The sequence below is a fragment of the Lepus europaeus genome, chromosome 14 (genome assembly GCF_033115175.1).
Source record: "Lepus europaeus isolate LE1 chromosome 14, mLepTim1.pri, whole genome shotgun sequence".
NCBI classification, from domain to species: Eukaryota; Metazoa; Chordata; class Mammalia; order Lagomorpha; family Leporidae; genus Lepus; species Lepus europaeus.
In genome coordinates this window covers 92,508,040-92,759,691 of record NC_084840.1, presented here as the reverse complement: position 1 = coordinate 92,759,691, position 251,652 = coordinate 92,508,040, and the positions used below count along the sequence as shown (strand labels likewise).

The window sequence follows — 251,652 nt, the reverse complement described above, 5'->3', positions numbered from 1 at the left end:
CAAGAGGAATACTTTAAAAAAGAAATAGCATAAATTCTCCACAAACTCACCCAGAAATCTTGGAAAGAATACATCCAACACATTCCTCAGCCTGCAATGCTATTTTACCAAAACCAGAAAAAAGATGCTATAATAAAAGAAAGTTACAGATCAATATACCTCATGAATATATGTGAAAATTCTGAAAAAAAAAAAAATTCAGTAAATTAAATTAAAATAAATTAACAGCATACTAAAAGGATCATCATAAACAAATGGGGTTTATCCTGGTAATAGGAGGTTGGTTTAACATTCAAAAATCAGTTAATGTAATTCACCACACTAGAATCAAAGATCAATGGAACAAGTACAGAGTATAAAAATGAACTCACATGAACCGCTTTTACAAAAGCAATTCGATGGAGAAAAATATTTTTTAAAATAAATTGTGCTATAAAACTGGATATGCCCAGCTCCCTGCTAAAGTGTCTGGGAAAGCAGCCAAAAATGGCCCAAGTCCTTGGGTCCCTGCACCAATGTGGAAGACCAGGAAGAAGTTCTAGGCTCCTGGTTTTGTTCTGGCACAGCCTCTGCCATTGGGGCCATTTGGAGAGTGAACCAGAGGATGGAAAATATCTGTTTCTCTGTCTCTGTCTCTCTCTCTTTGTAATTCTGCTTTTCAAATAAATAATATATATACATATATTTTAAAGATTTATTTATTTATTTTGAAAGGCAGAGTTAGAGAGAGGCAGAGAGAGAGAGAGAGAGAAAGAGAGGTCTTCCATCCAATGGTTCACTCCCCAGTTGGCCTCAATGGCTGGAGCTGTGCCAGTTCGAAGCCAGGAGCCTCTTCTGGGTCTCCCACGTGGGTGCAGGGGCCCACAGACTTGGGCCATTTTCTACTGCTTTCCCAGGCCACAGCAGAGAGCTGGATTGAAGGTGGAGCAGCTGGGATAGGAATTGGCGCCCCTATGGGATGTTGGCACCACAGGCGGTATCTGCTATGCCACAGCCCTGGCCCAAAAAATATATTTTAAAAAATAAAAATTGTATATGCATATGGAAACAAAATAATCTTTGATCCATACCTCCATCATACAAGATGATAATTTCAATTGGTTTCAAGAACTAAATCTACACTTAAAACTATAAATTCCTCCACTTCCATATGGAGGAATACCTATGTAACCTTGAGTTAGACAAAAATTTCTTTGACACTATACCATAAGCGTGATCCAAAAAACAAAAAAAATGATGAATTATATTTTATCAAAATCAAAATTTGTTGCTTTTGGACATATACTATATTTTTTAATGAAAAGAGCCACAGATGGAAAGAAAATATTTCCAAATCACGTATCTGATAAATGATTTGTATTCATTGTATATAAAAACTCTCAAAACTCAATAATGAAAACAAGCAATCCACCAAAAAGGAGCCAAAGATTTGCAGAATCTTTTGTAGATATCTGGATAACAAGTAAGCACTTGCTCAACCTCATAGATCATGAAGGAAATACAAATTAAAACCACAATGAGATCCTATCTGAAACTGAAAGACTGACCACACTGAGGGTGGCTTCCAGAAGATCTGGAACATTCATATATCTCCAGAGGAGACGTAAACTGGCTTAACCATACAGGGCAGTTTCTTAAAAAGTTAAATATGCATAGCATCTGATCCAGCCATCACACTCCTGGGTATATATCCAAGAGAATTGCGAGCATATGTCCACGAAGAGACTTCCCATGAATATTCATAGTAATTTTATTTCTAAATGCTGTGTGAAACAAGTCAGACTAAAGATAGCATATACTGTATGATTCTTTTTCTATAAAATTCTATAAAATGTAAACTAATTTGCAATTACAGAAAGCAGGGGAGGGTTGCTTTGTATACAGGAGGAAACAGGAGGAGAGAAAGAGGGCTATTCCAATGGAGCACAGGAAAATTTTTAGGTGATTGCTGTGGTGTGTGTGTGTGTGTGTGTGTGAAAGAGAGAGAGAGTGTACCAAAACTTATAAATTATATACTTTATGGCAACTGATTAAATATCAATTATATCCCAATAAAAATACCCCAATAAAGATGTTTTTTAAAAACAAGAAAATCTCTAATCCCTAGGCATAATCAAAAACCCAAATAAAATATTCTTAACAAACAAGTTTTGGAACTGGGGCGGGCGCTTGACACATCCCATATCAAAGTACCTGTTTGACTTATGGCTCTGCTCCAGCTGCAACTTCCTGTTAACGCACATCCGGGGAGGCAGCAGATGATGAATCCAGTAGGTAAGTCCCTGCCACCCACCTGTGAGACCTGGATTGAATTACTGGCTCCTGGTTTCAGCCTGACTCAGCCCCGGGTGCTGAGTGAACCAGTGGATGGAAGATCTCTGCCTGCCTGTCTGTATCGCCTTGTCTCTTTGGCTTCCCACGCAATTTATTATTTATTTGAAAGGCAGAGTTACAGAGAGAGAGGGAAAGACAGAAGAGAGAGATCTTGCATCTGCTGGTTCACTCCCCAAGTAGCCAGAACAGCCACAGCTGGGTCAGGCCAAAGCCAGGAGCCAGAACTCCATCAGGGTCTCCCAGGTGGGTGACTGGGGCCCAACCACTTGGGCCATCATCCACTGCTTTCCCAGGTGCGTTAGCAGGGAGCTGGATTGGAAGCAGAGCAGCCAGAACTCCAACCGGTGGTCATGAGGGATGCTGGCGTCACAGGAGGCGGCTCAACCCACTGAGCCACAATGCTGGACCTTATTTGAGTTGCTTTTGAGGAACAACAACAACAACAAATAGTAAGAGTTTTTGTCCTTGTCGTAGATCACAACCAACACGTTTACAGGGCAGCATATATCAAGAGTATTAAACATATGCACTGCTAATACTTTGCGTTAGAATTAACTTTAAGATACATACACACACGCACTTATATGTAATGCATCCCTCCACAGCAGAGAAAATCACAAGGGCTAATATTCCTAGTCCTTGTATTATATATATATATATTATATGTAAATATATAAATAAATATTTATAATATAAATATGTATAAATATAAATGTATATTTATATTGTATATAATATTGTACAGGAACCCACTAGAGTTCTTTTAAGGTAAGAGCTTGTCTCTGCATTAAAATACTGATCTACAAAGAAAGCAATTTGCAAACATTTCATGAGTCTCTCTTGAATAAATTAAAATATACTTCCTTGTCAATAGGGGCTCACCATACAGAGCAGTGCCTCTCATCGGGGAAAGGTCTGAAAGGGGCAAATTTTAGCTGGATTTGAAAAGCTATGGAGGCCAGCACCGTGGTGTGGTGGTAAAGCCGCTGCAGTGTCGGCATCCCATATGGGGCCAGTTTGAGTCCCGGCTGCTCCACTTACGATCCAGCTCTCTGCTATGGCCTGGGAAAGCAGTGGAAGATGGCCCAAGTCCTTGGGCCCCTGCACCTACGTGGGAGACCCAGAAGAAGCTCCAGGCTCCTGGTTTCGGATCGGTGCAGCTCCTCCGTCATGGCCAGTTGGGAGTGAACTAGTAGATGGAAGACCTCTCTCTCTCTTTCCCTCTCTTTCTCTCTCTCTCTCTGGCTCTCCTTCTCTCTCTGTGTAACTTTGCCTTTCAAATAGATAAATAAATCTTAAAAAAAAAAAAAAAGAAATAAAGAAAGGCTATGGAAGCGATGGAGTGGTAGACAGGGGCTTGAGTAAACTATTCAGGAGGAGGGAAGCACCCGAAACCCAAGAGAATAAAGAGATAATGCAGAGTGGAGATGAAATGCAAAGCCAGGCTTTAACATCATCAGCAAAAAAAATTAATAAATCCATAGTGAGAACTGGCAAACGTCACTCAGGGAAGCTGCAATATGAGCACTGGGTATATTCCCAGCAGCCAATCCCATTTGGAGAATTCCCCACAACAGACCATACCCCCACTGTACCCTAGCATCTCCCCTTTACCCAACACTCTCTCCCCTGGCCCCCCTAACCTCATCCCCATCCAACCCCTGGGGCATTTCCTCCCCACGCAGAGAGAGAAAAGAAAGAGGTCCAACAGAGACCAAGGGGTGAGGAGCAGTGGCATCTGAGAGCGCATTTTCTACTAACCTCAGCTCTGCCTCTGACTGCTTCCAGGGCCAGCGCTGGGGAAGTGGGCCTTGGAAGAGATCCAGATCTCCACATTCGGAAGAGGGCCAGCGCGGAGAGGAAGAACAGGAAACAGGCTCAGAGTGGAGTCACAGGAGCCGGGAGAGAGGAAGCCGAGCATTCCACGTGGAAATGGCTCAGGGGTTCTTGAATCAACAGGTAGCCTGCATTTTCTACAGAGAGCCTGGGGGAGAGCTCTGGCTGACGGAGGGCTGGGAATCCTCCCCTGTGTACATGTACCAAAACGAGACCATGGGAAGCGCGGCATTAGTGACTGAATGCTGCTTTCGAAGCACATAGTTTGCTTTTGGCAGTTTCCTGATAATAATATGCCATGAACAGAGGCAGCCTCATCTTTCAGCACAAGGAGATATGTAACGTGAAAGGAGATCTAGGAATTTGGCAAGCACATCTTAGAAAGTTAATCTCTAGACGTCTACCCAACGCGAGCCTTGACACAGGCTCAACACGGACAAACCTTAGGACATAAAGCTGCATAAAATCAGGCAGTGGCAAGAAAAGACAGACTCAGGTTCCACGTCCACGAGGTCCCTCCAGGAGTCAAATTCCTAGATACAGACAGCGGGGAGCCGGCTGCTGGGGCTGCAGGGAGGGGAAATTGGGAGAAGAGTAGACGGTGTAGAGTTTCAGTTATGCAAGAGGGGAAAAATCCGGAGATTTTTGCCAAGCAATGTGAATATAATTAACAGTACTCAACTATACTCCTAAAAATGATTAAGATGGCACATTGTATATTATGCAGAGTTGACCACAATTGCAATTTTTCTCAACTAAGGGTGAGAAAAGTAAGTTCACCAAGTAAAAAGACTCTGAAAAGCAGTTACACAAGGACTGAATCAATTTTTTTTTTTTTTTTGATAGGCAGAATTAGACAGTGAGAGAGACAGAGAGAAAGGTCTTCCTTCCTTTGGTTCACCCCCCAAATGGTTGTTACCGCCGACGCACTGCGCCGATCTGAAGCCAGGAGCCAGGTGTTTCCTCCTGGTCTCCCATGCGGGTGCAGGGCCCAAGCACTTGGGCCATCCTCCACTGTCTTCCTGAGCCACAGCAGAGAGCTGGACTGGAAGAGGAGCAACCGGGACAGACGGCGCCCCAACCAGGACTAGAACCTGGGGTGCCGGCGCCACAGGCAGAGGATTAGCCAAGTGAGCTGCGTCGCCAGCTGGACTGAATCAATCTTAAACATAAAAAAAGTGACATGTAGTATATTTAATATGCAATTGGGAGAAAACATCAGATAAGCGGGCATCTATTGAATCCTAATATAAACTCATCCCTTCTATGTATGTAGTTGTATTGAATTCTCACAGTACACAGAAAGTGGATATTTTAGTCCTGATTTTGAAAATGAAGAAATGCATGTACAGGAAGGACAAATACACCGCCGAGGTTCTCACAGCTGAGAAGCCGTCACACTGGACTCCGTGCCATGGAGAATGAGAGAGCGACTCCAGTGGGAGTTTGGAGGACTGAGGGAAGGGACACTATTTTATCAGACCCCCCTGATTGTCACATTTTGTTCTGACTTTCCTGATTCCTGAGAAGACATTTCAAAATTAAGTAAATTTAGCATTTGTGGAAAAATTATAGGGAAAAGCTTTGAAAATTTCTTAACCTAGCATAACATTTTTGGAGCTGGAAGTACAATCAGGGTTTCTGACAGAAAACAGTCCTAAAGAAAGCTCTCACAAACAGACAAAAAAAAAAAAAAGGCTCTCACAAGCCTGATCATGGACAAGATGGTCCTCGGGACCTGTGTTGTGGCACAGCTTAGGCTGTGGCTTTTGAGCCAGCATCCCATATGGGAGTAGCAGTCTGAGTCCCGGCTGCTCCCCTTCTGATCCGGCTCCCTGCTAATGCACCTGGGAAGGCAGCAGAAAATGGCTCAAGTGTTTGGGACCCTGCACCCACATGGGAGACCTGGACGGAGCTCCTGGCTCCTGGCTTCAGCCTGGCCTAGATCTATATTTCCCAGGGCCAGTGCTGTGACATAGCCAGTAAACCCACCGTCTACAGCACCAGCATCCCATATGGGCGCCAGTTCCAGTCCTGACTGCTCTTCTTCTGATCCAGCTCTCTGCTATGGCCTGGGAAAGCAGTGGAAGATGGCCCAAGTACTTGGGCCCCTGCACCTATATGGGAGAAGTTCCTGGCTCCTGGCTTCAGATTAGCCCAGCTCCAACCATTGTGGCCATTTGGAGAATGAAATCAGCAGATGGAAGATCTCTCTTTCTCTTTATCTCTCTTACTCTCTCTGTAACACTTTCAAATAAATAAATAATTAAAAAATATTTCACATGATGCTACTAAATTTTGGGAAATATTGTGTTATATTTTGCTATAATAAGGCTGCATCACAAACAACCCTAAAATATTAATGGCTTACTATTATAAACTTTTATTTTTCCCTCTGCACCTGTGGTTCAGAGATATTTGACCAAGTTAGTGGGGCATGGCTCCTGGCTGATGGTTGTGTTCATGTATGCTTTTTAGTAAATAACTCTGACTAAATGAATCAGTGATTACCTTGAGCATGAAGATGATAGGAGCACAAGGAGAAAAATGGAAATTGTAGCCTCTCTTAAACTTGTAGTACTTGACACTGTGACACTGTCACATCCGCCATGTTCCATTGGCCAGTGGAAGGTATTTGACCATGCCTGGAATTAATGGTGTGAGAAAGTCCATGGGGGGAGGTGGGGGCAAATATTTTCTGAATAAGTAATTAATCTATTATTTGTAAATGTAAGAATATAAATATACTGTACATAAAATCACCAAGCCATTACCACTACAAATAGATTTTAACCCATTGACTGTTTTCATTTATATGTATATATTTCTCATTTAATAGTTATGATCATACATGTACATTATCTGTTAGTCACATATACTGTCTACATTACTGAAAGAAACCATAACCTAACGTTTATGCAACGTTCCCTAGCGACTTATTCAATATTTCAAAACTGTTGCAAAGCTCTTTCCATGTTATTAGTAGAAGAGATCAATTTCTACAACATATTTGTGATAATTTTTCAAGATTTTTATGTTCCAAGTGTTCTTAGTGCACATCTATAGTTATCATGTGATCACTCTACTAATGGATGTACTGTTGTACATCCCATTTGGAGAATTCCCCACAGCAGACCATACCCCCACTGTACCCTAGCATCTCCCCTTTACCCAACACTCTCTCCCCTGGCCCCCCTAACCTCATCCCCATCCAACCCCTGGGGCATTTCCTCCCCACGCAGAGAGAGAAAAGAAAGAGGTCCAACAGAGACCAAGGGGTGAGGAATTGTCCCAAAAACCTTAGAAAGGTTTGAAACAAGGATGTTGGTAAACTCCTCCTGCTTAGGAAGTTCTTCTGCGGCAGTCTAACCAAGGACTGTCCCACCTCTGGCTAGACAGCTCTGGTGACAGATGTTCACCATTTAATGAGGTAGTATTAGGACGTTCTCGTCATATTAGACGGACATTTCGTCTCTTTACCCGGAAATCCTGAAAGGAGCGACTTAGGAAGGAAGGTTTGTTTCAGCTCACCCATGTTGGAGGCTCATGGTCCAAGATTGGGTCGTCCTCTTGGTCCAGGCCTCTGGTGAGGCCAGAGGACTGGCAAGGGGACCACCACACGGTGAGCCCGGAAGCAGAGAGACACGGGCAGCACACCCGTCTCTACCCTTTGTGTGGTCTCTCTTTATAGCGCCATCGTAGTTTTGGCATGAGGCTCCCCTCTACCATCCTGATCCAATCCAGTCACCTTGCAAAGGCTTTGCCTTCAGACACTCTAATTGGATCAAGCCTCCCTCCTAATCCGTCAGCCATTAACACGAATCCATTAACCATGAACATAAGATTTTGGGGTTTAAACATCTGCATGAGAATGAGGAGCCAAATCCTGCTCAAAACAGCTCTACTCCACAGATTGCCATCATTTGCTTGTTTGCTTTTTCACTTGAGCCCAAACCATCCTCTCTTCAGCTCCATCTAATTGTTCTTGGTTGTGTTCTTGGAAGTAGAGCAAAGCTCCTCTCCCTTCTGTGTGGCAGCTGCTCGGGATTTGGAAGCAGGCAGCATGTGTGCTACCGGCCATGCCTGATACCACGTCCTGCTCTACCAGCACGCCTGGCTCTCCCCAGGACAAGGGCTCTTCCAGCAAGTCCTCCCCGGTGGCTGCTCTAGAGCTCCTCGCATCCTGAGTTCACTTGTTTGGATTCAGCTGAGAAAAAGACACTCAAGGCAGATTAATTCCAGATTTCAAATGTGAAGTCAATCCACAATCACTATGCCTTCAAACAGCCACTCTAACACAGGACCTTCCCTATTCTCTCAGGGCACTTTGTTCTATACCTTCTAGCATTGATAAAAATGTATACTTCTACTTTTAATTCATTTGTACTCACACATTCAATGTAAATCACACTAACGTTATTAAATGTGCATTCAATAAATTAATTATACATATGATACTGTTTCCCCCACTGGTCTATAAAATCTATGAGGGCAGGAACCGTATGTGTTTGGCTTACCACATCTCTCTTTTTCTTTTTTTAAAGGTTGTATTTATTTATTTGAATGGCAGAGTTACAGAGAAGCAGAGGCAGAAGGAGAGAGAGATGGCTTCCATCTGCTGGTTCACAATGGCTGGAGCTGAGCCAATCCAAAAGCAGGAGCCAGGAGCTTCCTCCAGGTCTTCCCACGCCAGTGCAGAGGCCAAAGCACTTGGGCCATTTTCTACTGCTTTCCCAGACCATAGCAGAGAGCTAGATTTGAAGTGGAGCAGCTGGGACTCGAACAGGCGCCCATATGAGATGCTGGCAATGCAGGCAGTGGCTTCACCCCCTATGCCACAGTGCCAGTCCCTTACCACATCTCTTATTTCCAGCATAGGACCCGGCACATAGTAGATGTTCACTAAAATCCATTCCCCCCTTCTTTTGGGTTAGGCTACCTTTCCAAGCCTCTCTGTTAGATAACTTGCTTGCTAGTGACAAGCTTTCTCCGGTGGGAAGTGGAGGTTTGTGATGGCTGCCACTCCCGAGTGTCTGCTCAGGAGAGATTGTGTTTCTTTCTTGCCCTTTTATCTCTTCCCAGTGGCTGGAACCCAGACAGGGTGCTGACCCGGTCTCCACAATGCAGCCAACAGCCAGGCCTTGGGGACACTGGAGCAGCAGGTTGGAAGTTGCCTGTGACTGCTCAGATCAGACTGCTGTGCTCCCCTGAGCTGCACACCTTGGATAATTATGTGGAAGAGAAATAAACTTTGCTCTTTAGGCCTCATTATCATTGGATCTCTTCTTCCAACTTACCCTTTGCCCTAACACACACACACTCTGGAACTTAGAAAGTGCCCAATAAATATGGATAGAGAGTGACACAGGTGACAGAGCCAAAAAGAACCTAGTCACAAAAAGAGGAGCTGAACATGACCAAAACCAGAGGAAAATGAAAAGTAGTGAGAAACTGAAGGTAGGCCTCAGTTTTGGAAAATATTTGGAGCTGTCACTATAAATTACTTTATTAAACTCTCACATGCCAACCTCTCAAAATGAGTAAATGTTGATATTTTTGAAATTTATATCAGACTTTTTTACTCTTTAGAAAAACAGAATTAAGCCTCATGAGTGAAATCATAGTCCAATCTCCTATAATTACCCTCCCTGGAAGAGGTCTTCCAACGTGCTCTCAAAATGTGCCCCCTACATCTGAACTCCAAATTGGACTGGCCACAAGAACAAGTGTGCATCCATTACTCACTGGGCTCCGGACTGCACGCTTCCATTAATAGAACCCAAGATTGCATTGCTTATTGAATAACTGGTTAACACCATTTGCTCTTGCTAAACTTGACATCCACCAAAACTGCTAGCCACCTTTCCCATCAACTTCTACCACCCATTCTCCCCTTTCCGGGCTAGTCACTGTTAGGAAACTGACCACTGATTTAAAGGCCCAACCTCCACTTGGCCGTACTTAGCAGTTTTATCCTGCTGATTTTGATCAGCAAAAAAAAAGTGATGGTAAAGGATCCCTTTCCTTCTGGAAAATTCTTGGTGCGTGTTGCCAGACACTGGCACCCCCAATACTCCACATCAAGACTGTCACTTGGGTCCTTGGCCAAAGAGAGTTGCTACACAAAGCCAGTGAAAGTAGAGCTCTGTTGTTTCTTTCTGTTCTGTTCCCCTCCCCTCTGAATGCAAAGAAGTTTCCTTTACAAGTTGTTAGACACGCCCCACCCCAAGTAGCAGCAACATCAATTAGCCCTAGCACCTGAAGGAGCCCTTTAGTTCTATGTCCCCCAGTTGTCCTGCGGATTGTTCATTGGCAGCACGGAAGGAGGATTTTGTTTTGTTTTTGTTTTTGTCTACTAGTCGAGGGCAGATGGGGAGAAATTAAACACTGACGCATTGCCGGGCAGTCTTAGCAGGTGAGAGGAGGGAGTATCATAAAAGTGTGTGTAATTCCATTTATAGAAGACAATGAAATAAAGCATGCATGCATATATTTATGAATACAGGCATCAGACTTTGAACTTCTGTTGTCTTGGGGAAGATAAGCGAACATTTTAAAAGGTATTTTTTAAAAAGATTATTAGCACTCCCCACAGAAGTGAAACAAAAACTGGGTTTCAGTGAACTACTTGTGTGGGAGCTCAAAGCTGTTATATTTTGCATATGAGCCTCTGTTTTGTAGCCACAGGCTTGTGAGGGCTACAGACATGCATGTTATAATATGAACATATATTAATATCCTATATGCAAACTAGGACAAAAGGGATGCTAAAAATCTCTACGGCAAAAAAGTAAATGTTAATTATGCAAGTGCTTCTGCTAATAGAATTTTTATTTTTAAAATATTTATTTATTAGAAGCAGAACCAGAGAGGAGGGGGAAGGAAGAGGAGAAGAGAGAGAGAGCTTCCATCCTCTGGTTCACTTCCCAAATGGCTGCAATAGCCAGGGCTGGGCCAGGCCAAAGCCAGGAGCTCCTGGGGCCCACGCCATCTTCTGCTGCTTCCCCAGGTGCATTGTGGGAAGCTGGATCAGAAGCGGAGCAGCACAGACTCACGTTGTCACTCTGATACGGGATGTCAGCAGCTAAACCTGCTGTGCCACAATGCCAGCTCCCTGACCGATTCCTTAAGAGCTGTTTGAGAGGACGTGCGGTTGAAAGAAGATAAATGCCGACTGAAGCAGATTTGATTCCAAACCAGGGAACAAGGCAGGCAGCGTGTTGTAGCCCCTCATAATTCTGACGTGACTTCCCCCGCACAGCTGTCACACCCACTTCACGTAGGATGAGTTTGCATGTGTCACATAACTATTTTACAGTGGATGAAGCTTTCCCAAGGTCCCTCTGCTGAATTTGAGCCCATGTACCTCTCCCTGTAGCATGATAACGGCTTTGCTAGATTTGAAATCCACTCGGGAAAGTGGTATCCATAACCTGCACTTGTCCCGGCAGTCTGAACTGTGTCCCAGACGAGTGCCACTGGTTTCTCTCCTTTTGTGTTAATCCACGTGTTCTCTGTGATTCCAGCTCCAGTATATAAATCCTTAATGAAATCTTCTGTTTAGGCCTACAAACCTACACAATATACACACACCTATTCCTCTAACCTACTTTGCTTCGTCATTCCCCTCGAGCCACAAGCACCAACTCTGGGGTTAGATCACGCAATGGGCATCCCAGCTCAGCATCTTGTGGCTGCGTGACCTTGGCAAAGCTCTTCAGATGACTCAGTTTCCTTAGCTTTAAAATGGTCATTGTAGGGGCCGGTGCTGTGGCTTAGCAGGTAAAGCCACAGTCTGCAATGCCTGCATCCCATATGGGCACCAGCTCCTGTCCCGGCTGCTCCACTTCTGATCCAGTTCCCTGCTAATGCACCTGCAGAAAACTGTGGAAGTGTTTGAGCTCCTGCACCCATGTGGAAGACCTGGAAGAAACTCTTGGTTCCTGGGTTCAGCCTGGCCCAGTCCTGGCCACCATGGCCATTTGGGGAGTGAAACAGTGGATGGAAGATCTCTCTCTCTCTCTCTCTGTCTCTCTGTCTCTCTCTCTCTGTCTCTGTGCCTGTTTCTCTCTCTGTAGCTCTGACTTTCAAACAAATAAATAAATCTGGAAAAAAAAAAAAAAAGGACAAGAGTAGCTACTGCTGATTAATTATTCTCTCCCTCTCACTCAATACTTGGTTTAAAATGCTCTTGACCAGATTGAGTGTATGCCGAACACCCTTTTCAACTTTGACAAGAATCACAGAGTCCCTTGTCAGGAGTCCATCATTTTGCAACTACAGCCAATGGTTCAGCTTTTCCCCATGAAAGCTTTGATAGTGAAAGTTCAGGTTCTTGGAGACCAAATATAAAGACGAGAATGAATTATAAGGAAGTGGGAGGGCCTTCGTCCTCTCCAAAGAAGGTCTTAAAGTTCTTTTTATGGAAAAATGGTAAAGATTTATGACTTTTCAGCATAGTGATGCTATATAATGTGCCCTGCAATTTACAAAATTCTAGGGCACACATATCTTATTTAAAGAGACAGAAAATTACCTTTGGACATGTGTCTAGTATGAATATTTGAATTTGGTGTATGAATGATATTTTTAATGTATTTTTAAAGATTTATTTATTTATTTGAAAGTCAGAGTTACACAGAGAGAGAAGGAGAGGCAAAGAGAGAGAGAGAGAGAGAGAGGTCTTCCATCCAATGGTTCACTCCCCAGATGTGCCGATCCGAAGCCAGGAGCCAGGAGCTTCTTCTGGGTTTCCCACAAGGGTGCAGGGGCCGAAGGACTTGGGTAATCTTCTACTGCTTTCCCAGGCCATAGCAGAGAGCTGGATCAGAATTGGAGCAGCCGGGACTTGAACTGGCACCTTATGGGATGCCGGCACTGCAGGTGGAGGCCTTACCCGCTATGCCACAGCACCAGCCCCTTAATGTATTTTTAAATTGTTTGATAAATGGTATCTTTTGTTTGCTTGCTTGTTTATTTATGAGGGACAGAGATCTGTTCCCACAGCTGAGTCTTGTACAGGAAAAAGCCAGGAACTGGGAACTCCATTCGGGTCTCCCATGTGGGTAGCAGGGACCCAAGTAGTTGAACCATTACCACCGCCTCCCAAATGCACATTAGCAGGGACTGGATGGGTAGTGGGGCCAGGACTCCAACCCAAGCACTCCTACATGGGCTGCAGCCATCTCAAGCAGCAGTTAATGCTGTGCCAAATCTCCACCCTTGAACAATATTCTTCACTGTTTCTTAGGCAGAGAGGTCCTAGAGAACTCCAAGGACAATCTGAATCCCTGCTTATCCTTCCTGTGAGACTCCTGTCAACACAGACTTAGCCATCCTCAACATCACACCCAGGTCATCCTTTAAGGCCGAAGGCCAGATTTCCGGACCAAGTCTGGCCAGAAGGGATCAAGATGACCAGCTGTCTACCAACAGCAGAACAGGTAGGTCAAATGTGGTGTATTCAGACAGTGGAGTATTATACAGCAACGAATGAGCCATAACTATACAACAGCGTGACTGCATCTTGGAAGCATAATGTTGAGCAAAAGAAGTCAAACATGAAAGTATCCATTGTGTGATTCTGTCTATACAAGATTAAGAGGAAGACAAAACCAGTGTGTGTCAGTTGGATTTTTATTACCTCAAAAAAATACCCTAAACAAGGTCTTTATGAGGAAGGAGGTTTGTTTTGGTTCATGGTTTTGGAGTTTCACACCCACCCAGGATCAGGTGGATCCTATTGGTCAGGCAGAGGAATCAACACACGGTGAGCCAGTCAGCAGAGAGGAAATGGCTGGGCCCCACCCAAACGTAAACAACCAACCTCACAAACATTGCCTTCGGAAGGCACTCTCCCCATGCCCGAAGTACCTCCCAACTGGTCCACCTCCTGAACACCACAGCTGGATGAATCTTCTACTCTCTTACTACCATAATTAATAATGGGAATTAACCATCTAATCAGTCAGGCAGCCAAATCATATTGAAACCATAGCACAGTGTGTAGCTTAGTTACTTGTGGAGCAGTAACTGGCAGAGGGTACACAGAGGGTTTTTAAGATTCTAATACTGTTCTGTTTCTTGATTTGGGACCTAGTCACTTTGTAAAATTTCATCCAGCTGTATGCTTATGGTTTGTAGTTTTTTTTAAAGATTTATTTTATTTAATTGAAAGACAGAATTACAGAGAGAGGTAGAAACAGAGAGAGAGGTCTTCCATCCACTGGTTCACTCCCCAGTTGGCTGCAATGGCCAGAGTTGTGTCAATCCGAAGCCAGAAGCCAGGAGCTTTTTCTGGGTCTCCCACATGGGTGCAGGGGCCCCAGCCCACCCTAACAAGCCTTTGCTCTGTGTGTTTGACTCAGAGACCTCAAGGCCAGATGGGCCCCTTCTGTGGCCAGAGAATTTTGGGGAGGGGACTGCCTCATTGTGATCCCAGTACTTTTGAGAAAACTGGCTCTCCCCAGATCAAAGTAGCTACTAGAATTGAGCATCTACACAACAGTACGGCAACTTCAAGGAATGGAAGTATGAAATCCACTCACAATGAGTAAATACCCCCACGATGTGGGCAGATTCCGCCATCTTCTTTCAGATGTTGAAATTTCAGATTAAAATAAATCAACCAGCTGGCTAAGCTCTGACACATTTTTTCAATCTTTTTTTTTTTTTTTTGGACAGGCAGAATGGACAGTGAGAAAGAGAGAGAGACACAGAAAGAAAGGTCTTCCTTTTTCCGTTGGTTCATCCCCCAATGGCAGCCGGCGCACCGCGCTGATCCGAAGCCAGGAGCCAGGTGCTTCTCCTGGTTTCCCAAGTGGGTGGCAGGGCCCAAGGACTTAGGCCATCCTCCACTGCACTCCCGGGCCATAGCAGAGAGCTGGACTGGAAGAGGAGCAACAAGGACTAGAACCCGGTGTGCTGGCGCTGCAGGCGGAGGATTAGCCTATTGAGCTGCAGCGCCAGCCATATTTTTTCAATCTTAAAATGGAGATATTTTTGAAAGCCCCACGTCCCAGAGATTCATTGCCATTTCAAATAATGTGAGCCTACAACCACAATCAAAACTTGATGACCTAAACTGGTTTAGGGTGGGAGTGAATGAGGGGGATTGGTTTTGTGTTGGTTAAAAAACATTTTTTATTTCTCTTCCTTTTCCACAAGCTTTAAAACATGTTAATCACCTAAAATCTTCTGAACCCATTTGGCATTTTAGGAAGCAATTAAATACTGAAATAAATACTGAAGTGTTCCCTAGATCCACACATACTGTGGGCGATGCAGCCACTGCCTACATCACAGCAGCACTCCTCAGTGACAGAGTTCAAGGTCGGTGGTGGGTCCCACTGGCTCATACCACATTATTCCTGTTCTACCAATTTATGCCTCTTACCACGACCAACTATTTTTATGTCATTGTCATTGTTACTCTCTTATCTTTGCAACCTTTTTTTCATTTTATAATTGTTGACGAACATGCTTTATTCTTATCCCAGTGTAATGGAATTACAGCTGGCCCTCTACTTCTGTGGGTTCCACACCCTAGGGAGTCAACTGGCTAGGAATCAAAAACACTGGGAACAAATAATAAGCTGTATCTATATTGAACATGTACAGCTTGTTCTGCTTTCCATTATTCCTTAAGCAATACAGTAGAACCGCTATTTACATAGCATTTACATTGTATTAGGTAGTATACATAGTTGAGAGATGATTTAAAATATCCAGGAAGATATGCTTAGGTGATAGGTAAATGTTATGACATTTTATATGAAGAATTTGAGCATCTGTGGATTTGGGTATCCACTGAGTTCCTGGGAGAAGTCTCTTAGGGAGGACCCGTAGCACAGTTGGTCAGCTGCTGCCTGGGACACCCGCAGCCCATCTCAGAGGGCCTGGGTGAATCCTGGCTCTCCTCTCAATACCAGATTGCTGGGGGCAGCAGGTGATGGCTCAGGTACTTGGGTTCCCTACCAAAAACGTGGACGATCCAGACTGTTTGGGCTTCTTGGCTTTGGTCTGCCCAACCCTAGGTGTTGAGGGTATTTGGGGAGTGAACCAGTGGATGGAAGATTCTCTCTCTCTCTCTCTCTCTTGCTCTCGCTCTCACTCTTGCTCTCTCTCTTAAATAAATAAAATAAATAAGAACAAATTTTAATCTCCTGCGGATACTGAAAGATGACTACGTTGTAATAGCTGAGATCAATGTTCACCTTGTTCCATGTATTTCTTCCAAAAGCACATCATAACTTTCTCATCCCCAAGCCAAGCTATATACTCTTGCATTCTTGGCAGCTGAATCACTGAATATATGTCTCCATGACCATTCTCAGAAAATAATACCTATTTCTGGGCAAAAAATGATTTACTTACTCTTTCTTATGAATGAAAGTTTAAGTAAATAATAACAAAGATCACGTGAGGATACAACAAAAATTATCAAATGACAAGACCTGGGAAACATCATTATATGGGAAACACCCTAAAGACCAGTGTAAAATAATGACAGTGGGGGGGGGGGGATGGAGGCTCAAGAGTCCTGTGTTCTGATCTCTGGACAATACTTAATGGTATTTGTTCCTCCTTATAACCACTGGAGGTCAGAGCCGCAAGAGGCAAACCCAGACTTCCTGCTCTGCCTTGCTCCAGCTGGTAGCTGACGTCCCCAGCCCTCCAGGGCCAGCATTTCAGGAGAAGCCTGGCACAGGTGTGCCAGCTATTCTGTGAACAGAAGTGAACTAATGATGCTCAAATCCTGAAACACACACACACACACACACAACTGGCCCAAATAAAGAAACAGACAAGCTAGCCAGGTTCAGGGCCAGTACTAGCCAGGTTCAGGGCCAGTACTAATTTTTGCTCTTGGCAAGACTGTAAGAGGAAAAGCTCACTTGGAGGGGAAACAGGACCAAATTTCAGGAGGAAGCTTGGGCTTTTGATGAACAACCATTTACAGCACCAGAAATTTGAACAATTATGAACATTGAGAAAATCTTGTAACTTCTATAAGCTTCCGTATCTTCATCTGCAAATGAAGAGGATGGTACTCGCTCCCCTGATGCAATGTGTGTGGTGCTCAACAAATGGGACATCACTACCTGGGTCTTACTAGTTGGTGACCATGTGTCAGTCTATTTATACATGGCTCAAAATTTCCCAAATGTACATTAGGTAGATTCTACAAACTCCACACAATGAAATCACATGCACTAAATTTCAGAACCAGGGAAAACATTCATTTGAATAGAAAGTGAAGACCAAGGGAAGAAAAGGAAGGTAGGTGCCCTGATAAATAATCCCTATACAATTACTAATGTGTCCTTAAGTACAAAATAAGCTCTGGGCTTTCTGACAACCCAAAAGCAATCGGGAAGATGTCCAGTTACAAAACACTCATTCATTTTTCATGAGGGAAAAAAGTATCAAGTGCTCATGGAAAACATATTTTTCAAGCATGTCACTTCAACAGTCCAAGCTTTAGTCCCCTCATCTTTAAAATAAGAAAGACATTACTCGCTTTTTGGGGTAGATGCTGGTGATTAAATGAAATAATACATATGCATAATTCATAACCTGGATATACTTAGGAAATGTTACTATTTCCTATATGTTAATTTACCCAAACTCTGTATGCTTATAGCACATAGGGAACTATAAAAATACCAATCTGTAAATCGAATGCAAGCTAAGCAATAAAACCAGGAAGCTTTCAATTAAAAATGTCATTTTGTGAGACATATCATATGGTTTCCTCCTCACCTGTTGTAGCACGAATTCGATACTATCACAGCCAGTTTGCTATCAAATGCGTTGAGGTGACAATTCACCACCACTTTTTTTTTTTTTTCATTCAAAGGACTTTGCCTCTGCAGTTGGTTGTGATCTTACGTGGGCTTCGCTTCCGCTTGGTAGGGTTGTATCATGGACATATGAGGTCTCCTTTTGTTCTGTTTTCATTACCTCCCAGATTAAAGTAGAATTTCCCAGTGCTATCCCAATTATAAACACAAACACAAGACTCAAATAGCAGAGTACCACCTGGCCCTAGGGAGGTCCGGCAGATGGTCCAGGATAGGATTTTAGTATTTTTAAAATGATTATCAAAATGAAAACAAAATTTTTAAACTCTCACAGATATCAGCGTTTCTTTATTTCGAGAAATTCCATTGCAGACCAGTCCTAAAACAGCAAGTGACCAAGCGGCCTCTGAAATTTGCCGTGCAACCCTACCTCAGTCTGTTGACAAAGAGGAAACACTGGGGGATCCCCTCCTGTTCCTCCCAGGTTTTCATCGCTGCCTACCATGTACCCAGTGCTCTTCCAGGCGTGTTGAGGTAGGGAGTGCAGTTGGGCCGTATCCTATTTTGATATTGGTCACTAGAGAAAGAGGAACAGAATGGAGAGATTTGTCTCCAGCGAATCTGTTTGGATGGTACCAAGTGCTGCATCTAGTCCCAGGAGGCCTTGGAAGAGCAGGAGGCTCTTCTGTAGGGGTTCGTTGGCCAACAGCAAATTATCAACACCATCCTTGGTCCCAAGCCTTAAGGATAAAAGCTCTCGATGAACAGCTATTTCACTCCGTTAACTTCCCAGCACAAATGCTGGCCCAGAAGAAGTGCTTCAGGACTGGTTCAAAACAGACAAGAATTCAGCCTGTTTCCTTGTAAATATCCCACAAATTATGGTCTGCGAATTGAGGCTCGGTGCATTGGTTTTCCAAATATGTACAACAGGCACTGCAAACACAAAAAGCTAAAGATAATATGTTAGTGAAAACTTTAAGTTAAGACTTCTGGGAGAGCCCTGAACGAGTTGCAACAGGGAGGCCAAGAGACTCCAGGACGTCAGCTTCTGGCTTGAAATAAAGCACCAATAACAGCAATCTCTACTAGTAGTTCAGAGAGTGAAGTCTGAAACCAAAAATAGAGTGAAGCTCACTCACTTTCATGAGGACTGAAACCTGATCGTGGGCTCCTCAACACTTCACACTAAGTCCTGGATAAGCAACTCTTTAAAGAACCCTCAGGGAGGACAAATAGCACTCAAGTGGCATTTCCCCTTGCCAGGGAAAGGCAATGAGATAGCTGATGGCCAGTCCAATATTAAGGATGGTAATAATAAGCCCTTATATAGTAAAGATGGCAAACAGATGGCTGATGCCCGGGCTATAGGTTTTTTTTTTTTTTTTTTTAAGATTTATTTATTTGAAAGGCAGAGTTACAGAGAGGCAGAGAGAGAGAGAGAGAGAGAGAGAGAGAGAGAGAGAGAGGGCGCTCTTCCATCCATGGGTTCATTCCCCAAATGGCCGCAATGATCGGAGCTCGGCCTTAGCAGAGAGCTGGATCGGAAGTGGAGGAGCCAGGTCTCAAACTGGCGCCCATATGGCGGCAGCGCTGGCATTTATAGGTTTATTTATAAAAGTACCTAGGGGCCAGTGCTGTGGTGTAGTAGGATAAGCTGTAGTCTGCAATGCCTGCGTCCCATATGGGCACCGGTTCAAGTCCCAGCTGTTGCACTTCCAATCCAGCTCCCTACTAATGTGAATGTAGTCTGTACTTGTGCTATGATTTTACAAATAACTTAGAACTATACAAGGGGGACAGTTTTCTTTTCTTTTCTTTTTTTTTTTTGACAGGCAGAGTGGACGGTGAGAGAGAGAGAGACAGAGAGAAAGGTCTTCCTTTTGCCGTTGGTTCACCCTCCAATGGCCGCCGCGGTTGGCACGCTGTGGCCGGCGCACCGCGCTGATCCGAAGGCAGGAGCCAGGTGCTTCTCCTGGTCTCCCATGCGGGTGCAGGGCCCAGGCACTTGGGCCATCCTCCACTGCACTCCCTGGCCACAGCAGAGAGCTGGCCTGGAAGAGGGGCAACCGGGACAGAATCCGGTGCCCCAACCGGGACTAGAACCTGGTGTGCCGGCGCCGCAAGGCAGAGGATTAGCCTAGTGAGCCGTGGCGCCGGCGGGGACAGTTTTCTAATGTCTCCATGTGGGAGAATTGGCTGAAGCTCCTGGCTCCTGACCTGGACCTGGCTCAGCCCTGGCTTTTGTGGCCATTTGGGGAGTAAACCAGCAGACGCAAGATCTCTCTCTGTGTCTCCTTCCCTCTGTCTAATTTTGCCTTTCAAATAAATTTTTTGAAAGTCCATCATTTCCTGATTTTCTTGATTCTAAAAATATATTTATTTATTTAAGGGCAAGGAAGGAAAGGAGGGAGGGAAGGAGGAAGGAAGAGTGGGGTAGTGCCCATCAGTTGGTTCACTCTCTAAATGCCCACGAAACAGCCAGCCAGGATTGGACTAGGTAGAAGCCTGAAGCTGGGAATGCAATCCAGGCAGGTCTCCCATGTGGGTGGCAGGTACTCAGTTACTTGAGTCATCACTACCACCTCCCAAGGTCTGTATTCTGAAGAAGTTGGAATCAGGAGTAAGAGCTAGATATGGAACCCAGGTACCCCGAAGAGGAATATGGATGTATTAACCAGCATTGTGAAAACAGTTTTCTTTATTTTCATTCTATTTAAAGGCAGAGAGACAGACAGAGCTTCCATCCACTCATTCACTCCCCAAGTACCCACAACAGCCAAGCTGGGCCAGGCCAAAGCTAGAAGCCAGGAACTCAATGTGAGTGTCCCATGTGGGTGGCAAGGACCCACTGTTCTCTTCTCAGGATGTACGTTGGCAGGAAGCTGGATTGGAACCAGACTAGCCAGGATTCGAACCAAGTATTCTCATATGGGATGAGGGTTTCCCAAACCACACCAAATGCCTGTACTTTAACTGGCACCATAACTACTGGGCAAAATACTCACTCCATTTCCCCTAGTATGTAAAGTGACCTTAATTCCCTGATCTTCCAAATTGTAGTCCCACCACAATTATTAGCAGTGCTATTTTCACTCTTGAAAATGCCCTGGATTTTACTAAAAATCATCTGGTCACACTACCCATTGTACCATCTCTTATTATTTCATGTTCCACGTCTCCTCTTTGGTACTCCTTCTCCCTCATTCCTTGGGAATCTCCTATCTTCCTGTGTGCCCATTGGCTGTCTTTCTTCATTTTCCAAGATTTTCATGCCCTAGAATTAATCAATATTCACCTCTACATAACCCTATTCATTAGCTCAGATGATCATGGAAGATTATTAGGAAGCAAACAATCTTCTTGTTTCAGCTAAAGTAGTCTATACTTGTGCTATAATTTTGTAAGTAATTTAGAACTGTACAAGGTGGACAGTTTTCTAATGTCTCTTGCAAAATTTCTGCCCTTTATCAAAGTAGAGTGCAATTGTGCTAATTATGTAATCCCTCCCGTCTGAGTTATTTTTGTGGTTGCTATTACATATACTTGTTCAGTTATATAATAGGGACTGCTGACTTGGCACCCTTTATTCTGAAAGTTTGCCAACACAAAAAGAAGTTGAGGAAAGAGATCCAGAGAAATGGGACTACAAGTAGCTTGTATTCTCTTTATTCCATATTTTCCCATTACTCAAATGCTTCGTAAGGACATCATATTACTTTTACCATGTGGGGAAATGCAAATAAAATAACCAATAAACTAGTAAAGGGCACTCAGACTAAAGTTATTTTTTAAATATTCGCTTATTTATTTGAAAGGCAGAGTGACACACACACACACACAGATATTCCACCCTCTGGTTCACTCCCCCAATGACCACAATGGCCAGGCCTGGGCCAGGCTGAAGCCAAGACCCTGGAACGCTATCTGGGCCTCCCATGGGGGTGCCAGGAGCCCATGCACTTGGGCCATCTCCCACTGTCTTTCCAGGTATATTAGCAGACAGCTGGATTAGAAGCACTTGAACCAGCACTCCAATATGGGATGCCAGTGTCACAAGTGGTAGCTTAACTTGCTATGCCACAAGGCCAGCTCCTAAAGTTACTTTTATCAATAGGAATATTTGAATACTAGATTTGATATTGGATCACAGCCTACCAGTGTATTATATATGTATGTATATATATAATATACACACATATATATTTGATTTGATGTCTAATACATAAGCATTATTTGATATTTCACATATATCTCAAAGAATGTTTGGTCCTAAAAGTTGAAGTGGCTCAATAGGCTAATCCTCTGCCTTGTGGCGCCGGCACACCGGGTTCTAGTTCCGGTCGGGGCACCGATCCTGTCCCAGTTGCCCCTCTTCCAGGCCAGCTCTCTGCTGTGGCCAGGGAGTGCAGTGGAGGATGGCCCAAGTGCTTGGGCCCTGCATCCCATGGGAGACCAGGAGAAGCACCTGGCTCCTGCCATCGGATCAGCGTGGTGCGCTGGCCGCAGTGGCCATTGGAGGGTGAACCAACGGCAAAAAGGAAGACCTTTCTCTCTATCTCTCTCTCTCACTGTCCACTCTGCCTGTCAAAAAAAAAAAAAAAAAAAAGTTGAAGTGAATCATCACACTGGCAATTCAGCATTGCAAAAACTGTCTCTCTTTCAGTAGTTCCCCTTACTGGCAATCTAAAGGCCCATGCTTCCCAGTGGGTGTCCACGCAGGTGCGAACACACCTGGATAAGAACAAACTTCATAAAAGAGCATTTCTGTAAAGGGTGCCCCTTCTCTGCACCACCTACTCTGAGTGCCAGCTTGTGACTGCCATTGTCGTGGGCTATTTCATCTCAAAATACAGCTGCAAACAATGCCTAAATGCCCCTTTTAATGCAATATAGTACAAAGACAATACGATCATCAAAAATAACTCACTAAATATTAAGAATACAATAAACCACACCTGTGTAGAATCTGTCATTAACATCAATCCCTCTTTTGTCCCCTCCCCCAAAGAAATTATAAAAACCTTAGCTGCACATCTCTAGGGAAATTGTTTATGATTTGCTCCTATTAATCTCCTTTTTCTTTTCATACTGGGCCTGAATTATTTGCTGACTCTCTTTGTGTTCCAATGATTCATACTCCGTAACAGTAAATGGTCTTTCTTGTATGGGAGCGCTAATGATCTCTTACAGAAAATTCTCGGTCTCCCTTGCTGTAATTGTTCAAGTTCATACTTGAAGTGAAAGCCTTGGCCAATGATATTTCTGTTGCTATGGCTCTTCCAGGCTCCTCTAGGCCTCCTAACTCCATGCAATGCCGAAATTTTAAGCAGCAAGTTCTCCATCAATGCATGGGGATTTCTCATCATTACCTCGCACTGGGGTTAGGGTTGGGGTAGGAGCAGTGAGGGAAATGAATTCTGCATGGTCTTTTTTTTTTTTTTTTACTTGACAGGTAGAGTTATAGACAGTGAGCGAGAGAGACAGAGAGAAAGGTCTTCCTTCCGTTGGTTCACTCCCCAAATGGCTGCCACAGATCGGAAGCCAGGAGCCAAGTGCTTCCTCCTGGTCTCCCATGTGGGTGCAGGAGCCCAAGCACTTGGGCCATCCTCCACTGCACTCCTGGGCCACAGCAGAGAGCAGGACTGGAAGAGGAGCAACCGGGACTAGAACCTGGTGCCCATATGGGATGCAGGCAGAGGATTAACCAAGTGAATCACGGTGCTGGCCCTACATTAGTCTTGTGTTTTCAGTAGTAAAATGAGTAACTTTCATATTGAATGCTAAATGGAAAATTCCCATGCAAGATTTAAAGTTCACCCCATGAAGTAAGATGGCTGTTCCGATGACAATGTGTTATAGCTGTAAGTTAAGACCATAAGGGAAAGAATATTGAGAAAGTGAAGAATAACATCATAGGAAATTGCAGCTGAGTGTCAATAACACAATACAGGAGAACGTAGACACAGGAGCACTGAAATAGGCGGTTATCATAGGGAATCTGCAGATCAGGGGCACGTAGACACAGAGATTTACTGATTTCTCTAAATGCATGTATTTATTTGTCTGAGAGATAGAGAGATGAAGAGTCAGAGAGGCAGAGAGATCCCATCCACTGGTTGGTTCACTTGCCAAACGTCTGCAACAGCTGGGGCTGAGCCAGGACTGAGGCTGGAAACTGGGACTGAAGCCCAGGTCTCCCACATGCGTGGCAGGAACCCAGTGGCTTCATCTCCGGTGCCCCTCAGGATCAGCATGAACAGGAAGCTGGAGTCAGGCATCTAACTCAGACACTCCCGTGTCGGACATAGGCATCCAAACAGCATCTCACCTGCTAGGCCAAATGCCTACTCCCAAACATTTTTAAAAAGAATTATATCTCTCTAGTGTTTTTATAATGTGTGTATTCAAATGATCAGATCACATTACTCTCCATATTCAAATAGCTTATTTTAATTCAGGGGACATACATACAATAAAAACATTGGCTGGACCCATCTTAATGTACAGATTGATACATTTACATATATGTGTGTACATATATGACACATGTATATTAACATATGTACATATCTCATAGAATCACAATCCAGTTTATGACACAGATTTCTTGCATCTCATAAGGTCCCCTTGTTCCCTTTCTCAGTCTAATACTACACAGTGATTAAAAAGTAGTTGATGGGGCCAGCGCCGTGGCTCATTTGGTTGATCCTCCGCCTGTGGCACCAGCATCCCATATGGGCACCGGGTTCTAGTCCCGGATGCTCCTCTTCCAGTCCTGCTCTCTGCTGTGGCCCGGGAGGGCAGTAGAAGATGGCCCAAGCGCTTGGGCCCCTGCACCTGCATGGGAGACCAGGAAGAGGCACCTGGCTCCTGACTTCGGATTGGCGCAGCGCCGGCCATGGCGGCCATTTGGGGAGTGAACCAACGGAGGGAAGACCTTTCTCTCTGTCTCTTCCTCTTACTGTCTATAACTCTACCTGTCAAATAAAAATTAAAAAAAAAAAGTAGTTGATTAGGGGTGGTTGTTGTAACACAGCATGTTAAGCTGTCACTTGTAACTTGTGCATCCCATATTGGAGTGCTGGTTCAAGTCCTGGCTATTCCATTTCCAATCCAACTTCTTCCTAGTGTACCTGGAAAAGCAGTGGATGATGGCCCAAGTGCTTGGGCCTCTGCCATCCACATGGGAGACCCAGATGGAATTCCTGGATCTTGGCTTCAGCCGCAGCTGTTGTGGGCATTTGGGGAGTGAACCAGTGGATGAAATCTCCCTCTCTCCCTCTCTCTCTCTCTTTCTCTTTCTCGTGTGTGTGTGTGTGTGTGTGTGTGTGACTCTCTGACACTGTGCCTTTCAAATAAATAAACATTTTAAAAATAACTAGCTAATTCAGGGGAGGCATTTGCCCTAGCAATTATGACTCTGCATGGGAGGGCTCACACTCTATATCAAAGCCCCTGGGTTTGAGTCCCAGCCCCACTTCTGATTCCAGCTTCCTGCTAATGTGATCCCTGGTAGGCAGTGATGATGGGTCAAGAGGATACGTCCCTGACATCCATGTGGGAGGCCTACATTCAGTTCCAGGCTCTAGTACTTGCCTGGACCAGCCCCAGCTGCTGTGGGCATTTGGGGATCAAGCTGACAGATTATATATATATATATATATATATATGTAATATATATAAATAAATAATTTAAAATTTTTTCCAGTAAGCACTATTTTTTAAAAATGTGTATTTATTTATCTTCATTTCATTTGAAAGGCAGAGAGATGGAAAGATCTCCCATCCACTGGTTCATCCCAAATGCCCACAACAGCTGAGGCTGGGCCAGGAGCCAGGAACTTCATCCAGGTCTCTCAGGTGTGTGGGAAGGATCCAAGTACTTGAGCCACCACCTGCTGCCTCCCAGGGTACGCATCAGCAGGATGCTAGGTTGGAAAAAGAGCTGGGACCTGAACCAGGCTTTCCAGTATGGGATGTGGCCGACCCAGTGACATTTTAATCTGTGTACCAAATGCCCATCCTCCCCTGATTTTTAAGGAGAAAATTTTTTTTGCCAATACTTTAAAGATAACTCAGACTAATTTTATTAGGAATTACATTAAACTGGAATGTTTTAAACAAGTTAATTGTTTTGTCTTTCACATTAAAACACACACACACACACACACACGGTCTACAGGCAGATTGTGAAGGAAGGGCCTGTTTGGAGGCTCCATAGAACTGGCTTTGTTCTTTCTACTCAGCCACTCTTAGCTGTGAACTCTCCCCTAGGTTGTCTCAATATAGCACCCTGCTCCACCCAGGTGTGGTGCCCACCCTCCCAGCAGGAAGGAGGTCAAAGGTGAGGTGTGAAAGGCAGCACCTGCTGAGTCAGCCCCCTTTAAACGTGGAAGCTGGAGCCAATGGCTTCCTGCTGCACCTCATTGGCTGAAGCCGAGTTGTACAGCAGTTCTGCGTGGCAAACCCTGACTAAAATCAGGCTTTAAGAAGAAGAAAGAAAGGGAGAAGAGATGTTGGTGGTTAGTCAGCGAGCAGTGTCGGCCACACCAATGGTCACTGATGGCTCTTTAACAGCCTTTCTTGGAAATGCTTCTTCATTTGCAATGACAAATGCAATCTGCTGTCAGCTCCCAACAGGTTCTGAAACATTCTTAAGATCCCTGACAAGGCCGGCGCCGTGGCTTAACAGGCTAATCCTCCGCCTTGCAGCGCCGGCACACTGGGTTCTAGTCCAGGTTGGGGCGTCGGATTCTATCCCGGTTGCCCCTCTTCCAGGCCAGCTCTCTGCTATGGCCTGGGAAGACAGTGGAGGATGGCCCAAGTGCTTGGGCCCTGCACCCCATGGGAGACCAGGAGAAGCACCTGGCTCCTGGCTTAGGATCAGCACGATGCGCCGGCTGCAGCGGCCATTGGAGGGTGAACCAACAGCAAAAAGGAAGACCTTTCTCTCTTTCTCTCTCTCTCTCACTATCCACTCTGCCTGTCAAAAAGAAAAAAAAAAAAAGATCCCTGACAAAGGTATTACAACAGTCTGAAGAAATATGGCTATAAAATACATTTACCAAAAAAAAAAAAAAAAGGAAATTTTCACAATTAAGAGAAAAAAAATGGGGAAATCCTAAAGGTTAAAAGTGATAAAATTTGCCTAAGACAATCACCAGGACCACCTGAAACCACCCCAAATCACAATGTTTTCACCTGGTAACACATTTCCCCACCCCCTGAAGCTTGCAAAGGAAACTGAGGCAGAAAAAAAAAAATCATCATTAGAATCAGGAGCTTTGATTTAAGCTAAGAATAATTTTTCTAGGCTACCTGCAAGGGACTACCGTCTACAGATCTACAGTCCCTGTCCTGCAGTTGTGAATTCCCCAAATCTTTGAGAGCTATAAACCTTCCTGCATGTGGCAGCCTCCTGTTGGGTGGCACGCTGACCCGAACTGCTAAGAAGCTACTCACTGTCTTCACTCCACTTCCTGGGATTGGTCCTAAATGGGGCCTTAAAAGTGTGTGGAGAAGCTGGCATTGTAGCACAGCAGGTTAGGCTGCTGCTCGTGATGCAGGCACCCATATGGGCATTGGTTCAAGTCCCAGCGGCTGCTCTGCTTCCAAGGCAGCTCCCTGATAATGCGCCTGGGAAAACAGCAGCAAATGACCCAAGTGCTTGGGTCCCTGCCAACCACATGGGAGACCCGGGCGGAGTTCCAGGTTCCTGGCTTCAGCCTGCGCAGCCTGGGCCTGTTGGGCTATTTGGGGAGTGAATCAGTGGATAAAAAGATCTCTCTGTGTCTCTCCCTCTCTCTCTTGGTAATTTTACCTTTCAAGTAAATAAATACATCTTTAAAAAACACTAAAAATTTGTGGGAAACGCATGTTTTGAAAAAACTATGCATAGAATTTGAAAGTGGCTCACACCAAAACAAACATTTTTTTAATTCTATTTTTCCATAGATCTTTTGAAGTCCCATCATATGTTTCTTTCTTTTTTTTTTTTTTTTTTTTTGGACAGGCAGAGTGGGTAGTGAGAGAGAGAGACAGAGAGAAAGGTCTTCCTTTTTGCCGTTGGTTCACCCTCCAATTGCTGCTGCAGCCGGCACATCGTGCTGATCCGATGGCAGGAGCCAGGTGCTTCTCCTGGTCTCCCATGCAGGTGCAGGGCCCAAGCACTTGGGCTATCCTCCGCTGCACTCCTGGGCCATGGCAGAGAGCTGGCCTGGAAGAGGGGCAACCGGGATAGAATCCGGTGCCCCGACCGGGACTAGAACCTAGTGTGCCAGCGCTGCAAGGCAGAGGATTAGCCTATTGAGCCGTGGCGCCGGCCCCCATCATATGTTTCTTTGCAAAAAATAGTAGTGAATTGGATTATGGAGTGCTATACCATATTAGTTCTTCAAAATTCAGAAAATGCATCTGAATTCCAAATAAATTTTATTTCTTTTCATGGATCTTCAACATTAACTCACTGGGTTATTTTTTTTGGCTCCTATTTTTTTTTTTTCTCCTATTACTATTAAAGCTCATTCAAGGGGTTATACATCATTGATTTGACCTGCTTTTCAAATTTCTCTAAGTCTTAGATATAAGAAGTTGAACACAATAGTGTTGCTCATGTGCATGTAGGATTTGGGTTTGCTAGCAGGTATTATACTGAAAAAGAATAACTATTCTTATTCCAATTATATTACTTTCAGTTTTAATGATGATTTGCCTTGTTAGTAAAAAAAAATACTGAGCTTTGTCAAATGATATAAATAAAATATAAATAAATGTAAGGCATTTTGAATCAAAAATACCAAAGTCAGCATCATTGAAAAGAAACAGAAAATGGAGGTGAATAGTTGCCTAAATTCCTCCTTTTGGTTTCACTTGTAATATGCCCAGTCTTCAGTGTTTGTTTCTTACCTGTTTGTACTTAGGAAATGAGCCATAGTCAATGGCTGTAACTATGTGGATAAAATAGGCTTTAACATTTTTTCCCTATTTCTTTTCTTTTTTTAAAAAAATTTATTTATTTGAAAGGCAGAGTTGCAGAGTTACAGAGAGGCAGAGAAAGAGAAAGGTCCTCCCTCTGCTGGTTCACTCCCCAGTTGGCCTCAATGGCCAGAACTGCACCATATAAAGCCAGGAGCTTCTTTCTGGTCTCCACGCGGGTGCAGGGGCCCAAGGACTTGGGCCATCTTCTACTGCTTTCCCAGGCCATAGCAGGGAGCTGGATGGGAAGTGGAGCGGGCAGGACTCAAACCGGCGCCCATATGGGCTGCTGGCACTGCAGGTGGGCGACTTTATCTGCTAAGCCACGGCGCTGGCCCCCCTGTTTATTTTCATTTTATCTGAAAAGCGGGCACACACACATACACACTGATCTTCTGTCCACTGGCTCACTCCCCAGATGCCTGAAACAACCTAGCCTAGGGCAGGCCAATAGAGGTCTCCCAACTGGGTGGCAGGAACCCAAATACTTGAGTCATCATTACTACCTCCCCAGGGTGCACATTAGCAGGAAGCTGGCTCAGAAGCAGAGTAGTCTGGACTCAAACCAGGCACTTGGATATGGGATATGGGTGTCCCAGGCAGCAACTTAGCCCCATGCCACATACATACCCCTGAAATGGAATTTTAAAAATATGAAAGCAAAAACCTATGCTGTAGCTCTGTAGATTGAGAACAGGTTTTCCCTCTCCGATTTACTACAGCTGGGCTGGACTTCTCATCACGAAACTTCCAAAATCTCGAAGTCGAACATTCTACTCTGTCTTTCACTTGCTTAGGAACAGAAGTCTCGTTTCTCTAGGAGATCACAGCTCCCTGCCTTCCTGACCTTATCCCTTTCTCTTGATATGCTGGGACCACGCTGGCCTCATTTTCCTTCCTGGAATAGGCCAAGCTCCTGGCTATCTCAGGCCCTTAGCACACGTTGTAACGTCTTCCTACTCAGCTGCATCTCATGTATTTTTCAAGTCTGGCTCCTTCTTGTCCTTGAAGTCTAACTTAAATGTCAGCTGCTTAGAAATAACTTCCTTAACATATTCCTTCTGGTTTCCTACCCGTTATTCTCTAACTCTATGCTGATTCTTAATAGCACTTACAATTTGCAATTATTGATTTGTTTACTTGGTATTTAGCTATCTTCCTACTACCTTATGAACTCCATGAAGCAGGAGATAAATGAAGTGTTTGCTCAACAAATCTGTGTAGCACCAAGCATCATACCTGGCACATTCTAAGACTTCAAGAACTGAATAAGCAACACAAGTATTACTTGCCCTATGTCTTTCTGTGATTATTTCCATAAAACATTTTATTCCACGTTTTACCTTTTCCAAAACAAACCAACCCAAAAACCATTCAATAATGCACAGATGAGCTTCACAAAGTTTGTGGGAAAATGAAGTTAAAAAATCATTCTATCTCCCATGAAGATGACGATCTCAAAATCATCAAAGAAAATTCTCCTATAGCAAAACAGGTAGTTAGAAATGTGCATATTGGGGCCAACATCCCTGCTTAGCTTAATCTGGATCTCCCAGGTGGGTGCAGGGGCCCAAGCACCTGGGCCATCTTCTGTGGCTTCCCCAGGTGCATTAGCAGGGAGCTAGATGGGAAGTGGAGCAGCCAGGACTCCTATGGGAGGGCAGCACTGGCCCCTCATAAAACCTATTTTGAATCCGGATCTACTTCAGTTAACAGAACAAGGGTAGTAGAAGCTCAGATTCTTCTAAATTCGCCTGGGTCCCTGCCTTTGGGTGAACTGTCTGGTAAAAGCTCAAGAAGTTTTGTTAAATACATAGTGAGTTCTACCTCCTGGTTGACGGTGGACAGACTGTTTCAGTTGTCCTATAATTAATAGGACGCCCCCCTTTTACTCTCCAAGTGTCCTGCTTTAGCTGATAAATTATATACTCACCCTAGCTATAGCTTTCTAAGAATGTCACCTATTAAATGCCAGGCAGGGGTACTAGACCTGTGTGTGTATGTGTGTGTGTGTGTGAGTGTGAGAGAGAGAGAGAGAGAGAGAATTTCTCCACCCTTTTCTTTATCCAGTTCCTTAAAACCCTGTTCCATCCTTGGCTCTTCAGAAACCGGCAAAGAATTTCCTACTGAGTGTGTCCACATAAGACAGATTTTGGTATCTGCCGACTTCGGTGACTTTACATTTCCAATCATTCAGTGTCGCCTTCATGTAACATTACTGTGGTTTTTTTTTTTTTTTTATGTTTCAGACTCCGTCTTTATTTAAAAAGCCCAGTTACCACCAGCAAACTCCTGACTCAGCTCACACGACTAGAGACAGAGCATCCAATTTCCCAGCCCACTTAATTTGAAAGCCTGCCAAGATAGGTGAAAGACCTTATAAATATGTAAAGCAGGAAGTTCAAATTACAGTCAAGTAAATCTCTGGTGATTGATGTTCTTTTCAAAACAATTTTTGAAAGAAACTAACACAAAGCAGCACATTTCTAAGACCACCCCCCCTTAAGTCCCCCCTTTTACCAACGGCTTCCCCGGAGTTCAAACTCAACAATGCACTTGGAGTATTGTATTTATTTTGGATTTTTTTTTTTTTTTTTTTTACCACTTCCTGGAGGCTAGGAGGAGGCACAGTGGGAGGATCCAAAAAAACAGCACCACAGCCATTTTGTTTGTAAGGCGGAGTGGTGAGGTTCTGGCAGCCAGCAAAGGTTTTTTTTTTTTTTTTTTTCCTTCCGAAACCCACTTTTCAAGGGGGAAGGGTGCAGTGTGCCTATTGTTTCCGATTTAACCCCTACCGTCCTCATTCGGTGTCTACTTTCTGTGCTCAAGGTCGTGATCACGGCTTAGCAAACCCAGTCTTTTTTTTTTTTTTTTTTTTTTCCCCAGGCGCTGCAGCTAAGGGAGAGCAGGAATTTTGCTCAGGGATGGCCACCACCTTGGGGGATTGTCAGAGCCAGCCTGGTTTTTTTTTTTTTTTTTTTTTTTGTGAGGGGGTGGCGGTGGCACTCGCTTTCCCAGGGCCATCTTTGCACCCAGCGCCTGTCTCACGGGCGTTTCTGAAAACGGCCAGCAACGTCCTGCATGCGGGGGGTGGGAACCTGCCACGGCTGTGTTCCGTGAGGCCCGGCACGGGCGCCCGCGGGGGGTGCGGAGCGGGCGCCGGGCGGCGCGCGGAGAGCAGAAGCCGCGCCAGGCTCCCGCGCCGCCCGCGGGCCGTGGGCGCTATTGTCTCGCAGGGTCACGGCGCGCCGAGCCCGGCTCGCGCCGTGCGGGCGGCTGTGCTTTTGCGGAGCCGGGTGTAAAATGGCCCGCGCGCAGCGTTTTTTTTTTTTTTTTTTTTTTCTCCCCCGGTCTCTGCTCCTCGCGAGCCGCGCAGAGGCGGGGCCGCGGCGAGAGTGCGGGCCGGAGGGACCCTGCCCCGGCGGCCAATCAGCGCGCGCCTGCTGCCATCGCAAAGTTGTTAACCCCGGAGTCTTCTGGCTGCCGCTCGCCGCCTCGGCTCCGGAGCCTCTGTGGTGTCGCTGCGCCGTCGCCCCCGAGCGCCCACGGGGCCTGAGGCGGGGAGGCCGGCCCGCCGACCGCGCCGCCGAGTCTCACTTTTTTTTTTTTTTTTATGTATTGACCAAATATTTTCAAGATGTTGGAAGACCCATCTGCCGCCTGGAGGCTGTTGTTTCCAGGGACCCAAGTCCCCAGCCTATATTGTGACCATTTTTCCCCCTCAACAACCGGCTGCCGCTTTGCCTCCGCGGATGGTAAGTTTTGTGATTTTTTTTTTTTTTAAAAAAACGTTTCTGTCAGTGGATCTTGGAGGGAGCCGCCGGATTAAGGGGGATTTTCATTGTGTTTCTCCTAACAAAACCCACCTTGGCATATATAACATATATGTGTGTATCTGTGTGTGTGTGTGTGTGTGTATTCTTCAGCTTTGATCTCAGTACCTTCCCCCTAATCCGGATCTGGTTCGTTTTTACCAAAAGAAAAAGAAATAGTTCCCCCCCCCCCCCATTATTAAAGCTAAATGTGTTTGATAGAAAATTCTACTTTCATTCCTGGGAACTACAGGGGGAACTCGGAGGTTTCAAGATGGATTTGTTTTGTGCCAGGAAATGTTGGTCATGCCAAATATGTTCATCTCCTCTTTCTAAAAATTATGTCTTCCCTAATTTGTCCGGGACTTAAATGATCAGCGGACAAACTGGAGATGTAGTTTAAAAAAAAAAAAATTAGGCCTACTGTGGTTCTCTTGATGGATTCCTTGAATGCAAACAACAGAAAAGCCTTTGGAAGGTGGAGGTTGACATAACCGGGTTTATATTAAGTTATGGCTGTTACTAAATAGTGGATCTTTTATTTGCTGATCAGATCTAAACTTGCAGTCCACGATATTTTTTTTTCCTCAAGCTCTTCTTCCGATCTCCTTTGCGGATCTATCTTGTTTTGCTTCAAAAAAGAAAAAAAAAAAAAAGGTCCATTTGGGAGACATTTTGTAATTTTTGGCATTTTTCTAATTTTTTTTTCTTTTTGCACACGGTGGGAGATCTTTTTTGTTTTGCATTGATCTGTGTTGGTGGCGCTGCTGTGCTCCTCAACAATTTATGTCAGTTTCACTAAAAGAAAAAAGGAAGGAAAAAAAAAAGAGGTGGGGCAAGATTTAATCTATTCTCTTATCCCTTTATTTTCTTCAAGAAAGTTCAATTTGCTCAATGGAAATATGCGATGGTATTATTTCAGTGTTTTCTGTGAACTGTGAACTGTGAGGAGAGCAGACATGTCGTCACAGCCAGTCCAGCGGACATCAGGGCAGGCAGTTTCAGTTGTGTTTCATCTGATCTTTTTTATTATCTCTGGATCAGATGATTCCATAAGAAGCTGTGGGTTTCTTCCCTCCTCGGTAACGTTCTGTGTTTTCCTCCCGCTACAAAATCGGATGCTTTAGTGTCTTTTGGTTTATTTGCACAAAATGTTGGAGTTTCAGTTCCCTGAACATTGTAAAAGTTGAATTTCATTTTGAACCCAGGGATTTCTCAAATAACTGTTCTAAGTCTCTCCTGAGGATTTTCTAGTCGTGGCTCATGAAATAGTACCTCCTTTATTGTTTACGACGAGTTTTATTTTGAAATGATACTTCAGTTGGATTGATGGATAGCCTTTTTTTTTTTTTTTTAAGGAAGAGTATTTTGGAATAAGATAATCTTGTAAAGAAGACATGCACAAGTGCTTTTAAGTTTAAAAATCTTGATACATTCCTCAATGCAAGATTCTGTCTTTTCAATCTTTGTTCTGATTGAGAGTTATCTGATGATGAGAGAATATGGGATTTAGGCCCTAAATCTCCCCAGAATAAAAATGTGTTAGGATAGGACTTAGGTCGTGGTGGTCTCTGTAAACATTTAGCTGTTTATGACGACAGTTAGTATGTCCTCAGTTCAAAAAGAAAGTGGTAGCAATCAGTCATTGTAACTTAAAACATACCATTTTGCCATATCAAATAAAAACAACTGACATAGTGTCTCCGACTACCTTTCCATGCCTTTAAATAAGATCATTTTTTGAGAGAGTAAAAATGTCAGGAGTTACTATTGTTTTTACTCACATTGAAATGTGTGTCTCATCACTATTTAATCATTTAACAGTTTGAGGTGAAACAATGTGTGAAAATGACTAGAAATAGTATTTCTGATTTTTTTTTGTCCCCATTATTTATCTGTAGATCCGTTTCCTTGAACTTCAAAAATACTTAGGTGTTATTTTCCTATTTTGTTAATACTGTGTTATAAAAATCTGGAAGTGTTCGCTGTAACGTTTTATTTTTTTGTAAAAGGTAAGACCCCTCCAGATTGGTTTTTGACATTGTAGATTATTGATAGCGTGAAATATTGCAAGTGTAAATATATTATCTAACCCTCTGGGTAAGAGTTCAGTTCTCTGAAGTTGATGTACTGAATAAAATACACTTTCCCACATGATTATTAATAAAATATTCTGTTATTCAGGATGATGCTTTTTTTTTTAATTTTATTTCATCTCTGGGCACTAAAAATGTTTATCTAACGTAGCCCCTTTTAAAAACAAACTGGTGCTATGAAGTCCATATGTAGCTATGCAATGCTCTTTGTTCCTCCTACATCATTGCCTATTACATCATTGATTATGAAGCAACCATTATAGTTAAATCTTCACTTTTTAAGATCACCCATCGATATTTGTATCAAAGAAATTCTTCCGTATGTGCCTCTTACATGATCACTGTGTAAATAAGGAGGTTTAAATCTGTGAGGCAAAAAACAATTCACTGTTTTATATTATTCTCCATTTTAAAATCCACCTGTGCTTTATGATAGCTCTGGATGCTTAGGATGTTAATCCTTTTCTAATTGGTGACATTTTTAAAGACGTTGAGTGATTATGATTAGAATTATAATGTTTTGTTATCATTAAAACCCTTTATTTATTACATTTAGTACATAGAAAACTCAGTTTTTCCTGGTAACAGTTGCTAGACCGTGGACAATTAAAAAATAAAAACACAATTTTTTAAAAATCCCCAATGTCATTTCAGTCAAGAATCCCACACTTCTTTCTTTCTTATACACCGTTTATCAGAGACAGTAGAAAGTAGCAAAATTGACTGTATTAAAATATCATATCATTTTTTTCCATCCTGCCCATCCCTCTGATGGAGGGAGGGGTTACTGAGTAGTGAAAAAACAGGTTGCAGAAATAAGAAAGAAATGAAGCCAAAGACACGGAGAGCTTGTAAACCAAATTCTGAACAATAAGCCTCACAAAAAACAAGCTTGAAATTACGGGGCTTAGTTAATAACAGGAATAAACTGAAAACCATATGAAGATGTAATGTAATGAAGCATGTAATCTTCTAATTTATTAATTTATATTCATTAGCATTGGTAAGGATCGAGGCGATCTCAAGTTGGCCAGACTAGTCAGTCAATGGGTAATGGTAGGGTGGGGTAACAAAGGGAATAAACCTGGAGAGATAGTCTGATGACCTGACATAAAATGCTGAAGATATTAGGCAGGACCAATCTACTCTTACCTTGAAAAGAACTTTTTTTTTTTTTTTTTAGAGGAAGAAAATATAACCCAAAATTTCACCCTTTGAAACCAAGTTCAAAATAGACATGAAATTGTATATTTCTGATTCTATCCACTTCTTGCCTGTATTTCCCAGGCATATTGCATTATTTCCACAAAAATTCAGATACATGACTGTCTTCAGCATGATTTCTGCAAAAAAAAGAGAACAGAAAATAATACACAAAATTAGGGATTTTTGTTCTGACTTTGTTTTGACCTTTCCAAAATGATTCTCAAATGGGAAATTGAAAAGGGAAATAAAGAAAAAAGTAATAATTTCTTTGTGAAAGCGATAGAAGCATATTTTACACTTGATTTGTTCAACATGGGGGTTGCTCTTGATTCTCCTCCCTCCCCCCATCTAGTATGTGCTATGATCAGATATAATATTAAGAAAGAGAAGGAACCCTGCTCTCATGGGATTTATAGTCAAGTGCCGTTCCAACCTCTAGAGATACTTTAAACTTGAGATCTTAGATGTGTGAGGTTCCCCTTGAGAATGAAGGCCAAATAGAATTTATAGAGCTATATGTTTTTCAGAATTATTTGTTTATTTTTATATATTTGAAAGGTAGAGAGACAGAGACACAGACCTGCAGAGAAATCTCCCAGCTGATAGTTCACTCCACAAATGCTTGCAACAGCTGAGGCTGGGCCAGGCTGAAGCCAGGAGCCCAGAACTCAATCCAAGGCTCCCACCTGGGTAGTTGGGACCCACATGCCTGAGCCATGATGTGGCTTCCCAGGGTGCCCATTGGCAGGAGGCTGGAATTGGGAGTGGAACTAGGACTCAAACCCAGGCACTCCCAAATGTGATGCAGCTGTCCCAAGCAGTGTCTTAACTGCTGCATGCCAAATGCCTGCCCTGTGCATTTTTTTTTTAAGATTTATTTATTTATTTGAAAGTCAGAGTTACACAGAGAGAGGAGAGGCAGAGAGAGAGAGAGAGAGAGAGAGAGAGGTCTTCCATCCACTGGTTCACTCCCCATTTGGCTGCAACGGCCGGAGCTGCGCGCTGATCTGAAGCCAGGAGCCAGGAGCTTCTTTCGGGTCTCCCGTACAGGTGCAGAGGCCCAAGGACTTGTGCCATCTTCTACTACCTTCCCAGGCCACAGCAGAGAGCTGGATGGGAAGTGGAGCAGCCGGACCTTGAACCGGTGCCCATATGGGATGCCGGCGCGTCAGGCCAGGGCATTAACCCGCTACCCCACAGCACGGCCCACTGTAAATTTTTTAAATTTAAAATTTAAATCTATGTATATAGGATTTGACAAATTTTAATTTAACCATTATTTGAGTACCAGGAGGGTAATAGCCTCCATGTTTTAACTGGACACCAGATGAATAGATGAGTACCTAATACAAATTTCTATTGCAAAGTGAGAAACAAAACATTGCTTATTTACTTGAGAAAAGACTGAGAGGATTTTTCTGGTAGTTGTAGATGTGCGCATGTCCCTGTGAGGTCCAGTAGGTGAACATTTTCTTAAAAATACGGTAGAAAGGCCGCCGCTGCGGCTCAATAGGCTAATCCTCTGCCTTGCGGCACTGGCACACCTGGTTCTAGTCCTGGTCGGGGCGCCGGATTCTATCCCGGTTGCCCCGCTTCCAGGCCAGCTCTCTGCTATGGCCCGGGAAGGCAGTGGAGGATGGCCCAAGTGCTTGGGCCCTGCACACGCATGGGAGACCAGGAGAAGCATCTGGCTCCTGCCTTCAGATCAGCGCGGTGCGCCGGCCGCAGCGGCCATTGGAGGGTGAACCAACGGCAAAGGAAGACCTTTCTCTCTGTCTCTCTCTCTCACTGTCCACTCTGCCTGTCAAAAAAGAAAAAAAAATACGGTAGAAGTTCATTTTGTACATTTCACTCACACTGTCATGAAATAAATCATCAATATAAATATAAGCGGTGAAAATGCAGAAGTGAAATTGGTGTTAAAGGATTATGCTAGGAGTAAAATACTAAATTTTTATTTTAAAATCTTCTGGAGTAATTTCCAGTGATATATGTGTGGTCAATAAGAAGTTCATGGAAATTGCATAGTATGAAAAACAATGCATGGTGCCAAAATAAATTTATTTTTAAATTCTGTTTTTATGAACTTTTTGAAGTACCCTTGTACATGGAGCAGATTTTCAAATAAAAACAAATGTTTTAATTTATGAAAGCTATATAATTAGACATTTAGCTAATGGTTAATTCCTTAAACACATCACATATGGAGCAGAAAAATAATGCTAATGTTATTTCTATACAGATGAATTGGAAAAGAAGACACTATCTTCATATTATCCTTGTTAAGAATTCTCTATATCCTTATTAAGAATTCTCCATATCAAGAATAATCGCCAAATTATTTTGTTACATGGCCAATGCCAATTAATCCATAGTAGCAGGGTGTATTTATGTGATCTAGTTTGCTCTGATACTAACTTAGAACTCTACTGATAGTAGTATAAAAAATAACTTGTTATTTCAACTAAATCAGTGATCAGGAGGCAAGCCAGTTCTAGTTTTGGTTCAGTAGCTCAACAGTGTTCCCAAGTCCCTTGGTGGTTTCCATTCTCCATTCACATTGCCATCAAGTCTGCAGTATCTTGTCTCTGGGTCACAAGATGGCTGCCAAAAAGCCAAGAATCATGTCCTGATAGTATAGCATTTAAAGTGGTAAGAGCTTCTCTTATCCATCTGTTGATACCAGATGAAATCCTTTCCCAGAAGCCTCACAACATAGTGTTTCCTAGAGCCCACGGCCGGGTTTGCAGGACATGCTTATACCTAAACCAGTCGCGGAGGAGGAGATCAAAGTCACCAGGGTTGGTTTGGCCAGGGAAGAGTATGTAGAAGGTAAATAAACCCTTGTTGATAATCTAGTGTTCATTTGAGTTAGCTCTTATTTGCTTTATGTAAACTTTTAACTGCTTTACATGACAAAACATTAATATTTGACTAACCACAGGCAGGTAAATTAAAAAGCAAAAACTTTTGAGTAGAACTTAACAATGTTCCAGTCTGTAGCCTAAATGCTACCTTTACTATCTCCTTAAATCCTCAGAGTTATGGGATAGGACGGTCATTCTATCCACTTTACAGATGAGGAAACTGAAGCATAGATGCTTGACTTCCCTAGGCTTGGCCCATGTTCTGATGCAGATGAAGAAGCTAGAGTTTGAATGTGGCCAGTCTGAAGTCACAGACTGTATACCGATCTCTGCTGTCACCATAGATATTTGTAAATTTGTATTTTGCAATCTTATACTTTAAATGCACTGTGGAATAGTGCTGCTGGGTCCTATAGTGAATGTGTTATTTTGTATATCTAATTATGTTTCCATAGAATAAGTAATGAATAGCTAATTTATCAGTATATATATCTGAAAATTTGTATGATGAATTTGCTGAAGGTATGCTTATCCATTTCATCTCCTTGGGAAGATCTCATGAAATTCTTTCAGAAGTTGAATTTTTACAGGGGGGGAAAAAGATCAAAGAGTAGAGATTCCTGGAGACCTTGATGAAGTGGGTAAATTCATGATTCATAATACTGCACCCAAAGAGAGCATGGGCTTCTGTGCCACAGTTTGCAAGGCCAATTTTGCGTACGGAACTGCTTCAGTGTACATCCAGTTTGGGATATGTGGAAGCTTTCCCCTCTGTGATATTATTAGGCTGTTGGCCAGACTGTGGATCAGTAGATCTTAAGTGTCAGTGTCCCCAGATCACTTGGCGGGCTGATTGAAACACAGATGCCACTAGGCCCCACCCCTGCAGCCCCAGGTTCAGGGCCTATGGTAGGGCATGAGAATTTATGGTTCTAACATGCTTCCCAGTGATGTTAAGGCTGCTGATCCAGGGACCACCCTTTGAGAACACTACTTGATAATCACATGGTATGTACCATGGTAAATATTTTGGCTTTGAAATATGAATCACAAACTTTAAAGAGTGTCACTTTATGTTTGGCAACTCTAATGAGTCAATACATATATATGCCTGTGTTAAGTAAGAGTGGGCAGGATAGCCTCGCTGAGAAGGTAAGTTGAGCCAAGACTTCAAAAGAATTCTTCTTATGTTGCAGCATTAATATCACGTTTGAGATTTATTGGCCAACAATTCCTGTATGTTTATATTTTTAATTTTCAAAAAATAGCAGTCCATTGTTGACGAGTTATTTTAAAAAGTAGGTGAAAACAGAACTTAATCTACTCAATAGCCGGCTGTATCTGAAAAGGATTTCTGTATCTGTGTTTTGTCCTACCCACCACCACTGCCCCACATTCATGAATAGGATGTGGTTTCCGTGAGATCGAGAAGAGGAGACTGCCATGCCAGTGACCTAAATTTAGCTGTGAAACTCAGGCCACTGCCCCATCCACTGGCCACTCTCCATCCTCCAAGACGGAGGTCAGAACCCCAAATTCTGGAACACCGCAATATGCCAAAGAGTACAGAGGACCTTTTCCAAGAGTTAAATTGCTTTGCTGCGCTATCATTAAGTTGTGAGGCTTAAAAGAAATTTTTAGTGCTGAAGGCCTTGTCTCATTTTTTTCAAGAAACAAATTACTAACATTAATGAGGGAAAAAAAAAGTCAGCAAATGCAATGCCCTTAGTATCCCCGGATGCCAACATAAGCTTCGAGCCATCCGCTGATATTCTGCCGCTGGTATGAAGTATCCTGAGCAAAGGCACGAGCGGTGAGTCTGGGCGAGTGTGTGTCCAAAAGGGCTATTCAGCACCTTTTTAATCACAGACTCAAACTGCTTCAAATGACCTAAAACACCAGAACTTTGCTGCTCAATGCAGTAGTCACTAGCTACATGTGGCTGTGTCTCTAAATTAGAACTCACTGGGGCGGGCGTTGCTGCATGGTAGGTTAGGCATCCTCCTGCGGCGCCAGCGTCCTATGTGAGCGCCAGTTCGAGTCCCAGCTGCTCCACTTCCCAGCTGTTCCAGTCCCTGCTGATGGCCTGGGAAAGCAGCAGAAGATGGCCCAAGTTCTTGGGCCCCTTTATCCCTGTGGGAGACCCCTAAGACGCTCTGGTCTCCAGGCTTAATGTTGGCCCAGCTCCAGCCATTGTGGCCATCTGGGGAGTGAACCAGCAGATGGAAGACCTTTCTGTCTCTCCGTCTCTGTGTCTGTAACTCTGCTTCTCAAGTAAATAAATAAACCTTAAGACAAGTAAGTAAATAAATAAGTTATAATTCATTAAACATTGGAAGTGCAGTTTCGCAGTTAACTGTCCACACCTGGCAAGCTGCACCTGGCAAGTGGCTTCTATACTGGACAGCATAGATTTATGGAACCTTTTCATGACTGCAGAAAGTCCCACTGGACAAGCCTGAGTCCTTCAGACCACTCTTCTGCTTATATGCAGATTATCAGAAACTTAAAACACAAAATGCCAGTGCCGTCTCCCAGGAGATTCTGATGTAGTTGGTCTGGATGGAATCTGGCTTTAAGCATTTTCCAGAAGCTGCCCACGAAGCCCTAACATTGCAGCTAGCATTGAGAACTGCTAGCTTACACAGGCTGATGCTATTGAAGCAAGTCATTAAACCAAAAATGTGGGGGTGGGGTCGGTAGGTTGGTGCAGTTACTTCTTTCTCCATCTTTCAAAGGCTAAAATCCACCTCCTAGGAAGTGAGGGAAGGTCCAAACCTAAATAAAGAATAGTTAGACAAACTAGCTCTGCAAAGTAATGGACTGATTACTTAGTGAACACTAACTTTAGCTGGAAGAAAAACAGCCCTGTAACTGCTCTTCAGTTTTAAGTCTGATGCCCTGGACAATGAGTCTTACATATTGAAAGATTATTCAAAAGTTACTTTGAGTTTAACAAAGGTATATAAAATGTCTTTTTTTTTAAATTTTTTTTTATTTGACAGAGTTATAGACAGTGAGAGAGAGACAGAGAGAAAGGTCTTCCTTCCGTTGGTTCACCCCCAAATGGCTGCTACAGCTGGCACTGCGCCGATCTGAAGCCAGGAGCCAGGTGCTTCCTCCTGGTCTCCCATGCTGGTGCAGGAACCCAAATACTTGGGCCATCCTCCACTGCCTTCCCAGGCCACAGCAGAGAGCTGGACTGGAAGAGGAGCAACTGGGACTAGAACCCAGGGCCCATATGGGATGCTGGTGCCACAGGCGGAGGATTAACCAAGTGAGCCACGGTGCCAGCCCCAAAATGTCTTGTTTTAAAAATAAGATTTATTTACTTATTTGTAAGGAAGAGCAATGGGGAGGGGCAGATCCCATTCCCTGATTCACTCTGTAAAATGGCCTCAACAGCTAGGTCTGGGCCAGGCCAAAGCCAGGAGCCAGGACCTCTATCCAGGGCTCCCAAATGGGTGACAGGGACCCATACACTTGGGCCATCTCGAGTGCATTAGCAGGGAGCTGGATTGGAAGTGGAGAGGCTGGAAGTCAAACCAGCACTCCCATGTGCGATGCTAGGGTCACAAGCATTGGCTTAACCTGCTGTACCCCAGGACTGGCCCATATATAAAATATATTTTACATTACGTTTTTCATTTATTTGTACATAGAGAACCAATTTCATGAATTTCATAGGTACAATTCCAAGAGTACAATCTTAATTTGTTCCTTCCCTCCACCTTCCTTTTTTCTTTTATTTCTTTTGCTGTAACATACTTTCTTTTTTTAAAAAAGAAGATTTATTTATTTGAAAGGCAGAGTTACAGAGAGAGAGAGAGAGACAGAGAGAGGGAGAGAGAGAGAGAAGTCTTCCATCCTCTGGTTCATTCCCCAAATGGCTGCAACTGCCTGAGCTGGGCTGATCCGGAGCCAGGAGCCAGGAGCTTCTTCCCCAGGAGCTTCCTCCAGGTCTCCCATGTGGGTGCAGGGGCCCAAGGATGTGGGCCATCTTCTACTGCTTTCCCAGGCCACAGCAGAGAGCTGGATCGGAAGTGGAGCAGCCGGGACTCGAACTGGCCCCATATGGGATGTCGGCACTGCAGGTGGCGGCTTTACCTGCTGCAGTGCCGGCCACAATACTTTCAGTTTATAATCACCGGCTTAGTGCTCCTCCAGACAAAGAGCTCTACAAGTGAAAAACAGAAGGACTGCTGTTCTGTAGGAGTGTACACAAGGATTATAAACAATAAAATCACAAGATGTCAATTTTACTCATAGACATTGTTGTTTTGTACTTTGTATATTAGCTATTGCTATAAAATATCTTATATACATATTCAATGACAATTCTTCCTCATGTCTTTAAATTTAGTTTTCAGATTTTCTCATATTTATAAATCTTAAAATTTTAGAAATCATGGTCCTTTAAATAATGTTTGACCTCATCTTTAGCATTACTGAATTAGACATTTCCTAACTTTTTACACTGAGTTTACAAACTTTCTAAATAAAATTACCTTCTTTGGTATTTAGTAAACATTTTCAAGAAGTTAAGAAAGTCTTACATATCAAATAACTTCTAAATGTGATTCTTAAATTTTCTTTAATGTTTTGATACTACACATTATTGTTAGGTGTTCTATTTAAAGGTGTAAATAGGGGCCAGCCCTGTGGTGCAGTGGGTTAAGCCTGTGCCTGCAGTGCTAGTATCCCTTATGAGTGCTGGTTCTAGCCCCATTTGTTCCACTTCCGATCCAGCTCCCTGCTAATGCTCCTGGAAAAGCAGTGAGAGGATGGCCCAAGCCCTGGAGCTCCTGCACCCATGTGGAGACCTGGATGAAGCTCCTGGCTTCTGGCTTTGGCCTGCCCCTGCCCCAGCCCCAGCTGTTGCGGCCAATTGGGGAGTGAACCAGTAGATGGTTTGCTTTGCCCCTGCCTCTCTCTCTCTGTATCTCTGACTTTCAAATTAGTAAATACAAATTAAAAAAAATAAAGGTCTGAATAGGTTGAACTCTTGCTCCATTAGGTCAAATGTTCTTAAATAGTACAATTGTTTAACTTAAAAAAAAAAAAAAGGTATTTTGGCTGGCGCTGCGGCTCAATAGGCTAATCCTCCGCCTTGCAGCGCCGGCACACGGGGTTCTAGTCCCGGTTGGGGCGCCGGATTCTATCCCGGTTGCCCCTCTTCCAGGCCAGCTCTCTGCTATGGCCCGGGAAGGCAGTGGAGGATGGCCCAAGTGCTTGGGCCCTGCACCCGCATGGGAGACCAGGAGAAGCACCTGGCTCCTGGCTTCGGATTAGCGAGATGCGCTGACCGCAGCGGCCATTGGAGGGTGAACCAACGGCAAAAAGGAAGACCTTTCTCTCTGTCTCTCTCTCTCACTATCCACTCTGCCTGTCAAAAAAAAAAAAAAAAGGTATTTCCTTTTAATTCCATTGTACATTCTAACTCTTTCTGAAGTTAAAATCTTACCTTTAATCCCACTATGTGTTGTACCAAGCAATTTTAGGTGTTGTTTCCTAAATGAATTCTCAGCTTGTTGAGGTTGCTTGATGAGCCAGCGTTTGTTGTTTTTTGGTTTTTTTTTTTTGTTTTTTGACAGGCAGAGTGGAGAGATAGAGAGAGAAAGGTCTTCCTTTTTGCCGTTGGTTCACCCTCCAATGAACCAGGGTTTTGATTGGAACGTAACTAGATCCTTGCTGGAGACCTGGAGATGACATGCTGAACTTTATTTATATTCTGTGTGTGTGTGTGTGTGTGCCCATGCCCCCTTGACCTTCTTGATTTAGATTTTTGAGTCATATCACTGTGTTCGGTGCAGTGGTTAAGTCATGGCTCAGGACTACTACATCCCATATGAGTCTCTGGTTCCAGTCCCAGCTCTGCTTCTGATCCAGCTTCTTGCTATTGTGCACCCTGGGAAACAGCAGGTGATGGTTCAGGTGCTTGGTTCCCTGTCACCTACCTGGGAGAGCTGGATTGAGTTCTGAGCTCCTGACTTCGGTTTGGCCCAGCCCTGGCTATTGTGGCTGTTTGGGGAATAAATGGGAGGATGTGAGATCTCTCTCTCTCTCTCTCCGTTTCATATAAATATGTAATTTTAAAGAAGAATGTATGGTCCCTAGACGTGTAGCTTTATCAACTGACAAATATTTGGACTGTGCACGCCATCTTTTAAAATACATAGCTGTCATTTTCATCTTAATCTGGGGGCCTTTGAATTTAGCAGAGTGCCACATTCCTTCACATTCTGTCTTGTGGGACAGTTAGGCCTTGCAGCTATTACAGATACTTGGTTGACTCAGAATCTCTGTCGTTGCTTGTGTATGGTCACAATCTTCAAGGTTAGTCTACTGATAAGAATTTTTAGCATCCTAAGTAGCTTCCTGGGAGCCTGTTCATCTACATGGCTGTTGAAGACTCAGTGAGACCACTTTGAATACATAGCTGTGGCTGATGTCTCTTGGGTTCCTTGCTTTGCCCTTTGCTACCTGTATAACCGTGGGCCAATGACTTACTTGTCTAGACCCTCAGGCTCCTATGAAACAAGGTCACATCACCTACTCGGTGTGGCTGATGTGAGAGTACAGCAGTTAAAGATCTAGAATAGTGTCTGACTTGCCAGAAGCTCTAAATTCATTTTTCTCATAGACATGCCTGATTTCAGAGATCAAGATAGGTCTTATACAGTGTGATGGGAAATAGGAAGGTGACCTCATTCAGGTGTGTGGGTTTTACAGTAATGAAAGAGGCTGTCGGGAATAGATCATTACCTTCTCCAGGTACTCTATTAAAAGTCAGTGAATCAGATGGCCTTCCGACGAGCTAATGTTTCCTTATTATGTGTTTCTCACTCATTAAATAAATCTTTGTTCAACTTCTGCTACATTAAAAGCAACAACAAGGTCGGAAGTTTGCCGTAGTAGTTCAGATCCCACTGGGGACACCCACATTCCTTATTGGAATACTTGGGTTGGGACCCTGGCTCTGCTGTCCGCTCTCTGCTCCCAATTCCAGCTTCCTGCTTCTGTGCATGCTGAGAGGCGGGAGGTAATGGCTCAAGTCATTGGGTTTCTGCCATCCATGGGGATGATCTGGATTGACTTCCCAACTCCTGGCTTTGGCTTGGCCCAGCCCTGACTGTTGCAGGCATTTGGGGAGTGAATGAGCACGTGGGAGCTCTGTCTCTTTCTTCCTCAAATAAATAAAGTGAAGCAACAACAAACAAACTCCCTGTGCTGAGCCTTAAAGGATTAAAGAGAGCAGAAAAAAAAAAGAACCATTTGGGAATTGGGGTGAACTTCATGGAGAAGGCAAATTTTGGTTGGAGCTAAAGGATGCGTAGACTTTCCATGTATAGAAGTTGAGAAGACTTTCTTGGAGATAGAGCTAAAAGTCCTCGATGGATAGAGTGAACCATGATGGGTGGGGGTTAGAGGTTGGGAGAAAGAGATCCGTGATGCTACATCATGACTGGCAGAGAGAGGTTTTGGAATCCCAAGCTAGGGAAGAGCATATCAGTCATTATCGACAAAACACCAGTGCAAACGCTGGTGTCCACTGGCCAGAAAGTGGTGAAGAGATAAATAGGAGGGAATACTTCTTTCTTACCTTAACCTGTTAACCCAGTGGCCTTGGAGAGGCACACAGCAACAGTCTGAAAAGGTGTCCACATAAGTTTTGATGGAGAGAGTAAAGAGAAGAAGAAAAAAAAGTTCAGGACAATTTTCAGTAATTATGGACACTGGGCAGCAGGGGGCAGCATGAGGGCATCTAAAAGTTGAAAGGCTGCACAGGAGATGTGCGCATGTGCACACCGCACCATCGCTCGACAGTTAAGTTTGCATTTATATTCGTGAAGCTACTTATATGAGTAATATAGTGCAGTATTCTCCAAGATCGAGAGAAACTAGCAGAGGAAACAAAACTAACAGCTGTCCTGCCTCACGTTGTCGACAGTGGGGCACTGCTGTTTATTTAAGAGAAGAAAAGCAGTTCTCTGTGTTATTTCCTTTCAAATGATTAGGAACTCGGAGTTCAATGTAACTAGGTAAATTTCAGTTGGAAAATATATTTTAAAGGATTTTAGAGTTTGTATTTTTTAAAGGAAATAGTAAAAAGTAGGAAAACTCTTAAAATTATAGCTAAATGATGAATAAAAATTTTAATATACATTTATACATATTAAGTATATGGAATTTGTGTATTTTGGGCTTTCATGATTGTGGCAGTTTCTGGATTTTTAAATGAAATTCTTTATACCTAAAATTGAAAATGATCTATACTAAGTTTAATTTGATTTTCCTGTTGAAATTCACCTCTTAGCAACGTTTTTAAAAGTCTGGATAGTAAATGATGTTAAAAGTGGAAAATCGGAGGTCTCCCTGTAGAGATTTTTTTAGCTCTGGACTTGGGCATTGCAAATGTTACATTCAGCCACCTGAAATCTCTTTCTCGAGTGGCCCGAGGAAAATCAGATCCTCTTGCTTCCTACCCTTGGGAAAATTTCCCTGTGTCTCTATTCCTCAGGATTCCTTCAGTCACCATCATCCATGTTTGGGAGGTGTGACTGCTGTGTGATTGTGATTGTCCCTCATGTGTGGCATGTTTTTTTTAATGTTTTTTATTTATTTTTATCTACTTGAAAGGCAGAGGAAGAGAGAGAGAGAGAGAGAGAGAATCTTTCAACCATTAGTTCACTCCAGATACCTGCAATAGCCAAGGCTGGGCCAGACCGAAGCCAGGAATCAGAAACTCGGGATCTCCCACGTGGGTGGTAGGGGTCCAGGCAGTGGAGCCATCATCTGCTGCCTCCCAGGGTGCACATTGGCAGGAAGCTGGATGGAAGGCAGAGGACCCAGGCACTCTGATGGCGGATGCAGCCATCCCAAGCAGTGACTTAGCCCAGTGAGCTGCAAAATGTCTCTGGGTGGCACTTTGTTCCCGTATTTCACCTTATTATTTATACGTACTTTTATGGATTGATATATCTCATACATGCCTCTTTACGTAGCCAAATACATTGATGGCTGACAATTTCCTGATGATTGAATATGGGTTATGAGGTAATGATTGAAGATAAATGATGACTATATTTTTCACTTGTTAATGTGAAAATTCTTCAAGATATGCCAAGAATTGAAAATAGATTAGTTTATAAAGAAAATGTATGAAATATTACCTAAATATTTTGTTTCAATCATTTGTAATTGTGGGAGTATAAAGATATCAAATTATTGAAAATACTACCTTTCAAATCAGGGTATACCGGGTTTGTTTACAGGAACAAAGTTCAGGAACACAGTAACAACTTTTTCTTTTATATTTTTCATGGTTCATAATACAGGGTTCACAGAGAGATGAGGAACAATAAGTTAGGAAAACCTGATGGCCGGCACCGTGGCTTAACAGGCTAATCCTCCGCCTTGCAGCGCCGGCACACCGGGTTCTAGTCCCGGTTGGGGCGCCGGATTCTGTCCTGGTTGCCCCTCTTCCAGGCCAGCTCTCTGCTATGGCCCGGGAAGGCAGTGGAGGATGGCCCAAGTGCTTGGGCCCTGCACCCCATGGGAGACCAGGAGAAGCACCTGGCTCCTGGCTTCGGATCAGCACGATGCGCCGGCCGCAGCGGCCATTGGAGGGTGGACCAACGGCAAAAAGGAAGACCTTTCTCTCTGTCTCTCTCTCTCTCACTGTCCACTCTGCCTGTCAAAAAAAAAAAAAAAAAAAAAAAACCTGGTAAAGTATGCAAAGCATGATGCAGTTTTTTGATGTGGCTTTAAATGTATGCTTCCTGCTTTCATCATGCATTTCCAATTGTTAACACTGGTTAGAGTGTCACTCTGGTTGTTTGTGTTCATTATTTTCTTAATTTATTACATAGAGATTCCTTGCCCTTTTCCAGTGAGAATATGCCCCTAAGTGTGATCTTTTGTTATTAGACAGTGACTGGTGTTCATTTCTCTTCAGCCTTTATTTTGAAATTTTCTGTTCTTTTCATCTAGTTCTGAACCCTTATTTTCCCATGTTTATGATACATTTGTAAGCTACAGGTCACTTTGACTATACTGTAGCAAAGCTACTTCTAGAAACCATTCTATAGGACCTTCGTTTAAGCCGCCAGTGTTACTAATGACTAACTAATAGCCTGGAACCTCTGATTCGTTGAAATCAGCCTCCACAGGGCATATCTTTTTGGAACTAATTGCTCTCTATACTTTGTAGACACATAGTCAGGAAATACTAAAGGCATAGGGTTTTAAAAATTTGTTTTTTGTTTTAGAAACCACATCGCTCAGAATAAATGGTCATTTCTTGGCTTTTTACATTTAAAAAAATATATCCCCATTTTTTCCTGCCAACTGTAGAAAAGTAGAGATAATCATAAAATTTGGGAGTTGAAAGAGTTGGGAAGGATTTTCGTGTCCCGGCCCCTTCTTTTCAAAGTCCAGGAGACAGATCCAGGGAAATTTTTTTTAAAGATTTATTTATTTATTTGAAAGAGTTACCCAGAGAGAGGAGAGGCAGAGAGAGAGAGAGAGTGAGGTCTTGGAGCTGTACCGATCTGAAGCCAGGAGCCAGGAGCTTCTTCTGGGTCTCCCATGCAGGTGCAGGGACACAAGGACTTGAACCATCTTCCACTGTGTTCCCAGGCCATAGCAGAGAGCTGGATGGGAAGTGGCGCAGCCAGGACTAGAACTGGCGCCCATATGGGATGCTGGCGCTTCAGGCCAGGGCGTTAACCACAGGCACTTCAGGCCACAGCACTGACCCCAGATCCAGAGAAATTAAGATCAAGCTCATACAGCACGCTGGTGGCCGGGCCAGGATTGGAACCATATTTTAAGCACAAAATGTTGTGGTGGTTGTTTCCCATAGTGGTTAAGCCATTGCTTGGAATACCTGCATTCCGTACCTGAGTTTGAGTCCTGGCTCTACCTCCAGTTGATTCCAGCTTCCTGCTGATGGGTGTCCCGGGAGGAAGCAGGGGATGGCTCAAGCTCATGAATCCCTGCCGCCCACGAGACTTGCCTGAGTTCACACTCCTGGTCTTGGCCTGGCCCAGCCCTGGCTGTTGGGGCATTTAGGGAGGGCAAGCTCTCTCTCGCTCTCTGCCTTACAGATGGAAATAAAACATGCTTAAAAGTTCTTAATTTACATTTTATATTAATGTGTACTCCAGGGGTACACATTAGCAGTAAGCTGGCTAGGAAGCAGAGCCGGAACTTGAACCCATGAACAGGTTGCAGCCATCTCAGGTGGCATCTAACCACTGTGCTAAGTGCCCGCCCCTCCTGAATCTTTCTTTAAGAAAAACACTCAGCTTTTTGTGAAGTGATAACACCATCTAGTACTGAAATCTTGTTATAATGATAATACTGAAGGTAGAAGACTTTGTAGGGGTTGAGACAAGGCATGTGAAGCACTCAGCCCAAAGTAAGAACTCAGTAAACTTGGTTCTGTGGGTTATGTATCTGTGTTCCCAACAGTGCCTGAAGGTATGCATTGTCTCCATGTTACAGAGGAGGAAGCTGAAATTTATAGATTTATTTGAATTTACAGAATTAGATCTGGGACCAGAACTTCTAACCATTGCATCTCACTGTAACTTTGAGAAATTTGTTTTCTTGAAGCTCCTACATAAGTTGCTTTAACCTTTATTGTAGCTCTAAAAATGAAGGATGTGGGGGCAGTCATGTGGTGCAGCAAAGTCGCTGGTTGGTGCATCTGCAGTGCCTATTGAAATGGGAATGCCTGGTGAATCCCTGCTACTCCACTTCCAATCGAGCTTTCTGCTAGTGCTCACCTGTGAGACAGATGTCTCAGGTACTTAGATCCCTGCCACCCATGTGAGAGACCTGGATTGAGTTCCTTGCTCCTGGCTTTGGCCTGGTTTAGCCATGGCTGTTGTGGGCATTTGGGGAGTGAACCAGTCAGTAGAAGAGCTATCTCTCTGCCTGTCAAATAAAATGAAAACAAATAGGGCCGGTGCAGTGGTGTAGTAGGCTAAGCCTACTACATTCCATATGGATGCCACTTCATGTCCTGGCTGCTTTTCTTCTGATCCAGCTCTCTGCTATGGCCTGGGAAAGCAGTAGAAGATGGTCCCAAGTGCTTGGGCCCCTGCACCCATGTGGGAGACCTGAAAGAAGCTCCTGGCTTCAGATTGGCTCAGCTTCATCCACTGCAGCCATTTGGGGATTGAACCAGCGGAAGACCTTTCTCTCTGACTCTCCCTCTCTATCTGTAACTCTATCTTTCAAATAAATTTAAAAAATCTTAAAAAAACCCCAAATTTTAAAAAGTTAACAAATACATTTAAAAACATGGGGGGCTGGCACCGTGGCTCACTTGGTTAATCCTCCGCCTTGTGGCGCCAGCATCCCAAATGGGCGCCGGATTCTGTCCCGGTTGCTCCTCTTCCAGGCCAGCTCTCTGCTGTGGCCCGGGAGGGCAGTGGAGGATGGCCCAAGTGCTTGGGTCCCTGTACCCGCATGGGAGACCAGGAGGAAGCACCTGGCTCCTGGCTTCGGGCCGGCGCAGCACTGGCCATAGCGGCCATTTGGGGAGTGAACCAACAGAAGGAAGACCTTTCTCTCTGTCTCTTTCTCTCTCACTGTCTATAACTCTACCTGTCAAATAAATAAATAAAAATAAAAACATGGGAGTTAGTGAGCAAAGAAATTTCAGAAAGAGAATATCTTTGTTGATTTTCTGTTCCACATGAGGTGGAAAGCAGTTTCAGGGCCTGTGTTGTGGTGTAGACGGTACGCAAACTGCAATGCTGACATATGATTGCCGATTTGAGTCCCTACTGCTCCACTTCCAATCCAGCTCCCTGCTAATATGCTTGGAAAGCAGAAGATGGCCCAAGTGGTTGGGTCCCTGCACCCACGTGGGAGAGCCGGAGGAAGCTCTGTGCTCCTGGCTTTGGCATGGCACAGCCCTGGCCATTACAGACATCTGGGGAGTGAAACAGATGGAAGATCTCTTTCTCTCTCTAATTCTGCCTTTCAAATAAATAATAAATAGATCTTTTTTTTTTTTAAAGAAGCAGTTTGATCTTCAAGATTACTCTAACAAAAGTTATAATAGTAAAGGTAAATTTCTTATCACAAAATAATGCAGTCTTAAGATTTCCAAAATTTTGCATTGGGTTAGATATTTTCTTGAGTATATTAAAGAAATGGTAAGATAAAAGGGATTCAGAAATGACTATCAAAAATAAATAAGTAAATTGATGACTCTGAATCCCATCTTAATGATGTCTTAATTAAGGAAATGCACAAACAGCTGTACTTTAGCAGTCAAACATTGTATGATTACCTACCTAGCTTGAGCAGGTCATAGCTTCCTGTTCCAATGTGTTCTTTTGGGGGCGGTGTACCTTTCTTAACCAAGATGGTGACATCGAATACAGTCATATATTCTCCCAGGTATTTGTATGACACATTGGAATTTTCAAATATTTGTTCGTCATAGTGGCCTAAGAGGGAAGGGCACGAGTGTTCTTCACTGAGATACTTCAGGCTCAGAGATAAATCATTTCTATTGGGTCACCCAGTGGTGAATGGTAGATGCTAGATTAGGATGCTGATCTTCAAATATGGAAGTCACTGTTCCTCCCAGGAGGTCATGCTGTGTCCCGCTGCTTACTTACCATTTGACTGTTTTTACAGGAAGCCTCACCCTGAGGCAAACAGCAACAACCCAGGCAGAGAGGCCCTGCTCTCCTGGGGAGCTTGCTTGACCAGATTTGGAGATTGAGTGGTCAGTCTCTGGGCAACCACCTGAAAAATCACTGGGCAGTGAGTAGGAAGAAAAGAGGCAACAGAGCTGCTTGTCAGTTTAACCAGTGGAACCATCCAAATCTAACTAAATAGGAACAAAAAGAAAAAAGATTCTAGAGGGTGAATGCATTACTTTGTAATCATTAATGTTGTGTGATATCGTACATGTTTTTGGCTCATTCGAGCATTTTTTTCCTTAGCTAGGAGCTTTGAAGCCTTTATAAACACATGTTTGTACTGTAGCTACAAAAAAAAAATCTCAGAAAAGTAAACTGGTCTATTGAAAGAAATAAAGTAAAAATAACTTTTAAAACCAGTTCATGTTTTTTGAGCATGACTTGTGGTCAGTCTGTGCTATGCTGTTTGCATTAATGATTTAATTGAGTCCTGGCACCAAGCTAGATAATAGATTCTGTTATGATTGCTATTTTATGGATGGGGAAACTATAGCTTCAGAAGCTTAGAGTAAAACTTTTCAAAGTTCAACATGTTGTTTTTAGTAGAGAAATTCTTAGGAAGAAATGTAGTAAAGCCTTTCTAGTCAATTTAAATTGCCCAAGTGTAGCAGTAATCATTCCAGTGCCTGTCAGATTTTTATGCAGTTTTGTATTTAAGTGCCTTATTTGATTGTTTCTAGCAGGATGAACATCTTAATAAATGGCAATAAAGACAATAATTCCAAAGATATTTATACTTTTTCAAGGTTTGCATATCAAACAATTAATTAATTGGATAATTTGATTGGAAAAATTGCTATTTTCTTGAATTGTGTAGACTGAAATTTCCCAAAATGTGCTCTTACAGAACTAAAGGTAATAATCAATGATAAGCCGGCGCCCTGGCTTAACAGGCTAATCCTCCGCCTTACGGCGCTGGCACACCGGGTTCTAGTCTCGGTTGGGGCGCTGGATTCTATCCCGGTTGCCCCTCTTCCAGGCCAGCTCTCTGCTATGGCCCGGGAAGGCAGTAGAGGATGGCCCAAGTCCTTGGGCCCTGCACCCGCATGGGAGACCAGGGGAAGCACCTGGCTCCTGCCTTCGGATCAGCGCGGTGTGCCGGCCGCAGCGTGCTGGCCGCAGCGGCCATTGGAGGGTGAACCAACAGCAAAGGAAGACCTTTCTCTCTCTCTCTCTCTCACTATCCACTCTGCCTGTCAAAATAATAATAATAATAATAATAATAATAATAATAATAATAATCAATGATAGATACAAAGGAGTCCCATGGTCAGAGAGATTTGGAAACTACTGTGCTAAAAATTAGTAAGTGGGTATCTTTTCTGCAGGACTTCTCCAAGCCTGTATTTATCTTAAGATAAATATTTTAGGCAATATTTTCCCTAACTTACTGGTTGTATATGTAACTCAGAACATCTAGGATTTATATTTTATGGAACATAACTTTTGGAAAACCTTAAACTAGTATCTGGGAAAATATGTAAGGGTAATTTTAAAAGTTCATGGAAAATGAAATTAAAAGGTTATTTAAGTGCAAAGAGATTTGGAAATCCATGTACTTGAGGGGTCTCGGAAAAGTTTATAGGGGCTGGTGTTGTGGCATAGCAGGAAAAGCTGCCTGTGATGCCAGCATCCCATATGGGTGCTGGTTTGTATCCTGGCTGCTACACTTCCCATCCAGCTTCCTGCTAATGCACCTGGGAAAGCAGCAGAGGGTGGCCCAAGTACTCCCCTGCACCCACAAGGGAGACCCGGAAAAAGCTCCTGGCTTTGGCACGGCCCAGTGCTGACTGTTTTGGCCATCTGGGGAATGAATCAGCAGATGGAAGAGCTCTCTCTCTTTCCCTCTCTCCATGTGACTCTGACTTTCAAATAAATGAATAAATCTTAAAGAAAAAGTTTATAGGAACTTCATATAATGAAAAACTATTCATGGCCTTCAGAAACCTTCTGCACTGAAGTAGGCTTATCTCACGTCATTACCCATTTCCCCTAAGCTGTCTGAAGTACCCTCCTACTGATACTTAAGACACATAGGCTTTTGCTATCGACTTAGATGTCTGATAAAATTGTCAGCTTCTGGCAGACGTGACACCATCATTGTTCAGAGAGCAGCTGACATTTATTCTGTGCCATGGAATTTAACCTCATTTTTTTTTTTTAACATATTCTGTTAAGATTGCTCCTACTCCTTATAAGAAAGAAAAATCAGTAAATACTAAATGTCACACAACAGAGTAATGCTTCAGCAAATTATGGTACGTACATCTCTGTCAAAAAATAATCTTACAGGAATATTTAATGACATAGGAACATCTCAGATTATATTGAGAAGGAAGGGCCAACAAAACAGAATATACGATATTAACACAAACTTACAAAGCAAGCCCATGAAATGCGAAACCAAAAACTAACAAACAGAGCTAGAGAAGAGTAGAAGGAACAAAACCACCAAAATGTTAACCTCTGTCAAATTAAAAAATATATATATATATCAATTAAAGTCAAAATATGTCACCCAAATATACAAGGGGTCTTTGAAAAGGTCACAAAGGGGCTGGCATTTGGTATGGCAGTTAAAGATGCCCTCATCCTGTATCAGAGTGCCTGGGTTTGAGTCCCAGATCCACTTCTGATTCTAGCTCTCTGCTAATGCACACTCAGGGAGGCAGCAGGTGATGGCTCAATTACTTGGGTCCTTACCACCCACATGGGAGACTTAGATGGAGTTTGTAGCTCTTGCCTTCAGTCTGGCCCAGCCAAAGTTGTTGTGGGTATTTGGGGAGTGAACCAGCAGATGGATGGTCTTTGTTTGTCTCTGCCTTTCACATAAAATAACTAAGTAAATATTTTAAAGTTCTTGAAAAGTGTGAATTATGAAAAAATTATGCATGGCTTTCAAAAATTTTTGCAAGAATATTTTTAAAAGATAATGAGTTTATATTTTAATTCTATTCTCCATGAACTTTTTGAAGCTTCCCTATATGTGCCACAGTGTACTTGTCTTGTTTTTTGGTTTATGAGTCTTTGAGTAATGTATTTCCAAGCAAATATTTTTTTAAAAGATTTTATTTATTTATTTATTTGAGAGGCAGAGTTAGAGAGAGAGGGAGAGACAGAGAGAGAGGTCTTCCATCCACTAGTTCACTCCCCAAATAACCGAGATAGTCAGCACTGGTCCAGGAACTGGGCTGATGTGAAGTCAGGAGCCAGGAATTTCTTCCAGGTCTCCCATGTGGGTGCAGGGACCCAAGCACTTGGGCCACGTTCCACTGCTTTCCCAGGCCATCAGCAGGGAGCTGGATCAGAAGAGGAGCAGCCGGGACTCGAACCAGTGCCCATATGGGATGCCTGTGCTGCAGGCTGAGGCTTAACCTACTACACACAACACTGCCCCTCCTCCCCCCCAAACAAATCTTAACATCTGGATGTGGCCTGTATCTTTGTCAGCAACTACCATAGACAAGCCAGGTCTTTAGTTTACTAGCTTCTGCAACTTTGTTTTTAAAAGCTTATGTATTGGCCGGCGCCGCGGCTCACTAGGCTAATCCTCCACCTTGCGGCGCCGGCGCACCGGGTTCTAGTCCCGGTTGGGGCACCGATCCTGTCCCGGTTGCCCCTCTTCCAGGCCAGCTCTCTGCTGTGGCCAGGGAGTGCAGTGGAGGATGGCCCAAGTCTTTGGGCCCTGCACCCCATGGGAGACCAGGATAAGCACCTGGCTCCTGCCATCGGATCAGCACGGTGCGCCGGCCGCAGCGCGCTACCGCAGCGGCCATTGGAGGGTGAACCAACGGCAAAGGAAGACCTTTCTCTCTGTCTCTCTCTCACTGTCCACTCTGCCTGTGCAAAAAAAAAAAAAAAAAAAAAAAAAGCTTATGTATTTTCATTTTATTTGAAAGGCAGACAGGCAGATTGCTAGATCTTCCATCCACTGATTTATTTCCCAAATGCCCACCAAAGCAGGGGCTTGGCCAGAGCAAAAATGGCAGCCTGGCGCTCCATCCAGGTCTCCCCTGCAGGTGGCAGGGAGCCAACTACTTGAGCCATCATGCGGCCTCCCAGGCTGTGTGTTAGCAGGAAACCAAAGCAGAGCCTAGGCTCAAACCCTGTAACGCTGGCATATGATGCTGGCATCCCAAGTGTCATCTTTACCTGTGTGCCAGCCGCCCGCCCCTGCAGCTTTATATATAGAAGATGTTTTTCTTTCTCCGGGATGTCGTGAACACTCAAGTACTGGCATGTGCTCTCCTCTGATGTGGGAGGAGCTGCTGCTGACAGGGACTTTGTGTGCTTGGTTGGGTCTTACAGCTAAACTGGTTTCTGGCCTCAGGGTGGTCTCATTGCTCTGTACCTAGAAGATCAGTATAGGATGGTTCTGGGAAGCCACTTCAACTCTTTACTTGGCTTTGGGCTGCCCAGTAAATGATTAATGGACACGCTTCAGGCATCACCCTGCCCGTGACTCCTCCAGTTCATGGTTGAACTCACCAACCTGTGGTCGGCCCATAGCCTCCTCCAGACATGGTGCTTGCTAGACTCTCCAGGGGCCTCCTCACTCTGGTCCTCGTTGGCATCCCCCCTGGACTCGGTGACTTCACCTGGTTTGTCTCCAGGCTTCTCCCAGCCTCTCCCCTCTGCTGTCTCCTGGATGTCGCTGTGCCCCCGGGGCTCTGTTTTCATTGCTTTCACCCCATGTGACATTATTCACACCTGGGATCTCGCTCCCTGAGTTTGAAATCACTCATTTTATTTTTTTCTTTTTTTAAATAACTTTTTAAAAAAGATTTCATTTATTTGAGACGTAGAGTTACAAAGAGAGGGAGAGACACAGAGAGAGGTTTTCCATCCCCTACTTCACTCCCCAGATGGCTGCAATGGCCGGAGCTGAGCTGATCCAAAGCCAGGAACCTCCTCCCACACGGGTGCAGGGGCCCAACCATCTGGGCCATCTTCCACTGCTTTCCCAGGCCATAGCAGAGAGCTGGATCAGAAGAGGAGCAGCCGGGACTCGAACCTGCGCCCATATGGGATGCCAGCGCTGCAGGCGGACGCTTAGCCCCACTGTACCACAGCGCGGCACCGAAATCATTCACTTTCCCTTCCCCGTCCTGGAAAGGAGGAGGAGCTGGATTCAGAGTGCTCATCTAAGCAACTGGCACAATGTGACCCAGAGTATCAGTAAGAAAAATAAATATACTGAAAGGAAAACACCGTCTTTCACTAATATTAACTTATTTGATGATGAGGAAGATAATTATGTGCCCTGAGTTTCAGAAAGAAAATGAAATAATTCCCTTCCTTAGATCCTAGAAACAATAGTAGTTCACCATATTCTCCCCCTCCTCTTCCTCCTCTTCTTCCTTCTTCTTTTAAATATTTATTTATTCGAAAGTCAGAGTTACAGGGAGAGAGGGAGGGACAGAGAGAGCGAGAGAGAGAGCTCTTCCATCCATTGGTTCACTCCCTAACTGGCCACAACGTCCATGGCTGGGCCAGGCCGAAGCCAGGTGTGGGTGGAGGGGACCAAGCACTTGGGCCATCCTCTGCTGCTTTCCACAGGACCTTAACAGAGAGCTGGACTGGAAGAGGAGCAGCTGGGATCAAGCCTGAGCCCATATGGGATGCTGATACAGATGGTGGCTTAGCCTGCTGGGCCACAACGCTGGCCCTCACTGTATTCTTTCTTGAATGCCTTCTTCCCCATCAGTGTTTTTCTTTGTCTACCATCCACTAATCAATTTGACTTCAAACAAGTTGCTTCTTCATTAACAGGTTTTTCTCTTGTTCCTATAAATTTTACGTAAAGGTTACTCTCTCTGTCTCTCCTTCACTCCCATTTCTCTTTCTGCCCTTCCACTAGCACCTAGGCTGTATAAAGTATTCTGTCAGAGCCAATCAGTGGGCTTGATGGGTTAACTGTAACATAAGACAGTTTAAACAGTACCAAATATTTTAGAAATATATGTGGTTTAATTTTTACATCTTTCTAAAAGGGACTTTTATTTTTCTGACAAATGAACTGATCAGATGTATGACTAAACAGCTCCCAAGTTAAGTTATAAGTTATTGTTCAAGGTCAAGTTCCAAATGGTCTCCTATTTATGCCTCTCACCACTTCTCCAACTTTGTCTAGTGGTATTCTCATCAAAATGTTGTCATAGTCTCAGCTGCCTTCCAGTGTGGTGAGGATGAGAACAGATGACTTGTGAGAGTTAAAGAAGGCAAATCTTAAAAATGGTCAAAGGGGTCTACCTCTTGAGGGGTTTGGGGTTTGGGCCAAATTTTGGCAGCTGGCTGTGCTCAGAGTAGGTTGTAACTTCAGGATTTACGTTACACAATACCATGGACTGTGTGTCATCATCTTTTCTTTTTTTTTTTTCAACCCAGTATTGCTGGAAACATTTGGTGGATTTTTGAAAATTCTAATCATTCTCAGATGGTCATGCATTTTTCATTCTTTTCAAAATTATTGAAAAGTTAAACAGAAAGAACATTGGGCACATCCTTCTGCAGACTGCTAGGATTAATAATTGACCCTTTATTCCCTTAAGGCAGAGAATTGCTTATACATACATTTTGAGTGATTTTAATTTTATATCAAACATAAGCATTATGTACAGAATTCCATTCATAAATCACTTTATAGACAAATCAGTAGTTAAGATATTGTTTCTATGATGCCCTGTTAATTGATTTCCTTTGCAATGTGTTCTAAATGAGACAAACACATATCACAGAGGGCCTTCAGTTTGTGGTTTCCAAATGTTATGTTGGAAAAATTATTTGCAATTATTTCTTTATGTAATGTAGGAAAATAAAAAACAGGTAGTTAAGAAAAATGATTATTTCAAGTGAAAATGTACTCAGTATTAATACATTTGCACAATGCTTTGTTACAGCAGTCTGTCATTTTTAACATTGAAATAATTGTGCATTCACATGTTCTAAAGACACAACGTTTCCCATTTTCCTCAGACTCACAGTGAATTATTTGTTTGGTGAGGGTAGAGGGACCGTGACTTATTATTGTTTTTCCAGCACAAACCGCTTTGCCCAGATCTTAGGAAACAACCGATAAATATTTGTTGAATGCTTGGAGGAGTGAGGAATCTGGACTCCTGCTACCAAAACCAGTATTATGATTTTTAATCTTGTTCCATCAAAGAGATTTTAACTCTTTGCATCACTGTTCGTTCATGCCTTACCTCAGAGGACGAGGGCCCTAAAGTTAATCCATTTATAGAATTCTTCGCTCTGAGCAACACAAACGTGCCCACATCTTTCCAGCCTCTTTGCTATGGCCTGGGAAAGCAGCAGAAGATGGCCCAAGTCCTTGGGCCCCTGCACCCGTATGAGAAACCTAGAAGAAGATCCTGGCTCCTGGCTTCAGACAGGTTCAGCTCTGGCCGTTGCAGCCAACTGGAGAGTGAACCAGCGGATGGAAGACCTCTTTGTCTCTCTTTGCCTCTCCTTCTCTCTCTGTGTAACTCTGACTTTCAAATAAAATAAACAAATCTTAAAAAAAAAAAAAAGACATTAGGACCTGGAGTGAATAAGTAGGCAATATTTTGTGGACAGGGTGATAGGAGCTGGACTGAGAAGGATAATAACAAGAGCTTACATCTACTTAGTGTCCACGGTGGGCCAGAGACCATTCTAAATGCTTTACATGGGTTATTTTACACATATTCAATTTTCAAAACATCCCTATAAGATGGATTTGGGTAGTTTGAAGTAGTTTGAAGCTAGACAGAGAATAGAGAGAAAAGAATGAGTAGACACTCCGGAGGCAGGAAAGACGTGTTAATTTTTGAAGTTGGTGAGAAGATTTGCCAGTTAGAACAGAGAGCTGGTCTATGCCACAATGAGAAACCGTGTAGGACAGATGGGGCAGAGTTTAAGGAGGCCTTGACAACCATATTAAGAAAAAGAAGTTGGCTTTATCAAATGGGCAAAATAAAGAGCAGTTCTACACAGGTGACCTGAGGAAGGGCGAATGCACAATGGAAGTAGAGTTTTAGGCCCTCTACTGGAAGCCGTTCTTGGTTACCGTCAGGGGCTATCAAGAGCACGGGCAGTTTCCTATGAAGCAGTAAGGAATGAATGAATGAAGATGAAATGTGTGGAGGTTTACCCTAGACATGCATTGATAAGAGCTAGGGCCAGACAATAGGAATGGGAATAGGGAGGCAAATCCTAGAAATAATTTCGAAGAAGAAATAATAAGATCTCAACACGTCTTGGACATGAAAAAATACTGATAGCCCTATTTCCAATTAATTATTTGCAGCAAAATAATTGCAATTGCATTTGGCAAACTGTTTGTAGGTTTTGTTTTGTGTTGTACAGCGGGAACAGGTGTTTGAAACAGAAATCACATTTCAGGATGATAGTACTGTAAGTAATTATGATCACCACTAAAACTTAGGTCTTCACTTTCTCCTCTCTTGTTCCGTCCAAATTCTTACCATGTTTACTCTATCACTAGTCTCCTTTTGAACTCTGGCCAAATACATGCACTCGTCCTTAATCAACCTGGCAGTTGCCTCCTCCCACGCCTGTGTTGCACCCTCATGTGAATTCCCTTTCTTCTACCATTTCGTGCCTGTTACCATTGGAATCTTAGCTTCCTTCACAACCCAGTCACCTGCCACCTTCTCCATGCCATCTGGGCAGCCCCTCTGGACCAGCTTGCTCCCTTTTCTGAGCGCCCCTGCATCACTGTCTCACTGCCTTGTTTGGTTAACTGGCATCCACATTATCTTATTTGTGCCCTCCACTATATGGCACCTAGATAGTCAATAATTGACAGAAATCCAAACTACTTCAAACACTGCAAATCTCCTCCCAATCAAGAGCTTCCCTTGGAGAAAAGGTTAGTATATCCAGCTTTAGACTAGCATGCTTTTTTTTTTTTTTTTTTTTTTTGCAACATTGAGAATTTCATGTCACTTTCATTAAGGATGCTAAAGAAAAAAAAGAGGTTAAGTAGGCAATAGAAAAAAGTTGGAGAATGCAAGATTAGTGATTTTTTTTTCCCACTAATTTCACAAGATCTTTTGGTTGGATAAAGGGAGCTGAGGAGAATGAAGCCTGAACCTTCACTGTTGCATAGCTGCGTCTTGTGATGGAGAGAAGTGAACTGAGTACGAGAGAGGGTCGGAATCCCAGCATTCGGGAATCCAGTGCGCTGAGGAGCCAGATGGAGAACCGATGAGAAAAAAGGATGTAGAGCTCTTAGCAGTCTTACGTACAAAAAGGCAAGCTGGATGTGCAGGCATCTCTCTGAACTTGCTTTGGAGGGGTGACTTTGGAGTTTCTAAAGAATAAGAGATTTATTTGTCCAGTACCCATTATAACCCATGTAGGATGTGGAACAAGTTATCTGTAGGCTGTTATTTTAATTAAGGTTTTCAAAAATTCATTTCCTTGATCTACTCATGACTGAAGGCCCTGTTTTGTGTTATATAATCTTAGGCTTCTCTATCGCAAATTCTGCTACTGATTTTCAGGAGTCAAATACTGTAGGCTGGGAAGGACTGTCATAATAATATTCAACCAGTATTCTCAGAGCTGTTAAACCTGGATAAATAGGTGTTATATTCCACAGTGGAGCTGGCAATTCTTGAGGTTCTTGGAACAGAACCTGCTCTCTCATGGCTGTCTTTTGCACGTGCCACTGTCCTTACCTAGAATACCCTTGTCTTCATTCTCTTTGCAAAGCTAACTCATACTTATCCTACATAATTTTACTCAGGTATCATCTCCTACAAAAATGCCGCCAGTGACTGTGCCAGAAGCCCCTCCCCTGGGTTGGCTGCCCCTGCTGCCTGTTCCCACAGCAGCCTGGGCCTTCACCATCCCAGCACCTCAGCCTGTGGCAGCTGCCTCTCCCCATGGTGTAGGCTCCTCCAGGAGCCCTGTGGCTGCCAAGTAATGAGCAGTGGCATGTAGAAGGCTGGGAGGGCTTGGGCAAGTCTGCTCCCTGAATGAGCCAAGGCTCAGTCTAGGAAGTGTGGACAGCGCTTCTGCCTCGCAGGTGAGCTGCCCATGTTAGAGGTGGAGGGTAATTTCAGAGAATTGTGGTTTCCGCTCCCCTTGTCTTCTGCCCACCTGGAGGAGGGCAGCTAAACCAGCCTGGAAGATAGAAGTTCCCCTATGCCCCGTAAGCTAATAACAGTTCATCCCAAACCCAGTATTTGGGAATAGCGATTATTTTTTATTATGTAGCCCCCGGGGAGAAAGGCAGACTTACAAAACATGTTTGTATCTTGGCATGCGAGTGAAATCTTGCTGTCACACTTACAAAACCCACTGCAACAATCTTTCTGATTTTTAAAATACCTCACTGGGAAGGGATCAGCGGATACCCACTTTAGTGTGTAATATAAACCAGGTGTTGGCAATCTGTCAGCTCCATCTAAACCTCTTCCAATCGTTCAGCTTTTCTTGTTGGGTTCGGTGGGATCGCTCCAGGTCTGTTGTATGATTCCATTTTATAAAGTTTTCAGAGGACAAATTCGAGCGAGAACTCGTGGCGATGTTGAAAACAGCTTTTTTTTTTTTTTTCCTTGCGGTACAAACAGAAAATCGTGAACTGCATATAAATAACTGGCGTTAAGGTTTTGAAGTAGATCTTGATTTAAATGCTTTTTCATGAAGGTTGTGTGCAGTATACTCCCCTTTGCTTCAATTACAGTAACACCCACACGATAACATGTAGCATGCATTTTTAAGAGCTACTTTTGTAGTGGAATAGGATGCCCGCCCTGCAGCTGGAGCCCACGGGTGGGAAACTGACCGGCGATGTGATCGCGGAGCCTATCAAATACGATAAGCCGAAGTTCCGGTCGACATAAAAATAATTGCCGGTAGAAGTTTACCGCAAGCCCCACTCCGTTTGTGCTGCTGTTGCACAGAGCCGCGGGGCAGGGGTGCGCGGCGTCTGTGCAGCGCCCTGGGCTCCCGCGCCGGCCGGGTGACTCGGGTGCCCGAGCCCGGCGACCCGGGGCCGCCGCCGTCCCAGGGCCCGGGCGTGCGGGCGCAGCCTTCCTGCACCGGCGCCGGCGCGGGAGCGAGCGTTTGCGCCCCGAGGAGCACGGGAGCCCCCGGCCGGCGCCCGGCGTCCGGCGTCCGAGCGCCCCGGCCGCCCCCGAGCCGCCCCCGAGCCGCGGCGGGCGGGGGCCCGAGCCGCGAGCCGCGAGCCGCCGGGCGCCGGGGGTTGGCGGGACGCGCGCTCCGTGCCGGCGCCGGCTCGAGCCCGCGCGCCCCCCCCCGCGTGCCCGCGCCGCTGCGCGATGCAGTGTGGGGAATGGCTGGGGTTGGCTGAAGAGCGCACAGTGGAGTTTTAATGTCCGCCATGTTGGCCATGGCGTATTGAGGAGAGCGAGCGAGCGAGGAGCGGAGCGGCACAGCCTCCCACCCTCCCGGCTGGTGTTAGTGCCCGGACGGCGGGCTCTGCGCTCCGCCCCTCCAGCCCCCGGCAGCGGCAGGCGCGTGGGGACCGAACCCCCGGTTCTCCATGATCCCGCTGGCCGGGGCCGTTTCCCCAGAGCGGAGAGGTATCTGCTGCGCCTGAGATGAGTAAACTGTCGTTTCGGGCGCGGGCGCTAGACGCCTCGAAGCCGCTGCCGGTGTTCCGCTGTGAGGATCTGCCCGACCTGCACGAATACGCCTCGATAAACCGGGCCGTGCCGCAGATGCCCACCGGAATGGAGAAGGAAGAGGAGTCGGTACGTGTTAACTCCCCTGTCCGACCCGCCGCCAGGCCCGCTCCACTGCTGCCCGCGGCGGCGGAGCGCCGACCACACAAAATGGCCGCCATCTTCTCCTCGCCGCCGACTCTCGGTCGCCGGCCGGGCCGCTCCCCCGCCGCCCCCGGCCGCGACCCCCGGCCGCCGCGGCCCGGCGGGGCCTCCTCTCGGGCCACCCGCCGACCCCGGGCCCTGGTACCCGGGTCCCGCGGAGTTCGGGGGCCCGAAAGGCACAAAGGGGTCACGTGACGAAGCTGCCGGCAGCCATTTTGTGGTCTTAGTGCTTGGGTTGGGCCTTGTGCATCCGGCGAGGGGAACGGGCTGGGTGGCGGTGGGGGTGCGGCGAGCCGCGGAGGCCCCGCCTGCAGGCCTCCCCGCGCGCCGCTGGGTGGCGCTCCGGGGCCGGCGCCGGGCAGCGCGGGCGCAGCCGGGGACGCTCACTTGCCGGTGGCCTGGGACGCTGCTGGGCGCTCCGCGCGGCGCCCACGTGGAGCCCCGGCGGGGCCCGGCCGAGGGGCGCTGCGTGCCGGCCGGGCCCCTTCACTTGCTTCGTGCAGCGCTAGTTAGCGGCAGCGGAGCGCACACGGGCGTAGGGCGCAGGTGTGCGGGGCCGCCGAAGCCTTTCTCTGGGTGATTTACTTGGAACAGAAGTTGCGCCTGCCTTCTGATCGCTCCACGTGTGAGCGAAGGCAGCGCGGCAGCTCTACATTTGGACGGAGGGGCGAGGGTCCCTGTTACCCTTAGCCGCTCTGTTTAAGGAAACCCACCCACACGAGTGTTAACGCAGGGGTGTCTTAAATTGAGTGGGTTTCTGTATTTAAATGACTGCTTCCAGGGCTGGACCTTGTATCCCAGTCGTGGCTTCGCTCGGTGGCGGAGTGGGGTCCAGACGCGAAGATAATGGCCTCTTCCTCTGGTTTGCCCCGGCTCCTTGACAGTACCTTAACGACCACTCCTTGCAGGTGCAGCCGAGTGAGCAGGGCCAGTGCATTGACAGTTCAGGGAGTCCAGGGAGGCGGACTCCTTGGATGCTGTAATACTTCGTGGGGACGGGCAGCCTTTGCAGTGTGGAAGCTGTGCTCTGTAATGCTGTCTTTGCAAATAAAACTCTTTAAACTGTTCGGGTCGTTTAAGCGTCTCAAGTGAAATAGTTGTGACAGTGGAGTGTTACCTTCGAGAGTGGTGTCTTTGCCTGCGGAAGACGCTGCCTGCCAAGCGCACGGAGCCGGTGGGATTGCCTAGTGCAGGACTGACCTCCGAGACGGTGCCACTCCGTTTTCTTTTCCTTGGTTCAACTTCAGAGTAGAGTCCTGCCATCTGTTTATTTTTTAAATAAGTGATTTAAAAAAAAAAATTAAAGTACTTGTGATTGCAGCATCTTGTCTTTTGGTTTTATTTTGTTTCTCTTGGTCAGTTTGACAGGTAATACTTTGAAGGTGGGGAGTTGATGTGACTCTGCCCTGGGAATTGATTTACAGTTCTTGTTATACAGCCAAGGAAGAAAGCCTTGCTTAAAAAGCCCGAGAGCACGACAGTACACTTTAGACATTTAGTTCTATCTTGCTTCTATGAATACTTGGATAGTCCCAAGAGCTACAACACTTCACATCCAACAAAAACTGTGATTAATGAAGCGTAACACCTCAAGAATAGATACTGAACTTAATCATAGAGTGTCAAGAAAGTACCTGGGTAGATAAGCGGCTGTTCACTTCTGTGGTGCTGCGAGAGGCCATACAAATCACCATCTTGAAAGCAGTGTGTTACACAGTATTAAAAATGTATACCAAATGTTAATAAAGGTAATTGAGTTGCCCTAACTTTAAAAAAACAAAAGCCTTTTGATACAAATTTGCTGAGAATATTTTGTACTTAGAGGAAGGATGGAAACAAACCTCTGCCTTTGACAAATTAATTAGGCCCATTCTTAGGTCCCAGTAACCTAGAACCTAAATTGACCCAAGTTTAGAAAAAGATCCATACTTAGTGGTGATGGTGGTGGTGAAAGAAGAAGGGGGCAGAATGAGGTGAGGCTCTTGGATACCTGGCTCCTTGAGAAAGCATTTGATGAGCAAGGTACATTTACATGGGAATATAAGTAGTCATTATAAAAGTGAACAGAAATATGGGTATTTTAGCATAGGGGAAATAACTATTGTACTGCATTTAACCAATTTTAATAATATAAGCTAAACTGGCCTAATTAAACTTTTTAAGAAACAACTTAAGTAGAGGCCCCTCTCCTGCAATGAGTTTGGAGTTGAAAAATATTACTCATCATTGCTTCTCAGCCTTTTGGCCAAGATCATCTTTAAAACTTTGCTGTCATTTTTTGATTATTGTAATAGAATTGAAAATTAACTCAGTTGTAATAAATTGAAGGGCTTGACTGAGTCATGAACGTTAGAGATTAAATGTCTGAATTTGTAGTGTCTGCACTTCGCAACTTTCTCCATTAAAGGCTATGGAGAATGAAAGCTTTATATTTAATGAATTGCGGGTATAATTTTCAAATCACAGGGAAACAGTGGACTCAGCTCTGAGAAATGAATCTTCATTTGAAGGGTAAGAGCAAATAGTGGGAGACTGGATGTTCTAATGTTTTAACATTTCTAACATCGTAATTTTATTGTCGTTATCAATGCGAATTTAATGCACAGCTTCACATTTAATTAAAAAGGTTATCCCACCAAAGAGTTTAATACTATCAATGTTTAAGTTAAAGTTGACTGAATTTTATTTAAATTGGATCTGTATGTTAAGTTACAGTTTTCTTTATGGAAACTTACCACCAAAAGGTGGTTTTAAATTTATATTTAGCAAACTAAAGCTCCTTGTTTTCATTGTAGTTGGACTTTTCACTGGATTGTAGAGAGTGCATGTCTCTTTATGAGGAATAGAGTCTTACCCTTCTCCTATTATGCAGGCTGGTTTGGGTAGGATATTTGATGTAGTCTGGCGTTGATGGTGGTGTTGATGAGAATTACCTACAGGCTGAGCTTGTGACTATTAGAAATAGAGACTAGGCCAGAATCCAACACCTTGTTTTATAGGGTTCCAACCAGAGTGGTTTGTACGCTGACCTTTTGTCACCTTCATTGCTAGCCCAGTAGACCACGTTTTAAGCCTAGGTTAATAAATATTTATGTAGTAGACAGGAGGTTTTTGTTTTTAATTAAGAGGAAATTAGAAATATGTACATATCCCTAATGTGAGGGGGGAAAATAGGCATTACATTTTAAAATTTTTTCATAAAAGATTCAATTTCACAAAATAAGTTTAAGTAGGTGATAAGCTTGGTAAGTTTAATTTCTTATTTTTTGAAAGAAACCAATTTTTTGTAATTTTTAGCATTTAGTATTTCAGACCAGTATTTTTAGTCCTTTTATCTGGAGCTGTAAAATTCCATCTAGATTTCTCCATTCTGTCTGTTATTTTGGAAGTGGAGAGAAGTTACGTGAAATCTCAAATTATAATTAGCAGAATTTAGTTTAAAAAAAAAAAACCTATACAGATGGTTTGAATTAGAAAGGAGTTGAGAGTATTTGGAGTTTTAACATTAGCTGTTAAATAGTGCAGATAAAAATCAGAGGTAATTGAAAGGCAATAGTGAAATCAAATCTCAGCTTTCTACACTGCCCAAGGTATTTGTGAGTAGAAGCTTCTAGGCTGGGGTTCTGAAGATTACATGGAAAGGCTGGATTCCCATGTTAGACATACAACATTTTGTGGTGTGTTTTTCTGGAGGAAGACTGATTGGTACTTGCCAACATTGTCTCAAGATACTTGTAATGGCTCAGGGCGGAAAGCTCAGGTTTAGATCTGCTGGGCTAGGAATTTCAAATAGAATCATTTTGGTTTTCTCTCAGTGTGGCAGTTGTTAAAAAGACTGACTAGAAAGAGAATAGTTATAAAACAATACAGCCAACCCAGGACCGAGGATTCCACTATCAAAGGAACCTCTTGGAGACCTAAGCACCTGCTTGCCTAACTTTTTGATACTCTTATTGTTTCAGTGTCCAGTTGGATAGGAAAAATTGGGGGTGTGTACTTCATTTTCTTGGAAAACAGTAGTCAAAACAAATGGGCTTGTTCTCGAATGCTGTTTTGAGGATGCTTCTTGATCAGCAGTGGGATTTCCACTGAAATAATGGCTTCTTTCTGCTAATCAGTAGAATGTTTAAAAATCACTTGATTCATGTGAAAGGCAGAGTCACAGAGAGGGAAAGACAGAAAGATTTTCCATCGGCTTGTTCACTCCCCAAATGGCCGTGATGACCTGGCCTGGGCTAGAGTGAACCCAGGAGCCTTGGATCTCCATCCAGGTCTGTCTCATGGTGGCAGGTGCCAAAGTACTTGGGACATTTTCCGCTGCTTTCCCACGTGACTTAGGGAGCTGGATCGGAAGCAGAGCAGCCGGGACTCCAACTGGCACTCCGGTATGGGATGCCTGCATTGCATACAGCAGCTTAACTCGCTATGCCACAGCGCTGATCCCTTAATAGAATTTAATTAAAAGTAACATCAAAATACAGAGTAGCTTAAATCTTGAAAATTGGATAAAAAAACTGTGCTTAAAGGTTCAAGAGCTTGTGACTAGGATTAAATACCATGCCAATCATTTCCAGTATACTTCTAGTATTTAACTGTAAATGGACTGGGTTTTAGTTTTTTGTATTTTGCATTCAGTGTCATGGTATGCAGTGGTGGTAATGAAGCCTGTATGGAAGCTTTATGTACACACATAGACACACGCACACACATGCACCCCACAGCCATGTTTTTAAGCTCTTCAGTAAGGTCAAGAGTTTGTTTTGTATGTATAAAGGTGTGGAGTCTTGAATATATTTGTGACTCCCTGAAAAAAATGAAGAGTGCTTAATTGTCATTTGCAGTTGGTTAAAAGCAGAGGGTGGCATTTTAAAGGGACAAGTGATACTATGGAATAATGGCATAACTTGGAATTTTACTTCTTATAAGAAGAGAATCCACAAAGAAATGAGAATTTGTCATCTGAGAATAAATTGAGTTGTGAGTCTTTGAGAGCAATATGAAAGTATGAAATACTCTTATTAGAGACCAAACTTCAGTATAGATTTTACTTTAACTTTCAGACCATTAGAATGACTTAATATAAGAACTTTTTGGTAATAATACATCAAAATTTGGGGAAATCATTAAGGAAACAAAGGATTCATGTTCTAAACAACTGGCTAGAATTGCTTTCAATACTTATGCTGTGTTGTCTTCACATTTATGGCAGATTTTTCTTGATCAAGTTTATTAACTTGATCCTCAAAATTGTAGGTAATGATTTTGAGCTGATACCGTATTTTAAATGTAGTAAATAGATTAAAAAACAATCTCCTTATACTTAACAAATCTATGGTGTATTATCTGAGCTGTAGCTTTGATAAATCCAGCTGTAATCAGTTCTTTAAAAGATAAAGATTTTCCTCACTTATTAGCTGTGATGGGTGTTGTATTTTAAAAGTTTGGTTCTGTTTTGGAGATACACTGTGATGTGTTTTCTAACAGATTGTGAAAGCAGGTTGTTTTAGTTGAATATCCCTCAGTGCTGTCAAGCACTGGCTGAAGAAATAGGACGTGGCCTTAGAGTACAAGGGCAAAGACAAACCCAGGTAAAACTGTCTTGTGATTGGCTTAATGTATTTCCCAATCTTCTTGTATTATTGGGATGATGTATTTTGATAATTAGAAGCCCCAGAAATAGCTGTCTATTCTCAGAGAAAATTCACCTTGACTTGTGGCCTTCAGGTCATTTCCTTTCCCGGAATGACCCTCGGTCTCTGATGTCTTAGCAGTCTCAATAGCTTATGAGGTAGCTTTGAGGCATGAATAAGGCAGTACGAAGGAAAATGATGTACAGTTGAATTTCATTGATACCAAACACTAATTGAATTTTTAGAATGACCATTTTGTTGGTGCTCAGAAATGACCTCTGTCATTTATATAATCCCTCTGTTTGGGATTTTCGGACAGAAAAATGTTATCTGTGAGCCTTCCCCTTGTACAGTTGTATAATATAGTGGTAAAAACAACTGGAAAGTTGTCTTTTAGACAGTCACTGATGAGAAAAGCATCCTACTGGGCATTACTGGACCTAAGTCCTGCTGTAGCCTCTGACACTGTGTGGATATGCAAACCTGCTCGTGTGCACCCAGATTTTCTTGACTGTAAATTGGAGGAGAAGTCCTAGGATAGCTATTGCGGTAAATGTATTATGCTGACAATATAATTGTCTATTGCTAAATGTATTTTATGTGCTCATAGAATAGTTGGTAGGACTTGAACTAATGCTTTCATTTGCATATTATATAAACACATATAGAAATCTAGTGCATGGATAATTCGTTCCAGTTTAGTTTCTGAAGGCTCAAGTTCTAAAGCTGGTGTCTGGAGAAGTTAAAGGCTATAAATGGGTATAGTAGTCACAGAATGCCTTTATCATTGTGAAAATTTTGAGACTAGAGCCAGAATTCTATAGTGATAGTTTCAAATACATGCTTTACTTTTAAGGTAATAGAACCCAATGGTGAAACAAAGTATAAGTTTGAGTGTTTGTGAAATCTAAAGGAAGAATTTGATCATTGTTCTGATAGCTACAGCAATATTAGAGTAGCAGTGCACTCTACAAAGACTGAGAAAATGTTGATGATCCATTTGTATTTACTTTTGTAGCAGGTGTATGTTGCTTCTTTGCTATGAGCCAGCTACTGGTTTTGTTTCTGTTGGGCACAAAGAACAAATAAGGGCTGTCTCGACCTTAGGTTGGGTAGGCTGTGGACCCTATGAGGGCAGGACTTTTTGTCTGCTTTAATCACTGATGTGTTTTTGGCACCTGAAACAATGACTGGCTGTCATCACTGTTCAATATTTGATATATTGAATGACTAAATTATGATGAGAGGTCACAGACCAAAAACAAGTGAATGAAAGTAAAAATATGACTTTTATGGAAGTGAAACAAGATAATACAGAATTTCAAGTAGAAGGAAAGGACATAATTTTTTTTTACATAGATGATCAAGGAACATTTGAATGCTTAAACTTGAATGGTGAGAATGAGCCAGATCTGTGAAGATCTAGTTAAATATTCCAGGCAGACAGCCTGAGGCCAGAACAAAACGAGGACCAAGGACACTGAGCAAAGGATTGGGTTTTCTGAGATGAGAAGCCATAGATAGTCAGGGGTCCCAGATCAGGTAAAGCTTCTATGGGAGTTTGGATTGTTTTGAAATGAAGTAAATCACCGGAGAGTTTCAGGAAAGAAGTGACAACATGATCTAACTTTTTTCCAAGATTATTCTGGCTGCCTTGTAGCAAATGAAACATACTGGACAAAGAGTAATAGGTGATGCTGGCTTTAATATGGTGGTAGTGGATGTGAAGAGAAGTAGATGAATGTGAGAAATATTTTGAAGGTGGAATCAACAGAACTTGCCCATGGGTTTGAATGTCCTGGATGGATCAAGGATGAACTTCTTGTAGCTTGAGCTGCTAGATAGATGACTGGGCTTCTCCCACAGAGATAACTAAGGAGATTAGAGAAGTGAGTATAGAAAGGGTAGACTACGTCAGTTTGAAATGCTGCTCATTCATTCAAATCTAATTGGCTCTGTAAGAATGTAGTGCATTAGGGCAATTTGTGCTAAGTGTCATTTTGAAGTTATGGATTGGTTCTATAAATTTGTACGTATTTAGCATATGGTTGGTATTTAAAGCTCTGTGACTTAGGTAAAGGAGGAGCTATCAGGTAGGAAGAAAGTGAGGATAAATGTGTCTCAGAAGAAAGGACATTGATTGTGTCCACTGATGAGATGGGTATAGGAAAGTAATTGATTAGATGTATTGCTGTTGGCCTTTTGTGATGGAATGGCAGGAAGGAAAGTCCAGTAGGAGTAGAAAAAATAAGGGATGAAAAAGGGACATAACAAGCACAGTTAACTCTTTGTCAAAGTTCTGTTGTGAAAAGAGATCAGAAAAAATAGGGCAGTAGCTAACGGGGAGGGGGGGCTGTTGAATCAACAAATGATTTATTTTCTAAATGAGTTACAGAAATAAACCAGACACCAGGGAGGGAAAATGGATAAAGCTGAGCCCTAGATTGCCCAAGTTCACTCTCTTGAGAATCTAGATTACATCACAGGGAAGAGAGAACCCATACAGTGTGGCAGCTCCTTGAAGAGCAGAGAACTCAAGAGTTTGGGGAGCCCAGAGTCATGTGGATGCAAGAGTATTGGCTTAGAACTTAGAGATCTCCAGAGGGGAGTTGCCTGTAACCTCATCTGAGCCTGTCCCGTGAGGAGACTTCCAAGTCTGGGGGGAAGCTTTTGGAGAGATATAGGAAGAGGAACAGTAGTGGAAGCTTACAGGGCAGGGCATGTTACCTTCCCATCATTGTCCTAAAACATGGGCATCAAATACAGGCTTCAGATTATTGCCTAATAGTGGGACCAACTTAGTTCCAAAGACCATTGTGGTCAACAAAGATTGAACAGTAGCATCAAAATAATTAAGTTTCAAGTAACTTGTGTCCCAACAAAGGTACAAAATGTTGAAAATAATACTAAAAGATTCTACAACATAAAACTGTTTGGCATCCAATCAAAAATTACAAGGTATGCAGAGAAACTATAAAATGACTTACAGCCAGAACAAAATTAATCAACAGAAAATTGGTAGACTAAAATATTAGTCACTTTCCTGTTATGGACCAATTTCATGGAAGGATTGATTACTAATTAGAGCAAGAATGTTTTTCTCTTTTCAAAGTAAGGAAGGCAGATAGAAAATAATGAGGGGCTGGTGCTGTGGTGTAGCGGGTAAAGCCACCACCTGCAGTGCCAGCATTCTATATGGGTGTCGGTTTAAGTCCTGGTTGCTCCACTTCTCATCCAGTTTTCTGCTGTGGCCTGGGAAAGCAGTAGAAGCAAGTCCTTGACCCTGTACCCACATGGGAGATCTAGAAGAAGCTCCTGGCTTCAGATTTACCCAGCTCTGGCATTGCAGCCATCTGGGGAATGTACCAGTGGAGGGAAGACTTCTCTCCCTCTGCCTCTGCCTCTCTGTAACTCTTTCAAATACATCTTTATTTAAAAAACGAGAGGATGTGGTAATTTATCCTGTGATTCTGTTTTCTTTATGATGTATGAAGTGAGGTCATCTCCTCAGAATGTGGGGGAACCTTAAGAGAGACAAAGGTATGGGAAAGCTAACTTAGTAGAAAAGTATAGGCTTGATGGTCTTGCTGAGAACCCAGTATTTGTGATCATTTAAAGAGAGATCAGTCAGCTCATTGGGGCAGTTGAGCATTCAGCCTGATTGCCAACATGTTGTAGGTAAATAGTAGGGCTTCTAGGAATGAGGTTCACCCAGCAAATACAAAAAAGGAAGGATGAAGGAGTTAAAGTATTTGTGAAGTAGATTATCATGATGGACCATGGTACCTAAACTGAGTAGGCAAGGAGTGCAGGTGTCAGGGAAAGTCGGTGGGGCTCACTGTAGTAGAAGGCTTGGCAGAGTGATCTGTTATGGTGGAAGAGTTTGAATAGGTGAAACCAAGACAGGAGGGGAGTGGTGACAGTGACAGGACTGCATTTCTTTTTCGGAGGTGGCATTGTAATTAGTGAAGGCAAGATCTGTGTTACAACCACAGAAGTGGTGGCTGAGAGAGACTAGAGGAGATCAGTTTGGGTGTGAAGTCATCGTATTATTGTCCATGTCAGAATGGTACCAGAGTGCAGTAGTTGAGCTCCATAATTGAGACTGAGAGTGTGTGACAGCTGTGCAGGGAGAAACTGATGCCATGAGCTTCTAAGGGGGTGTGTTTTTTTTGAAAGGACAATAAAGAAGAAGATGGTATAGCATTGGCAGTGCGAACTAAGGAGGATGAATACCTACCCCAACTGTAAGTGTGTGGGATATAGGGAAAAGAAACAACTTCTGCTTGGAAGGGAGGGATAGAGGAGTCTTGTTTCTGGAAGGCACCACCGGGCAAACAGGTGGAAAGAACAACACTGAAAGCAGCAGAGAGTGACTAGCAAGAAGACTTCAGTGCTGCATCTTCATCCTGCAGACGGAGTGGAGGATTGAGAGATGCTGAGTGAGGCGGTGAGAGAGAGGGTGATGCTGCTGCGGACTGACTGGTTAACAGATGTGAAGAACGGCAGCAGTGACCCAGCCAAGCTCATGTGAGCAAACAGTTCAAGACAGCATTCCTGCAGTTAGGAAGCCTGGCTCCCTGAGTGAAACAGGTAGCCCCTAGAACTTCAAGTATTTATCACTCCTGCTGTGCAGTTGTGTAAGTGTCTTCATAAAGAGGGGTTTTGAGGCAGCACACTCATTTCATGACTTAGAACACGGAACTTAAATCGAGTATCTGAGACCTCTCCTTCCTCCACAGCTGTTGTCAATAGGGGCTGTACCATTCTTTATCTGGAGACATTCTGGAAACTGATGAGGGATGGTTTTGATTGTCACAATTATTGGGGAAGGCTGTTAGCATTTGATTGACAGGAGGGGGCCTGGGGTGATGTTAAGGCCAAAAACAGTGCCATAAAATGAAGTGGTATAATTTATAAATTACCTGACTTTAGAAACCTAATTCCACTTTACATGTAGCAATTTTTTGTACTGTTTTGATATACAAATGTCTATCTGGGGTTGGTGCTGTGGCTCACTAGGTTAATCCTCCGCCTGCGGCACTGGCATCCCATGTGGGCACTGGGTTCTAGCCCCGGTTGTTCCTCTTCCAGTCCTGCTCTCTGCTGTGGCCCAGGAGGGCCGTGGAGGATGGCCCAAGTGCTTGGGCCCCTGCACCCGCATAGGAGATCAGGAGGAAGCACCTGACTCCTGACTTCGGATCGGCATAGCTCCAGCTGTAGCAGCCATTTGGGGGGTGAACCAATGGAAGGAAGACCTCTCTCTCTGTCTCTCTCACTGTCTAACTCTATCTGTCAAAAAAAAAAAAAGTATCAAATGTCCAGGAATATTCTCGTATAAAGTAAGAAAATATTGTCTTTTTTGTTCAGAACTTTTGCAAGAGTTATTTGGAAATGACATTATCAGCATCAGTGCCATTTATGGTATTTGAATCGACAACAGTACATACCTGTAGAAAGCTGGTTTTTTTAGCTCTTATTTTTACATGCAGATATGTGAGCATCTGTGAGTATATCACTTTGGTTTCCTGGGTAGATACTGTAAGCACTTAGTGTTAAAGTACATATTTTACATGAATCACTTCTGTTTCTCTTTTACTTTGTCCTTGGATTGTTTGAAAAACATGTGTGTGAAGTAGGATAGTGAAGGAAGTTGAAGAGAAATAGGATCTGTAGAGTTGACAAGAGCTGCTCCCCTGGGTCCAAAGCATGCACTGCTGAGTTAGGCTTGGTTGCGGTTCCGGCTGTGCCACTTACCCTACCCCTCTTTGCGTGGTGAGGGAATTGAACAAGATCCTCTGTGACGTGTGTAGTGTGGTGCCATGCGTGTGCTCAGATCTTTTAAAATGATTTTTAGTCTTTAGTGCCTAAGGAATAGAAATGTGTTTTTCAAGTAAGTTAAAATTTTTCAACAAATTTCCATCATTTGGATTGTATTTTGATAGGCAGTAGGCCTTGGTTTTTATGTGTGCCTAGTTGTACAATGTAATGGAAATAATAAACATGGTATCTAATCTTAAATACATGCTTGGTTTCTTAGCGGATGCCTAGGAATGTATAAACTGTGTTTTGCAGAATTATTAGCAGTCAAAAAAATCTGCATTGTTTTTCTAGGTTCTATACATTTTAGTGATTTCTAAGCTCTCAGGGCTGCTATGTCATTTAAATTAATGTAACTGAATCTAAAAACTGCTGTTAAAAGAGTAGGATGCCCTCTCATTCAGGGAGGTTTATAATTACTTCTAAGCTGGTCTCCCTACCTTTAGTTTTCAAAACTCTAGCCCCCTCAGTTTTCAAGGTGGTGTTTCTTAAATGTGAGTTTGGTTGTTACTTTGATATGTAAAATCTTCAAGTTGTAACTTTTTCTCAGATTAAAATGTAACATTAAAATTAAAATGCAGGGCTGGTGCCATGGCTCACTTGGTTAATCTTCCGCCTGCAGCACCGGCATCCCATATGGGTGCCGGGTTCTAGTCCCGGTTGCTCCTCTTCCCGTCTAGCTCTCTGCTGTGGCCCGGGAGGGCAGCTGAGGATGGCCCAAGTGCTTGGGCCCCTGCACCCTCATGGGAGACGCAAAGGAGGCTCCTGGCTTTGGATCAGCGCAGTGTCGGCTGTAGCAGCTATTTGGGGAGTGAACCAATGGAAGGAAGCCGTGTATCTCTGTCTCTCTCACTGTCTGTGACTCTACCTGTCAAATTAAAAAAAAAAAAGCAAAAACTCCTTAATAGGGTTTACCTGGGCTCTGCATGATCTGGCCTTTGTCTCCATTTCTGGTGTTTTCCCTTTTCCATTTTTAATCCCTGTGTTATTTGTTATTACATAACACATTACCTCCAAATTTAGTAGCTTAAACCAAAAATATAGGTACTTTACAATTTCTGAGGGCTAGGAATTTAGGAGTGGCTTATTTTGGTGATACTCACCCAGAGGCTTTCACAATGACACAGTGAAGTTTTTTTCTTAAATTCATATAAATGGAAAAAATTTCACTATTTCTTATATGCAGGTTTTTTTCTTTTTCTTTCTTTTTTTTTTTTTTTAAGATTTGTTTTATTTATCTGAAATGCTGAGAGGTAGAGGGAGGGAGAAAGGCCTTCATCCACTGGTTCATTCCCTGATCTGAAGCCAGGAGCCTCTTCCGGGTCTCCTAAGTGGGTGCAGGGGCCCAAAGCACTTGGGTATTCCTCCGCTGCTCTCCTAGGCACATTAACAGGGAGCTGGATCATAAGTAGAGCAGCTGAAACTTGAACCAGCACCCACATGGGATGCCGGCACTGCAGGCCAGGGGCTCTAACCCTCTGAGCCACAGTGCCGGCCCCGTGTATATGGTTAAGAATATAATCACAGTGAAGTTCTTTGGCTAGGGTTTCAGGCTTCTGAATGCCTTTCCAGGTCTAGAGATTCACCAGGTTCATTCACATGGCAGCAAGCGGAAGGTTTCTCCATTGGCTGTCTCATCATGACAACTGACTTCTCCCAGAGTGAAGAAATCCAGAAAAAACAGAGAGGGAGGGGGAGGGGAGAGAGATTGAGATTACAAACAGAAGAACGGAAGAGACAAACTACACTGTTTCATGGCCTAATTCCAGAAGTTATACTATCACTTCTTTCATATTCTATTGGTCACAAATATCAGTGCTGGTGAACTATAGTGGGGGACTACACAAGAATGTGAGTGCCAGAAGGAGGCTGTGTACCACTGGTTCCTCCTGGCTCCTGAAGAGTCACACTCCTCCCATGTGAAAGTTACTGTGATGTCCTCTCCAACCCCTCAAAAGGCTAGTCTCAGTACAGGATTAACTCAAAGCCCAGAGTCTCAACTAAATCAAGTACAGGTACAGTTGATGCTGCTTGTATGTGTTTTCTGAAGTACAGCTTCTCAAATATAGTACCTCTTGTTAAGCTAAAGAGATACATTACCTGTTCCTTCTTCCCACCAAACCTAAAATATTGAGTGAGATGGATACTGCTATAAAACCTTTTTTTTTTTCTTTTTTGACAGGCAGAGTTAGGGAAACAGAAAGGTCTTCCTTCCATTGGTTCACCCCCCAAATGAAGCTAGGAGCCAGGGGCTTCCTCCTGGTCTCCCATGCAGGTGCAGGGCCCAAGCACTTGGGCCATCCTCCACTGCCTTCCCGGGCCACAGCAGAGAGCTGGACTGGAAGAGGAGCAACTGGGACAGAATCCAGTGCCCCAACCAGGACTAGAACCCAGAGTACTGGTGCCACAGGCAGAGGGTTAGCCTAGTGAGCCATGGCGCCAGCCCAAAACCTTTCTATTAAAAGGTGGCCTGCCCTGTGGCGTAGCCAGTAAAGCTGCTGCCTGCAGTGCCAGGATGCTGGTCCGAGTCCTGGCGGTTCCACTAACAATCCAGTTCTCTGCTATGGCCCGGGATAGCAGTAGAAGATGGTCCAAGTCCTTGGACCTCTTCTCCCAGGTGGGAGACCTGGAAGAAGCTCCTGGCTTCAGATCGGCTTACCTCCGGCTGTTGAGGCCATCTGGGGAGTAAAACAGTGGATTGAAGACCTGTCTCTTTGTCTCTCTGTCTCTGTGTGTGTGTATGTCTGTAAATCTCCCTTTCAAATAAATAAACAATCTTTAAAAAAAAAAAAAATAGTGAGGGGGAAAGAGAGATGGTAGGCACAGGGAGTCCCAAGTCCATAGCAATTCTGAAGTCCAATCAGGCCGGTTCCTTCGTTGGCTCTGTTTCTCAGTTCTTAGGTACAGTCACCAGTGGCTCTCAGCCTTGCCTTTTGGGCATTTAGTTCTGTTTCCTGTCTCACCGTGTTTCATGAAGGTTTGTAAATGAACACTTAGCTTATTTCTTGCTGCCAAAGTTTTGGACCTCTGAAGGCAAGACTCTTCATGTTCTGCTGTCTCTTGCCTTTGTTAGTTTAAGTTGAGCATTGTTTCTGCATATGTGAGGGTGCTTTTAAAAGTCTGTCGAAAAATGGAATAAAAAGATAAGTTTCTTGTACAAAAATATTTAAAATGCATGCATTCTGTTTTTAAAGGTTTATCTATTTGAGAGGCAGAATTACAGAGACACAGAGGGAGAGGCAGAGCGAGTTGTCCCATCCACTGGTTCACTCCTGAAGTGGCTGCAACCACAAGAGCTGGGTCCATCCAAAGCCAGGAGCCAGGCGCTTCTTCTGAGTCTCCTGAGTGGGCCACAGAGCTGGCCTGCATCATGTTTCGTAATACATATTTCTCATGAACTTTTTGAAGACTCCTCATATATAAAAACTTGTAGAGACTTCTGTTGCGTTTTATTGGGGTCCAGTTGTTAGTTGAAAGCCATTTGTATAAACGTAGACCAGATCTTTGCTAACTTTTGCTGAAAGACTATACTTTAAGTGTTGTAAATACTCTGTTATTTGCTTGAGAGACTCTGAAGGACAAAGTTCTCTCTAGGAGGCCTTTGTCTTTCTAAATGATATTCTGAGGCATGATCTTTGCTTTCTGAGGACTTAACAAAAGATTTTAGTTACTCCCTGGTCTTAGTTTTTAGACCATTTTTCTGGCAGTGCCCTGGGTTGGATCTTGGCTCAAGATCCATTTCTGAATTACCTGTAATTTGGAGAAATGGCAGGTTTTCAAAACTGTCAGGTCCTAGTGCTTCTTTGTTTAAGAGTTCTTGTTTTAGTTTATTTCTTCTCCTTTTTGTGGGCTATATTTAGCAAAATGATTAAGGAAGTACTTTTCAACTCTGGTTGAAAATCATCTTAGCCAAGTCACCCAATTCAAGGTGAATGCTTCACTTTTTACGTTGCTAAAAGTGGTTTGGAAGCATGGGATTTCCTGCCCTTCCTAACAGGAATACCCTCCTCCAGTTTCCTGCAACATTTGCCTTACTTTTCTGCCCTCACCTGCCGCCTTCTGGAAATACCACGCGGCTTTTATTAACAGCTTCTTCAAACTAATAGTGTCTTCCAAGTCTGGCTGGAAAGCCATTCCAGCATTTTAGGTTTTTGTTATGACATTGAGGAATCTTAGCACCAGTCTGTTACTATGATCCAGAAGTTGGCAGCTTAAAACAACACGATTTAAAAGCTGTTTCTGAGGACCAGGAATCCAGGAATAGCTACTAGATGGTTCTGGTTTAGGGTCTGCAGAAAACTTTGAGGGTTGCAATCATCCCGATCTTGCTTCCAGGCTCACTTATATTTGTTGGCTTGCAGACTTCTGTTCCTCATCACATAGGCCTCTCCACTGACTCCATGTGTGTCCTCACCATGTAACATCTGGCTTCCGCCAAGAAGAGGTGATCCAAGTGAGAGTATGTACAAGTGAGTAAGAGCGTGCCCAAGACAGCCTGATGGTAGAAGTGACGTCCCATCACATCTGCTCTATGCTGTTGGTCACACTGACCAGCCCTGGTGCTGTATGGGAAGGACTACCCAGGGGTAGGAATACCAAGAGGCAGGCTTTGTTGGGTGCCATCTCGAAGGCTGGTTGCCAAGCACGCTCTGCTCGGTGAACTGAACTGTTAGGTCCTCTAAGTGGATAATGCTGTTTCTTACCTCTGCTTTTCCTTCCCCCCATCTACTCAACCAGTCCCTGTTTGGTGTCAGTTCCCATGAAGCCTTTCTTGACTTAACCCTTTCCAGGCCTCATCAAAGCATCTGAAACTGTTAGAAAACGAGGTCATTCATGTGAATGATTTACTATACTAAAAGTCCTTGGAAATCAAAAACAGTGTTGTTTCTTAAAAGCTTAATATTGTTATGACACAAATGTTTCTTGAATTAGTGTTTAAATGGTTCTTGGAAAATCTAGGCACTTGGTAACTTTGTGTTCTAACATGGTAATATTTTGTGTTTTCTTGCTTTTGAGCTTTTGGAGTGAACTAATGAAATAGGATTTAAGCTGTGGTTTATGGGAAGGACTTGAGAGGTATTCTAATAAGCCAAAATTTTAAGCCAGACAGAATGTCATGACCTTTCCAAAAGTGTTTTGTGAACTGTTTTAAAAGTGCTTGTTGTGTTGACTTATGAGCCGGCTTTTCAAATACTTGTAAAGTTACACTTTGAAAAGATGGTGCTGAATATTTGGAGGTCTATTAACTTTTCTTTCAAGGGACTTGAAATTCATATGAAATGAAACAGTCTGAGGTATTCTTTTTAAGTGTCTTTTGTAAAGACCCGAGTGTTTCTTTTTACTTTAGTTTATATGTTCTCACCCAGAGTCTAATAAAATTGTATAACCCAACTTCTAATCATTTGCTGAAGACATAATTTTTTTTTGCCATTTGAAGTAAGTATAAGAGCTAAATCATACAAAATCAATTATTTTACTCTAATTTAAAACTTTTTTTACATTGAAATTATTGCCGTCTGATCTGAAAGTTTAGAAAATGAATGTTTTGCTTGAAATTAACCTTTTTGCTTGCTTTGAAGTTTCCTTTTCATCTGTCATAGGGGCATCCTGATACCTTATACATGAGAATTCTGTATGAATTTTTTCTCCGTTGTGAGTTTTTCCTTTTTAATGCAGTTCCATTAGCACCAAATAGCAAGTTATTTTTTTCCTGTATACCAGGAAATATTGTAAAATCAACTCCATAAATATAATTTATCTTTTGAGTTTCTACACATTAATTAATGACATCTTTTGTGGTTTTTTTAAAGATTTATTTATTTGTTTGGAAGATAGAGTTATGGAGAGAGAGAGTGTGTGGTTTTTTTTTTTTGACAGGCAGAGTGGATAGTGAGAGCGAGAGAGACAGAGAGAAAGGTCTTCCTTTTTGCCCTTGGTTCACCCTCCAGTGGCCGCTGCGGCTGGCGCATCTCGCTGATCCGAAGCCAGGAGCCAGGTGCTTCTCCTGGTCTCCCATGCGGGTGCAGGGCCCAAGCACTTGGGCCATCCTCCACTGCCTTCCCGAGCCATAGCAGAGAGCTGGCCTGGAAGAGGGCAACCGGGATAGAATCCGGCGCCCCAACCAGGACTAGAACCCGGTGTGCCGGCGCCGCAAGGCAGAGGATTAGCCTGTTAAGCCATGGCGCCGGCCTGTGTGTTCTTTCATCTGCTGGTTCACTGACCTCAGTGGCCAGGGCTGGGTCAAGCCGATGCCAGGAACTAGGAGCCAGGAACCAGGACTTCCTTCTTCCAGGTTTCTCACGTGGGTGGCAGGGGTCCAAGTACTTGGGCTAGCTTCCACTGCCTTCCCAGGCACATTGGAAGGAAACTAGATTAGAAGTGGAACAGCCAGGACTCTAACCCGCACTCAGTTGGGATGCTGGCATTGAAGGCAGCAGCTTAAGTAGCAGTAGCACTACAATGCTCGCCCCATGGGTGTTGAGCTTTATTTCATCTTTAGTGTGAACTTTATACTTTGCTGTGATTTTGTATAACAGATAATGAATTCAGAAATTCCTTCTGATTTTTATAGTGATGAAACAGATTTTTGTGTGTTTTACTTTTTTGAGAATGGGATAGAATCATGAGGAGCTTATAATAAAGATTAACATTTTTTCCTGGTATTTATATTTTTAGAACTGGGTTTTTCATATAATAAAAGTTCTTGGCTAAACCTTAATTCATGTTCATATCTAAATTCCTATTTCTCAAGGATGGTTAATACAGTGTATTACTAGCAAGAAACCACTCAATAGCTAGAGTGATGTCTTTTTGTTTCTGAGCCCAGCTACCTAATTCCTTTTTGGAATGAATTTTAAGTTTGAATAAAATCTATAATTTCTAAGAGAATTTTCACTAAACAAGCAGCCCATCTTATCAGTTAGGAAATTATCATTTAAAGTTTAACCACTAAGTGGTGTGAAACAAGGTGACCGCTCATTCCTAATACATGTATGTCCTCTAAAAGAATTGCTGGGCCTTATTAGAGAGGGAGGCATCCTTGAGAAATTAATTCTGTCCATTTGTTAGCTAACCATAACAAACCAGTGTTGGACTGGTTTTTTTCCCACTCAGTTTAATGTATTCCAGTTCACTGTGAATCACAGTAGAGAATTAGAATGGATGTTTAGGTAGGCTAGAAAGAGTTTAAAATACCCTGAATGAAAATTCCAGTGTAATGATGTTTAAATATTTCAGTGTTATTGTCTCCGTTGTCATTTCCCTAATTCAAGACACTGTCATCTCTTGCCTAGATTTAAGTAGCTTCCTAACTACTGCCTCCCCCGCATTGTTAACACAGGCCATCGTCCTTCAGAAATTTCATTGTGCCGCTCCTGCTGAAAATCTGCACAAGTTCCTGTTGTTTTCAGAGCGGCATGCCTTTATGTTATCTTGCCCCTGCGGGCTGTTTTTAGTTCCTCTGGAGACTTCACGTTCCCCTCAGCCACAGATCATTCCCATGTACTGAAACATTATTTCCCTCTGGTTTACTACATGGCTTATTGATCCTTAAAATCTCAGCTTAAGGTCATTATGTGTCCACTCATTATGACAGATCTGTTATAGAATCTCATATCTTTGATAGTAATTAATGTTGTAAACTTCCATTTTGTTTATGTGGTTATTTGATTATAGCCTTATACTAACTACATGACTTTAAGCTCCAGGCACCTTTAGCATTTGTTGAATGAATGACTAGATTTGCCTATGTTAATTTATTCATACGTTATACTTCAGTCTCTCCCAGGTCTGTGTTTAGAGATTAGGAGCATAGTTCCTGTTGTAATTTACAGTTACAGAAGAGTAAAGATGGTTCCATCAGAGTCTGCCATGTGGTCACTATGTGATTAGCCAGGTCACCTATCCGCTAGACCTCATTCTTGTACTTGAAGGAACTTGAACTAGGTGATCCTGCCTCTGTCTTGAGTGTTCACTGAGTTTAGGGTGTTCCTTCACTTAACACACAGGATCTGGAAGATTGGACTGTAAACATACAGTCCCAAATCTTACTGGCTTAGGAATAGATTTCTTTCTAGTTCTGCATTATCCATTGGTTGACTTGGTGGTTCCGTTCTATGTGACCTCAATCCAGGATCCAGATTGACAGGGTGACCACCGTCCTGAGCATTAGCGGATGCTGTAGTAGAGGAAAAGAGTTCTGGAGGATGTCCTATCTTGCATCAGTTATTAAAATGCTCTGACCAGAAGTCAGTGTTGCTTTAGCTCATAGCTCATTGACCAGAACGAATAACATAGCTCTCCCAACCATAAAGGGACCAGGACGTGTAGTCCTTTTGGATGACCAAAAGTTAGAAACAGAAATATTTGGTAAACAATATTAATGACAGATCTGCCCTTCTTGTCAGCCAAAGATTTGGCTCATTATTTCCTCACAGACAAAATGCCCTCTTCTCCAGTGAAGCTGGACCGAAAGTTCCATTAATTACAGCCTCAGACTTGAAATCTAGATTTGACGGGGAGAACTAGACGTGGGAAAATGTTGTCTGCACCCACTTGTAACCACCACCACCACCACCACTAAGTAGACAGCAGAATCGCAGACTTGGGATAACTACAAGCACTGCAGCTGAGTACCAAAGATGGAGAACACTGGTCCCTGGTGCACAGCAATTCAGAACTCCCACAGGAGGGCTTCTCAGTCTGGAGGGCGTTGGTATTGATACTTGGTGGGTTCTGACTTTTCCATCTTCCACAGCTGCCTCTGAAGTAGGCTTTAGAAATTTTGCACTCTTGGGGAGCTAAAACACTTTAAAACCTGCTTTCTGCCTTTAGAAAACAGGAGACCTTAGCATGCTTTTAAATCAGTTCCATTTTTCATCTAGGCTCTTGATGTTTGTTTATTTGTTGGTAGCACCACTTTGTAGGCTTGTAATTTGCTTCCATTCAGCTCAGTGTGCCAACATTCCTTACCAGATGTCTATCTTATAAATGCTGCTACCATGGACCTGTTGGGCTCTCGCTAGAAGAGCTGCACTTCGTGTTTGTCTTCTTTCCTTTGAGCATTTTATTTAGCTGAGTGCATTTACATGTCACAGTTTTAACTGAGTCTGCTCTGAGTCCCTGTCTATTCAAATAGTCCTTAATCTATTCAGCAAGTTTGAGGGCCGTAGTGCTGATTTGAGCCTTGAGCATTATGTCATGCCTGATTACTCTTGCTTTGTTGCTGAAGGCCCTCTTGGCTTTTAAATGTGTGGCTTAGGGTTCAGAAGCACTCTCCACTTACATCTTTTCATGTCCCCAAAATTTGAGGTGGTTTTTTTTATACCTGCTCACAAACTGGTCGGTTTTAACATTTATCTCCTCCTGGTAATACCAAACAGAACAACTGACACTGTTTTAATGGTTTTTTTTTTTTTTAATCTCTTACCTTTAAAGCTATAGCTTTATTAAATATTGTCTACTTCTCAAGTTGTCATAACTGGTTTTACCCAGTAATTTGTGTGGCATGAAGTGGCTTGCTATCCTTGTACCACTGAGGCATTTCCTGTTGCCTGACCTTCAAACCAATGGCATATATTTTGGGTTTTGTTGTGGTGGTTGTGGCATTATCCTACCTCTGGGTACCAGTTTGTGTTTAAGATAGTCTACGTTTGTGCTGCAGTAACAGCCTCAAAATCATAGTGGCATATAATACCAAAGTTTGTTTCTTGCTCATGTCATTTTGGATCCTCCTCATGGATCAGCTGACGCACAGTCTCTGGAGGGTAAGAGTGCCTTGAAAGATTTCCTGTCTTTCACCAGCAGTTAAATGCTGTGGTCCAGATGGAATGTGAGAATAAGTCACCTTGCCCCACCAACCACAGGAGGCTGGAAAGTGTAATGGTACTAGAAACATAGGATGAACAGTGCTAAAAACTGGCACTTTGCTATACTCAATCTTTGTGTTTTGGAAGAGGAAAGATATTGTTGATTTTTATCCTGCAGCTCCTTTCATTTTTGGCAGTGTGCTAACTGCCCTCTTGTTTTGATTTTCAATTTTACTTGAGTGTCAGAGACAAAGTTCTTGACTACTGGTTCATTCCAAATGCCCTCCATAGCGGGGGCTGGGCTAGGGCCATAGCTATAAGCAGAGTGCAACCCAGATCTCCCACTTGTTACTTGAGCCATCACTGCTGCCTCCCAGGGTCTGCATTGGTGGGAAGCTAGAGTTGGGAGCCAAAGCTTGGAGTTGAACTGAGGTACTCTGGTGTGGGCAACAGGCATCTTAGCTGTTAAGCTAAATGCCCACTTCTGTTCTCTCATTTTTATGATAGATGAGAGGTGTAACGTCTATGAACCATGTTTTATCTGTTCTGAGTTTAAGGTCTTTATAACCTCTTTTATCCTCTTTCCATCTGTTAAAAAATAAATTTTGCATTCAGACCATAGCTTATTCAGATTTTAATATGAATGCCTCTTTTGCTTAATAGAGGTATATTTTGGTTGAGATCATGTAGAAATAGATTCCTCACAAAGTACAGATGTAATACCAATCCTCTGCCACCATTTATTACTGGAAAGTTATTTCATTTTTATAGAATTTTTTAAAATGGCAAAGTTTGCCAGTTTGCTGCTCTGAAAAGTGATTGTGATGACCTTTTTTGTGTGTATGTGTAGAAGAATCAGCCTCTCATTCTGACCACATTAATGCAGCTCCCAAGATGACACAAACTTCAGCATGGTTTATTTTTATAGGAAATTTGTCTTAAATACAGTTGTTATCTGGAAGCTTATGAGGAGTCTTCAGAAACTTCATGGGAAATAAGTGTTATCCTTTTTTTTTTTTTAGATTTATGTATTTGAAAGAGTTAGAGAGAGACAGACAAAGAGTAAGGTCTTCCATCAGCTGGTTCACTCCCCAAATGGCATAATGGCCAGAGCTGGGCCCATCTGAAACCAGAAGCTTCATCTGGGGCCCCCAAGTGGGTGCAGGGGCCCAAGCACTTGGGCCATACTCTTCTGCTTTCCCAAGCACATTAGCAGGGAGCTGGATTGGAAATGGAGCAGTTGGGCCTTGAATTGGTGCTCATGGGATCATGGGATCCCGTGCCACAGGCAGCAGCTTAACCCAATATACCACAGCACCAGCCCCATAAGTATTACTTTTTTTTTTTTTTTTTTTAATTTTAACTCTTCCACCAGCAAGCACGGCAAATTCGAGGTGCTCGCTGACAGCTTCTCCGGCACGGAAGCCTCTGCCTGGCAGAGCTTTAAGGTGAAAGCCCAGAGCAACCAGCAAAGGCAGCGGCCCTGGGGGAGGCCACGCCTCCTTGTGCCCGCAGGCATTTAGCGCTCAGGGTTGGACCTGCGGGAACACACCATAGTATTACTTTTATTTCCATTTCCCATGAACTTTTTGAAGTACTCTCTTGAGGTGTTTCATCTCTTTCTATTGTGAAATAAAGGAATTTGTGTGATACTTGTATGAGTCTAAGAACCTTTTCAACAAAATAATTTCCTTTATTTTATAGTTGTAAAGACCAACTACAGAAATGATTTAAATATATTAGGATTAGATCTAAAACTATCATAGGTATAGGTTTGTAACCATTCACTTCCTCCCCAAATTAAAGTCATTGTGTGTTTTCTTTCCATAGGAAAGAAGAAAACCAGGTTTATTTTAGGTAGTAAGCAAAGTTTTAGAAATGTCCTGTAAATTACCTTATAGCCATTGTGGGATGAGGTGTATGGTATAAAAAATCTTTAAAATGAGATACTGCCATTCATTTAACTTGTCAGGAAGGCTATGTAAATAAGGCTTCATTATGACTGTGAGCCTCTGCACATACAGGAATGATGACCAATTAAGAGTGGTGACACAGGGCAGGTGTTGTGGTGTAGTGGGCTAAAGCTTCTGCCTATGGTGCAGCATCCTGGCTGCTCTGCTTCCGATCCAGCTCTCTGCTATGGCCTGGGAAATCAGTGGAAGATATTGCAAGTGCTTGTGCCCTTGCACCCATGTGGGAGAGCCAGAAGAAGCTTCTGTTCGGATCAGCCCAGCTCCGGCCACTGTGGCCATCTGGGGGAGTGAACTAGCGGATGGAAGACCTCTCTCTCTGTTTGCCTCTGTCTATAACTCTACCTTTCAAAATAAATAAATAAATAAATAAAATATTTAAAAAAAAATAAAAAGTAGTGACACAAGGAAGCACACTTACCTGGTCTTGCCTCTTCCATGACCTAATCTTTCTCTGTTCTGTCTATCACATCCTGGATGACTGGGCTTCAGCAGCATTCGAGCCTTATGTGCTCTAATCAGATAGCACATGGAATTAGCAAACCTCTTATTTCTTTAAATTTACTGGCTATAGCTGCCCTTGCAGCCATGATGTTACTGATTATATCTTATATATATATATATATATATGATTATATATTTTAGCTTCTCTCTTAGTATTCTGAGTCCTCCCCACCCAGTACAATCAGAACTCAGCCCTAAATGGGGAAGGCAAAAGAGGACAAGAGAAAGGAATTACGCCACAGTAGAAAGAGTATGGGGTTCAGGAATCGGACTTCAGTCCAAATCCTACTTCCAGCACTTTGGGCAAGTGACTTAATCTTACTGAACTTCACTTCCGCTGTAAAATGGTGTAATGATACATCTTCAGACTGGAGATTAAGCGTCTAATGTAGGTTCCAAACTTAGTGACAAAACCTATATTTCTCTCTTCTGTCATTTTTAGCATGTAAATAATAGTGTGCTTTAGTGTTTGCCAGTGATGTACACAATCAAACTGCTGAACTTCAAAAATTAAACAGACCTGGATCAAAAGTCTGCAAATTTTTTCTGGAGAGAATGAGATCAGTACTTCAGTCTTTGACGGCCTCGCAGTCTCTGTCAGAACTACTCTGCTCCCTTGGTGTAGGGCAAAAGCAGCCACAAACAACAAATAAGAATGGATGGGCTCTAATTATATAATTCTCTGTAACAACTCCATTCTGAGAGATTTTCATTATGAAAGTAGAACGCTTTTTTTTTTTTTTTTAATAGCACCTCATTTGAGTTGAACAGTAAGCTAAGTCACAACTTGATAGTCGGCTGTACAAGAAAATGGTTTTGGATACCAATTTTAATATCATTAGCTTTTTTAAGTATTCCATTTTTCCATGAAGTTTTTTAAAAATTAATTTTTTGAGAGGGAGAGCTCAAAAGTGAATACTTTTCCATTCACTGCCTGCAGCAGAACCCCACTGGGCCCAAATCTGGGAACTCGGAATGCAATCCCACTTCCCCCCCTCCCCGGTGGCAGGAACCCAGTACTTGAGCCATCACTGCTGCCTTCCAGGGTCTGTATTAGCAGGAAGCGAGAGGTAGAGTGGAGCTGGCAGCAAACCCAGATATTCTGATAGGATATGTGGGTGTCTCACCTGCTTGGCCAAGCAGCTATGCCCTGTAACTTTATCTTAATGCTTACACTTTACTACTCGAAATTAAAGACTACTGCAGACCAGACATGTAAATAAGTCATACTAACAGTGACCAAATGAGTAATTAAGAAATGTTGAATTCTCTGTTGCTCATCTGGAAGTTGATAGTGGCATACGTGAAATCTGTGATGATTTTTCTTTGAAGAAATTGTTCTGCATTGTTTATCCATCCCTGAGTATATTTCACAAAAGTATTTAATTGTAAAATTCCTCCACAGAACACCTAAAGATATCTCTGAACTACTTTTTAGAAGACAGTATGCTAAAACTTTCAGAAAATTCAGTGTCAGAAACTTTGACTTGGGAAGATCATGTTGTTGCTTGGCAACAACGCTGGAAGAAGTATGCTCTCCTGCAAGTGTTCCCCCCCCCCCCTTAATTTCCTTTTGCTCTTTACTTAAAAACTATTTGAAAGTAACTTCAGTTATAGAAGAGCTGCAAGAAATGGAGCACTGCATAGAACACAGGATACCCTTTACCCTGCAGCCCCCTGTTTTTTTTTTTTTTTACCGCTTTACCTCATTTGCTTCATTGTTTTCCCTCTGTCCTCCTCCTCCCCATCTCTGCCCACCCACACCCCTTTTCCAGATCACTTAAGAGTAAGTTGCCCACATCATAGCCTTTCACCTTTCAGTATTCAGTGGATGTTTAGTCTTTTATGATGTAGACATTTTTGGGGGATACAGTCTTTCTGTGTGTATGTGGGTTTTGTTTTTTTTTTTTTAAAGATTTATTTATTTACTTTGAAAGAGTTACACACAAGAGAAGGAGAGGCAGAGAGAGAAAGAGAGAGAGAAAGAGAGTCAGTCTTCCATCCACTGGTTAATTCCCGCAATGGCCAGAGCTGGGCCGATCTGAAGCCAGGAGCCAGGAGCTTCCTCCGGGTCTCCCAAGCGGGCGCAGGGGCCCAAGGGCTTGGGCCATCTTCTGCTTTCCGAGGCCAGAGCAGAGAGCTGGATTGGAAGTAGAGCAGCTGGGTTTCGAACTGGCGCCCATATGGGATGCCGTCACTGAAGGCTGGAGCTTTAACCTGTTGAGCCACAGTGCCGGCCCCATGTATGTGTTTTTAACACAATAGTCTTCCCTTAGGTTTGATATTTTCTTAATTATATTCAAATTTGGCATTTCAGTTAGAATATTAAATAAGGTATACATCTGTATTCTCACAGTGTTCAGCAGCTGGTGTTGTAGCATAGCAGGTAAAGCTGCTGCCTGCTGTTTGAAGTCCTGGCTACTCCATGTCCTATCCAGCTCCCTGCTCTAATCCTTTGGGAAAAGCAGCAGAAGATGGCCCAAGTGCTTGGGCCCCTACCACACCCATGTGGGAGACCTGGATAAGCTCCTGGATTTGGCTTGGCCCAGCTCTGGCTGTTGAGGCCATTAGAGGAGTAAAACTGGATGGAAGATCTCTGCCTCTATTTCTGTCTCTCCATCTCTGTATAACTCTAGCTTTCAAATAAATAAATCGTGGAAAAAAAAAATAATGTTTGGCTAACTGTGTGAACCTAGGCAGGTTTACTGATCTGAAAGGGGCTGATCATGTCTATGTCTTGCGGAGGTTGTGATCTGTAAATGGAAAAAAACGAAGTCACGTGATGCTTAGGTCTGGCATGTAACAGATGCCATGTTACTTTAGTTCTGGAAAGATAAATAATAGATGTAGTAATGAAACCTAAGGGTTCATAACTCAAAACTCAAATTACAAAATCCACAGAGATTATTAGTTTATCTAGTTTATGGATTTTTTTTTTTTAATCTTAGAATTGAACTTTTTCCTGCTATTATCCTTCTTCCTTGCCGTGCCCCTTCTGATGTGAAGCAGGTAGTTTGGGGGCATGGACTCCCTACCAGGCCATTTTTCCTGGATTCTTAGTCCATTTTCAGCATCATAAAGATTTCATTTGGAACTTCATGAAGACAGACATTTTAAAAATTGTCTCTGTTCTCTTTGTTGCCATTTTGATCGTATTACGTGCTGATGTGGGAGACTATCTGTGTGAATCTGGATAGGCACGCTAGTACAGTTATGTAGATGGAAAAGGGATGTAGATAAGACAAGGAACATCACATACAGGTGTTCCTGGCAGATTCTATTAGATGGTCACTATCAGTAGAGTATAAAATTCAGAGTAGAAAATGATGAGGTGTTTAACTGAGTTAGCAAGAGCTCCAGCCTTGTATGCCATGCAAGAAGTTTGAATTTCTGCGAAGAGGCAGTAGAGAGGGACTTACTGTGAGGATGATTTGGTCAAACCCTTAGAAAAGTCACTGTGAGTAGCTATTGAAGAAGAGTGAGAATAATGTGATAACTGAAGGTAAAAAAAAAGCCACTTTCTTCCTGAACTATGGCAATGGGACTAAAAAATAAAGAATAGTTTTTAGACATAAAACAAAGATCTGTAGGATTTGGTGTCTGATTTGGAAATGATGAAGTATGAAACAGATGGCAGCTGGGAAAAAGACCAGCGTTCTGGCTTTGGTTACTTGCTATATGAGGGTGCTGTCATTGCAGTAGGTGATACAAGAAGGGGAGCAGATTTTGAGAGTCGTAGGTGGGGGTTGTTGGTGTCTTGAGAGAGATGGCTTGGAACATATGTAATAAGAGGTCTTTATGTGTGTGTCTGGAGTTCAGTAAATCTGGGCTGGAAATCTAGCTCCAGAATCATCACCTGCATACAAATGGTAGCAAAAATCATTAAAGTGAATGAAATTGCAAGGTAAGAGCTAAGGACTTTGGTTTGTGCATCCCTCTTTTGCACCATCAGTTATACATGTTTAATGTTGGACAAAGTGAGATGATCAGTTTATTCAGTGCTGCTGCTTGAGACTGTTGTATTAAAAAAATTTTTGTATTGTATTTGCATGAGTTTTAAAATGTACCTAACAGTGGCAGGTGTAAATGAGTCTTATCTTTCAAAGACTACTTTAGGCACAGAAATCATCCCCCATGAAGATTATAAGTCAAAATAGCAATGTTCTGAACCTTTTTTTTTTTTTTTAAACATTCCACTTAGGTGATGAGTCTTTCTGAGGGTAGAAAGTAACTATAATTTTAATAACCAAGTTAATGTAACACAAACAGCCCTAGTCTACAGGGATACAAATAGTGGACAGGAGAAGGCAGGAGCCAAAATGAAACTGAAGTCTGCCTAAGGTTATTGCCTTTGACTACTACTTAGTAACTTGAAATCCTGAGGGTTTTGTTAGGAAAGGAGTAAATTGGAAAAGTACTTAATCCTGAAGAGAAATATCAAAACTGGGTTATTTTACCAGTATCTTAGCAAAGGTCTCCCTTTACTGTTTTATAATCTAAAACAGAAATAATTAAGAATACTGAGTTTCAAGTGGGAGGATAGGTAGAGAGTAACAGTCTTAGAATCTTTAGTCATTAATCTCTTACAGGAAATAATAAATATTGCATTGGCTGTTTTTCTTGCCAAATATCGTTTGTCCTTCAGCTATTTCACCTATTCACCCTGAGTATTTTAAATTAAAAAAAGTGTTTAATTTTTTCTTTGCTTTTATGAAATTTTGCCTTAGTTTCTATGAAATCTATTCCAAACCAGAATAATTTGGGACCTTAAATAACTGGTGCAATTTATTGGTTCATTTATTCAAGTATTTGTATATTTTTGGCATTATTCTAGACTTGGGAGAAAGCAAAGCAAAAAATCGAATACTATGGTCATAGAAAATTGACAATAGATAAAACAACAAATAGTCTAGAAAGATGTGACAAGAACTATAGTGGGCAATAAATTGTCTTAAAAAAAAAGGTGGCAGGTGCTACAGTGAGAAACAGCAGAATAGGGAAACAAGATGTTCTGGAGTTGAAGGGAAAGAGATTCTATATTTGGAGGATTTTATTATGAAAATTTTCAAACATAGAGTTCCAAGAATTTTATAGTGACCACTCAGCTAGATTCTGCCATTAACATTATATTATACTTTATCACCCATCTGTTTGTCCATCAGTGACTTATTTTTAAAATTAATTTCAAAGTAAATTGCATCTTAAAGGGGAGGGGGCGCTGTGGCATAGCGGGTAAAGCCTCCGCCTGCAGTGCTGGCATCCCATATGGGCGCCAGTTTGAGTCCTGGCTGCTCCACTTCCAGTCCAGCTCTCTGCTTTGACCTGGAAAAGCAGTGGAGGATGGCCCAAGTCCTTGGGCCCCTGCACCCACATGGGAGACCTGGAAGAAGCTCCTGGCTCCTGACTTCAGATCAGTGCAGCTCTGGCCCTTGGTGTCCAATTGGGGAGTGAACTAGCGGATGGAAGACCTTTCTCTCTGCCTCTCCTCCTCTCTCTGTGTAACGCTGACTTTCAAATAAATAAATCTTTAAAAAAAAAAAAAAAGGTGGGGGGCGGGTGGCAGCGCTGTGGTACAGTGAGTTAAAGCTCTGGCCTACAACGCCAACATCCCAAATGGGCACCATTTCAAGTCCTGGCTGCTCCACTTCCAATCCAGCTCTCTGCTATGGCCTAGGAAAGCAGTAGAAGATGGCCCAAGTCCTTGGGTCCCTGTACTCGTGTGGGAGACCCAGAAGAAGCTCCTGGCTCCTTCATATCACCTCAGATCTGGCCGTTGCAGCCATTTGGGTAGTGAACCAGTGGATGGAAAACGTCTCTCTCTGACACTAACTCTCTCTGTAACTCTTTCAAATAAAATAAATTGTAAAAAAAATTGCAGATGGCAGTGTGTTGTTTCCCTAAATATTACAGTATGCATATCGTTAACTAGAGTTCATTATTTGTTTACTCTTTTTTCCTTTTGAGATAAAATTGATATTCACTGAAATTCACAAATAGTGTCTATTTGTATTAACTGCATCTTGACAAATTCATATATTTTATAACACAGCTTGCCTGTCAACATATGAACATTACCTGTGTCCCAGAAGACTCCTTCATTCCTCTTCTCAGTCTCTGCCCCATGAGGCAACTACTGTCACATTTTTCCCCTACCATCAGTTAATTTTACCTGCTTTAGAGTTTCAAATAAATAGACTCTAGTATGCATGTGTAGAACATTTTTACTCATTATAATGTTTTTTAGAATTGCCCATGCTGTTGGATTTGTAAATAGTTGTTTTGTGGCTAATATTCCTGTTGATGGACCTTTGGTTGGTTTCCAGTTTGGAAAACTGGAATTAAGCTGTGAGAATATTCAGATTCAGATCTTTCTTTGGACTTGTAGTTTCATTTCTTGAGTACTTAGGAGTGAAATTGTTGGGCCAAATGGATTGTGTGTTTGGCTTTAGAGGAGCTGCCAGTGCCTTTTTCTCACTAACAATGTATCAGAGTTATGGTTGTTTTACATTATCATCATTTGATATTGTTAGCATTGTTAATTTCAGCCATTTTGTTGGATGTATGAGTATAGTGGGAGAGCTGGTAAGAAATTACCTGTCTGAGAAGATGATTTTGAACAAAATCTTGGAGGTGGTGAGGGAATAAACTGTTTGCTACAAAAGCAAGGAATTTAGTCTTGACGAGAGGAGGAGTGAAGAGGAGAATGGCAGATGACCACGAGGTAACAAGGAATGTAAATCCTTGGAAGCAGTTTTAAGGGCTTTGGCTTTTATTATGAGTGAGAGGGGAAATAATTGAGAGATTTTGGATAGAAAAATGACATGAGCTGACATTTATATATTGACAGGATTACTCTGGACTATTCTGTGAAGAATAGACAAAGTAGTTAGAGGTCTGTTACAGTGACCAATCGGGCAAGATGTGTTTGGATGTACTAGAGAATGTGTACTTTCTGGATAGGGTTCATGTTTCAGTTCTTAAAAATGCCATTTGAGGGTGGATGTTTGGCCTCTCAGTTAAGATGTCTATTTCTCATGTCATGGGTTCGTCTCCCACTTCCTGCTAATGGAGACACTGGGAGGGAATTACCTGTAGACCAGCATTACGTTGGCTCCTGGCTCTTGACTTCAGCCTCTGCCCAGCCCCAGCCTGTCTTAGCAGGCTTTTGGGGAGTGGACTGGCAGATGGGAGTGCAGTATATCTGAGCTATCTCTCTCTCTCTTTCTCTCTTTTAAAGATTTATTTATTTCAAAGCCAGAGTTAGAGAGGTCTTCCATCCACTAGTTCACTCCCCAGATGGCGACAACGGCCAGAACTTGGCTGATCCGGAGCCAGGAGCTGCTTCTGGGTCTCCCATGTGGGTGGCTGGGGCCCAAGCACTTGGGGCATCTGCTGCTGCTTTCCCAGGCCATTAGCACGGAGCTGGATTGGACATGGAGCAGCCGGGACTCGAGCTGGCGCCCATGTGGGATGCCGGCATGGCAAGCTGAGGCTTTGACCCACTGTGCCGCAGTGCTGGCCCTAAGTGGGCTTTCTTGCTTGCTTGTTCACTCTCTGCCTCTCAACATTTTGTTCAAGCAGCACTGGAGTCCAGCTCTGTATGCATAAATAATAAGGAATTTAGTTTAAACCTCTCAAGTAACTGTAACAGAATTGGTCATTACTTTTTTTACCCATTAGGAATTTTACACATTATTGGCATTTTTCACTCAGTGATTGAAAAGGTTTAAATGTGATTTTAATTGTTGTTATGGCTAAATGTCGTACAAACTTAGAGAATAAATGAAAATAATTTCTGTTTAGGAATTACCATAATGCAACCTTAAATATCTTTTTCTCGATGTCAGTTTATTTTCACGTACTTGAAAGGCAGAGCACCAGAGAGAGCAAGGTCTTCCTTACCCTGATTTGTTACAGCTCACAACAGCTTGGTCTTGGTCAGGCTGAAGCCAGGAGTCTGGAACTCCACCTGGGTCTTCACGTGGGTGATGGGGACCTAAGCACTCAAGCCATCATCTGCTGCTTGCCAGGGTCATTAGCAGGAATGAATGTGAGTTGCCAGGACTCAAATGGGCATACCCATATGGGATGTTCACATCTAAGCAATGGCTTAACCAACTGTTTTTCTTTCTTTCTTTCTTTTTTTTTTCTTTTGACAGGCATAGTTAGGCAGTGAGAGAGAGAGACAAAGAGAGAAAGGTCTTCCTTTTTCCGTTGGTTCACCCCCCAATGGCCGCTGCAGCTGGCGCACTGCGCCGATCTGAAACCAGGAACCAGGTGCCGCCTCCTGGTCTCCCTTGCGGGTGCAGGGCCCAAGGACCTAGGCCATCCTCCACTGCACTCCCGGGCCACAGCAGAGAGAGCTGGACTGGAAGAGGAGCAACCGGGACTAGAACCTGGGGTGCCGGCGCTGCAGGCGGAGGATTAGCCTAATGAGCCGTGGCACCAGCCCCAACTGTTTTTCAATGTTCACCCCAAATAGCTCTTTTTGTCTGTTGATATTTATTAGAATTTATTGTTAAGCATGTAGGAATACTTTTTCATGTATTATATTTGGGTTGATCTTTCTTATATTTGTATAATATTATTTTGTAAAATACTGAGCAGTTGGAGTAAGCCAAAATATCATACTAGATGCACAGTAGGTTTTAGATACAATCGTATTTAGCTCTTATCCTTAAAAATTTGCAGTAGGGGCTAGTGCTGTGGTGTAGTGGTAAAGCCGCCACCTGCAGTGCCAGTGTCCCATATGGGCACTGGTTGGCGTCCCAGCTGCTCCACTTTGATTCAGCTCTCTGCTATGGCCTTGGAAAGCAGAGAAGATGGCCCAAGCTCCTGGCTTCGGATTGGCACAGCTCTGACTGTTGTGGCCAATTGGGGAGTGAACCAGCGGATGGAAGACCTATCTCTTTCTCTCTCTCTCTCTCTTTCTCTCTCTGCCTCTTTCTAACTCTGACTTTCAAATAAATAAATGAATCTTTAAAAGAAATTTACAGTTGCCAAATATGATAATACGTCTTATCATGGAAAGAACACAAAAGCATCTTAGATATGGTCTGTAATTTTAAAGAGCAAACATTTTGAAGATCAGTATATATGCAGTTATAATACAAAGTTCTGTTCTAAGTATAGCATATAGTACTGCAGGAATACAAATGAGGGATAAATTCTGTCTAAAGTAGGCAGAGAAAAGGTATTAATGGACACTGAAGATCACTGTGGTGCGCTGGGGTGTGGGAAGGGGGTCTCAGCAGAGATGTTTGACTATTTCGGCAAAGACATGGCGCACATGTTTATGACACATTTGCAAAAACCTTTCCCTTCAGATTTTTACCAACAGATAGCTGATGTTACTCTTCTGTAATAAAATATATTTCCCACTTCTCAAAATTAATAATATGCTCCGTTTAGTTAATTTAACCTTTTTCTAGTAACTACTCACGCATTTAAATGAGACTATAAAAGCCACTGCAAAGGCAGTATTTTTCATGGGTAAGCAAAAATAATGAAGAGGAGAGTAAAAAAGATTTTTTTGCCAGAAAAAAAGGATGAGTATAAGTAAAATTGCATGTACTGTGCAAATAATAAATGTATATAGCAGGGTGACTGGCTAGACTTGAGGTCAGATGATGAAGTAAGAGTCATACTTGAGTGTATAAATTATTAATTTAAAGATCGTGTTTTTCCATTGCACTAGACAGGCTGAAAGTACAAAAGTGAATGCTTTGAAGCACAGTGCCAAGATAGCAAGGTTCGTGGAGACAGAAGAGTATGCCTCTCAACTTTCTAAAGATCAGTGTTCGCTGTTTTCTTCTTCTTCTTTGTTATTTTTAGAAGATATTGTTTACAGTTACTAGCAGTGCTTTTATTCATCTGACTCAATTTTTGTAAGATTGTCTATTAAAAGAATTGTTTTAAATATTGAATTTTATTTACTTTCAGGCTGGCCTGAGAGTTCATGCCTCTGCTATTTTATGAAAAATCAGAGTTGATTTTGGTGGTTTGTTGATGAGTTCTGAAAGTCCTACGAAGCCTAATTATTGTAAATACTTTATAACATATAAACTCTACCACCTAATAAGACTGTTGGTTAGTATCTTGTCCTCCCTACTGGTGAGCCCTACCATGTCGTGTACTGCCTGTCTGTTTCCTTTTCTATAGTGTGCCCAGTGCAGACACGTTATGTATTTCCACTAAGTTAATACAGACTGAGTTAACTAATGAATAAACTTTATAACCCTTGATGTTAAGCTGTGTATCTCTAGCTCTGGTTTTGTGTCAGCGTTTCCCAAACTGTATTCCAGAAGTTCTCTGTGATTGGCCAGTTGATGACAAAATGATTGATCACAAGTTTGTAGTTGCTGTATCCTCCTTCATGAAGAACCATCATCAGCCTGTTAACAGCTCTCGGAAGTTCCAATGTTAAAAAATACGAGAAGTTTCAAGCTCGGCCTTTGCTGAGGTTACACTTTTCTTTTTTTCACTATCCACTCTTACTAGATTACCCATTGGCAATTTGAAATTAGTAGGTTGTGCTTCGTTGTGGTGGGAGATGAAATATGCAGAAATGTGCCATTTACTCTGAGGGGATGTCCCTTATGCCACTCACTACTGTACCTCTACAGACTTTCTAGAAGTGTCGTTAGGGTCTTCAATCTTCAGAGGGTTTGTCTCCTGGACAAATAAAGCTGCTAGCTCATCCTGCTTCTCCACTGGCCCATCCTGCCCAGTCAGCATATATTTCCAGTGATTACAATTTTGCAGTGCCAGCCTTAGGCAGTGCTGCAATTAGGTTTATTTTAAAATTTTACATTTAAATTTTCAGTGGTAGGGATGGGTGCTTGGCACTGCAGGCGAGATACCACTTGGGATCCCGGATTCAAGTGCCGGCTGTGCTGTGTTCCTGATTCTACTCCTGATTCAAGGGGCAGTAAGTGATGGTTCGAATAGTTGGACCTCTGCCACTCACAGGGGCGGACCTAGATTGGACTCCCAGTTCCTGGCTTCTGCCCAACCCACCCCAGCCCAGACTATTGGCAAACATTTGGGAAGTGGATGGGAGCTCTCTGTGTCTCTCTCCCTGCCTCTCTCTGTCTCTGTGTTTCTCAAATACATACGGTTTAAAAAAAAAAAAAATTACCATTGTCCATTTAGTGAAATTTCAAATTTTTTTCTGTCAAGAGGTATTCCAGGTACATTTTAGAACAATGAGAAATAAAGTGTTGGGGAGAATTTCAAAATTGTTCAACCCACAGGTGATCTTTTAACTTTCTGGTGTATATATTTTGAAGCTTTATGTATATGTGGATACCTGCCCGCATGTATGAGTACATGCTTGCATGTGTCTGCACATGCATGTATCTGGTGGAACATCAGCACTCACACAAGTTCATTTAAGCATCATGCTTTATGCCCAGCACTGTTTCAGGGTGGAGGTACAGCCGAGGACAAAATAGGTAAGAATCTCAGCTCCTGATGATCCTTAGATTGGGGAGGGGCCCAGCTGGGTGACAACAATAAGCCATCAGAGGTGGAAAACAGTACAGGGAAGATTGATCTATACTAGTAAACTTTTTTTTAACATATAGATGTGTTCAGTTTTATCTTTTTATTAAATATCCTGAACATAAAAGTTGCAGATCTGTCTTCTACTTAATAAGTTGATAGTTTGTCTGTGTCACTAAAAGTATTGTTCTGGACTGTTTAAAGGCTGCATACAGAAGATAGCCCTTTTTCTACACTGCAGGTGGAGTGATAAACTTTTCAATTACTGTCGCCCCGAGACTGCCTGATCTGGTTGGTGCTTGACCTCTGTGCAGGTGCACTGACCCTGTCTCTGTCCCGCTAATGTCCTGTAACCACACTAGCCTTCTTTGCTTTCCTCTTCTGTCTCAGACTCCTCAGACTTATGAATAAATATGAATAGTGTAAGCTAGTAGTTAGCCCAGTTCAGAGAAAAGGTTTGTTTTTTTAAGGCTTGGGAGAATTTTACCAGTGGAGAATATGTGTGTGTATGTGTATGTGTGTGTATAAATCTCAGGTACTACTCATCTGTATTTTTATACAAATATTCAAGTTTATAGAAAAGTTGGCAGTAGTACAGTGAACATTGACATACCTTTAACTCAGATTCTTTAAATCTTTTTTTTTTTTTTTTTTTGGCAGGCAGAGTTAGACAGTGAGAGAGAGGACAGAAAGGTCTTCCTTCCATTGGTTCACCCCCCAAATGGCCGCTATGGCCGGCACGCTGCACCAGTCCGAAGCCAGGTGCCTCCTCCTGGTCTCCAGTGCGGGTGCAGGGCCCAAGCACTTGGGCCATCCTCCACTGCCTTCCCGGGCCACAGCAGAGAGCTGGCCTGGAAGAGGAGCAACCAGGACAGAACCGGTGCCCCAACCAGGACTAGAACCCAGGGTGCTGGCGCCGCAGACGGAGGATTAGTCTAGTGAGCCGTGGCACCGGCCTAAATCTTGTTTTTTGATTGAACCATTTGAAAGTATATTTGTTGTACACACATCAAGACACTTAACCCCAAATGCCATGTATAAAGGGGAGATCATTTTCCTGTTAAGGATAAGAAGATTCTGTTTGCATGAAATTTTTGCACCGACAACAGCAACAACAACCAGAAATAATATTTTTAAAATTAGTAAGTACTTACTGTAATATTAATAAGTAAAAAGTAGATATTGCCATGATTTAAAAAAAGTAGTCAGACCTCTGTTGTAGCACAGTGGGTTAAGCCACCTGCAATCCAGATGGGCACTGGTTCACCTCCTACCAGCTCCACTTCCCATCTGGCTCTCTGCTAATGCACCTAGGAAAACAATGGAAAATGGCCCAGGTGCTTGGGCCTCTGCCACCACGTGGGAGACCCAGATGGAGTCCCTGGCTCCTGGTGTCAGCCTGGCCCAGCTATGGCTGTTGCAGCCAGTTGGAGGGTGAACCAGCAGATGGAAAATCTCTGTCTCTCCCTCTCTCTGTGTAACCTTGCCTTTCAGAGAAATTTTTTAAAAATAGATGTAAACGTAATTAATTCTACAGAACACCATTCACACAAGGGAATATAAATGATAACTAAGTATATGGGAAACTTCTAAGCTTCTCTAATAATGAAAGGTATGCGGTTGGCTACCATGTATGGAGTACTTAGTACATCTTAGGCATTTTGTTTTAAACAAGTCCCCCATGCTAGGTACATAAGATACATTTACAGATAGCAAAACTTGTTGTAAACAAAGAGGAGACAGGTGTTGTGACAAAAGCAAGTTAAAGCTGCCACTTGGGATGCCTGTATTCCATACCTGGTTCAAATTCCATCTACCACAGTTTAGATCCAGTGTCCTGCTGGAGTGCCTGAGAGGGAGCAGATAATGGCCCTAGTACTTGGGATCCTGACACGCATGTGGGAGAGCGGAATGGGGTTCCTGGTTCCTGGCTTCAGCAGTTCAGGGGGTGTGGAGAGTGCACCATCAGGTGGAAGATTAGTATCTTTCACCTTCCCCTCTCCACTCCAACCCCCAACGCCGTCACTCTTTCAAACAAATGAATGGTTTTTTTAAAAAATAAGTAAAACAATTTTTATAAAGTAAATTTGTTTTAAGTCTCGAAGTCACACAGCAACTAGACTGTGGAGCCAGCCTGTAAACGCAGAGCACTCTTTATTATAAAGTTGTATTCTTACCCACCCTGCTATATTGCCTATAAAATATACAACCCTTTGGGGTCCCATTTCATACCTTAAAAGTTAATTTTAATATGGTTTATCTGGAAAATAGAAATCTGATAAGAAAGAGTTAATGGGGGCCAGCGCTGTGGCATAGCAGGTGAAGCTGCCGCCTGCAGTGCCAGCATCCCATTTGGGTGGGATTTGAGTCCTGGCTGCTCCTCTTCCGATCCAGCTCTCTGCTGTGACCTGGGAAATCAGTGGAAGATGGCCCAAGTGCTTGGTTCCCTGCACCTATGTGGGAAGCCAGAAGAAATTCCTTGCTTCAGATTCGCGCAGCTCTGGCCATTGCGGCCAGTTGGAGAATGAACCAGCAGATGAAAGACCCCTCTCTGTCTTCTACTGCCTCTCTGTATCTCTGCCTTTCAAATAAATGAATAAGTCTTTTTATTAAAAAAAAAATTGAAGAAATTAAGATGCAGTTGGCTTACTAGGTGATAAGTGTAGTATTAGTCTTGGTGTTTAAAACACAAAATATTGGCATAGAAAGGAATGGAGCAGAGAGGATAAATGTTTAGAAATACTTCCAGCTGCAATAGAGATTTATTTTATGGTATAGGGATGTTTTTAATGATAAAAGGGGAAAGATGATTTTGTGCATGGCATTAGAACAGATGGCTCAGTATTTTGGGAAAAAAGATTTTTGTCTTAGACCAAAAAGAATTGTAGATATAAAATTAAAATACAGAAAAGTAAAATAAAAACTTAAAATAATGTTTAGGGGTTGGGGAAACATGAAGTAGTCTTTTTTTTTTTTTTAATTTTTTTAACTAATCTTAGATATTCCATTATCACCTACAGCCATCTCCTAGTTGTATTAGGTGGCTGACATCAGAACTAATAAAATCTAATTCTCAAGTGCTATATTCAGAAGGATCTCTAGGAGTGAAATAGGGCAGATTTGTGAGAGTCCAAAATTGTGTCTCTCAGATTGAGCTCTGAGCTGGGAAACAAAGCGCAGAAAAGAATAATGCGCTGGGGCCAGCGCTGGGGCTTATTAAGTTAAGCCTCCACCTGCAGTGCCAGCATCCGTATTTGCACCAGTTTGTGTCCTGGCTACTCCTTCCAATCCAGCTGTCTGCGTATGGCCTGGGAAAGCAGAAGATGGCCCAGGAGCTTGGGCCCCTGCACTAACATGGGAGACCCTGAAGAAGCTCCTGGCTTCAGTTCAGCCCAGTTCTGGCCATTGCAATGATTTGGGAAGTGAACCAGTGGATGGAAGACCTTTCTGTTTCTCCCTCCCTCTCTCTCTAGCTCTGCCTCTCAAATAAATCTTTAAAAAAATAATGTGCCTTGCTTCCCCTACTCCTTGAATTTTGTGTGACTGCATGCTCACTGGGGCTAGGCTAAAGAACATGTCTCTGATATTTTGAGGGTATTGTAAGAGTAGAGGAACATACATATGACTGACTACCCAGCTGGGGCTCACAGAAACACCCCATGTATGGGCATTTGGAGCTAGTAGAAATCACAACAGATTGTCCCAAAGTATGAGAAGATAGAATTAACCATCAGTCACACCGTCCCTCCTTGCTTCCACGTACATAGAACTTGTACACTTAGTTTCGGCCGGCTGCCAGGAACCATTAGGCAGCCTCAGGGTTTAGAATTAAAGATCAGATTGAATTGTAACAAAAGATCATAGATGTTTACACATCCTGGTTTGCAAGTATAAAACTTACCTCTGGTAAGCATGACAAAACCATAAAGAAAATGCTTAATAAATCTGACCAGTAGAACTTTCTGTATGGGAAAAAATACAAGTCAAACACTGAAAAATATAAAACTTATTACGCGAAACTGATTTCTTTAATATTGAGAAGGAAATAGGCCAAGTATTTAAATGCCAACAAGGGAAGTAAGTAAAGAATAACATTTGAGGGAAGAAAAAACTTAACCATTATTTGTGAATATATTCACCTAAAATAAGATGGGTACAGATTTTAAAAATTCAAAAGGAATGTCAAGAAATACTCCAGGGAATGATAGGAATATGTGTGGTTGTCACTGCAGAGCACTTCCATTTGTAGTTGTCCTGCAGATTCTTCCACAAGATCACAAAGATAACTTTAATAAAATAGTACAAGGTGGTTCTGCAGTATTTAGGGAGTAAGACATTAGGTTGTTTCCAGAGTTTTTTTTTTTTTTTTTAAAGATTTATGGGCCGGTGCTATGATGCAGTGGGTCAAAGCCCCAGCCTGCAGTGCCGGCATCCCATATGGGCACTGGTTCGTATCCCAGCTGTGCTTGTGCTATGGCCTGAGAAAGCAGTGGAAGATGACCCAAGCTCTTGGGCCCCTGCACCAGTGTGGAGACCCAGAGGAAACTCCTGGCTCCTTGCTTCAGATTGGCGCAGCTGCAGCCAATGTAGCCAATTGGGGAGTGAACCAGCGGATGGAAGGCCTGCCCCTCCCTCTCTCCCCCCTCCCCATCCCCTCCTCTCTCCCTCCTCCCCCCTCCCTCCCTCTCTCTCTCTCTCCCCCCCCTCCCCCCACCTCTGCCTCTCCTCTCTCTTTGTAACTCTTTCAAATAAATAAATCTTTTTAAAATTAATTAATTTGAAAAGCAGAGTTACAGAGACACAGAGGCAGAGAGAGGGGTCTTTCATCTGCTGTTTCCCTCCCCAAATGGCCACAACAGCCAGAGCTGGGCCAATCTGAAGCCAGGAGCCTGGAGCTTCTTCAGGGTCTTCCATGCTGGTGCAGAGGTCCGAGGACTTGAACTATCTTCCACTGCTTTCCCAGGCAAATTAGCAGGGAGTTGGATCAGAAGTGGAGCAGCTGGGACTCCAACCGGCATCCATATGGGATGCCAGTGCTGCAGGCAGCAGCTTTACCCACTATGCCACAGTGCCAGCCCCTTCCAGAGTAACCCCCCATGAATTATTTTCTGATTGAATGAGTTACAGTACATACATATAGTAGAATACAAAGGAGCTGTTGCAAACAATGTAATAAAGTGTCCTTATTGAAAAGTCTGATGTATCACATGAGTGAAAGCTAGAGGATCATAAATACAGTAGGATACTTTGTATATTTAAATGTATATATTTATATAGAGAAAACGTTTGGAAGAATGTATTCTTAACAGGGTAACTGAGGACTGGAATTTTTCATACTATTCATGAACTTGTATTTCATATGTATGTAAAAATAGTTTAATAAATTTTATACCAAAACTCAGTGGTTTGAATGAAAATAATATTTTTATGATGACTGGTGGTGAATGTCATAGACTAGTAAAACTTCTTGGGTGGTGACTAAACCGAAAACTGCTTTGAACACCTGTTATGTGCCAGACCTTATTCTAGACATTCTAGTCACATTTATATTACTTAAACCTGCATCCAGTTCTATGAAATAGATTCTTCTTCTTTTACTTTGAGCAAATAGGCTTAGAAGACTTTATTTCTTATCAGATGTCACAAACTATTTTAATGTTGCAATCGGTTCTAATCCAAACAGCCTGAGTTCCAGAGTGCATGCTTCTAGCCTCAACATGCTCTTAACTACCATCCAGAAAAGCTCCCAGAAATTAAAAAAAAAAAAAAAAAAAAGCTATTGCTTGAAAAGAAGACTAGGGTTTCGGTTGGTTTTAGTTTCATCAGTGTCATAAACTGAAAATGGAGATACTGATCTCTACCCTTTGAAGAGATCCTGTTGATTAATTTGCGTAAACAGCCATATGAATCAATTTCAATCAAGAAAATACTTTATCCATATCCTTTTTCATATAATAAGTTCAAGTGTTTTTAACTATTTGTCTTCTAATATCATCTGTTTAGTGCGGCGGCAAGCGTTTAACAGTTTTGGTCAACTCTGAAATCTCTTTAACTCAGTTTTGTGTGTGTAGTGCCTTTTGGAGAAAGGTGAGGAAATGTTTCTAATGAAATCTTTCTTTTCTACTTCAAATGTTTTTACCACTAGTTGTGTTAACAGCTTGCTCCCAAGACCTACTTCTAAAAGCTTTCTTAGTAAGAATAGCCATTCTATTTGCTGCTTGTTAAATACAGATACCTGTTTTCCCTCTTTCTAGGAACATCATCTTCAGCGGGCGATCTCAGCACAGCAGGTGTATGGCGAGAAGAGGGATAATATGGTTATTCCAGTTCCAGAGGCAGAAAGTAATATTGCTTACTATGAATCTATATATCCTGGGGAATTTAAGATGCCAAAGCAGCTCATTCACATACAGCGTAAGTCACTGTTATTTTAATGATTCGATTTTCTACTGTTATCTTCTTAGGTAACATTACTTGTTTCATTGACCAGTATGAGCTTGAGCCCAGTTGGGGCCCATTTTCCACTTTTAAAATGGTGTTTGAGGTATTGGCTTGACAGAAAAAATAGTGTTTGTCATCCTAATATTTTAGTTCATCCCAGCATGGGATCATATACGGTTTTAAACAAGTGGGACCATAGTTTTCTTCCTGATTAAAATCACCAATATTAATTGTCTTAGAGAACTTCTTCACAGAAGTCAGGGATCAGCAAACTTTCTGTGAAGAGTTAGATAAAAAGTATTTTAGGCTTGTGGGGTCACTCATTCTCTGAGTTATTCACCTCTACTGTTCCAATGCAAAAGCAGCTGTAGATAATGTGACTGTGTTCCAATACAGCTTTATTGATAAAACTAGGATGAGAGGTCAGCAGTGGCCCAGGGGCCATAGTTCTTCAGCTCCTGATCTGTGTTTCTACTAGTAGAGTGAGATGCTGCTTTTTAAAATTAGTGCTCTGATTGGGAACTTGTTTCACATAAATAGTGATAGATTCGTAATTAGAAGTGATTTTGGGGTAGGGAAGCACGTTGTGGTACAGCAGGTTAAGCTGCCACTCAGAACACCACCATCCTATATCAAACCTCTGGTTTGAGTCCCAGGTGCTTGACTTTTGATCCAGCTTCCTCCTAATGCGACTGGGAAAGCAGTGGAAGATGGCCCAAGTGCGAGAGATCCAGCTGTAGTTTCTGGCTCTTGGCTTCAGCCTCATCCAACTCAGGCTGTTATAGCTGTTTGGGGAGTGAACCAATGGACGGAAGAGATCTGTCTCTTCCTTCCTCTGTCTGTCTCTCTCACTCTCTCTGGCTTTCTGCTTTTCAAATAGATAAATAGAAGTCTTTAAAAAAACAAAGATTCTTTGACAGTTATCATACTTTTTAATGAACAGCTGAGAGCTTAATATATTTGCCCAATCCTCAAGTAATTTCGAATTAAAAGCAGTTGAAAGATTACTTATTCAACTTTTTCTTTAAGATTTATTTTTTATTTATATGAAAGAATTACAGAGAGAAACAGAGACAGAGATCTTCCATCCACTAGTTTATTCCCCAAGTGGCTGCAAGCCAGGGCTGTTCCGGGCTAAAGGCAGGAGCCATCTTCTTGTGCTTTCCCAGGCACATTAGCAGGGAGCTGGATTGGAAGTAGAGCAGCCAAGACATGAGCCACCACCCCTAAAGGATGTTGGTGGTGCAGGCAGCAGCCTTATCTGCTATGCCACACTGCTGGCCCTGAAAGATTACTAGCAGAAAATTCCTGTAGCTGTTCATTGTTGTCTTGTAACCTTTCTGGCCTTTTAATTTTATTTTGTATTGTTTTTTGAGGTACATCTAAACTTCTCACAGCATGTTTCTAAACTTCTTACAGCCTGTTTTGTTTCTACTGAATGTATAAGCACACAGAAAAAACAGTTTTTGACCATTCAAAACTCGTTAACTAATTTTCTGATTCATTTAACCTTTTCTGTTTGATTCCGTTTTTTCTAATTATTTCTCTGGTTTACCAAAGGTTCCTTTGAAGTGAACCAGATAGGTGGCAGTTGTTCACCATGTGTAATTCCATTTAAGGGACATACACAGACATTGTAAACAAATTTGATAAGCATCAGAACCTGTAAAGTTGTTCTCTGGAAAATTGTCAGTGTGGGTCTGAAAGGGATGTGACCCTCTGTGTAAATGCTGAGGAGAGCTGTGTTCTCTTCCACTGCCACAGGCTCTACTATCTTACAGGTGCACACTTTTAGATCAAAGCCAAATCATGATAAAATTGCATTAGTTTACATTATTATTATTATCGAAAGAAATCTGAATGCATGTCTTACAAATGGCCTATTCATGATTAAAATCCACAAAACATTGTTTTCCTGGTAACTAGTAAATTAGATTAGTTCAAAAAAATCAAAAGGTACTATATTAAGAATCACTGTGCTGGCATTCTCATCAAATAGTGATTAAAGTATCAGAATTACAGCATATACAGGAGGAAAATTTTTAATCAGTACAAATTTGAGATATCTAGTCTTTGGAAATATGTATATGTTGGAGTATTAATAAAGACTGTGCAGCTAAATTTGTGTTAGCTGCCTTAGAGTCCTAGGAGGCTGCAAAAACAAACCCCTCCCTTCTCAAAAAATAAGAGAAATCTGTGTGCTGTCTCCAGCCTTCTTGTGCACAACTATAGTACAGTTTCAAAATCGAGAAATGGATGCTGGTGAAATCCATAGTGTTCACTTAGATTTTACCAGTTATGTGCACACATGTGTGTGAAACTAGTCCTGTGCAGTTTTATCACCCATGTAGTTTTGTACAGTCACCACCTTGGAAAGATACTCGGCTGTGCCAATCACCAGTAGACCCTCCCTTGTTCTCGATTGCAATTGTAACCATTTTCTCCCACATCCTTACCTGCTGTCAGCCACTGGTATGTTCTGTAATCAGGTCATTTTCCAGTGTTAACATCAGTGGAATCATATAATATATATCCTTTTGAGATAGGCTTCTTTTACTCAGTATAATAATATCCTTGAGGTTCATCCAGTTTTTGCATCTATCATTAATACATTCCTCCTTCTTGCCGAGTAAGTAGTATCCATGACACATGTGTCCCACAGGTTTTTGTTTAGCCATTCATCTGTTGAAGGACATTAAGGTATTTTCCAGTTTTGACTAATACATGAAGAGCTACTATGAATAGTCATCTACAGGTTTTTGTGTAAACATAAATTTTTATTTCTCTGGAATGAAGTGTAGTTACTGGGTCATTCAGTTTCAAATTGAGACAGAAGCTGCCACTGTGTTTGACCAGTCGTGTGTGATTGAGTTTCTCCATATCCTCTCCAGCATTTATGGTTGGCACTAGTCTTCTTTTTAGCTACTCTAATAGATGTGGAATAATAATTCATTGTATTTTTTTAAAGATTTATTTATTTGAAAGGCAGAGTTACACAGAGAGAGAAGGAGCGAGAGAGGTCTTCTATCCGCTGGTTCACTCCCCAGTTGGCTGGAGCTTCACTGATCTGAGGCCAGGAGCTTCTTCCAGGTCTCCTATGCTGGTGCAGGGGCCCAAGGACTTGGGCCTTCTTGTACTGTTTTCCCAGACTATAGCAGAGAGCTGGATGGCAAATGGAGTAGCTGGGATGGGAACTGGTGCCCATATGGGATGTTGGCACTGCAGGCAGTGGCTTTACCTGCTATACCACAGCGCCATCCCCTCATTGTATTTTTAATTTGCATTTCCCTGAATGGCTGTATTGAAACATCTATTCATATTTATTTGCTGTCTATATCCTCTTGAGTGAAATAATTGTGCATATTTTTTGCCTGGTTTCTAATGTTTGGTTTCATGTTGAATTTTGAGGGTTTTATAAAAATTTATACTGTAAACCCAAGATGTTTGTCAGATAATGTGATTTGGAAATATATCCTCTCATTCTGTAATTTGTTGTTTGATCTAATCTGGTTAATAGTCTTTCATGCCTTCACCAAAACCCAAAGCTTTTCTTCTGTGTTCTATTCTAGAACTTTTACAGTTTTATATTTTACAAATAAGACAATTTTGAGTTAATTCTTATGTAAAATTTGGGATTTACATCAATGTTCATCCCCCCTCCCCCCTCTGTATTCCCAGTTGCTCCAGCACCGTATATTGAAAAAAGCTTTCCCTCTTCCATTGAATTGCTTTGCTTCTTGGTCAAAAATTAATTGGGCATATTTGTCTAGTCTATTTTTGCATTTTCAGTTCTATCCATTGATGTCTTTGTTTATCCCAAGATAATTACACTGTCTTGATTATTACATCTCTAAGTAATCTTCAACATCAGGGAGAATGATTCCTCCTACTTAATTTTTCTTCTTCAAAATTGTTTGGTGTAGCTTAAGGTCTTTTCCATATAAATTTTAGATTAAGCTTGTCAATTTCTGCAGAGAAATTTGCCAAGATTTTGATAGGAATTGCCTGAATCTGTGTATCAGTTTTGAAGAATTGACAGATTTGTGAAACTTTCAGGTCGTGAACACATTTGATGTTCCAGACGTTTAGGTTGTGGTCGTCTTCATTTTTTAATTTGTTTTATTTATTTGAAAAGCAGAATTACAGAGAAAGAGGGAGGGACAGAGAGGTCTTCCATCTGCTGGTTTACTCCCCAAATGGCTGCAATGGCTGGGGTTGGGCCAGGCGGAAGCCAGGATCCAGGAGCTTCTTCCAGGTCTCCCACATATGGGAAGAGGCCCAAGCACTTGGACCATCCTCTGCTGTTTTCCTATGCTTATTTACAGGGAGCTGGATTGAAAGTGGAGCAGCCCAGACTCAAACCAGCCACAACACTGGCCCCACTTAGGTGTTCTTTGATTTCTTTCACTGATACTTTATAATTTTCATCATATAGATCCTTTGTATCGATTTTGTTAGATCTATACCTGCTACTTCATTTTCTTTGGAATTGTTATTGAAAATGGTATTACATTTTTAATTTTGATTTGTAGTTGTTCATTCCCATATATATAAATGAAGTTATATAAATAAGCGGTTGGCCTTACATCTTGTGGCCTTAGTTACTTACTAGTACTAGGAGGTGTTTGCAGATTCTTTGAGATTTTCTGTGTAGATAATCATGTTGTAGTATGCAAATAGAAGCAATTTTATTTTTTCTTTTCCTATTTATATGCCTTAATTTCTTTTTCTTGCCTCATCATAGCTAGAACTTTAACATCCTTATCTTGTTGCTAATCGTAAAGGGGAAGAAATTGATCTTTCTCACATTAGGTATGATATTAGCTGAAGGATTTTGTGGTTGCTTCTTATGCAGTTTAGGAAGTTCCCCCTCTAGTCCTGTATGCTAAGAGTTTTATTTTTTTTTAATCAAAGAGGAGCATTGAATTTTGTTATATTTTCTCTGCAACAGTTGATATCCAGTGATTTTTTTTTTTCTTCTTCAGCTTGTTAATATGGTAAGTTACTAGATTGTTCTTCAAACATTAACTTAGCCTTACATACCTGGAATATATCCCACTTGGCTGTGCTGTATCTTTTTTTTTTTTTTCATATGTTATTGGGTGAAATTTTTGGTGAAATTTTATTGAAGATTTTTGCATAAGGAATGTTGGTCAGTATTTTTTTGTGCTCTGTCTTGTATGGTTTGGGTATCAAAGTAATACTGACATCATAAAATTGGTTCAGAAGTGTTCTCTTTTCCATTTTCTCAAGGAATTTGTATAAAATCAATGTTCTTTAAAAATTTGTATTGGCTTTTAAAATATTACAATAAACAAGAAACTAATTGTGTAAATTTTTGCAAAGGTATAATTGAACCTTGACTGCTAAGTCCTGATTTTCTAATCCATTCCACACTAACTGAAATTGGACCCACAGGGCTGGCGCCGTGGGCGCAGTTGGTTAATCCTCCGCCTGCAGTGCTGGCATCCCATGTGGAAGCCAGTTCTAGTCCCAGCTGCTCCTCTTCCGATCCAGCTCTCTGCTGTGGCCTGGGAAGGTTGTAGAAGATGATGCAAATGCTTGGGCCCCTGCACCAGCGTGGGAGATGCAAAGGAGGCTCCTGGCTCCTGGCTCCTGGCTTTGGATTGGCGCAGCTCTGGCCATTGTGGCCATTTGGGGGAGTGAACCAATGGAGGGAAGACCTTTTTCTCTGTCTCTTCCTCTCACTGTTTGTAACTCTGCCTCTCAAATAAATAAATAAAATCTTAAAAAAAAAAAAAAAAAGAAAGAAAGAAAGAACTTTTACCCGGAGCTGGGGTAAGGTAAATACAAGATGACCCTGGAGCATCTTGTTAAGCCAACTGTTAAATGCTGAAAAAAATGATGGTGGCGTGTCACAAAGACAAAAGATTCCACTGGCTAATTCTGAGACAGGTAGAACAACAAAATAAGTATATGTCCCTAAATTGTATTTATGAAATGCATGACGTTTGTGTATCTTAAAGATTTCTAAAGAAAAAGGAGGAATCCATAAATCCATGCTAATAATAGATAAATGAGAAGACACATCTTGGGCTTACCGCAGAATGCCAAGAGCTAAAAGATACAATATGAAAAGAGTGCTGAAGTTGGAAAGTCATTTTCTACAGTTGTCATGACCAAAATTAGATCATACAGGGGGCTGGTGCCGCAGCTCACTAGGCTGATCCTCTGCCTTGCGGCGCTGGCACACCGGGTTCTAGTCCCGGTCGGGGCGCTGGATTCTGTCCCGGTTGCCCCTCTTCCAGGCCAGCTCTCTGCTGTGGCCCGGGAGTGCAGTGGAGGATGGTCCAAGTGCTTGGGCCCTGCACCCCATGGGAGACCAGGAGAAGCACCTGGCTCCTGGCTTCGGATCAGCGCAGTGCGCTGGCCACAGCGCAGCAGCCATTGGAGGGTGAACCAACGGCAAAAGGAAGACCTTTCTCTCTGTCTCTCTCTCACTGTCCACTCTGCCTTTCAAAAAAATCATACAGGAATCATCGGTGTATACCAATATAAGGAAATTTCGATGAATGGTGAATTTTTTATATGGTTTTAAGCCTCTCTGCAAACTGCTTATTAGTATAGGGGAAGAGGGAGAAAATCAGTCATACAGTAACTAGACAACACTTTGGTGATTAAACTTATGAGGAGCAAATGAACATTTATGCAGCCAGATGTGCTACTTTGAGAAGGACTTTAAGAATTTAGTATGCAGTATTCTAGCCAAGAATCTATAATCTAATTACAGTTGGGAAAACTCAGATAGAAGGTAAGGATGGTAAAGGTAATAATATTAGAAGCCTGGAGAGGGGGCATAGTCTTCCCCCATAAAAGAAAAAAATCCATGTCTTGGGGGAATTTGGCCTAGCAGTTAAGGTAGCAGCTTATGCCTGCATCCAGTGTCAGAGTGCCTGCCTTTGAGTCCTGGCTCTGCTGGTTCCAACTCCCTTGGAATGCGCACCCTGGGAGGCAGCAGTTGATGGCTCATGGACTTGAGTCCCTGCCACCCACTTGGGAGACATCAGGCATTTGGGGAATAAACCAGGGGGTGGGGAGGGGGTGCTCTCTGTCTTGTCTCTCTCTCTTTCTCCCTCTTTCTTTCCTGCTTTCTGCCTGCCTCTCAAAATTTCAAAGGCAAGGAAATAATCTGGATTAAAGAAGACAACAACGTAACACCTGGTCCTAGACTGATCCTGTACTGGGGGATGATGGTGTTACAATTACTGGATCAGCTGACAAAATTAGAATGTTGGCAGGAGATTCAGTTGTTTGAGTAAAAATTCATAAAGTTGATTACTGACTGTATAAATAATCTGCAATGGGGTCGGTGCTGTGGTGTAGCAGTGCCGGCATTCCATGTGGGTGCTGGTTCAAATCTCTGCTGTTCCACTTCTGATCCAGCTCCCTGCTAATGTTCCTGGGAAAGCAGTGGAGGATGGCCCAATTCCTGCACCCCTGTGGGAGACCCAGAAGAGGCTCCAGGCTCTTAGCTGCCCATCTGCCCAGCTCCAGACATTGCAGCCATTTAGGGAGTGAGCCAGCAGACAGAAGACATCCCTCTGTGTCTCTGCCTCTATAACTCTTTCAAATAATAAATGAATAAGTCTTAAAAAATAATTATTAGGAAATACACACTGACGTATTTAGCAGTTAAGAGGCATTTTAATGTATTTATCTTTTAATGTCATGGAAAATGAAAAAATGATGAGAGCATGTACAAGCACAGGCACACAAGCAGATCATAAAATGTAAACAGGTGAAACTGGGTGAAGGATATGCAGGAGTTCCTTCTGGCAGGCAGAGTTAGACAGTGAGAGAGGCAGAGAGAAAGGTCTTCCTTCCGTTGGTTCACCCCCCACATGGCTGCCGATCCAAAGCCAGGAGCCAGGTGCTTCCTCCTGGTCTCCCATGCGGGTGCAGGGCCCAAGCACTTGGGCCATCCTCCACTGCACTCCCGGGCCCCAGCAGAGAGCTGGACTGGAAGAGAAGCAACCGGAACAGAATCCGGCGCCCCAACCAGGACTAGAACCCGGGGTGCTGATGCCACAGGCGGAGGATTAGCCTAGTGAGCTGCGGCACCGGCCATTGAAACTGTTTTTATTGTAACTTTTTTAAGCTTGGACTTCTACATAAAAAGATTATTTTGAAGTGAATATTGGGGGTGGGGGGGACCAGCAAACTCTTCCCTCCCCGCTGCCGCCAATCTTCTCCTAATACATAGTCTGTCTTCATGCCCTGGCTCTGAAAGAGTACATTTTCTCCTTCCCTTTGCCAGTGTCTCCATCTCCCTACCACACAGATTCTTCTGACACTACTTTTCTTTTTTTAAAATGAGATTTATTTTCATCTACTTGAAAAAGCAAGAGGGAGTGTGCACATGCAAGAAAGGTAGAGATCTTCCATTCATTGACTCAATCCCCAAGTCCCTGTAACAGCCAGGGCGTGGGCCACGCCTAAGCCAAGAGCCCAGAACACTGTCCAAGTCTCCCACATGGGTGGCAGGAGCCCATTACTGCACCATCTCATGCTGCCTCCCAGGATGCATTAGCAGGAAGCAAATTTCAAGGGCTTCACAAGTAGATAAATCATTTAGACTTAGTGCCTGTATTAAAACTGGTGTGAGAAATTCCTCTTCAATTTTGGATAGTGTGAATTCTTTTCAGTCAAGGAATATAGCATTGGTATTGTGGCATAGCAGGTTAAGCTGCAACTGCAGCATCTGTGGTTGCAGGTTCAAGTCTTGGCTGCTTCATTTCCAATCCAGCTCCCTGGTAAGGCACCTAGAAAACAGTGGAAGATGGTCCACATACTAGGGCCACTGCACTCATGTGGGAGACGCAGTTGGGAGTTCCAGGCTCTTAGCTTTGGCCTGGCCTAGCCCCAGCTGTTGGGGCTGTTAGGAGAGTGAACCAGTGGATGGAAGATTCTCTTTCCCTCCCTCCCCCTCCCCCTCCCCCTCCCCCTCTCCCTCCCCCTCCCCCTTTCCCTCTCCCTCTCCCTCCTCCTCCCCCTCCCCTTCCCCCTCTCCCTCCCCTCCCCCTCCCCCTGTTCCTGTCTCTCCTCCCTCTCCCTCTCTATGTAATTGCCTTTCAAATAAGTAAATAAATCTTTTTTAAAAATCAAGGATTCTGTTCCTAATCCACATTTTAGCTTCTTGAGCCAAATATCCCTTTACTATTTGCTTCATGTATTTTTTAAATGTCGTTTGGATTTATAGACTTACCCACCCATGCACATAATCCCAGTGGCATAAATGGCTTGGTACATTTCATCTCTGTCACTAGACTCTAGTAGTCTCCTTTTACCTGTAATTTCAGTTATTCACTGTCAACTGTGGTCTGAAAATATGAAATGGAAACTTTCAGAAATAAGCAATTCATGAGTTTCAAATTGCACACCACTGTAACGTGAAGACATCTCCCTCTGTCCTAGGGACATTCATAAGTCATCCTTTTGTCCAGTGTATCCATGTTGTATATGCCACCCACCTGTTAGTCACATAGGCGCTGGTTTAAGCTGTCAGATTGACTGGCAGGATATCCCAGTGCTTGTTTGTGTTCAAGTAACCCTTATTCATTTAATAATGTTGCCAAGGCACAAGAGTAGTAATGTTGCCGGGGTATGCCTAGAGAAGCGCTGAAGTGCTTCCTTTAAGTAAAGTGAAAGCTCTCGACTTACGGAGGAAAAAGTCATATGCTGAGGTTGCCAAGCTCTACAGTAAGAACTGGCGTTCATCCATGAAATTACGGAGAAAGGAAAAGAAGTTAATGTTAGTTTTTGTACCACAAACTATTATGACCACAGTGCATGGTTAAGTGTATTGATTTATAGGGCTCAGTACTATCTGCAGTTTCAGGCTTCTACTGGGGATCCTGCAATATAGCCCCCAGGAATAAGGAGGATTTGCTGTACTATGGTTTGTGGCACATCAGGTTTCCTTTAAATAATCTGATCAATTTATATGTTCTGTTTTCACATACTTATTTTATATAACATATTTTCCTACATCTGAGTTTCACATAAAATGTTTAACCATACATAAATCTGGGTTTATCCCTATCAGTGTTTTTAAAAGCTTCTAGAGTAAGGTTCCTTTTTTTTTTTTTTTTTTTTGGACAGGCAGAGTTAGAGTTAGAGACAGAGAGAAAGGTCTTCCTTCTGTTGGTTCACTCCCCAAATGGCTGCCACGGCCGGTGCTGCACTGATCCAAAGCCAGGAGCTGCGTGCTTCCTCCCTGTCTCCCATGTGGGTGCAGGGACCCAAGCACTTGGGCCATCCTCCACTGCCTTCCCGGGCCACAGCAGAGAGCTGGACTGGAAGAGTAGCAACCGGGACTGGTACCCGTTGCCACAGTGCCAGCCAAGGTTCCTATTTTTAATGATTATAGAATAGCCCATGTCTCACTTTTGTTGACAAAACTTAGAAGTGACTCCAATTTCTATTTTGAGCACATTATAATCTGGCGCAGAAAAAATGTGAAGATATTTCTGTATCTAGGACCATAATAAATTTTACTGCATCTTTATCAGTCATCTCCCATCCGTTTGTTCCTCCCCCAGATGCTTGCAACAGCCAGGTTTGGGACAAGTGGAAGCCAAGATCAGGAACTCAGTCCAGACCTCCCAAATGTGTGGCAGGAACCTAACTAGTTGGGTGATCATCTGCTGCCTCCCCAGGTGCACTGTAGCAGGCAGCTGGGATTAGGAGCAGAGCCAGGATGCAGGTCCAGGCACCTCTCTGGAGAGATGCAGGTGTCTCAAGCTGAGTGTTAGCCATCGAGCCAAACACCTGCCCCAATAATAATCTCTGTCAGCTCCGGCTGAGCTGTCAGTTGGAAAGTTACAAGTTTGGCAGAAGCTCGATTATACATTGTAGTCATTGGCTTTGGAATTTTTGGTCAGATGAAATCCTAAAGTAGATTTCTACATGTTGCCCTTTCTGTATCTGAACAAGATTTGGTCCTCCTGTTTCAGATGTTGTAGACGTCACTGCACTGTCTAAAAGAAAAGTCCTCTACTCTGAGATCCCTGTTACACTGAGTGGGAGAGACTGAGCTCCCGACTCACAGAATCTGTGTATTGCGTGTGACCTGTCATTGATGACACGTATGCCAGAAGTACATGTATTCTGACGAGAAAGTCATGGTACGAGGCAAGGAAAAATTAAGGTTTATGATTCTGATTTGTCACATGGTTTGATCAGAAGAAAGCCAAAGTGTCATATATAAATATATAAAATATAAAACCTTAAGAAGACAGAACATTGCTAGTTGGTCCCACCAGTTTGGCTTTCTGGATTATCTAAATCAGCGCTCTTAATAGAACTTTCCAGGGTGATGATGGGAGGTTCTCTCATCTGTGCTTTCTGCCAGCACTAGCCATGTGTTGCCATTTAGCACTGGAAATGTGGCTAATGTGATTGAGGAACTGAATTTTAAGTTTTAGTTCATATAAATGTAATTAGCAGGCCAGCACCGTGGCTCGCTTGGTTAATACTCCACCTGCGGTGCCGGCATCCCATATGGGTGCCGGGTTCTATTTCCAGTTGCTCCTCTTCCAGTCCAGCTCTCTGCTGTGGCTCGGGAAGGCAGTAGAGGATGGCCCAAGTGCTTGGGCACCTGCACCCATGTGGAAGACCAGGAAGAGGCACTTGGCTCCTGGCTTCGGATCGGCGCAGCGCGCCAGCCATAGCAACCATTTGGGGGGTGAACCAACGGAAGGAAGACCTTTCTCTCTCTCTCTCTCTCTCTCTCTCATTAACCTGCCTGTCCAAAAAAAAATCATAGAAGTGACTCAAGTGAAAATATAAAACATTTAATAATATGGAAAAATACATTTAATTCTACAAATATTTATTGCCTTCTTCCAGATCAAGTACTGTGTTAAGCTTGATACAGGGATGTGGCAATGAAATAGCTCCTCTTGTGCCTATCATGTGACTAATGGGTGACTGTGGTTCTGCACCCACCACATCCACAAGCAGGCATTTGTAACGCTACTTTTTCTTTTTTAAAAATATTTATTTTATTTGGAAGAGTTACACAGAGAGAGAAGGAGAGGCAGAGAGAGAAAGGTCTTCCATCCACTGGTTCACTCCCTAATTGGCCACAATGGCCAGAACTGTGCTGATCTGAAGCCAGGAACCAGGAGCTTCTCCCACGTGGGTGCAGGGGTCCAAGGACTTGGGCCATCTTCAACTGCTTTCCCAGGCCGTAGCAGAGAACTGGATCGGAAGTGGAGCAGCTGTGACTCGAACCAGCACCCATATGGGATGCTGGCACTGCAGACAGCAGTTTTACCCACTATACCACAGCACCGGCCCCCAACACTGCTTTTTCACACAGATGAAAATATCACTCTTTCCTTCTGGAGGTACAGAGACAGGAAGCTGTGCCTCCCCTGAGAGAAGTCACTGACATTCTAAGGGTGGGGGTGCTTGGCAAATGGATCATGAAATAGGTGCACAAACTGGCACAAAAGAAAGGGAGGGTCTAGAGTGGGAGTTTTTAAACTGGAGGCCCTAAACTTGGAGTGATCGCCTGTGATCATTTATGCAAAGTGTGTGTTTGCACAGTCTGTTTTTCTGAGGAGAGGGTTCATGGTCTCAGTGGAAGGAAATGTGATTAGGAGCACTCACTGATGTGGGGGCAGTCAGGAAAACTCCAGGAGTGCTATCAGGCTGGGGTTGAAAAAGTTCAGTAGCTGCTTGCCTAGTAAGTGGGCAAGCAGGAAAGAGCTGGTTGAAAGGCGTGAAAAGAGCCTTATACTCACTAGGTACAAGGGATAGATGAGGCGTTTTGAAATTCAGCCATTTAACATTTTGTTTATCCTATTAATGTCAGCCTCACTTTATTTTGATGTTATTGAATGACATTGGTAATAAGAGTGTAGTGGTTCTTGGCAACAGATGTCAGAAGTAAACCTCACAGCAGGAGTGCCTTCAGCTGAGCTCACTGGCAGTGACCTTCAACACTTGAGCTTTCAACCACCACTCCCTAAGCTTTTGGGAAAATGATTAAATAATCTGTAAAATAATACTTAAATATTTTAGTAAAAAATCTTACTTGGGGCCACTGCTGTGGTGTAGTGGGTAAAGCCGCTGCCAGGAGAATGGGCATCCCACGTGGACATTGGTTCGACTCCCAGCTGCTCCATTTCCAAACAAGCTCCCTGCTAATGCACCCAGGAAAGCTGCAAAAGATGGCCCAAAAACTTAGGTCCCTGCACCCACATGGGAGACCTGGATGAATCTCCTGGCTCTTGGCTCCTGGCTCCAGCCTGGCCCAGCCCTGGCCATTGTGGCCATTTTGGGAGTGAACCAGTGGGTGGAAGACTCATTCTCTCTCTTCCTCCCTCCCCCCCTCCCCCTCCCTCCCCCCCTCCCCCTCTCCCTCCCTCTCCCTTCTTCCCTATCCCTCCCTCCCCCTTTCCCCTCCCCTTCTCCCTCTCCCCCATCTCCTCTCCCTTTCCCCCTCTCCCTCACCTCCTCTCCCTTTCTCCTTTCCCCTCTCCCATTCTCCCCCTCCCTCTCCCTTTCTGTAACTCTGCCTTTTAAATAAATAAATAAATCTTTTTTTTTTTAAAAAAAAATCTTATTTAAAAGACTTTGTCCTTTTATACAAGGATACTTCAAAAAGTTTATAGAAAAATAGAATTAAAATGTTTATTTTTGGTGCAAAAATGTTCTGAAATCCATACCTAGTTTTTTCATAATATGCATTTTCCACCAAGTTTTTGGAGGCCCCTCATATTATGTTCATCCATTTGACATTGCTAATGCGTGATAGGTTTTAAGCTACAAAAAATTGACAATTTCACGTGATTCAACTCACTACATTTAATAATCTCTCTGTTTTCCTGATAATGGACATCTAGTTTATTTGTTTTTTCAAGCTGTCTTTTCTCATTTGTATTCATAGTAAAGATAATCTGCTTTCTTTAACTTTAAATATGGAAGAAGTATCTGTAAGCTTTGATTGTTTATGGCTGAAAACAAATTTGAAAAAGATCTTTATTTCTTTAGAAAATCTAAATCTTGCTTTTATCTAGACATCTGCAAATGGGTTTTGTTGGTGAGTTCACACAGTAAGTGATTGCATATGTTTCTTCTGTCAGCTTTTAGTTTGGATGCTGAGCAGCCTGATTATGATTTGGATTCGGAAGATGAAGTATTTGTGAACAAACTGAAAAAGAAAATGGACATCTGTCCATTGCAATTTGAAGAGATGATTGACCGCCTGGAAAAAGGTAGCGGGCAGCAGGTACGACTTCATTCTCCATACGTGTGCTCGTGTTCTATAACTGTACCTGTATTGGAGGGGGCAGCATACAGGGCAGGGGGAGCAGGCTGTGACGTTACAAAGCATGACTTCACATCTCTGTCTGTTGTCAGCCTCTGTCACCTTGGACAAGATATTTTAATTTCTCTGTGCCTCACTTTTCCCACCTGTAAAATGGAGATGATAAACATTGTACAATTTTTGTGAAACTCAGGGTCAATACTATGTATAAATCGCATAGTCAAGGACTAGCATGTGTAAGGTACTTAGTACCTAAGTTTGCTGTATGTTAATACTGTTGTAAATTTGATTATTGTCATTTAATTTGGAAATAAATGGTTTTGAACCTTCTATGTATATTATATGAAAATGACATAATGATTTTACATTTAGCCAGTCAGTCTGCAGGAAGCCAAACTACTGCTAAAAGAAGATGATGAATTAATTAGAGAAGTTTATGAGTACTGGATTAAAAAGAGAAAAAACTGTCGGGGGCCATCACTTATCCCATCAGTAAAACAAGAGAAGCGCGATGGTTCCAGCACAAATGATCCTTATGTGGCTTTTAGAAGACGTACTGAAAAAATGCAGACTCGAAAAGTAAGTGAATTTGGCAATTTTTAAAAATTCTTTTGTATGAGAAATGCTACTTTTATAGTCAAGAATGTCTTAACATTGTAATGCTGTGATTTAATTTGTGTTCAAATATCATTTACTACATGATTATGAAAAATAGTAACATAGTAAATTGACCTTAAAGATATGTTAATCCAGTTAAAAATCATATTCACAATTAATTTCTTTGTGATCCATGTTCCCTTCCCGTGTCTTTAAACCTCAACTAATTATATATAAATCTATATAATCTTATATATTAATAACTGTAACCATGACATCAGTAGTTGGAAATGCTTATTGACATTAAGCAAGCAACTTTCTGTTTGCAGAATCGCAAAAATGATGAAGCTTCTTATGAAAAAATGCTTAAGCTGCGTCGAGATCTAAGCCGGGCTGTTACTATTCTAGAGATGATAAAAAGAAGAGAAAAGAGTAAAAGGGAGCTATTGCACTTAACACTGGAAATTATGGAAAAGAGGTAAACTATATTTCAGTAGCATTAGGAAGTATGGTACCATTAACAGTTTATGTATTGAATTACTTTATTTCCTAAAGCAATTTCTTGTAATTAAAAATAGCACTTTAATTAATAGGACTACTTAAATTTGTGATTGTGATATTATACTTTGTTCAAGTTGTGTGCATTGCTGTGCTTGTCACTTCTAAACTTTTTGTTAACTTCATAGAAGTGATTCTTTTTAAATATATGTATACAGAGTACCCAGGTTTTTGTTTTTTGTGTTTTTTTTGTAAGATTTATTTATTTATTTGAAAGGCAGAGTTAGAGAGATGGAGAGGAGGGGTAGAGAAAAAGATATTCTACCCACTGGTTCACTCCCCAAATGACTACAATAGCCAGGCCAAAGCCAGGAGATTCTTCTGGGTCTCCCACATGGGTACAGGGGCCCAGGTACTTGGGCCATCCTCCACTGCTTTCCCAGGCATATTAGCAGGGAGCTGGATCAGAAGTGGAACAGCCAGGTCTCAAACCAGTGCCCATCTGGGATGCTGGCACTATACACAGCAGCTTAACCCACTGAGCCACAGTGCCAGCCCTTTGTTGGATTATTTTTTAAAAATATTTTAACTTGACAGAGCTCCTATCCCTTGGTTCATTTCTCAAATGTCTGAAGTGCCAGGGCCCTAAGGCAAAGCCTGGAACTGGGAACTCAACCCAGGTCTCACATGGGTAGGAGGAACCCAATTATTTGAGTCATTGCCACTGTCTCCCAGGGTCTACTTTGGTGAGAACTGGAGTCAGGAGCTGAAATTGAATGCTGGCACCCACAACCCAGTACTAGACTTAAAGAGAAGGAAAAGAACCCATAAATGTTATTCAAATAACCATGCTGCATGATAGATGGTGGAAACATCAAGCCTCACTGCTTTATTTTCAGTTAATATTCATTTCAGTTAATAATATTCAGTTATTTATTTTCTCCAAAGTAACTTTTTGTGATTCCTTTCTGAAAAAAGAGGCAATTCTAATTAGCAGAATGTTGCTCAGCACCATTAGGCAATAATTTCAACTTTTCCACCAAATCTCACCAGAATTGCTGTTAACATTCCAACCTTTGTTTTTTTCCCACAGTCATCTATTATGTGCAGAGGTCAAGCTAGCAAGCCAAAAATATAGAAAGAAGAAACAAAAGGAATTAGGATTCTTTCATTTTAAGAGATATCCAGCAAATAGTTACAGTTTAACTATAATGTTACTTTAAGTCTAATTGATGTTTATAAGTATATCCCAGTCAGGTATGGGGTAAGAACTTATAGAAGTCAGTTTTTAGCTTTTTCCCTAACTTTATTTAGGTATAATTGACAACAGTTGCACATTGTTCATTAATTGGAGTGTACAGATTTGAAGTTATAAACTGAATGAGGTCTGGAGACCAGACGTGCAGTATGGTTAATTATAATACCCTGTGTACTTGAAATTTGCTAGGAGTAGATTTTATGTAATACCCACCCCCCCAAGTAACTGAGGTGATGAATATGTTAATTATCTTGATTGCAGTAATCATTTTATAATCTGTATTTTATCAAACCATCACTTTGTGCCCCTTGAATGTATTATACAGTTTTGAGTTTTCTTTTTTATAATTTCAGGTATAATTTGGGTGACTACAACGGTGAGATCATGTCTGAGGTTATGGCACAGAGACAGCCACTGAAACCCACTTATGCCATCCCTATCATCCCTATTACCAACAGCAGTCAGTTTAAACACCAGGAAGTAATGGATGTGAAAGAGTTTAAAGTTAATAAGGTGAATAATGTTTTTGTGATGATAGTATCTGACAGTGGGATGGGATTTTATTATTAGTAGGAAAATAAAGGAGAAAAATACATAAACCATACCATGAAGTAGAACCTTAAGGATTATGGCATATTATGAAAAGAAGCTGAAAGTTTAATTAAAGTTTTATTTCTGTTATTTCCTTATCTTATATAAAAGGATGACTTTGTTACTATAGTTGATAAGAGAAGTATTTTACTAACTACAGGATTATGAAATATTAAAATAATTCAAACAAAATATAGAAATTTAGAGAGAAGGACAGGAAATCCTTGCTGATAGGATGAGTTTGTGATGTTCTTTTTGTGTGTGAGATACATCAATGTACAAGTGGAAGGCAAGATAGAAGAAGGAATTCAGGTATCTCTGTAAATGTGTAACATAGATAATGGATTAGAAATGGAAATATGTGACACATTAATACTTAACCAAATACTTGGCAGTATGTAAAGAATAAAATTGATGAGGAGAAATAAAATTAGTGGAGGGAAATTAAGAAAGGCAATTAAGTGGTACCTTCTTGGGAAAATGTGCGTTTGAGGGGGAAAATCTTTGTTTTTTCATACTCATTTAAATTTATCCCCCATGAACACATTGAAATGCTGTGTTGATCGGATTTTTTTCTGCCTGCCTTTTCAATTTACTACTCCTAAATAGACTTTTTAAATCATGGGGGTTTTTAAACACTAGTGTAGTATTTTAAGTCTGGTCTCCCAGTCTGAATCTTGTGTAGCTTTGCACACTATTTCTTTGTTGTCCTTCAGGGTTAGATTTCATGACCACACTCCTAATATGCAATTCTATCCTTTCTGTATATGTGAGAAAGCTGGGCCCGAGCCCTTGAACATGCATTAGTTTAAATTCTTCCAGATTAAGATAGAATCATTAATTGAGGCTGTTTTGGTTTTCTTGGTAGTTTTTATAGTAGTTTAAGTAATTACATCCCAGATTGAGTAAGATCAAACTTTTAAATTACATAAAACTTAACACAAATATTTTGCACAGTTTCTTGCATGTGCTGTTTGCCATTATCTTTTTCTCCCCAGTAAATACCATTTTGCATCTACACTCGCTGCCTGTTGTCCACACATGAGATCCATACTTCTAACTTAGCATTGTCTGCCACATGCATTTCTCCTGTGAGCTGACTTCACAACTCACCTATTCTTTGTCCTGCTTTTCTCCCAGTATAATGATTTTATATCTTTATCCTCAAAAACTGCTCAAAATTCACCACTCCACAAAGCCTTCTTTGTTCAGTTAGCAAATCCTTCCTTTTTGTTTTTATGGCCCCTCAGTGTTCAACAGCTTTACTTTGCACATCGTGTTAACAGTCATGTACAGTTCACTTTGTGTGTCACGTTGTTTTCATTTTGATTTTCCCTGCACTAATTTGTTATTTCTTGAGATTAAGTATTGAGAAGTAAGGACTAGATGTTTTATTACTATTTTCTCCTATAGTTTTCACAGAAAATTTGAAAGTACAGGAGCCAGTATAAATGTTGTAAATGCTAATTGTAGAAGCTGGAGAACTTCTGTTCTCATCTTACTTTAATGGAATCAAAGTAATTTATAGGACTATGTTTAGATGGCCAGAAATAAAAGTCTGTATCTCCTTTGAATAGAACTGTCTTCGTTATACAAATAAGCTGCTTTTTAAAAATTTCCCGAAGAGCAGCAGGTTTGTTGAACATGGTTTCTAGTGTCTATAATTACTTCGTGTCCTTGTTGTAGCAAGATAAAGCCGATCTTATCCGACCGAAACGGAAATACGAAAAGAAGCCCAAAGTCTTACCGTCGTCTGCTGCTGCTACTCCTCAACAGACGAGTCCTGCTGCACTGCCAGTCTTTAATGCTAAAGATTTAAATCAGTATGACTTTCCCAGCTCAGATGAAGAACCTCTCTCCCAGGTAAATTCAAGACCTTCTCAGGGTGGGCATTGTGTAGTGGGTTAGGCTGCTGCTGGGTGCCACATCCCCTATCCATGTACCTGCTCTGCTCTGATCCAGCTTCCCGCTAATGCGGACCTTAAGAGGCAGCAGGTAATAGCTCAAGTAGTTGTGTCCCTGCCATCCATATGGAAGACCTAGGTTAAGATCCAGGCTGCTGGCTTCAGCCTGGTCCAGCCCTGCTGTTGCTGGCATTTGGACAGTAACTGGGGTGGAAGATACTCTGTGTGTGTGCCTTTCAAATCAATAAATAAGTAAAAATTTTTGAGAAAAGAGTTTCTTTTAAAAATAGAGGAAGAATGTAGGAAGTCACACGTTTGACCTACTTCTTTTGTTGTGCTCCAAGGTTTTGTCGGGCTCTTCGGAAGCTGAGGAAGAGAATGATCCCGATGGTCCCTTTGCTTTCCGTAGGAAAGCAGGCTGTCAGTACTATGCTGTAAGTGCTGTTTCCTCCTTGCGACTATCTAACTGTTTCCCTCTAACTGACAAAATAAAATAATGTGGATTTTTTTTTTTTTTTTTTTTTTTTTTTTTAGCCTCACTTAGACCAAACTGGGAACTGGCCTTGGACTAGTCCTAAAGATGGAGGATTAGGGGATGTGCGATATAGATACTGCTTAACTACTCTCACCGTACCCCAGAGGTGTATTGGATTTGCACGAAGACGGGTTGGGCGTGGTGGAAGGTAAGGTGCTCTGTGTTCCTAGCAGAGGGATATTTTATATATTTCTCTTTGCTGTTCTTAATTTATTTGTTGACTGAAATATTTTGCCACTTTGAAGTACCTTTTTTCTGTTTCTGTGACGTTGGTGGTAGTGAAAATTCTCTGTGGTGGCTGTATTTTCTTCTGTTGCTAGCATTAATCAGTATTCTCATTTTGAGATGGAGTCATTTATAAAATTTAGATTGTGGCTGGCATTGTGATGCAGTGGGTTAAGTCACCACTGGGGATGCCTGCATCCCTTATCAGACTGCCTGCTTCCTGTTATAGTGCATCCTGGGAGGCCACAGATGATGGCTTCAGTGCCACCCATATGGGAGACCTGGATGTAGTTTCTGGTCCAGCCCCTACTATAGCAGGCATTGGAGGAACGCACCAGAGGCTGACAGCGCATGTGCTTGCTCTGCCTTTGAAATAAATAAAAATGGGTTTGTTAAAAGTTTCTATCAGTAATAATATATCCCCCTAGAGTAGGGGATTGTCATATTTTGTCTATAAGAAATTTTAGTAGTACCAAATATCACATGCCTTTTAACTGCTTTTCTCTTCCCCCAAAAAGAATGATGTTTTTGCTTAAATACGGAACAGATATGTTAGCAAGATTTTGTAAAGTGTGTTTTTGAGCCTGTAATAATCAAATACTGAAATAATCAACTTTATAGGTTTTGAATATCCAGTAGGAGTTAGGAAGTTGGGGTTGAGGGGAGAAAGGAAAAGCTTTCCTAAATAGTCCCTGAAGAGCTGCTGATATATATCTATTTCCACCTTGTTTTTAACAGGGTCTTACTGGACAGAGCTCATTCAGACTACGACAGTATGTTTCGCCACCTGGATTTGGAAATGCTTTCCTCACCACAACATTCTCCAGTCAATCAGTTTGCCAATACCTCAGAAACAAATACCTCGGACAAATCTTTCTCTAAAGACCTCAGTCAGATACTAGTCAATATCAAATCATGTAGATGGCGGCATTTTAGGCCTCGGACACCATCCCTACATGACGGTGACAATGATGAACTCTCCTGTAGAAAGTTGTATAGGAGTATGTATCGAACAGGAACAGCACAACCTGGGACCCAGACATGCAGTACCTCCACGCAAAGTAAAAGTAGCAGTGGCTCAGCACACTTTGGTATGTTTATTTGCTATGATGTACATTTCTATAAAAATGTAAGGTTCCTCCAGTTTTTTGAGTGTGTACATATTACATATGTAGCTGAAAATCTTTTTTTCTCAAAACAGTTAATAAAATAAAAAAAGGTCTTGGTTTAAGTATTTGAATTTTGTTGCTGTAGGAGTTTGTATGTATGTGTCTTTATTTAAATAACACACCCACATGCAAAGGTGATGTGTTGCTGTTTAATGGGTGACATTTGATTGCTGGATGCAGTCATTGAACCACAAGAATCATTGATTACATTTTCAAATAATATGAAAAGAAAACAGACCTGAAATCGTTAAGAGTTTCATGCTTGGATACTTCTTTCGTCTTTTACCTAAGCATGGATTCCAGCAAGTCAGCAGGCATGCTTAAGCGTCTGTGCTGATAAAACAATTCAGAACAATGTATTAAGAGAGAAACTAACTTTGCAAAGAATATTTAAGCTAAAGTTTACTTTAACATTTTTGAAAACATCTTTAGACTATGTTGACTTTATTATTATACATTGTGAAATAAGCCTATTACAATAAATGCTATCTACTTAAAATATTCCTATAATTGTAGCTTTCTATTTTAAAGCACAAATCCATGTCATTTGAAGCCTATAAGTTAGAGACTTTCACTGATAACATTATGTTACAACATTTTTTTTGAGGTAATTTAAATATTGATGTTGAAAGGACTGTAAAGATTGCTTGTTTCCCTAATCAATACCCGGTGGGGTAATGGTTCATTTGCCTCGTGCATAGGAAAATGTGCCTCTTTCTCTTGAAGACTTCCATGAAGTGTTCATATGGTAATATGCTGGTGGTTACAAAAAGGACTTCTGTGAAATGGAAATCTTTGTGTTCATGAGAAAAATAATCACATTGTAGATCAACTGGAAGATAAAGTTTTTTTGGAAGCCTTAACTGATTATTTATAAATCTCATTAATTTCTAGTATTTTTATCACCAAAAGCCAATTTCTCTCTGGTTTATTATCTTAAAAATCAAAATGAAGAACTTCACACTGAAGGAAGATGTATAAGTGGTGTGAATAGTTTAAAACTATAAACTTGCAGCAGTTTCCCCAATATTTAAAGCTTCTGAAGCTTTATGAAATTCTTTGAGACCTCTTAGAGAAGACAGACATGTTCAGTCAATCCCCATCTTTCCCATCCCTTAGAGAAATTGAAGTTTATAGCTGTCTTAATAATTTTATAAAGCTCACTGTTATTATATAAATAAGTTTTCTGTTTAACATAAAAGGCATATCAATATCAGTTATAAAACTTTCTTAATTTGTGTTTGCCAAAGAACTTTAAAAGGTGAACATTGTTGAACATACCACACGTTTAGCTGGAAAAAAATCTTCATAACATTCTAATCTCTCTTTTTAATCATTTCCTTCTCCCTACCTATATAACTTTTTTTTTAAAAAATGAGCTTATCTGTTTTTTCTGTTGTATTGGTTGTTTTCAATTCCTTCTGAAAATCTGCTGGCGTTCCCATGTATTTAGAGAATAGATGCCTCCAGACTACTATGGGATAACACTATTTATTCTTTCATATTTGTAAATATTCCAGTGACCCAAAGCTTTTCTCTTTTTGCTCTGTCAAATATATTACAGTGCTTTTCTGTCATATGGATTTCAGTTAAGTGAATTTAAGTATAGGCCCCCGGAGGGGCAAAGAATATTTGGTAGTTGAACCATTATATAGGATTCTAAATACAGTTGTTCTAAGAAAAAGTCTTCTGCAAGGTGAACCTGGAATGAGAAACGCAAATCCTTTGTTTCTCCTACACGTTCTGTGCCCGCCTTGTCATTGCCTTCTTGGGCTAAAACATCTCACTTAGCATAATTGTAGCTCTAAGGACAAGTTCTACATACAGAATGTTGTGTCCTCCCCCCCCAAAGCTAACCGCTTCATCTAGCACTTAGTTGATTCAGAGAGACTCTGATTTAGTCTAACACCAGAGGAAACTAGCTGTGTTCCTGCAAGAGTCCCCATCGGGGTGCTCTCCAGAGGAATTCACAAGGCTGACTTTTGACTAGACTGACTTTAGAACTTAACTGTCCCAGGAGAGTCAGTTGATAGTCCTCCCTGCTGCTTAAGCCAGAGATGCGGGCTGTAAGTTAGCCATTTTTTATTATTGTTGCTGTAAACATTAATACTTATATGTATGCTGTGACACAGTGATGCCCTCTGGGCTCGTTTCTCTTGTCTAAATAATCTAGAAAGGCTTTTTACTCTTATTTTTACATAAGAAATTCTAAATGAAGAGGTAAGGAGCCCATTCATTTTGCTGAAATGCATGAGCTTTAACATACCCACTTTTACAGCTTTTTCCACTACCCAGAATCCTTTTTCCTTACTTGGCCATTCTGCGTAGTTGTGTAACCAGAAGGGTAGCCTGTTTAGTCAGTTGTTGAATGCCTGATGAATACTGCATAGTGCACAGCACGAACTTGGGGAGACTCACTGTAGGTGTATTTTAGAATTTTTAGGACTAGGTTCCTGTACAAGGATAAATTCTTTAATACTTTCCAGTCAATACATGATTTAGATAGTTTTCAAATACAGTTTTCTAAATTGTTTGAAAGAGAGGCTGAGATAGGGAAACAAATCTCCTATGTTCTGGTTCACTCCCCAAGTGCCTGCAGTAGCCAGGATGGGCTCTACCAAAGCCAAGAGCCTAAAACTCAGTTCAGGTCTCCCTTACGGGTGGCAGAGACCCAGCCACTTGAGCCATCACCTCTGCCCCCCATGGTGTATGTCCACAGGAAGCTGGACTCAGAAGCAGAGCCAGCACTTGGCCCCAGGCCTCTGATATGGGATTCAGGAGTCCAAAGTGGTGTATTAGCTGCTTTGCCAAATGTCCCCCCCCCCCCCCCCCACCGACCCAATCTGGTTTTTGTTTTTTTTAATCTACAAAAGCACTTTTGAAAATTGAATATTTGTCCTTATATAATGCAAGAAAGATTGAATGAAAACCGTAATTATTTTTTTAAATTATAGTGCTATGTTTGAGATTTGAATTCCTTGTTCCCAGTGAAATTTCACCATCATTATAAATCTACATACCTGCACTAAAGATTTGGTTTGTTCTCACAAGTGGATAGAAGATAATGTGGCTAAAATGTTATATTCTTAGTCTCAATATTACTGTAGTTTGTAACAAAGTTTTAATCTTATAGTGAAAAAGGAACTGTAGACTTGAACACTGGACGTTTTAATTGTTAGGTTTCAGAAATCTAGAGGACCTTTATCTTTATTCAGATGCATTTCAAAATTTAGAATCTTAGATATTGCACAAAGTGGACTTAACCACATAACATCAGTAGAATCTGGATAGGCCTTGTAGTGAAATACACTATAGTTCTCAGTTGTGCTGTGTAGTGCAAGAATATTCACACTAGAAGGAATATTTGACTACACAGAATTTCATGATCAAGTCATTCACAGCCAGATGGAGTTCAGGTCTGGTCATAGTTTGCTACCAGATGAATTACAATGAATGTTGATTTTCAGATTGGATTTCTGGATGGCTGATAAGGGCTCATGAACTGTCAGCTTTAGTAGCTACCTGAAGAGTCATTTCACTTTGTATTTATTTCTTTTTATACCTACCTGCCCCTCCTACATTTCCCTATATCAGAATCAAAGTTCTACCTGTGTACTACTCCAAGAAATTTCTAATTCGGGGGTTTCTTTTAAAATAAGTATTTGGGATTTTATGTTTTTGTTTTTAACAAATTAAACATAGGGTCCTCAACCCCATTTTCCCTAGCTAAGTTTCAGATGATATATTTTTTACTCAGGCTCCTGTCACCTGCCCCACTCCCACTCTGAACATTGCAGGTGATCTGTTCCAGTTGCCATAGTGTAACTTCCAGGCCAGCAGCTGAACTATGGGTTATTCCTGGTGCTGGTGTATAAGAAACACTCATAATGTCTTATGTTATTTCACCTAAATTCCTACTTCCAGTGAGAAGCAACCAAAAGATTCTGCATAAACGGTGCTAAAGAGGGCAAATTGAACAACTTCTAGATCAGGGTATTCTACATTTGGCGATCTCGGTTAGAAAGTTTGTACATATATTTAGGCAGAAGCTGCCTTCTTAAATTGAAACCTAGAGGTTCCTGCTGTCCAGCATCATGCTGCCCTTGGCGTGTTTGAAGTCCTGTCCTGCTTGCTTCTTAGTTCACATCCCAGTTAAACATTCTCAGGTTTAAATTGCATCCTACACCTGACTCTTGTCCCATACCTAGACTCGTGTTTCTCAGCTCATAGTGCTGATCCATAAGAGGTTTGATTATGGATAATATTAAATTGAAAACAAGTTTTTTCTATTTTATCTATTTCTTAGTCTCATTGATTTGGGTTTTTCCTTCACTACTTAATATCTGTGTTTCCCCACGTGGAAGTTTTTCATCTCTACTGTGAGATTGTAGAAGGAAATCACCAAGAATCCTTCCTGACCTCTTGTTTTTGGGTTCTGTGAAACAGTTCTGACTCTGGGAGCAGATCACCTGTCCACAGTAACCGTATTGGTCATCTTTGTGTGAATTAAAAACTTGTCCAGCATTCTATATCTGGAGTTAGACATAGAACCTAAAAACTTTCCACCTTGGTATCTCATGTCGTTGACAGAGAAGATTGGTCAATTTGTCTTATTTTCATTTAGCCTGTGGTTAGGATTTGAGTCATAATCGTGTCTTGATCTGAGAGCTTTTTGGTTTTCTGTGAATAATATGAACCCCAGGTTAGATTACATTTGCCCAAAGTTACTGCCTCACCTCTGTCAAAGCTTTTGGATTCATTCACACAGCCGCCTTTTGGATAAAAATTTTATTTCTAGATGTAATAGCTTATAGCTGAAAAGGACCTCAATAGTTTCTTGAGCATTTTAGATGAAGATACTGCATCCCAAAAGGTTAAACAGCTTGCCCAAGAATGCTCATCTAGCTAATCGTAGAGCTGAAAACAAAAACAGTCCAGGGCTCGAGGCCCCTGGGCCCGGGGTTTTTATCACCATCACTGCCACTTGCGTGTTGCTCCGCACGTTTCTCCTGGATCCTTCACCAGTTTCATTCCTGGACTCCAGGAGCACAACAATATCTAAGAAATAGGCTAACTTTGCTATCAAAGAAGTAAGCTAACATAGTGATTAAAATGTTAACAGTTTTCAAAAAGTGAAATCCACAACACCCTCAGAGACCAGATCAAGATGTTGATTTCAAGAGGGCAAAAATATTTGGAACTTTATTCAAATTGGCTTCCAGTTATCACTAGCTTTTTAATTAAAGCACAACACCAGCAGAATTCAACAACAAAAAATGCTTTCATTCATAAAAAGTTTTCTATAAAAGTTTGTCAATGAATGTTAAATTTACTATCTTTCTAAATACATGATGACCCAACCTTCCAAAAATGATCCAGTTTTTAAAACTTGCTGACCATTCCTACTAGAAAAGTCAAGTGTGAGGCAACAGACTCAAAATTAGGAAATGAAAAAGTCTAAATCAGAAATAGATTGGCAGAAATATCTAATGAAATAAGGATCTTTAGGTTTAAAGAGTTGGCTTTTTTTTTAAATATAGGGGTAAATATTAGTTATGAACATTCAGGACAGCATTAATTTTTGTGGATTTTCAAGCTTTGATACAACACATTTCTGCTATATGGAAATGGTTATGTGGCTAGACAGCTACTTTTATATCAATATTTAGGAATCATCATATGAATAAAACTCCTCTCTGTGAATCTCACATCTGTGAATTGCAAACAAAGTAGGAAAAGGAATTTATCAAAGGACAGACACCAGCTAAATACATTCGTAACACACACATACAACAAGAAAACCAGCAGTAATAAGTTGCAACTAGTGAGTTGCTTTTTTGCCCTTACAGCCCTAGAACTTAGTTTAGTTCAAGTATAGGAATCTCTGCAGGCACTAATAACTTAAGAGTTTTTCTTGAATATTAATGATTTTTTGATCCATTCAGACCATGGTGGAATTTGTAGCAAAAATTTCCTAGTTATATCAAGAAAAAGCGTTCTGAGGGGCAGTGAAAGATTTCTTTGGTGAGTTAACAAATACAAATCACACAACTTGATGACGTGATACCCTAATACCTAAGCAGTAAACAATAGCAATAAACTAGCTGACAGTATTTTGAAAACTTAAACTTTAGATTGAGGAAATTTGCATGATTATAGATTCCCTGGGATCCAGGGATGCATGATAAACTTTTTTGGTTTAAAATAATTCTTACTCAAACATCATAGGCTTCTTAAAGAAGCCTTCCTAATCCATTTGTATTGTGATTGTATGTGCTTTTTTTTTTTCCTTTTTTTTTAATTGGCAAAAAAGAAAAAGGTTTCCTTTTTAAAAACTGCACACACTTTTTTGGGGGGTAATAAATGAACATTTTTTTGTTTGTTTTTTTTAGAACTGAGCTCTCCATAGACAAACATAAGTAGCATAACACAGTGTCTTTCCTCAGACATCATTCTGTACAGTAAATCAACATAAACAACTCCGTTCTTATTGACTGGATTTTTTCCAGGTGGGTTAATTGGGTGGGGAAAATTAATTAAACTTAACATTGGAACCTCTTTTCTTCCTGCTAAACTTAAAGGATGAATTCTTTAAAAAGAAAGTAATAAAACAACAACCTTATCTTTCATATAGAGGAAATTTTTGTAAATGACTAAAATGAGAAAATAAGTAGAACAGTTAGTGTTTATACACAAAACTGTTAGGGCCCACCTGAATGAATTGAGAAGGTAATATGGATAAAATGGAAACCAACTGGCAATTAACAGATTTCTTCTCAAGCTCAGTGCAAAGTTGAATTCCAAATCTGTGGATTAAAAAGCTGATATTACCTTCTACATTGTCTAGTACAAGTGTCACAGCTTTGCAAAAATAATGGTGTCAAAACTTGGGAAGTGAGCAGTTCTCTTTCCTGTGTTTAAGAGAGTCTAATTTTCTATAAATTCAAGCCACTCTTGTTAAATGTGGTAGCAGAAGTGCTGGGATTTCATTTGGGCAGTGATCATTAGCAGGATGATGAACCTTTGTCAGAGGCTTTAATTTTGCACACACAAAAAAATTGTAATGCTGCATTTGTTTTGGTATCATAAGAGGTATGTGATATCTGTGCCTTTTTATAAAACATTCCCTCATTTTATGTTCAGCATTTACAGCCGAACAATACCAGCAACATCAACAGCAACTGGCACTAATGCAGAAACAGCAGCTTGCACAAATTCAGCAACAGCAGGCAAACAGTAACTCCTCCACCAACACATCACAGGTGAGGGGTTTGTCTGTCTTATGATTATCCCTCGTTGTTTCCCACCAGAGTTCATCTCTAGTTACCAACAGTTGTCCTAGAACCTTGCACCTAACCAGCAGGAAAGTGGCTTTCGCCTGAATATACAGGGTTTAGAAAGAACTTCACAGGTGAGTATGGAAGCTGTCGCCTCTGCTCCCTACTTTTAAAAGTAAAATAAAATGTGAAGTGGAATGAGATGGGGACACTGTGTTCAAATCATAATTTCTCCATCCAGTTCATTAGCTTATCTTACCTTTGGGGGTGTGTGTGTCGGGGGGTGTGTGGGTGTGTGTGTGTGTGTGTGTGGGTGTGGAAAGAAGTCGACACACTCACTTCATTATATGTATTTGCAATGCTCTGAACTATTTGACTAGCACATTTCTGGCCCAGCGTTTGTGAGGGAGCTTTACTATCTCCCCATATAAAGGCTTATTTGGTAATGGGTGTATACAGAGTATTTGTTGAATAACGTTTGAGTTAAAGATTAGTTTTTCATTCCTGAAATGTATCACTATCAAAAGAGATGAAGAGATTTTAGTGGTTTGCCATTTTCATTTATATTCAAGCTGATGTTGTTGTACCTGTGTATCTTTAATGCTAATTTGAGGCTAAGTGATACTGATTAGATTGCCCATATATTTTCTGTTTAGGGTTTTGTTTCCAAGACTTTGGATTCTGCTAGTGCTCAATTTGCTGCTTCTGCTTTGGTGACATCAGAACAGCTGATGGGGTTCAAGATGAAGGATGATGTGGTGCTTGGGATTGGGGTGAATGGCGTCCTTCCAGCCTCAGGTAGGACGGGGACGTCCGTGTGGCCTTGATTCTGTGTGTAGCGCGCATCTGTAATACAGCGAAAGTGCACGTGGCTCAGATGCTGCCTTCTTTTTCTCTCTAGGAGTCTACAAGGGCTTACACCTCAGTAGTACGACACCAACAGCACTTGTGCATACCAGTCCATCAACAGCAGGCTCGACTTTGTTACAGCCTTCCAATAGTACACAGACTTCAAGTTCCCACAGTGCACTGAGTCATCAAGTAACTGCTGCCAATTCTGCGACAACTCAGGTTCTGATTGGGAACAACATTCGATTAACTGTACCTTCATCAGTTGCCACTGTAAACTCTCTTGCCCCAATAAACGCACGACACATACCTAGGACTTTAAGTGCTGTTCCGTCATCTGCCTTAAAGCTGGCTGCCGCAGCAAACTGTCAAGTTTCCAAGGTTCCGTCTTCATCCTCTGTAGATCCAGTTCCAAGGTGAGTAGGTACTTTAAGCCTAAAGTGTTGGCAAGGTATGAGAGGGGTGGGCACTGTGGGCCCGCAGGTTAAGCCGCTGCTTGGGACACCTGCATCCCGCGTTAGAGCTGGTTCTCGTCCCAGGTGCTCCACCTCAGAGCCAGCTTCCTGCTTGTGTGCCTGGGAAGGCAGCAGGTGATGGCCCAAGGACTCAGGTCCCTGCTACTCACGTGGAACGGCCAGATGGAGTTCCAGATTCCTGGCTTTGGCCTGACTTGGTCCTTGCTGTTAGGGGCATTTTGGGAGTGAAACAGCAAATGGGGCCAGCGCCGCGGCTCACGTGGCTAATCGTCCGCCTGCGGCGCCGGCACACCAGGTTCTAGTCCCAGTTGGGGCGCCGGATTCTGTCCCAGTTGCTCCGCTTCCAGTCCAGCTCTCTGCCGTGGCCCGGGAAGGCAGTGGAGGATGGCCCAAGAGTTTGGGCCCTGCACCCGCATGGGAGACCAGGAGGAAGCACCTGGCTCCTGGCTTCAGATTGGCGCCAGCTGTGGTAGCCATTTGGGGGATGAGCCAGCGGAAAAGGAGGACCTTTCTCTCTAACTCTGCCTGTCAAAAAAAAAAAAAAAAGAGCAAATGGAAGATCTTTGTCTCTCTTGCTCTCCCTAAGTAAATCTTTTAAAACATGGAAAATGAGATCTGACTTAAATCCTCTATTATTGTTTTCTGTTCGTGTTTTCAGTTTTTATTAAAAACTATGAAAATTATTAAATAAATTATGAAAATATTTTCCATGCCTATACAAATGAGTGTTACAGTTCAGTACAACTTGGAAACATGAAGAAGGAATGTTCCAGAGAAGCCCACATATGATCTGGACGTCCCTCTGTTAGTGTCACAGGAGCTGATAATGCTCTCATGTGTCTTCTACCTTTGGATGAAACGAGTTTTCTTTAGGATTTTCTTCCACAGCTTCTTTTGTAGACAGAATTGATAGACTCCACTATCACTAGATAACTAGTGTGCTAAACTGTTCTTTAGGGTAAAGACTTAGGGTATCCATGCCAGGTCAGCTCTTGAAACTTTTAAACTTAAGTGTTTTTGGTTTATTTGAAAGGCAGATGGACACAGATCTTCCGTCTGCTAGTTCACTCTAAATGCCCGTAGCAGCCTGGCAGGGGGAGGTCGGGCCAAACTGGGGTGCCAGGAGCTTAGTCTGGGTCTCCCATGTAGGAGACAGGATGCTTGAGCCTTCAACTGCCTCTAGGGTGCTTATCACCAGGAAGCTGGAATCCAGAGCAGAGTGGAGACTTGAACTCGGGCACTCTGATAGGGCACATGGGCATCCCAAGCAGCAGTGTAACCACTGCACCAGCTTCCCCTCCATGCCATGTCAACTTTAAATCAGGCCGTTAGGTTCTGTGCCATCGTGTTTTTAGTTTCAGTAGACTGTTTAGGATTTTTACTGGGGCTCTATTATGTTTTAAATATGAATAATTAAAACCCTGCTGTTTCCAAGAGACCATGGGGGTGGGGCAGGTATTTTGTTTTTTTAGATAAGCTTAAAAATGTGAAGTTCAGTGTTAACTGTAGATAAAGTGAAAGTCATTCTAGGGGTTCAGAAAGCATTATGTGCTTGTCAGATTACTTATATAGATGATAGCTGTAATTTCCATACACTAACAATGTAAGAATTATTTTCACACCAGGGGAATTTGGGAAATGTTCTATCAAATGAGACCTGATTTGACCCAGGATAGGATTTGGTTGGGCAAAGAAAAGATTTCAAGCAGGTGGAGAGGGGGAAACACAGATGATGAGGCCAACACGTGAACCGGCTTCTCTGCAGGTTTAGGAAAATTAGGAGTTGACGTTGGAATGGCAGAGGAAGGCCGGGTTGTGGAGCACCTCAAGTGCCAGGCTGACCGTGAGACTTGGCAGCCAGCAGTGACCAGAGTTTGTGGCACACAGTGTCGCCTTTTTTTTTTTTTTTTTTTTTTTTAAGATTTATTTATTTGAAAGTCAAGCTACAGAGAGCAAAGCAGAGGTCTTCCATCCACTGATTCACTCCTCAGTTGGCCACAGCTGTGCCAGTCCGAAGCCAGGAGCTTCTTCCGGGTCCCCACGTGGGTGCAGGGGCCCAAGAACTTGGGTCATCTTCTGCTTTCCCAGGCCATAGCAGAGAGCTGGATCGGAAGTGGAGCAGCCGGGACTCGAACTGGCACCCACATGGGATGCCAGCACTGCAGGCAACATCTTTACCCGCTGTGCCACAGCGCCAGCCCCCAGTGTTTGGTTTCTAAACCCACACATCCGTGTCAGCTGCTGAAGCTAAGTGTGGTAGCTGTCGTCTACCCAGCACCAGTCCGTCCTTCCTAGTATTCGGAGCCTGGGCGTAGCCAGTCCGTCAGCTCCAGCCCCGGTACATTCAGTGCCGTGGTTTTTAGTGCTGTAGAATGTATAAACCAGGGAACATCAGCAGGAGGTGGCACCTGCAGAGAAGGCAGTGGGCTCCTGAGGACTCGTGGGTTCCGGCTGCTCCCTCCCCGGGCCTCCCCCCGGGACTGGGGGCTTGCTCAGATGTCTCCACTCAGTTCCACGTTAGCCCCCTGCCTTCAGGTCCTGCCCTGAGCCTTTTCAGACTCTCGTGGCAGGTGTAATGGAGCTGAGGAATTGGAACCTGGGCAGTCTGTGTTCCTAACGTCTGGGTGGGTTGGGTGCAGCTGCAGTTTTGTTGCTGAGATTACTGGCAGTGCAATTCATACTTGACGTCAGCCTGACCACTGTATATTCGTGACAGTATATATACACACACCCCTTCTGCTAGCTTGTCAGATTTCATGTTGAATCAGTCTTCATTGAGAAGATTGTCTTCCTTGACCGCGTTGTACGTTGCAGAGAAGTAACTGATGAAACTTTCTCCCCAGGGAAAGTCATGAAGCAGAGAAGCCAGCACTGAACGCCATAGCGGACAACACAGTAGCGATGGAGGTGACGTAGCTTCCGCAGGAGCAGGACTCCGCCTGGGGGCGTGATCAGGTGCTATGCATCGGTAGCATTTGAATGCAGGGGAGGATGGAATGCAGCACATGCGTTTCTGTGGCAGCTGTGAGGACTTGACAGCAGCGCTCATCTCTCATGCTTCAGTTTTCTTTTCTTACTGTTAATAGGAAAAATCAACACCTGTAAATTAAGAATACAGCAATTATCTGTACAGTCCTGCATATTTGTAATACCCTTGTATATATGTTACTTGAATACAGAAATGTTCATTTGTGATGCTTTGCACTTGGGGGTGGGGAGGGTGGGAGGGAAATAAATTGCAACAAAGAGTGTGAGATGTGAGATTGTATAGAGATGAAGTGTCACACATCACGTGCATGGTGCGGAACCTGCTGTTTTATCTATTTATTGTGCCGTGTTTACAGTTTTTCGTACACTGTACCTTCGTTGGTTCCTGTGCTGTAGTAAATGTGTTAGGTAGCTGTGGGCTCCTTGGGATTTTGTAAATGGTATAACATAACTTGGTTCCCCTCTGGGTCCTTGAGTTTTCTGTGTATCATGTGAAAAAAAAAAAATGGTGACATACATACAGAATTTTACAAAAAAAAAAAAAAGGCATCAGTTTTTTTAAAATGGGAATGTACTGTTCGATGGGGATCTTCCTGGTCTACTCTCATTAGGACAAGTAACAAGCTAAAAATGAAGTCTCTTGAATCTTCCACCCATCCCCACCGCCTGCAGAGCCAGGGCGGCCTCTGGCACTGCAGGCACTAATGTTCTGTTGCTGCTCTGCACACAGCCCATTTCCTTCCACCCAGAAAGTGTTCAATCAAGTATGCAAATGGAGTCCTTACAACTGGAGTTTATGTTGTCTTGCCCTTTTTTTAGCACAAAAAAAATTGTACTTTTTTTATTGTCGAATTGTTGAAAAGACTTCATTCTTTACTTGTTCTTACAAAAAAGGATATAAGGGAGAAGAATGCAAAAATTGCTGTCCGTGTATCATCATTCCAGTTTCTCAAAACAGCCAGCCAGCTTTTTTCCTTTTCCGATTTCTCCAGAAGGCTGCAAGGCCAGAACCACAACTATCGGGTGCCTTCCTTTGGAAATACTCGCCCTCTCTTCCGTGAAGAGAATGGTACTTACCAGACTACTACCAGTGCTTTTCAGTACCGCAGTCTGAATGCCCGGGCCGATGGCGTACGTTATCCTTAAGGTTTGTAATCCCACCTGGAACAATTGTGATAGAATCCTCACAAAATAAACCCAGGGCATTACATGTTGACAAACTAACGTCGAGTGGTCTTTTGCTTTTATTTTCAACCCAAGACCCTGTTGTGTCATCTCAACTACCATCTTCTTTGAGTGAAGGCAGTGGGTAGGTAGGCGGGGAGGGAAATGGAGAGTGATGGCAAGCTCATCTCTCCAATTCTTTAGGAAGTGACTGCTAGGTCTGGGACTGTTTGTGGCTGGGAGGGGACAGAAATCCCTGCTCTTGGGGAATTTATAATCTCACGGAGAGAGAAACAAGTTCCCCCCTGTTATGATTAGAATTAGAAAAGCAAGGGAGAGAAGCAGCAGTGCTGGGGTGGGCTGCGCATTGCAGCTTTACAAAAATGCTCATGGGTGAGGCTGGTGTTGGGGCACAGGGGGCCAAGCCCGGGGTGCGGCGTACCATCTTGGAGAGCGGGGTTCGAGTCCTGGTTACTTGGCTGCTGCCTGCTGATGCACCTGGGAAGGCAGCAGCTGACGGCTTGAGTACTCGCGAGCATGTGGGAGACCCGACTTTGGCCTGGCCGAGCCCTGGTGGGTGCAGGCATTTGGGGACTGAACCAGTGGATGGAAGATCGCTGTCTCTCTTCCTCTCTCTCTACCTTTCAAATAAATAAGTAAAACTTAAAAAGGGGCTCACGGGCGGTCGCATTGATCAGAGACTTGAAGAAAAGCACTGCCGGCCGAGAGACGGAGCACCAGGGGCACACAGGAGGTAGGAGGGTTCCCAGTGGGCTGAAGGAACAGCTGAGGCTGGGGCAGTAGTGGGGAGCCGGCTCGTGGAGGTCCTGTTGGGTGATTTAAAAACTTGAGCGCAGAGATGTGACAGGGTCTGCGGAGCCTCACTCTGGCCTTGTAGTCAGAATAGACAGGGGAGTCCACCAGGAAACAAACTGCATTAATGCCAATCAGAGGGGACAGGGGTGGTGTGAGAAGTGCCTGGGTCCTGTTGCTATCTGACTGGAACCCACTAAAACAGATGTCGGGTACGCGGAAAGGGGAGCCTGGGGGTCACATTAAGGTCTCTGACCCCAGGCCAGAAGCACTGGGAGGAGTGGGCTTGTGGGGGGATGGGAAGTGTGGTGTGGGTCTGTTCGGAGATAGACATTGATGTAGACAGGTAGGCAGTCGCTTACAAAGTAAGAGCTTGGAGGAGAGGCCTGACCAGGAGATGGGAACTTAAGAGCCATGGGAAGTTCAAAGCCAGGGATCTGGTGAGAACATCCGAAGGTGCGGTGAGTGGCACCTGTGTCACAGCCGTCGGTGGCCGAGTGTTGGAGCATCCTCTCAGCTTCCTGTGTAACACAGCCATCGGTGGCCGAGTGTTGGAGCATCCTGTGTGATGACAACCGTCGGTGGCCGAGTGTTGGAGCGGTCTCTTAGCTTTAAGATGAGTCTTTTAATATGGATGACTACTTTTGTTTATCCTGCTCCACACCCTTTAAGGGAAAAAAACACAAAAGGCTGCCTTTCAGTTGTCGTGGCGGGTCAGCATGCCTAAAATTAGAAACTGAAAATTGCTAAGTAAACCTAGCAGATAAAATGAGGCCTGGGTCCCCAAAGTCTGCCCCTGTGCCTGATGTCCATAGGTGAACTGGTGGATGGAATCAGATGAAACAAATGGGTCTGCATTGAGCCACACCCTGTCAGCAGTGTGCTCGTGTCCTGTGAGGGGGTCGACTGGGGACAGGCAAGTACTTGGCCACATCAGCTTTGCATGTGGAGAAAGTATTAAGATGCGTATTTCAGAACAACGGAATCGGGCAGGCATTTGGCACAGCAGTTACCTTGCCCCTTTGGGATGCCTGCGTCCCACAAGGGAGTGCCTGGTTCAAGTCCCAGCTCCTCTGCTTGCGACCCAGGTTCCTGCTAATGCAGACCCTGGGAGGTTGGCAGCAGGGGGTGACTCAAGTTCTTGGTACTGTACCACCTAGATGGGAGACTTGGCTTGAGTTCCAGGCTCCTGGCCTTGGCCTGGCCCAACCCTGGTGGTTCTAGGCATCTAGAGAGTGAACCAGTGAGTACCGGATACAGGCATCCCAAGCGGTGACGAGCACTGTGCCAAACACACCCCTCTCCCATAAGAATTATTTCAACAAAGCATTCTGCTGTGATGAAAAGAAGTTTGACATTAACAGCAGTAGAGGATGAATAGACAACATAGGATCCAAGAAGTAATTACTAAGTCAGGCATTGTTGACACAGCAAGTGGTCCAGTTCCCTGCCACATTCCAGATATGCACTAAATCAAATACCTGGCATAATTAGATCAGAAAACATTAAAGTCAGATAAGAAAATTAAGTCCTCCTACTTAGGATTTCTTAATTTTTATTTATCTGAGAGAGGGACAAGACAATCATCTCCCATCCACTGTTTCACTCCCAAATGCCTGTAACAGGGCTGGGACAAAACAGAAACCAAGATCCAGGAACTCAGTCCAGGCCTCCCAAGTGCATGGCAGGAATCCAACTGCGTGAGCCACCTGCTGCAGAAGCTCAGTTACACACTAGTCACTGGCTTTGGGATTTCTGATCAGATGAAATCTAAAGTGGTGAATGTGGAACAGTGCATTTTAAAGCCTCGGAAAGATCCACCTTACATTTGGAGCTCTATTAAAAAAAAAAACAGTTGAGGGGGGTGTGGGGGACAGTGCTGTTCTGCAGTGGGTTAACGTGATGCCTGCAGCGCTGGCATCCTGCCTGGGCACAGGTTTGAGCCCCGGCTGCTCCGTTTCTGACCCAGCTCCTTGCTAATGCGCCTGGGAAAGCCCAAGCCCCGTCACCCACCTGGGAGAGCCTGATGGAGTCCTGGCTCCTGGTTTCAGCCCAGCCTCGCACTGACTGCGTGGCCATTTGTGGAATGAACCGGCAGGTCAGAGTGCCCATTCTCGTCCAGTCCGTCTCTTCCTCCAATTCTGCCTTTCAGAATAAATGTTTTTATTACAGAAGGGTTAGCAGGACTGTTGATATTGATTCTCTGACAGTTCTGAGGCGACAAGTCCAAGCTAAATATCACTGAGTTTAAGTCAAGTGATTTAAGTGAAGTGCCAGGTTGGCGGTGTGAGCAGGGCCTCACTGATGGGGGAGGCTCTGCCTGCCAGCTCCAGCTCGGGGTAGTTAGCTGGTCTTCCTCGTGCCCACCTGTACCTCTCACACCTCCATCTCCAGCTTGGCCTTGTGTCTCAGGACTCCTGCCTCGTTCCTGCCAGGCTCCCTTTGTTTGCATCTGGGGCCCACCTGGAAACGAGGGGAGAGGCCTCCTCTCTCCCCTGCATCCAGCCCTCGACAGCGCACGTACTGAGTACCCCAGTACTGCTGTCAGCACTTGGCAGCATCTCACGGAATCCTCACAAGGCCGCTGGGATGGCTGTACTGGCTCTGCCGCCGTTCCCCTATGTGGTCCCTGGCAAACCCTGGCCTAATTTAGATGTGAGAAATCACTCGGGAATAAAGCACTGCTGTGTCCCAGCTTCTGCCATCACCTGCCATAGCTAATGTTTGTGGGATCAGCGTGCTATTCATATAGTCATTCCTTGACTGCTTTATTGTTTTAAACATAGCAGAACCTATATATATATATATATATATATATATATATATATATATATATATATATATATTTATGTATTTGAAAGGCAGAGAGAAAGACGAAAGGTCTTCCATCCCCTGGTTCACTCCCCGAATGTCCACAACAGCCAGGGCTGGGCCAGGCTGGAGCCAGCACCCAGAAACTCCATCCAGGTCTCCCATGTGGGTGGCAGGGACCCAAGTACTTGGGCCATCACCTGCTGTCTCCAGGGTGCACATTAGTAGGAAACTGGAATTGGAAGCAGAGCCGGGTCTCAAACCCACGTGTCCCTCTGCTATGGGATGCCGTGGTCCCCTGGGCATCTTAACTGCTGAGCCAAAGCCCTACCCCCACCCCACGATGAACGCTTTGAAAGAATTCTTATATAGAACACTGATATATGAAACAGCCAACTAGCTATGCCAAGCATTAATGAGAAGTGTTACTTCCTTACCTGAAACAAGTGAAGTATTGATTGACACAAAAGAAACTAAAGAAGCAAAGGGAAATAGAGAAGAGACATAACCAATAGGAAAGGATATGAAGATGGCAGATTTAATTCCAACTGCATCATTAATAACTAAACATCAATGGTTTGGGACTGGTGTCACAGTATAGCAAGTTGGCATGCCAAAGCAGAGGGCCGGTTCAAGGCCTGGCTGCTCTGCTTCCAGTCCCGCTTCCTGGGAAGGCGGAAGATGGCCCAACTACTTGGGCCCCTGACATCCATGTGGGAGGCCACGATGGAGTTTTTGGCTCCTGCCTTTGGCCTGGCCATCGTGGCCATTTGGAGAGTGATGGAGATCAAAGATTATTTCTCTCTTCCTCTCTCCTTCCCTTTCTCTGTCACTCTGCCTTTCAAATAAATATATCATTTTTAAAAAAAGTGTTAAAACAACCCAATTGAAAGGTAGATTATGAGGTTGGATTTTTTTTTTCTTTGACAGGTAGAGTTAGAGAGAGAGACAGAGAGAAAGGCCTTCCTTCCATTGGTTCACCCCCAAATGGCTGCTAAGGCCGGTGCACTGCACCGATCTGAAGCCAGGAGCCAGGTGCTTCTGGTCTCCCATGCGGGTGCAGGGCCCAAGCACTTGGGCCATCCTCCACTGCACTCCCAGGCCACAGCAGAGAGCTGGACTGGAAGAGGGGCAACCGGGACAGAATCCAGTGCCCAAACTGGGACAAGAACCCGGGGTGCCGGCGCCGCAGGCGGAGGATTAGCCAAGTAAGCCAAGGCGCTGGCCAAGGTTGGATCTTAGAAACAGTGTTGTGGCTGGCGCCGCGGTTCAATAGGCTAATGCTATTAATGCCTTGCGGCGCCGGCACACCGGGTTCTAGTCCCGGTCAGGGCACCAATCCTGTCCGGTTGCCCCTCTTCTAGGCCAGCTCTCTGCTGTGGCCAGGGAGTGCAGTGGAGGATGGCCCAAGTGCTTGGGCCCTGCACCCCATGGGAGACCAGGAGAAGCACCTTGCTCCTGCCATCAGATCAGCGCGGTGCGCCGGCCACAGCGCGCCAGCCGCGGCGGCCATTGGAGGGTGAACCAACGGCAAAAGGAAGACCTTTCTCTCTGTCTCTCTCTCTCTCACTGTCCACTCTGCCTGTCAATAAATAAATAAATAAATAGATAAATAAATAGATAAATAAAAGAAACAGTGTTGCTATGGTCTTGATGTTCCTTCCCTCTGGCGTTGCCAATGTGACCGTGTTGGGAGTCAATCCCTTAATCACAAAAAAGAAAGAGGGCTTTTGCCTTCCCCTTCTGCACGTGGGAGGGCTCCTCCCCAGACAGCCAGACCTCACAGCTCCTTGCTCTTCTCAGCTTCCAAAACAATGACAAATTTTTGTCATTTAAAAACAATGTGTTTGAGAGGCAGAGTAAAAGCTCCCATCTGCTGGTTCACTCCCCCCAAATCTGCAACAGCTAGGGCTGGGCCAAGGCTGAAGCTGGAAGTCGGGGACTCAAGCCAGCTCTCCCACAGAGGTGGCAGGAACCCAGTTTGTGGCGCCATCAGTGCCGCCTCTCAGGGTCTTGTTAGCAGGAGACTGCAGTCACAAGCCAGAACTAAGCATGGGACCCCGGCACTCTGATGAGATGCAGGTGTCTCAGGCACCCGGCTCAATGCCCCTGCCAATTTCTGTTCTTTATAGACTACCCAGCCTGAACTATTTGTTCATAGAGACACAAAACGAAGACACCCATCTTTTTGCTGCCTACAAGAAACCCACTCTAAATTTAGAGGTAATAAGTTGAAAATAAAAGGGTGGAGAAAGATATACCATGTTAACACTAATTAAAAGAAACCCAGGGACTGGCGCTGTGGTGTAGCGGGTAAAGCCGCTACCTGCAGTGCTGCATCCCACATGGGCACTGGTTCTAGTCCCGGCTGCTTCACTTCTGATCCAGCTCTCTGCTATGGCCTGGGAAAATGGTAGAAGATGGCCCAAGTCCTTGGGGCCCTGCACCCATGTGGGAGACCCACAGCTCTGGCTGTTGCGGCTATTTGGGGAGCGAACCAGTGTATCGAAGACCTCTCCCCATGACACCTCTCTGTAACTCTGTGTTTCAAATAAGTAAATTTCTAAGAAAAACAAATCCAGAGTGGATATAATAGTATCAGAACAGATTTCAAAGCAAAGGATTTTACTAGAGATTCAAAGTCATTTCATACTGATAATGACCTTATCAAGAAGATATAACCATGCTAAACATTTATGCATCTAATTATTACACAAATTCAAAATATATGAAACAAAACTAATGGAACCAAAAGGAGAAATGGACAAATTCACACTTAGAATTGGAGATTTCAGTACACTCTCATCAGTACTTGATGGAACAAGTAGAGAGCCAATCAGCGAGGACTTGACTTGGACAAGAGGATCAACCAACTGGAGTTAACTGACATTTAGAGAAAAGTCTTTCCAACAACTACGTAATATGCATGTGCTTCAAGGGTGGGCATTTGGCCTAGTGGTTAGGCCACAGGTTAAGATCTACACATCCACATCAGAGGTGCCTGGGTTTGAGCACCAATTCCAGCTTCTTGCCATTGTCCAACGTTGGGAGGCAGAAGGTGATGGCTCAAGTCCTTGGGTCCCTGTCACCCACATGAGAGACCTGGATTGAGTTCTCAGCTCCTGCCTTTGGCCTGACCCAGTCCTGGTTTACAGGAATGTTGGGAAGGAACCAGTGCAAGGAACTCTACATCTCTGTCTCTCTCATTCTCCCCCTCTCTATGCCTCTCAAATAAAATTATTTGTTAGAAAGGATAAACATTTGCTTCAAATACACAAGACCCACTAACATGTGCCATATCATGGGCCATCATATGAGTTTCAAAAATTTGAAAGGCTTGAAAATCATATGGCGTATTGAATTCCCCAGTGGAATTAAGTCAGGATTACTAACGGAGATATTGAAAACTCCCAAATATTTGGAAACTAAATAATAAACTTATTAGTCACAGGAAATCAAAGGAGAAATTAGGACATATTTTGGACTGAGAATAAAAGTGCAATTATCAAAATATAAGATATACTAAAAACAATGCTTATAGAGAAATATATAGCAAAAAAGGAGAAATACAACAAAGCAATAAATCAATTATATGCCTTATACTTCCTTAAGAAACCCGAATGTGAAGTGCAGATTAAATCTAAAGTAGGGGGACAACACTGTGGCAAAGTAGGCTACACCTCTGCCTCAGTGCTGGCATTCCATATGGGCATTGGTTCTAGTCCTGGCTGCTCCACTTCTGATCCAGCTCTCTGCTGTGGTCTGGGAAAGCAGTAGAAGATGGCCCAAGAGCTTGGGGCCCTGTACCCACATGGGAGACCTGGATGAAGCTTCTGGTTTCTGATAGGCTCAGCTCCAGCTTTCGCAGCCATCCAGGGAATCAACCAGTGGATGGAAGACCTTCGTGTCTCTCCCTCTGTAACTCCAACTCTCAAATTAATAATCTTAAAAAAATAAAATAAAAAATAATAAAAAAAACTAAAGTAGAGGTGTTTGCATTGTGGTGTAGCAGATAAAGCCACTGCATGTGAAGCTGGCATCCCACGTGGATGTTGATTTGAGTCCCAGCTGCTCCACTTCTGATCCAGCTCCCTGCTAACGTACCTGGGAAAGCAACAGCAGATGGCCCAAGTGCTTGGGTCCCAGCACCCACATGGGAGACCTGGAAGAAGCTCCTGGCTTCAGCCTGGGCTCAGCCCTGGCCATTACAGCCATCTGGGGGAGTGAACCAGTAAATGGAAGATAGTGTCTCTCTCTCTCTGCCTTTTCAAATACATAAATAAATAAATAAAAAATAGAGCAATGGAAATAACAAAGATCAAAATTATATTTAAGGACATTTTTACAAGATTATTTATTTGAAAGGCAGAGTTACAGAGCAAGAGAGAGGGAGGGAGAGACAGAAGATCTTCCATCCATTGTTCACTCCCCAAATGGCCACAATTGCCAGAGCTGGGACCATCCAAAGCCAGGAGCTTCTTCCAGGTCTCCCATGTGGGCGCAGGGACCCAAGAACTTGGGCCATCCTCTACTGCTTTCCCAGACTTATTAGCAGGGAGCTGGATTGGAACTGGAGCAGCTGGGACTTTAACTGGCACACATATGGGATGCCACGGTCACAGGCAGCAGCTTTACCCGCTATGCCACAATGCTGGCCCCATGAATAAAAAGAAAATAAATTACCTCATCGAAACAAAGGTGTGTTAATCAAGAAATGTAGATTTGGTCTTTGTACCTGGTTTCTGATACAGAGCTTCTAAAAACTAGCATTTTCCAAGTGATAGGAGCATCTTCTGTTATTCATAAGTAGCCCCTTTCAATAATACCTGGATTTATGCTAATAATGTGACTCTTGTTGGGCCCCTAAACAGCATCAGGATAAAGGCTGGTTGCCAGAGAAACCAACCTATGATTACAAGGTTGGAACTTTCAGCCCGAGGGGACAGGAACTGGAGATTGAGCTCAATCACCAATGGCCAGTGATTGAGTCAGTCACACCCACTTAACGGGTCCTCTGTGAAACCTCTAAATACCAAAACCCAGGAGGCTCCAAACCGGTGAAAACGTGAAACTTCTGGGAGGACACAGGAGCTCAGCACTGCCCCCCTCCCAAACCCATCCCCACCCCGTCTTGTCCTATGCATCTCTTCCATTTGGCCATTTCTGAGTGATGTCTTTTACAGTAAACTGGTGAGAGTGAGGCGATTCCCGAGTCCTGTGAGCCATGCTAGGAAATTATCGTACCTGAGGTGGGGAGGTGGCTGTGGGAACCTCCAGTTTATACCCAGGTGCTCAGGAGAGCAAGCAGCCACCTGGGACTTGACTGGTGTCTGAAGAGGGAATCCCGTGGGGCTGAGCCCTTATCCTGTGCCAGCTCCAGACGGCTACTGTCAGAACTGAACTGTAGACCGCCCAGTTGGTGTCCAGAGAGCTGGTCAACTGGAAATATGAGCTGGAAAACCCCACATACTTGGTGTCAGTGTTCTGGATAAAAACTGTATTAAATGCCATACACGGGGGTACTTCAAAAATTTAGTAAGTTCATAGAAATGCATATTATACAAAAACTATGAATGTATTACAATCATTTTTAACCCAAATAGGCTTCTTTTAATTCTATTTGTCATGAGCTTTCTGACATCCTCTTGTATGAAAACCCCACCGCCCCTGTGGTGAGAACTCAATGGTGAAAGACTGAAAGCACTTCCTCTAAGACCAGGAACAAGACACGGCGGGTCACTCACCACGTGCACTCAGCATGGTACAGGAAGTCACAGCCAGAGCAGTTCAGTGAGAAAAATAAAAGGCATCCAGATCAGGGAGGAAGAAGTAGTACTGCCTTGCTTTACAGATAACATGATCTTATTTATAGGAAACCCTAGACACCAAACCCCCCAAAAAACAACCGTTAGAACTAATAAGTTAAGCAGAGTTGCAAGGCACAACATCAATACACCAAAATCTGTTGTCTGTATATTCCAAGGAGGAAAAATCTGAGAGGAAATTAAGAAACAATCCCATTGGCAATAGCATCCAAAAGAATAAAATACTTAGGAATACACTTAACCAAGAAGATGGACTTAGACGCTAAAAACTACAAACATTGCTGAAAGAAGCAGGGCATGAGTAAATGAAAAGACATCTTATGTTCATGGAAGACTTGAGTCATTGACTAACCATTATACGACATCAGTACTACCCAAAGTGATCGTGAATTTTATGCAATCCCTATCAAAATGCCAAAAGCGATTTTTTACAGAGAATCTCATCCTAAATTTCAAGAGACCTTGAGTAATCAAAACAACTTGAAAAAAAGACCTAAGTTGGAAGACTCATATTTCCTGATGTCAAAACTTACTACAAAGCTACAGTAATCAAAACTCTGGTTATAGCATAAAGAGAGACATATGGACCAACAGAACAGAAGAGATCCCAGAAATAAACTGTCTTTATGGTAAATATTTTTAACAAGGATGCCAAGACCATTCAATGGGGGAAGGGAAGGAAAAAGCTTCTTACACTGTGTAGAAAAATTAATTCAAAATGGGTTAAAGATCTGTATATATGTCTTAAAGCTACAACACTCTTGGAATAAAACATTGGGGAAAATCTTGAATTTGACAAGTTTTTTTTTTTTTTTTTTTTTTTTTTTTTGCTGTGACACCAAAGGCACAGGCAACAAATGAAAAATAAATTGGACTACACCAAATTAAAAATGTCTACACATCAAAGAACACAACACAGTGAAAAGAAACCTTCAGAATGAGAGAAAATGTTTGCAAATCATGTATCTCTGCCTTTCAAATGAATAGATAAGTCTTAAAAAAAAGAACTCAACTTAAAAATAGGTAAAGGACTTGAATAGGCATTTCTCTGAAGATCTGGCAAACGTATATGAAGAGATGTTCACCATCACTAACCACTGGGAAATGAAGATCAAAGCAACAATAAGATGATCACCCCACACCCCTTAGGATGGTCACTATAGAAACACAACAGAAAATGACCAGTGTTGGGGAGGATGTGGGAAAATTGGAACACTTTTGCGCTGCTGGTGGGAATGGAAAATGGCGCTGTTGCTATGGAAAATGGCGGTTGGCTGCTCAAGTTAAAAATGGGATTGCCATATGATCCAGAGATTGCACTTCTGGGAGTATCTAAAAGAAGCAAAGGTAGCGTCTTGCAGAGAGGTTTGTACATCTATGTTCATAGCAGCATTATTCACAACAACCAAGAGGTAAGTAAAAGCAATCCAAATGTCCATCAGTAACAACAAAGAAGTGTTACAGCCATACAATGGAATATTATCCAGACTTAGAAAAGAAGACAATCCTGTCCCATATTCCAGCATGGATTGCCTTGAGGTCAGTGAAACAGACACAAACACGACATGATTCCATGCGTAGTCAACCAAAGTAGCTAAGCTCTTACCAATAGAAGGCACAGCAGTGGTTGTCAGTGATGATGGATAAATAAGGCACTGTTTAGAAGGTACAGAGATTCAGTTTTATAAGATGAAAAGAGTTTTGGAGAGTGCCCCGAATATGCAAATATTAACACTCCTGAACTGTACACTTCAAAATGATTAAGGTGGTAAATTACATGTCATGTGCATCTTACACTAATGTTTGTTTAAAAGGTAACATTCATAACTCATCACTTCCTAGTTAACTCATTACACCGATTACGATCTAGGCTCTTGGGGTTACAGCCACAGTGCTTGCCTGGTAGAAGTCATATCCAGGTGGGCTCCTGCACATCGATAGCTTGAAACCGGCCATGATGGGAGAATTTATCTCTACAGAAATCAGCAAACACTTAAACCAGGCTGGCTGCTTGAAGAGCCTATTGTTAAATATTTATCATATCAGAGATTTAAATTTGAGCCTGCTCTGCCATTGAGCAACAAAATTGCAGGTACAGGAGGGGAGGGTCTTCCCTTCTAAGCACCTGTGGGGGTGCCAGGGGAATATGAGAGGGGTAATGATAACCATAGAGTGTTCTTTCTGTTGTGTGACATCTTCCGGAGCAAGAGGTTTGGGGAAGGACATCCTGGGCAGAACTCCCTAGGCCTGGTCCAAGCCTGCACACCCCTCTCTGCATGAAGACATACCGCTTTCGTTGTTAGCCACAGAAAGATGGCCCAAAGCCAGTGATTCTGGAAGTCATCCTAACACAATCAAAAGTAAAAAAGATCAGTCTGAGGCCCTAGGTGGTAAGCAGCTGTCAAGCACCTTCTGCAAACATCTGCTAATTGCCTGCTAATTTAGCCACCTGGGTAGCACTCCTAGCGGTAGGAGGAAGTCACTGGTGCCCCCTAGTGGTAAACGTTGGCAGAGCGCTAAGCTGCACAGCTGCCCAGAAAACATGGAAAATGAAAGCGTGCGTTAGGTGCCAAGTGTGTTGTGACCTAATACGCTGGGCCCCCGCTTGTGTCGTGACAGGGGTTAGGGACTGGAAGCAGATCTACCAAGACTCTGTCAAGAATGTCATCCTGTGAACGCAATGCTTTTAAAAGGGAGACACTTTGTGTAAGGAGATTTCCCAGCCACTATTCACTGAAGCTGCTGCGCCAGCCCTCCTGAGCTGCTTGTCAAAGTCTGGTCCTCCAACCTCTGCAGTAGAACCACCTGTCCTGCCAATAGAAAAACACATGTGCCTGGGGCCAGCGCTGTGGCTCAGTAAGTTAACGCTCTGGCCTGAAGTGCCGGCATCCCTTATGGGCGCCAGTTCGAGACCCAGCTGCTCCTCTTCCGATCCAACTCTCTGCTATGGCCTGGGAAAGCAGTAGAAGATGGCCAGGTTCTTGGGACCCTGCACCCACCTGGGAGACCTGGAAGAAGCTTCTGGATTCGGATCAGCACAGCTCCAGCCGTTGCAGCCAATTGGGGAGTGAACCAGCAGATGGAAGACCTCTCTCTCTCTCTGCCTCTCCTCTCTGTGTAACTCTCTCAAATAAACAAATAAGTCTTTAAAAAAAAAAAAAAACACGTGTGCCCAAACATGACCCAAGCCCAACAGAACACCTTTCTCTGTGACTGTGGAAAAAGCCCTCCACAAGGGACTGAGAACCTCTAATTCTAGGAAGTTAGGAAGCCCAAGTGGGCTGGCACTGCTGTCGTAGGTGTCTCCCACCCCAGTGTGACCCAGAGCTGAGAAGCCAGGGGAGGCAGGGACTACTCAGTGGGATGTGTGGTCCTGGATGGACCGTGGCCCATTCGTGAGCACCGCTGAAATCTGCCGAGTGTCCAGAGACGGGAGATCCGTGTTTTCAGCGTCCATGTCCTTGTGGTGGCCACTGATTGGTGGTTATGTATCAGGTGCTCACATTTGGGGACGCCAGCTGAAGGCTCTCTGGGAGTTCTTCGTACTATTTTTCTCCCACTTCTTTGCAATTACAACATTATTTCAAAATTAACGGTTAAAATTTAAAAAAACCAGCCCCCCCCAGCCCCTTCTTGGTTCTACAGAAAGTGGCTGAGAACTTGTTAGAAATGCAGATCTGGCCGGCGCTGTGGCTCAACAGGCTAATCCTCCGCCTTGCGGCGCCGGCACACTGGGTTCTAGTCCCGGTTGGGGCGCCGGATTCTGTCCCGGTTGCCCCTCTTCCAGTCCAGCTCTCTGCTATGGCCCGGGAAGGCAGTGGAGGATGGCCCAAGTGCTTGGGCCCTGCACCCACATGGGAGACCAGGAGAAGCACCTGGCTCCTGGCTTCGGATCAGCGCGGTGCGCCGGCCGCAGCGGCCATTGGAGGGTGAACCAACGGCAAAAAGGAAGACCTTTCTCTCTGTCTCTCTCTCTCACTATCCACTCTGCCTGTCATAAAAAAAAAGAAAGAAAGAAAGAAAGAAAGAAAGAAAGAAAGAAAGAAAGAAAGAAAGAAAGAAAGAAAGAAGTGCAGATCTGAGGTGGGCATTGGATGCAGGGGTTGAGTTGTCCCTGAGACACCTTGCGTCTCTTATCATAAGAGTAAATTTTGGATCTGCAGCCAGATGGCAGGCAGCCCACTACCTAAGAGAAGGGGCTTTAGTGTCTAAAACTTACTGTTATCACAATACTTGAAAATGTCCTTAGGAAAATGAGTTAAAAAGATACGTTTAGGGGTTAGGGGCCGCTGCTGTGGCATAGCAGATTAAGCCTCCGCCAGCAATGCCAGCATCCCATGTGAGTACCAGTTCAAGTCCCAGCTGCTCTACTGCTGATTTAGCTCCCTGGTAATGGCCTCGGAAAAGTAGCAGAAGATGATCCAAGTGTTTGGGCCCCTGCACCCATGTAGAAGACCCAGAAGAAGCTCCTGGCTCCCGCCTGACCCAGCCCTGGCTGTTGCAGCCATTTAGGAAGTGAGCCATGGTTGGAAGATCTTTCTCTCTCTTCCTCTCTTTCAAATAGATTAAAAAAAAAGATTTAAGTTGGGCCAGCTCTGTAGTATAGTAGGTAAACCCACTGTCTGCAACACTGGCAACCCATGTGGGCACTGGTTTGAGTCCTGGCTGTTCCACTTCTGTCTGATCCAGCTCCCTGCTAATGTGCCTGGGAAAGTAGCCTTGGGCCCTTGCACACCTTGGGAGACCCAGAAAAAGCTTCCGGCTCCTGGCTTTGGATTGGCCTACCTCTGGCCATTGCAGCCAGATCTGGAAGACCTAACTCTGCCTTTCAAATAAATTTTTTTTAAAAAAAATTTTTGATGCAAAAAAATTGAAAAAATCCATACAGTTTTTTTTTCCTACATAGAAAGCATTTTCCATGCACTTTTTGAAGACCCCTCATCTATGCAAGACTGGGACTTAGTTCTTAGAGACCCTATTTCTGGCTTCCCAAGACAGAAAAGTATGTTTGAGCAAGCACCACCCTGGGGGTCAAGACTCCGGGTTCTGAGCCCACCTGGTCTGGCCACTGCACACCCCACCCTCTGCAGTTCACCAAGGGTGCATGGGACTCTTGGCTACTGAGGACTGACCCCTGTAACATCAGGGCAGGACCCAGCCTCTCCTCTGTCCCCCTGAGCCCATCATGTCCTTACCTGCCCTTATCAAAAGGAATTTACCGAACTGAGGGAGTATACAGCTGGCCCAACAAGGTTCTAATCACCAGACTCAAGAAGTCATTTGCTTCTCCAATAGGTGAAACCCTGTTGGACAGCACTGTCCAGAGGGGTTTGTTCAGGGGAATTCCAGGTCTGGGACAAAACAACTCCCCACCTCTAGAGCAACTGAAGCTCCTGCGGCCATCATAAATTCCCTACAGAGCACATCATCACCGACCAATCACAGGAAGGTCATGGACACCACTGACCAATCAGGAACCTGGACATGAGCTGGCCACGCACCTCTCAGCCCCAATCTCAATCTATAAGGACCTTCACCCCTAACCCCTCAGGGAGCGCACGAAGTAAGCTCCTTAGTCTATGCTTTGCAATCAACTCCTACTTTGTTCCACCACCCTGATGTCAGCGATTGCATTCTGCACATCCAGCGAGTGGACCCCAGTTTGCAGGTTCTATAGCAACACCTCCAACACACGGGCAGGACAGACACGCTGTCTGCGTAGTCCCCTCCAGCTCCAGCTTCTGGCTCAGTTCACGTTCATAGGTTACTGGGGAGTGAGGTCTGGAAGCTGGGTATCTAGCATGTGTGTCCCAAGCCTACCAAAGCTAGTCCTCAGCGCCAAGGATAAGTGGCATCTCTCCTTGGCGTCCTCTGCCCACTTCTCCTCCTACATCCCAGGGCTGCCAGCTTCTGTCTGACCTTGGCCCAGGGGGATTATGCTCTGGATGGGCAGTGACCCGAGTCCCCATATCCACTTCATACCACCAGGGGGCGCCCACGGGACATCCACAGAGGCCCCTGTGCAGCATGGGGAAGGGGTGCTCACCTGGTGACAGCTCACACCCATTAAAAGCCACTCAGAGGGCTGGTGCTGTGGTATATGGGTAAAGCCTCCGCCTGCAGTGCTGGCATCCCATGTAGATGCTGGTTCAAGTCCTGGCTGCTGTACTTCCGATCCAGCTCTCTGCTATGGCCTGGGAAAGCAGTAGAAGATGGCCCAAGTGCTTGGGCCCCTGCACCTGTGTGGGAGACCTGGAGGAAGCTTCTGGCTCCTGGCTTCGGGTCAGCGCAGCTCTGGCCATTGGGGGAGTGAACCAGCAGATGGAAGACCTCTCTGCCTCTCTGTAACTCTTTCAAGTAAATAAATAAATCTTTAAAAAAAAAAAAAGCCATTCAGTCCAGGTGTGTCCAGCTGGAAGCCCTTCTGATCTCACTAGCCCGGAATGTTCTCTATTTCTCCTTCCCCAACTGCAGGGTTATGGGGAAACCTCACATTCTTCGAGCTGTGGTCCCTGGGAGAGAGGGGTGGAGGATCAGAATCGTCAGAGCAGCTTACATTTTTAAAATAAAAATGTGTATTTTTATTTCAATTGAGATGGAAAAAGAAATATTTTCCATCTGCTAGTTCACTCCCCTGCAACAGCCACGGCTTGGTCAGACCTAAGCCAGGAGTCAGGAGCTCCATCCAGGTCCCCCATGTGGGTGGCAGGGGACCAAGCACTCCAGTCCTCACCCGCTGCCTTCACAGGTGCATTGTGGGGAGCTAGATGGGAAGCAGAGCAGGACTCAAGCAGGCCCCGGATGCTGGATGCTGGCGCCCCCAGTGGTGGCTTCAGCACCACACGCCTGCACCCCAGCAGCTTCTCAAACAGGCACCTGCAGCTGCAGCCCCTCCTCCATTCGCTTAAGCGTCACTCAGGGCATTCTCCGCAGGAACGCGAAGACACTTCAAAAGCTTTACAGCAACTGGAATTAAAGGCCAAGTTCATTTTGGTGCAAGAATTGTTATTTGATTTTTAAATTAAAAAAAAATTTTTTTTGACAGGCAGAGTGGACAGTGAGAGAGAGAGAGAGAGACAGAGAGAAAGGTCTTCCTTTGCCGTTGGTTCACCCTCCAATGGCTGCTGCAGCCATTGCACTGCGCTGATCTGAAGCCAGGAGCCAGGTGCTTCTCCTGGTCTCCCATGCGGGTGCAGTGCCCAAGGACCTGAGCCATCCTCCACTGTACTCCTGGGCCATAGCAGAGAGCTGGACTGGAAGAGGAGCAACTAGGACAGAATCTGGCGCCCTGACCAGGACTAGAACCTGGTGTGCTGGCGCCACAAGGCGGAGGATTAGCCTATTGAGCCGCGACACCGGCCCAAAAATTGTTATTTGAAATTCATGCACATGAGGGGTCTTCGAGTAGTAATGAAAGATGTGTATTATTGAAAAACTATCACATTGATTTCAAAATGTTTTACACCAAAATAAACTTAGCATTTTCATTTCCCATGAACTATTAAAAGTCCGTGTGTGTGTGTTTGGCTTTAATTTATTTGAAAGGCAAAGAGACAGAGAACCAGGGAGATCTCCCATCCACTAGTTCACTCCCCAAATGCCTGGAACAATTAGGGCACCCTACGAGGCAATGGTGATGGCTCAAGGGATTCAGCCAGACCAAAGCTGGGCGCCAGTAACTCAGTCTGGGTCTTCCATGTGACTGAGGACCCGGGAACTTGAGTCATCACCACGGCCTCCCAGGGCGCACATCAGCAGGAAGTTGGACTTGGAAGCAGGGCCCAGGCACTGATAGGAGATGCAGGTGTGCCAGGGGAGCACCTTAACCATCGTGCAAAACGCCTGCCTCTCCTGTGCCCGCCATACGTAGTGTTTAATAAGCGTTCAGGCAGTCCGGCTGAGGGGAGTCTACAGGCTGGGGCTGAAGGCGGTGCTGCCCAAGCTTGATGCGCATCGCTGGGGCTTTTGTAACACACAGATTCTGGCTCAGTAGGGCTGGGGTTTCGGACAGGCTCTGAGAATGGGCTCATGCCAGGGCCCCGGGGCCTGTGCACACAGCAGTCTCTAGTACCCATCAGGTGTGCACCCTCAGTCAGGTGTTCCCTGAGAGAGATGCATGCCCGCCTTTGTTAGAAACTGCTTGGTTTCTCCAACCCACAGTTTGATTTAGGAAAGATGTAACAGAATTTTGTAGGCCCCTCTCCCAGCTTAAAAAAAAAAAAAAAACAAAACATGTGATTGCTTGAGCTTGGATGAAATCGTGGTGCACAACCAAACAGAACTAAATCTTGCCAGTCAGCTATGAGTTCATCTATTTCTGAAAGCCGTGTAAAATTCAATAGACAGCCTGCCGGGACCAGGTGTTTTCCGGTCTCAGAAGATAAAACTGCTCATTCAGGCTCCAGCTGCAAACTTCTTTTTTTCTTTTTTTTTTTTTCTGTCTCTTGGGAAAAAGACTTTTGGATTCGGTCCTGGGAGCACTCGAGAGCTCATGTAGATGGAGGCTGAAGTGTTGCCAGCTTGCTATGGCCAGGTGGGGAGAAAGGTGACAGCGTGGCTGGGGATGGGCACACAGAGCCAGAGTTTCAGAAAGGCCATCGTTTCCCTGGGGTTCCTTGTTTATTTGGAGTCTTTCCTCCAATTAAAAAAAAATTACCATAAAGATACCTAACATGCAATGTTCCACTTGGACCATCTTTCAGCTACAGTTCAATGGCTTAGGACATTCACATTGTTGGACAATCGTCACCATGATCCACCTTCAGAATTCTTCACCGTCCTAACCTGAATTTCTGTCCTACGGTGCATAACCCCGTTCCCGCTGCCCCCAGCTCCCACAGACACCGCTTCTATTTTCTGTCTCCCACTCCTCTGGGCACTTCCCACGCCCCAGTCGTAACAAACACTGCAGACCCACCATGGCTTCAGCGACGGGTGATTCTCTGCGGGCTGCAAATTCTGCAAGCTGGGAGTCCGACAGCAAGGTGCCAGCGTGGTCAGTTTCTGGGGAGGGCTCTTTCCAACTGCACATGGTCACTTTCTCACGATGTGCCCCCATGGCTGAGACAGGAGCTCTCTGCCTGATCCTGGTGAGTTAGGGTCCTACCCTGATGGCCTCACTGAACCTTAATTACAGTCCCACTGTGGGGTGGAAGCTTCAGTCTATGAATTTAGGGGGAATATGACACAGTCCATAGCACCTGTATTAGAGCAAGCACACAACATGTGTCTTTCTCTGGCTGATTTCACTTACTACAATGTCTTCAAGGCTCATCCAGGTTAGAGCATATATCAGAATGAATCCTTGTGAAGGTTTAATAACGCTCCATGGTAGGCATGTACCACAGTTTGCTCATCCCTCGTTTCCTCGGTGAGTATTTGGGGTGTCTTCATGCGTTGACTTCTGAAAATGCTTCCATGAACATCGTATACAAACACTTGCGTATGTTCTTTCTTCCAATTCTTTTTTCTTTAAACAAGCTACCTTCAGTTTTGTTGCTGGGTAAAATCCTATGTCGTAGGCACAGCTGGAGCCTTCTCCTCTATAGGATAGGAGACTTGGTGAATATAGTCTCTCTCCGGAGGTTGGGTTCAGCTTGCTCTGGGTCTTAGGCATCTAAAGTGGCAGTGCAACCCCTGGCTCAGGTGCAGCAGCCATGAATGCCAGCCCTCAGCAGCAGTTTCTTAGGGACAGTGCCAAGACAACTGCAGCACATCCAGGGGCAGGAATGAGGTGCACCTGCACCCAGCCGCAGCATCGGGTCATCTCGAAGGTGCGGTGTGGGGCTGGCTGCTCTCGTCCCCCGTAGCCTCTCCGCACGAGCCAGCCCAGGAAAACGGCCCCTCTGAAGGCGGTGGCCACCGCCTCGGAGCACTTCACACCCGGCTGACATGGCCATTGGAGTCCCCGACGATGACAGATGCCTTGAACCTGGCACACTGGCCAGCACGCACTGCCATGATCTTCACAAATCCATGCTTGAGAGATGCCCCCCAGGAAGTCACTGGCCTCAGGGACAGACCCCCGAGGACTTGGTCTTCATGTCCTTAACCAGGTGGCCCAGTCCCTGGCCTCGTCGCCATGAGCTCCCCAGCCTCAGTCCCGACCGGGATGCCAGATGTCACTGCCCAAGCTGCCAGGCCTCCTGCTGAAGGACCCTTATTGGGGGGAGGGACAAGAAACTAGGCCTGGGCAAATATCAGGGGCTTCTTAAGAGGTCAGATGTTCCCCAGAGTCTAGCGGGCAGGACATTCTCTGGGAAGGAAAAGTCAATCCCCTTCAGAGAACCTCTAGGCACGCCCAGAGCAGAGCTGCCCCTCCCCTTCGGAGAGTCTCTAGGCGCGCACTTATGATGTCACTGCGACCGGCCAATCCTGTAACACCTCAGCACTCTCCCTCAGCATTCTCCGGTATGCTAATTGTCCCTCCGAACCAGCCAATCCCGTGCCACCTCTGCATTTTACACCAGCACTCTCCACCAGCATTCTTTGCCAGCATTCTCCCATATGCTAATGGTCCCTCTGAACTGACCAATCCTATGCATGCGCATTAGGAATATGCTAATTCGTTGCCTATATAACCTGTGTGAAACTGCTGCTCAGGGCTCCTCACCGCCTGAGGTGGGGGCCCGTTTGCGCAAACGTTCAATAAAAACCTCGTGCTTTTTGCATCAACTGGTCTGGAGTTTGGATCTTTGGGCGTCCACCCGAGCAAGTGGGCATCTCTGCAACTGAGAGGTCCAACACTGCTACAGGGCCCCCAGGCATCCAGCGCCTCCTGCTGCACCAGCGTCACCCACCACGTGGTTCTCGGAGAAGCTCCTGCTTCGTTTGTCTGTTCATCCCCAGAAGTGGAATTTCTAGACCAAGTGTCTGGCTGACCTTTTCATATGCCACTGCACGTCTCTTAGACTCTGGAGCCTGTTGCTAGGTGGCTCCCAGAATCAGAAGGGGAGAATTGTTCCGCTCGTTCTGAGATGTGTTCAGTCTCTCTCATCTTTGGTGCTGCCCACTGGGGACCTCCAGCCTCCGCATGCACCTGTGACAGATCCTATACTGTCCCTGTCCAGGGAAGCTAATACACTCAGGGGAAATGAATCAAACGCCTATAGACTGAGGCCTGAGCAGGTGACCAAGCTCAGGCCCTCTGGGCAACGAAACTGCATGAAGGTGGCTCCAGTTATGTGGGGGTTTGTTATGCCACAATGAATGATTCCTAGGCTGCTACTGGAGTATTATGTTGTTCTAACAAAACCTCGAAACCTTTTGAATTGGCTGTGGGACCTGGCAGTGGGAAGAGGTTAAAAAATGTAGCGAAGAAACCACTTGGGGTGGGGGCAAGGGAGACAGAGCCAGTGTGGTGGCACAACGGGTTGAGCCACACCTGCAGCACAGGCATCTGAGTGCTGGCTGGAGTCCTCGCTGCTCCACATGCACACCAGCTCCCTGCTTTGTGTCAGGAAAAGCAGTGGAAGATGGCCCAAGTGCTTGGGCCCTTGCTACCCACGTGGGAGACCCGGATGGAGTTCTTGACTCCTGGCTTGGGCCTACCTCTGGCTGTTGTGGCCATTTGGAGAGTGAACAAGTGAGCGGATTTCTTTTGTCTCTCCATCATTCTGCCTTTCAAATAAAAAAAAAACAACTACACTACTATTAAAGATTTTAAAAGTGGCACAAAACAGTGACTCAAACTGTGGAGCTAGGAAAATTTTAAGTTTCAAACAGTCTCAAAGGGCAAAGATCATTATCAAATGATAGAAGAGTCAATTCAACAGAAAGATATAACAATTATACACACACAAGGGGACTTGCAAAAGTCTGCGCAAAATGCAATTCAAACAATTTTATTTTGGTGCAAAAAGATTTGATAGCCATGTGTATTTTTTCACAAGACTCGTGTTTTCATGAACTTCTTAAAAACCCTGTGCATCTACCCCCAACAACAGAGCCCCTAAATACCTAAAGCAAACACTGACAGATTTGAAGACAGAAACGCCCAGCAAGACCATCATCGTCAGGGACTTCAATGTCCTACTTACAACAGAGTGGGGCGGGCACTGAGGTGCAGCACGCTAAGCCACCACTTGAGGTGCCCGAGCAGCAGTTCCTGGCCGGCTATGTCGTTGCTAACTCAGCTTTGTGCTAGTGCATCCTGGGAGTTCAGCTAGTTGGGTCTCTGCCACCCACACAGATGGGGTTCCTGACGCTTGGGTTCAGCCTGGCCCAGTCCTGGCTATGGTGGGCATTTGGGAAGCAAACCGGCAGAATGAATCACTCTCTCTCCCTCTCTTCCCTTTTCAAATAAATAAAAACAAATAAATAAGCATTTTTAAAAGTGGACAGATGATCTAGGCAGCAACCTTAACACCATAAACCAAATGGGCCTGAAAACAGAACGCACATTCCTTTTCAGTACACATGGGACATTCTCCGGGATGAGACGGAGTTTGCATGTAGGTCACAGAAGTCTTAAATGTAAGGGGGCCGGCGCCGTGGCGCAGTAGGTTAATCCTCCGCCTGCGGCACCAGCATCCCATGTAGAGGCCAGTTCTAGTCCCGGCTGCTTCTCTTCCCATCCAGCTCTCTGCTATGGCCTGGGAAAGCAGTGGAGGATGGCCCAAGTCCTTGGGCCCCTGCACCCGTGTGGGAGGCCGGGAAGAGGCACCTGGCTCCTGGCTTCGGATCGGTGCAGTGCCAGCCATTGCAGCCCTTTGGGGAGTGAACTATCGGATGGAAGACCTTTCTCTCTGTCTCTCCCTCTCACTGTCTGTAACTCTACCTCTCAAATACATAAAAATCTTTTAAAAAAATGTAAGACGACAGGAGCCCAAGTATTTTTTTCCAGATTACAATGGAATGAAACTAGAAATCATCAACAGCAAGAAAACTGGAAAAAATCACAAATATGTGGAAACTAAACAACACACTTTTGAGCAGCCATTAGGTTAAAGAGGAAACTGAATGAGAATTTTCAGTGTCCCGAGACAACCTATGGGGTGCAGCAAAAACAGCATTCAAGAGAAATGCATGGTGGTAAACATGCACATAAAAAAGGAGACACAAAGAATAACCTAACTTGATACCCCAAAGGACTAGAAGAACAACAACAAAGCCAAAAGTTATCAGGAGGAAGAAAACAGCGAAGATGAGGGCATAGATGACACAGAGAACTCCAGCCAGCGTCGTGGTGCAGCCAGCCAAGCCACTGCCTCCAACACCAGCATCCCCCAATATGAGAGTGCCAGTTCGAGTCCCAGCTGCTCCACTTCAGGTGTCTCGGAAAGCAGAGGAATAATTGGGCCCTTGTTGTAGGCATGGGAGACCTGGATGGAGTTCTGGGATCTTGGCTTTGGGTTGGCCCTGCTCAGATGGTTTATGGCCATTTGGGGAATGAACTAGAAGATGGAAAATCTTTCTCTCTCCATCTCTCCAACTTTCCCTCTGTCACTCTGCCTTTCAAATAATTCAAATCTTTAAAAAAAAAAAAGGATGGAGGGGGTCATAGCCAGTAAAGCCACCACCTGTAGCGCTGGCATCCCATATGGGCACCAGTTCAAGTCCTGGCTGCTCCACTTCCGGTACAGCTCTCTGTTATGGCCTGGGAAAGCGGTAGAAGATGGCCCAAGTCCTTGGGTCCTGCTCCAGCATGGGAGACCCAGAAGAAGCTCCTGGCTCCTGGCTTCAGATTGATGCATCTCTAGCCATTGCAGCCATCTGGGGAGTGAACCAGCAAATGGATTCTCGCTTGCTTGCTCTCTGCCTGCCTCTCTGTAACTCTTTCAAATAAATAAAATAAATCTTTAAAAACAAAAAGAGAATTAAACAAAATAGAGGTTGCCCGCACTGTGGTGTAGCAGGTAAACCACTCCCTGCAGAGCCGGCATCCCATATACACGATGGTTCGAGTCCCAGCTGCTCCACTTCAGATCAAGCTGCCTGCTAATGGCCTGGGAAGGCAGTAGAAGATGGCCCAAGTCCTTGGGCCCCTGCACTTGTGTGGGAGACCAGGAAGAAACTCCAGGCTCCTGGCTTCAAATTGGCACAGCTCTGGACATTGTTGCCATTTGGGGAGAGAACCAGAAGTTGAAGACTTCTGACTCTGCCTCTCTGTAACTTTGCCTTTCAAATAAATAAATCTTTAAAAAAATGTTTAAAAGGCTCATAACAAACAAATATGAGGGGCCAGCATTGTGGCATAGCGGTTTAAGTCACCACCTGCGATGCAGACAACCCATATGGGTGCCGGTTGGAGACATGGCTGCTCCACTCTGATCCAGCTCCCCGGTGATGTGCCTGGGAAAGCAGCAGATGATGGCCTGAGTGCTTTGGCCCCTGCACCCACGTGGGATCTGAATGAAGCTCCTGGCAGTCTAGCCCAGCCCTGGCTGTTGCAACCATTTGGGAAGTGAACAAGTGGAGGGAAGATCACTCTTTCTTCCTTTTTCTTCTTGTATCTCTTTCAAATAAATAAATTTCTTTTAAAAAGACATTCAAACAATTATAAAGCATGAAACTCAATAAAATAGATTAAGTGAACAAATTCCTAAAAATATATAATCTACCAAAACCAAATCAACTATAAATAGAGAGCTTAAACATTCTAATAAAGAGATTTAATGAATAAAATCCCTTAGTGATAAAAAGCCCAAGGTTAGATGGCTTCATGGGTGAATTCTATCAAATATTCCGAGAATTAGTTCCAGCGTTTCCTAAACTCTTCTTAAAAATAAAAGAGAACACTTCTAAGTGGATTCTGTGAGGCCAGCATAACCCTGATACCCACACCAGACAAAAACACTGCAAGAAGACCATAGGCCAATAACCCTGATGAACAAAGATGCGAAAATTCTCCATCAAATACCAGCAAACTGAATTCAACAGAACACTGAAGATAACATACCATATGCCCAAGTGGGATTTATCTCAGGGATCCAAGAATGTTTTAACACTTGCAAGTCAAGGAACCACGACGATACAATATATTAACAAAAGGAAAGGAAAAACCTGACCAAAACTCAACAAGTACAGAAAAAGCATTTGCAAAGTCCAACATCAATTCATGATTAAAACTCCCAAATAAGTATAGAAGGAACTTATATTAACTCAGTACAGGCTTCGTGTGAAAAAGCTAGAGCAAGCATCCCAATCAGTGAGGAAAAGTGGAAAACTTCAGTTTTCAGTAAAAGATGCAATACAAGGCAAAAATGCTCACTGTCAGCACTTTTTTCAATGTTCTACTGGAAGTGCTAGCCAGAGCAATTAGATGAGGAAAAAAAATCCAAATTGGAAGGGAAGAACTAAAATCATCTCTATTTGTAGGTGACATAATTTCATATGTAGAAAACCCTAAATATTCAACAACAAAAACTGCTAGAAACCATCTCAGTAAAGTTGTAAAATATAAAATTAACATGCAAAAGTCAGTTATGTTTTTATACAAATATCCAAAGAGAAAATCAATAATACAACTCCACTGATACACAGATAAACAAAAAACATTCATGACCCATGAATTGGAATAATTAATATTGTTAAAATGTCCATACTACCTAAAGTGATCTCCAGATTCAATGCAATCCCTATAATGATTCCAATAGCATTCTTTACAGAAATAGAAAAAAAATAAAATTCACATGAAACTGTAAGAAACCCTGAATAGCCAAAGATACCTTAAGGAAAAAAAAAAAAGGGCAAAGCTGGAGGCACCACACTATCTGAGTTCAAAATCTGTCACAAAGTCACAAGAATTGTATCACTCTGGCATAAAAACAGATATACAGAACAATGGAACAGAATGAGAGGCCAGAAATAAATGTACACATCTATGGTCACCTGACTTTTTTAGGGTACTAAGGACATACAATGGGAAAAAATTAGTGTCTTTAATAAATGGCATTAGGAAGATTCCAAGATGGCTGACTAGATTAAAAATGTGCTGATTCTGGGCCGGCGCCGCGGCTCACTAGGCTAATCCTCCGCCTTGCGGCGCCGGCACACCAGGTTCTGGTCCCGGTCGGGGCACCGATCCTATCCCGGTTGCCCCTCTTCCAGGCCAGCCCTCTGCTGTGGCCAGGGAGTGCAGTGGAGGATGGCCCAGGTCCTTGGGCCCTGCACCCCATGGGAGACCAGGATAGGCGCCTGGCTCCTGCCATCGGATCAGCGCGGTGCACCGGCCGCAGCGCGCCTACCGCGGCGGCCATTGGAGGGTGAACCAACGGCAAAGGAAGACCTTTCTCTCTGTCTCTCTCTCACTGTCCACTCTGCCTGTCCAAAAAAAAAAATGTGCTGATTCTGACTAGAAGATAGCAGAAGAAAAGCAAAGGAAGTACACTTGCAGGGGAAAGTGGGAGAGAGTCTTGAGGTGGAAACTCTACGGAGAGAAGAGGAATGCCTCGGAGCTGCATGGAAGTACAGAGGTGCAGCAGCAAGCGGAGACACACAAAATCTACCAAAATGAAGGCACAAAGACACTGCAAACATAAATAAACCAATATACAAGATGGAGATTGAATCAGTAATAAAGACCATCCCAACAAAGTAAAGCCCAGGACAGGATGACTTCTCTGCCAAATTCTACCAGACTTTTGAAGAACTACTTCCAATTCTTCTCAAACTACTCAAAACAATTCAAAGAGAGGGAACACTTCCAAACTTGTTCTACGAAGTGAATCTCACCTTAATTCCTAAACCTGAAAAAGACATAATAGAGAAAGAACCAGAGAACAATTTCCCTGATGAACATAGATGCAAAAAGCCTCAACAAAATTCTAGCCAATCAAATCCAACAACACATCAGAAAGCTCATTCACCCAGACCAAGTGGGATTTATCCCTGGTATGCAGGGATGTTTCAACATATGACAATCAACAATTGTGATATATCACACTAACAAATTGAAGAATAAAAATTATATGCTTATCACTAAGACACAGAAAAATCATTTCATAAAATACAATATCCTTTCGTGATGAAAACCTTAAGCAAATTGTGTTTAGAAGGAACATTCCTCAACACAATCAAGAATCTTATTAAATGAGGAAAGGTTGGAAGCATTCCCACTGAGATCCAGAACCAGACAAAGAAGCCCACTCTGACCACTGCTATTCAACGTAGTCCTGTAAGTCTTAGCCAGAGCCATTAGGCAAGAAAAAGTAATCAAAGGGGTAGAAATTGGAAAGAGAAAATCAAACTATCCCTATCTGTAGATGAGATGATTCTATATATAGGGGAACCAAGACTCCACTGAAGACTACTGGAACTCACAGAAGAGTTTGGTAGAGTGGCAGGATAAATAACACAAAAAATCAAGTGGTTGAAGATGGCAGAACAGGGAGGGAGCTTGCTGCTCTATTCTCTGAAAATTTTATAGTCAGGCAAAAAAAAAAAAGAAATTAGAAAGCTAAACAGTGTCAGAAGGATACTATCAAATGATCCAACATATGGATCTTAGGAGCTCCTGAAGGCATGGAAAGAGATTGGATTCGAAGGACTTCTTAGTGAAATAGTTACAGAAAACTTCCCTAATTTGGAGAAAGGGACATCCACATACAGGAAGCACACAGAATTCTTAATAGACATGAACAGAAAAGATCCTCACATTGTAGTCAAACTCTCCAAAGTAAAACATAGACAAGATTCTGAAATGTGCACAAGAGAAATGTCAGATTACTCTCAGAGGATCTCCAATTAGACACACAGCTGACTTCTCATCAGAAACCCTACAGGCCAGAAGAGAATGGCAAGATATAGTCCAAGTTGTAAGAGAAAAAAAAAACTGTCAACTCAGAATACTGTACCCTGCAAAGCTCTCATTTATGAATGAAGATGAAATAAAGATCTTCCATGACAAACAAATTCAAAGAATTTGTCACCATTCATCCAGTCTTACAAAAGGTGCTTAAAGGGGCCAGTGTGGTGGCATAGTGGGTTAAACTGCCACCAGCAGTGCCAACATTCTATATGGGTGTCAGTTTAAGTCCTGGCTGCTCCTCTTCCAATCCAGCTCTCTGCTATGGCCTGGGAAAGCAGAAGATGGCCTAAGTCCTTGGGCCCCTGCTCCCATGTGGGAGACCTGGAAGAAGCTCCTGGCTCCTGATCGCCACAGCTCTGGCCACTGCAGTCATCTGGGAAGTGAACCAGTGGATGGAAAACCTCTTCCTCTCCCCCTGCCTCTCCTTCTCTCTCTGTGTAACTCTGACCTTCAAATAAATAAATCTTTTTTAAAAAATATGCTTAAAGATGTGCTACACACAGAAATATAGAAACATGGTCATCAGTACGAACTAAGGTGAAGGCAGAAAATCTAGTAAAAATACAAAGGAAATTCAAAGTAAATCATAGGAATATTGATGGGAAAATAGCAGGGGAAGTCGTTACTTACCAATAGTCACCTTGAGTGTAAATGGTCTCAACTCTCCACTTAAAAGACACACACTGGCTGAATGGATTAAAAAACAAAACCCATCTATTGGCTGTCTACGAGACACACATCTCACCAACAAAGATACATGCTGACAAAGTGAAAGGGTGGAAAAGATATTCCATACTAACAGGAACTAAAGAGTTGATGTAGTCATTTTAATATTAGACAAAATAGACTTTAACACAAAAACTATTAAAGGAGACAAAGAAGGGCACTAGGCAATGATTAAGGGATCAATTCAACATGAAGATGTGTCTATAATAAATGTATATGCCCCTAATTATAGGGCACCTGGCTATTTAAAACAAATGTTAAGGGACCTAAAGGGATATATAGACTCCAAATACAGGAATTATGCAGAACTCCCAATAAACATGACCAGAAAAGAACCTCACTACAACACATTGTAGCAAAAACGCTCCTCAGTAAAACACACAGAAAAGAGCTTAAAATGTGCATGAGATAAATGATAAATCACAAAGGAAACCCAATTAGACTCACTCTGGACTTTCATAACAAACCCTACAGGCAAGGAGAGAATGGCAAGACATATTCCAAGTCCTAAGAGAAAAAGCTGTCAACCCAGAATACTGTACCCTGCAAAACTCCCATTTATGAAGAAGGAGAAATAAAAGATATTCCACAACGAACAGAAATTGAGAGAATTTGTAACAACTCACCGAGTCCTACAAAAAATGCTCAAGGATGCGCTATACACAGAAACAGGAACATCACTATAAAAGAAGATGAATACAGAAAATGACCCAGCAAAAGCACAAATGGAATCCAAAATAGATTAACAGGACTATTTACAGAAACACGGCAGGGCAGTCAGTACTTAACAATAGTCACACTGAATGCAAATGGTCTCAACTCCCCAGATAAAAGACACAGACTGGCTGAATGGATTAAAAAAGAAAAACCTATCTATTTGCTGCCTATAAGAAACACATCTTGACAATAAAGATGCATGCAGACTGAAAGTGAAATGATGGAAAAAGATAATCCATGATAACAAACAAGAAAGAGCTGGTGTGGCCACCCTAATATCCAACAAAATAGACTTGAACACAAAAACTATTAAAAGACAAATAAGGACACTATATAATAATTAAAGGATCAATTCAACAGGAAGATTTAATTATTTAAATCTATATGCACCTAATTACAGGGCACCTGGCTATTTAAAACAAATGTTAAGGGATTTAAAGTGAGATATAGACTCAAATACAATAGTAATTGCGGACTTCAATACCCCACTTTCAGCAATGGACAGAACAACCATACAGAAAATCAACAAGGAAACAGAAAATCAACACAATAGAACTAATAGACTTAGCAGATATTTACAGAGCCTTCCACAGAGTACACATTTCTCTCTCCAGTGCATGGAACTTTCCTATAGGATTGACCACGTGGAACTTTCTCTAGGCAATAAAGTAAGTCTCAGAAAATTAAAAAAAAAGATCAAAATCATACCATGCTTCTCAGACCACAATGCAATGAAGCAGGAAATCAACTCAAGAATCTCTACATCATATGCAAATACATGGAGAATGAACAACATGCTTCTGAATGAAGAGTGGGTCATAGAAGAAATCAAAATATTTATAGGAATAAATGAAGACAACAATACATCATACCAAAATTTGTAGAATACAGCAAAAGCAGTGTTAAGAAGAAAGTTTATAGCAATTGGTGCCTACATCAAGAAACTGGAAAGGCATAAATGAATTATCTATGCACCTCACGAATCTAGAAAAACAGCAAACCAAACCAAAAACTAGTAGAAGAAATAATTAGAGAAGAAATCAACAAAATTACAACCAAAAAAATACAAACGATCAGCAAAGAGCTGGTTTTTGAAAAAATAAGCAAAATTGATATACCATTGGCCCAGCTAACCAAAAAAGGAGAGAGAAGACCCAAATCAATAAAATTAGAGATGAAAAAGGAAATGTAATGACAGCACTGAAATAAAAAGAATCAGAAATTATACAAAGAGCTATAGTAGGCCAACAATCCAGGAAACCTACAAGAAATGGATAGATTACTAGACACATACAATCTACCTAAATTGAGCCATGAAGACACAGAAAACCTAAAAAATAACCAAGAGAGAAATTGAATCAGTAATAAAGGCCCTCCCAACAAAGAAAAGCCCAGGACTAGATGCTTCACTAAATTCTACTAGACATTTAAGGAAACCTAAGTCCAGTTCTTCTCAAGCTATTCAAAACAATTGAAAGGGAGGGAATCTTACCAAACTCCTTCTATGAAGCATCACTTTAATTCCTAAATCTGAAAAAGATACAGAGAAGGAACTACAGACCAATTTCCATGATGAACACAGATGCAAAAATCCTCAGCAAAATACTAGCCAATCATATCCAACAACATATCAGAAAGATCATTCACCTAGACCAAGTGGGATTTACCCTTGGTATGCAGGGATGGTTAACACTTGCAAATCAATGTGACATATCACATTACAAACTGGAGAACAAAAACCATATGATTATTTCAATAGATGTAGATAACTCATTTGATAAAATACAACACCCTTTCATGATGAAAATTTTAAGCAAACTGAGTTTAAAAGGAACATTCCTCAATGCAATCAAGGCAACTTATGACAAATCCATGGCCAGCATTCTATTGAATGGGGAAATGCTGGAAGCATTCCGATTGAGATCTGGAACCAGACAAGGATGCCCACGCTCACTATTGTTTTTGAATATAGTTCTGGAAGTTTTAGCCACAGCCATTAGGCAATAAAAAATCCAAAGGAATATATTGGGAAGGAGCAAATCAAACTTTACCTAGTTGTAGATAACATTTCTATATACAAGGGAAGAAGAAAGACTCCACTAAGACACTGTTGGAACTCAGGGTTTGATTAAGTGGCAGGATATAAAGGCAACATACAAAAATCAATAGTCTTTGTATACACAAACAATGCCACAGCTGAAAAAAAACTCTTAACAATTCCATTCACAATAGCTACAAAAAATCATATGCCTTAGAATAAATTTCACCAGGAGTATCAAAGATCTCTACAATAAGAATTACAATAAAGAAAGAAACAGAAGACGACACAGAAAAATGGACAAATCATCTATGTTCATGGGTTGGAAGAAAAAATATCAAATGTCCATACTACTGAAAGAAATTTACAGATTCAATGCAACACCAATAAAAATACCAAGGACATTCTTCTCAGATATAGAAAAAATGATGCTGAAATTCATAGGGAAACACAGGGGACCCTGAATAGCTAAAGCAATCTTATATAACAAAGACAAAGCTGGAGGCATCACAACACCAGATTTCAAGACATATTACAGGGCAATTATCATCAAAACTGCCTGGTATTGATACAAAAACAACTGCATAGACCAATGGAACAGAATAGAAACTCTAGAAATCAACACATGCTTTACAACCAACTTATCTTTGACAAAGGAGCTAAAATCAATCCCCGGAGCAAGGATAACATCCTCAGCAAATGGTGCTGGGAAAACTGGATCTCCACATGCAGAAGTATGAAGCAAGACCCCTAACCTTACACCTTACACAAAAATCCACGCAACATGGATTAGAGTCCTAAATATGACCTGATACTATCAAATTATTAGAGAACAATAGGGAAACCCTGCAAGACATTGGCACAGGCCAAGAGTTCTTGGAAAAGACTCCAGAGGCACAGGTAATCAAAGTCAAAATTGACAAATGGGATTACATCAAATTGAGAAGCTTCTGCACTGCAAAAGAAACACACAGCAAAGTAAAGAGTTAAACAACAGAATGGGAGAATTTATTTGCAAACTACACAACTGATAAGGATTAATAACCAGAATATATAAAGAGATCAAGAAACTCCACAATGAAATAAGCAATCCAGTTAAAAAATGGGCAAAGGGCTTAAACAGGTACTTTTCAAAAGGCGAAGTACAAATGATCAACAGACACATGAAAAAATGCTCAGGATCACTAGCCATCAGAGAAATGCAAATCAAAACCACAGTGATGTTTCACCTCACCCCCATTAGAATTACTTTCATACAGAAATCAACAAAAAAAATTTTGGTGAGGATATGGAGAAAAAGTACCCTAATCCACTGTTGGTGGGAATATAAACTGGTACAGCCACCATGGAAGACAGTATGGAGATTCCTCAGAAATCTGAATATAGATCTACCACATGACCCAGCCATCCCACTCCTGGGAAATTGGCGAAGGGAAATTAAGTCAGCATATGAAATTGTTCTCTGTACCATCATGTTAATTACAGCTCAATTCACAATAGCTAAGACATGCAATCAACCTAAATGCCCATCAACTGAAGACTGGATAAAGAAATTATGAGATATGTACACCATGGAATCCTACACAGTGGAAAAAAAACTTGTTGTTTGCAAGATAATGATGAAACAGGAAAACAATCTTAGTGAAATAAACCATTCTCCAAAGGACAAATATCATTTGTTCTCCTTGATATGAGATAATTAATAGAGCCCTAAAAAGGTAATTGATAGAAGTGAAATTAACACTTCAAGATGCAATGACTTTGAATAAGCCTTGTTTCTACTGTTGAGGAAGAGGTTTTTTTTTTTTTTTTTTTGCATACAACCCATACAATACTCTAGTTAGTATAGAGTTAATCATATGTGTATAAAGTTAATTGAAAATAGATCTTAGTAAAAAAGAATGTGAATAGGAGGGGGAGGAGGAAGTGGGATGGGAGTGTCTGTGGGATGAATCACTATATTTCTAAACTTGTATTTATGAAATGAATGAAGTTTGCATTCCTGAAGTAAAATGTTTTGAGGAAAAATTCAATAGCCTTTTTATACACAGTGCCATAGCTAAGCAAGAACTTCTTAGATCAATCTTATTCACAACAGCTACAAAAAATTGATACATTGGAATAAATTTAACCAAGGATGTCAAAATTCTCTACAATAAGAATTACAAAACATTCAACAAAGAAATAGAAGATACAAACTAATGGAAAAATCTTCCATGTTCATGGATTAGAAGAATCAATATCATCAAAATGCCCATACTACTGAAAGCAATTTATAGATTCAATGTGATCCCAATTAAGATACCAATGACATTCTAGGGGCCAACACTGTGGTGTAGTGGGCTGAGCCTCTGCCTATAGCGCCACCATCCCATATGGACACTGGCCCATGTGTCAGTTCCTCCTCTTCTGATCTAGTTCTCTGCTATGGCCTGGAAAAGCAATGGAAGATGGCCCAAGTGCTTGAGCCTCTGCACCCATTGGCTCCTGGCTTTGGCTGGCCATTGTTGCCATTTGGGGAATGAACCAGCACATGGAAGACCTTTCTTCCATGTCTGTCTGTCCTTCTGTCTGTAAATCTCTTAAATAAAAATATTTTTAAAATATAAATGATTCTTTTTAGATCTAGAAAAAACAATGCTAAAATAAGAAACCTTGAATAGCTAAAGCAGTCTTCAACAAAAATGAAATCAGAGACATCACAATACCAGATTAAGATATACTATAGGGCAGGTTTTTTTTTTTAAGATTTATTTGAAAGTCAAAGTTACACAGAAAGAGAAGGAGAGGCAGAGAGAGAGAAGCAGAGAGAGAGAGAGAGAGAGAGAGAGAGAGAGAGACTCTCATCCGCTGGCTCACTACCCAATTGGCTGCAATGGCTGGAGCTGCACTGATCTGAAGGCAGGAGCCAGGAATTTCCTCCGGGTCTCCCATGCAGGTGCAGGGGCCCACGGACTTGGGCCATTTTCTACTGCTTTCCCAGGCCACAGCAGAGAGCTGGATCTGAAGCATAATAGCCAGGTCTCGAACCAGCGCCCATATGGGATGCTGGCACTTCAGGCACTGGCTTTACCCACTATGCTATAGTGCTAGCCCTACAGGCAAGTTTTAATCAAAACAGCTTGGCATTGGCACACAAATAGACATGTAGACCAGTGGAACAGAACAGAATCCCCCAAAATCAATCCATACATCCACAACCAACCGATCTTTGACAAAGGAGCTAAAATTAATCCCTGGGACGAGACAGTCTCTTCAACAAATGGTACTGGGAACATTGGATCTCCACATGCAGAAGTATGAAGCAGACCCCTACCTTACACAAAAGTCAACTCTAAATGGACCAACTATATAAATATACAACCTGATTCCATCGAATTACTAGAAGAGAACACTGGGAAAATCTGCAAGACACTGGCATAGGCGAAGACTCTTTGGAAAAGACCCCAAAAGCATAGGCAATCAAATCAAAATAGATAAATGGGATTACACATGTGAAGGAGCTCTTGCACCTCAAAGGAAACATTTAACAAAGTGAAGAGGTAACTAATAGAATGGAAGAAAATATTTGCAAATTATGCAACCAATATAGGATTAATATCCAGAATCTATAAATAGTTCAAGAAACTCAACAACAAAGCAAACAATCTACTTAAGAAATGGGGAAAGGATTTGAACAGGCACTTTTCAAAAGAAGACATTCAAATGGTCAACAAACACATGAAAAAATGCTCAGGATCACTAGTCAGAGCAATGCAAATCAAAACCATAATGAGGTTTCACCTCACCCCCATTAGAAAGGCTTTCATACAGAAATCAACGAACAATAAATGCTGGCAAGAATGTGGGGAAAAGGTATCCTAATTCACCGTTGGTGGGAGAACAACCTCGAACAGCCATTGTAGAAGACTGTATGAAGATTCTTCAGAAATCTGAAAATAGATCTTCCATATGATCCAGCCATCCCACTGCTAGAAATTTACCCAAATGAAATCAGCAAATAAGAGTTCTCTGTACCCCCATATTTATTGTAGTTCAATTCACAATAGCAAAGATATGGAATCAACCCAGATGCCCATCAACCAATGACTGGATAAAGAAAATCTGGTATATACACACCGTGGAATACTACTCAGCTGTAAAAAAGAATGAAGTCCTATCTTTTGCAATAAAATGGATGCAACTGGAAACCATTATACTTGGTGAAATAAGCCAGTCCAGAAAAGACAAGTAACATATTTCCCTATATGTGATAACTAACAGAGTACAAAAAGAGTAATGTATAATTATTTGCATTGAAATCTGCATAAAATTATTCTTGTGCATAAACTGTTAAGAAATGGCTTAAAATCTAAATGAACTTAATTATCTTATAACCACACAGGAAATATTTATGTTTAGATAAGTCATTGGTTCTATTCATGTTATTTATTAATATAAAAATTTATATAATTATATATTCTATTTATATAATTCTATATTAATATACATATTTAAATATTTAGGTAAATCATTGGTTCTATTTCATTGACAGAAATTATGAATGACTAATTGACAAAAAGATTATATAGGGGTGAAATGGTCGTGGTTCCATTCTATTATTGTTTATAGCTGTGTCTATATTCTCCTTTTTGGGACTATAGGGTCTTTTTGTTTTTTACTTGTTAAACTTCCTATTAGATGAAGTATTAAGCCTTTTTTGAAAAAAGATTTATTTGAAAGTCAGAGTTACAGAGTAAGAGGGAAGGAGGGAGGAAAGAGAGAGACAGAATCTTTTATCCCCTGGTTCACTTTCCAAACGGCAACAACAGCCGAGACTGGGCCAAACCAAAGCAAGGAACTTCAAACGGGTCCCCTAAAAGGGTGCAAGGGGCCAAGTACTTGGGCCATCTTCCATTGCTTTCCAGGCCATTAGCAGGGCGCTGGATGGGAAGTTGAGTATCTGGTGCTCTAACCAGTTCCCATACTGGATGTTGGCCCTGCCACAGCAGCTTAACTTGCTACGCCACAGCACTGGGCCCAATATTAAGCCTTTTTACTGCAATGGGAAGTTAAAATATATTATTTCAAAAAAAAAAAGTAGAAGGGAGGAGGGTGGGAAGGAAGAAGGTAATATCATTTAGTTCTTAGACTTGTAACCAATCAAATATTGAGTCTGCTTTGAAAATCAGTTAAAATTAAAATTAAAAAATGAAAAAAAATGGTGCTGGGGAGACTGGATATCCATATGCAATTAATTGTATCCTTACCTCACATCATGTACAGCAATCAACTCAAAATAGATTAAAGACTTGAATGTAAAACCTGAAACCATAAAACTTCTAAAGTAGGTAAAAATGCCTATTGGCATCAGTCTAGGCAATGATTTTTATGACACCAAATTGTACTATACCAGAAAATGTCTACATAGGAAAGAAAACCATCAACAGAATGAAAAGAAGACTTACATAAGTATTGAAAAATCTGCACACTGGTGTTTGATAAGGGATTAATGCCCCAATAAGGAGCTCATGGAACTTAACAGCAAAAAAACCAAAACCAAAACCAAACCAAAACAAAAACCTGATTATGAAATAGGTAGGGGACCTGAACAGACATTTCTCAAAGGAAATACAAATGACCAATGGACATGCTCCCATGAAAAAGTCACTCAACTTCATTAATCATCAAAAAAATGCAAACCAAAAGTCATGAAGAGATGTCACCACACACCTGCTAGAAACACTGATCAGAAAGGTGAGACGAAGTGTCTGAGGTTGTAAAGAAAAGGAACCCAAATGTACTGTGGGAATGCAAAGTAGTACAGTCATATGGAACACAGAAGGGAGAGTCCTCAACAAATAAATACAATTGCCTTATAGCCAGCAATCCTACTTCTGGGTATTCATCCAAAGGAAATATCATCTTAAAAGGACATCTAGGCCGGCGCCGCGGCTCAATAGGCTAATCCTCCGCCTTGCGGCGCCGGCACACCGGGTTCTAGTCCCGGTCGGGGCACCGATCCTATCCCGGTTGCCCCTCTTCCAGGCCAGCTCTCTGCTGTGGCCAGGGAGTGCAGTGAAGGATGGCCCAAGTTCTTGGGCCCTGCACCCCATGGGAGACCAGGAGAAGCACCTGGCTCCTGCCATCGGACCAGCGCGGTGCGCCGGCCGCAGCGCGCCTACCGCGGCGGCCATTGGAGGGTGAACCAACGGCAAAGGAAGACCTTTCTCTCTATCTCTCTCTCTCTCACTGTCCACTCTGCCTGTCAAAAATTTAAAAAAAAAAAAAAAAGGACATCTAGAGGCTGGCACTGTGGTGTAGCAGGTAAAGTCACAGCCTACAGTGCCGGAATTCCATATGGGCGCTGGTTCCAAGATGCTCCTCTTCCCATCCAGCTCTCTGCTAATGGCCTGGGAAAGCAGTAGAAGATGGCCCAAGTCCTTGGGCCCTTGCACCCATGTGGGAGACCCAGATGAAGCTCCTGGCTCCTGGCTTTGGATCAGCATAGCTCCGGCTGTTGTGGCCAATTGGGGAGTGAACCAATGGGTGAAAGACCTCCTCCTCTCTATGTAACTCTGACTTTCAAATAAATAAATCTTTAAAAAAATATATCTATACTTCTGGGCCAGTGTTGTGGCATAGCAGGCAGGCTAAGCTTCTGCCTGCAATGCTGGCATCCTATATGGGCACTGGTTTGAGACCCAGCTACTCCACTTCCAGTCCCACTCCCTGCTAATGCACCTGGGAGAGCAGCAGAAAATGGCCCAAGTGCTTGGACTCCTGTATCCACATGGGAGACCCAAAAGCAGCTCCAGGCTCCTGGCTTTGGCCTGGCCCATGGAAGATTTCTCTCCTCTCCTCTTTGTAATGCTTTCAAATAAATAAATTTTAAAAGAAAGACATATACTTATTCATTTCAGCATTATTCCCAGTTTCATAAAGGCCAGGATATGGAACAGCCTAAATGCTTGTCAAAGGGTAAGTAGCTAAAGAGAATTATCATGGAATATTACTCAACCTTTAAAAAGAAGGGAATCCTGCCATTTGCAACATGATTGAACACAGAGGACACTATGTTGAGGGAAATCAGCAATGCAGAAAAACTGATGCTGTACAATCTCGCATGTGGAATCTGAATCCATCAATTCACAGACACAGGGTAGAATGATGTTTATTGGGGGCTGCCTAGGGGTGCATATGGGGAGATACAGATCAAGGGGTACAACATTATCATAGAAGATACGTAAATCCTGGGGAGCTAATGTACAGCAATATGACTGGAATGAACAGTATCATACTGTCTGGTTCAATTTGCTTAGAGGGTAGATCTTACGTGTTCTCACCACACACACACACACACACACACGGGCGACTATGCCAGGTGATATTATGCCTTGATTGCATGATGGTGTTGAGTTATCAAGTTATACACCTTACATTGTTAACTGTGAACCACATCTCAGTCAAGTTGGGATAAGAAAGACCACAGGAAGAATGTAGGTGTTTCTTCGTAGACAGTCTGTTCTGCAAAGTGGCCATCAGACCTTTTGAGAAAACAGAGTGTCTCGCTGTTGCCCCTAGTCATCTGAATCTTGTGGGAGTGCATACAGTTGAGTCTCATCTGTGGCCTCGTATTTATCCTGATTGAGTATTTCTCCATGTGTCCTGGCCGTTAGCTGCTTCCTTTCTGTCCAGTATTCTCATTCCGTATCTCTTCCGAGAAGGGAACGTTCCTCCAGGGAGCGGGAGGAGCTGGCGAGTTCTCTGGTGGTACGCGATGGATCCTTTGGTCCTTTGTAGCACGAGCAGTTTTATAAACCTTCCGACCCTTCCTAGTACTCTGTCGGGGCACTTTGGACAACCTAACCTCAGTGTTGAGCTCTCATCATCTCCATTTCAAGGAGCCAGCCTAGCGGAGTAAGTATCCTTGCCAGGATGTTAGTGCAGGAAGCTTGGGTGACCCCCCCCCCATTTGTGAATGCCCACTTCAATCACCTCCCCCCACCCGGCTTTCTATTCCATTCCCTTGCCCAACCCAACAGTAGCTGCCACCTCCACTGCCACACTAGCTGCTCTTCTGAAGCTCTGAGAATGAGGAAAATTCAGTTCCTTTCACTACAGGAAAGATGTTTTCCTGCCCAGACCAAACCCAGTCATCTGTCTAGATGCAAAGGCAGATTTTGCAAAGAACAAGTGTCACCTTGCGTCTGCCACAGGTGAGCCCCCTGCAGGTCTCCATGCTGTCGTCCAGAGACAGGGACCACTTCTACTTGCCACAGGCATCAAGAGTCTCTGGGTCTCAATGGCTTCTACAGCATCAGTCTAAACATCCCCTAGCACACCTCAGGGTCCTGACTGGAGCAAAAGAGACATTCTGGGGCTGTGAATTCAGTTTTCCATGTGACCCTGACACCCTTAAGTATCTTGGACGTGGTGGCTGGCACTCTAGTGCAGCAGGTTAGCCACCAACTGTAACACCGGAATCTCATATCAGGGTTCCTGTAAGAGCCTTGGATGCTCTTTTTAAATCCCAACTTGATTGAGATGTGGTTCACAATTAACAATTGTAGATATTTAAGGTGTATAACCCGATTATTTGAGATACATATACATTGTGAAATATTCAACATCCAATCCAGATTCCTGCTCATGTACCTGGGAAAGCAGTGAATGACAGTCCAAGTACCTCGGCCTCTGCCACTCACGTGGGAGACCTGGATGGAGTTTCAGTTCCAGCTGTTGTGGCCATGTGAGGAGTGAACCAGCACATGGAAGATTCTTTCTATCGCTCCCTGTAACTCTGCCTTTCAAATAAATAAATATTTAAAAATAAAATAAATCTTGGCCATGATTTTCAATATAATCTTTAGTCACTAACAGAGGAAAACTCACATTATGGGTGAAAAAAAGAGTGACTTCAACAACAGAATCCTCATGAAAAACAATACAAGCCAGAAGATAACAGAAAAGCATTGTTAAATAGTAACAAGCTAGAATGAGTGTAGCGTTATACTTGAATGTTATAAAACATTGTATAATCTTCTTTAAAAGATTTATTTATTTATTTGAAAGAGTTACACAGAGAGAGAGGCAGAGAGAGAGGCAGAGAGAGAGAGAGAGAGAGAGAGAGAGAGGTCTTCCATCTGCTGGCTCACTCCCCAATTGGCGACAATGGCCAGAGCTGCACCGATCCGAAGAGAGGAGCTGGGGGCTTCTTCCAGTTCTCCCATGTGAGTACAGGGGCCCAAGCACTTGGGCCATTTTTCACTACTTTCCCAGGCCATAGCAGAGAACTGGATCAGAAGTGGAACAGCTGGGTCTTGCCCATATGGGATGCTGGTGCTTCAGGCCAGGGCGTTAATCTACTGTGCCACAGCACCGGCCCCAAAACATTATATAATATCTTTCAAAGTTGAAGGTGAAATGGAGAATTTTCAGATAAGTAAAAGCTGAAATAATTAATTAGATCTTCACTACATGAAATGTTTAAAACAGTCCTTTAGACAAAAGGCATATGATTCCACAAAGAAATCTGGATACACGCAAAAGAATGAGTAGCATAGACATGAGAACTATCTGAATAAATTTAAAAGCCTTTTTCCCATTTCAAACTTCTTTAAAATCTCCTTGATGGAGCAGGTGTTTGGCATAGTGGATAAGATGCTGCCTGGGATGCCCACATCCCATACTGGAGTGCCTAGGCCCAGCCCTGGCTCCACTTCTCATTCCAATTTCCTGCTAATGCATCCTGGGAGGCAGCAGCTAATGCCTTGGGTCTTGGCCCCTACCATCCATATGGGAGACCCAGACTGAGTTCCTGGCTCTCAGCCAGGAACAACCCTGGCTGTTGTGGGCTTTGGGGGAATGGACCAATAAGTGGAGAACCTCTTTCTGTCTCACTCTTGTTGTCCCTCTGCCTTTCAAATAGAATAAAAATAAATTTAAAAGAATAATTGAGGGAGGGGATTAAGATGGTAGAGTAGGAAGGGAGCTTACTGCTCTAATCTAGAAGATAGTTTCAAAAAAGTGGACAGAGTGCAGTCTCAGGGAAGAGTTAGGAAAAAAATTAAGAAACTCTACACAAATTAGAGGGACACAGTGGACCTACATGGAAGGTGTGGACATGCACAACTCAGGACCCCAGCAGCCGAGAGCCTCCACACCAGAGTTGGGGAGCAAGGTGAGACCAGACTGCAGCAGCCTGAGCCACTGGCGATAAAGCTGCAGGAAGAACCTCGAGAGAATCTGGCTTGGAGCCCCATGGGTGACAGTTTGAGAGTACCTACCAAACTAGAGGAGACATTAAAAAAGAGGAGGAGTACATTTCTCTCTCTCTCTCTGATCACCTAGAACAGCGTCCTGTAACAAGCTGAAAGAGAGCAGGCGCCATTTTAGACACACATAACAGCTGCACCACCTTGTGTCAACACCCAGCAACCAGCTGAGTGGAGACTCCTGAGTCTGGTGGGGAGAACTTACTGACAGGAAGCTGGGTGCTCGTGCCTGTGGGACGCTTCTGTGCCAGGACTGTGAAAACACTGTGACTGCATGGGAGGGCTCACATGTGGCTGGAACGTAGGGCAGTCACTGTGGGAGACTCCACATGCTCAGGGCTCCCTAGATACCTGGTGAGGGACATTGCTGGGCAATCTGAGCTTACACTGAGGACTTCAAGGATTCTTGGGGCAGAGTGGATGAATATTATACCCACTGGGGATAGCGTGCACGCACTGGTCTCCCTTGAAGAGGAGCTTAGCTGAGCAGAATAAACCTCCTGATATAAGGGGGAAAAAGATTTATCATGCCAAACCTGGATTTGTCACCTTGACACGACCTTCACCATGGAGAACAGAACAGAGCTCTCTGGCCAAACCCACCACATACCTCTAGGTATTCACTTAAAGCAGATACTCCACTCATATACAGAGGCATTGTACAAAGAAAAAGCCACTAAAGCAAAAACAAACAAAAACAAACAAACAAGAATCACCACAAATTCTAAAGAACAAATGCACCAATCTAATAAACAAGAACAAGACAACATGACACCGCCAAAAGAACACAACACTTTACTATTAGATTGTGAAGATGAGATTGAAGAAATGCAAGAAATTGAATTCAAAATTTGATAACACTACATAGAATTTTTAAAAAAGAATTACATAGAAGTAATCAGAAGCAAATGCATGAACTAATGAAACCCATACATGACAACATGAAAGAATTTCTCACAAAACAGATTTTACAGAGAAATCAAAATGAAATCTTAGAAATGAGCAATTCAATAGAACAAATGAAAAATGCAGAAAGCCTTAAAAACAGAATCAGTGAAGCAGAAGAAAGAACAGATGACTTAGAAGACAAAGCAGAGGAAATTATATAGTAGGACCAAACACAAGAAGAGGAAATTAGAAAACTAAAAATCATTGTTAGTAATCTACAGGATACTATCAAAAGACCCAAAATACAGGAGTTCCTAAAGGCCTGGAAAAAGAAAGAATTAGAAGGCCTTTTTAGTAAAATAACAGAAAATTTCCCTAATTAGGAGAAAGTAAGGGACATTCAAGTATAGGAAGCACACAGAAATCCCAACAAACATGACCAGAAAAGATCCTCACCACGACACACTGTAGTTAAACTCACCACAGTAAAACATAACGAAAAGATTCTAAAATGTGCACGAAACAAATGCCAGATTACTTTCAGAGGATCTCCAATTAGAATCACAGTGGACTTCTCATCAGAAACCCTATAGGCAAGGAGCGAATGGAGAGATATAGCCCAAGTCTCAAGAAAAAAAAAAAAAACAGTAAACCCAGAATACTATACCCTGCAAAGCTCTCATTTACGAATGAAGGTGAAATAAAGACCTTCTATGACAAAGAATTTGTCACCACCTGTCCAGCCCTGCAAAAGATGCTTAAGGATGTGCTGTGCACAGAAACACGGTGGAAGAAGGTAAAGGAAGGAAATCTCCCAGTAAAAGTACAAAGGAAATCCAAATTTAAAAATTGGAATATTTTTGGAAAAATGGCAGGGCACAGTTGTTACTTATCAATAGTCACCTTGAATGTAAATGGCCTCAACTCTTCAGTTAAAAGACACAGACTGGCTGAATGGATTAAAAAACAAAGCCCATCTATTGGCTGCCTACAAGACACACATCTCACCAACAAAGATGCATGCAGGCTGAAAAATCAAAGAATAGAAAAATATATTCCATGCCAACAGAAACCAAAAAAGAGCTGGTATAGCCATCCTAATATCAGACAAAATAGACTTTAACACAAAAGCTGTGAAAAGAGACAAAGAAGGGCACTATGTAATGCTTAAGGGATCAACTCAACAGGAAGATGAGACTATCATAAATGTACATGCACCTAATTACAGGGCACCTGGCTATTTAAAACAAATGTTAAGGGATCTAAAGGGAGACAATGAATCAAATACAAGAGTACTGGGGGAATTCAATACCCCACTTTCAACAATGGACAGACCAACCACACAGAAAATCAGCAAACAAAGAGCAGGGTTAATCGAAACAACAGACCAAATGGACCTAACAGATTATCTACAGAACTTTCTATCCTACAGCTGCAGAATATACATTCTTCTCTGTAGTACATGGAACTTTCTCTAGGATGGAACACAAGCTAGGCCACAAAGCAAGTCTCAGCAAATTAAAAAAAAATCGAAATCATACAATGCATCGTCTCAGATAACAGTGGAATGAAACTGGAAATAAGCAACTCAGAAATCTCTAGAAGATATGCAAACACATGGAGACTGAACATGCTCCTGAAAGAACAGTGGGTCATTCAAGAAATCAAGAGAGAAATAAAAACTTTTGAAAACAAATGAAGACAACAATACAACATATCAAAACTTACAGGATATAGCAAAAGCAGCATTAACAGGAAAGTTTATCACAATTGGTCACTACATCAAGAAATTGTAAAGGCACCAAATAAACGAGCTATTAAGTGCATCTCAAAGATCTAGGAATACAATAGCAAACCAAACTAAAAATATTAGAATAAAAAAACTAGAGAATAAACAAAATAGAAAAGAAATATAAAAGGCAAGCAAAACAAAGAGCTGGTTTTTTGAAAAAAATTTAAAAATTGACACACCATTGGCCCAACTAACCAAAAAAAGGGGAGAGAGGTCCCAAATCAATAGAATTAGAGATGAAAAAAGAAAATGTAACAGACACCACAGAAATAAAAAGTCATCAGAAATTACTACAAAAGAACTGTATGCCAACAAACTGGGAAACCTAGAACAAATGGATAGATTCCTGAACACATACAACCTACCTAAACTGAGCCACGAAGACACAGAAAATCTAAACAGACCCATTACCAAAAAGAAATTTTATCAGTAATAAAGACCCTCCCAAAAAAGAAAAGCTCAGGACCGGATGGCTTCACTGAATTCCACCAGACATTTAAAGAAAAACTAACTCCAATTCTTCTCAAGTTACTCAGAACAACTGAAAGGGAGGGAATGCTCCCAAATTCTATCTATAAAATCAACATCATCTTAATTCCTAAACCTAAAAAAGACACAATAGAGAAAGAGAACTATAGACCAATATCGCTGATGAACATAGTTGCAAAAATGCTCAACAAAATTATAGCCAACCAAATGCAACAACACATCAGAAAGATCATTTACCGGGACCAAGTGGGATTTATCCCTGGTGTGCTGGGATGGTTCAACATTCCACAAAATCAATATGATACAACACATTAACAAACTGAAGAACAAAACTATATGATTGTCTCAATAGATGCAGAGAAAGCATTTGACAAAATACAACACCCTTTCATGATGGAAACTCTACAAATTGTGTTTAGAAGGAACGTTCTTCAACACAATCAAGGCAATAAGGACAAACCCATGACCAGCATCTTATTGAAGGGGGAAAAGTTGGAAGCACTCCCACCAAAACCTGGAACCAGACAAGGATGCCCACTCTCACCATTGCTACTCAATGTAGTCCTGGAAGTTTTAGCCAGAGCCAGTAAGCAAGAAAAAGAAATCAAAGGGATACAAATTGGAAAGGCGGAAATCAAACTATCTCTATTTGCAGATGACATGATTCTATATATAGGTGATCCAAAACACTCCACCAAGAGATTTCTGGAACTCATAGAAGAGTTTGGTAAAGTAGCAAGATATAAAATCAATATACAAAAAATAGCCTTTTTATACACAATGAACTTCTAAGATTCACAATAGCTACCCAAAAAATCAGATACCTTGGAGTAAATTTAACCCAGGATGTCAAAGATCTCTACAATGAGAATTACAAAACATTAAAAAAAGAAATAGATACAAAAAAATGAAAAAATCTTCCATGTTTATGGATTGGAAGAATATCATCAATATGTCCATTCTTCAGAAAATAATTTACAGATTCAGTGTGACACCAATCAAAATACCAAAGACATTCTTCTCAGATGTAAAAAAATGCTGAAATTCATATGGAAACACAGCAACAAAAACAAAGCTGGAGGCATCACAATATCAGATTTCAAGAAGTTGTATGTACGTTGTGTCCCTTAAATAAAATGTTTCTTTGGGAAAAAATAAAAATAAAAATAAATCAAAATTCCTAGCATCAGAAAAAATATTGAACATTTAAAGCAGAAATAATGTACTTTGGGTTTATGGATTCACAGCAATAGAATACATGACAACAGTTCTCATGCAAGTGACAAAGAAGTGGAGACATGCTGGAGCATTCTCTTGCTAGATACACAATGAGGTGCATGAGCTGGACGTAGACTATGATACACTGAAAACACATTACAAACCTAGAGTAACCACTCAAGGAATAAGATGGACATAACTAATGAGTCAATAATTACAAGATAATCCAAAGCACACAGAAACAAAGCAGGGATGGGATGTTTTGAAACAAGGGGTTGGTAGTAGCTCAAAACCCAACCACATGCATAGCTCAGAAATTGTTCAAACCTTCCAACTGAAAGACAGAAATTATCAAATTGGATAAAAAAAATCAAGACCTCTCTGCCTCCCCCCCCCCACGCTAATAAGAACCTGGCCTTATATAGAGGGGCACAGATAGGTTAAATGTAAAAGGATGGATGGAGATGTACCAAGGGAGGAGACAGAAGAAGGCTGCAGTAGCCACGTGGGCATCACACAACGCAGAAGAGAGAACAGGAATCCTACAGCAGATAAAGTGGAGCATTTCATACTGACCAGTGCTTACTTCATCAAGGAAGCACAGCCATCCTCAGTCTGTATACACTTAACTGTAGAGTTTCCAAAAATATGGAGAAAACAGCTGGCGCAACTGAAAGGCTAAATAGGAAAGCTGTCCATCATAATTGGAAATCTCAACACTTCTATCTCAGCAATTATAAAACAAGTAAGAGGTCAGTAGGAATACTGATGACTTCACTGTCAATCAACACCCCCCCCCATTGACATTTCCATAACACTCCACCATGAAATGGAAGAAGACACAGTCAGTGTACATGGAAAATAAAAGAAAACCGTATTTTAGGCTGAATATAAGCCTCCTTAAATTAGTCTTTTCAAAATAGGCATCTTTGTTTTTATTTTATGAGATTTTATGCTTTCATTTCATTTGCAGGGGAGGAAGAGGGGGAGAGAGTGAAGGAGAGGGGGAGGGGGAGGGGAGGGAGAGGGGGAGAGGAGAGGGACGGGGAGAGACAGGGAGAGAGATTCTATCATTTGTCCACTCCTCAAATGCCTCAAACAGCCAGGGCTGGGCCAGGCCAAAGTCAGTTCAGAACTCAATCCACATCTCCCACGTGGGTGGCAGGGACCCAAGTACTTGAGCCCTCACCTGCTGCCTTCCAGGTGGGTGATCAGGAAGCCAGAACCAGAGTGGAGGAGCTGGGATGCAAACAGGCACTCCAATGTGCGATGCAGGTGGCCCAAGAGGCACCAAGTGTCCACTTCCTCCTTGAATGTGAAAGACATAAATCAAAGTACACTTCCTGATCATGCTGAAATTTGAGAAATCAGTATCAGACACACACCCAGAAAATTCTTCAGATACTTGGAAATTAAAGACTTCCGAATAATCCATGGATCAATGGAAAAAATTACAAATGAAATTTGAAATATTGTGAATTAAACAAAAGTGCAGCATATCAAAATCTATGGGATATAGTAAACTTATTTTTAAAGGGAACTTTGTAATATTAGTTGTGTACATTAGAAAAGGAAGATCTAAAATCAGTCATCTGAAGAAATTCGAAAAAGCCAAGTGGATTAAATGCAAAAGGTAGGAAATACTCAAGATAACAGTGTAAATCAGTATGTGAAAAGTAGAATAACAAGAGAAAAAAATCATGGAATAGGGGCCATCATTCTGATACAGCAGGTTAAGATGCCACTTGTGATGCCTGGGTCCCATATGAGGGTGCCAGTTTGAGTCCCAGCTGCTCCATTTTTTTTAAAAAGATTTATTTATTTATTTGAAAGCCAGAGTTACAGAGAGGCAGAGACAGAGAGAAACAGGGAGAAAGAGAGAGCGAGGTCTTCAATCCTTTGGTTCACTCCCAAGATGACCACAACACCTGGAGCTGCACCAATCCGAAGTCAGGATCTTCTTCAGGTCTCCCACATGAGTGCAGGGGCCCAAGGGCTTGGGCCATCTTCTACTGCTTTCCCAGGCCATAGCAGAGAGCTGGATCAGAAGCAGAGCAGCCGGGACTAGAACTGGTGTCCATATGGAATGCAGACAGAGAGAAAGGTCTTCCTTTTGCCGTTGGTTCACCTTCCAATGGCCGCCGCGGCCGGCGCACCGCGCTGATCCGAAGGCAGGAGCCAGGTGCTTCTCCTAGTCTCCCATGGGGTGCAGGGCCCAAGCACTTGGGCCATCCTCCACTGCACTCCCGGGCCACAGCAGAGAGCTGGCCTGGAAGAGGGGCAACCGGGACAGAATCCAGCGCCCTGACCGGGACTAGAACCTGGTGTGCCGGCGCCACAAGGTGGAGGATTAGCCTGTTGAGCTACGGCTCCGGCCTGCTCCACTTCTGATCTAGCTCTCTGCTAATGCACCTGGGAGAGCAGCAGAGGATGGCCCAAGTGCTTGGGTCCCTGCACCAACGTGGAAGATGGATGGAGTTCCTGGCTCCTGGATTCAGCTTGGCTCAACCTGGGCTATTGTGGTCACTTGGAGAGTGAACCAGAAGATAGAAGCTCTTTCTCTCCCTCCCTCTCTCCCTCCCTCTCCCTCTTCCCTTCTCTTTGCCTTTTAAAAAAAATAATCTTTAAAAAGAAAAATCCATCAAGTAAAAGTTGACTCTGAGATCAACAAAACTGATAAACATCTGGCCAGAACAAAAAGGAGAAAGAAAAAGGAGACAAAGATGACTAATATCAAGAGTGAAAGAGGGGCCGGCACTGTGGCACCAAATAGGTGCTGGTTCTGGTCCCGGCTGCTCCACTTCCCATCCAGCTCTCTGCTATGGCCTGGGAAAGCAGTAGAAGATGGCCTAACTGCTTGGGCTCCTGTATCCATGTGGGAGACCCAGAGGAAGCTTCTGGCTCCTGGTTTCAGATTGGCTTAGCTCCGGCCGTTGCAGCCATTTGGGGAGTGAACCAGCAGATGGAACACATTTCTGTCTCTCCCTCTCTGTAACTCTGCCTCTTAAAAATCTTTAAAAACTGCAAGAGAAGGCCGGCGCCGCGGCTCACTAGGCTAATCCTCCGCCTTATGGCGCCGGCACACCGGGTTCTAGTTCCGGTCGGGGCACCGATCCTGTCCCGGTTGCCCCTCTTCCAGGCCAGCTCTCTGCTGTGGCCAGGGAGTGCAGTGGAGTATGGCCCAAGTCCTTGGGCCCTGCACTACCGCGGCGGCCATTGGAGGGTGAACCAATGGCAAAAGGAAGACCTTTCTCTCTGTCTCTCTCTCACTGTCCACACTGCCTGTCAAAAAAAAAAAAAAAAAAAAAACTGCAAGAGGAGACATTTCTAAAGATTTTACAGGCATTGCAGGAATAAGGGAGCTTACGAATTTTTGCCAATAAATCTGACAACATAAAGAGATCCCTTGAAAGACATGATTACTAAATCTGATCCAATTAAGAAATATGTAACCTGAGCAGTCCTAAACCCAACCAAGAAATTGAATGCACAACTTCAAAACTTTCCACAAAATAAATGGAAGTTGCCCAAATAGCCCACATCCTCCTGACTCAGAATTTGTTTTCAAGAGTTTAAGTCCCGTGATGCAGGACGTGTTGGAGATGACAGACAAAAGGGAAAGGGGTAAAAAATCAAAGGAGAGAGAAATCTAGAGACAAGAGAGATTCCTCCAGGCTATAGACGTGAGAGCAACGGACAGTGAGCCCCAATTCCTGGCAGCTGGTCAGAGAGGCAGGGGACCCTCAAAGACACAAGCCTGCAGCTCACACCTGGTAGACAGGACCAAAGGCAGCCCAGGCTGGGGGCTGGGGGCAGGCTAGACGGGTAAACCCCAGGGAGCTCTCAGGGTGGCAGAGGCCATGTGGAGACAGACAAGGCAGCCCTTTGTGGCCCAGTGACTTGAGGACCAAACACACACTCCACCTGCAGCTTCTATGTGTTGTTAACGAGCTCCAAGGTCACTGACACAACTGGAAACATGGCTACAATTTCTCTTCCACCAGCTCTGCGAGGGTGAGTCTTGAGTAAAAAAGTTGAATTGGAGTAAAATACCAAAGATGTCACTGTGATTTCTATAAGTTCTGGGGAACTCTGACAGGCAGCCAGTGCACTCAAGAATCCACATCACCAGCATCTCAGCTTCCAGGACTGTTCTTTGTCTGCCCTATATGCAAGGACCTCAGACAAGGTCACACAAGGGACAGGCATTTGGTGCAGTGGTTAGCACACCACTTGGGGCCCTCACATCCGTATCAGAGTGCCTGGGTTTGAGTCACAGCACCACTTGGATTCTAGCTTGCTGCTAATTCACAGCCTGGGAGGCGGCAGGTGATGGCTCAATTACATGGGCTCCTGCCACCCAGGTGAGAGATCTGGATGGAGCTCCTGGCTCCTAGTACCAGCCCAAGCCAAGCCTGGCTGTTGCAGGCGTTTAGGGAGGAACCACCAGAGAGAAGATTTTCATTCTCACCCTCACCCTCTCTTTCACTCTCTGCCTTTCAAGTTTACAAAAAAAATGTGGGAAGGGGCCGGCACCACGGCATTGTAGGCTAAGCCTCCACCTGTGACGCCAACATTGCATCTGGGCACTATTTCCTACACTGGCTGTTCCACTTCTGATCCAGCTCTCTGCTATGCCCTGGGAAAGCAGTGGAAGATGGTCCAAGTCCTTGGGCCCCTGTACCCACTTGGGAGGCCTAGAGCAAACTCCTGGCTTCAGATCAGCCCAGCTCCTGCCATTGCAGCCATTTGGAGAATCAACCAGCAGGTAGAAGACCTCTGTCTCTCCCTAACTCTGCTTCTCAAATAAAATCTAAAAAAAAATGTGGGAAAACAGAATTAAAAGTCACAGACTCCTGCCCACTTCTACCACTCTAGACCCTCCCTGGGGGTATAATATCCCTTTTAACATCATTTTGTCATTGTTGTAATTTCTACATTTTTAACACTTTTTTGGGAAAGGCTTTAGCATGATATTTGGAAAGTTTTTTTTTTTAACATTTTTTGTTGTTATCTGAAAGGCAGAGAGAGAGAGACAAAGATCTACTGTGCACTTGTTCACTCCCCAGATGCCAGGAACAGCTAGGACTGGGTGTTGGAAGCCAGGAGCCAGGAACTGTATCTGGGTCTCCTATGTAGGTGGCAGGGACCCAGGTGCCTGGGCTGTCACCACTGCCTCCAGGTGTGCATTAGCAGGAAGAGTAGCCAGCCCTGAACCAGACATTCCAATATGGGATGCAGGTGTCCCACCTGGCCCCCACGTCTCCATCTGTTTTCTGCAGCTTTGAGGTATTCCCAAAAGTTCAAGGAATAAAATCAAAACATAAGTTGATTTGAGCACCAAAATCGTTCAAATTCCAGGCAAGCCATTTCCATAATGTGCATTTTCCACGACCTTTCTGTGGAAGACCCTTTGTGGGCATGAATTTCAAAATTGTTCTGCATGAAAACAAACTCATCTTTCCATTCCATTTTCCATGAACTTTGGGCGCACTCTTGTGTCATAGAGTAGGACTGGGCATGCTATAGTGAAAATCAATTTGTTTTTTAGAGTTCTGGAAGCTGGGAAGTCCACTATCATGGTGGTAGCTCTGGTGAGGGTCTTCTCGCTGGGTGCCAACATGCTACCAAGAGACAGACATAGAGCAAGCAAGGGGATGGCAATAGATGGAAAGAGATTCCTTTTACAACAAAGCCACTTCTGAGATAACCAAGCTACTGCTTCAGTGACAGTTAATCCGTTCATGAAGGCAGAGCCCCAGCCACGTCAAGATCCCACCTTCCAGTACCGTCACCATGGAGATTCAAGTCCAACACGGTTCAGAGGCGTCATGGCAACCACAGCCCCATCTCCCGAGAGAGAACTCCCTCTGCTGTCCATGTCTTCAGCCTCCCTGTTCCCATGGCGCCTTTTCTGAAATCCATGTGCTCCTATTTCTTAGTCCCAGGGGGGAAAGACTCAATCTTTCCTTTCACAGATACCTTTTGTATTTCATCATCTCCATTTACTCTCTGGTTTAAGATTTTTAATTCATTGTCATTTTATGTGAAAGAGAGAGAAAGGGGAGCGGGGGGGGGGGAGGAAAGGGGGAGAGTGGAGGGGGGATGGAGATGGGGGAGAGGAGGGCAGAGCGGAAAAGAGGTCTTCTATCCACTGGTTCAGTCCCCTAAATGCCTCCAACTCAATCTAGGTCTCCCACATGGTGGCAGGGCCCCAAGTCCTTGAGGGGTCACTGCTGCCTCCCAGGGTGCACGGTAGCCGGAGCTGGGACTCAAACCAGGGACGCAGGCAGCCCAAGGAGCACTTTACTGCGGCACTGTGCACTCGCTCCTTACTTGTTCTTTTTAAACTGGAAATGTTCACGGTTATTTCTCACTATGAGAGGAATGCATTTTGTCTGCAGAACCACGGTTCAGTTAGCCAGAACTAAACACGACCTACTGTAACTTTCCCTTGTTTACCCACACATAACAAATGAGCCAGGCTCAGCACTAAGTGTTCCAGCTGTTGAGGACTGTGAACAAAGCCCGGCCACTCCTTCCACCCTGTTCTCCTTCCTCCGGTCCTAAACCCAACACTGTCATCATCTGGACAGTCTTCCCCCCAGGGTGAGGACGGTTGCTCTTGGCCACGTCCTAACTGTTCTGAGCTCCAGCTCAGAGGATGGCAATGAGTAAGGACGATGTCAGTGGGGCTGGCGTTGTGACATAGCAGGTAAAGTCGCTGCCTTGTGATGCTGGCGTCTCATTTTGGACCTGGCTCTACTCCCAATCCAGCTCCCTGCTAACGGCCTGGGAAAAGCAGAAGATGGCCCAAATGCTTGGGTCCCTGCACCCATGAGGAAGACTTGGATACTTTGGCCTGGCCCAGCCTCAGCCCTTGCAGCATCTGGGAAGCAAACCAGCAGATGGGAGATTTCTCTTTGTCTCTTCCTCTCCCCCTTTCTGTAACTTTTTCAGATGAACAAATAAATTTTAAAAAAGGCATATCATTGCAACATTCCTTTCAAAAGTACCCCCTCTGTCGCCACCACCAGTCCATCCTCTCTCCAGCTGTTTCATCAGCTTTCATTTAAACTAAGAGGAATAAGGCATAAAAAGGCTTAACTACTTGGTAATACTTCGGTGATGATCCAGTAACAAGGAACTACAACATTCTTTTCATCAAGTCCCACCGACAACCCAAGTCACCTCTCTGACTTTTCTCTCGCTATCACTTTTCCCTGGCCACAGCTGGGAAATAACCGGACACACTCAGATGACCTAGGACAGACTACCTTCCATCTCAAGGTCCTTAATTTTCATCACACCTACAGCATTCCTTGGTCCCTGTAAGGTGCACGGGTTCTGGAGACAGCTTCACGGCGTCATGATTCAGCCTAACTCAAGGATGCATTCTCTGAGTGTTGGGCAAAGCCAAGAGGACTTGCTCCGTCCACTCATTATCCCAGAAGTAAATTCTATGCACCTGCCGAAACACAGAGAATCCCTCCAACATCTGAGGACAACGAGAAACACTGAGGCATTTAACAAAGCTGCTCAAAAAATTACTGGGTCTGTGCACTTAAACTGAATTCTCCACTCTTCTTCAGCTCTGAGCAGAGACAGGCAAGACTCGGAACAGGCACTGGTTCCCAGAAGCCCACTGGTTTCCCAGCATCCACACAAATCCCACAGAGAAAGTCACCTGGAAGGAAACCCGATCCTCTGATATGTATGATTTTAAATTAGCATACCCAGGGCCGGCGCCGTGGCTTAACAGGCTAATCCTCCACCTTGCAGCGCCGGCACACCGGGTTCTAGTCCTGGTCAGGGCGCTGGATTCTGTCCCGGTTGCCCCTCTTCCAGGCCAGCTCTCTGCTGTGGCCCGGGAGTGCAGTGGAGGATGGCCCAAGTGCTTGGGCCCTGCACCCGCATGGGAGACCAGGAGCACCTGGCTCCTGGCTTCGGATCTGTGAGATGCGCCGGCCACAGCTGCCATTGGAGAGTGAATCAATGGCAAAAGGAAGACCTTTCTCTCTGTCTCTCTCTCTCACTGTCCACTCTGCCTGTCAAAAAAAAAAAAAATTAGCATACCCAGAGATCCTTTGCTCACTGAACAACCTGGGGTGACTGCTGCAAAGCAGAACCCCCCCACGAAGCAAAACCCACTCCGTGGCCATCAAACTAGATGGAGGAGGCCCTCACCTCTGGTGCGCTCCATTCCTGTTGCTCACTGAACAAATTGGGTTTTTCCCAACAATCTTGCTGAGAAAATTTCCAACTAAAGACTCAACTAAAAAACATTCCAATCCCACTGGCACCCTCAAGTGAGTAAGCAATGTTTTCTATTGCTTTGGACATTACCACCAAATAACACGAGTATAAATTCAGGCAAATGGGGATGGCGTTGTGGCCCAGCGGGTAAAGCTGCCGCCCGTAGAGCCAGCATCCCACATGGGTGCTGGTTTGTGTCCTGGCTGCTCCACTGCTGATCCAGCTCCCTGCTAATGTGCCTGAGAAAAGCAGAGGAAGATGGCCTAGTGCTTGGGCTCCTGGACCCATGCGGGTGACCTGGAAGAAGCTCCTGGCTTCAGCCCAGTCCAACCCTGGCCATTATGGAAATTTGTGGAGTGAGCCAGCAGATGGAAGATTCTCCCTTTAACTCTGACTTTTAAAAACATAAAATATATTTTTTAATAATTTCTGGCAATCAGATGATGCTTTTAGTCAAAATTTGTTAAACCAAAGTTACTTACATCACTTTGGTTGGGAATTGTCAAAAGAGTCAATGTACAGGGCCAGCGCTGTGGCACAGCAGGTTAACACCCTGGCCTAGAGCACCAGCATCCCATATGGGCACCAGTTCAAGTCCCAGCTACTCTACTTCCCATGCAGTTCTCTGCTATGGCCTGGGAAAGGAGTAGAAGATGGCCTAAGTCCTTGGGTCCCTGCCCCTGCGTGGGAGACCTGGAAGAAGCTCCTGGGTTCGGATCCGGATCAGTGCAGCTCCAGCCATTGCAGGCAACTGGGGAGTGAACCATCGGATGGAAGGCCCACCCCCCCACCCCGCCTCTGCAACTAACTTTCAAATAAATAAATAAATCTTTTAAAAAAGAGTCAATGTATGTCATCATTTCTCAAATTATGACACATGTGAATTAGGATTCTTGGTGCAAGTTTACATCAAAACTTAAACTTTTAGGCCGGCCCGTGGCTCACTAGGCTAATCCTCCACCTGCGGCGCTGGCACACTGGATTCTAGTCCTGGTCGGGGCGCCAGATTCTGTCCCGGTTGCCCCTCTTCCAGACCAGCTCTCTGCTGTGGCCCGGGAGTGCAGTGGAGGATGGTCCAAGTGCTTGGGCCCTGCACCCCATGGGAGACCAGGAGGAAGCACCTGGCTCCTGGCTTCGGATCAGCGTGGTGCGCCAGCCACAGTGCACCAGCCACAGTGGCCATTGGAGGGTGAACCAATGGTAAAGGAAGACCTTTCTCTCTGTCTCTTTCTCTCTCATTGTCCACTCTGCCTGTCAAAAAAAAAAAAAAAAAAAAAAAAAAAAAAAAAACTTAAACTTTTATTGATGGAAGTCCTTATTTTGTCTTAAGCTATGTGAAATTTGAATAATTTTATGATTTTTCTTTAATGTTTATTTATTTTCATCTACTTGAGAGGGAGAGGGAGGGGGGAGGGGAGAGAGGGGAGGGGGGAGGGGGAGGGGGAGAAAGAGATCTTCTGTCTACTGATTCACTTCTCAAATGCCAGCCACAGCAAGGGTGAGGCCAGGCCAAATCCAGGAGCCAAGAACTCCACCTGGGTCTCCCACACAGGCAGCAGGGGCCCAAGCAACTAAGCCATCTTCTGTTTCCTCTCCGCAGGGGGCTGGACTGGAAGCTGAAGAGCCTGGCCTTGAACCAGCACTCTGAGGTGGGACGCAGACATCCTAGGCAGCAGCTTAACTGCCGAGTCAAATGCCCACCTGAAGAAGCTGCCATTGTAGTGGGGGAGGTGCCAGCTCACCAGCACGGTGTCTCAGCTATTTGTACAGAGCCGCGCCCAAGTGTTACATGAGCGGAGGGCAAGACCTGCTGTACAGCAGACAGGGATGGAGAATGCAAGGCAGTGGGTGGAGAAGTCAAGGCTGAACCACGGGTACCACACGCAGCTCTATGCCCTGGAGGATGGAGCTCCTGGAGAGGAATGGAGGTGAGCCCTAACACGAAGGCAGCGGCAGCCCCGAGGGCCTTACATGCCAAGCACGGAAGTTTAGGTTTGGTTGTGTGGTTGGCACGGGGTTGCTGAGTAACTGGGAGAAGTAGAATAACTGGATCTATATGTGAGGGGAGAAAAATCCCCCAGGCAGGGGCAGTGTAGAGAAGGCACTGGAGGGGCCACGGCCAGGGGCTGGGCAAATGTCCAGAGAACAAAGATGAAAACCAGGGCAAAGCTCCAGGCCGGTGGGCAGGCAGGGGCGACGGCCAGCTGGAAGATTCTGCCGGACTTGGTGAGGGATGGGAGGCCGAGGGGAAGGGAAGGCCACCTCCGGCTCTCTGCACACACCCACCAGATTTTAGATGATCCTGCAGTCGATGCTACCCCTTCTTAGTCAAGCCAGAGCAGTGTTCATAGCAGCCACACTCTGACAGTCACGCAAATCAACAGGAACCATTTGGCTTCCAAATCAAGCAACGGTTGATTGCCTTGTCTTTGGAAATCAGTATGCCATTCACAATCCTGCAAATGCCTGCTAATGAGGCGACTGGAACAGATGTTAACATAATGTTTTGGGTAACTGGGATGCTCTCGGAACAAGGTTAGACTCTTCCCATGACGATTTCCCAACACCGTACACCTGACATCTTTGCTATCATTCACCATAAATCCCCCTCACATGGCTAATGCTGTGTGAAATGATGCCAGTGGAAGCAAAACTGAACGCACGGTAAACATTGCCCAACCCAGGCGCTGGGACAGCAGCTTTGCGTATGGGGCACACAAACAGGTTTTTTAAAAAAAACTTTTCATGGCCAATGTTGTTACTTCTTTAAGGGATACACAAAACACAATAAGGGATGTTTACTCAGTGTGCGTCATAAAGTAAGAACTCCCTGGTTATGGAAACAGCAGTAAGCATTCCCCAGAGGATCCTGGTTAAAGCTTCCTGGATTTCCACAAGGCGGTGGCGACATGTGCCTTGCCAGTGTGTGCGGCTCCTTTACTGAAATACCCAAGACAAACCTGGGCTGCTGAGGGCCAGACATTCAAGCCTCCCATCCTCTGTGGGCTTCTGCACTACTTTGCCTTCTTTTAACTTAAGGGTTGGGTCCCTCTTAATCATTCATTAACGCTTACTATCTGCCCGATGTTCTAACAGCTGTGTACCTATCACTTCAGTAACCCTCTTGACAATCCCACAAGGCGTATACTATTATTTCTCCTCTTATTAATTTTTGAAAGGCAGATAAATACACACACACATAGAAAGAGATAGATGGCCAGTGCCGCGGCTCACTTGGCTAATCCTCCACCTGCGGTGCCGGCACCCCAAGTTCTAGTCTCAGTTGTGGCGCCAGTTCTGTCCCAGTTGCTCCTCTTCCAGTCCAGCTCTCTGCTGTGGCGTGGGAGTGCAGTGGCGGATGGCCCACGTGCTTGGGCCCTGCACCCGCATGGGAGACCAGGAGGAGGCACCTAGCTCCTGGCTTCAGATCGGCACAGCGTGCCGGCTGTAGCATGCCAGCCATAGCAGCCATTTAGGGGGTAAACCAATGGAAAAGGAAGACCTCTCTCTCTCTCTCTCTCTCTCTCTCTCTCTAACTCTGTCAAAAAAAGGAGACAGATATGTGTTCCCATCTGCTTGTTCACTCCCCAGATGCCCACAATGGGCTATGGCTTGGAACATAATCTAGGTCTCTCCACAAGGGAGGCAGAGCCCAGTGACTTGAGCCATCATCTATTGCCTCCCAGCGTGCACACTGGTGAGAATGCTGGAATCAGGACTTGAACGATGTGCCAAATGCCCACCTAGACTCAGAAAGGTTTGTTCATCTATGGATTCAGACCTCATGAATGCCAAGTAGTGGCTCAGGCACTGTGGTGCAGTGGTTAGACTGACACTTAGGAGGCGACACCCACTTTCCATATAAGAATGCCTGGGGTCAAGTCCCACCTCCATTCCCCAGCAAACTTCCTGCTCATGCACCTAGGAGGTAGCAGGAGTTGGCCCCAAGTACTTGGGTCCCTGTCACTCACGTGGGAGACCCATATGGATACGCTAGCTCCTAGTGTTGGCCCAGACCTGGCTATTGTGAGCATTTGGGGAGTGAGCCAACAGAGGGAAGATAGCTCTCTCTCTCTCTGCCTGTGTCACTCTGCCTTTCAAATAAATAAACCTTAACAGAATACTAAGTGCTTTACACAGATGCCTCTAAGTGGGAGGAAAAGTTTGGTGCCCGCAGAACTTGGAGTCATAACTTGGGTTTACATCTTAAGCAAAACCTCTAGTCTATCAGAAAACTAACACATTCTTCATAATAATAAAATATAGCTAGAAAATATAATTTAAAACTGATGCTTCTGGGATGAGCATTTAGCCTACTGTTCAACATCAGAGTGCCTGGATTCAATTCCCAGATCCAGCTTCTGACCCCCAATTCATGCTAATATAGACCCTGGGAGCCAGCAGAGCATGGCTCAAGTTACTGGGTTCCTGCCACCCCCATGGGAAACCAGATTGAGTTCAGGGCTCCCAGCTCTGGGCTACCCAGTCTTTGTGAGCATTTGGGGAGTGGACCACAGAGGGAAGCTCCTTCTCTTCTCTGTCTCTCAAACTATAAAAAATTTTAAATAATATATATTTAAGTGATACTTCATGCTAAATGATGACTCCAATCACCTTCAAGAAAGGACTCACACTATGTGGACATTAATTTAGGATCCAAGGAAATTAATCAATGAAAATTAAAAAGTGAATGCAAGAATCACTTCATGAAAATGCACAGAAATATCTTATATAGTTTCCCCTTTTTCCTGCATAAACCTCCCAAACCTATAAAGTTCTAGTTAATGCTCCCCGAGAATTTTATTTGAAATCAAAACTACAAAGAGGGATTGGATTAAGATGGCAGAGTAGGGAGGGCACTTGCTGCACTAATCTAGGAGAAGACATTTTTTTTAAAAGTGGAGAGAGTGCAGTTTCAGGGAAGAGTTAGGGAGAAAATGGCATAGGAAACTCTAGGCAAATCAGAGGACACAGTGGACCTACATGGAAGGTGTGGACACACACAGCTCAGGACCCCAGCATCTGAGAGCCTGCACACCAGCTCTGAAGAGTAAGGTAAGTCCAGACCACAGCAGCCCAAGCCACTGTGATAAAGCTGCAGGAAGAGTGAGGAGTGAATCCAGCTTGGATCCCCATGGCTCCAAGTGTACCTGCCAAACCAGAGGAGAAAAAAGGGGGCACATTTCTCTCCCTGATCACCCTGCAACAGAATCCTCTAATAAGCCAATAGAGAGCAGGTGCCATTTTGGACCATATGTAATAGCTGCACCAGCTCATGTCTGTGCCCAGCAACAAGTTGAGCAGCGACTCCTGAACTGACAGGGGCTGGGTGCTCATGACTGTGGGAGGCTTGTGTACTGGAACTGTGAAAACACTGAGGCTGTGTGGGAGGGCTCAGGGTGTGGCTGGGCCTCTGGGCAGTCACTGTGGGAGGCTCCACACGATCAGGGCTCCCTGGTCCCCTTGTGAGGGACTGGGGAATTGCTGAGCTTACACTGAGGACTGCACAGATGCTTTGCATGGTCCTTGTGGCAGCACAGATGAATAGAATATCCACTGGGGCTAGTGCCCAGGCACTGGTCTCCTTTGAGGGGAGGAGGTGAGCTGAGTCTATACCAACAGAGAACAAACCTTCCCTTTGATTAAAAAAAAAAGATTTACTTCACCCAACTTCACCTTAGATACTTCCTTCACCCTGGAGCACTGAACAGAATTCCTTGGCCACACCTACCACGTGCCTCTAGGTATTCACTGAAAAGGCAGACACTCTACTAATCCACAGAGACATAGTCCAAAGATTAAAGTGGACACAGGAAAAAAGCAAAGAAGAAACCAATGAGTACCCCCAAAAATGCTGAATAAATACACCAATTCGAGAAACAAGAATAACGAAGACAAACTGTGCAACAGATAAAGGATTAATAACCAGAATCCGCAAAGAGATCAAGAATCTCCACAACAACAAAACAAACAACCCACTTGAGAGATGGGCCAAGGACCTCAAAAGACATTTTTCAAAAAAGGAAATCCAAATGGCCAACAGGCACAAGAAAAAATGTTCAGGATCACTAACAATCAGGGAAATGCAAATCAAAACCACAATGAGGTTTCACCTCACCCCGGTTAGAATGGCTCACATGCAGAAATCTACCAACAACAGATGCTGGTGAGGATGTGGGGAAAAAGGGACACTAACTCACTGTTGGTGGGAATGCAAATTGGTAAAGCCACTATGGAAGTCAGTCTGGAGATTCCTCAGAAACCTGAATATAGCCCTACCATACAACCCAGCCATCCCACTCTTTGGAATTTACCCAAAGGAAATTAAATTGGCAAACAAAAAAGCGGTCTACACCTTAATGTTTATTGCAGCTCAATTCACAATAGCTAAGACCTGGAATCAACCTAAATGCCCATCAACAGTAGACTGGATAAAGAAATTATGGGACATGTACTCTACAGAATACTATACAGCAGTCAAAAACAGTGAAATCCGGTCATTTGCAACAAGATGGAGGAATCTGGAAAACATCATGCTGAGTGAATTAAGCCAGTCCCAAAGGGACAAATATCATATGTTCTCCCTGATCGGTGACAACTAACCAACCACAAAAAAGGAAATCTGTTGAAGTGAAATGGACACTATGAGAAACGGTGACTTGATCAGCCCTTGCCCTGACTGTTGATGAACAACTTAATACTTTATCCCTTTTAGTATTTTTTTGTTCTACTTAATACTATCGGTTGAGCTCTGTAATTAATACACAATTATTCTTAAGTGCTGAAACTTAACTGAAAAGTGATCTCTGTTAAATATAAGAGTGGGAATAAGAGGGTGGAGATGTACAGTTTGGCACATGCTCAATTGGACTAATGGTAGAGTTAGAAACGTGCCAGGGGATTCCAATCCAATCCCATCAAGGTGGCATGTACCAATGCCATCTCACTAGTCCAAGTGATCAATTTCAGGTCACAATTAATCATAATGATAGGACTAAGAGTCAAAGGGATCACATAAACAAGACTATTGTCTGCTAATACTAACTGATAGAATAAAAAAGGGAGAGAACAATCCAACATGGGAAGCAGGATACACAGCAGACTCATAGAATGGCAGATGTCTAAACAGTACTGTGGCCTCAGAATCAGCCCTTAAGGCATTCGGATCCAGCTGTAAAGCCCATGAGAGTATTTCAGGCATGGAAAGCCAAGACACTCTGGCAAAAAAAAAAAAAAAAAAACACCTAAATGAAAGGTCTCTGCGAGTGAGATTCCAGTGGAAAGAACAGGTCATCAAAGAAGGAGGTACCTTTCTCTGAAGGGAGGAGAGAACTTCCACTTTGACTGTGACCTTGTCTAAATATGATCAGAGTCTGTGAACTCAAAAGGCTTCCATAGCCTTGGCAACTCATGCCAAGAGGCTAGGGAGATTACTGATGCCATAAACAAGAGTGTCAATTTGTTAAGTCAACTTCAGGAGTCACTGTGCACTTACTCCTCATGTAGGATCTCTGTTCTAAATGTGCTGTACATTGTGATTTAACTAGTACTCAAACAGTATTTTACACTTTGTGTTTCTGTGTGGGTGCAAACTGTTGAAATTTTTACTTAATATATGTTAAATTGATCTTCTATATATAAAGATAATTGAAAATGAATCTTGATGTGAATGGAATGGGAGAGGGAGCGGGAGAGGGGAGGGTTGCGAGTGGGAGGGAAGTTATGGGGGGGAAGCCATTGTAATCCATAAGCTGTACTTTGGAAATTTATATTCATTAAATAAAAGTTAAAAAAAGAAATGAGACTCAAAAAAAATAATGAAGACAACATGACACATCCAAAAAGATACAACACTTCAATACTAGACTATGAAGATGAAGAGTTTGAATGCCAGAAATGGAATTCAAAAAACTGATAACTTAGAAGCAATCAGAAGCAAATGCATGAAATAATGAAATCTGTACATGACATGAAAGAATATTTCTCCCATGAAATTGAGATCCCAAAGATAAATCAAAGTAAAATCTTGGAAATGAAGAATTCAATAAAACAAATAAAAAATGCGCTGGAAAGCCTTAACATAACAATCAGTGAGGCAGAAGAATGAATATCAGACTTAGAAGACAAATCACAGGAAATTATACTGTCAGAGAAAAAACAAGAGGAAATTAGAAAAATAATAAACACTGTTGGAATCTACAGCATACTATCAAATGACCCAACATACAGGTTCTAAGAGTTCCTCTATGTGTGGAAAGAGAAAAAGGATTAGAAGGCCTTTTTAGTGAACAACAGAAAACTTCCCTAATTTGGAGAAAGGGACATCCAAGCACAGGCAGCACATAGAACTCTTATAGACATGACAAGAAAAGACCTTCACCATGAAATATTGTAATCAAACTCTCCACAGTAAAACAAAGAAAAGATGCTAAAATGTGCATGAGAGAAACACCAGATTACTTTCAGGGGATCTCCAATTAGACTCACAGAGGACTTCTCATCAGAAAACATATAGGCTAGGAGAGAATGGTGAGATACTCCAAGTCTTAAGAGAAAAACAAAACAGTCAACCTAGAATACCCTACAAAGCACTCATTTCTGAATGAAGCTGAAATAAAGACCTTCCATGACAAGTAGAAATTGAAAGAATTCGTCACTACCTGTCCAGCCTTGCAAAAGATGCTTAAGGATGTGCTACATCAACACAGAAACATGGACATCAATACAAAAGAAGGTAAAGGAAGGAAATCTCCCGGTAAAAGTATAAAGGAAATCCAAATTTAAAAATTGGAATATTTATGGGAAAATGACAAGGCAAAGTCATTACTTATCAATAGTCACATTGAATGTAAATGGCCTCAACTATCCAGCTAAGACACAGACTGGCTGAATGGATTAAAGAACAAAACCCATCTATTGGCTGTCTACAAGAAACACATTTCACCAACAAAGATGCATGCAGGCTGAAAGCCAGTGATGAAAAAAATAGTCCATGCTAACAGAAAGCAAAAAAGAGGTGGTGTAGCCATCCTAATATCAGACAAAATAGACTTTAACACAAAAGCTGTGAAAAGAGACAAAGAAGGGCACTATGCAATGCTTAAAGGATCAATCCAACAGGAAGATGTGACTATTATAAATGTATATGCACCTAATTACAGGGCACCTGGCTATTTAAAACAAATGTTAAGGGATCTAAAGGGAGACAAAGACTCAAATACAATAATGAGGGACTTCAATACCTTACTTTCAGCAATGGACAGATCAACCACACAGAAAATCAGCAAGCAAGCAGCAGGGTTAATTGACACTATAGACCAAATGGACCTAACAGATTATCTACAGAACTTTCCACCCTACCATGCAGGATACACATTCTTCTCACCAGTTCATAGAACTTTCTCTAAGATTGACCACATGCTAGGCCATAATGCAAGTCTCAGAAAACTCAAATCAAAATCCTGTCACGCATCTTCCTGGACCACAATGCAATGAAGCTGGAAATCGGCAACTCAGGAATCTTTAGAACACATACAAACACATGGATACTGAACATGCTCCCGAAGGAACAGTGGGTCATTCAAGAAATCAAAAGAAATAAACTTTCTGGAAACAAATGAAGACAACAAAACAACATATTGAAACTTATGAGATACAGCAAAAGCAGTGTTGAGAGGAAAGTTTATAGCAATTTGGGCCTACCTCAACAAATTGGAAAAGCAGCAAATAAATGAACTATCATCCATCGCAAGGATCTAAAAAAACAGCAAACCAAACCCAAAACAAGTCGGAGAAAAGAAATAATTAAAATTAAAGAAATAAAGAAAAGTAAAACCCCTCAAAATACAAAATATCAGCAAAACAAAGAACTGTGTTTTTTTTTTAAATAAACAAAATTGACACACTACTGGCCAAACCAAAAAAAGGAGAGAGAATACCCAAATTAATAAAGTTAGAGATGAAAAGGGAAATTTAACAGATACCACAGAAATAAAAATCATCAGAATACTACAAAGAGCTGAATGCCCCCAAACCAAGAAAATTAGAAAAAAAATGGATAGATTTTTAGACACAAACAACCAACCAACCAAGTTGAACCATGAAGACACAGAAAACCTAAACAGACCCATATCTGAGACAGAAATTGAAACAGTAATAAAGGCCCTCCCAACAAAGAAAAGCCCAGGACCAGATGGATTCACTGCTGAATTCTACCAGACATTTAAAGAAGAACTCCAATTCTTCAAGCTATTCAAGACAATTGAAAGGGAGAGAATCTTCCCAAATTCTTTCTATGAAGCCAGCATCACCTTAATTCCTAAACCTGAAGAAAGATACAGAGAAAGAGAACTACAGACCAATTTCCCTGATGAACATAAATGCAAAAATCTTCATGTGGGGAAAAAGATACCCTAATCCACTGTTGGTGGGAATGTAAACTGGTACAGCCACTATGGAAGACAGTATGGAGATTCCTCAGAATCTGAATATAGACCTACCATATGACCCAGCCACCCCACTCCTGGGAATTTATCCAAGGGAAATGAAATCTGCCTGTGAAAGAGTTAGTTGTACTTCTATGTTTATTGTAGCTCAATTCATAATAGCTAAGACATGGAATCAACCTAAATGCCCATCAACTTTAGACAAGAAAAGAAATTATGGGATATGTACTCCGTGGAATTCTACACAGTGGTTAAAAAACAAGATGAAATCTAGTCATTTGCAACAAAATGGATGAATCTGGAAAACATCATACTTAGTGAAATAAGCCAATCCCAAATGGACAAATACCCTATGTTCTCCCTGATCTGTGATAATGAACAGAGCACCTAAAAGGCAGTCTGTGGAACTGATATGGACACTTTGAGAAGCAATGACTTGAACAGCCCTTGTCGTGACTATTGAACAGGATTTTTGTTCATACTATTTGTTGAACTCTTAACTTAAACATATGTGTAAAAAGTCCATTGAAAATAGATCTCAGTATAAAATAAGAGTGGGAACAAGAGAGGGAGAAGGTAGAGGGGTAGGAGTATCAGTGGGAGGGCAGGCGCAGTGGGAAGAACCACCATGTTCCTAAAGTTGTAATTATGAAGTATATTAAGTTTGTAACTATAAAGATTTACAGTACTGCATACATTCCTACGGACTTACTTCTATGGTACAGTTTAAAAACTTGCCATGGGACCCCAAGTCCCCTTAGGTTGGGTGGTAAAAATACTATCTTAAGTGTTAAAGTGATCATATGGGTAGGATTGAGTGTTTAGTAATAATATAGTTAAAATGAATGCTCCAAGGCAAGCAGTCCATACAACAGACTCATGGAATGACAATTGCTTTTAAATAACACTGACCTCAGAATAAGCCCTTAAGGCATTTGGATCTGGCTAAAAAGCCCATGAGAGCATTTCAGGTTGAAAGCCAAGACACTATGACAAAAACTGTCCCTACATGAAGGACCTCGGTGAGACCTCAGTGGAAAGAAGTGGTCATCAAAGAAGGAGGTGTGTTTCTCTGAAGGGAGGAGAGAACTTCTACTCTGCTTATGGTCTTGTCTAAATACTGTGGACCCAAAAGGCTTCCGTAGCCTATGCAGCTCATGTCAAGTGCCTCGGGGGATCACTGACATCATACATAAGAGTGTTAATTATCGGGCCCGGTGCCATGGCTCACTTGGTTAATCCTCCACCTGCGGCACCGGCAGCCCATATGGGCACCGGGTTCTAGTCCCAGTTGCTCCTCTTCCAGTCCAGCTCTCTGCTGTGGCCCAGGAAAGCAGTAGAAGATGGCCCAAGTGCTTGGGCCCCTGCACCCACACGGGAGACCAGGAAGAAGCACCTGGCTCCTGGCTTCGGATCAGCGCTGTGCCAGCCATAGCAGCCATTGGGGAGTGAACCAATGAAAGGAACACCTTTCTCTCTGTCCCTCTGTCTATAACTCTACCTGTCAAAAAAAAAAAAGTGTGTTAATTGTTAAATTAACAGGAGTCACTGTGCACTAACTTCCCATGCAGGACCTTTATCCTCAAAGAGTTGTGTTATAATTATATCTAGGTGCTTGCAAAAAAGATGTATCATTCTTGGGTGCTTCTTTAAGTTTCTAAAAAAGTGAAATTAACTTCAAGATGCAATGACTTTGAACAGTCCTTGTCTTGACTGTTGAGCAACAGTTGTTTTGTGCAAATTTTTGAACTCTTTACTTAGTATAGAGTTGCTATTCTGTGTATAAAGTTAATAAAAAATGGATCTTAGTGGAGAATGGGACTGGAATGGGAGAGGGAGGAGCAGGGGTGGGAGAGTGTGTATAGTGGGAAGAATCACCATATTCCTAAAATTGTACTTATGAAATACATGAAGTTTATATTCCTTAACTGAAAGGCTTTTTTGGGGGAAAAAAACTACAAATAATATTATTTTCTTGCTAGACTCTCCAGAAATCAACTTGAATAATTACAGGAATTGAACAGATTACAAACCAGAAGCAGCACAGGGTGTAGAGAAACTCCATGCAGCCCAACAGATATCTTCCAACAGTACTTTGGTTAACTTGAACTTATCAAATAAGCTCACATTACTAACATCTTAAAATCATTAAAATGGGGGTTGGTGTTGTGGCACATCAGGCTAAACTGTCGTTTTACGTGCCCGCATCCCTATCAGAGTTTGAGTAGGAGTCCCCACTACCCTGCACTTCCAATCCAGCTTCCTTCTAATGTGCCCAGGGGCAGCAGGTGACAGCCCAAGTGTTTGGTTTCCTCTCTCCCACTTGGGAGGCATAGATGGAGTTCCTGGCTTAGTCTCTGCTGTTGGGGCCATTTGGGGAGTGAACTAGTGAATGGAAGATTTCTTGCTCTTTCTTCTGTCACTCTGCTTTTCAAATTAATAATATTTTAAAAAATTGATTAAGATGCATATTTGTGTTCAATTTGAATCAGAATTTTAACTGTTTTAGAAATAGTAGTTATATTTTATAGTATGTCACCTTAAACCTAACTTCCAAGATCCTTAGTCATTTACAATCTTGGATTAATATTAAACCAACTTAATGAGTAATGTTTTGAGACGTAGGTGATTTCCAAGTGCGGCTAAACACACAAACACGGACTGCTGAGTTTAATTTTCAGCATGTGTACCTTTGCTTCTTATTTTTACACGCAACAGAGTGACCGTATCTGTGGGTGATACTAATCAGTGCGTTCATTTCTGCCGTTAGGAGGGAATAGAAGGACCGCGGGTGGCTGTGGGCACTTGTGCTAAGGAAGTGCAGGACCTGACCCACCTGCTGAAAGGCTTCTAACAAATCCTTCTCAATTGCCCCGCCTGGTTTTCTATTTGAAATAGAATTTAGTTACTTCGCGTGCAGGGTTATAATTAATTTGCAGTTAAGATTATACTTAACGGCAACACTGATGAAGAAACACAACTGTGGGCACCAGCTATCAGCATGAATTCTTGTTCTCAAGCAAACCAAGGGGTTTAGGCTCAGTCCTAAAGTGAAACGTTACGTGCTCCAGAAGAGGGAACGGTGTTTGAAAGGTGAAATCCGGCCGGCGCCGCGGCTCACTAGGCTAATCCTCCGCCTTGCGGCGCCGGCACACCAGGTTCCAGTCCCGGTCGGGGCACCGATCCTGTCCCGGTTGCCCCTCTTCCAGGCCAGCTCTCTGCTGTGGCCAGGCAGTGCAGTGGAGGATGGCCCAGGTGCTTGGGTCCTGCACCCCATGGGAGACCAGGAGAAGCACCTGGCTCCTGCCATCGGATCAGCGTGGTGCGCCGTCCGCAGCGCGCCTACCGCGGTGGCCATTGGAGGGTGAACCAATGGCAAAAGGAAGACCTTTCTCTCTGTCTCTCTCTCTCACTGTCCACTCTGCCTGTAAAAAAAAAAAAAAAGAAAAGAAAAGAAAAAAGAAAGGTGAAATCCGAGGGGACAGCAGGTTGTGGAGGGCGAGAGAGAAGCAGGTTTTATCTGCCTTGGCTTCTGCCACTCCAGCCTGAAGAGAGCCCCAAAGAACGTTCAATTTTGACAGTCTGCCCAGTTCCAGTGGGTGTATTTGTCAATCAGTCACTGAAGAGGGGGGTTACACTTCCCTGTAACACGTGAACGCAGACCTTGAACTTGACCGTCTCTGCCAAGTGCCAGGTTGGCCCTCAGCCCGCGGGAAAAGCTTAACCTGACCTCCTGTATCGTCCGTCCAGACAGTGGAGATCTCATGCCTGGCCAGAATACAACCTTTGATGCCTGAAAATGAAACAGAAAACGGAGTATTCGCACCCACAAAGGAGCTGGGGTTCTTACAATCTTGCTGCTTTTTACGTGCATTTTGAAATATTTTCACATTGGTGAAATTATCACATACTGATTCTCAGGTGCTCCATGGTCCCATTGTCATCGTCTATCCACGTGAACTGTGACCAGTCTTTCAATATCTGTCTTCCCCAAACTGGGTCTTAAAATGAAAAACCAAAGGCTGGGGATGGGGGAGAGCTGCCTTGAAAAAAATTTTTTTTATTTGAAAGGCAGAGATACAGAGAGAGAAGAAAAGAGATCTTGAATTTGCTGGTTCACTCCCCAAATGGCTGCAACAGCCAGGGCTGGGCCAGGCTGAAGCCAGGAGCTTCTTCCAGGTCTCCCAGGTGGGTACAGGGACCCAAGCACTTGGGCCATCCTCTGCTGCTTTCCCAGGTGCATTAGCAGGGAGCTGGATCAGAAGTAGAATATCTGGGACTTGAACCAGCGCCCATATGGGGTGTCAGTGCTGCAGGTAGAGGCTTAACCTTCTATGCCAGAGTACCGGACCTGAAGGGTTTCCTCCTATATGCCATCTGCTTTTGAAATTCCCCAGAGGACCCTCAGAAATCACAGATTTCTTCTTTTACCTTATACAAGGAGAGGTGCCAGGCACTACTAGGCATGTTTGGTACTCAGCAAGTCCTGTGTCTGTATCAGCTCAACACTAATGTAAGAGCTGCGTGGACAAAGTGGTCCTGTTGGGGCTGGTGCTGTGGGGTAGTAGGCTGGAAATCTGCCTGTGTGCCGGCATCTCAATGGGCGCTGGTTCGAGTCCTGGATGCTCCACTTCCAATCCAGCTCTCTGCTATGGCCTGGGAAAACAGTAGAAGACGGCCCAAGTGCTTGGGCCCCTGCACCCATATGGGAGACCCTGAAGAAGCTCCTGGCTTTGGATTGGGCTAGCTCCAGCTGTTGAAGCCATTTGAGGAGTGAACCAGAGGATGGAAGACCTCTCTAACGCTGCCTCTCAAATAAATAATATTAAAAAAAAAAAAAAGACACCCAGCCTTCCCCCAAACTGGTATCTGTCAATGTTATGATTATAAATAGTTCACAGTTAGCATTTTCCAGGTTAAGGTGTTGGAGATTCACCCACATGAGCTATCTTTACCCCCAAACATCTTTCAGGATGATTAGGCACTAACCCTGCTAATGCTGCTAGTGACGGCAATAAATTAACCACAGCCATGCAGTCTTGTCATCGTATAGGTGCTGAAGGCTCTGCTCGAAGCCAGAGTCTGGCTTCATGAAGACAGTTGCGGAAGCCCACGGAAAGCCCGTGGGAAGAACTGGAAAAGGGCATCGAAGCTGCTGACCCTTCAAAGGGTGGACGCCGGTGTGTGGGCACCGGAGCCAGTGCTGCCGAGGGAACACTCGGACCACGTCAGGGAACTGAGTGCACCCCCAGGACCCCTTCAAGTCCTGCAGACCCACCAGGGGCCTTCAAAAACTATCAGGCAGCTTGGGGTGAGGAGGGAGCGTTTCTGTGGCTTAGTAGGCTAAGCCTCCACCTGTGGCGCCAGCATCCCATATGGGCACTGGTTCTAGTCCCACCTGCTCTACTTCCAATCCAGCTCTCTGCTATGGCCTGGGAAAGCAGTAGAAGGTGGCCCAAGTCCTTGGGCCCCTGCACCCATGTGGGAGACCCAGAGGAAGCTTCTGGCTCCTGGCTTTGGATCAGCACAGCTCCAGCTGTTGCGGCCCTCAGGGGGAGTGAACCAGTGCATAGATGACCTCTCTCTGTCTCTACCTCTCTAACTCTGCCTTTCAAATAAATAATCTTAAAAAAAGTTCATGGGGAATGCGTATTATGAATAAGCTTTGCATAGATTTGAAGTTTTTGCCTCAAAAATCAATTTACTAGTATCTTTTAATTCCATTTCCTCTGAACTACTTAAAGTCTCTTCATACACACTTTATAAGGAAGATTGTCGAGCCCAAATCCAGCCACACAACCATCCATCTCATGGGACTGAGCTGAGGGAAAGTTTACGGTGATATTTGGAATATTATTGGTGTTATTACCAGATTTTTAGTATTTTAAAAAATATTTTCATTTTATTTGCAATGCAGCGACAGAGACGTCTTCCACCTGCTGGTTCCTGTCCCAGATGCCTGCCACAGCCAGTGCAGGGCCAGGCCAAGGCCGAGAGCCTGGAAATCCAGCTGGGAGCCAAGCCTTGAGCCATCATGGCTGCCTGCAAGGGTGTACATTAGCAGGGAGCTGGAATTGGATGTGGGGCCAACATTTGAACCCGAGCTCCCCGATACGGGATGGGGGTACCCCAGGCAGAGTCTTAACTGCTGTGCCAAATGCCCAGCCCTTGTTTTTAAGTCTCCAGATCTCAGACACGTGAGGAAGCTCTTTCTCTGTCTTTTAAAGACAGATTAGTAGCCTATGTATTTGTGGACTAAAATGAAACATACTAATGGTGTCTGGCCCTCACTGTCAGAATTCACAAACAACTACTTTTACTAACTCTCCTTACTTTTTGCAACAAAATAGTTAATTGGGTGGGTTCAGTAATAATTTGTCCTCCTCCTGACCAAAACCAATGGAAAACCTGTTGCCTCGGGGGCCCACCTGGGACATTATGAGAATGACTCCTTTATCAGATCTCAGGAGGTACAGGTGCAACCTGCCGGGCGCTTGCTCAGTGCTATGTGGCTCTAGGGTTGCACAACAAGCTCAGGTGGCCTAACCACTAACGGGTATTCTTGCTACACCTGTGCAGCAATCAAGCTGGCTCGGTCTCCCAGGACCACCCTTTTGTTATCACCCTGGGGTGACCGAGTAGTCTAGGGGTTCAGGTGTCTGTGTCCCACATCACAGTAACTGGGTTTGAATCCCACTTCCAGCTCCTAACTCCACTTTCCTGATAATACAGACATGGAGAGGCAGAAGCCAGGGCTCAAGCAATTTTTTGAATAAAAAATTTAGGGGCCAGCACTATGTTGTATTGGGTAATCAGCTGCCTGCAATGCCTGCATCCCAGAGAGGCGCCGGTTCATGTCCCAGCTGCTTCCAATCCAGCTCTTTGCTAATGCACCTGGGAAAATCAGCAGAAAACGGACCATTTGGGCCCCTGCCACACACGAGGGAGACTGGATGAAGCTTCTGGCACCCGCCATTTTGGCCATCTGGGGAGTGAACCCAGTCTCTCCCTAACTCTAACTTTCAAAATAAATCTTTTAAAAATTAAACAATGTTATTTGGGGATCATTGCAAGTGAGGGAGACTGTTAGAACAATTATGCAAAAGTTGGAAATAGGCAAGAAGTTCCTGAATATTCTTTCAGTGCAGTGCTAGGTTGGTTTTGATTTATTTTGTATTGACTGGGCAGTTTTACAGCTCTTTGAAGTTCAACCCAAAGTGGGCTGGTAGAACTGCACATAGTTTTTAACATTGACTTGAAAGGCAGAGCAAGACAGAAATACACACACACACCATTTGCTGATTCACTCCCCACGTGCCTGCAACAGCTGGGGCCGAGCCGGGGCTGAAGCCAGAAGCCAGGCACACCCTTCAGATCTGCCATGTGGGCGGCAGGGACTCAGTGACTTGAACCATCTCCGCTCCGTCCTAGAATCTGCACGAGCAGGAAGCCAGATTGGAAGCACGGGGGCTGCGACTCTCACAAGGCACTCGCATATGGGGTGCGGGCGTCTAACCCTGCCAATACCGTTAGTGATGGCACTGGTAGTGGTAGGGGGCTTTTCCCTCTGTGCCCCACGCCCAAGCCTTGGACTGTCTTCAAACCTGGCAGAAGCCTAAGAGTGAAAGATTCCCCGTTTACTTATGAAGAACTTGAAATGAGTTGCAAAGAGCTTAATCATGATTTTTTTTCTGTAAAGCGACTTAAGTTCCTAGTTGACTTGGTATTAATCTTAATTTGTCTTAAAAAGTCTTAACTGGCTAAATTCCCTAAGGCAGAAGCACCTTGGCTTTTCCCGGGATTGCCACTAGAGGGCAACCTAATCCTATCCACCGTACAGCTGCAGCCCCTGCACGGTGGGCACCACCGCGGGTGCTTGGGAGACACGCGGACTTCGGGGCGCCCCGGGGAGCTGCCGCCTGAGCACCTGCGTGTCACAAGCTCCCCAGAGGCTGGCGCGCACACGGCAGGCGGGCCTCTCCTACCTTTCGGTGGGTGCCGGCTTGGCAGGCTCCCGCGCGTGCTCCACCCTTCCCTGCGGCCTCTGCCCACTCCCACCTGTCATCCCACAGCCTGTGGGAAATGCACACGGTAAAGGAGGGCGGGGTGGGTTTTGAAACCAACCCAGCAAACCCCACCGCCGTCCCGCTCGTGCCCAGGGCCGGCGCTGTGTGAGGTGGGCCCGGAGCAGCCGCCGCAGCCCTCTCCCGTCTCTGCAGGGTAAGGCGCTCCGTCCTGGTGTTGCTTTACCCGAGCGTAGATAGAAGACAGCTGGGGCCTGCGTGGTGGCATACAAGGCAGGCTGTGACGTCACATCCCGTGTGGGCGCCTGTTCAGTTCCCAGCTGCTCCACTTCTGATCCAGCTGCCTGCTATGGCCTGGGAAAGCAGCAGAGGATGGTCCAGGTGCTTGGGCCCCTGCACCCACACGGGAGACCGGGATGAAGCTCCTGGCTCCTGGCTGTGGCTGTTGCAGCCATCTGGGGAGTGAACCAGCGGATAGCAGATCTCTCTCTCTCTCTCTCTCTTTCTCTCTCTCTTTCTCTCTCTCTTTCTCTCTCTCAACTCTGCCTTTCAAATAAGTAAATAAATAAATCGCTAAAAAGAAAGAAATAGAGGACAGCTGGGAAAAGCCCTCACCAGCAGGGCATCGGCAATGCCGGTCAGAGAACCCAGAGCACGTTAGCTCCAGCCTACACAATGTCAGTGTTTCAGTTTGGCCGTAACCCACAGCACCCGTGCAACCCCTGCTGGCCTCCCTGCCTCCACTCGCCACCCATTTATCCCACCTCCCCACGTCAAGGTTCCCAATTACGGTTAAGCTGTGTCCTGTTCAAGTTCAAGTGCTCCTGAGGGCAATGTCTTATTGGGGTTGCTATAGCAACCCATGCACGCGGCATCTTCTCAACACAAGGAATTAACTTCTCCCGGTGCAGGCGGCTGGAATCCCAGATCAGAGCGCGTCACAGTGGGGTTCTCGCGAGGGCCCCTCTTCCAGGTTGAAGACCACCAGCTTCTCGTGGACCCTCATATGGTGGGGAGATGGAAAGAGCTCCCTGGGGTTCCTTGTATAAGGGAACTAACTTCATCTAATAAGGGTTCCAGCCTCATGACCCAACTATCTCCCAGGGATTCCACACAGGAGGATGTCCTGGTAGGAGAAGGGATGCAAACATTCAGCCCATGACAGGGGATAAGCTGCTGCCAGCCAGGAAAATCTGAACTAGGACTATGGAATATTGGTTATAGAGGGAAGAGGGGCTGGTGCTGTGGTGTGGCAGGTCAGGCCTCCACCTGCTACGTGGGCGTCCATATAGGTTCTGGTTTGATCCCGGCTGCTCCACCTCCAATCCAGCTCCCTGCCAACACACCTGGGAGAGCAGTGAAAGGTGGCCCAGGTGTTTGGTCTCCTGCACCCACTTGGGAAACCCAGAGGAACCTCTAGGCTCCAGGCACCTGGCTTTGACCTGCAGCCAGCTGGGGAGTGAACCAGGGGATAAAAGACTCTCCCTCTCCCTCTCCCCTCTCCCCTCTCCCCTCTCCCCTCTCCCCTCTCCCCTCTCCCCTCTCCCTGCCTTTCAAATAAATCTAAAATAAAGAAATAAAGGGGGGGGGGAGATGCATTCGAAACGTGGAAGTGTGAGTGTCATGAGGATCAGAAACTTCTGGTGCAGGATGAGGCCAAGTCAGAGCACAGGCCGTCTCGCCTGTACCATCCGTGCGCCCGCGTGAGCGTGGGGCCAGTGCAAGGTCCCAACTTCTCTCGCCAGGAGAAGAAAACCCTTTCTAGTCTCATAGGAATCTCACCTTAATCTTTTGAAGGTGCATTTTAAGGGTTATGGTATTTCCTACTTGCAAGTCTTTAAGTTAACCTACTATGATTTCAAGGCCCCTGGCATAAGACAAGACTCCTAGGCTAGAGACAAAGGACTGTGTTAATCATAGCAGAGCACCAGCTTTTGCGCAGGTCCCCTAGGGCTCAGTTCCCATGGGATGATGCAGAGGGCCGGGATATACACTGGCTGCTTGGCGGAAGAGGAACCCTGGTCTTAGGGAACCCTAATCTTTGTTAATGGGAATTAAGCCTCTCCGATGACCTTTGTCCAGGAGACGGACATTGTCCATGTCACCCTGGGCCGTAAACAAAGCAGACATTTGCTCTGGGGAGAGACACCATCTCTGTCTTCCCAGGCTGCTCATTTCACAAAAAACCTCATGGAGAAATCCGGAACAAAGAGCCACTGCCCCTGCCCACGACATAGGCAGAAACACAGGAGACCTGTGGATGCTAACAATGGCAAGAAACAGAAACACTGGCAACAGAGCAAACACTGCAACCTGACTCCATTTTTAAAAATTTATTTATTTGAAAGGCAGAGTAGGGGCCAGCACTGTGGGGTAGCAGGTGTTGCCACTGCCAGGAGTGCTGGCGTCCCATGTGGGTGCTGGTTGGAGACCAGGCTGCTCCACTTCTGATCCAGCTCTCTGCTGTAGCTTGAGAAAGCAGTAGAAGATGGCCCAAGTGCTTGGGCCCCTGCACTCACGTGGGAGACCCAAAAGAAGCTCCTGGCTTCTGGCTTTGGATCTGCCCAGCTCCAGCCATTGTGGCCATTTGGGAAGTGAACCAGTGGTTGGAAGATCTCTCTTTCTCTGCCTCTGTAACTCTGCCTTTCAAATACATAGATATATCTTCAAAAAAGAAAAGAAAGGCAGAGTGATAGAGAATGAGACAGAGTGATCTTCCATCCGCTGGCTCACTCGCACCTAATGGTTGCAATGCCAGGGCTGGGCCAGGCTGAAGCCAGGAGCCAGGAGCTCCATCCAGCTCTCCCCTGTAGGTGGCAGGGGCCTAAGGACTTGAGCCATCGCCAGGTTTTAGAGCCTTGTGTATCCAAGAGCTTGTGTGTGTGGACTCCATTTTCGGAAGGCTGCTGTGACGACAAGGGTGCACACGGGATTCCTGAGTCCCTTACTGAAAGGGGGTGAATGCCACAGAGATGCCTCCTTCAGTTTGCTCCTGGCCCTCCCAGCAGCAATGATGCTCAGAGGAGAAAGAGGCCCAAGGAAGATGCAGCTTCGTCAGCAGCCACGCGAAGGGAAAGCAGTGGGAGTTCCCAGGTACCGGCGGCGCTCCCTATGCACCTGCCAGGATAAGAGGCGCAAGGCACTGTGCGTTCTCCAAAGTCGGCCACAGTGATTTCTGTGTCCCACACGCTCCTCCGCCACGTGGCCTTGCCACACTCCATCCTGAGGAGGCTGGGCTGGACGGTGTGCTGCAGCGGCTTAAGTTGCTGCTTCTGACACCAGCATCCCATACCGGAGTTCCTGGCTTCGAATCTCAACTTCGTTTGCAATCCAGTTTCCTGCTGATGCAAGCTCAGGGAGGCAGCAGGTCTTGGCATGGCCTTTGGAAAATCCAGACCTCAAGTTGAGGCCCAATTCTGTCACTTATCAGCTAAGAACCTGAGCAAGGACTTAATGTCTCTGTGCCTCCTTCCACCCCTTCTCTGTAAAATGCTAACAACAGCATTGCCAACCCAACAGGACAACTAAACCGAAGATCAGTAAGAAAACAGGGCAGGCGTTTAGCCTTGTGCTAAGATGCCGGTGTCCCTCATCAGCATATCTGGATTCGGTTCCCAGCGCTGGCTCCTGGCTCCAGCTTCCTGCCATACAGCCCCTGAGAGGCAGTGTGATGGCTCCAGGAACTGAAATCCCACCACACGTGGGAGGCCTGGCTCCCAGCTCTCCCAGCTTTACCCATTATGGGCACTGGGGGACTGGACCAGCACACAGGGGGCCTCTGCCTCTCAAAAATGAGTAACATTTTGAAGACAGGAAATAGAAGATCTGAGGAACCCCACAGACCAGCGGGACCTCACGGGCATGCGTTGTTGACTCTGGTCAATGACAGCAGAATCCATGTTTTCCTCAAGTACATTTGGGTCAATATGCAGAGGAGGCCGTCTGTGAAGCTTACAGAGCAAGTCTTCATACATTTTAAAAGGTTGCAAGCATACAAAATATTTTCTTTTTGCCACAGTGGGAAGAAGCTAGCACCCTTTGTCAGCACATACACTAGAGCTGGAACGACGCAGAGATGAGCAAGACCCTGCCCGAGGACGACATGTGACTTCGGGAAGCGTTCTGTAGTTTTTAAATGAATAAACAATCATTTAAATGGAAAGAAACTAGAAACCAGTAGCAGAAGAAAAGCTGGAAAACCCACAAATATGAGGAAATCAGGCAACACACTTCTTGAAATGCCAGTGGGCCAAGGAACACATCACAAAGGAAATTAAAAAATGTATGAGGGGCCGGTGCTGTGGCGTAGCAGGTAAAGCTGCCACCTGCAGTGCCCATAACCAGGGACTTCCCAGCTGTCGTAGAGCGGTCACACAATGCATGATTCACACTTATAGTGACGCTGGTGTCAAGAAACCCACTGAGCTGCCAACTGCACGAAATCACAGCAATACAGATATGTGCTGCAATCATTTAGGATTATTGACATATGATAATAAATATATTATGATATATTATAAATCACTATTGTACTGGCTTATGTATGTATGATACTATACTTTCTCCCAGTGATTTATTTATTTGAAAGGCAGAGAGAGGATCAGAAAGAGAGAGGGAAGGCAGGGGTTGGAATGAGAGAGAGATCTTCCATCCACTGGTTCACTCCGCAAATGGCCACAACAACTGGTGCTGGTCTCAGCTGAAGCCAGAAGCCAGGAGCTCCATCCAGGTCTCCCACATGGGGCCCAGATATTGTGTCATCCTCCATCTCTTTCCCTGGCACATTAACAGGGAGCTGGATCAGAAGTGGAGCAGCCAGGGCTCCAACCTGCCAGGGGTGGGAGTGGTGGATTGCCAGCCCCTATACAATGCTTTTTTTTTTTTTTTAAGATTTATTTATTTATTTGAAAGTCAGAGTTACACAGAGAGAGGAGAAGCAGAGAGAGAGCGAGGTCTTCTGTCTGATGGTTCACTCCCCAGATGGTCGCTCCAGCCGGAGCTGCCCTGATCCGAAGCCAGGAGCCAGGAGCTTCCTCCAGGTCTCCCACGCAGGTGCAGGGGCCCAAGGAACCTGGCCATCCTCTACTGCCTTCCCAGGCCACAGCAGAAAGCTGGATTGGAAGAGGAGCAGCTGGGACTAGAACTGATGCCCATATGGGATGCCGGCGCTTCAGGCCAGGGCGTTAACCGGCTGTGCCACAGTGCAGGCCCCTATACAATGCTTTTTATCTTTACTTTCAAGTGTACTCCTTCTACTTCTGTAGAAACATTGAACCGTAAGCCTCAGGCCAGTCCTCTGGGAGGTGTGCAGAAAGCCTTGTTTTCAGTGGAGAACCGTTGACAGTACCACAGGTGCCAGTCCCCCTGAGGACACCCCCCCACGCCCCGTGGGACAAGATGTGGCGGTGGAACGCAGTGATGTTGATGATATTGACCTTGTGAGTATCTGTGTCTTCGTTTTAAACACAAAGTTTTTAAAAGTCAAAACAAAATTAAAAATAGAGAAAAAAATTGCGGAATAAGGAAATAGAGAAGATTTTTTTTGTGCAGTTGTACAATGTGTTTTAAGCTAAGTGCTCTGACCAAAAAATGTAAAAAGTTTGAAGTTCATAAAGTTACAGTAAGATTACTTTCTTTTTTTTTTTTTTTTTTATTTTTATTTTTTTTTTTTATTTTATTTTTTTTTTTGACAGGCAGAGTGGACAGTGAGAGACAGAGACAGAGAGAAAGGTCTTCCTTTTGCCGTTGGTTCACCCTCCAATGGCCGCCGCGGTAGCGCGCTGCGGCCGGCGCACCGCGCTGATCCGATGGCAGGAGCCAGGTGTTTATCCTGGTCTCCCATGGGGTGCAGGGCCCAAGGGCTTGGGCCATCCTCCACTGCACTCCCTGGCCACAGCAGAGAGCTGGCCTGGAAGAGGGGCAACCGGGACAGGATCGGTGCCCCGACCGGGACTAGAACCCGGTGTGCCGGCGCCGCTAGGCGGAGGATTAGCCTATTGAGCCGCGGCGCCGGCCAAGATTACTTTCTTATGGATGCAAAAGCGGTTCCTGTGGATTCGGCGTGGCCTAAGCGTAGAGGGGTCTGTCAAGTCGTCGGGGCGGGGGAGTACAGTAGCACCCTTGACGTTCATACTCACTCCCTGCCCAGAGCGCCTTCCAGTCCTGCAAACCCCACTCACGGTCAGCCCGGTCAGTGCCCTCTCTAGAGGCCGTGAGTGCTCCAGTTTCATGTTGCCTTGGCATCCATTTTTATTTTATTTATTTATTTTTCCTATTGTTTTGAGAGAGAGAGAGAAAGTCTCCCAATCCCCAGGCCATTCCGTCCATGCCTGCAACAGCCAGGGCTGGGCCAGGCCGCAGCCAGGAGCCCAGGACTCAATCCAGGGCTCCCACGTGTGTGGCAGGGACCCAAATACTTGAGCCATCATCTTCTGCCTCCTGAGGGTGTATTAGCAGGAAGCTGGAATTGGAAATGGAGGAACCAGGACTCAAACCCAAGCAATCTAGTATGGGACACAGGCATCCCAAGCATTGCCTTAACTGCTACGCCAAATGTCCACCTTGGCACACTTTTATTATTTTTTTTTTTAAGATTTATTTCATTTATTTGAGTTACAGAGAGAGGTAGAGAGAGAGAGAGGTCTTCCATCCGCTGGTTCACTCCCCAGATGGCTGCAATGGCTGGAGCTGTGCTGATTCAAAGCCAGGAGCCAGGAGCTTCTTCTGGATTTCCCATGTGGGTGCAGGGGCCCAAGGACTTGGGCCATTTTCCATTGCTTTCCCAGGCCATGACAGAGAGCTGGATTGGAAGAGGAACAGCCAGGACTAGAACCGGTGCCCATAAGGGATGCCGGTGCTTCAGGCCAGGGCTTTAACCCTCTGCACCACAGCACCGGCCCCTGGTGTCCGTTTTTAAATGTAAATTTAGCTGTTGACAGCAGAAGCGGGGCTCAGTGGCCCTGGGCACAGTTTACTACCCCTCACCCCACCCAAATGGCCCCAGGGAGTGGCCAGAGATAAAGACACAGCAGCTCTCCTGCCTAGCAGGCTGGGCTCCTTGCTTTCCTCAATTTCTTTAAAGGGGCAGGAACCTTGATTCTGCCAGGGGCCATTTGGATATTTATAACATCATCTGCAGGCCATGCACAATGATCCACTTAAGTAAGAATAAGACTGTTGAGGTTGGCGCTGTGGCGTAGTGGACTAAGCTTCCGCCTGTGGTGCCGGCATCCCATAGGGGCACCAGTTCATGTCCCAGTTGTTCCACTTCTGATCCAGCTCTCTGCTGATGGCTGAAGAAAGCAGTACAAGATGACCCAAGTGCTTGGACCTCTGCATCCGCTTGGGAGACCCAGAGGAAGCTCCTGGCTTTGGATTGGCGCAGCCCTGACCATTGCAGCCATTTATCAAGAACCAGTGGATGGAAAACCTTCCTGCCTCTCTCTCTCTCTCTAACTCTGCCTCTCAAATATTTATTTTATCTTAAAAAAAAAAAAAAAAAGCAAAGTTCAAAATGCTTGAAAGAAAGAAAAAAGAAAGGATGAGCCTGTTACAGATTTACTGGATTGGAGTCCCACCTGCGGTTGCCTTGGCAGGGCTGCAGCACGTGATTCAGGCCCGTGGGTTGGACGCGCCTCACCCCTGCATGAAATAGGAGCCTGCAGATGTTTGGCCACCATCTCTCAGTCACAGCAGGACTTCTCGCAATTACTGAGCTGACTTTAAGCTCAACAATTAAAGCTCTCTGTAGGAAACCCGTTCCAATCATGCTGAGGACCCCTACAGGCATGGGCCCTGTGTTCCCTCCCACTCCCCACCTGAGCCCCCTGACCTCCATTTGTGGGCGACCCCTGGACATCCCATGTAGCCCCCATAATCCATTAAGTGCTAACATCTCTTCAACTTTCACATCGTGTCATCGAGCCCTGATGGTGAGGCTTCCCAGAGGAGATGCACACAGGTGGATCCCCCATTGGTGCTGTTAGAGATATGGCTGCCTGCCAAGTTCAGAGACAAACCCAAAAGAGTTCTGTTCAAAACAACAGGAGTAGGGGCCGGCATTGTGGCAGCCACCTGTGACTCAGCATCCCATGAGGGTACCAGTTTGTCTCCCAGCTGCTCCACTTCCAATCCAGCTTCCTATAATGGCCTGGACAAAGCACTGGAAGATGGCCCAAGTGCTTGGGCCACTGACACCCAAATGCGAGACCTGGATGAAGCTACTGGCATTGGGCTGGCCCAGCCCTTGGCTGTTGAGGCCATTTGGGGAGTGAACCAATGGATGGAAAACCTCTCTCTCTCAATCTCTCTTCTTCTCCCTCTCTCTCTGTAACTCTTTCAAATAAATAATCTTTTGACAAAATCTTTAAAAATAAAAAAAAAACACCAAGAGTACTACTTTTTTAAACTATGTTTTCTAAGTTCAGCTAAACCAGTACTTAGCACTGTGTTATAGGTGCTTCCACTACCCAGTAGAGTAACAGCCACACAGATTTGCAGCCCAGGAGTAACAGGCTATGTTATGTAGCCTAGGTGCGTAGTAGGTACCATCCACATTTGTGTAAGTCCACTCTGTGATGTCTGCACAATGACAAAACTGCCTAACAATGCATTGCTCAGAGAATATCCCTGTCATTAGCAACACATGACTGTACGAGTCTAAGAAGACTAGGTAAGCAATCTGAAACTCCCCAACAAAGAAAAGCCCAAGTACAAAAACATACATTGGAGAAAGGACAGCCCCTTCAACCAATGCTGCCGAGAAAGCTGGATACCATGTACAGAACAATGAACTCAGTGCCATCACCCCCATTTCTCACCACAAACAAAAATGAGCTCAAAATGGATGAAAGACCTAAGTGTGAGACCTAAAATTATGAAACTATTTGAAGAAAACATAGCAGGAACCCTATAAGACATTGGTATAGGCAATGATTTTTGGATAATATACCAAAAGAATAGGCAACAGAAGCAAATAGACAGGTGGGAATATATCAAACTAAGCAGCTCCTGCACAGCAAAAGGAATAGTGAATGACTTACAGAATGGGAGAAAATACTTGAAAACTATTCATTTGACAACTGTCAACCCAGAATACTGTACCCTGCAAAACTCTCATTTATGAATGAAGGTGAAAGACCTTCCATAACAAACAGAAATTGAGAGAATTTGTCAACTCTTGTCCAGCCCTACAGAAGATGCTTAAAGATGTGCTACACACAGAAACACAGAAAGATAGCCACCATTATGAAATAATGAGAAACAGAAAAACCACCAGTAGAAGTATAAAAGAAATCCAAAATAAACAACAATAATATTTAGAAAATGGCAGGGCTAAGTTGTTACTTATCAGTAGTCACCTTGAATGTAAATGGCCTCAATTCTCCAGTTAAAAGATAGAGATTGGCCAAATGGATTGAAAAACAAGAACCATCTAATTGTTGCTTACAAGAAACGCATCTCACCAAAGATACACACAAACTGAAGGTGAAAGATTGGAAAAAGATAGTCCATGCTAACAGAAACCAAAAAAGAGCTGGTGTTACCATCCTAATATCAGACAAAATAGACTTTAACATAACAGTTGTTAAAAGAGACAAAGAAGGACACTATGTAATGATTAAGAGACCAATCCACAGGAAGATGTGACTATAGCAAAATTATATGCACACAATTACAGGGCACCTGGCTACATAAAAAAATGGTAATAGACCTAAAGGGAGACATAGACACAAATACAGCAGTATAGGGGACTTCAATACCCCACTTCCAGCAATGGACAGATCAACCAGACAGAAAACCAGCAAGGAAACAACAGAGTTAATCGACACCATAGATCAAATGGAGCTAATGAGTATCTACAGACATTTTGCCCCACAGTGGCAGAAAATACACATTCTTCTCATCAGTACATGGAACTTCTTCTAGGATAGATCATATGCTAGGCCACAAAACAAGTCTCAGCAAATTCAAACAAATCAAAATCATACCATGAACCTTCTCTGACCACAATGGTATAAAGCTAGAAATAACAACTCAAAAACCTCTAGAACATACGAACACTTGGAGACTGAACAACATGCTCCTGAATGAACAATGGGTCATGGAAATAAAAAGAGAACCCAGAAAGTTTCTGGAAACAAGTGAAGATGACAATACATCATGCCAAAACCTATGGGATACAGAAAAAGTAGAGTTAAGAGAGAAGTTCATAGAAATCAGTGCCTACATGAAGAAACTGGAAAGGTACCAAATAAATGAGCTATCAATGCATCTAAAGGAGCTAGAATATCAACAACAAGCCAAACCTGAAACTAGTAGGAGGAAAGAAATAATTAAAATTAAAGAATAACAAAATCAAAACAAAAAATAAAAAAAATCAGTGAAGAAAAGTGATCCCTGTTAAATATAAGAGTGGGAATAAGAGAGGGTGGAGATGTACAGTTCGGCACATGCTCAATTGGACTAATGGTAGAGTTAGAAACGTGCCAGGGGATTCCAATCCAATCCCATCAAGGTGGCATGTACCAATGCCATCTCACTAGTCCAATTGATCAGTTTCAGTTCATAATTGATCATAATGATAGGATTAAGAGTCAAAGGGAATCACATAAACAAGACTATTGTCTGCTAGTACTAACTGGTAGAATTAAAAAGGAGAGAACAATCCAACATGGGAAGCGGGATACACAGCAGACTCATAGAATGGCAGATGTCTAAACAGTACTGTGGCTTCAGAATCAGCCCTTAAGGCATTCAGATCTGGCTAAAAAGTCCATGAGAGTATTTCAGGCATGGAAAGCCAAGACACTCTGGCAAAAAAAAAAAAAAATGACCTAAATGAAAGATCTCTGTGAGATCCCAGTGGAAAGAATGGGCCATCAAAGAAGGAGGTACCTTTCTCTGAAGGGAGAAGAGAACTTTCACTTTGACTATGACCTTGTCTAAATAAGATTGGCATTGGTGAACTCAAGAGGCTTCCATAACCTTGGCAACTCATGACAAGAGCCTCAGGTGATTACTGACGCCATAAATAAAAGTGTCAAATTGTTAAATCAACAACAGGAGTCATTGTACACTTACTCCCCATGTAGGATCTCTGTCCTAAATGTGCTGTACATTGTGATTTAATGCTATAACTAGTACTCAAACAGTACTTTATACTTTGTGTTTCTGTGTGGGTGCAAACTGTTGAAATCTTTACTTAGTATATACTAAATTGATCTTCTGTATATAAAGATAATTGAAAATGAATCTTGATGTGAATGGGATGGGAGAGGGAGTGGGAGATGGAACGGTTGCAGGAGGAAGAGAGGTTATGGGGGGAAAAAGCTGTTATAATAAAAAAGTTGTACTTTGGAAATCTATATTCATTAAATAAAAGTTAAAAAAATCAGTGAAATAAAAAGCTGTTTTTTTGAAAAAATAAACAAAATTGATATACCATTGGAGCAACTAACAAAAAAAAAAAAAAGAGTGCTAAGACCCAAATCAATAAAATCAGAGATGAAAAAGGAAATGTAACAACAGATACCACAGAAATAAAAAAATCATCAGAAATTACCACAAAGATCTGTATGCCAACAAACCAGGAAACCTAGAAGAAATGGATAGATTCCTGGACACATACAACCTAACCAAATTGAGCCATGAAGACACAGAAAACCTAAACAGACCCATAACCAAGATGGAAATTAAATCAGTAATAAAGACCCTTCCAACAAAGAAAAGCCCAGGACCAGATGGCTTCACTGCTGAATTCTACCAGACGTTTAAAGAAGAACTAACTCTAATTCTTCTCAAGCTGTCCAAAACAACTGAAAGGAAGGGAATCCTCCCAAATTCTTTCTTTGAAGCCAGCATCACCTTAATTCTTAAACCTGAAAAAGATGCAACAAAAAAAGAGAACTACAGGCCAATTTCCCTGAAGAACATAGATGCAAAAATCCTCAACAAAATACTAGCCAGTCGAATCCAAAACACATCAGAAAGATCATTCACCCAGACCAAGTAGGATTTGATCCTTGTATGCAGGGATGGGTCAACATTCACAAATCAATCAATGTGATACATTACACTAACAAACTGAAGAACAAAAAACCATATGATTATCTCAATAGATGCAGAGAAAGCATTTGATAAAATACAACACCCTTTCATGATGAAAACTTTAAGCAAATTGGGTATGGAAGGAACATTCCTCAACATAATCAAGGCAATTTATGACAAACCCAAGGCCAGCATCCTTATGAATGGGAAAAAGATGGAAGCATTTCCACTGAGATCCGGTACCAGACAGAGATGCCCACTCCCACCATTGCTCTTCAGTATAGTCCTGGAAGCTTTAGCCAGAGCCATTAGGCAAGAAAAATTAATCAAAAGGACACAAATTGAGAAGGAGGAAGTACAGTTTAAAAACTTGCCATGGGATGCCAAATCCCTATAAGCAGGTTGATAAAAAAAGATATATTTTAATTGTTGAAGTGATCATAGGGATAGGATTAAGTGTTAAATCGATCATACAAATAGGATTAAGTGTTTGGTAATAATAATGGAATTTAAAAAGTGTGACTGCTCCAACAGTGAATGTTTTTAGCACTGTTGTCAAAGATAAGTTGGTTGGAGCCGGTGCTGTGGCGCAGCGAGTTAAAGCCCCAGCCTGCAGTGCTGGTATCCCATTTAGGCACCGGTTTGAATCCTGGCTGCTCCACTTCTGATCCAGCTCTCTGCTATGGCCTGGGAGAGTAGTACAAGATGGCCCAAGCCCTTGGGCCCCTGTACCTGTGTAAGAGACCCGGAGGAAGCTCCTGGCTCCTGGCTTCAGATCAGCGCAGCTCCAGCTGATGCAGCCAACTGGGGAGTGAACCAGCAGATGGAAGACCTCTTTCTCTCTCTCTGCCTCTCCTTCTCTCTCTGTGTAACTCTGACTTTCAAATAAATAAATAAATCTTCAAAAAATTTTAAAAATAGAACCTAGGGATTATAATTTAAAAGGTGGTTAAAATGATAGTTTTATGTTAGATTTAGTTTACCACAATTTTATTTTTATTTCTTTGAAAAGCATAGATAGACAGACCTCTTATCTCTTCATTCACTCCCCAATGCCCCCAATAGCAGAAACAGGACCAAGCTAAAGCCAGAAGCCAGGAACTCCAGCCAGGTCTCCCACATGGGTGGCAGGGACCCAAGTACTCAAGCCATCACCTGCTGCCCCCCGGGGTGTGCAGTAAAGGGAAGTAGGAATCAGCAGCAGAAGTAGGCCTTGAACCCAGGCCCTCTCATGTGGAATACAGGCTTCCCACGTGGCAGCCTAACCACCATGCTAAATGTCTGCCCCTACCACAATTTTGTGAACAAGAATAATTATTGGGGAAGCGTAGGGTATAGAACTTTCTATTCTAATTACCTTTCACGAAAAAGTTCAGACTGTTTGCTGTGGTGTTTTGCAGATGCCTTTCTCACACTGAAGAAGTTTCCTGCTACTCACAGCTTGTTACACACTTTCACTTTGAACAGCTGTTGAATGTGTCAGCCTCCCGAGTACTTCTGAGTTAAATTAGGTAATTTCCCTCCCTTGTTCTCTTAATACAGAAATTCCATTGACTTTTCAAATGCTGAACCGAGTTGCAATTGCTAAATAAAGACAACTTGCTTGGAAAAATAATACCAACTTCTCAGAGGGTTAATATGAAGTCTTAGTGTAGGAACCGGAATACAGTAAACAGTGTATTATGTATCACACACAGGAGAAAAGGCGGAGCTGTGACTCCATTTTTGTGCAAACGCCACTGAGGATTCTTTTAAGTTCAATTCTGTGTGTTTGTTTGAAAGGTAATGAGACAGACAGATCTTGCAGTCTGTGGCTTATTCCCCAAATCCCTGCAGCCACCAAGGCTGGGCCAGGTTGGAGCCAGCAGCGTGGAACTCAATCTGGGTCTCCCATGTGGGGGGCAGGGACAACAATCTGAGCCATCCCTGCGGCCCCCCAGGGTGCACATCGGCAGGAAGCGGGAATCCAATGTGAAGCTGAGATTGTGACCCAGGTACTCTGATCTGGAACATGGGCATCTCAAGCAGTGTCTTAACTGCTATGCCAAATACTCACCCCTTGCTGAGGCTTCTGTCTTTCGAGTTCTTGGGTACAGTGTCAGAGTGGTCTGTGGCCAGCAAACTCTTCAATAGAACTATCTCAATGAACATATTGCTGCAAATACAGAGAGCTCTCCCCACAGGGAGTAGGCACTGTGGCCAGCCAGTGCCAAGGACACGGGAAGAAAGTAGCAGTCAACAATGACAGCATAGCAGGCACACCAATTAGGATTCCCTAGTAGAGTGATGCTAAGCTCTGGCCAGGCCCCAGCATTCAAGAGTTTCCCTGTCCAATGAGCTCTTTGTTGCCTACGGATTTACACCTGCAAAGATCTGGAACGAGAAAGCCACATTTCTTTAAAGCCACCATGTAATACAGTTAGGGACAACCCAGGGAATCTTTTACCATATGAATTTGATTGCCTGGGTAGTCCGCCATCTAGTGGCACTAATTAGTGGGAACACAGGCCCACAAAGGGGAGGATAAAAAGGAACTAATGACTTATCAAGGGTCAAGCATTGCAACCGGTGCTTTCCTTCCTTATATATTTTAGTCTGGGTGATGAACACGTCACTTCTACAATTCCTGCTCACGAGCAGATGGCGAAAAGCAAATGAGATGTCTCTCCGGAAGTTTCGTGGAGGTCGACTGGGGAAAAGGGCGCGGAATCAGGGCGCTCCAAGGGCTCAACACATGAGTGACTTCTTCCACGACCACGGAAGTGAAGTGGCTCAATGGGCGCAACACTGCCTGGGCATAAGAGCTCCATCCAAAGCAGTGATGGTGAGAGGAGGAGGATGATCATGATGAAGAAGAACAGGAGGAGGCTGATGGATACACAAAGGGTCTTCAACAAGTTCATGGAAAAATGCCTGTGATGAAAAAAAACACGAATTTTAAAAAATTTTTTGCACCAGCATAAACTTATCATTGAGTTCTATTTTTCCATGAATTTTTTGAAGTCTCTCTCTACATATATATATAATACGTATTATATATATACACATATATGTGTGTATACACGTATGTGGAGAGAGATTTGTTATGGGAATTGGCTTGCAAGATAATGGAAACAGGAAGGTCCCGTGATCTTCTGTAAGAGACCCAAGGAAACCAGTGCTGAGATGCGGGCTGAGTCCGAAGGTGTGAGAACCAGCAGAGCCAGTGATGCAGTTCCGGTAGGAGACTGAAGCCTTGGGACGGGGATTAGGTAGGGAGGTGCTGCTGTAAGTCTTGTAGCGCAAAGGCCTGAGAAGGAGGAGCACCAGTGTCTGAGATCAGGAGAAAATGAAGCCTGACGGGAGAGAGGGGGAGAGACAGACAGGGAGCTCAGCCGTCTACTGCTGTCTTGTTCTATCCGCCAACACGCTGGGTGATGCCCACCTAGGGAATCCAGGGGGGACAACCTTCACTCAGTGTGCTGATGCCAGTGCTGTTCTCTTATGAAAACACCCGCAGGGACACAACCAGAAATAACTGTACCAGATATCTGGGCATCCCTTTAACTCAGTCCACTGACATCAAGTTAACCATTGCGCCGACCTCCAAGCAAGGCATAAGCCTTCTCTGTGCTGTTCACGTCCCCCAGCGCCCTTGGCCATGGCCGCCATCCCATCAACCTGCTGCTTCTCATGACCTCCGTCACTCGAGATCGGGACTCCTCTTGGAAGAAATGGACAGTCAAAGCAAAAGTCGTCAAACACTCAGACATCTCAAATCTGCGTCCCTTACCTATCATCATGTCGGGTGGCTTCCCCAGACCCTGAAATGGGCAGAAGCCAGAATCGGGAGTGATGCAGGCTGCAGCAGGTGCCTAGAAGGCGAGAGCAGAGCTGACACAAACGGGATGGGGAGATCGTACACAGCCAAGCTGAGCTTGAGGAGGGGCTTTGGGAGAGAGGCCGGAGTTCCCGGTTCTCAAGGACAAGCAGGGGGATCGAGCGGGGCCCCGCGGCTCCCTCCACTGCTCCTGGGTCCGGCTCGCAGGCCACCGGGGCCTGGCCATGCTCTCAGCTTGTCTTCTCCCGCAGTGCCCTCCAGGCCTCCTCCTCGTCCCTCGGCCCCGTCTCCCCCACTGCCGATGACCCTGCCTCTGTCCCCACAGGGTCAAGGGCAGCAAAGCTGGACAGACTCAGTGCAGGCTCTGTCCCGGCAGGGTACCAGAGGGCTCTTCAGTTATTCAGAGTGAAGCTCCTATCATACACGCACACATGCACACACACACGTGTGCACACACATGCACTACTCACACACATGTGCACACATGTCCCCAGGGACCTAGTGGGGTGGGGCATGTTCAGCCCGATTGCTAGATCTGAACTTCTATATTCCCTGGGTAGCTGCATGGCTTTGGTCAGGTCACTTCCCTCTTCTGTAGGCTCCTCAATTTTTCTCATCTATAAAATGGGGACATAATCGCAGTTATCTCCTTGGGTATTATGGGGATTAAGTAATTCATTGTAAAAGTGCTAGAAAAGTCCCTGTGGGGTGCAGCTGTCAGTGCCAGCTGTGATTGTTACCAGGAACACAGAACGAGGAGGAAGGCAGGGTGTGATGGGGCTGAAGAACTTGTCCAGTGGCACAGCACTCTGCTATGCTACTGGGGACAGAATCACTCATTTGCTTTCGTCACAGGGATTGCCTCGTGGGTCAGACAGCTTGAGACCCCACCCCCTCTTTCCTTGAGCCTCAGCAAATCAGGTGCACATTCTCCCCCTTGATCTTTCGAAATTTTTATTTGTTTGAAAGGCACAGAGGAGAGAGAGAGAGAGAGAGAGAGAGAGAGAGAGAGAGAGAGATCTATCTTCCATTCACTGGTTCACTCCCCAAATGCCTGCAACAGCCAAGACTGGGTCAGGTGAAAGCTAGGAGCTGGGAACTCAATCGGGGTCTCCCACGTGGGTGGCAGGGACTCCCCCAACTACTTGAGCCATCCCCACTACACCCCAGGGCATGCACTAAGAGGGGGCTGGAATGGGAAGTGGAGGCAGACACTCCAATATGGGATGTGGCATCCCAAGTGGCAGTTTAACCATGGTGTCAACCAGCTGACCACTCTGGTCACTCTTTAGTGGAAAGTCGCTCACTCCCGGACATAACTCGCGTTCCCAGCTCATCCCGGGAAGAACGGCACAGTTTTTGTGAAAGCTTTTCCTGAAACTCGCTAGGACTACATCTTGTTCTTTCAAATCGAAGACCCCAAGTGCATCCCTAGCACCCACGTCAGGTGTGTATAGATGCTGGAGATGGCCTAACCCACTTTCCTCCTGAAACCCGGAGGCCAACTCATGAATCAGGCGTCCCACGACCTGTTGATGGCACTTGCTCCCCCCAGTGGCATGGGCCAGGCTGCAGCCACATGGTCTCCAAGGGTGACACAGAGCTCTGATGCTTCTTCATTATTAGCTGATGGATTGGGACTCACTAGGGGTAGGGGGCCAGCCTTGTGGTGCAGGTTAGGGTGTGCCTGTACAGCCTGCACCCCGATTTGAGCACCAGCTGCTCTGCTTCTGATCCAGCTCCCTGCTAATGTGCCTGGGAAGACAGGGGAAGGTGGCCCAGATACCTGGGCCCCTGCCACTCACCTCGGAGACCTGGATGGAGTTTTCTTGGCTCCTGGCTTAGGCTCGGCCCAGCCCCAGCTACTGAGGAGTGAAATAGCAGATGGAAGGTGTCTCTCTTGCACTCTGTGTGTGTGTGTGTGTGTGTCACTCTGCTTGTCAAATAAATAAATCTGCTTAAACCCCAAGCTTCTGATCTAAAGAGCCAGGAACGCCGCGCTCACAGCGCCCCCGCAGCCCAGGGCGGCCTCTGCACCACCAACAGCCCGCCTGCGGCCTCACAGGTGCCCTGGGAGGAGCAGTGTCCTCTCTGCCCGTCCCCAGTCCTGCGGGGCTCCGGGCGTTAGCCTTGCCCGTGGGCAAGTTTTCCTCCTAGCGCGGCTCGGGGTTGGTCCAGCTGCAGGTCCCCCCGCACGGCCTGTGGTCTTGGACCCAGCCGGCAGGCGGCGCCACTGGGGCAGCCGGAGGTCGAGCCGCTGCCCTGAGCCTTAGGGCTTCTGGTTCCTGGGTCTCCCATGTGGAAGCAGCAGCGCTCCAGCGAAACTTTTCAGGGGTCGTTTTCCAGAAGATTTAGATGATGGCTTCTAACTTTTCCCAAGATCCTCCTCTTGTCATTTCTAAATGTCACCCCTCAATCCCCAACTTTTTTTTCCCCCAAAACAAATGCCCTCAGAGGAGCCAGAAATGAAATCTGATCGCATGTCTCCCCTGCCAATCTCCCTGGCCCTCTCTCCTGTCCCCTCACCCCCTCCCCACCGCGCAGCCCAGAGGGGTGGGGGCCCCTGTGCCAGGGCTCAGGCCCTGTTCCCGTCCTCACAGAGCCCTGCCAGCCCTGACCGTGTGACCCCCACTCCACACATGTGTTCTCACACATGCCACACACGTTCTCTCAACACATGTTCTCTCACACACGTTCTCACTACACACATTCTCAATATACACATGTTCAATCACATGTTCTCACGCCACACACATTCTCGATATACACATGTTCATTCACATGTTCTCACACCACACACACATTCTCACATATACACATGTTCAGTCACATGTTCTCACACCACACACACATTCTCACATATACACTATACATGTTCAGTCACATGTTCTCACACCACACACACATTCTCAACATACACTACACATGTTCAGTCACATTCTCACACCACTCAACATTCTCAATATACACATGTTCAGTCACATGTTCTCACACCACACACACATTCTCACATATACACATGTTCAGTCACATGTTCTCACACCACACACACATTCTCGATATACACGTGTTCAGTCACATGTTCTCACACCACACACATTCTTGATATACACATGTTCAAGTCACATGTTCTCACACCACACATTCTCACATATACACATGTTCAGTCACATGTTCTCACACCACACACACATGTTCAGTCACATGTTTTCACATATCATAATACATTCTCACATATACTCATACACTCACACATTTCACATACACACATTCTCACACACATGTTCACAGTCACACATATGTTCTCACAATACATTCTCACACACACCACACATACACTCACATGTTCTCACCCCACACACCGTCCTCACAATTCACACACACATGTTCACAGTCACACACATGTTCTCATGTTCTCATACATTCACAAACGTTATCACACACAGAAATAGCACACACAAACTTTCATAAACTACATGTTCTCACATCCACTCACATATTCTCACACACATTCACACAAAGAAATTCACATGGAAACTCTGACTCACAATCCACACACTCACACACAAACTTTCTTTTTTTATTTCTTTTGACAGGCAGAGTGGACAGTGAGAGAGAGAGAGAGACAGAGAGAAAGGTCTTCCTTTTCCGTTGGTTCACCCCCCAAATGGCTGCCACAGCCGGCGCGCTGCGCCAATCCGAAGCCAGGAGCCAGGTGCTTCTCCTGGCCTCCCATGGGGTGCAGGGCCCAAGCACCTGGGCCATCCTCCACTGCACTCCCGGGCCACAGCAGAAAACTCGACTGGAAGAGGAGCAACCGGCCACACATAAACTTTCACAAACACATCCTCAGACCCTTGCACACGTTCACACAGAGACTCCCACTCACACATTCACCCACACCCCAACGTTCATATGCATTCACACACTAAGTACACAGCCACAGCCACATACACACCGCCAACCCCAGCGTGGCTTATGAACAAGCTCCCCCACAGTGCTTCTCTGGGGGCTTCTACTGGACTCCACGTCCAGGAGCAGCCGTGAGTACCCAGGGGGACAATCCCCAAGCCTGTTGCAGCTCCGGCCATTGTAGCTAACTGGGGAGTGAACCAGCAGATGGCAGACTCCCCCCCCCCCCCCCCGCCTCTCCTCTCTCCGTGTAACTCTTTCAAGTAAAATTTTTTAAAAATTAACAATTTGAGGTGGGCACTGGTGCGAGGTTTAAATGCCACTCAAGACGCCCTCGTGGGTTTAAGTCCTGGCTCTGCTCTCTGATCAAGTTTCCTGCTCATGCACACCCTGGGAGACATCAGCGATGGCTCAAGTACTTGGGTCCCTGCACCCACCTGGGAGACCTGGAATGAGTTTCTGGTTCCTGCCTTCAGCCTGGCCCACCTGCCATGGCTATTGTGGCCATGGCACATGGGGAGTGAGCCAGCAGGTGGGAGATTCTCTCTCTCTCTCTGCCTTTCCCATAAATAAATAAATAACAATTTTTTGTTAATTTTGAATTAGTAATTCAGCAGCACGTAGTGTGTTCACAACGTTGTATAACCACTAGCTCTCCTTTCTAGATTTTTCTATCACCCCTAAAAAGAAAAACTCTGTACCCATCAAGTAAGTAGTCCTCATGTCTCCCTCTCCCACCCCCTAGGAACCCCTGGTCTGCTTTCCTTCTTGATAGATTTGTCTATTCTTGCAGTTTCACGTAAACAGATCCACACAGCACATGACCTAGTGCCACGGGCTTCCTTCACTCAGTGCACCTGCCCGCACTTCATCCCTTCTCATGGCTGAATACTGGTCCATTGTAAGGATGCCCACATGTTGCTTATCCCGTCATTAGTTGCTGATGTTTGGGCTGTCTTCCCCTCTAGCTACTATAAACAACTAATGTCACTATAAACATTTGTGTGTAAATTTCTATGTGGATGTGTTTTTTCATTTCTTGTGTGTATACTTAGGTGCAGAACTGCTGAATCATGGAAACTGCTTAACTTTCAAAAAAATATGTATTTATTTGAGAGGTAGACAACCAGGAATAGAGAGAGACAGAGAGACAGAGAGAGATCACCCATCTGCCAGTTCACCCCCTACATGCCTACAGCGGGTGGGTTTGCACCACACCAATGTAGGAACCAGAAACTCAATCTAGGTCTCCCCTGTAAGTGGCAGAAATCAATGACTTGAGTCCTCATCACTGCCTTCCATGGAGTGCACTAGCAGGAGTGTGGAATCAGGAGAGGAGCAGGCATCTGAACGCAGGCACTCTGATCAGAGGTGCACACCCCAAGCAGTATCAACCTCCAGGCCAGATGTACACCCCTCTATGCTTAACTTTTGGCAGAACTGCTGGAATGGGCTCCTCTGAGGCTGGCCCATTTTGCATTCCCACCACCAGCGTGGCAAGGATTCCAGTTTCTCTACATCTGCTCCCATACTTGTGAGTTTCCTCTTCTTCTTCTGTTCTAGTCATCCTAGTGGGCATGAAGTGGTATCTCGTCACAGTTGTGATCTACATTTACCCAGTGGCCACGGCACACCGAACACCTTTTCATGTGCTGTTTGGCCATTTGTCTACCTTCTTAGCAGAAATGTCTACAGGTCCTTTGCCCATTTTTTGACTGGATTATCTTTTTGGTTGTGGAGTTGCAAGAGTTCTCCTGTGCCAGGTCAAAGCCAACAGCCAGGAATTCCACCCAAGTCTCCCACGTGGGTGGCAGGGGTCCAGATACTTGAGCCTCATCCATCTATTGCTTCTCAGGCACATTAGCAGGGAGTTGGATCAGAAGCAGAGCAGCTGGGACTGGAACTGCCCCCATTATGGGATGTGGGCTCAAGAGAGCTTAACCCCCTCTACCACAATGCCCAGCCCTCCCCCCCCCACACACACACATAACCCAACCTCTGCTAGTTATTTCTGGGAAAGGCATGGGTCTTCCATACCTTCACACCCATGTGGATCTATTGACCGAGACAGACACATCCACTGGTTCATTCCTCAAATGCTCACAATAGCTAGGACTGGGCCAGGCTGAAGCCAGGAGCCTGGAACTTCTTCTTTCTCTTGGGCAGGGACCCAAGCACTGAACCATCACCACTGCCTACCAGGATATGCGTTAGCAGGAAGCTAGATCGGAGTGGAGAAACTGGGACTCCAATCAGGCCCTCCAATGTGGGATGCAGGCACCCCAAGTGGCGACTTACCCACTGGACCGAAACCTGCCCCATCAGGCTCTGTCGCCTTGTAGCTGTGTGAGGTTGTGTGGGTCGCTCACCTGCAAGCTACTGGTGGAAAGGATTTGGATCATTGATCCCCGTTGGGTCCTGGGCAGTGCTGCTCCGTAAGCGTTCACTGTTAGGAGCACTCCCACGCTGAAAACACAACTTCCGGGCAGCATCCTTGGTTACAGGTGCCCTCAACAGCTCGGACCCCTGTAGCAGAGCACAACTAATTCAGAGACCCCCTGGAAAGGCTGGGGAACGAGGTCCCCACTAGCTTCTCGGGGTTTTCTCCTTCCTTCCTATATGGGAATCAAAGTAAACGACCCACCTTCCTCTGCCCAGTGGCTTTCTCCTTCTACTCCCCCCACCTCTTGCCACTCAAAGTGCACTCAGGGGTTGGCATTGTGGTGCAGCAGGTTAAGCCACCCACTGCGATGCCAGCATCCCATAGGAGTGCCAGCTGGGGTCCTGGCTGCTCCACTTCCGATCCAGCTGCCCGCTAGTGTACCTGTGAAAGCACAGATTCCCCAAGAACTTGGGCCCCTGATACTCACGTGAGAGACCCAGATGAAGATCTTAGCTCCTGGCTTCAGCTTGGCCCATACCCAGCCGTTGCAGCCTTGTGGGGAGTGAACCAGCAGGTGGAAGAGCTCTCTCGCTCTCTTCCCCCTTCTCTGTAATTCTGCCTCTCAAATAAATGAATAAAGTATTAAAAAAAAAAAAAAGATACAGTGAGGGGCCGGTATTTGGAGCAGTGGTTAATTTGCTGCTTGGGTTGCCCACATCCCATATCAGAGTACCTGGTTCAAGTCCTGTTTATGATCCATTCTTGCTAATGCGCACCTGGGAGGCAGTGAATAATGGCCCAGGTACTTGGGTCCCTGCCACCCACATGAGAGACCCTGATTGAAGCCCAGGCTCCTAGCTTTGGCCTGGCACACCCCCGTAGCTGTTGTGGATATTGGAGGAGTGAATGGTGGACGGAGGTTCTCTGTGTGATGGGCTAAGCCTCAGCCTGCAGCGCTGGCATCCCATATGGATGCTGGTTCATACCCTGCTGCTCCTTTTCTGATGCAGCTCTCTGCTATGGCCTGGGAAAGCAGCATAAGATGACCCAAGTGCTTGGGCCCCCACATCCACACCAGAAACCCAGAAGAAGCTCCTGGCTCCTGGGTTTGGATTGGCCCAACTCCAGCCATTGTGGCCATCTGGGGAGTGAACCAGCTGGTGGAAGACCTTTCTCTCGGTCTCTCGCTCTCTCTGTCTGTAATTCTACCTCTCCAATGAATGAATAAATTTCTTTTTTTTTTTTTTAAAGCATTGGGTTATTTTGGTGCAAAAGAATTCTGAAATCCATGCACAGCCTTTTAATAATACCCATTTCTGTAAACTTGATGATGCCCCTCAGATATACGGATTTAAAAAACTTTTGCACCAAAATAAACTCTTTTCATACCATTTTCCATGAACTTCTTTTCTTTTAAAAAAAAGTGCCCTCACGTTGTCTTCATGTGTCTCCCTGGACAGACTCCATGTCCTACCGGGCTGATGATGGCCACACGGGTTCTTTTATGTTTTTAAAGATGTATTTACCTTCCTGGGAAGCCGACGAGATGGTGTAAGCGGAGCAGAGGCCGGGCAGACCTGCACCGAGCTCACCTACCATGGCCTGCGGGACACCATCCTCGGAGCAGCTGCGCAGTGGTCCAGTGCCCGGGCCTCGGCGGAGCGGGCGGGCGGGGAGGCGGTGCTCGCCACCGAAGTGCGAAGTGCGTGCGCAGAGCCAGGAGGGAGGCGCCTCCCACGGAGAAGCCGGAAGTGGTGTAGACACACCTGTGGGTCGTGGTCATCCTGCCTGGGATGGCGGGCAGTGTGGTGGTGGGGCGCGACGGCAAGACCGTCACCCAGGTGGAAATCAAGCCGGAGATGACCCGGCATTAGCTGGGCGAGTGCCCCATCACCTACAAGCCTGTGAAGCACCGGCGGCCGGCACTGGGGTCACCCACCCTCCTGCTGCATTTCCCTTAAGTAGCCTGTTCAGCGATAAGGGCACACATGTCTCAGAAAAACAAAAGATTTCTTTATTTGAAATGCGGAGCTACAGAGAGAGAGAGAGAGAGAGAGAGAGATCTTCCATCTGCTGGTTCACTTCCCAAATAGCCACATAGGCCAGGACTGGGCCAGACCAAAGCCAGGAGCTTCATCTGGGTCTCCCCTGTGTGGGTGCAGGGGCCCAAGCACTCGGGCTGCTTTTCCCAGGTGCATTAGCAAAGGGCTGGATCTGAAGTGGAGCAGCTGGGACTTGAACCAGCACCCATATGGGAGGCAGGCATCACAGGCAGCAGCTTTTACCCAACTATATCACAACACCGGCCTCTTTACTGGTTCTTCTGCATGCTACACACTGACTTAAACAGGAAACTTACAAACAAAATGCTTGCTTGCCCTTGAGTTATTTCTACTGTAATCAGGTTAACAAACAAAACCAGGACCTAAAGCCACTTGTCACTGTGACCATTTCTTGGGCTCTCCTTGCCTGCTCCGCTCTGATCAGAAGCTGTGTTGAGGTTCCCGATTCTGGCCTCTGGTGTGTTTCTGTTTTGACAATCAGCAGCTCTGGGGTTAAGCAGGAATCGCTTTCCTTCTCCTTGGTGGCTGCCCCAAGAGATCTGGCCTTTCCCCTGGGGTGGGAGGTGTCCAGGGGCGTGGCTGGGCAACCATGCCCATGCTTACATCATACAGAGGCCCTGGGGCCTCAGGCCGTGTTGATCATGTGCTGTGGGTCCTCCAAGGATCTGTCTGTCAGGCTTTGTTTGCTTGTGGCTCTCCTCTCTGCCTCTTGCACAGTTGTGTGACTGCTGAAGGCATCCCTGCTGAGGCCCACGGGCCTCTGTCTGCTTTGTGACCTGAGTTCTCTCTAGCTGGGAGGATTCCACACCTCCTCTCCCCAAGTGTCGTTCTTCACTGCATTCCACTGACAACAAAAAGCTCTTTAGGCATCTCATGTGACTTGGGATGCCTGGATCCCATATCAGAGTGTCTGGGTTCAAGTCCAGGCTCCACCTCCAATTCCAGCTCCCAGCTAATGCACACACTGGGAGGCTGCTGGTGCTGACTCAAGTATTAGGGGCCCTGCCTCCCACATGGGAGACCCAGAGTGAGTTCCCAGCTCCTGGCTTTGGCCTGGCCCAGCTCTGGCTCCTGTGGGCATTTAGGGAGCAAGCCTGTGGGTGGGTCTCCGTCTCTGCCTTTCAAATAAATTTTAGAAAGTTTTTAAAAGGAAAGAGAAGAGGACACACAAATCAGTGCTTATTTCCTCGACAGCCAGGACCCCAGCCATCCCTCAGCCCCCACGCTTGAGCGAACTCCACAGAACCAGGTGGCAGAGCGCTGTCTGTGATGGTTTTGCTGGCATCGGCCTCCAGGGACTCCTTTTGAAGAATGAATGGATTTGAGTCACTGCAGAAAGTGAAAAGTGGTTGAGGGCTACTGGCTTTGTCCTGAGGAAGCCACCTCCCACGAGACAGCTGGCTACAAAGACAGGGAGTCTCAGAGCAGAGAACTCGGTCATGCCTACGAATATTGACCAGCAAGCAGGCAAAGAGGCGTTGCAGGGCCTGTTCTGTGGGTTCCCTGCACTTTCAGGAACTTCTATGAAGGGAAGGTTTGCTTACAGTAGGCTGGGTAGTGGCCAGCAGTAGGGCTGCACAGACCCAACCAGGACGGGGGCAGGGAAGCCCCGGGAAGCCCAACATACTAGGTAGGGGGTGCAGGAGCCTTGGGCATCACGCCAGAATCAAGGGTGACGGCGCTGGGGGGAGCAGGAGGATCACCACGTAACAGTGTCTGAAGCCACTGAAGCCGCCAGCCAACCTAGTTTAACCTGGGTCATTTCACCAGTGTAGACAGCTACAAAAGCCAGTGTGTGAGTGAATGAAGCCATCCGAAGTGCTAAGGGTTTCCTCTCCAGAATATGAGCTCCCGGGGAAGCTTTCAAGTGCTGACTAAACAGCAGGACATTGTATGCTCCAAGTTAAGACAGGTGAAGATGGGGGCAGGGTTTGGCAATGTGGCTCAGCCTGTAAAAGCCACAGCCTGCAGTGCCAGCATCCCATATGGGCGCTGGTTCGAGTCCTGGGTTCTCCACCACCAATCCAGTTACTTGCTAATGCATGTGGGAAAGCAGTGGAAGATGGCTTGGGCCCCTGCACCCATGTGGGAGACCCAGAGGAAGCTCCTGGCTCCTGGTTCTGGCCTGGGCTAGCCCCGTCATTGCAACCATTTGGGGAATGAACCATCAGGTGAAAGATCTCTCTCTGTCTCTCCTTCTCTTTCTCTGTAAACTCTGCCTTTCAAATAAGTAAATAAATAAATATCTTCAAAAAGGGGAAAATCATCCCATATGGTTCCGGGTTCTAGTCCCGGTTGCTCCTCTTCCAGTCCAGCTCTCTGCTGTGGCCCGGGAGTGCAGTGGAAGATGGCCCAAGTGCTTGGGCCCTGCACCCGCATGGGAAACCAGGAGGAAGCACCTGGCTCCTGGCTTCAGATCGGCGTAGTGCCAGCCATAGCAGCCATTGGGGGGTGAACCAACGGAAGGAAGACCTTTCTCTCTGTCTCTCTCTCTCTGTCTATCTCTATCTGTCAAATAAAAACAAAAAGGTGAAGATCAAAGCCAGCACACTCATACAAACATCTTTGCTGAAGTGCTTACAATACATCAGGGACAGACATCACTTGGGTCACCTGCACCCCATGTTGGGTCTTGGGTTCAGGTCCCAACTGTTCCACTTCCAGTCCAGCTCCCTGTTAATTCACAGCTTGGGAGGCAGCAGGTGATGGCTCAAGTACCTGGGTCCTTGCTACCCACGTGGGAGACCTGAGCTCCTGGCTCCAGCCTGGCCCAACCCTAGCTTTTGCAGGGGGAAGGAACCAGAGGATAGAATGCATCTCTCTCTCCCACCTTTCAAATAAAATGAAAATAAATATACATATACTATTATGTAACACCAACGTTTCAAACCTAGCTACAAATTCATAGCTAAATTCACGTTTAGGCTCAGCCTGGTACCCAATAATGCAGACAGCTTCCTGTGTGCCCCTTCCCCAGCCCTCAGGCTGCTTCTCCAACACCTTGGCTCCAGGTTTGGCTTTTTGTTGGGGGTGTCCCGAGAATCACTGCACATGGAGACGCAAGTACCCAGGAGTCACTGCAACAGTGGAGCTGGGCTGGGATGTCTACCACTGCTGGCTTATGGTGAGTCCTGGTGGGAGGTGGTGGTGGGGAGGAGACCCTGAGCAAGGACCCCAGAGGAGACAGGCCCTGGGGAGCCAGCCGTGAAGGAGAGGGGGAGCTTAGCTGTCCAGGTGTGGGAGGGGGCGGAAACAGGAAATCAAGAGGAGCAAGGTGCTGCCGACTATAAGACCTTGAATGAGTTTAAGGATTAGCTGTCCATCTGCTGCTTAGCTGTTGGCGGTGTTTCAGATTAGCCACCTTGGGGGTGGGTGGCTGACCCATATTTTTTTATATGTATTTATTTTAAAGTCAGAGCTACACACAGAGAGAAGGAGAGGCAGAGGGAGAGAGAGAGAGACAGACAAAGACAGAGACAGAGAGAGAGTGAGGTCTTGCATCTACTGGTTCACTCCCCAATTGGTTGCAATGGCCGGAGCTGCGCCAATCCGAAGCCAGGAACCAGGCGCTTCTTCTGGGTCTCCCACATGGGTACAGGGGCCCAAGAACCTGGGCCATCTTCCACTGTTTTCCCAGGCCATAGCAGAGAGCTAGATCAGAAGTGGAGCAGCTGGGACTCATACCGGCGCCCATATGGGATGCTGGCACTGCAGGTGGTGGCTTTACCTGCTATGCCACAATGCCAGCCAGGAACAAATACAAATACAAATACAAATACAAAACCATCACACAGATGGTTCTACTACGCATTGACCTGCTCTAGGTTGGGAGCACTGTTTAAGAAAACAGGAAAATAGCTTGATGAATTCCTCAGGGTATTGCATCTATCTGGGCACCTGCATCACAGTGGAGTTGCCTGGGTTTCAGTCTCAGCTCCGGCTCCCGACTCCAGCTTCCTGCCAATGTGCATACCTGGGAAGCAGCAGGCAAGGGCTCAGGTAGTTGGATCCCTGCCACACACATGGGAAACCTAGATTGAGTTCTTGTCTCCTGGCTTTGGCTCAGTCCAGTCTGGGACTGTTGTGGGCATTTGGGGAGTGAACCAGCAGAAGGGAGATCTCTGTCTCTCTCTCTCTGTCTGTGTCTATCCCTCCCTCCTCCCCCACCTACTGTATCTCTGCCTCTTGCATCACTTTTCAATGCACTCTATTCTTCCTTTTTTTTTTCTTCTCCCACTCTTGTTTCATTCCCCATCAGCAACCCCATCACTCACAGGGTTACACCCTTTACTGTTTTTTCCAGGTTCACACTGTCATGCAAACGTGTGCATAGAACTCTGTCAACTGTTTGACCAAAGTGGGCTCTTAGCATATGTTCACTACCCTGCAATTTTTCTCTGTCTCTCTTTTTTTTTCACTCCGGGATGCCTTTCCTGCATGACACATCACGGTAAGACGCAGCAGGAACCTTCACTCTGCCACCACAAACAGTGCTGCCGTGGGGCCAGCACTGTGGCACAGAGGGTTAAGCCGAAGCTTGCCACACTGGCATCCCAGATGGGAGTGCCTGTTCGAGCCCCAGCTGCTCTGCTCCCGATCCAGCTGCTTGCTAATGCACCTTGGAAGGCAGCGGAAGACGGCCCAAGTACTTGGACCCCTGCCACCCTATGGGAGACCCTGATGGAGCTCCTTGTTCTTGGCTTCAGCCTGGCCCAGCCCTGATGGTTGTGACCATTTGGAGGGTAAACTGGTAGATGGAAGCTGTCTCTCTCGCTCTCTCTGTCTTACTATGTTTTTCAAATAAATAAACAAATCTTCTAAAATAAGAGAGAAAGAGCTGTGTCTTGCCCTCAAGGCGTTTCTGCTTCAGGGTGAACTGTTGTGTTTGAAGGTGGATCCCTCAGCTTCGGTTGTATGCTCTACCACACCCAAGCCTAGGGGCTTCAACCACTAATCATTTATTTGACTTAGCTCCGGGCCAGCTGAGCAAGCTGTCCTGTTCTGGGTTGGCTCGCTGCTCTCTGCTGGTTCCCGTGTTGTGTCTTTGGGCCAGGGGCCGTTGCTGGCAGCTAGGTGGCATCACTGACATAGGTGTGGGTTAGCAGGCTGGTTGGCCTGGTGGGAAGACCCCGCCAGGACATCTCATCTCACTCCATGGGGTTCTTACCTGTGTGTGATCTCTCATGCGGTGTTCCCAGGGTCACGAGGAGCGAAAGGGAGGTCAAGTCCAAGGTGCACGCCCTTCCCATGTCTCTGCTTGTGGTGTATGTGCTTTTGTCTCTCCGATCAAGATAAGTCAGGCAGCCAAACCTGGAGTCTGCATGAGAGATGGCTCCTCAATGCTGTGAATACCAGGAAGGGAATTACATTGCCACGTTTGCAAACAGTCTTCTGTAGAGACACCTGCTACAGAGGTTCTGCATGTTGTAACAGGAAACAAAAATCTCTGGAAGTCTGTGAATCAGCCTGCCATTTCCTTCCCAAAGGCTGGTTCTAATGATGAAACAATTACAGCTCTTCCTTTTAAAATTATTTACTTATGAGGCTGGCGCTGTGGCGTAGCAGGTAAAGCTGCCTCTTGCAGTGCCGGCATCCCATAAGGGTGCTGGTTCAAGTCTCGGCTGCTCTACTTCTGATCCAGCTCTCTGCTATCACATGGGAAAGCAGTAGAAGATGGCCCAAGTCCTTGGGCCCCTGCACCTGTGTGGGAGACCCGGAAGAAGCTCCTGGCTCCTGGCTTCAGATCGACACAACTCTGGCCATTGTGGTCATTTGGGGAGTGAACCAGTGGATGGAAGACCTCTCTCTCTCTCTCTCTTCCTGTGCCTCTCTATAACTCTGCCTTTCAAATAAAAATAAATCTTTTAAAAGATAAATAAAATTATTTACTTATTTATGTGAGAGGCAAAGAGACAGGCAGACAGAACTTCCGTCTACTGCTTCACTCCCTAAATGCTTCCAGCAGCCCAGATTGGCAGAAGCTGGGAACTACGAGCTGAAAATTCAACCCAGGTCTCCCGCAGGGTGGCAGGAACTGAATTCCTTCGGCCACAACCACTGCATTGACAGGAAGCTGGAGTCAGGAGCCAGAAGCAGGAAGGGAACCTGGGTGCCCCCCGATGTGGGCTGTGGGCAGCCTAACCACCAGTCACACGCCCTCTCCCAAGTTAGCATGTTACTAAGGACCCAGCAGTTGTAGAACCTCCTCAGAGACTCCTGGGACACGCTCTGTGGAAGCGCTGACACCATCTGGCCTGTTTTCCCTCCCTCCCCAAGGCTCCCAGGGGAGGCCTCTCCCAGCAGCTGCTCTCTGCACCTGCTGTCCACATGCCTCAAGAAATGTCCTTTCTCCTTGGCTCTCACTTCTCCAGGGCTTGTACTAGGGCACTTCCAAAAGTTCATGGAAATGTGCAATTAAAAGGTGTTTCTTTTAATGTAAAAAAAATTCAAATCCGTGCATCATAAATTGAAAGTCCTAACAGGAACACCCCCGTGTCTGTAATTTCTGTCATTCTGCATTGCTGCCTCTGAGGGCTGTCTCAGGTCTCGAACCCATGACCTCAGTGTGGGCCACAGTCAGCACCATTGACCTGGGTAACTAGGTACTGGTCCTGTGACTTCTCAGGCAGGTAGCTTTATCTCTGTAGAATTCTTGTTGTCTTTAAAGATTTATTTATTTATTTGAAAGGGAGAGAGAGAGAGAGAAATATTTTCCATCTGCTGGTTCATGTCCCAGATGCCTTCAACAGCCAGCACTAGGCCAAAAAGCCAGTAACCTGGAGCTCAGTCTGGGTCTTGCATGTGGGTGGCAGGGGCCCAAGTAACTGAGCCGCCATCTTCCGCCTCCAGGGTACACATTCACAGGAAGCTGGAATCTGCAGCACCGATGGGGCTTGAACCCAGCCACTCCAATATGGAATGTGGGCATCTCAGATGGTGTTTTGACCACTGCACCAAACACCCACCCTGGCGTTTTGACTTTCACATACTGTACTCAAGGTCTGTTAGTTAAAATGTGTGCACCTATTTTTTTTTAAAGGTTTTATTTATTTGAAAGACAGAGTTACAGAGAGGGAGGGACACAGGGAGATCTTTCATCCACTGGTTCACTCCCCGAATGGCCACAACAGCCAGGACTTGACCAGGCTGAAGCCAGGAGCCAGGAGGTTCATCTGGGTCTCCCACGTGGATGCAGGGGCCCAAGCACTTGGGCAATCTTCCACTGCTTTCTCAGGCACATTAGCAGGGAGCTGGGTCAGAAATGGAGCAGCTGGGACTCGAACCAGCGCCCACATGGGATGCTGGCACCTCAGATAGAGGCTTTACCCTCTACACCACAATACCAGCTCCCTGGTTCACTCTCCAAATGGCCGCGACTGAACAGTCTTGGCCAGACTGAGGATAGGTCCAGGAACTCCATCCAGGTCTCCCACATGGGTGGCAGGGACCAAGCACTTGGACTATCTCCTGTTGCTTGCCCAGGCACATCAGCAGAGAGCGGGATGGGAGTAGAGCAGCAGGGACTTGAGCCGGCTCTCCCATGGGACGCTGATGTCACAGGCAGCAGCTTAATGTGCTGCACCACAATGCCAGCACCCATCTTATCTTTTAATTCCACATTCTCATGAGCTTTTTGAAGGACTCACCTATATTTTGACCAGAGAAAAATGGAAGGAGTGTATTCTTGATAGGCCATTGACTATACATGACATTAAAAATTATCTGGAGGACCCAATCTTGGGTCACTTTGCATAACCCAAATGTCCTATGTCATATTGCCTGTGACCACACAGAGCAGTCACACTTTGAGGCTTCACATTCCCCTCTGGCTGGATCATGGGAAATATTTCTGTCTCACAGCCCCTATCCCTACCTCAGAATGTCTTAGGGACAGAGTGCCTCCCTCATGCTGCTGCAGTCAGCAGAAAGCATCTGGTCTCCCTCGGTCCACAACCATTGCCCACATCCCTTCTGGGAGAAGCCTTACCACTCCCCTAGCATCCCAGGAATGCCATGAGCCATTCCCAGGATGCCAGCTCTCTGACCTGCTAAATTTCCCATCCTTGGGAGCATTAGATTCAACTTGGCTTTCATGCAGAGGTAGATTAAATGATTCTTTTTCTTATCCTGGACCACATTTTTTAAAAATAGTTATTTATTTATTTGAAAGGCAGAGTTACAGAGAGAAAAAGAGAGAGAGAGAATCTTCCATCCACTGGTTCACTCCCCAATTGGCTGTAATGGCCAGGGTTGGGCCAGGCTGAAGCCAAGAGTCAGGAGCTTCATCAGGATCTCCCACGTGGGTACAAGGGCTCAAGCACTTGGGCCATCTTCCATTGTTTCCCTAGGTGCATTAGCAGGGAGTTGGATCAGAAGTGGAGCAGCCAGGACTTGAATCGGCACTCATGTGGGATGCCAGCATCACAGGTGGCGGTTTAACCGGCTGTGCCACAATGCCAGCCCCCTGGACTACACTTTTAATGACACAAACTGCTATTTTATTTTCAAATTTTTTATTTATTGCTTATTTTTTCATTTTCATTTGAAGGGCAAAGAGAGATGAGAGACAGAGAGATCTCCTGTCTGCTGTGTCCACTCCCCAAATGTCCACAGGAGTCAGGGCTAGGCCAAACCAAAGCCAGGAGCTAGGAACTCACTCCAGGTCTATGTGGATGCAAGTCCCCTGCTGCTTCCCAGTGTGTGCGTTAGCGGGAATGGGCAGCAGAGCCCGGATGTGAACCCACGCACTCCAATGTGGGATGCGGGCATCGCAAGCAGCATCTTCACCACTGCACCAACACTGGCTCCACAGCTGCTCTTCTAGAATGACCCAGAGCATCTCCAATCCCTGGAAGTGGGGTCTGTATGTTCTGCTGACCCTGGAAGCTGGGGCGAGAGGGTGACCCTGTTTTTGCATTCTGGGTAGAAGCTCTTCCCGGGCTTGGGGAGACCCATCCTTTGTTCTGAACCAGGACCACTGATGTCCCATTGTGGAAGCCCTGGTCAGTGATGTCAATCAAATCATGATGCTTCAGTCTGAGATATTAAAAATACTACTGTGATTTTGCACATATTTTTATAAGTATGTGTTTTGACTGGGTTTTCCCTGAAAACTACAAGAATTTGAGGGGAGGGGTATGTGAGTTGCAGGGGATTGTGGGTATGCGTGTGTTTTTGTTTAAGTAGTGTCTTTTAGGGGTGGTGGTGGCAAATTTCTTATTGTTGGAGGAGGCACAGAGCCAGATAGAAAAATGGGGAGAGCTCCCATCTGTTGGTTCACTCCCAAATGCCTGCAATGGCCAGGAGTGGGCCAGGCCAAAGCCAGGGGCTGGAAACTCAACCTGGGTGGCAGGAACCCAATCACTACCACCGGTGCCTCCCAGGGCCCACATTAGCAGGAAGCTGGAGTCAGGAGCCCAAGCTGGGGAATCAAACCAAGACATTCCCATGTGGGACACAGGATATTTACCACAAGCCCCTGCTCGGGTAATTTCCTGTGGATCCTAAAACAAATGTCTCACCAGTTCTGTCTTCTTCATGTTTACAGGAGGAAACAGCAAGAATGAGCAAAAACTCTGGACTTGGCTTCAGGCAGAGCCGCTGCCTTGAACTGTGGGAATCCCACAATGATGTGACTTAAGACTAATAACTCAGACTGAGAAAAACATCATCAGCTCTCATGATGCCTCACGTGGCCACACAGCAGCACGTGACAACATGTGATGAGAGTGGGCTATCTCCTACCTTAAGCATTGCTCTGCAGGTGTGGAGGTGTGCAGGGTGGGGACCAGGGCTCTGCCAGAGGCTGCTACTCTGGGAAGCGTGATGCCCCCACGGCAGAGTCTATGGGATGAAGAGGTGGCTGGTTGGGGACTTCCTATAGGAAAACGTGACTGAACTCTAAGAGCCGTTGACAGCTGATGCTGAATTTTGAGTTTGGTTTTCTGCACCAATCCCTTTCGGTCTCGAGATTCCAGCAGTGTGTCGTGCCAGCCTGCACCTGTACTTTGGAGCTTGCCCGATGCTTGAGAGAGACATGACTGCACAGTCACCGGCTGGCAAGGGGTGGCAGCAGAGCAGCGAGTGCGATGGGTGTGACACGCGTGGGCTCCTCGTGGAGTTCGGAAATGCTAGGAGAGGAAATCCACATGAGCAGGGGCTACTGCGGTGAGCAAGGTGGGAAGGTCGCCACCCTCCCGCATCTGCCGTGAGACCAGAGGGGGGCATCTCCTGCCCCGCTTTTGTTGGGTCCCCAAGCAGCTGTGCTTCTGCGTGGGGCCTCACATCCAGTTTCAACATCTTCTGGCCATCAGCCTCTGCCCTGAATCCCCCGAGAAACTACAGCTTCCGTTCTTCACCCTCGTTTCCTTAACCATCTGCACACAGACTCAGGACCCAAGGAAGGGAATGACAGCAACGGGCGTCTCTCCCTTCTCCTCTACTTTCTCCCACCTCTGGGACTCCAGCAAAATGCCTCCCCCTTCTCATGGTTACCAAGCCAGCCTTCTTGGGTGCCTGAGTGCATTCGCACAGAGAGCTGTGCCCGGCTCAGCCAGGGGGAACGGTGCGGGGGTGTCTGTCGCCCGCTCTCAGGTGGGGGTCTTTAGGGTAGCTGTCCTTGTACTCCTCCACAGAGGGCACACCTTCCCAGCCGGGGTGTGTACAAGCAGCTTTAGTATCACAGGGCTCCACTCCACCCACCGCCCGTCCCGGACACTACCCCCCCTCAGTCACTCCTCAGCCAAGTGTGTCTGCCTCGGTGCTGCCCTCCCCCACCCCAGCACTCGGGGACCTCCGTCCCACCCTAGCATTTGCCACCCACCCTGGCCACCACCTTGGGTGCAAGCACCCACTCTTGTCCCCATTCTCCTCTGGGTTTCTCCCCAGGGATCTTGACTTCCCCTTGTTTCTTCTGGGAGTCCTAACCCATCATAAAGGAATTCTATCAAGTCCTGAGCCACGAACACATTTATTCAGTCTGTCCACAATGTTTTCTTATACAGTCCATGATGGATCAGGCTTTTTTTTTTTTTTTCTTTTATTTATCTGAAAGGCAAAGCAAGAGAGAGAAAGAATTCCCCATCTGCTGGTTTCACTCCCCAAATGGCCACAGTGTGGGTTTGGCCAGGCTGAAGCCAGGAGCCAGGAGTTTCCTCTGGGTCTCTCACAGGGGTGGCAGAGGCCCAAGTACATGGGCCATCTTCTGTTGCTTTCCCAGGCGCATTAGCAGTGAGCTGGATCAGAAGTGGAGCAGCTGGGATGGGAATGTTGGTGTCATAGGTGGTGGCTTAACCTGCTGCACCACAACACTGGCCCCCAGGCATTGTTTTAGGTCTTGAGGATACTAGAGATACCAGACATCTGATGGTGTTGACACTCTTGTAAAGACAAGAAAAGCAAGTGAGTAAACAAGATATTTTCAGAGAGTGACAAGCTCCTTGGCAACTGTATCATGTGATGAGAGGCACAGAAAAGGTGCCTCCTTCCGTGGTGAGGCTGGGGAAGCTCTCTGGTGAGAACGGGATATTTGTTAAAGGCCTGAATGATGGGAAGAAGCCAGCCAGGGGATGGTTCCAGAGCGAAGAACAACTCTGTAAACTAGTGACACCAGAAACCTCCAACCTCTAACCTTGGATGTGCCCTTAGAACATTCCGGCAATCCACGCATGTATCTGGCCAGGTTTCCTCACCTGCGTTGCTCACTGGATATTCAAAAACTTTCCCCTTTCTTCATAATGTTGTCTTGTCCCTGCCTTCTTCTCACTGCACATTTCAAACGCCTAGAACTTCTGCGTAGATTTTGAGTCAGTAATTCCATGTCTAGACTACATCAGAGAGATGTTCAAACTCCTAACTATAGTCACCTGGCGTTGTTTGTAATATTGAGAAACTGCAAAACCCTTATGCCTAATAATAGGGGACGTTAAATAAACTATGTAGATATTTAATGGAACATTATCTGCTACTATTGACAACGATGTTGAAAGATAATCACCTTTCCTCTACGTCACAGAGAAAATGGAAGCTAACAGGGGAGAATGTCCTCATCTTCCATGCGTCCTAGACTGAGGTCAAAGCTGGTGGTACAAACATTAAAAAGCAGTCTCTGGAATTTTCAGTCTGGTGAGCTTTGAAGATTTGTTTGGACGTTGGAAATGAGATATTTTTCTCACAGCCAAAGGACATCACGTTAATATTTAGATGAGGATTAGTGTGTAACTAGTTCAGCCAGATCAGTGGACAGTTTGAACTGCATGACTGAAGATGTCTCAAAGTCGAAGCAATGAAATTCAGCACAGATATTTAGAAAAGCTGTATAAAAATATGAATGTCTAAGAGTGCACTTGCAGCTTGAATTCTAGCTTAGTCTTCTGTATAAAAGTTTGCAACCTCATCATTTCTTTGGATCCACTTGTCTTTTAAAAAATACGTCAGGAAATCTGAGTGCAGTCTACTTTGTGGACACATGTGGCAACATCATGCTAGCACCACGCTGTGATGGCAGTAGCACCAGAACTCCGCAATCACACAGAAACAACAATGAGAAGGCTCTACGGAGGTGGCAGCCTTTGAGTTGGCACACATCTGCCTCTGCTGTGTATCCTTTCACGTTCCAGAAGGAATTCATATTGCTTCAAAAATAAAGGCAGGGCTTCTTTCTTTCTTTTTAAGATTTATTTACTTGAAAGGCAGAATGACAGAGAGAGAAACAGGGAAAGAGGTCTTCCATACATTGGTGCACTCCCCAAATGGCCACAGTGGCTGGGCCATGCCAAATCCAGGCCATCCTCCACTGCTTTCCCAGGCGCACAAGCAGGCAGCTGGATTAGAAGCAGAGCAGACCAGTACTCTAATACGGGATGCTGGGGTCAAAGGCAGCGGCTTAACCCATTGCTCCACAATGCAGGTGCCACATCAGGCCTTCTTCTATTCCTGTCACCAAACAAAACTAAAAGCCTGGACTTTATCCATAAACACCCAAGGTCCCTGAAAGATCCAAGAGACAGCAAGGAGCAAGTTCCCTGGAGAAGCTGGTGACATAGACATGCCCACAGGAACAGGAAAGAAAATTCACGAAATACCCGTCTCTGCCCAAAGGACCAGGGAAGGAGTAGCCTGACAAGGAAGGAATGGCCACCCACTCCAGCCAGACATCACAGATAAGAGTGGGGCCCGACCCTCACGCCCACTGGGAAGGGCCGGATGAGCAGCCCAGACTGCCGCCCTTGCCAAGCTTGTGGTAATCACCCCAACTCTGGGTCATGTCAGAGGAAGCCCAGTGGAGAGTCAAGACCTTACTACTGTCATAGGTGACAAGGTGGCCCATCATGGTCTCCTTAGGGGCCATGTGGAGAGCCTGACAAGACATCCCTCGGTCTCCCATCCAAGATTATGTTAGAGGAGGCTTAGCGGAGGGGGGCTGAACTCCCACCCATCCTCAGCAGTAACAATAGGTATCTCAGGTGTCAAGACTGAATGGGGCCGGCGCCGCAGCTCACTAGGCTAATCCTCCGCCTGCAGCGCCGGCACACCTGGTTCTAGTCCCGGTCATGGCGCCGGATTCTGTCCCAGTTGCTCCTCTTCCAGTCCAGCTCTCTGCAGTGGCCTGGGAGTGCAGTGGAGGATGGCCCAAGTGCTTGGGCCCTGCACCCGCATGGGAGACCAGGAGAAGCACCTGGCTCCTGGCTTTGGATCGGCGCAGTGTGCCAGCTGTGGCAGCCATTTTGGGGGTGAACCAACGGAAAAAGGAATACCTTTCTCTCTGTCTCTCTCACTGTCCATTCTGCCTGTCAAAAAAAAAAAAAAAAAAAGACTGAATGGGAAACCTGGATTTCAATGTTCACCTGGCAGTCATGAGGTGGCACGCCTATTAACCACCAGAGTGGTACCAAGGAGTTCTGCTAAACGGAAGATTTACATAAGACACAGGGTTATAACATCATACTCAAAATGTCTTGGTTTCCATAGAAAAGGACTCTTCAAGAACAAGGAAAATCTCAACTTGAGTGAGAAAAGATAATCAAGATATGCTAGCATCCACATGACACAGATGTTAGAACCATCTGGCAAGGATTTTAAAACAGCCATCCCAAAAAGACCACAATTTGCTTGAACCAAGTGAGAAACTAGAAGGTCTGAGCAAAAAAAATAAATAAATAAAAAATAAAAAGTATAAAGAAGAACTAAATAGAGATTTTGGAACTCAAAAATAGAATAACCAAATGAAAAACTCAATGGATGGCCCCAACAGCAGAATAGAGGGACAGAGGAAAGAATCAATGACCTGGAGGGTAGAACAATACAAACGAACCAGTCCAAACAATACAGAGAAAACAGGCTAACCTACAACAAAAAAGAGCCTCAGAGACCTGAGAGAAAGTAGCAGAAGATTTGGGGGGGGGGGGGTTGGCATTGTGGCAGAAAGGGTTAAGACTGCCTGCAACACCAGTATCCAATGTGGGCACATGTTCAATTCCCGGCTGCTCCACTCCCTATCCAGCTCCCTGCTAATGCTCCTGGGAAAGCAGCAAAAGATGGCCCAAGGGCTTGGGCCCCTGCATCCACATGAGAGACCTGTATAAAGCTCTTGGCTCCTGGCTTTGGCCTGGCACAGCCCTAGCCATTGTGGCCATTTGAGGAATGGACCAGTAGATGGAAAACTCTCCCTCTCTCTCTTTCTTTAACTCTGCCTTTCAAATAATTAAGATAAATATTAAAGAAAAAAAGACTTGTTTCAGCAAGTTCCCAGAGGAGGAGACTAGAAAATAAAAAGAAATAATGATTGAAATCTCCCCAAATTTGGCAAAGACGTAAACCTGCTAATGCAAAAATCCAAGATAACCTCAAACAGGATAAACCCAAAGGAATCCACACCAAGACACATTACATTCAAACTCCTGAAAGGAAACAACTTTTAAAGCAATGAGAGCGAGAACCCTTTCACTGTAAGAGAGAAACAGTTGGAGTAGCAGCAGATTTCTCATCAGGAACCATGCAGACCAGAAGGAAGTGGCACAACACTTTTCAAGGACTGAAAGAAAAAAATTGTCAACCCAGAATTCTACATCCAGTGAAAATATCTTTCCAGAATGGGATATCAAGCCATCCTCTTTTGAAAGCAAAGTAGGAGAATCTGTCATTATGTCATTACCATATTTGCTTTAAAAGACTGGCTAAGGATTTTCTCCAATTAGAAAGCACTTGATAAAAAAAAAAATCTTGTAACATCAGGAAAGAAAAGAGAACAATAGAAAAAGTAAAGATATGGGTACATACAAGTCTTTCCTTCTCTTCTGGAATTTCTAAATTCTGTTTGATAATTGAAGCCAAACTCACAACAATGTCTGATATGGTTCCAACATACTCAGAGGGAAACACTTACAACAGTTATCCT

General features: G+C 44.2%; 1 protein-coding gene across 3 annotated transcripts; it reads left to right on the top strand.

The window, feature by feature from the left end:
- The first annotated feature begins 32,481 nt into the window (after positions 1-32,481).
- On the top strand, positions 32,482-139,063 carry EPC1 (enhancer of polycomb homolog 1). 3 transcript variants are annotated; one of them, XM_062211140.1, is made up of 15 exons: positions 63,978-64,401; positions 105,966-106,125; positions 120,270-120,415; positions 120,827-121,033; positions 121,381-121,529; positions 123,161-123,320; positions 125,085-125,261; positions 125,647-125,736; positions 125,837-125,985; positions 126,801-127,153; positions 134,375-134,493; positions 134,574-134,642; positions 135,165-135,306; positions 135,410-135,773; positions 138,677-139,063. In XM_062211140.1, exons 1-15 carry the CDS (start codon positions 64,249-64,251, stop codon positions 138,747-138,749), a joined length of 2,511 nt encoding a protein of 836 aa, XP_062067124.1. In that variant the 5' UTR covers positions 63,978-64,248; the 3' UTR covers positions 138,750-139,063. The 3 variants fall into 3 exon arrangements, with proteins under 3 accessions (XP_062067123.1, XP_062067124.1, XP_062067122.1); XM_062211139.1 differs by lacking the exons at positions 63,978-64,401; positions 134,574-134,642 and adding an exon at positions 32,482-32,707; XM_062211138.1 differs by lacking the exon at positions 134,574-134,642 and having other exon boundaries at positions 63,980-64,401.
- Positions 139,064-251,652: the final 112,589 nt, after the last annotated feature.

Excerpts from the sequence above, each read along its gene's own strand:
- EPC1 (XM_062211140.1), top strand. The coding sequence starts at position 64,249 with ATGAGTAAACTGTCGTTTCGGGCGCGGGCGCTAGACGCCTCGAAGCCG. Across the intron at positions 121,530-123,160 it reads CTGGAAATTATGGAAAAGAG|GTATAATTTGGGTGACTACA; the intron begins GTAAACTATATT and ends TTATAATTTCAG. Across the intron at positions 125,737-125,836 it reads CAGGCTGTCAGTACTATGCT|CCTCACTTAGACCAAACTGG; the intron begins GTAAGTGCTGTT and ends TTTTTTTTTTAG.